This window comes from Camelus bactrianus, chromosome 27 (assembly GCF_048773025.1).
Source record: "Camelus bactrianus isolate YW-2024 breed Bactrian camel chromosome 27, ASM4877302v1, whole genome shotgun sequence".
NCBI classification, from domain to species: Eukaryota; Metazoa; Chordata; class Mammalia; order Artiodactyla; family Camelidae; genus Camelus; species Camelus bactrianus.
In genome coordinates, this window is record NC_133565.1 from 22,254,589 (window position 1) to 22,498,381 (window position 243,793).

At 43.2% G+C, this 243,793-nt stretch overlaps 1 protein-coding gene across 3 annotated transcripts; it reads right to left on the reverse strand.

The window, feature by feature from the left end:
• Nucleotides 1-85,210: 85,210 nt before the first annotated feature.
• On the reverse strand, nt 85,211-242,946 carry SV2B (synaptic vesicle glycoprotein 2B). Of its 3 annotated transcripts, none has more exons than XM_010962924.3 (13): nt 241,177-242,437; nt 144,194-145,047; nt 119,856-120,036; nt 119,372-119,523; nt 115,522-115,655; nt 114,806-114,895; nt 109,490-109,600; nt 108,353-108,441; nt 105,652-105,816; nt 97,102-97,235; nt 94,764-94,964; nt 90,503-90,662; nt 85,211-88,265 (listed from the first exon to the last, which is right to left on the reverse strand). In XM_010962924.3, the coding sequence occupies exons 2-13, from the start codon at nt 144,642-144,644 to the stop codon at nt 88,082-88,084; spliced, it is 2,052 nt and encodes a 683-aa protein (XP_010961226.1). In that variant the 5' UTR covers nt 144,645-145,047; nt 241,177-242,437; the 3' UTR covers nt 85,211-88,081. The 3 variants fall into 3 exon arrangements, with proteins under 3 accessions (XP_010961226.1, XP_010961228.1, XP_074210107.1); XM_010962926.3 differs by lacking the exon at nt 241,177-242,437 and adding an exon at nt 240,442-240,621; XM_074354006.1 differs by lacking the exons at nt 85,211-88,265; nt 90,503-90,662 and adding an exon at nt 90,691-93,572 and having other exon boundaries at nt 241,177-242,946.
• Nucleotides 242,947-243,793: the final 847 nt, after the last annotated feature.

Sequence of the window (243,793 nt, forward strand, 5' to 3'; positions counted from 1 at the left end):
CACTGTGGGTAGTATGGGCATTTTAACAATATTAATTCCTCTGATTCACAAACACAGGATATCTTTCCATTTATTTGTGTCTTCTTTGGCTTCTTTTATTAATATCATAATTGTCAGTGCACTCATTTTTATCACAGGTAAGTTTATTCCTAGCCTTTGTTTTGTTTTGTTTTGTTTTTAATGCTATTGTAAATAGGACTGTTTTCTTCCTTTTATTTTCAGATAGTTCATTGTTAGTGTGTAAAACACAGCTGCTTTCTGTATATTGATTTTGTATCCTGCAGCTATAGCTGAATTTGTTGATTAGTTCTAACAGGTTTTTAGTGGAGTCTTCAGGGTTTTCCATAAATAAGATCTTATTGTCTGCAAACTGAGACAATTTTGCTTCTTCCTCTCTGATTTCAGTGCCTTCTTCCCTTGCCTAATAACCCTGGCTAGGACTTCCAGTACTGTGTTGAACAGAAATATTGTGAGTGAGCATCTCTGCTTTGTTCCTGATCTTAGAGGAAAAGCTTTTAATCTTTCACCATTGAGAAAATGCTAGCTTTGGGCCTGTCATATTACAATTGTTACATCTTTTTGATGAATTGATCCCTTTTCACTATATAATGACCTTCTTTGTCTTTTATTACAGTCTTTGACTTAAAATCTATTTTCTCTGTATAAGTATGTCACTGCTTTTGTTTGGTTTCCGTTTGCATGGAATATCTTTTTCCATCCCTTCACTTTAATCCTATGTGTGTCTTTAAAGCTGAGGTGAGTCTCTTATAGGCAGCATATAGTTTGGTCTTGTCTATTAATTCATTCAGCCATTCTATGTCTTTTGGTTAAATGAAAAATCAAAATAATTTTTATTATTTTAATCATAGAAATTAATCCATTTACATTTAAAGTAAATATTGATAGCGTAAAATTTTATTAATGTCATATTATTAATTTTAATCTAATTTTTCATTCTAGGTATACTTTTAAATTCTATAACTTTAATTTGGTTCATTAATTAGTTTTAGTTTTCTGCTGAAAGTAATAGCAAAACTATTTCAAACAGACTCTTTCCAGGAAAGGGAGGAGGCAAGATAAATCCCTTAAATTTCCCCTTCAGATCTCATTTCTAAAGATTGACTCAATGTAGGAAGAAAGAACTTAGGAGTTAGAAAATATACTCTGAGAATTAGATCAATTTTCTATCCACAAACAGACTCTTTGAGTGCTTACTATGTGACAGTGCCGTACCACCTATGCTTAAATATCTCTTTAATATATAAAACCTGCTTGAGGAAATACAGAGCGATAGAAAGAGCATGGGCTTTGGATACGACAGACGTAGGTTCGAGTCAGCTAAGCCAGCAGATCGTAATTACAGGTGCCCACCCCCTCCCGTTTCAAAAGTTTACTTTACATCAGTTCACTTTTACAAAAGACCTACAATAGTACCTGTTTTCACCAATGGAAAGAAATCTGAAGAGAATTTGCCCTTTTATGAAAGGAAGCGAAAAAAAAAAAAACGAACATGGGTTCAGCGTGTATTTGGTAGGTGTGGATGCAGTTTTGCGTCGTAGCTGCAGCTCAGTTCGCACCCAGAGTACCGAGAATGGCGCCGCCAGTTCCTTCCCAGGGAACTGCATCCAGCATCTCAGCATCAAGCCGCCACAACTTTGAACTGCGTCTGTGAGCATCTGTGCTTCATCTCGAGTTATTTTGTGCATCCGTTAGCAAAATGTGCTCCAAGGTAATTGCTTCTTCACTCCTCGCCATTTCAGCTTATGAAAGGTTTCTTAGAAACGCTCTACCTTCAGACAGCAGGGGAAACCTGTATTAACTACCTGACTTTGAGCAATCTAGGTAATCTCTACCCCTCCATTTCCTTCATCTCTAAATAGGTCTAACAAAAACGACTTGGTATGTTTCTGTGGAGGCTAAATACAAAGGAGATAAATAAAGCAAAAAAGGGACTAGAAAATTTTAGCTATTTTAAGTCATTAAGTCAGAGCCTGTTTCTTTATGCGATACCAACAATTTTATTTTCTTTCTGAGGCTTTAAAAAATAAAATCCATATATTTGATTTATTTGTACTCTGGAGAGAATAATACAGAATGGGAACCAAAAAAGGTAAATCTTCTTCTGGCTCCTTTGCAATTACAAAACCAGGACAAATGCATTAAAATATAGATTTCAATAAATACTCAAGAAAAGGCTTTGATAGCAATTTTTTTGCATTATTTACCAAGCACTTAATGGTGGGGTTTCACATAATCCTCATTCTGCTCCTCCCTCCTCCCCTGCTTTTCGTCTTGCTATGTTCTCTCCTTTTTCCATTCATCCCGCCCAAAAGTCATCTGAAGGCAAATTAGACAGAATAGTCACCATAAAGATTTGAGAAGTTTGCCACAAAAGTCCCTTCCCTAGATCTTTAACAAATTGATCATGTTACACTAGCCCAAGTTTAAGAGAAAAATTTCATGTATCTCGCTAAGAAGGAAAAAACTGTGTTTTTCAGTACATTCAAAGAAAGTAAGTGGAAAGAAAGAGGATGCAAAAGGACAAAGACAAATTGTTAAGAGTGAACGCTCCAGCCTTATTAGAGCTGGAACCAACACACTCATGTTAGCACATGTTTTTTAGGACATGCAGTGGATAACGGGAGAGTAAAGGGCAAAAGAATGAGGCTACTCATTCAATCAAGGCCCACTGATCTTTAAATGACTAGCATATTGTGAATCATAAATCTTACTGAGAAAATCAGGCCCCCACCAAAAAATTATGACTAATATTGTTAATGTATTCATTGGTCCTGCTTCTCTCCTTGGCCTACATCTTCCTAATGTGACAGACAAGCCCTTGACTAACTGGCTTCTAAGTATATCTCCAGTCCTGTCTGAAACTGATCATTTTAAAGCCCCTACGCTTCACCAACGGTGCCTCTTTAGAGCCTTCCCTGAATCCTCCAGACAGAAGGCATTGCTGGATTGGTTTGCCTCTGCATATTGCCAAAGCCCTCCGTAACTGCACTGGACAGGTGCATGGTAATGATGCCTGTCTGTCTATCTACTGCTATGCAATGAGCAACTTAAGGAGAAAGTTTATTATGTAATTGTTTTTAAAATGATATGATTGTGATATACTTAACATGCAATAACCTGCACATATGTAAAGTGTGCAATCGATAAGTTTTGATGCACACAAAACTATCACTAATATCAAGATAATTAAAAAGTTCAGTATCCACCAAAGTTTCCTCCTGCCCCTTTGTGACCGCTTCCTCCCACCTCTTCCTGCTGTCCCTAATCCTCATGCAACCACGGATCTGCTATCACTATAGATTTGTTTGTATTTTCTAGAATTTTCTATGAATGGAATCACATAATATGTACTCTTTTTTGTCTGCCTCTCTTCACTCAGCAGAATTACTTTGCGATTCATCCATGTTGTTGTGTGTCTCAATAGTTTATTTCCTTTTTATTACTGAATGGTGTTTCATTGTTCAGATAGACCACAATTTGTTTATCTATTCATTTTTGATGCGCACTGGGTTATTTTCCAGTTTGTGGCTGTTACAAATAAAGTGGCTATGAACATTACCGTACGCATCTTTGTATAGACAAATGCTTTCAAGGTAAGTGCAATACACATCACCCCCAGATTGTGCACCAGGTTAAATTCTTCACCCGTTGCCAGCTAGGAATTTAGCTTCTGGAGCTAAGGCATTCAGAGATTAGTGAATGTTGAAGTTGAGATGGATCTACCTTCCTAACACAGAATCACGCACTCAGAAAAAGGAGGATACAATACACATTTAATTCATTCTCTTTCCTCAGGAGTCCAGTGAGAACTGTTCTTTTCAGTTCTCCACCTCAGCTCCGCAACCAGCTTCATATATACCTGCTCATCGATTTGGATGGTTACCTGGGGCTTCAGGATTTGTTAACAGCAAGACAGTGCATTGGCTACTAATTGGGTAATGATAAGGATTGTTTTAACTGTAGCTTTTTTGCAGCAATTTCATTGAAAAGTGCGTGCTCAGGGGCTCAATTTCTATCAGTACACCCCTGATTAAACACAGCCAGCCCACGGCATGCCAGGTTATGGCTAGATCATAAAGGCAGTCAACATGCCCCAACCAGTCCTTACGCTAGACCTACTACCATTTTTCTCAAGTCATCATTTCCATTCCTCTGATTTTGATACTTGTTCATTCCGTTTTGGAGACCGGTCAGACCTTGTTTTACTTTTTAGGAAAGACTGCATTCTAGTTCCAACTCTACCACTATTCAGTTGAGTGCCCTTTTGAAAGTCACTTTACCAACCTCTATGCCTGCAGTTCTCAACACAGAATGAGTGTTAGAATACCAGTGCATTGACCCTCCCCCAGAAATTCGAGTTCAATTGGGCCACAGTTTTAACATCATCCTTAGGTGATTATAATGGGCAGTCCAGGTTAAGAACCACAAAACTAAAGGTTCCTAACCACCCTGGAGATGGTTGAAATGCAAATTTCTAACCTCCCCACCCCTGTGCATTCAGAGAGTCTGATTTAGGAGACTCGATTAAAGACAGCAGATTTTCTATTTTAATGATGCTAAAACTGGTAGCTTAGGGAGAAATCTCTGGGAGACACTGATTAAAAAGAGGCAAGGGTTACATCATAGGACCTCCGGGGTCTATCTCAGGGTTAGTGTTCTATAATTCGGAGTTGCTGCCCTGCAAGAAGAGTGAATGATCCCAACACTTAGTTCCTATGATGTGTTAAGAATACTGGGGTTTCTTTACCTTGAGATAAAGAACCTGTCTGTTCCTTCTCAGCTTGTCTTCCTTTCCCCATAACTGGGCAATTGATCCCAGGATGTGAGCTCAGCCTCTCCTGTTACTTTCCTACTTCCCACTCCCACACCCTCTTCTACCCTCAATGTATTGAAACCAGTCCTGTTGACCATAGGATTTTGGAAGCACTGATCATTATGGACTAATGCACCAGCTCTAATTATTGGATTTCCACCACAACCACACAAGATTAAACCCTCCCACTTTGGACCTTGATGCTGTAACGAACTCCTACATTGCTGTTTGTGCCTGAATCACTGTCTTGAAAAGAGCTGAAAGCCAAACCACCTTGCTGCCTCCCCTGTATGTGCCGCCAGCCATGTGCCGTGGAGAGGACCTCTCCCAGATCTGGCCTAGTGCCAGAGATCTTTGACTTCTCACACATGTGCGTTGCACTTACTGGGAATGCCCTGACACTGAATGCTTGCCCAGAATGCCTCCTACTGTGTAAGTCCTTGTTAACCCCTGGTGAATGTCACTTCGCCCCTGCCACTCACCACACTGCTCGCATTTTGTTCCAGACCCCAGTGCCTCCTAAGTCGCCATATTGCTGACTTAAGCACTTATTATTTACCTAGCACTATGCCAAGAAAATTGCATTCAGTATCACATTTAATCCTCGCAAAAGGCGAATGAGATATACATTAATTTTATCCACATTTTACAAATGAGGAAATAAAGGGAGCTTAAAGTTATTAAGATCATATAGCCTGACAACCAAATCCTCAGGACACGGCAAGCACAAGTCCCACAGCTAACAATACTGTGTTGTACTTGGAATTTGCTAAGAGGATAGACCTTATTTTAAATGTTCTTTCCACACATTGCCATCACCGTCATCATAGGGGATGGAAAGAATTTGGGGAGGAGATGCACGTGCTTATGATGTTGACGGTGGTAATGATTTCATGAGTACACACTTATTCCTGAACTCATTATGAAATATGTACATTAAATATGTGATGCTTTGTATATGTCAATCATTAACTCAATAAATGGGTTTAAAAACAAAAACAGTTGAGTATAGTGTTACTGTTTCAGTTAAATGCTTTGTATTCTGGAGGAACCAAAGGGGTTATTATATGATTTTTTCCACCTAGCTCTAACCAGAGTCCTGAGACTGTTTTCCTTGCTCAAGAAGTAGCAGACACCCTGTTAAATGTTTTCAATCCACAATCTATCAGTTTCTCTGGATTTCCCATTTGTGAGATGAAGGCATTGTGCTGGGTGATCTTGGCAGCTCCCCTCAGCTCATAAAGTCCATGACACTGTGATTCCCTGACTATCCAGTTGGCTCTGTGTTTTAGATGCATGTTCTTAGGTCTTAGTGGCAGTTTGTTGTGTTGTTATTTAATTCTTTAGAATTAATGCCAAATGAAATCCTTGACTTGTCTTTTTCACATAAAGATGCTGTGAATTGTTCATAAACTTTTCACCTTCTAGCAGAGCAGGAAATACTGTAGTCAGAGTGATTAAGCCAAAAAGAATCTTAAGATAAATTCTCAGTTTTTAATTTCTAGTTAAGATACTGAGGCCAACGTCACTGTTTTGTCACTGTTAGGCAAGCAGCTCCCAAATCAGCCTCTTAAGACATTCTCTCAGTGAACAGTGTAAGACAGGAGTCTTTACTTCTCTATTCCTAAGCGCTTCTATTTGACCCACACATTTATAACAGCTGCCGGTCTATTTTTCATCCATATGAACTTTACAATGGAAAGAAAATTAAAGTACCTAACTTGTAAATTCTATCTTGCAAATTAGCCCCTTTTCAGATGCCAACAGTGATATATGCTGATGCGAAATTAAGCCTGAAGGGAAGGAATTATTTTTGTCCCATCTTTAGCTTTCCTTTGGGGCAAAATAACAGCTGAAACCTTTGGCAAAATTAAATCCTGAAAGTTATCTGCCAGGAAGTTCAATCTAGAAAGGAGAGGACACTTTCATCCTATGAACTCCTAAAGTACTTCTGCATGGTTTTCTTTTTATTTAAGCATGTCTTGGTCCATCAATTGGCGGGAACCACACTATGTACTCGTTTTTGCAGTTTGTGTTTTCCAAGACCACACCAAAGGGAAATGAAGGACATGGAATTTTAAAAAGCAGAAGTGTAATCATTTAAAAAAGAAGAAAACAGTATTTCTCTACTTCTGCATTTCTCTCATTTTGAAGAAATAAAACTTTCTTCCAAATAATTCGGGAACTCCTGGAGGGGGTCTTGCTTGAGCTCCCACTATATCCACATCATGTTTCTCCTCTCCTTCTCTGTCTCTGATGCCTTGCAGTTGAGAGCTGTCATCTCCTGCATATCTCTGTCTCTTTCTGTCTCTCTCTTTCCTCTCTCCTTCTCTCTCTCTCTCTCTCTCTCTCTCTCTCTCTCTCTCTCTCTCGCTGTCCTTAGGCTTCTCTGGATTCCTGGCCATTCCAGGTCAATGTCTCTACTCTATGTCAACATGTTTTCATGGTATCACTCCAAGTAAGACAATTACATTGCCACCCCTACTAGGGTCTCTTTTCGCTAGAAAGCGACTCTGAATGGGTCACATCAATTTCACTAAACTATCTCTAATTACTTACCCCATAATGATCACAGCCCTTTCTCCCAGGACTTTCCCGCAATCAGCTCATGAGGACTAGGTGAGACAATACTCGGAATAATAAACATTACACTCTCCCCAAAATCATTCTTCCCCTCTGACTTGCCCAGTTTTCCTCCGAAGAAGTTTGTAATTCCTCTTTGAAATGCCTGGTGTCCTTTCCAGGAATACCTAGTGTCTATTTATCTGATATTCCAGACACACCCAGGTTGCTCTGACTCTTAGGGAGAACACAGCAAACACAGGCTGACACATCAGTACTCCTGGTCCATGACTGTTTCTCAAAGTTCCTGGAATCTGTTGTTTCATAAAGAACATAAAAATCCCCTAACTATTGGCTCATAGTTGTCATATTTTTGTCACCAATGTGCAGAAAGCACCTTCTGGGTGCCAGATACTGAACAAGACAATAAACTCATGCTTTCGCTCAACCAGCTGCAGTCCGTTAGAAGAGACGGGCCAAATTTATAAACAATTTATTGTGAAGTGTAATAAATGATTTATAAGTTGAAGTTCTATATACAACAATAGCCCCAAGCCTGGAGATCAACTCTGCTTGGTGGGGGAAGTGTAGTGGGGGATGGAGAATCAGAGCAAAAACTATGAAGAGCTTCAGTTATAGTCTGAAGAATCACTAGGTGGGCAGGAGACATGAGTGGAGTAAACGGCGTGGGCAAAATCAAACAAGCAATCTCAACAAAGCTTGTTCAACGATAAGCAAGGACTCACAGCTCAAGTACAGGGCATGAAAAAACTGTAGAGAGCAATCTAGACAGGTGGGCAGAGGGCACATCACAGCAGCCTTTGATGACTCTCACACTAAGGAGTCAGCTTTATCCTTTTAGTGATGAAGAGCTATTGAATATTTTGAGAAGGGGAGAAGTGCTGTGGTGGAGGCCAGCTTACACAGAAAGTTCCACGGAGGCAAGAGTTTAACAGGCAAGTTGGGCTGTAAACAGACTACTAAATCGATGTAAGAGTGTGGAAGTGTCCAATAACAAATCCTCAAGCCCATGTGCTAATCTCTACAGCTTGCTTTCAAGTACTGCGTCCTGTCACCGCGTCTGTTTTTAAAGAGCCTTTCCTTGATTATCGGGTGACAAGTATAAATTTGAGCCTCAAAGAGAAGAGTTTTGCCAGGGCCCTTGATGATAAAATGGCCACTTAATATGGTCCTTTGCCCCGCGTTTGCCTGGCACCGATACGGGAAAGTCCGTGCTGAGAAACTCTTGTGTTACATCACTCATCTTGTACACCTTTGTCTTCATTATATTTTTCTCTCGCTACTGATCTCAGCCCACACAAGGAAGAAAAAAAATAGGTACCAGATGGGTGATGTTATGTGCATGGCTCCCAGTGTCCCAGGAAGGGTTCCAGAATTCTTTTTCACTTTTTCAGCTTATTTGTAAGTCTTTTCGAACCCATGCACCGCGTCACTCGCAGCTTTACCTGTCAGCCCCGGCAGGTAGTAACTAAAATACACCCACCCTTACTGCAACAGTCTTTCAACACTCGGTAAAACTCCCCCAATTCCTACAAGATACAGAAGGACCAGACCTTAAAAAGTGATGCAACATGTAGGGTGACACTCAAAACCTTATCAGACTTCTGAGACTGCTACTGATTTTCATGTGAAACATAAAATCTCAGGGTTGAATTTCTACCTTAAAGTTCATCTAGTCCACTGGGTCTAAAACATGGTTGTGTTTTAGAGTCACTATGTGAAAAATATATAGGTTCCTTTCCTCTACCTCCAGTTGCTCTGACTTGGCCAGTCTTGGTGTAGAACCCAGATATTTGTCTTGTCAACAGCTCAATAGCTGATCTTGGTATGTGGTCAACTTGGGGGGCTTCTGGTCACCCTTACAATGTTTGAGTTAACACATTCTACCTCAAATGCCCCTTCCAATTTGTTGAGCAACATCTGCTAAAACACATCTAAGACAAAGGACTTCGCTTCCTCCCTCCATGGTCCACTTCCTATTTAAATCATTTAAACCATCATGAAGTGCTTTTTCCATAACCACAGCATGGCAGGGCCCCACCTCTGTCCCTAAGTGGGGAAGAGATTACCAGGGGAATGCAGGAAGTCCGCCCTACAGTCTGCAGTGCCCAGGAAGACATGTGACGATCAGTGTGGTCTGCTTGACACAGATGACTCCAAGAGGAAGGTCAGGGCTGTGCCTCCCAGAGCACCACCTGGTGGTCCCACATGCTGCCTGGAACCGCCGCTCTTGCGAATAATCCCACAGCCTCCTCCTTGAAGAAAGAGACACGGGACCCTCACCGAAGTGTTAAGAAGCAGTTCTTTTATCGGTGATTCAGGCTAAGCAGCCAGGCAATACAGACAGGAGGTGATGACTCGGTCAGAATCATTCATACTTGTCAGAGGAGGAGGTGAAGGGCTCCCCCCGGGACCTCTGTTGGTTGTTCATGTGAATGTGATCTAGCACCTCATCTCCCTTCTGCTTAGTGACCTTCTTGCTGCTCCCTGTTCTTACCTTCCTCCTACAGTCGCACCTCAACCACCCCCCCCATGCAGTGTCACCACCAGTCTTGTGTGAAACCCCAGCCCTCTTTACTTAAGAAAGGAATTCTAGCCTCCGAAGGCTTTCCTTCCGTGCTAAAGGAGGCTTCCCTCTGCCCAGGCTTCACAAGCTCACAGGGAGACGGGGAGGACTGGCCCCCGAGAATGGGAGAACGGAGGTGGGAACTCCTAACCCATTTCATTCTCTCCTCGCTGAGTGTTGTAACCAGTGTTAAATGGAGTTTCCCAAGAGCAAACACACCTTGCCTTCACTACTATTTATTTTATTCCTTAAACAATACAGTCTAGTCTCATAAGTCTCTTGTTAACAAAATCTTGACTAAGCCCCATGTCAAATATAATATTATGGGCATATTGAACCACAGAGCATTTTAGCATCTTTCTTGTGTCTGTTTACATTACAGGAGCTGCCACATTGGCTGAGATCTGAGTGGGCTACAGGAGACACGCAGAAACGTTCCCAAAGATATTTATCCTGATGCCTAAATTGTTCTCCTGATAGGAAGCAGTGGTATTCGTCCATTCACACCTATGTTAACTTGAAATCTCTCCCCCAGTGTTGTCTGTCCTTTATTTAGTCAGGAGATCAATGAAGCACCATCCATCACAGAGATACAAATAATTTATCAAAGGCATGCTCCTTTGAGGAAATAGTGTAACGATGCCCTCCTTTGGCACAATCATCATCCTTAGAAACAGAACACAAAACTGTACAGACAATTATTTTCAATGTAAGAATTTTTCATATTCTACCTTCCCTAAATAGTGCTAGGCTTTATTTTTCAGATCCATATTTTTTTGAGACTTTGTCCACTACACCAAGAACACAAATACTCTTATATAACAGTATGCCCTGGGTCATAGAGAACACCAATACAAGAAAGGGGCTCAGGGACTGTTCACTGAAAGGGAATGATGCAAGTAAGCAGAAATATGGATGGATGGATGGATGGATGCCATGTTTGCCAGCAGTGCATGTATCCCATACAATCATTCTGCAGGTTTGAAATTGTGCTTTCCCAGCTAGGATTAGCAGTGAAGAGTGGGCCCTGGTTCTTACTTTAGGAGATGCGACTGCCTCGTTCTGTTGATTTTAGCTAATGCCAGAGCCAAGCAAAAGCAGATCCCACTCATAAACATGATTATACCAGATGGGAAACTGATTAAACGGGCCAGTTGACAATATCTGTTCATCTTAATTAGAACGTAGCTTGAAGATGACTGCCTGAAATTCAATCTGATCACAACCAGAAGCAATGGAAATTGCCAAATGTACTGTTTCCTCCCTAAGAACATGAGTCTGGGATGGCTGTAATTTCTTTTAAAAAAAAAAAATTCAGAGGAAAACTGATCTCATTTGTTAGGGCATCATTTGAGGGAGGTCCAAATTACAGGAGATAAATATGGAAAATGACAAAATCAATCAAAATTTGAGGATAAACAAAGAAACTGGAGTCTACCCTTTATTTCTACAGGCTTAGAATTTTTTTTAAGGGAAATGAGAGCTCACATAACTATTATGTTTTATTTCTCATCCACACCCCCTCCCCTCCATCCAGGGTGCCAAAAATCCATGATTTTCTAGAATAAACAGTAGATTTTACAACTTGGCCCTGAACAAAGTCTGCTACTTATTAACTGGGTGTGACCTAGGGCAGAGCAATTAATCACTGTGAAACTCAATTTCCCAATGCGCATAAAAATACAATTAAAAAAGCACAGCCTATCTAACCTACGTGCACGTTGAACAGATATGCAAACCATCGGTGCTAGGTCCTATTCTAAGTCATCGGCACGTAGTGAGTTCTTTAACTTGGTTGGAGTGGGTGCTATCATGCAAGGCAACCCTGCAGCACTAAGAAGTTAAATAACCTCACCAAGACCACACGGCCAGAGGCAGAACATCTGTGACTAAAAACAGGAAGGCTCACCCCAGAGCTCTGGGCCTCACATAGTTGGTTTCCAAGAAGTGTTGCTGAATGAATAGGTGAGAAGGAGAGTGGAAGGGAGGAAGGGACAGAAGTCCCAATTGAAGGACACCTCTTAAAATCAGTTCAGTAATTCCCTGCGTTTTCTGATTCAGGCTTACCAACAAGTCTTCTAATTATAATTTGACTTTTCTCTGTAGATCACCCTGCAAGGGAAAAACTTACGCAATGGGGCCAATTCATATGGTAAATTCCACCTGAAGCAAGAAGGCCCATGATGAATTAACAAATTCCGATCCATGTTTATTCATCAGTCTCTAAACTTGGTTAATGTGAATCTGTCCATGAGAGCGAGTCCACATCCTTAGGCTGACCAGCCACCTTGAAGAGGCTGAACATCAGACTATGGGCTAGGGTGAATCCACCCAGGAAATGCCAACCTCTGCAGAGACTGCCAGCCAGCCTTCGGCCAGAAAGACACCCTCAGGGCAGAAAGACTTTCTTCCCACTCTCTCTAGGACCGGTGGCATATTTGTGTATTTCCCAACCTCTGCTGCAATAAACACTAGTCCTGTGAGATTCTCTGTGAAGAGATATATAGCCAAATAATGCACATTAGAAAATCAAGTTTTTGTTAAATCTGGTTTTTTAAAAATGTATTTAGATGCAACTTGAAGTTTCCCAATCTTCTTGGCAGTGGAGCCCAGGTTTTCCCACACAGTTCTCATTAATCTTCTAGAATAGGAATTCTACTGGCCTAATTCAATTCAGCAAGCAAACAAAATTAATTGAGTATGTGTTTCATACAAGGAACTGTCCTAGGGTCTAGGGAAGTCTCAAAGATAAATATGAGAGAGGGACTTATCATCCGAAAGCCCAGTGTTTGTCATTTATTTTGATCTTATTGGATGTAATCTTCACCAAAGAAGTCCCTGAATGAGACATTATTAGCCTCATTTTACGACGATGAAATGGACTCAAAGAACTCAAGTTCTTTACTTACTGTCAGCCCAGTTATTAACTGGCGTGGTCTCTGTTTGAAGCCAAGTTTCATCTACTGCAGACTTGATCCTCTTAAAGTTCCATAACATGGATATTTTCTTAAGTAATAATTGTGTAGAATAGGCATATAGGTGGCTGTATCATACGTGAGAGAAAGCTCAGCATCCTCAGAGAGAGACAGAAAGTATGACGCTGGACATTCAGAGGAACTTGACATTATTTTCATCTAGGAAGATTCAAGGGCGGTTTTATTTCTGATGTGGCATTTGAACAGAGCCTTGATGGGAAGAAGTCATTCCATACGGCAGAAATAGGAAAACAAATTTGTAAAATCTTGACCTGTACATAGAGAATTATCAATAACCTAAGGGCAAATGGTCTCATCTTTATGAAGCAATTAAATCTTTGAGTACTTAATGTATGCAGGGCATGATGAAGAGACTAAGATGGACAAAAACCTCCCTGACTTGAAGGCAGTTTGCCGTATGTAAGGCAACCTTCCCTGAAAACAACCAGTGGAAACACAAGTGCTATGGGATAGCAGAGGAGGTCCAGATTGGTTTCAAGTGAAGAGCTTCCTGCAAGAGGTAGAATTTAGGCTGGAGATATATTTGAACAAGAAGTGCTAGAGAAGACAGGCATGCCAAGCAAAAACATCCAATTGAGCAATAGGACAGAGTAAAAGATACAAGAAAGAGGAAATCTTTAGAATGGCCAGAGTAGTCTGGGATTTGGAAGAGCTGCCTCTGTGGTCAAAGCACAGAGAAGATAAAGCAGCCGGGTTCTGGATCCCCCACCACCTCTAACCAGACAGCTCTGCCTTTATCTGTGCAATATTTTGCAGCTCTACATAATGTATTGTTTTATTAAAAAGGATTGCTTTGCTTAACAAACAGACAACTTGAAGCCTTGGCAAATAGGAGTTGGGTGTAATGATAGACAAGATTGGAAAAGAAGAATGGGGTCAGTTGTTCAATGGATTAACTCCATGCCATGAATTCTAGGTTCATTTATTAGGTGGTGGGTAGTGTTTTTTTTAATGACAATGTAAAACTGATAAAAATGCCCTTCTATTAGCCACATCGCATACTCTGCTGCTGGAGAGTATTCTGATGGTTCTGAGTTGCAGAATCACTTCCATTACTGACTTCTGCTTGTCACTGCCATGATCCTTGCATGGCAGCAACATAAGAAGGAAACCAGGCCAGAGTGTTCCCACCTGTCCTTGCCATGTCAGGTAACAGATACCCTCAAGAGAAAGTCACTCCTCAGCCATTACTGCTCCAGCAGAGAAATAGAGGACCAATGTTACAAATTAGGAAGAATATCTGGCTAACCTGGGACCATCCCAGAAATAGCTTATGATAGAAATTTTACCCACCTTAATGTCCTTCCTTTCCCTCTGATTTCTTGGATGGAAGTGGAGAACTGGTGCCTTTTAAAAGAAAATAAAATATACAACTTAAGTTGAAATGTTTCAGAGAAAAGTATTTGCTGGGGGCTAATAGAAACTCTCTCAATTTGGGTCAAACATTAGGATAGGAGCACCTCATTATTAGGTATTTTACTTTATCTATTCTAGGAATCCCAGTACCTAATAAAGGGGTGTTTAATAAATGATCATTATTGCAAGGGCAACAGCAATGGAAAAATCCAGTACCACTTGGCCCTAAACACATTTTAAGAATTGCTACCAAATAACTTGAGATATTGCAAGTGGGAATATAAGTTGCCATTTCAGTTTCAGACATGCTCTCCAGGGCATGAGAAAATGCCATAATGAGTAGCAACAGAAAATCCCAGCAGGGTTCCAGAATGGTAAGATTTCAACCCAATGCCAATATTCATAAGCTCACCAATATGGAAAATTTCTCCTCTCTTCAGAAAGATTGTATTCAAAGTTCAATAAAGAACTGGAATCAGAAAACAAATGAACCAATTTTCAGGCCCCAGAAATACATGTTTCCAAGTAAAGTGAATTAGATTCACTTCACCATGAATTTTCAAGTGAAATAAATAAGATTAATGCAATAGTAGGGCTTTGCCATCAAACATATGCATTTCACAGACAGACAGCACGGGGCAGACTTGCCACACCACTTTCCCGCCGTGTGGGTGTCCTGGATGTTCGCCTGTTGTCTCTCCAGCCCATACCCCCCACTTCCCCAGGCTCTGCTTCTCAGGCTCCCTCACCTGCTGATTTCCTGTTCAGTTCTACCAACAGTAGGCACTGGCTAGAGATCAGAAGGCAGGAGGATGAGAGGGGCCTCCTGCCCTGACTCCAGCAGCGTGGCAGCTGCTGGAGATCACTAGGTGTTTTCAGCTGGGTTATTCCAGAATCTGGCAGCCCGAACTGATTCCAGGCCGTGGCACCTCTTCTGTGGGCTCAGAACTGGCTTCTGCAGCATCTTCAGCAGCTCAGCTCCAGTTAAGGAGCTACTGCAAATTTTCACTTGAGTATCACCTCCTCTCTTTTTTCCTTCCAATGACCCCTGACTGGTTCAGTAGCGACCCCTGACTGGTTCAGTAGCTACCCCAACTCTCTGAGTTTTAATTTCCTTGCTTCTGAAATTCAGCCAACAATGTCTCCTAGAGAAGAGCATGAGAAATTAAGACTTTTAGAAATCCTAGGCTCTAAAAAGGTAATAGTGGCCCCCTCCTGTGTAATTCAAATTTAAAAAAAAATAGTAAACAAATCACTGTGAAGAAATTCACAAAATTCTGACCTCTAGCATAAGGACTTTAATTATATTTTTTATATTAAAAATTGGTGCCCCGGCATTTCTGGTTCCACCTATTGTGTATCTAACACTAATGATTCCTACCTTATAAGGTCGTTTTGATGATCAGCAATAAGGTATCTAAAGCACCAAGCAGCGTGTCTGGCCCGTAATAGGTACAGAATACGTGGAAGCTACGATTATGTGCATTGTCAGCCATATTAACAGAAACCATATTTTCTTAATACTTCCTGCACTTTCTAATGTCATTACTATTATGATATCTCAGATTATATCCTCATTATGCCTCCCCACAGCTGAGGGTAATGATCTTGGGAAGACACAAGTCAAGACTGCACAGATAATAAAAACTGAAATTTCTCTTGATTCTCTTGAATGTGTTACAAGCTCAAGCTGTAAACAGGAAAGTTGACACTCTTCCTAATAAAATATATTACACAGCCTACTTAATCCTAAAGGGAAATAAACTGACATTTATTGTTGCCTGTTATACATCAGGCGGTTTGCTGGGTACATTTATCTGGATTATCTCATCTCGTCTTGTTAAACAAACAAGTTGGAAGATGATTTACCTTATTAATTGGATGAACATGAACGAAGACAATGGATACCGTCTGTCTTAATTAGCCAGCGAGTATGTGTTACGTGAGGAAGGGACTCATTCATGTAACAAAGATTTATTGCACACTTGCTGAGTGCCAGGGACTGTATTAGTAACTAAGGAAACGGAGATTAAAACAAAAAGACACACTGGAACTGAGCCCCACCCCCAGCTGCTTGAGTAGTGGCTGCCAAGGGCGCACAGGTGGCCACAGTCAAGGAGAGCAGCTTCATCCAGAAAAGCCAGAGAGGATCTACCTGCCCCCAGGGCGGCTTCAGCCAATGACTGATAGGAAGGTAGAAAATCCCAGCCCCGTGCCTGGCAACGGGACAGCTCTGTGGTGCTGGTCACACTCCGGAGCTCCCCATGGATCAGCGTGAGGCTGCACTGCAGTGCAGCCGCACCATCTTTGCTTGGCTTCCCCCGTCCTGCCTCCCTCCCAGTCTTGCAGGTCCTTCCTGAGAACATTCCTTCAATCTCACCCTTGAATAGAACCCCCATTCCAGGCTCTGCTTCTGGGAGCCTGGTCTCATCCTGCCCTCAGGGAGCTGTTTGCCTAGTAGAGAAAGATATCTGTAAATATATAAGCCAAAAGTAAGTCGTAACACAAAGTCAGGAAGGCACACGTCCCAAAGACTGTAGGTGCACAAAGACAAGAAGCATGACAGAACCCGTGCCCATCTTCATTCGGATGGTATTTGGGTGGAAGCAAGATAAAATCCAAGGAGAATTCAAGTACAGTAAGGCCATGCTCTAGAGCAGGACCCACAAACTCTTTCTTTTTTTTTCAACATTTTTTAGAGTTATAGTCATTTTACAATGTTGTGTCAAATTCCAGTGTAGAGCACAATTTTTCAGTTATACATGAACATACATAAATTCATTGTCACATTTTTTTTTTCACTGTGAGCTACCACAAGATCTTGTACGCAAACTCTTTCTTAAAGAACCAGATAGTAAATGTGGGAGGCTTTGGGCGCCAAGAGGAGAAATTGAGTGTATTATACAGGTATTCATATAACCATGTAAAATGAGATCACGGGCAGCTGACTAGGTTTGTTCTGAAGGCATATCTAAGAACAGAGCTTTCCAAACAGTAATGTGCATAGGACCCACCAGACGCTCCTGTGAGAACACTGATTCTGATGCAGCAGGTCCAGGGGTGGTGCCTGAGAATCTGCATTTCTAAGATGCTTCTAGGTGATACTGAAGTTGCTGGTCCACAGACCACACTTTGATGAACCACACTCTAGAGAGACAAGGATGATAAGATGAAAAATCCTAAAAGGAAAAAAAATCGGTTAACTTTATACAGCTAGGAGCAGAGGAAGCAATGGAGAGGGAGGAGAGATAATTTAATTAGCGGTCGTTTATTGTCAACTCTTTGCAAAGCACTGCTCTAAGCACCATGAGGAAAGAGGTCCAGCTTTCGCCATCGTTGGTGTACATTGTCCGAGAATCAGCTGACAGACAGAGCAGCAGAGAAAGAAGACCTGTGAACTCAACTGCTGCAGAAGGAGTCAACAGTCTGGCAGAAACATGATGGATCAAGGGCTGGAACATATGAAGCCAGAGGAGCTCAATAGTAGATGCTTCCGAGGCAGGCAGACCAACACAGGGCTTTAAACTCCAACTCAAACCTCTACCAGCTCTGTGGCCGAGTACGTGTCCTGTAACTACTCTGAGCCTCAGATTCCTGACCAGAATATGCAGTCACTGTGAGGATTAAATGAGACAGTGTGTATGGAGGTACTTGGCACAGAGTCGTTGAGTGAAGTTTAACTGCCTGGTAAAGACGTTGGCATGGTCACCTGTTTATAAAATGTGCAAAGATGGAACCAGAGGTTTTAAGAAAGGATTGCAATTCACACACATTTTTGCTTATGAATACATAAACTGTCTATGGAAGAATCTCCAGTAAGTTGATAACTGATGGCATCTGCGATGGGGACACAGGTGAGGGACAAGGATGAGAGGTAACTTTTGTATAGCTGAACTCTGTTCCATGTAAGTGTATTGCTTATTTAAAAATGAAATCACACACACACACACACACACACACACACACACACACGATTTGCTGAGTGGATCAGTGATACAGATTTGTGAATGAGGTCCATTGGCAACAGGTATGAGTGAGGGCAGTCTTCAGTGTGTGATTGAATTTCCAGCCAGGAAACCAGAAATCTGCTCTGGGGAGCCTACTTTGTCTTTTACTTTCTAAATATTATTATAGCCAAGAAAATTCACTAGGGTTTTTCTGGAAGGCTATGGAAGAGACAGTTAGCTGGTTCTCTCAGCACCCATGCGAGCCCTATTCTTCCTTACTCTTTTGCTTAAAAAAAATAATTTTCTAGCCTCTCTTATAGCTAGACGGGGCCATGAGGCAGAGCCCTGGCCATTGAAACATGAGCAGAAAGCTTCTGTGCTGCCTCTCCCCTTCCCTTTCATCCGTCTTCTTTCTGTTATGCTGGCTTGATGCCTAGAGACCCTGCAGTCATTTTGTAACCACGGGAATGAAAGCTGCTTGCTTAGGACAGTGCAGCCGAAAGACAGAATGGGTATGGGCTTCAGCGGTCCCAGCAAACTGCCAGCTGAGCTCTACTTTTGTACCTCTTCTTCCATAAGAAAACTAATTCCATACTTGCTTATGCTATTGTTTACTAGTTACAGCTCAGATCAATTCTTAATGATATAAAGAAGAGCCAGGTTCAAGGAACTGGTGTTTCAGAGAAGAAAGGGGTCCACGAGCAATGCAGAAGATAAGGAAGGAATCTATTTCAGAAGGATGATAGCAGACCAGCTGCATCTGAAATATATGTATCTGTGGTGTATCTCCCTCTCTTCTTCCTGTGACATATGAACACAGCCTTCTAAACAAATACATACATTTTTATCAGTCCTCTCTGTTAAGCTTAATTATAAGATTAGACTCCCTGCCCTATTTTTTCCTATTTAAAAAAAAATTCAAGCAAAGGATGTATTGCAAAGATTTTGGAGTAATCATAGAATAAAGGAGGAACTGAATGATTCAGTTTGGTGGTGACTGAAGCGAAGAAGTTCCAGGGCCTCCAGCAGCTAGGGATTGAAGACAAGCTTTCTACAGCATTGCTAAGGGTTATGCAACTCTAACCGCATTCTAGTTCCATGTGTCTCAATTCAGGTTTTCAAATTGTTAGAAAAGGAAATCTAATGGACCCAGCTTGAGTCAGGTATCTCTATTCTTGGAACAAACAGCCGTGCCCAGGGGACGGAGTACATCATGCAAGCATGGCATTGGGGAAGTCATTAGGAGCTGGGCAACCATCCCAGTTTGTGTCTCCTGCATTCTGGCCCTCGGCTGCCTAGGGGGTGTGTGTGTGTGTGTTTGTGTGTGTGTGTGCGTGCACCTACATACACACACACCTACACCCAACACACAAATCCTTTTTCCCACATATCCATTGATTCCGCCCTACAACTCGAAGTAATTATTCCATAAATAATAACTAACACTCTCACTCTCTGCTCCAATGGGACACATCCCAAACATATATCCTGCTGTCAAGCAGGGGACAGTGTCATGAGACCACATTTTATTCATTCCAGGTTCTCCAGGTGATATCCATCTGTTATGATTTGCAGTAATTCTATCTTAATATTCTGCAAATACATAGCCTATGAAGGGAAGGAAAGTTCAAGGCTATTCTACAGTAAAAGTTAATGTAGATATAGACATACTGTGAAGAAAGAAATGCACGTGGAGGTTCTTCTTTTGTTGCTGAAACCGGCCGCGACATTCTACCTGGCATTTCTGACTTACTTGCAGACTCCTGACTCTTCTTGACTGTTGCCTTCAGCCAGGAACTCAGCTAATCGGGATTCTTCACCCAGGGAAGTTGTCCAGCATTTTACTCCTAAATGGTCTAGGCTCTCAGTGTTGCAACTTGCGCGGTGCTGCAGGAGCTTCTTTTAACCTTTGCTATTGAACAGGGCAGCTAAGATGGGTTTTTTTCTCTCTAGAGGGCTGTCATCTGTATAACTCAGCTCTACAAGCCTTTATCTCTGTATCTTCCCTAACAGGTCTTGAAGTCTGCAAAAGATAACATTTTGAGGTTAGATATCTCTATCCTTTGTATCAATTGCCCATGGCCAAAGACCTAGGATAAAATGGATGTTCACCTCAGGAGAGGCTGTGAAATGGGCCACCACCCCAGATTTTTCTAAGCAAATCTACTTGTTTGTTATCAGTCGCTATCTCCAAGATTGTACGTGAAGAATGTGAACATTTTTATACAATGAAATTTTGTCAGCATTAATTTTACTCTCATATACATTTTTAAAACACAGAATATTCTGATCATTGGTTGTGTCAACTATTTTAATCTAATCTTCTTTCCTCAAAGTCTACCTATTCCTACTCACTTGATTAGATTGTCTGACAGATAAATCTAATAGGTAGTGAAAAAGCCTAAGCAAATAGAGTAATTCTTTTCGTGATCACCTTTGTCACGTAATTGAAAGAGCAGAAGCTTGGGAATTAGTTGATGTGGATTTTATCTCTGGTGCTTCCTTGCAACCTAACCTCAGGCGATTTGTTAATTGCGTTCAGTCTCATTTTCTTCATCTATAAAATAATCATCATAATATCTAATTCATATGCAGATTGGGAAATGTAATTAAATGACTTATATAAAGTTTCTGGTATCGTTTCTGGAAAAATAACAGACATCCAGCAAGTGATATCTATAATCATCAGAACTTATTCTTTACACTAACTGGGATAAAATTTAGCAGGAAATGCAACATGGTGAAGTATTCAAACAGAAATTCACAGACAGGTGTTCCGCTTTCTTTATGCGCAGCCAAAAATGTTCCCATTGTTATCTCATCCATTGTCTGCAGCACAATCCTTCCCAAATTCCTCCCCAGACTTCTCCCACGGTGAAGTACATTGGATCATAAATGACATCTCTTCTGGCTATTTTTGCAAGATTTTTCTCATGTGAGTATCATTAGCAGAAGATGGGGCTGTTAGCAAGGTAAGGAGGAACGGTGCTGTCTCAGTTTTGTCTCAGCTGGAACTTCTGCTTGATCTGCTCCAGCTCCAGCTGTACTCTTGCCCTCCCTCACTCGTCATTCTGAGAATGCAAACATTCTGCCATTTTCACCTCCTCATTCTGCCTTTCTCCGCAAGGTCCCATTGAGCTATATGTTTTCCCTTAAATTTTCTCAACTCTATGTTTTCTAAATAATCTTGACACCTTTCCCTTCTCTCATGCAAACAGATCTTCTCACCAAAACTGCCCACCAAACAGTGTGTGGGAGAGAGAGGTGGCCAGGATGGCAGAGCAGGAAGCTCCTGAGCTCACCTCCTCCCATGGGCACACCAAAACTACAACTACGTTTGGAGCAACGACCTATGAAGATGACCTGAAGACTAGCAGAAAAGGTTTTCCACAACTGAGGACAGGTAGGAGGGGTGGTGCGGTTAAGAAATCTGAAGTCTCTTCTGTGCCTACTGATTCAGTGTTGTGAGAAGCCCAAAAATACTGTATCCAGGTAGAATTTTCAACTTCCAGTTTGATGGGACCATTATAGTCCCTTCTGATAGACACACCCCCTCCCTTTGGGAATTAAGACCTCTGAACATCAGTTGCTGATACAGGAAGAAAAGAATGTTGTAAGCAGGCAATTAAATGTAATAATGAGAAGTGCTCCCATTTTCACCCTTAATTCCCAGACCCACGTACTTTAGCTGAGGCAGAAAGAACATTATAGTTTTATTACTGTACAAAGCACGTGCCTTACCTTGCGGGCAGCGGGGTTATGTAGTAAGACACATGCCGAGCCTGAGGCCAACTTCTCTCAAGATAAAATGAATTCCTTGGTCAGGAACATGATTAAATGAGATACCATGATGGTGAATACGGCATCTGATAGAAACTCTGGAGGCAGGGAAGGCAAACCAGTTTCCAGAACAGACCCCCTTCGTTTGGAAAGAGCTCAACATAATCAATGTGAAATCATACTGCACTGACCCTCCAGCTGCAGCCTGGGCTCTCGGCAGTGGCAGAGCCAGGTCAGCCTTGATGAGGGGGGTCCGTTCAGTTGAGCCTGTGAATAGCCTTTATTACTGCTGCTGTGGCCGCTTTGTGCATGAGACCTTTGGGCAAGCTCTGAGGTAGTCTGGGGAGAGGCCAAGTGATGTCTACAAAATAAGTGACCTTCTTCTCCTGATTATGGAAGGACTTCACTTCTGTGGGTGCCCTATGGGGACCATATTTGTGACATGAACATATTCATTCTTTGTGTCCTTTCCATTAAGTCCAACCACATCCCTCTTTTTCAGACTTCCGACCTTGTCATTAATCTTCCAGTCTGACTCATTCCCACTCTCTGACTAACCAGTCTGTGCCATTATCATGAATCAGTGTAGATGCATACTTATGGCCATCTCTGCTTCCTTACAAAGCAGGTGACCAGAGGTATTGCCAGAGGTTCCACCCACTCAGAGGATTCACTTCATCACTCCTAAATGGAGCTGGAACGCAGAGGCAGTCCGTTTTAACTGTTGTCAGCCTGTCAGGGAGACCCATCGATTCCCCAGGTTCAAGTTTTCCTTCCTTCCTCCATCAACTAGTCATAGGAAACACCCCCATTAGGAGTAGCTGAAGCCAGGTTGGCAAAGCTGCAGAAGTAGATGCCCTGGGAATCTGAATTACTTACTCCTACACCATATATGTGTCTTCTTAAACTTTTAGAGCTTGAGCTCACGCTCACCATTTCCACTTGACAATGCCGTGTTGACGCACGTGGGGCAAGCTTGTGGCGTGGCAGATCCGACAGCATCCGGTTCACAGCTGACAGACCAGGACCAAGGTTCTACTCACTCGGAGGATTCACTGGTCATTTGATTTTTAAGGATTAAACACCATGTGTGTGCCTGGGACTGCATCTCAGGGCAAGAGTAGTTACCAACAGAAGGAAGCTGTAAAACCGTAAGAGTCTGCATGTGATTCGCCAATTGAGTCTTGCCAGAGGTTCCATGCAACATTTAATGATGGGAACCAGTAACAGAGGTGTTAAAAGATAACAAAAAGCAAACAGGGGATGACGAGCAAGAAACTTCTTTCCCTAGGTCTGTAGAGAAAAAGTGGTATCACCAGAGGTAGAAGGTGGGGCCACCTGGTGGGAAGTGAAGCCACAGTGGGGTTGCCTGTGGGAGCTGGGACCATGGAATCATGGCTTCTAGTCGCTCTGAAACCACCAAGGAAACACAGCCACTGCTGGAGATACCACCTACGGCCCAGGGAAGGGGGTGGGAGGGATGGAGGAGAAACACTGAGGCTTCTCTGCTCCTCCCACAACTGGTATCCTTCCCATTGTCGAAAACTCACCAGGGGCCAGTTGGCGAAGGAGTCTGAAAGATGCCGTTTCCAACAGAGTAGGGGAAGGTCAGAGAATAACTCAGTAATCAAAACGGGAAATGACTGCACACTTCTTCACTGTTGTTTTCCAAACTCCAGGACAGTGTCTGGCATATTATGGACCCTCAGTAAAATTTTATTGACTGAATAAGGATCCATTCATTCTCATCCAGCTTTCTTTCCAATGGACCCAGACAGCACTGAATACTGGTGAGGATGTGGAACAACAAGAACTCTCATTCTTTGCTGGTGGGAATGCAAAATAATACTTTCTTGGGGTCTTTTTTTTAAAATATATTCTTATGGAAGTACAGTTTATAATACTGTGTCAATTTCTGGTGTACAGCACAATACTTCAGTCACATGGGAGCATACATACGTTCGTTCTCATGTTCTTCTTCACTATAAGTTACTACAAGATACTGAATATGGTTCCCTGTGCTGTGCAGGATAAACTTGTTGTTTATCTATTTTATCTATAGTAGTTAGTATCTGCAAACCTCAATTTCCCAATTTATCCCTTCCCACCCTCTTTGCCACCTGGTAACCATAAGTTTATTTTCTATGTCTGTGAGTCTGTTTCTGTTTTGTAAATAAGTTTGTTTGTCTTTCAAAATTTTTCAAGTTTCCTATGATGAATAGGTATATTATTATGGCCAAAAATACAGATACCGTTTCAAAGACAGGTATTTATAGATTGCCTGTGTGCATACATACACATGTATGGACACATCATGCTGTCACCGGCACGGGTTGGGGGAAGGACGGCAAAAACAGTAATGGCCTTAGAGAGAAATATACCAAAATGGGAGCACTGATTTAACTGTGGCTAGCTTTGTGTCATATGACTAAAGAATATTTTAAAATCTACTTTTCTATATTTTCCAGGTGTTTTATAATGAATCTAGATTTTCATGTGGAAAAATAAGCTTAGATGTACTAAATAAAAATAAAATTCAGTAACATTACAGGTAGAGAAGCACGTCTTAAACTTGAGCGTGAAGAAATGGTGGCGACAGTTGTGGTGAGCGTTTTGAAAGATTAACAGAAGCAGGGATAATGTGACATTTAACTGATCTTTCGAGAGAAGCTGGACAAATAACACTTTTTCTAAAAAGAAAATAGTAACTAGCGATGAAACGTGGTGCTTCTAGTGTGATTCAGAAGTGAGGTGTCAATTTTTCCTGTGGAAAATTTCAACACTACCAAAACCCAAGAAGACACATACTTCAAAAACAGGAGGGAAAAAATCTTGATTCATTTATTTAACACTGCTTCAGAGTTTATCCCCAAAAAAGCCTGTTTTAAAAAGATTCTGTCTTACGTCACCTATCCTTTGCGGTGAACTGCCCAAGTAAGAGCATCGAATGTATGTTGAATACCTAGCGTGCTCGGAGCATGTTACATACATCATCTCTAATCCTTACAATAAAAGTGCAAGGAAAGTACTCTTAGCCCCACTTTATAGACAGGAAAACTGAGTCTCAAAGAAGTCAAGTATCTTCTCTGACGTCACAAAGCTAATTCATGGCGGAGGTGGGCTCCAAACTTTCTGACTCTAAGTCTGCGTTCTTTTGGCCACTCTTCCTCAATCCAACACTTGGGGGTTTTGCCATAGCAACTCATTAGTTCACAATGTGCTTTTCATGAAGTTTTTGACTCAAACATGACAACCTGGCAGGATGCCTCAGGTAATCTGCAAAGTGTGACTTCAAAAAAAAAAAAAAAAAGTTGTCATTTCCAAAAGCAAAAAATCCAACCAAAAAGGATAAAGACTTGACCAGTAGTCTTTACAGAAGGAAGTAGACTAGGCAATAAGGACGCTTCCAGAAACACCTGGGACCAGAGGAATCAATGTGTCACTTATTAGGAACTATACTTGTTGGAAGCAAAAAATGTTTTATGCCCTTATAAAACAATAGTGATATTGTTTTAAACCTCAATGCACAGGTAAGAAGGATGAATTATATATATATATACACACACACACACATACATATATATATATATATACATATACACACACACACACACACATATATACACACACATTTATATTATATTATATTATATATTATAGTTATATATATAAAATATATATATATATACATATATATATATTTAATTCCTTTTGCTTACTTGCTTCAAGGATGGATTTCCTTCCAAACTTTATAACTGCAACTTATATAAGTATAGCTGGGATTTAATTTTTAAGGGTAAAACAACACATTAGAAGGTTTTTATGGATTATTCAAAATCATACCCTGAAGAAGTGAGCTCCTAGAAGGCAGGTTGAACCTTGCTTATCTCTATAGCCCAGTATGTGAAGCACATTAACTACTACAAATTAATTAATTATGCATTCAAGAATCATAGAACTGGAAGTTAGAAAGAAGTAGGTGTCGGACCCAGCACAGCCCCTAAGGAGCTTGTGTGCTTTTTGATAGTGTGTTCTTTGGAATCTCAAAAAGCATCCCATAGTCCTGCTTTGGGCTATAAAGATGACTCCTTGAGTCCTGAATTTTTATTCTGACACTGCCACTTATGGGTTAAATAAGAAATCCTTCACTTCCCTCAGCTTCTGTTTGTGATTTTCAAATCAGCACAATGGGAAGGTGAGAAGCAGAGACGAGAAAGGAAGCAATGAAGAAGGGGAGAGGCATTGGGAGGGGTGGGACGGGGAGGAGTTAGACTGTCCTCCCGCCTGCCTCTGCAATGCCATGATTTGGACAAGGACCAGGGTTTGGCCAACCACAACCAATGGGCAAAATCCAGCCTAAGGTCTAAGAATGCTTTTTACATTTTTAAATGGTTGGAAAAATTCAAAAGAATAATCATATTTCATGACAGGTAAAAATTAAATCAAATTCTATTTTCAGTGTCCATGAATAAAATTATGCTGGAACTCAGCCACACTCGCTCATGCACACATTCCTATGGCCGCTTTCACACCACAGCGGCAGGGTTGAATAGTTGCAACAGAGAACACATGGGCCACCAAGCCTAAAATGTTAACTATCTGGCTCTTTTCACAGAAATGTTTGCTCACCCCTGACATAGGCAACCAAGCAATCACTTCAGAAACCTGAAAAATCCGTCTAGGATAATTGGGGGCTATTTAAGTTAGGGGACAACCCCCCTCCCAAGTACTGAAACTAAGAACAATTACTATTAGAAGAACAGGCTTTGTGTCTTGGCAGCATCCTTGTTACCACTTGTCCACACCGCCCCTCACCTGTGCCCCTCAAGTGGCCACACTTCGTAGATGTCCATGCAGAAGGAGGAAGCATTTTGATGGCTTGCCCCACATCTTCCCTTCCTCCTACTTCTTCACATTCTATTCTCTGAGTGGTTGTCAGAAGAATGCCGGGTCCTGCTGTTGTTTTTCAGATCCCAGGAGCAGTTTCTGACAGTCTTGGCACCGTGAAGCATTCCAAGCTCCTATCTCAGCGCTGCAGCTGCCTGCTCCCCACTCAGACAGGATGAACTTCCCACAATGCATTTGTTCACTTCTCTCTCGCGCGCGCGCTCTCTCTCTCTCCAATTGGGTAGAGAGAAACCTCTCAGCCTCTTGCCAAGACTAATAGAAAATCTCTCTCATACACATTCTATTTGTCATTTGTAAAAGTGTAGCTGTCCCTTCTTTTAGAGACTGATATTATTATTATTCTGCATGGCCGCCTCTGGTCCAGTGATCTTGTGTGTGTGTGTGAAGCACAGAAGGGAGGGAAGAAGGAGAAGGTGGTAGGGAGAAAGCACCACGCAGTAACCAAGCAGAAGACATAATGTCAACAAATGTAAATTTAAGACATGGGGTTCCCAAGTAAATCACCTTCAAGCTGGAGGAGAGGAGAGGAGAGTGGGTGGTCCTCTCTGACAACTTATTCATGGTCTGAGGCAATTTCATGATCAAAAATATCTTTTAAAAATGGACCTGGAAAAAAAGTATAGGAAGAGAACACAGCAAGATGTTAATAATGGTTGTCTTTGGGTGGGAGGAAACGGGGGCAGGTTATGGGTGATCTGTTCCTTTTATTTCAACTGTTCTGCATCTCCATTTTCTCTTTTTGATACTAAGCTGAAGAAAAAGGACAGTGATATGAAGGACAACTCACTGACAAAGAGGAAGTCACAACAAACCCTGACTTAGCCAGAGATGCACGGGCTACTTTCCATGCCCAATTATTTGAGGGTTAATCAGAAACTCTTTTTGAAAATGTGTCTTACACTATTTCTTCTTTTGGCCTGAGGATTATAAACTGAACAGAGATGAATCCTCCCCATTTCCCTAAGACTGATTCAGGATCATTTTCTGAGCATCACTTCTTTTTAAACAGAAAACAGGGCTAAATCCTTATTCACTCCAAAAACATAGACAAGTGGGTTTGTATATTACAAAAACACATTTCCCTTCCTTCCCCTCTGTCTCTGTCTCTCTCCATCTTTCTGTCTCTCTCTTTCTCCCTCATCAAAACAGAACACACATACAAAATTCTAATTAATTGAAACATGGAATGATTAAAATTTTACTGTAAGAGAAATAGACTCCAGCTAAGAGGAGGTAATTGAATAAATGCACGTGCCTCCATTCCTTATTACATCACGTTAAAGTCACAGTGAGAGGGTCTTTAAAATAAACCCCCAAGGATCAAAAGAAGAGAGAAGACAATACCTATAGCAGTTACTAAGCTGGGAAGCAAAAAGTGTAAGTGGTATCTGACATCGCAGACCCAGAAATACTGAGCTCTAAGCCAGCAATGGGAAGGTAACCAGGATCGCCTAAAAGCTCAAGAGTTGGCAGTATAATTTATCTCTAGAGACAGAGGTAAAAGCATGGGTGAAAACAGGGTTGAATTCTATTTCAGGAGCAATAGAGCCTAGCTCTTCTACCTGCTCTGGATGGCTGCCCCTCCACCATCTGGACATTTCTTTTCTGCAGGGTCTCTGAGCAGGAGCTCTCCAAACACAAAGTGCTGAAAATTCTAGAAATAAGTAATCATTTGTATAGTGAATACTGATATCCTCCAGCTTTTCCTCCCAAATGGTTGTAAAGAGGATAGAAGACACTCGGGCAGAAGATAAAAAGATTCTTCTCTGGAGAAAATCTTACCTGCTCAACTGAACATATCTAAAGATACTGGTGTTGGAGGGCAGTTCCCAGAAAACTGACCCAGCCAGATCACCTTCCAAGGAAGCCTACAAACAGAGTTTCTAACAGCTTTTAGATACTCCATTTTTTAACAGAAACAGACAACTAAAAGTCACCAGATATCTGAGGAAAGTTTCTAACATAAAAGGCAGAGACCACAGCAAACAGATAAATAAAGACAGCCTGGATGATAAAAGGACTGTGTGAAGAGATAAAACCTTCAAAAGCCCATCATGAGTATCCTCAGAAAAAAAAGCAGATATTATTTTTCATTAAACAAGAATTCAATCCAAAGAATGAGAAAGTTCTTTAAAATTAAAAAATATGAGTGGGGAGGGTATAGCTCAGTGGTAGAGTGTGTGCTTAGCAATGCACGAGGTCCTGGACTCAATCCCCAGTACCTCCATTTAAAAAATTAATGTAAATAAAGAAATCTAATTACTCTCCCCCCAAAACAAAAAACAAAACAAACTAAATAAATAAATAATTTTTAAAAGAAAATTTAAAACATGAAAGCCAAGTATTTTAAAATTCTCATTAGGATAGGAAGACAAAGTGGAGAAAAGATTTTTATTTCCCTCAGAAATAAAGCTAAAAGAAAAAGCTGAAAAAGAGGAGGAAAAAAAGCAAGACAGTTTGAGGATATTCAACACCCAAATGATCAGAATTCCAGAAAGAAAGAAAAACAGAGGCAGAGACAAAAAGCAGAGAGAAAAATAACAAGACACTCAAAAACATAAAGAAAATTTCCCAAAGTCAAAAGACGTAATTTCCCAGGTAGAAACACATGAAAAAGAAAAAAAATCCCAGAGCAAAATATACCACCCAAAAAAACTGGAAGATACAGCAAAGAGAAGATTCCATGAGTTTCCAGAAAGGAAAAATAAAAACATGTTGTTTACAACAGATTAAGAATCAGAATGGTTACCGGTTTCTTAATAGCAATGCCAGAAGCTGGAAAATAATGGAGCAATATCTTCCAAATTTGAAGGGGAAATTATTTCCAATTTCAAATGCTATACTGAGCCAATCACTTCAGTGTAATAAAGAATAAAGTCATTTTTCATAAAAATTTGCTTCAACATATCCCTTGTCGGGAAGTTATTGGAAGAAGTGTTTCACCAAAATTAGAGAGTAAATAAAGGAACTAAGAAATGAATAGGATCTAAGAAATAGGGGTCCAACCCAATAAAAAAAGGCAAAACAATTCCCATGTTGATGGTTAAGGAAGACCCCACACTGACATCAGTGCAAGAGGCAACCACTCCATACTGGAGTGAGAAAAAAGCTCGAGGATGGATGACTCCAAGCAGATAAAATTCATGGAATCCTGGGTGTGCTTTAAAGGTACACAAAGAAAATTAAGCAATGGGGAGAGATTGAGAATGATTTAACTACACAATAAAATTAAAACATCCCAGGAAAAAAATTATTAACTCCAGAGAAAGAAAATATTATTCCAGAAAGGAAAATTTATCATGGCACATATGGCTTCACTATGAATAGCATTTATACATAGCACAAAAATGTAAATGTTGAATATTGATCTAACCAAAATGATAGGACTATTTAGGGAGGATTGGGTGAAGGGGAGGATAAGAAATGTTCCTGTATACAGAAAAGAGAAATTAGAGAATGCTTGAATCCCCCAAAATAGAGCAGTAACAGAATAGCATATTATTTAATGATGTGAAAACAAATATCAAAAGAAGTAGCTACAAGAATTGAAAATGATTGCCTGTGAACAGAGACACTGGAGGCAGGAGAATGCTAGAATTCATATAAGCCTAATGGAATTACCTAACCCTTCTAAACACTATGCATGTTAGAAGTTAAAACTTGAAAGCTAGTGTTTGTCTCCACATACACACACGTACATGCAGATATTTGACACACCCAACACAAGATAGAAAACCTATACCTAGAAAACGGACTTTGACTGGATCCAAAAAGGACGAGGAGGCATTAAGGAGAGATGAGAGAGACTGACGTCACAAATAAGAAGGAGAGATCAAAGCATAATTTTCACCCTTCTAACATTGCCTCGGGCTCTCCACTTTGGAAGAGCACATATGGACTCCATGCGGGCTGCCCCCTCACCCCATCATTAGTCATTAGAATAGTGTTTCCCAATCATTTTCATTACACATATTATTTAAATAGGTGTTTATGCTGCATAATTGATTAAGGATTTGGAAGAAGCACAGTCAGGGCAGTGTGAAGGGAGAGGAAGGGGGGAGCATTGATAAGTTGTAAATCCATACCCATCAAGGAACTCACAAAGGCCAACTGATTGGCTAAATGATTGACAGATGCAGACCTAATAAATGGGAGTGGCTGACTGCCATAGATTAAAGAACCTCCTTCATCTTGCCCCTCTCCCCATTACATCAACATTTGGTGAGGGATGGATTCAGAAGGGTGGGTTTTCCCTCTTGTAGACCCCTGACTGTGCAGAGGTCTATTTGAGAATGTCCCAAAAGTTACCTCAAAACCTCAACAAATGCCTTCTTATGCCCAAAACTCCATAAACTGGATTTCTGTCCCCAGGGAAACAAACCTGTTATGAGAAGACAATTTTAAATCAATTCTGCTCACCAAAATTAAAGTTTTCAACACTAATGAAGGTATTTCAAACAAGATGTCTTGGCCTTTCCTGGGGCAGAGGGGTGCAAGCCAAGAGTGGATTTGTGCCCCTATCTTTTACAGAAAAAGAAGAGACTTATGTATTTTCATTTTTCTAGGCTTGCCTAATGATTTTTTTAAATAAAGATATAATTGGCATATAACATTATGTAAGCTTAAGGTGTACAACATGTTGATTTGATACACTTCTATATTGCAATATGATTACTGCCATGGTGGTAGTTAACACTTCTATCACAGCCATATAATTACCATTTCTTTTTTGAGAACATTTAAGATCTAGTCTCTTAGAAACTTTGAAGTATATAGTACAGTATGCAGCTGCCTACAGTCATTATGCTGTGCGTTAGCTCTCCAGGACTTATTGATCTCCTAATTGCAAGTTTGTGCCCTTCGACCAGCATCCCCCCAATTCTCCCACCCCTCACATGCCAGGGTTGGGGGGCACTGGGAGATGCCTTTTTCAATACCATCCAGGGTTTACACCCCTCTTTCCCACATCCCTATGTTCCACTGCTGCCCATGAATTCTGATCACTTATTCCCTTGTGGCATATTTATCACTGATTATCTACAGGCAAGTGGCTCTTCTTGGGGTTACAGGTGGCAATCTATTGCTTTTCCTTAAATGTCAGTTTGATTAGTTTAATTGTAAGGTCAAAGTTATTGCCTTTACCTCCAAGTGCTTGGGGGGAGGTCTCATGGACTGCTTAAAGAAGCTGGCCCCTCTCTGCCTCTGACTTGTGTGATCCTGAGCAAGTTACTTAACCTCTTATCTGTAAAAAGGGAAATATAGTATCAAGGCCGTCATGAGTCTGAAACAAAGTAATGAATACAAAATTCCTAGCCCAGGGTCCATACTCAGGGAGTGCTGAATGGTACAGTCTAGTTCCTTCCACTCTGAGACCACTCCACATGGAGGACCCTAAGACAACCACAGCCCTGGTCAGTGGGACAAACACAAGACTCCAGACCGTACCGCTGCTCTGCCTTGAGATTACTCAGTGACACCTGAGTCTGCCCATCCCCATCCCTCATATCAAGTGCTTCAAGTACAATGTCTGCTCACTCTTCAGAAGGACAAGGAGCAAAGAGACCCTCCCTGGTATTTTAGACAATAAAAGCATTTTGACATTTAATGGAGGCAGAGTTCATGATCAACCCAAGCACAGGTTTTCCAACTGGTAATCAAGAGGTCCCATCACTCTGCTCCTACAGTCTATCAGTCAAATAGCCCCTTTTCTCTCTAACCCTAGTTTAGAGTCACCTGGCCTCCTTCCAGCTGACTCACAAAGCCAGATGAAGCCCTTCAATCCAGTTCCTCTTATAAAGGGGCAACTGCTCAAATGATGGGCAGTGCAACCAGTTTCAGGTGACCTGAGGGTCCCACTAGGGCTATCTGGGCAAGGATGCTCTACTCTCAGCCACTCACAGTTCAAAGACTCAATGTACGGAGCAGTGGAGCATAGGATCAGAAAGAGGAGGAAAATTGCTGCCTTAATTCCTATCTATCTGGCAGAGGGGAGGTTATAAAAGGCTGATTTCTGAGCAGTGAACCAGAAATTAGTTAATCTCTCCTGTTACTTAGTTGCATTCTCCCAGGCAAACACATCATATCTCCGAGTCTCCTCTGTGAAGAGAAGGAGTGGGAGTCGAGGTTCTTAAGACCCCTTTGCACCACTAGGGTTCTGACTCCTAATTCCAAAGCACTTTTCTGCAAACGTCATAAATAGTCCACTATACATGAGACAGGGAAGAGAAACAGATCAACTGTCATTACAGGATAGTGGAAACTTGCTATCTTCTCCAAGTTTGGCATTGGAGCCAAAGATTAAGTACCAAACAATAGTTGTCAAGAACCCTCTCATTTAAAGTCAGGTTCTAAACATTCTAAGCAAGACTTGCAAAGGGCAGAGTTAAAAACCAGTTTTGCCAGCATAGACTGTTATCTGCCTCCCAGCTTTGTAAGAAAAGACTAAAATTTCACTGGGAGCTTAGAGTGAGGACTTCATAAAAGGGTTGTGTTCCATAAGTACCTCCTTCTTACACATTTCTCATAGGTGGGAAAATGCGTCCCCATCATTTTAAAGCAAGTAAATTGCATGAAGAAGAACCTCAAAACAACCACTCAGACAGATTGACAGGTGTTCCAAAGTTTGAAGAACTCAGGGACTGCTATTCACAATGGAATAAAACCCAAAGACAAGAGTTTGGATTGGAAGAAAGGGGCAGAGAGGAAAGAGAAAGATTTGTATTGGGAGTGGCCCATAACTCAAGTTGTGCCAGACAAAGATGTGTGTTTGCCATGGGCTTAATGTAGACTCCGCAATAGGGAACCAACCATAGATCTTGAAAAAGACTACCCCTAAAATCTTCCTGCCAGGGGTGGGCGTCCCCCAACTTTAGCAGGAAGAGCTGCACTGTGCCATCAGAGTAGATGGGTCTTGCAGCTTTTATCAATTCTGACAATCTGTAAATTTTAATTAGAGGGTGTAGTTCATTAACATTTAATGTTACTAAATATTGGTCTATTGGTAATACAACCATGTCATTAGATTTAGGCTCACCATTTTATATTTGTTTTACTGCTTTGCTTGTTTTCTATTTGTCCTGCCTGCTTTTTGTCCCTGTTCCTTTTCCCCCAGACTTCTTTTGGATTATTTAAATATTTTTTATGATTCCACTTTAAATCATCCATTGAATTTTTAGATACGCCTCCTTCCATTTTTTCTCATTGAATATCCTATGTATTAAAATACGTAAGGAAGAATAAAGATTTTTGAACTTGGAAATTAAATTTGAATTTTAGAATTGGATGAGATTTTTGAATTTGGAAGTTAAACTGGACAGAATTTCTTTAAACCTAAAATTGTTCAGGAAAATATGGGTTACCCAAGACTTCATCCAATGGATCAGTAAGAATGAGTCCAGAGAACAAGTCTGAAGGGTAGAGGGAAAAAGTAAACCATTTCTGATGGCTCCTTACTAGATCCAGTACATTCAGTGAACTTCTTATAGTGCTATTGTTGTTTTTTCATTGTTATTACAGTTATTACAATTACTCTCAGATGAAAAAATAAAAGCAGAGGAAAGCTGACAGTGAGAAAATAAGAATGACTGAGAGCTGCCTTTATGCCTCACTTTACCACTTGAGAAATATAATCAACATGATGGCTTTTCACAGAGAGAATCGAAGGCTTTTCCCACCTGTTATATTTCCTGTTACATTCTGGATGGGAAATAGATTTTTCTCTCCCTAGGAGCCTGTTAAAAATATTCAAGAACAATACCAACTCTAGACCAAAGTCTGACACAAGTGGAAACATGTTTTATTTCCCTGTTTCTCACACTTTCCTTTTACTAGGAGCTGAGGTATAAGGAGAAAGAAGTGAAAGAACTAAGATTGATTGAATCTCTACTGCGGTTCACACTCTGTGTATGGACTATAAACACATTGTCTCATTTAATCCTCAAAACTCTCCTATCAGCTAGTTGCTATGGTTCCTGCCATTTTATACCGAGCATAAAGCTCAGAGAACCTAGGCACCATGTCCAAAACCTACTTAGAAGTCACCAATTCCTAGGAACTTTAAAAATTGGCATGTAAATAGCACTTCTAAGAATTTCTCCTAATGCAGTTCTCACAGTGATGTCCAAAGGCATTTACAAGAATATTTTCCAGCACTGTGAACAGTAATGGAAAACTGAAAGCAACCTAAATGCCATCATTAGAATAAGAGCTAGTTATGATACCTTCATATTATAGAATACCATGCAGGTGTTGACAGACAGCATTAAGTTAAAAAAAATCACACTCAACTTCTATTCACGGGCCCAAGGAGACATGTTCAAGAATATTCATTGCGTTGGTAACATATACACAGATATGAAGGAACAAGTAGAGGTTATCTACAAGTGGTTCTTTATTGGGGAAGAAAGAGGAGAATAAAGAGGAACTTGTACTTTTTAGTATGGTTTGGTGTTCCATATTTTCATGTTTAACTTGTGTAATTTTTATAAATATCGTATTTTAAGATCTGCATGGTAACTAGGTAAGAAGACAATATAGTTGTTTTACTGGAACCCTCCCTATTCCTGCAGCTGAGTTCTATAGCCAGGACCTTCCCAGACCTTGAAGAACACTAGGACTGGAAGGTAGGACTATTAATGCTGCTGGTGTAGAGCTGGAAAAGCTGGATCTGAGCAGCCAGATCCATCAGCAGTCCTGAGTAGTAACCTCAGGAAACCTTGCACTTGCTCATGGATAAGTTGAATTGGAAACAAAATTCATGCCAGGTGTGACTTAGAAATAAAGATTAAATTTATCATCAATAATAAGGTATGTGAAACACATTAGCAATTCCACACAAGTAGAAGAGCATCTTCTCAAGAGACCTACACAAGAATGCACATGGCAAGAGTGTAGCACTTATATTATGGTATGTCCACGTGGCAGAATAGCATTCGGCAGGGAAATTAAACAGACTAGAGCTATACATTTCATTACAGACAGATCTTGACAAGATAAAATTGAGCCCAGGGAGCTTCAACTGAATCTATAATATTTTGTTTTGACAAAAGGAGGGAGGAGGAGGGGCACTGGATAACAGAAAAAAATAAAAGATTCTGAAGTATATGGAGAAAAATATCCTTTTTTTTTTAACTTTTGAAGATGGATACATAAGTGTTTGTTATACTGTTCTCGGTCTTTCCTGTATCCTTGAAGTATTTCATAAGAAGGAAAAAGAGAAAAGACATAGAAAAGAATACTCTGAGAACACACACCAAAGTTTTAATGGTGACTATCTCTAAAAGATAACATTCTAAATGACTTTAATTTTTCTTTTTGTATTTTTCTATATGTTATAGTTGTACAAGTGAAATATGTTTTATTTATAGCCATAAAATGGGTCATTTTAAAGTTAACATATACAATTTTATGACATGACGAAACTATGTGAAATACAGACATAGCGTAAAGAATTAGAACTAGACCAAGATATTAACAGTTGTTAACCCTTGGAGTTGGGGTTAAGGTGACTTTTTCCTTCTGATTTTTCTCTAGACACCAATTCTTCTATAGTAGAAAAATAATATATTTGCAAAACTTGGGCTAAATTAAAAGCTATAGGTGTTAAATGAAAAAAAAATTCAATCTTTTTTTCAGCTCTGTAAAATGTTCATGTTCATAATGATGAACTAAGTTACCCCAAAAATCTGTTTTTAAAGAAAAATTGAATTAGAGTCAGATACTTTCTAAATGAAGTCTGTTACGGAATTGCAATTTATATTGATATTCCAGGAGTGCTCACTCTGCTAATCAAAATATTGAGTCAAATAGCATGAGCTATTCCCTAAATAAATTCTATGAGGTGCGGGGTTATTGGGAAAGGGGGAACATAAGGTCCTAAGTAGCCTCATGACCTGAGTTGTTTTCATTGAGAAGGGAGAATCAGAGTCATTTAATCAATGCAGTGTCTTTTATAAATCTTCAGAAACTCTCCTAGGAAGCCTTTAAGAGATGGATTCCTTATTACTGCTGATATATGTTCCAATTAAATTTTTAGCATTGCTCTCGTGGGACTGCCCAGCCCAAAGGAGGGACGAGGTAATCCCAGCCTTCTGACTCCCCACCATCAACAAGATTCTTGTACATCAGGGAGGCCATGACCAGCCTGTTGACTGCAATCTATAATGTAAAATAATGGCACTGCTCCAGCAATCCTGCAGCTCTAGAATCAGGGCGAAGCTCTGACAACCTCAGATTTTCTGCATGCCTGTGCAGGTAAGTGTCTTCAAATGTAAGAGCATGTTATTTTCTGGAGGAAAAAAAAAATCTGGGAGAATTTTACCATCCTCTCCTCTGCCATTCCTCTCCAGTCTACCCGATTAGTAATAGCCAAACGCCAAGAAGCAGCTGCTCTCAGTCATCTGAAGTTGCCCACAGTATGTATTGGGTGATGAGTTTTACAAAGCACACGTGTAATCAGTTATCTTAGGAGACCTGAACAGCAATGACTCAAGGCAGAAATGCCAAGGATGATTGCCCTAAAGTGTACAAATTGATAAAATGAGGCTTGGAGAATTTAAGCAATTTGCCAAGGTTGCCCTTGTAGTGGATAAGCCAGGGTGGCCTTAGACAAGAAGAGAAAAAAAAATGTGAGAGTCATAGTTGGAAAGCTTCAAAGGCAGATAAGCAAATTAAATAATGGATTTTGAAATTTATGTCTCCTTTAGCCCCTTCTCTTTTGCACTTTTCTTGGGTCAATGAAACCCTCCAAATGCATTTCCGTCCACAATTTCATCTTCATTGCTTTAGGGACTTGTGTCTGAGTAGCCACAGGAAAGGCAGTGACCCCTTCCTTTCCCCTAGTTATTTAATGACCTCTTATGCTCTCCCCTTTTCATTTTGCTTTCTCAACACTCATTTAAGACATACAAGGATTTTGCTGCCCCACAAGATTTTGCGTCTTTCTGCTCAACTAATTACCCCCAACTGAAAAATGACTGCTCCACATACTTGGAGATATATGGTAATCAAGCAACTAAATACTCCTTTTGCTAATGACATGTTTTTTCAATATGTTCAAATGAGAGGCTCATTGGAAATTATTCACTTTCTTCTAAGTTGCAAAGGAAAATGAAAGACAAATTATGGCTGTGTAAGCACGTGTTTGCTCGGATTCTATTTCCCTGAATTAATCTGCCATCCACAGATCTATTGACAGCTAGCGCTTTCCTTGAGCCTTTTCACTCACCAGGTGAAAATGATTAAAAGTTTAATTTCCTTGAGGGGTCCTTCAGGTTGGAGACCGCACCTTTGTAATACAGATGTCGCAATGGTCACCAGAGGGAACAAGAGAACGGTGGCTCCCATATGTGTTTCAACAGTGGGAAGAGGGAGAGAGAGTGTGAGAGCCGAAAGGAATTCAGACCCTCACTGATTTTTCAGATGAGGAAACTGAGGCCCAGAGAGGTTAACAGCGTTGATCAAAATCAGCTTGGTATTTTGTAGCAGAGCTGAAACCAGGAGCTAAGAGTTGCAACACCGGGCCTCTCTCTCCCTGCCTTCCATCCTGCTGCTTGCCCTGTCGGCGGTAAATAAAAGCAAATTCAAGCAATGTAGCTTGGGGAGGAGACTAGGATAGGACAACAATGCACACTTGCAATTTTCTACAAATTCCTTAATTACATAGCTTCATTCATTTACAGAAGCTGCCCCACTCACACATAGCCCAACACACACACAGCCTAGGGGAGGTAATTCATCGTGACCTTCCAGCACTCCGGGTGGCCAGCCCCAGCCAGAATGAAGAAGAGAGGCGAGGGTCAAGGGCAGCAGAGAAGGAGCTGCTCTCCTTCGCTCTGCAGCTCACACCCCTCCCATCGTCCCAGGCTGAGCCATTTTCATTACTTTTCTCTTTGATGAAAACCCCAGAAACCTTGGTCAGGAAGCTCTGCTTATCACATCTGCTCTTAATAATCCATTTTTATCAAACTTTATCTGATGGAACCAAAATATGTTTGATCTTAGTATAAAGCACGTTTATCAGTCCTACAGCTGGAACGACACTGCCTGAAAGCGAGTGGTGCTAAGAGCAAAGTTTATGGAGCCAGAAAGAGAGGAGTTCAAATCCGAAACCCATCACTTTCCAGCTGCAATGCCTTGCCTGAGTCATTCATTTGTTCAAACCCATCTTACTGGGCACGCTTGGCTCCAGGAATGCAAACAGAAACAGACTTTACACTTCAGAGGCACAGCTGGACACTAACACACCTATCACTCAAATTAATTCAAAGGATTGGCTGCTGACAAGGGCTACGAAGGAAGGTCCCTGAAACTATGGGGACCCCCAGCAGGAAGATTTGCCCTACTTACAAAGGTCAAAAGAGACTTTTCCTAGGAAAGGCGGCTGAAGCTGAGATCAGAAGGATAAGTGGACAGCAAGTCGGTGAAGTGGGGAGGAGCCTGCCTCCCAGGCAAGGTGCTGTGGTGGGAGGGACCACATCCAGTCCAGCAGATTGAGTCTGTGCAGTGTGAGCTCAGAGGAGGGGCACACAGTGAGGTCAGAGAAATGGACAGGGACCTGTGGCCCCGGTAAGGAGGTTTGTCCTCATTCTAGGTGTCATGTGAGACATGATCCAACCAAAGCAGGGAGAACAGACTGAGGGGCAACAGGGACACGGGTATACAGGTAGGAGACCGGGGCAGTAATCCACACAAGAGCTAGTAATTGTATAGATGGAAAGAGTGAACAGAATCTAGGGGATTTTCCAGAGCCAAAATCAATAGGCCTTAATGATAGATCAGAAGTGATACGGGAAGTGAGAGAAAGCGATCTATCAACTAACTCGTAGGACTTTGCCTTGTGTAACTGGGTAGGTGGCGGTACCTGAAACCAGACCTCTGAACAACAGAATTCAAAGGGGTCCAGACTGGTGACCTAAACTACGGAGCCTCAGTTTCCTCATCTGTAAAATGAGGACAGTAATACCTATATCACAATGTTGTTAGAAGCATTAGAGAAGGTTCTAGAAAGTGACTGGTGGCCCATAGGCTATTCTTTCTTGATCTGATTGTAAATTCAGGAATCCAGACATTCATTTCTTTTCACTCTCTTCTCTGATTGTTCTATCAAATTGGTGATTTACTGAGCTAGTCACCTAACCTCATCTTTGTTAGCCACACTAGCAAACTAGGCAAGGTAGCAATTGCTCTTATAAACTTATTATTGTAAATGAAACTGTTACACTTTAGCTCACAATGGCTCACTTTGCTGTTCAAGGGAAAACATCGATTGCAAGTGCTGTTCATGTGCAACTGTTTTTATTAACCAAGAGTGTCGTACCAGGTCGTTTAAGGGGAACCAAAAAACACTGCTCCCAAATGCAAGGGAGAAAAAAGTAACACGTACACAGCACGTTTGAGTTGATAAAGCCCCATCACTCACACTGTATCAGTGGAACGTCACACTGTACAGGGTAGGGAATGAGAAGGAACTTTAATTGTTATTTTTACAAGTGAGATTAACTTAGGAAAAGTAGCTTGCTCAAGCTCACAAAACAAGGAAGTAACAGAAGTGACTAAAATGTAAGTCTAATAGCTCCCCGTTCTGTGATATGTCTGTCAAAATCCCCCACCTGCCAATGATAAGCCATTCAGTGGAGAATGAATCATGCAGACGCTGAACAGAGGAGCAGGGCAAGATCAAGACTCATTTGAACTTTCACATTGATTACCAGTTTCTTACTATTTATTTATTATTGTTGAATGATTAGTGATGCCAGGTCATATGGTAAACACTTCATGTGTATGGTCTCATTGAATCCTTACAGTAGTTTGTAACATGGGTGGTTTTAAAACTCAGAATTATCGAAGGTAAAGTTGAGAAGGAGGCTTAGAAAGCATAAGTTCTTGCCCAGCTCCTAAATCCTGATCTCTTTCCAAAGCTATGGTACTAGGCTAGCATGCTTGTGTGGGACGTATTTAGTGTATAACAGAGTCAAATACCAGTAAGGCCAATATAATGCAATAAAATGAGTGATTTCACATTATTCTAGTCATTTGGAAATTCATGCAATGTCTCCTATCATCCTAACACAAAAGCATTTACTCTAGCTTCACCTATTCAATGAGCAAACAGGTCTGAGCCCTTACCTGGGGCGGGTACCACTCTGGGTTTTCCAGATTTTGTGTACAGAGCTTTGCATCTCGAATTCTGATCCTGGCTCTGCTCCTTACCAGATGGAAAGCCTTGGGTGAGTTACTTAGCAGCTCGAATACTCAATTTAATAGTCTGTGAAATGGTGATCATAGTTCCAACGTCATAAGGTAAATGGAACCAGATGCACAAAGCATTTAGCATGGTGCCTGGGACGTGGTTGGTGCTCCACGCATATTAGCTATGATTATTTTATATTTTGATGATCCCCCGGATAGCAGAACAGATGTCAGTTTCATTTTATAGAAAGGAAACTGGTTCCAAGACACGAAGTATTTTGTGTAATCTCACACATCTTATAAATGATAAAACAAAGAAGAAACCAAGTCTTCTAAATATAACAGAACAAAATTTTTGTTGTTCAAATCCCCCACAGCTCTGTAAGGAGGGTGGGTCTTGGCATCTGGAGGATTTTGAAAGTAGAATCTGGATGGAGCCAAATTGTTCGTCATAAAGGGATGGATAGATCAAGAAACCTGGATGCTTCAAAAGAAAGGACCAAGAACTAGAGGTATGGAGGGGAAGGTAAGAGAAAGTGGAGGGGTCACAAGACAGAAGGGCTGGAAGGAAAGGAGTGTGCTCAAAAGCATTTGAGAAATTTGCTCTAGGGTGTGCCGTGGAAGTTTCTCTTCCTTCTGTCTTCAAAATCGCCATGAAAATCTGGACTACTTATGAAGGCTCTGATTTGAGTCTTGAGATGTGAAGAGGGTGCTGATCCCCACCTAAAGCGGTGAGGAGTAACAGCAGATGAACACAAGGGCAGCCCCCACCTGGCGTTCTCACGGAACAGCAGTGGGGCCCGTGCTGTTTGCTGTGTGAGAACGATGAAAGGTGTGGGATCAGATTGTATTTATCAGGTGAAGGCAGCAAGGGTTTTCAGATTTCTGCACAATCTGAGGAAACATGACAAAGAGCTTCGGCTTCTAAGACACCTTTCTTAGTCTAGTCAGCTTATAGTGGGGACCCAGATCACTCCTTCAAAAGCCATCCGTCCTGCCACAAAGCCTAGAAGAGGATCTTACATTAAGTGCTCTCTGATAGTCTTTGAAGGGATACGCCTGATTTAGAAAGGAGTTAAACTAGAGAATTGTCATTACTGCTCCCAGTTTGTTTTTTCACCATGCTGAATATAGGCATACCAGGAGTTCCCTTATAGCACACCGAAAAATGATGAAATCCCCTTAGTTCTGTCCTTCCCTCTCAGCCAAATACGTGATTGATAAAAAACAGCATCTGTCTTGGCCACATGTTCACTGACATTCAAATACTGGGGTTATTGTGGTTTAAAGTCATATTTGCTTTTATGTCTCTTGACCTAGACATAATAATAATTGCTGTAATAATTACACCTGCTGGTAGTAGGTAGCAAGAGAGATGGGAGAAAAGAGACAAGGGCAGGGAAGAAGGCAGAGACGGTTGGGGAACAAAAATAGACTGAGAAAGCTGATCTCTCGTTAGGGACTGAACGAAAACATGTGGAAGAAGGCAGTCCCCTGGGTGCTCCGTTCACCCTTTCTTCTCTCCTCCTGACTCCCTTACCCCTATTCAAAATGAACCAAGTAAGGAGGGAAGGGTATAGCTCAAGTGGTAGAGCGCATGCTTAGTATGCCCAAGGTCCTGGGTTCAATCCCCAGTACTTCCTCTGAAAATAAATAAAATAAGTAAACCTAGCTACCTCCCCCCCAAAAAAAATATTAAAAGAAAAATGAACCAAATAAAAGATCAGATGGGATGATAGAAAGATAATGAATGGCATTTGGTGTCAAATGATCTGGTTGTGAGCCCCAACTTCTGCCACTGATTAGCTGTGAGTTTCTACATGGAATGAGGTATCCTTTTTGGCTTCGTTTTGTCTCATGTGTAAAACAAGTTTGTGAGAATTATCAACGAGATAATGCAAGTACTCAGTACATCTCTATGAATACTTATATACGTTTAATGTTTAATGTTAATTAATGAACAAACATAAATTAGATTGAAGATTTTACCTTAAGACCTAAAACTGTAAAACTCCTAGAAGAAAACGTAGGAGGGAAGCTTCAGGACATTGGGCTTGGCAATGATTTCTTGGATATGACGCCAAAAGCACAAGCAACAAAAGCAAAAGCAGACAAATGAGACTACGTGAAACTGAAAAGCTTCTGTGCAGCAAAGGGATCAAAGAACAGAGTGAAAAGCCAACCTCTGGAATGGAAGAAAATATTTTCAACGCGTATGTCTGGTAAGGAATTACTACCCAAAATATAAGGAACTCCAACTACTCAGTAGCATAAGAATAAATAATCTGATTTAAAAGTGAGGCAAAGGACCTGAAAAGACATTTCTCCCCAAAAGACTGTGACTATAAATTGCTCGACCAAGGGTGCCAGATTCAGGACTTCCCTTTTGCCCAGCTCTTCCATCACCAGCCAACAAGCATACATTTACCTGTCTTCTGAGCCAAGCTATGCCACCCATCGGCCTGACTGCAGTACAAGCCCAGCCAGCCTGGGGTGGCCAGAGCAGAGGCAGAGGCACAAGAAGAAAGTCCAAGTCAGGAATGCAGGGAGGCCCCCACCTGGCCACAGAATCTTGGTGGCCTGTCAGAAAGATGGTCTGATGCACATCTCTCCTTGTTCATGCTTCAGATTTACTATTTATGAGAAGACTGCTATGAAACAGAAGGTTGCTCGGTGAAGTTTGCATTCCCTATGGCTGGTGTGCGTGAGCTGGCCAAGACCACGCAGATAAATATGGCAATGGAATTTCAATAAGCTGCCACAGGTGAGCAGACGATGGTCCATGGGTGAAATGTGCCCCATCACCTGTTTCTGGAAGGTCTGTGAACCAAGGATGGATTTACATTTTTTAACTGTTGGAAAAATTCAAAAGAAGATCATTTCATTTTATGTGAAAATTATATGAAATTATGTGAAAATTATATACAATTCAAGTTTATCATCCTTAAGTAAAGTTTTATTGAAACACAGCCAGTGCAATCATGTACATATTGTCTACTTTCCCACTACAACAGCAGAGTTGAGTATTTGCAACAGAGCCCATATGGCCAGCAAAGCCTACAATATTTACAATCTAGCTCTTCACGGAAAATGTTTGTTGCCCTCTGAGCTATGGCACATTGCTGCTCAAAGGCTACAAATCCATTTATCCCCACAGTGCGTGCCAACACTAAACTCCCTTTCATTTCAGCCTGACCCACTTCATCAGCTGTGAACTTACTGCCTTCACTCTTGCCCTTTTTTAAAACATAATTTTCATAACCTTCTTCACGCCATCTCCCTTTTCAAAAGCCTTCTATATACTTTTATAATAAGGAGAAAAAAATCTTCTATTATTCCAATGGTTCTTCATCATTATAGAACAAAGTCCAAAATAGTTGTAATATGCATGTAAAGCCATTCAAATCTGGCCTCAGTCTCCCCATCACTTCTGGAATAAGCATCCTCCTGCCAAAATTCCCTCTTTGCCACCACGATGCTTTTCACCTTCATCTACTAACAGCTTCCTCACAGCCCTCAAAGTCCAGCCCAAAGCACCACTCCCCACTTCCTCATCTCCTCAATCAAAAGACTATGTTTCGTTCATCGACTGTTCCCCCAAAGCACATACTTTTTATAAACTTCTGCAGTGAGACATATCATAATACCTTGAAATGATTTATGTCTGTCTGTCTGTATGTGTGTATGTCTAGCCTGACCCACCGTATTTATTAGCAAGTGAGCCACAAACACATTTTCTTCATCTTTATGACTCCATCACTTGGCATGAACAAAGAACATAATGGGTGTTTATAGAACTTAATAATAATAATAATAGTTATGATTCCTTTTATTGCCTTTTTATTGCAGGAGTTTAGAACATGATTCTTCCAAATGAAAATAGCCACAGACATAAGACACGTGACATCAGATAAGCCACTTAACTTTTCTGAGATATCCCTTTTCAAATTTTTCCCTGGATAGAAGACAAGGATGAGACCTCACTGGATGACTTTATCTACTTCATGAGAGAGGATGATAATCAGTCATAAGAATAACAACCAGTGTGAATAGTATACATTCACGTTTCTTAAAAGTGCTAGTTCAAAAAGTACTCTCATCCATGAGATATTTTATCCTGGCAAAAAAACAATGAAGCCCAAATAACATAATGTCAGTAAAAGCTCTTTATAAATTGTAAAGTACACATGTGAAATAATATGGTTTTTAGTTTCTATTATAATAAGCACCTGGCATAGTTTAAAAGATCACATGTAGAATAGATAAACAAGATTACACTGTATAGCACGGGGAAATATATGCAAGATCTTATAGTAGCTCACAGAGGAAAAAAAATGTGACAATGAATATATATATGTTCATGTATAATTGAAAAATTGGGCTCTACACTGGAATTTGACACAACATTGTAAAATTATTATAAATCAATAAAAAATGTTTAAAAAAATAAAAGATCACAACCTAGCCTGGCGGGTAGAAGTCTGGAGGGCTCCAGTACATTGCAGAGGAGCAGGTAATTTTATTTTGCATGATAATGATATGCCTTCTGGCTGCCTCTACTTCAACTGCCTCAGGAGGAAATAAAATACTATACAAGTGCATGGAAGTTAGATTGATAAGAAACTCAGGACTGTCCTCACTTTGCAAATCAGAAATCCACTCTTCAGGGCTGGAGGTGATTTGCCTTAGACCTTCCAGCAAGTGAGAGGGGATTGGAATTCAAACTAAGGTCCTCAGACTGCCAGTCTCTCATCTTTCTATCGTACCAAGAGCCGATCGCATTAAACCTTTTCATGCCATTTCCCTGCTCAAAAGCCTTCTACATACTTTTGTAATCAGGAGAAAGAATCTTCTATTATTCCAATGGTTCTCTATCATTTATACAACAAAGTCCAAAGCAGTGATCTTCCTCTAAAGCCATTCAAATCTAGCCTCAGTCACCCTATCCCTTCAGCAATAAGCGCCCTGCCAAGACAAGCCTCGCATTATTATTTCACACGAACAGTTCCTTTGAGGCAAGCGTGCCTGGCATTTTTATATTATTTTAGGTTAAGTATGCCAGAAGTCATGGGAAAAGCAATCATCTATTCTGACAACTTTATAGAGATTAGAAAACTGAGACTAAGAGATTACAAATGATTTGTCTAAGATCATGTAATTAAAGAGAACATCAGGAATCCAGCCAGGACACTTCCCAAACCTCGACCCCTGGTCCCTAAACAGTTACATTTTATCTTCTGTGGCAACCGGCCTCAAAGGTGACCTCCAATGAACTCTGTCGCCTAAGAATCACACTCCTGTGTTATCTCCTCCCATCTGAAGAGGGCTGACTTGTATAACCAATAGGATATTGTGAAAATGACAATGTGCAACTTTCGAGACTAGGTCATAAAAGACCCTGTGGCTTTGGTCTTGTGCTCGTGGATCATTTGCACTGAGGGAAGCCAACCATTACGTTGTGAGGACACTCAAGAGCCCATTGGAGCGGTCCACATGGCAAGGAACACAAACATCCTGTCTAGGTGACTGAGCCTTTTTAGAAATGGGTCCTCCAGCCCCATTCAAGCCTTTAAATGACGGCAGTCCCTGCCAATATCTTGACTATAACCTCATGAAAGACCCAGATCCAGAAACCCCTGACCAAATTGCTCCTGAATTCCTGACATACAGAAGCTGTGTGAATAATAAATGTTTATTGCTATTTAAATCACTTAGTTTTGACATTAACTTGTTAAGCAGCAATAAATAACCAGTATACGTCCCATTGTGAGCAGTAATTTCTCCAAGGTATGTGCACATTCTCTTTTCTCCTCCTGAATTCCAGGCTTCTCTTCCTAAAATGTTGTCATAAATCCACTTTTCAGTAGTTCCCCAAACTCACTTTCAGAGACATTAATCAAATGCGAAAAGTTACTTCAATAATCTCATTTCTCCATGGCCTTCACCCAGCTGCCCCAGAAGTACTCCGTCTTGTCCCCAAGCAATTTCCTCACTGTATGCTGGTGTCTAAAGCCTGAGATAAGGTTGACTAGGCAGTGTGAATGTCACATACTCTATATCTGATCTGTCCTCTGAGGAGCACATAATAAGATCTGAGGTGCATCTGGCTGGAAATTGGATCCTGAAATGATAGGATCATGGCACTTAAATATATTCTTGTTTATTTAGTCTAGATCCCATGTTTCTTTCTTCTTTGAATACTTCTACCATCCTCCTGTCCTTTATGATTTATCATCATTATTACTGAGGCACCAAAACCATAGAAACTGGTTGTTACAATAAACAGGCTCATCCTTTAAAAAGATGTGTTTATAAGTCAGAGCCCCTTCTTTTTCTAAATCAAACCTGTAGTCCCCCTGAGACTTGACCATTTATGCAACTTTCTTGAGAAAATAAAATAAGAAGTGAAAATCTTGAACTCATCCCACTACTGCCCTAGGATAACCTAAGATACTTGTCAAGACGAAGGGAACAAGATTCTGCCCTCTCAGGGGATTGATTGTTCCTCGTCCTAGTGGTATGGCTGGGAGCAAATGTCATCAAGCCCTTTACAGCAGGGGTGGGAGCGGAGAAGAGCCGGCAACATCTTCCAGAAGTATTCAATACTATACAGAGGAATAAATTAGATGGCTGCAAATGCTTCCCAAACTTTCAAGAGTGTACAAATTACCTTGGGGTTTTGGTAAAACGTGGATTCCGAGTCACGACTCTGGAGGGTGGCCTGAGATTCTGCATTTTAGCAAGCTGCCAGGAGATGCTGCTGGTCCGAGGACCACATTGTGAGTGATACGGATGCAAAAGAACCGTAGCTGTTGGTAATTACTGTTGGGGCTCTTAATGTGATCTCCATAGTGAGAGCAGCAATGCTGGCAAGTGGCAGAATTGGGATTTAAATCCAAGACTAACTAACTCTCCCTTCCAACCCCCATGTTGCCTTTGAAAAGAAGCAGGACATGCTTGGAGCAGGGCTAGGCAACAGTTTCATAGAAATCATTATGCCAGTGATCTACTGGCCCAGTGACTCCCCTTGTGACAGTTCAGCCCTGATATCTTAAAGGCTCCAGAAAATAATTCCAGCAGAGGAGTTATGGATTCATTAGAGCCTCCATCACATTATCACATGCTGAGGACTTTCCAGGTTGCCCAGAAAACATCTGCCAGCAAAGACAGATTCAATCAAAAGTGAAAATTGAGGCTTAACTCAGCCTGGGGAGGAAACCGATTCACCAGAAGATGGGGGATTAATGCCCTGGGCCACCTCTCAGAGGGGAGCAGGGGCTGACTGTTCTCTGTTCAGTAGACTCAGTTAAGCACTGTCCATCCCAGGCATTACAGGGAGGAAACTCTCTCTCAGGATTGAAGAAGCCTGGAGACAAGGGCACTGGTCTTCAGTCCTATGGCTTTATAGAGGGTGTCACGAGGATGCTGAGACAAGCCTGGCATTATTATTTCACACTTAGCCCTTTCGAGGCAAGCGTGCTTGACATTTTTTATGTTATTTTATTTTAAATATGCCAGCAGTCATGGAAAAAGGGAACCAGAAATAATTCCGAGAAAGAGGATGAAGCAGGCAGTCCTCACATCCAAGCACCTTAGCGTCAGACCCTAGGAGTTGGTTGCAAATGCATCGGCAGCTCATTATGGGAGGTTGGGGCCCAGTGATGTACTTGCAATCGCTGTGAGTCTAAAACTTGACTAGTAAGATTGCTGGCTAATAATAGCTACTCCTCTGTCTCAGGTGCACGATGAACGCATTTTCACTGTCATTCTTCCCTGCAGTCTTACGGAGGCTGGATCTGTGACCCTTATTTTACCAAGACCTGGAGTGATGTAGCTCGCCTGCTTCCAAAGGCGGAGGCAATGTTACAAACAAACCTACCTTTCATATCAACTGAGTTTTTTGGTGCAGACGAGAGATTCAGCGTGAGTCAGAACACAGAGTCTGGGAAAGTACAGGAAAGAAGAGAATGGAAGGGTCTTGTCGTTACTGACCAAGATACAAGCACGATGGCTCAGCCTTTTCTAGTGAGACAAAGCGTGCGATGAAATACTTGTGAGCTTTATTTGGAGGCAGCATGCTGGAGGTTCAGACTAGTTCTCAGTGTGGCTGTCGTTTCTTAATAATGCTTCTCTCCTGCCACCACTTCAGACCACACTCATACGGAAGATGGTGATGATCTGAATGAATTCTCACTAGGCTTGGCATCACATAGCCTGTCTTTGCACTCAGGTCACCGATGTGCCCTGGGAACTCAGGGAATGCAACTAACCCTTCTGGTCCTGTATCCTCATCTGTAAAATAGGGCTAATCCTACATACCATACAGGACCGTTGAGATGAACAAACAAAAAATACTTGTGAAAATTATTTAAGCATGCTGCACAAGTGTTAGCTATTACCATCGGAGGGAAACTGTTCTCCTTTCTCCAGTTAAATGCCCAGCCTCAAGCAGGTGTATTCCTAGTTCCTAGTTCTCTCTCAAAGGAAATAACAAAGGATGCAGGAATCACCCAGAGCACACAGCACTGGCTTTACTCTCTTCAAGATCATTTTTTCCTTTCTCTCCACTTTCTACTGGCAATATGGCCTTTTAAAGACTGACCGTGACCCTGATTGGTTGGTTCACTTCTTCATGACCAACGGGAAGTTCTCTTTTGGAAACTGAAATGTGCCTTCTTCCAATATCCACATTGAGAGAAGGAAGTTGGCATGAAGTTAATCAAAAATCACAGGCAAACCACCCAATTCACTTCTATCTGACTTTAGGTCATAGACCTGCCCTCCAAAATCTCAGAAGCAAACACAGCACACATCCTGTGCACGTGCATACATGCTATAGGCATCGTCAGTGCAAAGAGAAGCCCCTGTCCTAACTCACACCTCCTGTCAAAGCAGGGTCTGCGCCACCTGTCGGTGACAGCTGGGAGGACCAAGGCTGGAACAGAAGTCAAGGTGGGGCCATTGACCAATAGTCCTGGACCAAAGCCTCGTTGACAGAGCAAAAACATGGTTAAAAATGGGCAGAAGTCTTCTCAATACAAAATCAGGACTTCCTAAACTCTGTGACGCCCCCACGGTACTAATGTGGTCTTGCCTCTTGGAGGATTGACCCAGAGATCAGCATTCCTGAACATTCAGGCAAAGGCGGTGAAGTCCTTCCAATTGGGAAATTTCCAGAGTAGATGAGAAGCTCCATTTCCCCGGTGACTTCTCCAATACCTTCCAACATTCGTCTCATTCCCGGAGAAGAAAACTCAGGCAGGAGAAACATGAAACTTGTTTCTATGCCTAGTTTCTCTTCTCTTCTCATTCTTGTCAATTCTTGTATTTGTGGGGAAGAAATGAGTTTGTGCTAACGATTTGAGAAAAAGAAGTCCAATATTTTGAAATACATTAGATACGCAGAGTTTTAAATCCTAAATTCCTATTCCAGGAGCCTCTTTGAAGAGGAGCATGTCTTCCTCTTCTTACATTAATTTTGATTTGAAGTTATGTATTAACCTGTCATCAATTTCCTTGTCAAGAAACTATGAGGGTGCCTTGAATATATTAACCCTACGTGTTCTAAAAGTTTTGTGTCATGGGTTGGACAGCCTCTAGTTCCACAATTTCCAAGAGCACAGTGTTCAAAAGGGAATGTGCAGCTTGACTAGCCCTAAATTTTGTCAGAACTTTGAAAATGTTCCAGTTGTCCTTTTTATTTTTACTGCCATGTTGAAATATAAGGATCAGCTCTAGGGCTTAGGGTATGTGGAGATAATTAGGAATTCCTGAGGGGGGGGAAAGGAAAAAAAGGATTCACCAAGGACATCTATTAAATAAAGAATTAATTCTTTCTTCTGAGTTATTGCACATGGAATCTTTCTCCCCACTCCAAGCTCTTCCCCCAAGCCATCCTCAATCCAAGCAGAAGCCTATGAGATGGAGAAGAATGCCTCTTTTTTTTTTTAACCCTAAAACTACCTGAAATTGTGAATGCTAGTTAACGACAGGCAAGACCCTGGGTTACAGAGGCATGTGAAGCAGAGTTTGAAATACAGAGCAGTAGAATGGGTTTGCCAGTTGCTTCGGTTATGCATCCAACATAATTTTTAAACACAAGAATATCTATCATTTTTTGCATGTCACCAAGTGATTAGCATTGTGCCTAATTTGGGATTTTCCCAAAAACAGAGCCTGAGTGAGGAGTTTAGAAGGCGATGCCTGAATACACAAGTGAAGGAATGGAGATGGCAAGGCAGGGAGGAGGAAAGGCCAGAAAAGGTGCATTTTCAAAGTCACTGTGCAAAGCAATGGGGCTGGGCTCAGTAGGGAGCCCTGAGGAATGTACAGAACACACCACAACTGGGGGGGGGGGGGGGGGCACTTACCCACTGCATCCCTTTCTCCCTTGCATAGGGCTTCCCTAAGGAGTGTTAGCTGCTCCTAGCCCCATGTCCTGCTGCTACTGTGCACCGGCTGAGCAGCTCCAGCTGCTTGTGACAAAAAGCGGAAAGAGGCTCGGTGTCTTGGAGGAGGGGTGCAGTCATCAACAGTGGAAGCAGATGCATACTGTCCACTCAGCCACAGCTGAAATCAGAAGCAGACCGCCAGGATGTGACAAGCAACACAAAAGGGTCTGCTCCATGTGGGTACATACCATAACCCGTCAGCTCCTTCCACCTCATGACTTCTGCGCAATCTCTATGGAGACCAACTTAGTGATATCTTTCCAAATTAAAAATGTGTATGCCACTTGATCAAGAAGTTCAGACACTAGGGATTTTCCCTAAGAATATTCTTGCTCATGTGTGAAATTTTGTATGTACAATGATGTTTCCGGAAGCATTACTTGTAAGGGCAAACAATTGGGAAGAAAAAATTCTGTATCGATCAATATGGGACCAATCAAATAAATAACATGTCCATGGAACAATAGAATCAGGGTGATAATTAACTATATTCAACAAGCTGCATGAAACTCACTAACAACTCGGAACAGACACTCAGTGGACAAGGACAGAAGCCAGCGGCACATCCGTAGTGATGCACGGTGACCGAGTGTCCATCGTGAATGGCAAACCATGTGGCCATTAAAAACAATGAAACCTCCCTATAGTCACAGCTCTACTCTTCCTTTAGATCCTTGTTCTGTTAAGAAGCTCAAGCTGAAAGTTCAGCCGTCTTGCCCTTAATTCCGCCAGCTAAATTATTCTGCCCTGAGAACAACACGGGCTTCCTGTAGCACGGAAAGTCGATGCTTATTTGAAGGGTGAAAGGAAGCCTATATTTAGTATATTAGGCTGATTATGCGATTATTAGTAGAGTTGTTTTTTTCCTGTCCCCATCTCCATTTTATTCTAGATGTCTAAGCAGTTGATCGAATTATAAAGCCGGAGTCTTGCATGTGAACGACCAGGACTCACAGAGTTAAACTAATTCCACAGCACGAACACTTCATCAAGCAAACTGATAAATCACACTCAGCAGGGTGTTTTCTTCTTCCTGATAGCTTCCCTCTCAGCTTTAATATGCAAACAAAATTGTATCAGCCTCAAGAAAAAGTGTCCAGAATCTGGAATCTTGCTTGGTCTTCCCCCAAGGAAACCAAGATCCTGGAGAGCTGTGTCCAGACCCATGTGAAACTAACCTCCCCATCTGGCATCCTGCCTTCTGTGTCTTTAAAGGCAGAGAAATTTCACCAACCCAACCATACCATCCTTTTTAAAATCTCAAAAGGGGCTCACCCAGGATCTCATGCCTGGAATCATGGCTTATATTACAAGTGGAAAAAAAAGACAATTCTGGTCCTGGATTGGAGCCTCCTGGGGAGTTGGTTAGCCCTGCAGGGTCTCTCCTGCACCTACTCATGAAGTTATCCCTCTTTCGGCTCAATATATGTTCAGCCACAGGCAATCTGTAAACACAGAGGAATACACCCAAAGCAACGATCATAGACTGTCAAGGAAGCACAAAGCAATCCCTGTCTGGGATTCTGCTTTCTTTCCCCATAGGGAGAAGTCCCTGAGGATAAAAGGAGAACCTCCCACAAAGCAGGGTTGATTCCAGGAGCGGTAAGGATTCAGCACAATGTAGGAGTTAAGTCTCTGTCCATTAAAAACATCCTTCTCCTACTGGACATTTTATGAAGGACTGTGAACAATCCCATGAAACAAAGGCACTCGCCCCTCTCTTTTCCAGCCATGGAGATTAGAGTTTGGATCCACAGTAGCTTAAAGCAAAGCACATGGTGAGAAGGCTAATTCATCACAGTGACAAGGACTGCAGCAAAATTTCAAAGAGTTGGGCACCATTTAGCTCTGTTCACAAGGGCTGAATACGATGATAAAATGTGTTAATTCCCTAGTCTTCACCAAGAATTGTGGCGCTCAAGGCGCCGTGGGGAGTTCTGGGGCTGAAAGGGGAAGCAAAGGGGCTTGTGGGGAAGTGCGTGGTCAGAACAAACAGGACAGGTGTGTGTGCTGGGATCTTTGGAGCATCGATCTCCAGATAGGCTTGTCCTATTTCCCTGTCTTGTCACTGATCCTTGCTCATAACTGAAACAGGGATGCTAAGCTCACATCATGAACTCTGGAAAGTCCAAAGTGTAGAAACACAGTTTAATCATTTCCTGCCTAGATCTTGGAAAGGGAAGCATGAGACAAGGGGGGTTTTTTCATTTTCTTTTATAAATAAAATACTATTTAAATTAGGAAAGGCAATTTCTCTCCTATTGGGACCCTTATTTTCCAGCTGACATTAAAAATAGTTCAGATACATAAAAGACCCTTGTGCCCGCATATTACATTCTCTTCCTTTTCCACATCCTCCATGACAATTACTCCAAGTTTGGTGTTTATTTTTCCCACTTATGTCGCTACACTTTAATTGTATACATATATACTGCTGAACAATACCTAGTATTTTGAGTGCTTTTAACTTTCAGAAAGTATACATATTTCATCCTGCATTTGGTTTTTACCCATGTTGATGCGACTGCTCCAGTTTAATCTGGCACCATTTAATAATCCATTTTATGAATCTGCCACAATTATTCATCCCTTCTCCTGCTGGTGTATATGTAAGTTGTTTCCAATTTTTCACTGTTGCAATCATATCAATGAACATCTTTGGACTTGTCTCTTTATGCACATGTGAAATGGTTGTGGCATGTTTTTAATAAAACAGTACAGCTTGGAGATCTTCTCAGGCTGTTGTTATAACTCATCCTTTTAACATCTGAACAGCATTCTAGCAAATGAAACACAAAAATATAGTTAATCTGCTTTTGTTGCCAGACATTTAGATTGCCCCTCCATTTACTTTGAGAATTTAACAGCGATCACATCTCTATGGACACATGTGACAGTTTCTTTATTGTATTGCCTGTAATTGCATTTGCTTCGTCACAAAGTGTGTGTGTGCTTTCAACTTTGCCACCTTCTGCCAAACTACTTTCCAAAGTAGCTTCGCTCATTTGCAGCACCACCAGCAGGACACGAGGATATCCACTGCCCTACCACCCCGCCATCTCAGTACTGTCAGTCTTACCTGTTTCTGCAAGTTGATGGATTTGAAATGACACCTCATAATATTTATTTTCATTTACAAGATTACTTGTATGATTGAGCATCTTATCATGAATTTACTGACCATTTGGTTTTCATCTCCCGTGAATTATGGGTCCATATCTTTTGTTCTTTTTCTTCTGCTGACCCTTATAAAAGTCTGTTTCCAATAATATCTGTATTCTAATTACTTTAGAGGAGGATAGTCCGTTGAAAGCTTGACTGAGGAAAATCTAATAAGTGAATAACAAATAAAATAAGTCTAAGTCAAATAATTCTAAAATTTAATAAGTAAATAAAATTAACGCATACATGCTTCTCAGAGTTTTGGGAACTCAACAATGATGGCTGTACCATGGGTGAGAGATATCTGCCCAGAGGGCTGTGAGTTTCTGCTAGCAGTGGAAACCCAACACTGCTTCATGCCCCCTTAGGTAAGGAAATAACATTTTTGAGTATTGACTCTGTACTCAGAGTTGAATGGATATCACCTCATTTAATCCTTGCAACAAAACTGTGAAAGTAGTATTATTTCTCCCTTTCAATGATGAGGAAAATAGAGATATTTATCCTGATCTTGGAAGATCAGCAGAGCCAGAATTCAAATCCAGGTTTGTCTGCCTTCAAATGCACTTTCCATGTAGAGAATCATTACCGTTATGGATACCGTAACTCAAAGAGAAGGTTGGCATGTGGAATGGTAGCCATTCTTTCAGAAATAATTAGTTGAGGTGTTAAATTTCGTGTCCAAACTTTTATGAATCTAAGCATCAGGGATCTTCAGAGGCACACTTTCTGTACCACATCCTTTAAATCTAACTGTGGCCATCACATTACTGTTCAAATATTGTACCTTCTGTGGGAAATTAATCTGCATTCTCTTCTTTCCCTTCCCTTACACTACATGTCCTCCTGCTAGGAAAGGAGTATTTCGTTCTTCAGGAAGCAATGTTAGCTGCTTCCTCAGGGGGTTGATGACTTGACGTGCTAAGGGAGAAAGATGAATCAGGCTTTGAGAGAATATAAAACAAGTTTTGTTTCAAAAAGTACTAGAATTTATCCTGAAAATATTTAAATTAAACACACACCCATTGAATATAGTACACATTTTTTAAACCAATGTTTTATTTCCCAACGACAGTTGTTGGATGATTACAAAAGGAAGCCAAACTGAACCTTGACAGTATGCAAATGTAGGAATCTACAGAAATTTCTGAAGTAGTTTTCATAGCATTTAAGATGGCTTGAACTCTGAACTATGAGTTTTAGGGCAAAGCATTTCTCTTTAAACGTCCAGTGGGGAGATGGCCAAGGCCCTCTGCAAGTACACATCATCACTTGGAGGTAATTTCGGCCGAAGCTCTGCTGGACAGTTCACACTGCATCCTCCCACCTCCCACAAGCATTTTTCTTCTATGTGCCTTAGGATTCTTTCAAGGAAGCTTGCTCAGCCTTTGTACAGAGCCAGAAATTCTAGAGTTAATGCCTCTGGAGGCAACTCTCATCCAGTAGAAGATTAAGTCAATAAATAAATGTCCCATCTCTGGCCATTCAAAAGGAAATTCTAAAGTGGATTCTGCATCCCATTTGCCCACAGTGGTACTCAATTCAATAATGCACCCTTTCTCAACTTTTCTTCCTTCCCTCTCATTCTCCTTACTCTCTCAATCCTGCTTCCTTACACCCAAGTCCTTTTCTCAGGTTCTGTTTTGGAGGGTACTGAAAGCAAGACCCCCAGATTCTCACACATATCTATGTATCATTCAGATATAACCTCCTCCTCCTCCAGGAAGCCTTCCCTGATTTATTCTAAGATAAAAATTGTAGCAAAACTTCCCTTTTATCACACCATATTTTAGTTGGCTATTTTTCCATATCTCTCTCTAGGCTGTGAGCTTCTTGAAAATAGGGACTGTATACTATTGTATGTCTAGTCCCTACCACAATATCTAGCACATAGTAGGCACTCAATAAACATCTGATGAATAACTAGAGACAATAATGTGCATATACTGGGTAAGTACCAAGATGAACAACATTCACAGTATTCCCTTTGGTCAAGAGGATTCAGTGCCATATGGGAGATGACAAATATGAAAACAGATGAATTGAAAAACAATATGTTTTGAGCTTCAGTGGAGACATGAAACAAGCATTGCCTAAGCTCTACCATGAAAGGCTAGGAAAAGGCTTTCTGTCTTGCCCCAACCAGTGGAAGCCATTTCTTTTTCTTCTTTTAAATTCTGGGCATTTTCTTTCTCCCTTTCTTCCTTTCTTTTTTCTTTCTTCTGTCTGTCTCGGCGTAAGCCACCTCTACTCTCTCCCCCTACCCGCCTTCCCTCTGTCATGCTCCAGAGTGCCAGTACCTCCAGGAGAGGAGCTTTTTCACACGTCTGGTTCCCTGGTTTGCTGCTGGTGCCTGGATTTTGTGGCTGCTGCCAGAGGACACTTCTACATCACCTGGCTCTGGTGCCTACTGGGGCTTACACTCATGGATCCCACAGGACTCTAACCACTGGAGAAAGAGTTCTTAAATGGCTATCACTCCCAGAGCACAGGAAGACCCAGGAGTTCAGTCTTTTTGTGAAAGAATCTTATTCGCTAATCATCATAGCTGCAGCCTGAGGGGCAGGCTTCTAATTGAACACACAGCTAAGAGCTGAGTGTAATCCTTTCCAGAGACTTCGGATGGGAGGAATTAGCTTTATGCTCTCACTCTGTCGTGCTCTTGAGCACCAAAATCTCTCAGTGAGCTTTTACATGCATCTGGCGCCCCAGTTTTTACTCCAAGTGCCCTAGCCTCTGAGGCTGCCACTCAGGGGGTGCTCCTTGATTGCCCGGCTCTGGCAGCCAGAGAGACTCGCGTTCCTGGGTCCCACAGGACTGCAACGATCAGGGAGAGAGTTCTTGGCAGGCTACTACCCTCAGGGCACTGCACAGAAAGCAGAATGAAACCCATCCTCAGTCTTTCTGTGAAGGACGCCTATTTGCTTGTCCTGGAGCTTCAGCCTAGAGGGCAGGCTTCAGGTTGTGCACACATCTAGGGGCCAGAGACATGCTCTCAGGGAACATAGGCTGGGGGTACCATCTTTGTGCTCTCCCAGACAGGTGCTTATACACTCATTTGGAGCCCCAGTTTTTGCAGCTGCCACTCGGGGACACCTCTAAATCACTTGGCTCTCATGGCCACTGCAGTTTATGGGAGTAAGTGTAGCTACTGAATAAAGAAAAATAAATGATAGGGAAATAAATCCACTTTCTAGTTTTCTTTTCCATTAAAAGAAAACAGGAAGATTCTTACACTGCCTCTCTTCTGTGGAACACCAGACAGGAGGGGAAATTCCGGAGAAGAAAAACTATCTTTGCTCTTATTTGAAATGCAGCACAGACAGATGAAGAAATTGAGATCTTCTAATGGCCTAGAAGCCGCATAACCGATTAAGCAAGGATCCTAGGATGAAATGAGTAGCTTCACTTTAAATTCTTTAAAGAAACTGGCCCAGACTTAGAAGAAGACAGAAAGACTAATCACAGAGTGTTGGGCAGTTATCAGTACCATATCAAAGGTCTGTTAATAGGATCTTGGAATGAGAATTGGGCTGTGAGTTGGTTTAGCTGAAGACCGTTAAGAACCTCTTCCAGTAAAACCCTAATCCCTACAGGACTGAAGAAAATGACTGCACTGCATAAAACATGACCGCAGTTTATGGCACACTTTCTTGAAAAGATCTCAGGCAGCTCCTGAGGGACCGACAAAGCTGTGATTCCATGTTAATTGATACAAAAGGTGCTGTTTTCCAGATGACCTCACACCTAATTGAATAAAGCAGACACGCTTACCATATGTGAGCGTGCTTATTGCATGCATTATTGTCATTCAGCATTTATCACCCTTTACCAATAGCCTTTGAGGGTTAAGTGAGCTGGTTCTAAAATCTGATAGATCTGCCCTGTATCAAAAAAAAAATTAGCTCTGTGAGTTTAATGATCTTGAAAATGGTAACAAAAAACAGTACTTTCCTCAAAAGGTTGCTGTAGGAAGAGGAGACTAATGAACAAAAAATACAGTATCTGACATACAGTAAACACTTGTAAATACCATCATTATTTGGGTTTACTAGTTAGACTTTGCTCCTTGGGCAAATTCAGCTAATAATTTTCAATCACCTATTTTGTATATAATGATTTCATATTTACTTTTCATTTCTCACAGAACTTCAGTGAGGTAGGCATTCTTATTCCTACTTAAAAGCTAAGAAAATCAAAGCTCAGGTAATAATTTCCCCTTCATCACTTGACTATAAAGCTGTTTGACTGGAGCTCAGGTCTTCTGACTCCACAGCACGGACATTTGTGCTACATTATACAGTGAGTGACATTTTATATACATGGATTGTTACAGCCCATAGGAATTCTATCCATTAGTGTTCTGACAAGCCAGCTCCCCCAGAACCAAGCCCTGTTTTGTCACATTTGCCAATTTCTGGGATTTCAACAACCATCTTGGAAAATTCTTCTATACAGAACAATCTGCTCTTACTAGCCATTATAAACCAGCTCCAGCCCACCACTGACCTGATTCTTTTATATAAAACTCATAGAAACAGAGAGAGGAAAAGTGGTTTCCAAGTCCTGGGAGGATGGGAAGGGAGCAAGGGAATACGGGGAGGTTGGTAAAAGGGTACAGACTTTCAGTTAGAAGATGAATAAGGTCTGAGGACCTAATACATAATATGGTGACTAGAGTTGTTGACATTGTATTGTATAATTTAAATTTGCTAAGAGAGTAGGATTTAAATATTCTCATCAAAAAAATTAAATTAAATTACTATAGGATAAATAAATAAATAATCTCATTCAAAAGGGGGTAAATATGTGAAGTGATGGATGTGTTAATTAACTCAGTGGAGGAAATCCTTTTAAAATGTATACTTAGAGCAAATCATCACGATGTACACTTTAAATATCTTCCAGTTTTAATTGTCAACTATACCTCAATAAGGCTGCAAAAGTGCAGTAATAATTAAATATTATTAAATATATCCATATCCAATTAGCACTAAAATCAAACTTCAGGCCAGTGGTTCTCCCCCTTGACTCTGCATTACAGTCACCTGTAAGCTTTTTAAAAGCTTTGGTTGCCCAGGCAGCAGCCCAGACTAGTTCTATCAAAACCTCTTACAGGACCCAGTCATCCCGTGTTTCAAAGTGCCCACAATTGAGGGACATTAAGGCTTGATCCTATGCCTCTCTCTGCCTATTGCTGGCTATGTTCGTTCACTCTCAGGGTCCCTGACTTTCCCAGACCTCATGGGCACAAACTTGGAGCCTACCTTGGAGAGGCGGAGCACATCAGAGGGGCCAGCCTGCAAATCAGAGCCAGCAAACTGCGGGGCACAAGGCAGGGTGACTGGAGCAGGGACTCAGAAACAAGACCAGCAGCAGAGGGCAAGGGAGGAGTCTAATTCCAGACACAGGAAGAGGGTCTGAGGAGTGGAAGGGACACGGGAGCTAAGCAACAAATGATCAAATGGGCGTTTCCTAGGCTCGGGATGGGACTCACAATGACTGGCTCAACCTCTGCCCAGCTACTACTCACAGTTCCCTGTGGGCAGCTCATTTAAATTCTCTTTGCCTCAGTGTCCTCTCCCGTAAATGGGAGCAATTGTGTCTTCATCTAAAGGATTTAATGATATGAGTAGTGTGTGTGTGTGTGTGTGTGTGTGTGTGTTAGTATTCAATAATATTAGGTTTAAAAATTGATCTTATTACTGGTAAGAAAGCCAACTCTACCTCACCCAGGAAAGACTTTTTAAATTTTATTTTATCCTGTGTTGAGGGTAGGGGAATATATATGTGTGGGTGGGGAGGACTCTGTGCAAACTCTCTCTGTTTTTTGCTCAATTCTTCTGTGAACCTGAAACGGCTCTAAAAAAATTAAGTCTATCAGTTAAAAAAGAATTTGACTTTATCCTGTTTTTCATACTCAAGTACACAGATTTGATCACCTTCTTAAATACCTGGTTCACCTTTATCATCTGTCTACCTGTGGGTCTCTTTAAATTGTTTTTTGCTTTATTTCTTTTTTTTAACATTTTTCTATTGAGTCATAGTCATTTTACAATGTTATATCAAATTCCAATGTAGAGCACAATTTTTCAGTTATATATAAACATACATATATTCATTGTCAAATTCTTTTTGCTGTGAGAACATTTTTGCTATTAAAAAAAAATGGGTCAATGATGAAATCAAAGTTGAAATTAAAAAATACCTTGAGACAAGTGAAAATGAAAACACATCCACACAACATTTATGGGATGCAGCAAAGGAAGTGCTAAGAGGGAAGTTTATAGCGATACAGGCCTTCCTCAAAAAAGAATAACAATCTCAAATAAACAATCTAACCCACCAGTTAAAAGAATTAGAAAAAGAAGAGCAAAAAAAGCCCAAAAGTCAGCGGAAGGAAGGAAATAATAAAGATCAGGGAGGAAATAAATAAAATAGAGATTTAAAAAAAAATAGAAAAAATCAATCAAACCAAAAGCTGGTTTTTTGAAAAAGTAAATAAAATCGACAAACCTCTGGCCAAACTCACAAAGAAGAAAAAAAAAAAGAGCACAAATAAACAAAATAAGAAAGGAAAATGGAGAAATTACAACAAATAACATAGAAACAGAATATCATATGAGAATATTATGAAAAACTATATGGAACCAAAATGGATAACCTAGAGGAGATGGACAAGTTTCTGGAAACATACAGTCCACCAGGACTGAACCAAGAAGAAACTGACCACTCGAACAAGCCGATCGCTAGAAATGTTTTTCGCTTTATTTCTTGCTCCAATCCCATTCTCTTCTTCTCATGAAGCACCTCCCCTCCAGTATTTAGTATACGTACTTCTAACCACACCCGTGTTTGTTCAGTTCTCTTCTTTGAAAACTATGGCTTGTAGATGCACCCTTTAAATTTACATAAATAGTTTCATGTTAGTTTACTTGGTGGCGCGCGTAACAAAACACCACAGATGTGGTGGCTTAAACAACCAGCATTTGTCATAGTTCTGGAGACAAGAATTCTAGGATCAAGGTGTCAGTGGGGTCGGTTTGTTCTGAGGTCTCTCCTTGGTTAACAGACGGCTGCCTCTCAATGTGTTCTCATGTGGTCCTTCCCTCTGTGTGAGCACCTGTCTGGGATTTAAATTTCCTTTTCTTAAAAGGACTCCAGTCAGATTGGATTGGGGCCCAACCTTAAAAACCTCATTTTAACTTAATTACCTTTTTTAAGATCTTGTCTTTAAATACGATTACATTCTGAGGTCCTGGGGGTTAGGGCTTCAACATATGAATTTTGTGGGGACATGATTCAGGCCGTAACAATGATTGTTTTATTATAGGAGATTTTTGCAGTCCCGGCACCCAATGAACCACACACTTCCTTGGAACCATGTTCTCATTTACTCTCTTTGTCACTGACTCCAGGCTTGGCACGTAACGTACTCTGGCTAACGGGATATTAGCCAACAAGATCCAGCAAAGGCTTGAAAACTGCTTGTGCACTGGGGCTTGCCCTCTCTTGCTGCTGGCAACTCCCCTGCTGTCACGTGAGAGCGCCCAAGGCAGCCCACAAGTTGTTGGTGACATGAGACCCTCCCAGATATAAGGAGCCAATGTCAGTGGCTACGCGGGAAGGTGAAGCCAACGCAGACAACCTAGTAACAACTGTTCCAGGTGCCAACCAGCGGCAGGGCAATGAGTGAGGCCAGGGAAGACCAGCAGACCTGCCGTGCTCATCCCAGCCACGCATGTTGACTTACAACCTCCTGAGCTAATAAGTCGTTGTGATAAGCCAGTAAGCTCGAGATGGTTTATTAGCAGCAACAGACCTCATAGCAGCTACAGATCTCATTCTATTTCTTACTTTTTTCTTCGTTTAACGTTCTGTGCTTGGGCTGTTGCTATTTGTAGATCTGTTTCCCCCCTTCTGGCTGCTGTACGGCGTTCTGTCATATGCACATGTCGTATTTCACATATCCATTCTTCTAGGGATGAGCAGTGAGCTGCCTCCAGTTTTTTCTTTCGCACGCACTCATGTAGATATCTCACTATATACCTGTGTACCAGTTTCTCTGAACACACTACTCAGAAGTGAAATTGCTGGGTTGCAGGGCATATGAATACTTAATTGCACTAAATATTGGATTCGTCTTCAGAACAGCGGTGGCGATTTACATTCCTTCCAGTAATGAAGGAGGGTGGGCCAGGGGACTCGTGTGTTTCTTATTGGGGCAGAAATCATTCCCTGATGGTGGCTAGCTTTCAGCCTCCAAGAGAAAGTAAGTTAAAGTCCTGAACTGGAACAGGAAGGAGTGGTCCAGACACCAAAGCCCCGCTACTGCCATGGGCAGATCTTAACACTTTTTATATAATTTATAAAGTCTATACACTGTAGACTTTAGTTAACAGTAATGTATCAAAATTGGTTTATTCATTTTAATAAATGTTACAATTGATGTATAATTTAGGGATACATGTAAAAGTTGTAAAACTATACAGAGAAGCTAAAAATACATAGTGCTCATTTAAATGGAAGATTAGAGATTGTGATCACAAGGGCCATGAAGGTATTTTCTGGGATGCCGGTAATGCTGTATTTCTTGACCTGAATAAAGGATGAGTAGGTGTTAAATAGATGTTTGGTTTAGTAATACTCATTAAGCTTCATTATTGTATGTTAACTTACACATATCTCTTTATGTACTTTTATCACCATAAAAATATTTTTTGCAATAACAAAGGAGATTTTCTCTGACTGGTGAGAGTATGGGCATTTCCTCTTTTTTCTGACGTTTTAAAATATTTTCTAATTTTCTTGCAGTGCACATGAATGCTATTCATTATCTGAGGAAAGTAAACTCTATTTATTAAAGAAGGAAAGAAATGCAGGGTGTCAAAGAGCATCTCGGTCAGGAATAGCCTTTTTTTTTCCATTTACAGCTTTATGTTGTGCTAAAAGTTGACTAGAAATATGCCCGTTAAGGTCATCTAACTGCACGCCAAATGGAAATGTAAGGTAGAGTGTAATGCATGAAACACCAAGAACTACCACAATGTAGTTTTCTGTAATTCATTCCACACTTTAAAAGATGGTTTTCATAATTCCCAGTTTGGAAATCAGCTCATAAGCAACAAAAATGCAATGACTTTGGAGAAGACACAATGACCCACAGAAAAGATGGCAAAAAGTCGCTCACCATTTCACAGCCTTCATTTAGAAGCAATTAAGCATCTGGCCTGGTGCTTCCGTTTGTGATGTCAAACGCCAGAGGGGAAATTATGTGTGAAACAGACAACAGCCTCAGCTTGACTTTGTGCAGGCATTTCAAGGGAGCACACACAAGATGTTATTCCTCAGAGAAGTCCAACAGAGAGAAATTTTCTGATTACACGTGACCTTCTGCAAGTCACACAAGCCTCTCTGGACCTCAGTGTCATCATCTGTAAAATGAAGGCTTGGCAGAAATGACCCCTAAGGACCCTCCTAGTATTAAAAATGTTATGACTAAAATCTAGCCAACATGCAGGTGGATACGTCTTATGATAAAGTCAGCGGTGAAGAGAATAGCATTGAATATTCTGTGACATTTTAATCTATAACAGTGCTTTTCGATCTATGTTTATTTTATCCCCAACAACCTCTGTTTTTGAGTAGGGATAGAAATATCATTGTACCGATCTTGGAAATGAGAAAATTGAAATGAAGTGGGATACTGACATAATGTAATAACACAAAATTCCAGTGTCTTCTGGAAACGTAGGACTTGGCATTAGATAGTGGTGGACTCTTGAGCATTCTGGTTCTCAGGTTTTGAGGGGTTTTTTTTTTCCACCCATAAAATGAACCAGACTAGATGATCTCTATGATTCTCTTATTTTATAACTACAACAAAGTCGTATTCTAGTAAGTAGAGGAGCTTGGGCCAAAGCAAGCTCCTGATTATTAAAATAGCCTTGTCCCCAATCAATGGTCACCACATACAGCTCAGAAAACTCTGATGTGTGTGGAAATGTCCTACAAGTCACTTGTACAGACACTCTTCATGGCCCCTAACAGCCAGTATAGTGGACACCAGTCTCTCTTCTGTCACTGAATCGAGTCAAGAGAGATCCATGTTCTGATTCCAACTCATGATCGCTGGACCTCGGTTTTGTCATCTATAAACTTCAGGGCTTTAAAACACCACATGGACTGTAGATGTCATGCTTGACAGAATTACTATGCCCCCAGTGGTTCGTACGGCAATACAACCAGGCAGGCGGGAGTCATCCTTGGTACAACACAGCACCTCAGCCCCAAACGCCAGGACGATTCCCACATTTACATTAACTAAACCTCACCCCCTCGTCTCAGGCATTACCGTTTGTGTCACTGCCTTAATTATCTTTCAACAGATTTGGATGCTGGCAGATTTTGATTCTGTGGCCCAACCTTCACGACAGTGGGTCTTAAACTGTAAGGGGCATCAGAACCACCTGCGGATCTTGTTCAAACAGAGGGCTGGACCCCAACCCCGGAGTCTCTGGCTCAACAGGTCTGGGCGGAGGCCCTAGAATTTGCATTTCTAACAAGTTCCCAGGTGATGCTGTTGGCCCAGGGACCACGCTTCGGGATACTCGCTGCTCTGAAAGGGTTACTGCTCCAAGAGCAGGTAGACTTGACAGTCATCAAGCTTTTCATCCTGAAGGCGATCCGGCCCCGTTTACTTTTCATCCAATGAGGTGGTCTACCCCTCTTCCACTTGACTGTGCTTCAAAAATTTGGAGATAATTTTCCTGCCCATCTCCGGCCTCTTATGGTCATTTTCAAGCAGGCTATCATAAAAAGTTGTCTGGTAAAACTTAAACTATTTTCTCCAGTGTTGTGAAATAGTAGTGATTGACTGTGTCAATAATAGCAATTTTGTTAAAATATAAAATAAACCTAAAGTCATGAGACTGGTTCATGTGGTTCTTAAATTTCTCCAGGTTCTAGAACATCAATTTAAAATACAATCAGTATACCACATTCTGCACTGCATTATTATCTGTTAATTTGAATATATCTTCTCTCCCGGGTTTGATCATGCATGTTGGATTCCAAGCTTATTGGAATTATCACTTGACCCTGGGCAAATTTTTTAAACTCCCTGTGCCTCAGTTTTCCCAAATGGTTGTTTTGGGGAGCGGAATAAGTGTGCGTGTGGACACACACACACATGACATAGAGTAAGCCCCGTACATTTGCTCTTACTGTAAGCTGCTCAAGGAAAAAGGCAATGTAAATAGATGCGTTTAAATAAGTGGTTGTCTCATAAAGAGACTGATTTCTCTAAGTAACTAAACTCAATTAATAATAGAGGTTAATAGCTCATAGACATAAAAATCTACAACTGTTCACTTCCTAGGCAAATGGATTGACTTAGCAGAACTAATGAATTCAATGTCTGCTCATAAATACAGTGGCAAGTTGCTGATTTTCATGCATATTCCCAACACCCTTGCTCTTCTTCCAACACCACCTACCACATCTGATCACTCCATCCAGATGGCTACCAGGTGAGCCCTCTGAGTCAGGCACCTGCCCCAAGGTAAGCCAACCAGAGTGCTGGCATGGAAATCTTGAAACCAGAATGGAGAAAGAAAGCCAGTCAGTCCTTGAGTGATTTACTGTAGGAATGGAAGCTCAAGGTGGATTTATATCCTAGTTTCCTACAGCACAGACTAGAGAAATGAAGGGAATATTTCTACATAAAAAGGAGGAAGGAAGAAACTGGTACATAGGAAGAATTGTATGTAAAAGAAATAGAAGGTCCGTTCTGAGAGCATCTGTGTCTCTGATCCCAGGCTTTCCTGAGAACTGGTAACATTTGTGTTCTCAGGTTTCTGTGAGACATCCCAGTATCTGTAAAATAAATCTCGTTTTTGCTTAATGCAGCTAGCGTGATTTTCTTCCACTTGCACCTAAATGATCCTAAACAATAATACATCCGCCCAAGGTGACTACTCTGAAGGTCACCTTCATTTTGGTGTAATTGAGGCTACACCCAGAACTCTCCAGAGAACCTGGGTTTGTACCTGATAGTAAAAAATATAGGCATAAAGGTATTCATCTGGGATAATACCTAAGATGCTCAGTTCTCAAAAATGGGGGGAAAAATGATTTAGTAAAATTGTAAGAGATCAAATTCTGAACCATACATAAGGCCACGATCAGTAGAAGAATTAATGAAAGAGGTTTAGCCCTGACATTACCAGGCTCAGTCTCCAGTTCAGCTCTGAGATGCTGGCTTCAGGGGGAAGAAAAACCAAACCAAACCACCTTAGGCTTCCTTTAATGAGTTCTGCAAATTCAAGTCCTCCCCTATCCCATGAAGGAGCCAGACTGCAATAGCCAACCTTGATCAGAGAGAGAAAAAAAAAATAAAAACAAAAACCTCTAAGACAAAAAAAAAAAAAAAAAGAATATAAAAGACAAAGCTCCCTTCTGAATCTTTTTGAGAAGTCGTAAGCCACTTTTCCACTCTCTCGACAAAGCAATCAGGAGACAAGCTTCCCGGGTCAGGCAGTGATGGATGAGAAAGATCTGCGGGCCAGGCTGGGAGCTGCTCCCAGGAACAGCAGCGTGTCATCCCTTTACACGCCCAAGGTGCTTGCTGCTCCTTCCCTCATTGTCTAAAATAGTGCGAGAAACTGCCTTAACCAGCACTTCCTTGAACTGACAAACGTAATCCGGGGTTAGTGGTTTCCTCCTTATCTACAAAGAAAATTTACCAAAAAAAATCAGGAAGGCTTGCCATGCAAGTCATGCGATAATTACTGTTATGGCTGGAGCTAATATGGCTTTAGACTCCAATTTTCGAAGGGAAAACGAGGCTGCCCATCTGCTCTGACTGATACTCTGCCCCAGCGGACAGAAGACCTGAACCTTGGACCAGGTTGCAGAGGGAAACTTTCAAGAAAATGCCAGCATGCAAAGCTTTCGCCTAATCAAGACCTCCTAGGATGGGACCTTGCTGTCAGTCCAGAGACCTGAAAATGAGTATTTAGGTAATATTAGCCTTTCAGCTTCCCTTATGATAAACATCCTTTGTTCTTTTATTCCCCCTTTGTTGGATCACTGCCTTCACAAGTTTGACTTTAATTGATTCTTGTAATTGGCCTCTGTAGGGTGTGAAAGTGCAAAATTCCCCACAGGTTAACAAGAGAAACAGTAGTCTGTCCAAGGAAAGGGCCAGAATGCAGGGCGGGGTGGTCATGAGAGGGCTGTGGTGGGAGCTTTCCTTTGAGTTAAGACCCTCAGAAAATATACATTCTTGTTTCAGTTAGTTAGGGAAAAAAGAATAACATCATGGTGTAATTCTCTTGATATAACAGTTGAAGTGGCTAGAATATCGGGCAGTTCGTACGCCCTAAATGCATGTAAGTAGGAGACCATAGGTACTCTTTTCATAAGAGTTCTCTTGCTGAGCTAATCAATCCTGCCTTAAAAGCTAAGCACCTTCAGGAAAGAGATTGGGGGAAAAACCTGTGAAAACTTAGCTCTTATCCCTGGCTCCTGAAATCAAGGCTGAAGCCCCAGCTCCACCAGCAACCATATATATGTGACCTTGAACGAGTCACTGAGTCTCTCCAAGCTTTAGTCTCCTCATTCAAAACCATAAAACAGAACACAAGAAAGAACCAATGCCTGCCTGCAAGATGGACTGCTACGTACTCATCCATTCATTCCTTCACCCAGCGATCGTCACTCCCTGTGGTGACTGCAGTAGACTGTTTGTATACAATCCTGGGGCACAAAGAAGCAGCTGCCTTCAGTTCTATCCGGAGGCATTGGGACAGGGTGCTCAGGGAAAGCAAACGGGAACTTGGAAGATGCATCATGTCAACCACGCCTAGGCATCCATGTGAGAAGAGCAGGCAGTCCAGAGAGCTGTGTGAGTTGAGAGAATCAGGCTGGGGCTCCGTGAATGGAGCCTCCCCTGGGGAGGACTGCTGCAGCAGCAGAGGCTGGAAAGGGAGGCCGGGCCCTGATCACGCAGTCTTAGAATCAAATGAGAGACTGTGTTGGGAAACGCTTTCTAAATGGCAAGTTGAACATGAATGTCTGCTGTCATGATTACATCCTTTCCTCTTTCCTCCCTGAATCTCCTTAATGCGAAATTCTCCCATCAGGGCTTCACCCAGAGAAGCTTTGAAGCCTTTGGACTTGAGCTTGAAACTGGGCTCTGCATCTTTGTCACATGAACCTTGATTTCCCCATCTTCAAGTTGGGGATGATTGTGCTTATTCTACAAAAAAAAAAAAAAAAAGTTATGGACGGTGGAGATCATTTATATAAAATGCCTGGCACATTCTAAGTGTTCCCTAAACGGTAGCCATTAGCATATTTTTATTAGCAATAATGTATCTGAAGTGCCAGGATCAATGCCTGGCACAGAGGAGATGTTAATAAATCCCTTTCATTGCCCTTGGAGGTTAGAAGGGCAGCTTCTTGATTAGCCTTACTTGAGAAGGGTTCAGAATTCCACTTCCCCCAACAATTCGCCTCATCTGAAAATTTCCACTCCCAGTTGTTCAGTGGGTCATGGGAAAATGTCTCCAAAGTGTGGTTTTCAGGCAAAATGGTTTTATGCTCTGAATATGCATTGGAAACACACACACACACACACACACACACACACACACACACACACACACACACAGAGCCAGGCAGCATTTCCCAAACGTCTGTGACCACAGAACACATTCCTGTGTAGAGCTGAACTCAGCTGGGGAAAAGGCAGATTAGGGCTTGATCTGCAGGAGGTCCATGTGAATATTTGGGCATCTTTCCCAAGAGGAGATAAAACTTGAATATCTGACAGTAGTAGTGATGGTATCTATAATTCAATGTCCTCTATATGCTTAGAATGTTACATGTGTTATCTCATTTTATTAATGTTTATTAAGGTCTTAAGATAATAATCGCCACGCTTATTAACACTGTGTGCCAGGAACTTCTCCAAATATTTTAATAATTGTTCAATCCCTGAAACAGCCCTATGAGGAAGGTGTCATTAGTATCCCCATTTTACGGATGAGAAAACTAATGCACAGAGAGGGTAAGTGATTTGCCCAAGGTGACAGCTTGTGAGGGGCTGAACCAGGAATCAAACTCAGGAAGTCTAGCTCCAGAGTCCGTGCTCTTAACCACTGCATTACGTATCCATCAATTCAGGGACCCACTGCTGAGCATGTAAACTGAGGCACAGAAGAGAGGCTTCATTGGGAAATCAAAGATGCTCATGAGAACCATGATAAATACACAGATTATTCTCCAAAGTTCCTGGGCAGAGCAAGATGAGATGCAATCACTTCTGGAGAGTTTGTTATGATGCAATAAAGAACTCAGGACACACAGCAGGGAGCTAGTCTCACCTCCACAGGGCTCTGGGAAATTCACAAGAACGTGTCTATCAGACACCTCTCAACAAAAGAAGCCCCTTATCCTGCTTGAACCAAACCCCTCGTTTGACATGGCTCCTCTGGAGTCTAGCCAGGGTACTAGTCTCAGGAACGTGGCAAAGAGACCCGCGGATTGCTGCCCAGACCTTCCCTAATTGGACAAAACCTGCCCAGGGTGTGAGGTTCACCCCATTCTCCCTGCTCTCTTGTTTAGCCGCTTCCTCATTAAATCACTTCTAGGTCCACTCCATTTACTGCATACAGTTTACTGCAGGGCCAAGCACAGAGAGCAGGTGGCTTGTGCCTCCAAAGCCCGAACGCCCACTTACTGCTTTTTAATGTCACAAATGAGCCAATAGGGTTCCTTCATCAGATTTACAAAGCCACAGATTCAGTCCTATGTCTGGTTAAAATACTTTAGACCGCAAAATCAACTCGGTGGGACTGGAGCCAGGTGCCCTGTGTCATTGTCACTGACAGCACCTGGCGGTGGCTTTGTTTATCCTCCCACAGGCACAATCACACTAACAGAACGCGGAGGGCTTTATTACTTTTCCAGCACACTTCCTTGTCTTCTCGGGGAAGAGAGGATTTATGGGCGCTCCAGAACCCACAGGCCCTGAGATCCACCCCACCATCACTCAGCAGGTGCCAACGCTCTGAAACCAACAGGACACCAGCCCCGGTAACTGAAGCTCAGGCTGGAGGCCTTGCCAACTTGCCATGAAATAGTTTACCTCCTATGGTCCAGTCAAATGATAAACTATCACACGGCCACACACACACACACACAAATGACTAGAAAAACTGTAGGAGTATAAGACAATGTTTTGATGTAAGAAAATTAAAAACAGCAAAATTCAGAATGGCCCATATACCCTGGACCCAGCTGTGCAAAGTATTTATGCAAGTTGTACATAATAGGCAATGTGAAAGCTATTACCCTACTCGCATGTTGGAAAAAGAATTTTTTAAATTATTGCATACGCTTTTTTTTATTTGATCACTTTGACCAACACTGTATAAGATTTTGAACATAAAGGAATCACATATTCCATGATAGCTTTTATAAAGCAAGGGCATTAATAGTCATTGATTATGTACTACATGCCGAGATATACACACAATATTGCAATTAACCCTCAACACAAAGTTACAAGTTGGGTAGTATTATCTCCTTCTTTCAGATAGCATGAAGTGACTTGCTAGCAAATGACTATAGCAGACAGAATTATAGCTCCAAGTCTTTACTTCTTCTCCAATAATAGGATCATACATCCCTTGGCCATGTAAGCTTGAGGTGCCCCTTTCACTCCGAGTTCAGCCAGCATGACTTGTTTCGACTGATGGGATCTCAGCCCATGGGATGCAAGCAGAGACTTTGAAAGTACCTTTGCAGTCAGACATGTTCTCTTCACCTCTGCCATCACCAGCCTACTCTTCCGGTTCCAAGGAGACACATGAAGCAGAGCCACCCCAGTTGAACCAAGCCCAGATCAGTCCACCCCCTACCCATCCAAACCCCACACTGTCCCACAGACACACGAGCTAAATTGCTCCTTATTTTTTATGTGCTACTGAGATTTTGTGATTGGTTATGACTTAGCATGCTTGTGGCCATGGTTAACTGAAACACTGACTATATCAGAATTTGAACTCAGACCTCCCCAAATCCATAGTCTTTTTTGTGCCATACTGCCACACAATCTAAAACTTTTACTAAAACCACACTTGATCTGTAGGAAATTGGGCTGAACCGAATGAGATCTGAATAAGGTCGTCTTTGTCATCCTTTCTCTTTTCCCACTATGACCGCCCACACCCAATATCCAAACTGGGCTGGTGCACATCCTACAAATGACAAGTTCTTTTAAACCTATTTCAATGCATGTATTTCCCTGAGCTTCTAAAACTGGGCTAGACATGACTGGGAAGTTATTTTGCATAGGAATGCCTATTAGGTAAACAGAATCATAGTCATTAAAGATCTAGCAGAGAAATGGTTGAATTGAGAAATAGCTAAATAAATTGTGGTACATACAAATGATGGAATATTATCCCTCTGTTTTATGTAAAAAAGCTAAATATGTATGTGTGTATTTGCTCATTTTTGCATGAGCATAGAGAAAAGTATGGGAAGGCTGCATTTCAAACTATAACATTGGTTCCCTTGGGGTGGGTGGGGAGCACAGGTGTGAGTGAAAGGTCATCAGCAGCTAGTTGATACGTCTTTACATTGCTTTGCTTGTTGCAACAATCTCATGTAACTTTTAAGCCATTATTTGAGAATGTTTTCTCCTCCTTCCCCTCCTCTCTTGGTGCTCCCATTATGCGTGTGATGGTGTGCTTACTGGTCTTCCACATTTCCCGGTCAGTCTATTCATTTTTATTCACTCCTTTTTCTCTCCCTTCTTCATTTTGCATAGTCTTTATTGAGCTATCTTCAAGTTTAGTAATTCTTCTTTCTACCACTTCACATCAACTCTTGAGCTCCTCTAGGAAAGTTTTTGTTTCAGTTATGTACTTTTCAACCCTAGAATTGCCACTTCATTCTGTGTCATAATTTCTTTCTCTTTATTGATAGTCTCTATTTGAAGTAATGTTGTCATGCCTTCTTTTACTTCTTAGCTCTTGGTTTCCTTTAGTTCTGTGATCAGATTTATAGTAGGTATTTTGAAATTGGTTGCCGTTAAAGCTGACATCTGATCACTCTCACAAGCAGTTTCTATTTGTCTTCTTTTTCTCCTGGTGCAAGGGTCATACTTCCCTATTTCTTTATATGCCTCATAATTTTTTCTTGGGAACCAGACATTTCAGATTACGTATTATAGCAACTCTGGGTACTGGTATTCCCCTCCTCCAAAGCTTTTTCTCATTATTTGCTTGTTTATTTTTTAATGACCAGTTAGATTTTAGTGAAGTCCATTTCACACACATGCACACAGAGGGCGCTGAGCTGCTGGTGTTGTTTCTCAGGGAGGTGCAGACACAGGGGTGCCCACAGTCACCCTAGGATGACAATGGCATTGGGAGGGCTCCCGTTCTCTTTCCCTGACCTCAGCTGTTAAACTCTACTAATTACTCTATTGCTTCTGACAATGCCCTGAGGCATAAATTGCTCTGTAATCTAATCCAATTAAATCATGACTCTTTTGGAGGAACAGTTTCTGAAGTTCATCTCCGATATTTGTTCTGACATCAGGAGGGCTCCTCCCAGCTGTCACTCCCCAGTTCTCTCCTGCAAAGTAGCCTGCCTACAGCCTAAACTGTGTCTTCATTAAAGCCATGAATCTCCACCCAGTTGCCTTTCACCACCACCTTCACTGCTCTTGAGAGGGTCCTTAGGTCTGAATTTCTTCGCGCTGCATTACAATTGGAGCCAGTTCTTTTGGGAAGAGATTTGGAGCTACCTGTTTTATCACCTGCTTCTCCCTCAAGCAAAGTCTCTGAGCCACATCGCTGGAGCTGGAGGAGAGGAAAATGGCAAGCTTTGCTCTGGGTGATAACCTGGTCTGTTTGCTGACCGCCTGGTTGGAGGTTGAGAGGGAGGTACAACCTGCAGTCCTCAAGGCTTGCTCTCCAGGCATGGAACCACCACCTCACAAGCCCAGGCGAAGGCAACAAGGCCCTTATATTCACGACGTAGCACACCCAAGGGAGAACACTGCCCCACACGTGGGGACTGGGCAGGAGAAGGGAGCTCCACCTCCAGCACGCTCACCTGGGATGTAGCCTCAGCATCAGGTAGTTGGCGGCAGGATGAGGAATGCTGAAGTCCCTCTCCTCCTGGGAAGAAAGCCCTCGGACTGGAAGCAGGGGGAGAGGGCGCCTTGTGTTCCCGGCTGCAGCCACTGGAGTGGAGTCTCTAGCTGAGCAGGAGTCATGAGAAAGGCCGTGGTTGTGCTTCAAAGACAACAAACTCTTTTTTTAATAGAATTTCTGTAAATTTTCTTATGGTGTTTTTTCACTTGTAGTTTGCGCATAGGACCATTTCCAAAGGTTTTACATGGTTGGGCTTTTATTCCTAATTTTCACCAGTGTCACTGGTGAGTGGATCAGTGGCGCCCCTTGTGCTGCTGGGCCAAACGTCTGCGCCCAGTCAACAGACCTTAGATGACAGACAGTAATTAATGAAGACGTAAAGTGAAAAGCAAAAGATCTGCACGATTTTTTTCTCCAAACCTGACCATTTTTCGATGTGGAAGCTGAAGGCCCAAAGTCAGGGGTTCATCCTTCCTCTCCTTATCTTCCCCTACAGCTGGGGTGAGCCCAGGCGGACCCAGAGACAAGGCAGGTGCAGTCCTGGAGGCAGATTAGGGGAGGATGATGGGAATCTTCATGTGGTCCAGCTCATCCTCTCTGGTTCGGCAAGGTAGCTCCCATGAAAGGGGTATTTTATCCACCAGGTACAGAGACCCCAGAGATGCCAGCCAGCTCACACATCACTGTACAACCAACTTCCAGGTTTCCTGAGACTTATTACATGCAGTCATTGCTCCTTTAATCTTACTTTACTAAAGATAACTCTGCTTTGTTTGACAAAAATGCATCTGGAGTACAGAATCTTAAAAGAGAATGTGCCCAGATGGTAGCAGTATTTAAGGAAATACAGTTTACCAATTTGGGAATATGTAACCCCCTCTGATTTCATTTGTATGATTTTCCAAGCCCCCCTTTTTGCCTGTACACTGTTCAAGTCGCCAGAGCAGAGTTGTAGTGTAGCCATGGCAACCAGGAAGCCTCCTTATGCTACCCACCCCCCTACACACACGAACACACTTCACACGCTTACCCACCAACCGTAACTCACTCAAACTCCAAACATCATTTATATTCAGAAAACGAGTTTAAAATAACAAATCCCAAAGTTGTATGAACCACCACATGTTGTGTTTTTGTCACTCTGTCTAATTACCATTCACACCAAAGGTAAAAACTATAAATGGGATTCGGGAGCAGATTGCTTTTGGTTGAGGACTTCCTTCTTAATAGAGAGGAGAATGGGGGACCTGTACGTTCCCCCACTCTGCCAGGAAGAGAGCTGAAACTGAAGGTGGCTTCAAAGACGTTCTCCGTCCTGATTGTTTTCGCTTTCCCTGCAGTAATAATTATTCTTGGTTAATAATGTTGGTTTTTAAAGCAGGCAATTAGTGCTTCCAACACTGTAATTGAATTTCCCGAAAGCAAAGACCGGCATTCTACAATCTGGGTCCCAATTATTTGACCAAGAACTGAATCTCAATGGCAAGAGGCAAAAATTCCCCTGCATTTGCTTTCGTTGAGCCACACCTGGTGGAATGTCTGGTGCTCATGCGACTGGATCCAGGGGGACATTGATGAATAGATCTCCATTCAGGGTCAGGAGACCAAGACAGTGAGCAGATCTGTAACGCATGTCTTGAAACTAAACCCTGGAGAAATGGAGAGTCTTTGGTCTAGAGAAGTGTGTGGGATTTGAAATCCCAAAGTTTGTGTATTAGGTCAAATCATCTCTGAAGAACAGAGGAATTGCCCCTGAAAGAGGAATATTCTTAACCAGGGAGATACGTGCCCCAGGCATTTGCCACCCCTCCAAACCAAAAGATGGGAAAGTGTCCTCACTGTTCTGGGGACCCCTTCTGCTCCTGGTCCCTGCAGTGACGTGTTATGTGCAAGAAGTGCCCTAGGGGGGCGATTCGCATCTCCTTCTCACTCTCAGACTGTTCTACCCCCAGCCTGGGTTTCCCCCGAGTAGAGCCTGAGATGAAGGCAAGTGTGAGAGTAGTTTATTTGGGAGGGTGATTCCCTCAGGGAGCAAGATAGGAAGAGTGAAAAGAAAAGGCAAGAAGAAAATCCAACGCAGAGATGCACTTGCATTGTCTAACCGGTCCTTGTTCTTGAGCCACTTAATGATATAGCATCCCCTGAGAAGTCATGGAAAGTGTCCCCAAGTCATCTGGGTAAGACAGAGGAAGGCATTTATCCTGGGCTTCATCCCTGATAGGTCCAGGGCTTCCCCACAGGGCATGAACTCCCTCCATGTCAGAGCTGAGCATTTGTGGGTACCGGGCAGGTGTACCCTGATCTGGTATCAAAAACACCGGAGGCAGCAAGTGAGGTCTGAGTCAAAGCTCGTGTGAATTGATTGCTCAGCAGCCATGATTGAAACAAAGAGGCAAGGCGTAGAGGATTCCAGGTAGTGCCTCGAGGTACCCAGTAAATCCATTAGAAGAGTTAACAGTCAGGGCAGAGGGCAGGTGGACGAAGTCCCAGACTCCTCGGTCACTCCTTCGACATGAAGCGGTGAAGACTTCACTGTCTGTTTCTGACCCAGGGATGCAGTTTCCCATTTCCTTCTCTAGCATCTTCTCCAACAAGATGGAGAGAAGGTCATACTGAGCTTGATTTACATTCGTCTGAACCTGCCGGTGTCCTCAGACATGGCTCCTCCTCCCTCTGCCCTGTTGGGATACACAGGGCTGACCCAAGCCTGTGATCTATGATTCTGCACCTTCTCCTGGAGGATTCAGGATCTCTGAACACACTCCATCTGTTTTCTTCGAATTTCTCATGCTGACCTCTTTCTCACTTCTGTGGGCACCACCTGCTGTATCCTTCTGACCTGGCCCCATTCCATGTCCTGGCCTCCTTCTCACCTTCTGTGTTCTTCTGCCCCCATCATCTAATTCATTCTCTCTCCTCTTCCTCCTATTTTATTCAGACTAGGTTTCCCCGGGGAAAATCCTATATGCAGTGTAAATTACTTTGGAGAATTCGATGCAAATGCAGCATTGATTTTTAAGCAAGATTATGTAAATTGTGGGTAGTCTATTCGTTTGCTTGCCAAAATTTCTTTAACAAAATTACGAAGTTGAAGTTCTTTCATATGAGGCAGGCCAAAGAAGGCAAATACATAATGATGAAACTGAAAACAGGTGATACTAAAGTGTTCTGTTGGTGTCGCAGGCATTGCATCCTGACTAAAGGAAACCTTAAGGCCAGACTTTTGGAAGAGACACAATTTCTGCTGAACTTCACCCAGCCTTCTTACATCTCTTTTCCATGTAAGAAACCTGAAACTCCTTCAGCCACTCTTCCGAGGGTGCACGGCTTACCTCTGCATGTTTCCACGCTTTCCGTAAGTTGGGTCTCATCACCCGTGTTTCTTAGGATTTTTCTCCAGGCTGTCAGTTAAGATTTCCAGTCCCATTAGGAGTCCCTCCTGGTTATCTCCAGAAGTTCACAAGCAGCGCCACATGCTTGCATGTCTGTTTCCCTCCTGTTCTCTGCGCCCTGGTTCCTCACTTTGATGTTCGCCATCCCCCCCAAACATCACTGTCTCCATCATCAGGGCTGCTGCCCACAGTCCCACAGCCTTCTCTCCCGTGGGGCTCCCATGACAGTCCAGGGAGGCGGCCGGTGACCCACCTCTGAGACGACATTGTCTTCCTGCCCCTCTTTGCCCCAAGCCAGTGAGCACGTCTGATCTCTGCTCCTCTCCAGCCAAAAACAATTCTGCCATGCAAACCAAGGGCCATCTCAGGAAGCGCACCAGGACTCACACTCAGATGCGTTTCCACATCCTTCGCCCGTCTGTCTTGTCTGGTCTTCCTTCTCTGCATGCTCATCTTTAGATGGGGAACATTCCAGAGAAGCATGGTCCCCTCAGTCCAGACTTAGTCTACCCTGATTTTTCCACTATGCTTGCTGGTGCCCTCTCTACCCATTTGGCTTCAGGGAGAATCATTTTTACTGAATAGATGAAACACAAAACACTTTTTTTCCTTTAGAAATAAAGATTCAAGAAAGGCAAAGAGGGGGTGCACCTAACACTTACAGGCACCCGAGGAGAAAAAGGTGGCTCAGTGAGGTCCCCCACTTGCCCAAGCTTACCCATCTGATAAATGACTGGACCAGGATTTAAATCAGTCTGTCTCTCTCTCCCCACCTCTCTTTCTCCCTGATTGTCATTTTTCCATAGTTCCTTCTGATGTAACTAAATGAAGTTTTCTGTCGCCACTTTGTGGGTATCTTAGTTAAGATCTGACTGTAAAACTAGACTCCGTTTTCTCTGTGGGTACTTCCTTTTTCTTTTTTCTTTAAGTCAGCCCCGAGCCAAGGTTTCCTTCCACATAACACTGACAGATCACCTGCTGCGTTTTCCTTCAGCAGGAGCCACCGGTGAGGGATAAGCAAAGCACATCCTGTCCAGTGTCTCAGAGTGAAGCGTGTCTAACCTTGCATGCACTCCTTTCCCCACATCCTACCAAGATTCACACGCACAAGATTCCATTTCTGTGTTTCGCTTTGTATGCCTTCCTTGGTGGACACTGATCTCATGGTAGAAAGTCAGAACTTGGAGGGACCTTATAGCCACTTGTCCATATATTCTATTTTAAAGATGAGGAAATTGGAGTTAAGTAACCAGCCTGAGACCTCCCAGGCTTTCCCTAGGGTCACACGAATCAGGGATGGAGCCAAGAAACTCTGGGCTCCCAATCTGAGCTTCTCCTCGGGTATCTGACTGCCTTTGCGTGGACCCGTTGCACTGAAAAGATTTGCTCCCATGAGCTCAGCTAGGACAGTGGCTACATGTGCTTACACACGGTTAATGCCAGGAGCCACCTCCCATGTGTGGGATTCAGTTTTTGAATAGACACATTGCAAACGTACAAAGCAGGGCTCCTGCATTCTTGCAAACTCCTGCAAATTCCCAGTCACCCCCAGAGGGTTTGCCTGTATGAAACTACCCAGCAACAGTAAACGGCGCAGGACGTCTTAAATAAGCGTGGGTTAAATGCCAGACGTCTGCTAGGATGGTGCTAGACGTCTCCACACCCAACATTTAATAAGTGTTTGCTAAATCTGAATCTATTGCCCCGCAATTAAGAAGTCCTTCTGTTTCAGTCTTGAGTGTATTACAGAGGATTAACGAATACCCTGGGCCGTCAAGAAATTGTCTCCTAGAATCATCTCCGCATTCGGATGCATCCTAGAGAATACAGGGGAAATGCGTGTCGTTTTGCAAAAGCTGTCTCAGTCCTCTTGACAGAGACCAGGACCAAAGTCTAACTAACCACCCTTGGAGTCAGATCTGTTTTACTTCAAGGTGCCTACTGCCCTCTAGTGTTATGGGAGTGAAGTAAAAAGGATGCCTGGTAGAATCAATTACACAAAGTTTTTCCACTAATGGTATGTCTCAGTAGCCCCAGCAGGTCCTTGGAAAACACCACTAGAAGACAATGCTGCATTGGGATTAACCAGGTGTGGCTCCCAAGGGGTCTATTCAGCCAATTCACATTGGTACTTCCATGCTTGTTAAAATACTGAAAAGCTTCCATTCCATTTGGCAGAAAGCCACTACCCTCACCCCTCTGAGTACCTACACCACTACCCCAGAACCAGGACTGCCTCCTGGACCCCCCAAGGGCTCCCCACCATCCAGTAACTGAAGCTTTCATGCTTGGCAAAGTTGGCGCCTCCGAGATCCTGATCCAGAGCTATGACTGAAGTGTTAGGTCGCCATTTGAATCAATCCAGTGATTAAATATTTTGAATGTGACACCTAACTTCTCACCACTCAACTAGCACGTTCATTCATCCATCTATTCATCATTTATTGACACCTACTATGTCCCTGATACCAGGTTAATCACAATTCATGGGGGAAAAAAAGGAGGGCTCTCTACTAGATCACAGTCCCGTGGAAGCCTCTGAACTTAAGAAGACATCTAATTTGGTTAATATTGTCCTAGTGACCTGGAAACCTCTGCAGTCAATGACTGAGTGACACCCAGGCTTCCTTGAGAAAAACTCAGTGGGATGATCATGCTCTAACTCCATGCCAGGTGACGAGGGGCCAGACCTTGGCTCTCGCAACAGCTCTTTGGCTTTTGGTGAGTTCCTTTACCTTTCTACATTTCAACTTCCCCATCTCCAAAGGGAAGAAACAACACTTAGACCATTAGATTATTACAAGGATTAAAGGAGAAAGTCTTTATCACAGCCTGGGTCATACAGTAGGCTTTCCACATGTGTTTGCTCATATTTGGATCACAAAGGTTAAAAATTTATTCACTAAATCAAACGTTTCTACTTTAATACGCTAAGGAACAAAAAAGCTTAGGTCATCAGAGCAATTCCACTTTCCAGGCATGGTCAGATGGGAAAACACTTAAAGGGGAAGGGAAACTAGAGCATGAAAAATATGAAGAGAAAACAAAAATGACTTTGGTCATTTCACACTCACAGCACCGGTTTAATCATTCAGTAAGTGCATTCACTATATATGGTATTATTTACAGACGTATTCCAACAGCGATGGATGGACGTATGGTAAAAGATTATCCAGCCGGCTGTCAAGTTGTTGTAAACCAGGTAATGAGTCCCTTTGCCATCACCTGCAGACTTTCTTTTCATGCCTGGTGGCACGTGGCTCTGTGTCCTCCTAGTGGCCACGGGACTGAAGGCTTGTCAGTGTAACACAAGACTGTGAAACAAACCCGCTTTTCATCATCTCCACTAGAAGGTGCTTCCGTGGAAAGATGGCGGGCTTCTGAGAAAACATCCCTGTCGTCCACTGGCTGTGTATCAGCACGTTTCATCAACAACCATGGTGTTACAAATGCCTTCCATGCCTATAAAGTATTCTTCACAAATCTTAGAGTACTTCACAGGACCACATCAGATATCTGGCAAGACTGCCTTTATTAATTTTGTTCCCAGAACCACCATTCCAGCAGCAAATCGCCATACTGGGCATTACTACTCAGCCTGTCAGATGGACGAGCTGGAGGAAGTGTCTCATCCAGTCAAAGGACTGAGATAGCCATGTCTGTAGCAGTGACATAAAAATAAATATTCAAAACTGCTAATCAAACACTCAAGGAAGGCCGTGAATAGTCACCCACATCCAGATACCTTTGACCTCTCCCCCAAAATAGCACCTCTCAGCTCCCCTCCCAGCAAAGGGAGTAAACCTCTTAATCCTCCAACATTATTATTGGGGTTCAGAGGTTTAGTTTGGACTTTCCAAATTTAACCTGCTACTTCGGAATTTTTTAAAAATGTAATAAGCATAAGTCAGAATGGAAAGATGGGCCAACAAACTTTAAGAAGTTATCTTCCGAACACCTTAACCTACTTTATGTACTTAACCTATCACGTCAAGAACAGAGCAGTAAGAACAAAACATACGGATGCTCTCTTGGTCTCTTAGGGTTGGGGACCTCCAGGATTTAGATGGACCAAAAAGCTGGGACCAAATCTTATGCAGAAAAAAAATAAACTTAACCTAAAACTGGAAATGCACAGATCCGCTATTTTAACGTTTGACCTACTTGAAATGTAGCAGAATTGACAAATCTGTGTTTAACTGCTTGATAAATATTTCACATTTTAAATTTTTAAATATCTTTTAGATTTTATCACATAAAGTAAAAACAGCCCAAATTAAAACTACTTCATGGCATGTGTATTAAACAATAAAATAGTTTTCCTATGTATATGATGTGGTGGGTATTTTTAAAATTTGTATATGTCACGAATATCTCCATCTTATCTTCCCAAAATATAATTTTTAAAAGCTGAGCTACCTATCAAAATCATCAATTAAACTTACGGGACACACCTCTGTCTATTCAGGACCACCTATAAAATGTTCTTTTCCTGCCTCACTTTTACAACCTAGTTTCTAGTATACATCTCAGCAATGTTTCACCTATATTCTGATTGCAAATCTTTAGCTTCTCATTTGATATTTCAACCGTAGAATGCAGGTTTCTGAAATTGTCCTTATTAACAACCATTAGTACATGTACTAGCAAATTAGCTGTTAGTAATCCTCTGCAAACATTTGTTAAAGTTGCATTCTCCCGACCTATCCAGACCAACTCCATATTGGAGAGAAAGCTGTTATCATAGAATACATTTTAAAGAAGTAGAGTCTTATCGCTTCCAAATATTTCTGAGGTCAAAAGAATTTGCTTTGTGATTCTTTGGAAGAAACACTTTTATCAATGAGTCATTTATCATTTGTTCATCAATTGCTTATCAATTGTTTTTCTGAGCATTCTTAAAGTAATCCTTTGTGATATAGTTCAAAGTCTAATTTTCCTAGAATGCCATTTTTATTGCCCTTTTGTTCATACCCTACTGAAGTCACACATGCTGATTAGAGAAATCTGAATTACTGAGATTATGTATTGTAGGTGAGAAGTGGACAGGACAGAACAGTTTTCAGTAGCTTGCTCTCCTGAGTGACAGTCACTGGGATTAAAGAGACCTCCCTACCTAATGAAATTACCAAATGTGGTGACCACATTAGCTTGGGGTAAGGGACAGCTCCTGAGAGACCTCTGCTTTCTAAAGGAACACATACTTATGGCCTCTGAAGTGTTGAGATGTTTGAAGGCAACAGGACCAGAAATGAATGGACATCCAAGTGTGTGTTTTCAGGTAAGATGACAAAGACTCCTCACTCCCCTGCTCATGGCTTGAACCTTTCAGACGGTGTATTCTGATCCTGCCAAGCAGATCCCCTGTTCATCCTGTAATTGGCAACAACTCTAGCAACTTTTATTTCTCCATTTACCTTGGTGGATAGCTCTAGTCTCTGTTTCACTTCATCATTATTCCTTTTGGAAAATTTAGTGCTGTCACAAAAGCCATGCATATAAATCTCCCCACCATGCTTCTGCAAATTAAATAAAATGTGCTTTAAGCTTGCCTATAATGCAAAGGTTCCATATGATTTATTTCCACGCTATTCCTAGGGCTGTGCTGATACACGACTCAGCTACCCACAAAACCCCAAAGTTTGACTGAGGGGGACAATCCCTTAGAGGGATGGACCTAGTACATTATGGGACACATGCAGCCATTCTGCAAACACAAGTTCAATGAAGTCTAAGTGAAGGACTTTCTCGCACTCTGCCATTCTCTTATCTAAAGGAGAAAACTTTTCAAGAGACATCTCTATGCCAAGTTCAAGTTGACTGTCAGCAGCTCAGATTTACACTTTATCATCCTCTGTACATCCCTAGGTAGTGCCACAAATATATTTGTGTCTATAAAAATCATGACCACATGTAAATGGGCAAAACAGAGCCCACTGACCCCCAGGCCCATCCTCTGCTGGGCCGAGAGAGGATTAGAGGTCGACAACCAGACCTGGGCTTACAAGGACAAGACCTGAGTGAAACCAAGCCATTCCTAGGGAAGGGAGTGTCTTCACTGACACTCTTTAGTTACTGATGTAGTTGATTGTCTCTGTCATCTTCTTTTGGAAGATGGTGATCGTTTTTCATGGGCTATTAGTTTTTGTGAGTTTCTTTCTGATTGGGCTGGTTGTCAATTATCAGGGCAATAGAACTTCTCCAACAAATCAAATTGGCAGCTTGTTGGTGCGGCTCAAAATATGATCCAAGGACTGACAGCATCCACGCCACCTGGGAGCTTGTTAAAAATGCAGATTCTCAGATTCCACCCAGCCAGCAGTGTGAGTTTTGACACCCCTGCAGGTGATTTGGACACGTCCTAAGGTTTAGGAAGCACCGTTCACCTCTCCTTTCTCCCTTAGAGCCAAGATCCTCGATTTGAAGGAGGGTGGCAATGTTCCCAGGTAAATGCCACATTTCCCAGCCTCCCCTGCAACATAGAGAGGTCAATGATATAGATGTGGGAGCAAGAAGAAGAGGCATCCAGGAGAGCAGTTTGAAGGGAGGCTGGCTCAGCTGGGAGGTGCAGCCCCTTTTGCCTCTCGCCCTTCCTTTGGCTTCCCACTGAACTGTGGCTGTGAGGATCGGCACTCCAACAGCCAACTCAGTCCATGAGGCAGCCTTGATGATGAGAATGGCACTAAAAATTGAGGAGCCTAAAGGCAGGAGTCCATTTCCAATAACCAGATCACACCAGCCATGGCTTTCTTCCCTCCAGATTCCCTTCATAGGAGAGAGAAATAAACCTTAACTTATTATAAACATACTCTAAACCTGCATGTTTGGATCTTCAGTTATATGCGACCCAACCTAATCCTAACAAAATCCCAAATAAATGTTGGGTCAGTGTTAGCTCAGATGCCCCCTAGGAAAGCCAGATGGCGAGGTGGAAACACCTTTCCCAAGACTACTTGCCCCATTAACCAATGTCCTGCTTGAGTTCCTGGCCCCCAACCGTTCTTCCATCCAAAACTTTCTTGCAAAGTCGATCAAGTAAAAGCTGATTAAGTTCTGTAGAAAATGAGCAAGTATATCTTTTCCCTTACCCCTTACCTGGTTTTTAAAGATAAGAAATTGGCACATCCTTTGATGAAAAGGAGAAATTAGATGGGGCAACCCCATTCAGAAATCCATATTTGACTGAAAAGAAGTAAGAATCCTCTTATGAACAAAAGGTGCATCTTACCGATTAGAAGATCATTGCACTTTGGGTTTGTTTTCTCTTGTTGTTTTATTTGTTTGTTTGTTTTGCCGATTTAATATCTATGCTGCCTACTGGCTGCAGGTAGAACAAGGCAGGAGGCATGACTGGTTTTTTCACCACTGCGTCCCCAGAACTGGGCAGAGAGACTGGCACACAGTAGGGGCTCAGTAAGGATTTGTTGAATAAACAGATGAATGAGTGGCTGGATGGATAAATACACATTCAACTTTTCATATTTATACTGGTCCTTCCAGTTATTGTAGGCAAAGCAATCATGTGAGCTTTCAATGACTGGCGTCGGGGGCGGGAGGGTAAGTGTTGGGCCCACCTTCCCATTCCTCAAAGACTGTGGGAGGCCCTGCAGTGGCATTATCAGTGACTGAGAGATTGCCCAGAATGAGAGAGGGAGAGAGAGCATCACTGTAGGAGTTGCAACCCACTCTTAGCACCACCTGTCGCCTTAACCACATCATTTAGCCTCTCAGGGTCCCTAGCATAGGGCCCCCATATGCAAAATAAGAAAGTTGAAGGAAATGATTCTCAGCGCTTCCTCCCCGGTGATCTAGTCAATCAAGGAACGCAGAAGAGATCTTAGCATCTGAAAATAATCTCTAGTCTCAGTTCTTAAAGGTTTGCTTACCATGATTTTTATTATTTTTTTTCATGAACGAACACAAGGTGCCAGGGAACCCTGGGAGTGAACAGGCACACCCCTTTCACTGTTTATCACCAGTAAAACAAAAGACCAAAAATCAGCATCAACAGATGACACAGTACAGTTGAGACCATTAAAAATAATTACTCCCAAACCGGGGCATCATAAAATACGTCGTGAACTTAAAACAGATTTGCTCAACGAGAGAGCGCCTCATCCCTTTTACGCTCCGCGGATGCCAGCGGGAGTTTCTCGGGGTGGCAGGTGAAAAGAAAAAGAAGCGCCTGGCCAGGAAGGCTGTACGGTATCCCCAATGACCTGCCACAGAGACGACTTCTAAAGAAGCATTTGTCTCAGCAAGAGCGACAGCATTTAAGAAGTGGCCAGGTCCCAGTGCCAGACAATCCTTCATGGGGAAAAGCTGCAGAGCACGGCCTTACCTTTGCAAAGGCCTAAGTGATGGATGAGATGGAAATGTCCTTGGTCGGTTAGGCGGTTGGTGTGAGGAGTCAGAAAGACAATGCAGAAGGCAGAGCTTGCGAATCACACGGAGTTCACCCCCACATTGCTACCGCCATCCCAACGATCAAAAATTCATCAGGTTTCAGATTCCCAAGATCCACCTGAACTCAAAACGCAGATTCTCACTGCCTTGTCAATTTCTTCAGCAGTAACTGCTCATTGAGTTCATCCCACTGGGGAATAATATTAGATGGGATGTGGTAATCCCGGTTGACACAATTCTCTTTTAGGAACCTAGCCGGTGTATTTCATGTCACAAGAAAGTATATTACAGCTATATTACACTGATCCTCTCATTACTGACATAGCATCTATGTTGGGTAACTCCTGTAAAACACTGCGAAAAACACTAATACACAGCGGTATACTTATAAATTTGGGGAATCAGGATTCAAATCAGAGTTGACATGTCTTGCTTCCCTGTACAGAAAAAAAAAAAAAGATGAATAAAGAGGCAGGGGGTTCCAGAGAAGCAGGGAAAACATTTTAACCATTAAAACTGATCTCAGCTCCAGGGTAGAAAGGTGTCATAAAATTTACTCTTTCCTCCTGTCCACTTTCTACTCCAAAGAATAACCAAAAGATGTCCTGAAGCTGTCCTGGGACCTAAGCACTTCCTCCAAACAGAAAATACACTCCATGCAGCCATCATTATCCTTCTTTAAATTTTTGAGGTTTCTGGTAGGAAACGTGTGGCACTTTACAGAATTGAGAGCATCACAAATCAATTCAGAGAACTGGTTTCTTGCAGACTGATGTTCATCTGGCCTCAGTAAGTTCACCGCCAGTCACAGGGGCTCATAGCTCACTGCCCCTTCCACGCAGGACAGTTCTGATGCATGCAATGTTGTGCCTGTTCTATGGAGTCAGGACTTCAGTTTGTTACTGACCTTTGTCAAAGCAGTTTGTTCCGGGTTCCCCACCCCACCCCCACCCCCAGTCATGCTTCACACTGGATCTCAGGAAAGCGTTCTCTTGCAGCACTAAAGGAAAACCTATTTGACACCCACTGTACCCCCTAACTCCCATGCCAGTGGCATCTGCTTCAAAAACCCTGAACTGAGACGCAGAGTGTAGGCTTCCCATGGGACTGGATCATTATAACAAATATGGATTGTGTTTTATGGCTTAAAGAAACAGAAAGAATTTACACTTTGCAGAACGGGAGCTACACTTCCCCATCCTGCCTTCCATCCCCCATGTTGTCCACCACGTTTTACGCTTGCCAACAAAGAAGGTGCCAGAGGCCACTGGACACTTCTCGTGTTGCTGCTGGGTGAGCAGCAATGTTAAATGCCAGGACTGAAGGATGCTGATCTTGTGTCTCACCAGTGATCTGTGTAAGAGAGGAAAGCAACTCCTTCACCCACACGAAGAAAAGTGCCTGGGTTAAATGAACCACACCACGTGGGTTTGCTAAGTGCATCCTCCCGCCAGCAGGCTAAATGGCTGTGAGAAATTGTGCTTGGGCTTCGTTCAGTCAGCCCCAACTTCCTGGGACCTCAAACATCAAGTCCTCTCGAAATATGGCTAAATATGCTGGCAAATATTTGCAGATACCAGTTCTGCAAATTAAACTCAAATCCAGTTATGTACAAAGTTAGTTTACAGAATATCTATCCCATTAAGTTTCTTTGACTAGATCAAAATAGGAGTAAATATTAGTCTTAAATTGGCCACCTAATCATCACAGAAAACTTAGGACATTTGAGGGGAGAAAGGAGATACCTATAGATATTGCTCAAATACTTGGTTTCCTAAATCAGAGTATCTTCAATCCTATTGTGCCAATTTTCAAATGGAAACTATGATGATACTTTAAATGCAAAAATATATGTATCCTTGTACTTCAGTATTCATAGGGTGACGCTGACTTCCCGGCCACGTCGGTTTGTCAGGTCCTTGGGCTCTGAGGAACTTTATGAAGAAGCTGGAGTGTTTCTCGCCCTCAGATTCATTTTGAAATGCAAAAAAAGTCCTTGCACCTCACTTTGGGAAATGCACACCCCTTGCCTTAGTGTGCGCACCCACCGGAGGGGTTTATCTTTTCTCCCTGCCTTGGGCTGGGGACATCGGAAGTCAAGCATGCAGCTCTGTGATGGTTCTAAGGGAGAGAAGTTCAGGACACCCCCAAATCAGTCACCTGAGTTACTAACATATTAACAGCTGAAATGGGTGCTAAACTAAGGGTCACAAAATCAACTTCTCCTCCTCTGCTACCCAGATGTCCTCTGGACGGTGATGGGCAGGAAGTGTGGGCACATTTAAGGTTCCTGGACAAGGTTCTTCCAACATTTCCTTTCCCCAGAGGTTGTTCACATCAGGACCTGTTCTCGAGTCTCTGGCAGTCGAAGAGCAATCAGGCCACCCCCCACGAGAGAGGTGGCAGCCAGAAGGATGGGGACCACTTTGGTGATCCCAACAAAAGAAGCAAAGATGGTGTTTCCCAGGATGGCGCCAAATTTGCATAATCCATTGAGGATGCCAAAGGCTGTTGCCCTGTAAAAGAAGAAGAAAGCGAATCATTCTGAAAGACACGAACTAGACCTCCTTAGATGTGTGGGACTGGGTTCTTTTTTTCCCTTGTTGAGGAAGCGTAGTGAAAGTGTGGGAGGGAGTTTTGTTTCCTAAATATAACAACACATTCTCAAATTTGGAAATACAGACTAACATAAAGATGCAAGAATGTGTAACTTCACCACTGAAAGGAATCACCGCTATTAACGTATTGGATTATCTCCTTCAAACTTGTTTCTTCTTCTTTTCAAATGTATCTCTTTTGAAATGTTCACAGGTAGTACATAAGTGCTGTGACATAATGAAAGAATGAAGAAGAATGAGGTGAAAGGATCAGTGGTTCCCCTTAATAACACCTCGACCCCCTTGTGGCAGGACTGCTGGTTGTCCCGAACTAGCATTTCTCCAAATGTAAGACCACATTTCCCAGACTCCCCTGCTTCTGAGTCTGGCCCCGTGACTAAGTTTAGGCCAAAGGGATGTAAGTGCAAGTGGCAGCCCCTGAGAAACTTCCTTAAGAGATGTCAAGAGTGGTCCTTTTGCTCTCTCCCGTTTTATCCTTTTTCCTTTCACCCTGCTTCCTGGAATATAGACGGTCTCATCTTGGATGATTGCTAAGGTCACGAAAGGGGAAGAACAAGGTAGAAGGGTCTGCAGTGCCTACCTTCCTAAGTCTACAGCTATTTGCGGGTTTCTATCACCCACGGCAGAACTTAATCCTAATTAGTATTAATCACAGTTCCCAGTGATTACTATAGTTAACCATCTAACCTTTCTTGACTCCGCTTATATACAGACACAATATTCACCACACCTTTCCTCCCCAAATTAAGTTCAATGTCTCTATTTCATACACAAGTTTATTAAGAATGTGGCTAAACTGCTGTACTTTAAATTCTTTTTACACTTTTTCTGTGACTTGACTGAACTCTACCTCGACACTTTTCCACCAGCCCCAACCCCTATCTTTTTGTTTTCAGAAATGTCTTGGATATTCTCACATGTGCATTTTTCCAAATAAACTTTAGAGGAATTTTTTTTTCAAGTTCCCAGAGAGGGTAAAACAAATCTCACTGACTTTTGAATGGAATCTTTTAAGTTAGAAGAACACTAAGTATCTGACATTTTTGTAAGATTACGTCTTCTTAGACTTCAGTAAGATACCCCTGACATCTATGTCTTCTTTCATACGTCTCAGTAAAGCTTTATGCTTTTCTTTACATAAGTGTTTCACCTTCCTCATCAAATCGATTCCTATACATTTTAGGATTTCTTCCATTATTAAATGGATTTCAATTTTATTTTTAATTTTGACCTATTTTGAAATCTCTAAATTACTACATGAGCTTTATTATCGACCACGTTACCAAATTATTTCATTATTTCTAGTAGTCTCTCTAGTTAATTCTCTTGAGTTTCTGGGATTTAAAATCACATGCCATTGAAATAATGGTAACTCTTCCTCCTCTTATTTTTAATAAAACTTCAAAGTTCTTTGCTTCACAGAAGAGAGGCTCCAAATAGGGTGTTCTGTGCTTTCCCATAGCTCGCCGTATTCCAATACCTCTGTCTTCAATCTTGGAAATATCAGTAAGTTTCTTTTTTTTTTTTTTGCTGAATTGCATTTTCCTGCCTTCCATGCCACATCACATTCCTCTCTGGCCCAAGAGCCATTTACCTGCTGTCCTTAAAATTCCTCCTCCATGAGAAGAAGGAACTTGTAGGTAATGGCCTTGACCCTATGCCTGTAACCCAGGCCTCTCCCCACATGGCTTGCCCCAAATAAAAGCCAACCCAGGCATCCTTGCCACATTCTCCGCAAATGCCCTAGACCATCACACCTCGTGCCCACCTTCGTTTCTGCCCCAACCTTTGTTTGTCCAGTTCTTCACCTTTCACTTCATTTCCCACTGGCAGGCCTGTTCTCACCTCTCTGGATTGCATGATACGTGTGGTTTAGCCCTAATTCTTGTCTCCCGGACAAGGTTGGCACTAGTCCTTTGCATCTTGCTATCCACCCCATCCTATTAAGCCTTAACGTTCCCACTTCCAGACCTACGCCAGCCCCCAGGCAGGAGAAACTCAACAACCTAAGAGACCTTTGGTCTCTGGGACACCAGGAAGACTGAGATGGCTGTGGTGGAGGATCTGGGAGCAGGCAGACTGCTGACCACAGAAGTCCGAACAAGCCCCAGAGGGAAGCCCAGGGACGAGCTGACCTCTGGTTGGTGGGATACAGCTCCACCGTGATGACATCCAGAGCATTCCAGGCGGCAATGCTGGTCCCGCAGAACAGGCACTGCCAGCCGATCATGGCAGACTCACTGTTGCCAAAAAACAGGAAGAAACAGCAGACCGCCGAGATGAGCATGGAGCCACCTGCAGAAGGAGATCAGGGCAGAAAGAGATGTGAAGCCCGTGTCAGACAAGACCTGAAGGTACGGGTTCATCTCTACATGAAGAAAGCACAGCCTGCATCCCCACAGCGTCCCCCAGCCACGAGACTAGTCTTCTGCCTGGGTCATGTCACCAGAATTAGCCTCTAGGAAGGATTTTGAAATCCTCACTCTGTCGATTGTCGTCAGTCATTCAGGGCTGGGCATCAGGTGAGAGTCTATGATGTACCAGACATTGTTTTAGGTGCAACAGTGTCAAAAAGACTCTTAGATTCCACTGAGAACATAGCTGTGAACGGGCTACAGAAGGACACCTGAACAGCGCCAGGCTGCTTATTCTCCATTCACGCCCATCTCCACCCCAGATATCCAAGCTGCCCTTCCCAGCTCTGCTCTCTGCCCTGTGGACTGCGCACCTGGGGCTCCCTTGTCAGTGGAGAGGACAAAGGGGTTGGAGTATTTCTTTCCAATTCCCATCCTGCTTTATAAGCCTCTTTTGTGGCCAATGCTGCGTCCCTCCAGGATTCCAGTTCCTTCCGGTGCCTCTTCCTTCTTGGTCCCAGCTCTCCCTGGGCTCTGTTACTGCTACCTTCTCCCCTTGTCCCTGCAGCTCTAGAAATGGTGCCTGCTGCCCACTTTGCTAGTATCTGGGTAACTCATCAGCCTCATTTGTTCCCATAACCCTGCCCACATCTCTAAAGCTGCCCCACCAACATAGGCTCTTACATAGAACTACCTGGGGTGAATTATTTTTCCCACCAGGACTCTGGGTGATACAGTTAATGGTAAGAGATCCCACTGAAAGAAGACTGTGTCAAATCCTGCCCAGATCCAGTACGTCCTGCCCAGAGGAGCTCGGGATATCTGGCGTGGACGCGGGGCAGGGACCAGCTGTATGTCTGGAAATGCTGTGGGAATAGTTAGCAGAAAGGAAACAAGGAAGCAGGTCCCAAACAACCAGCTGGGAAATAGGGCAGGAGTCCCCACCAGGCATCGGGCCCCTGGGGAAGGGAGGTCTTCCAGTTGCCAAGAAGCCAGAAGGCCAGCTTGGCCTCACAACAAGTGCCTCCCTGGGGAGCCTCCACCTGGAACCTCACACTCAGACCTGGAGCTGCCAAGACTGGTGCCAAACCCTGCTGGCTAGCTGGGGAACGGTAACTGCCCACCTGGACTCTGCTGATTCTGGGAAGGGGCAGAGCTATGAGTGGGTAGCCTGGTGACCTCATTCCAAACAGCTAGGAGAGCACTAGAATGATAGGGGACTGGCTTCTACTGGACCGCGAGTGCCCCGAGAACTGTACCATCTATATGCATGCATCCCTCCAAGTGGCCAGCCATGAGGCTTGGTGCACAGTAACTGTTGACAAACGTTTCCTGAATGCAAATATCAAATAAACCAAGTGACTCCTCAACTATGTTAGGTCTTCCTGCTAAAAGTCCCTATGACCCACTGTACTTCCATCCTTATAATTAATTCTTATTCCCCTTATGTTGAAGAGGCCTGAGGTCAAATCCCAGCTCTCCCTGTGTGACCTTGAGTGAGTCACTTAACCTCTCTGTGCTATCTCACTTTCCCCATCGCAGGGTTATTGTAAGGGTTAAATATGATACTATTTACAAAATGCTTGGAACAAAACCTGACCTATAATAAGCACTTCATAAGTGTTATTTAAATGAAATTTCTAGTTTATGTCTGTCTCTCCCAATTGATCATTTGCTCCTTAAGCACAAGGATGCTGTCTGCCTCAATTACTGCTGTATTCCCATTGCCTGTTGTACAGCCTGGAAGAGAATTGCGCTGCATAAATTAATGTTTATTGGATGAATAAATGAGGAGTAACTGGCTCATCAGGAAAACTTCTACTCTCCTGTTAACGAGGTGCTACTTCTGCCCAGGAAAGGGCGCGGCAGCAGAGTACGCGGGACAAAGGATGCTCCAGCAGACTCTACAGGGGGATTTGTCTAAGGGTCATGGGAAAGGCAATTTCAAAACAGGTCACCCACAGGCCGTTGTGATACGTATTGAGTATCTAGTATTTATTGTGCCCGAGAATATCCCAGTTGATATAAAGAGAGCACTGCTTGAGTTTTAATAATCCAGCTCAGAAACAAAATACCGACATTAATAAAATAATAAGATGTAAAGAATAATAAAATTAGTTTCAGATATCCACCTTGGGGTGTATGGCTCTATGTAGCATTATAGAAACCAACCTTTGTCTGGGATACATTCTTGATGGCAAGAAAGGCTTCAACGGCAAAGAAAAGGATGTCCACCCTCCCCCTGCCCTGCCTGGGCCCTGCATCCAGCTCTCAGCCCTCCCTCCGCTCCTGTGTGGCCGTGTGCGGCTGGCCAAGGGAGGCGGTCCATTTTCGTTCACAGGTGCACCCACCCCACCCTTCATAGACCTTACTTTCCTGAGAAATTCCTCAGCCACCCTAGGAGCTGACCACAGAATTCACTCTCGACCCTGGGACTGAAAAGGGCAGTGACAGACAGGGAGAAATGTCACACATCTCCTCTCACATGCCTTCTCTCACTGGAGCAGAGGTGCTCTTAGAACCGCTGTGCAACAGAAGCTCAGAGAGGCCAAGGAAGGTGTGCAGGCTCACGAAGCAAGCGTTGGCCGAGATGGCCACCTGCCGGCCAGCCGCTGGTCATTTACGCCGTGCCAGCCTGCAGCACCTCCCGCTGAAAAGCTTGGTGCTTCTGACTCATCTTCGCCGATTCCGGTCAGTTCCACAGCATCACCAAGTGGCAGGCACCGTGCTGGTCACGGGCATCGCAGAAGTTAATAAGCCGCCTTCTTCCCTCCGTGGGTTTCAGGTCTAACCAGGGCACTGCCTCTGACAAAGCTCAATCTGCCAAGCCAGAGAGGTGACGCCGTCCTCACTGCAAGATTACAATGGGCAAGGGGCTGTAGAGGGGTGGGGAGCATGTGTAGCTCAGTGGCAGAGTGCATGCCTAGCATGCACGAGGTCCTGGGTTCAATCTCCAGTACCTCCACTAACAAAAAAAAAATTAAGATTAAAAAAATATATTCTTAAGGATTAAAAAAAAAGCAGAAATCACAGGCATGTCTTGTGTTCACCATTCTAAATATTCATGCCACTACCAATAATAATAATATTCAGTATGAGCCAAACACCAGGAAATTCTTCCCAGAAAGCCCAGATCAATTTGCTCTTCTCTGACAAAATAACTATGTGATTTATTTTGTTTCCTTTTGAGTTTCGCCGCTAGGATCTTGGAATTAATCTTACTACATCCCTGGGGCAGAATTCATGTCATGTTTATTAGCACATTGTCTACCTCCCCTCCCCTGGCCTTGACTCACATTCTAATATGTGTACATTTCCCTGGCTCTGGGTGTATATTTTTGTTTTGTTTTGTTTTGTTTATCATGCCAGGCATGTGTTTTTCTAACAGACTGCTGCAAATCTGGTGGAATGAAGCAAGACAGACATGAAAATGGCTACCATTTTTGAGAACCTGCTATGAGATGCTTTGGGTACATTACTTCCCATCCTCACAAATCCCCACCAGCCCATGATAGGTTTCCTTATCTACAGGACAAGGCCCGGAGAAGCAAAGGAACATGTCCAAAGTCAAACAGCCTTTAGCTGTTAAGAGTCCACCATGAGCCTGTCCAACTCCAAAATCCAAAATGCTCTCCCTATTAAATAATAATAAGTAAGTAATATGATTTATTTTAAATCATCAAATGAAACCAGGGTTCATTTAAGAGCATTTTATGTATTTTTTCAACAATAAGAATACGAAGCTGGTAGAGTGGATATATTTAATAACCTATTGGAGTACTAACACAATAAGGAACTATCACAGAATTGCTGAGTCAGGAAATGAAGATGTGTTCTTGGCATGGACCAGAGGTCTCAGACCACCTCCCCAGGACCCCGGGGCTTTGCAGACAGGCCTCCTTGGCTCTACACCAGCAGATGCCATCTTACCTGTGTGGTTTCCAGATTTCTTTAAGAAAAAGAAAAATTCCACTGCTTTAATACACTTTAAGCCAAGGTCCAAGCCCACTTGGACACAGATGTGGCGTCCCTACTCACTCACCAATCATCTTGAGCCTCCCGACTTTATCCATGAGCAGGGCAGAAATGATGTTCCCAGGCAAGACAGACAGACTGCCGAGAAAGCTGACAAGGTAAATCAGGAAGTCGTTGTCTTGCTCAAAGTCCATGTGGCAACCCTCCTTCTGCTCCAGAAAGGTGACGTTGATAAAATGACAGTTGATGAACTTGTGCTGGTAGAGGTCTGCGGAGAGAAGGGGACTTTGGGTTCGTGTGGGGAGACTTGGGGCAGAGTCAGGGATGGAGGAATGCCCCTTCCTTTGGCAGGCGTCCCACCCTCTGGCAATGAGATAGTCTCAAAGTCAAGGTGACGTGTGGCCAGGTATGGAAGAAGTGAGAAACCCTTAAAAATGTCAGGACCTGTTGAAGTTCCTATAAGCAAAGGGAAATGAACATTCATTGAGGGACATACATCATCTTTCAAGCTAGATGACAGTCTTGTCTGTATCAATGGGATAACATTGAGGTTCACAGCAACTGGGCTATTCCTCTGAGGCTACTCAGCTTATAGGAGGCAGACAACCAGAGAATTGGGTCCAGATTGAGCTAATCACTCCAAAGCTCATGCAGAAACCTGAACACACTTCAAAATAAAAGCCATTTGCTCAGTGGTTTGGGGAGCGGGGCAGGAATAGAGATGAACAGAGTTCAGAGGATTTTTAGGGCAGTAAAAATGCTCTGTGTGATATTATGTTGATGGATATATGTCATTATCCATGTGCCCAAGCCCACAGAATGTATCACACCAAGAATGAACTCTAATGTGAACGATGGACTTTGGCCGACGATAATATGTCGATGCAGGTTCATTAATTGTCACAGAGGTACCACTCTGGGGGGGGATATTGATAATGGGGGAGGCTCTGGTGTGGGGGCAGGGCATACATGGAGATCACTGTATCTTTCTTCCAATTTTGTTGTAAGCCTAAAACTTCTCTTTAAAAAAAAAAGTCTTAAAAAATAACAATAACCATTTTCTTTGGCTCTAGTTCCCATGTTTTCTGACACATTCTAACATCAGCTATTCTAGCAGAAAAATCACTACACAGGTTCTCAGGAGACCTGGGTTTGGGGGACTGGCTCTGCCACTGACCCTCTTTTACCTCCCTGAGCCTCCACCTGTAACAGTTAGAGGAAGACACGGGATATTCTCTGCTGCTGCCCAGCTCTGACATTCTTCATGACCATGCATTTGCAAAAAAACAAAAACAAAAACAAAAAAAACCATGTTAAGAATATGCAAACCAAGAGGCATCATTAAAACTTGAAAGAAGAAAATAAAAGCTATGCCAGGTTTTGATGACAAATAGTAAATGTATAGAAGTCATTATTATTCTTTTAGGATAAAAAATAAATTAGGAAGGGAAATCTCATAATGGTTTGAGACTGAGGGATATTGAAGAGACCAGATATTAAACCTTCTGAGGCTGACATCATGAAGGAAAAAAAGATTCTCTTGCATAAACCGTGCCTTGGTGCCAATGCCAGGGAGAAAGAACTGGCCTGGACATACGGCAAGTAGTTCAGTGGAAAGATCACAGACTTTAGAGCTAAATAGTTGAGGTGTGAATCCAATCCAAGCTCCCCCAGCTTGCTAGCTGTGGCTTTGGGCAGCTTGCTTAAGCCTCTGTGTCTTTAGCTAGAAGACGGGGATAATAATAAATCTCTTACTTGAGACAATGGAGGTGAAGCCCCTGGTAAAGCTCACTTCACTTCCTTAGAACCCAACTCCGCTTGGTATTAATTTATGATGAGAGTATTAAAAATAACAAGGAGTGAGGAAGTGGTGCAATCTTGTGATTTTCTTTTAATCGTGGAAATCTGAAATGGGGTGATTTTAAAATAGTCTTGTCTCATTTCATGCGCAAAGCTTGAAAAGATGCAGTTTTTTCTTTCCATCTGTTATTGGGGAAACATGCATCTTGAATTTTGTAAATTTCAAATTATGCAAGGTCTGCAAGAATGCGCTCTACACATAAGAGGCAGCCCTCCCCAGAACGCTGGTTTTTATCTCTGTCATATTCTGTTCCTGCCAAAGACCCTTATTGCAAAGCATCAGTCTCGTTGAGATCAGAACACTTGCCCAGTACTTTTGTGCTTCTCCATTTCACACGTGATAAAACTGAGACGCAGATCAGTTCAATGCCTCAGTAAGGCTGCGCAGCTTCTCTGTGCCGCACCTGGGGCTGGTACCCACTTCTCCACATGAAGGCTCACTTGTATCTGTGAATACTTTACAACTCCTGAAGCTTATGACTGAGCAGTGTGGGTCTAGACAACAAGCCCTTGTTACAGTCTCCTCACTCTGTCCACGCTCTTACCTGTGTTATAAAAGACGGTCGATTCAATGGTGCAGTTCTTGAAATAGGTATCAGTAGATGTAACGTCTTCAAAATAGCACTCGTCAAATAATGTGTCCTCAAAGAGTACATGTTTAAAGTACATCTTTGTGAACCTGTGGAAAAAAATATTAGCCCCTGAGTGATCCATTCAGGAAAAAACGGAGCCTTGAGACTCAAATGAAAAACACAGAAAGGCAGAAGAAAATGGAGAACTGTAAATCCAAAGTTGCTAGACGTTATTTTCAACCCAGACTAGTTTCCCATTTCTTTGCTGTGTGTTTATAAATGGGAGAGGTCTCAGGACTGTGGAAGCAGGTGTCTAGTCCAGGTGTATATGCATCAGCCTGGTGGCTCCCAAATGCGCATCCATGGACCATGTATATCAGCATCATAGAAACTTGAAATAGTGTGAAATGAAAGTATTGATAACATCTCACATTATGAACTTTAAAAACATGAATGTCCCTCAGGTTGATCTTAGAAAGTTTAAAGGCAATAGATGTGTGAGGGCTTCATAATCTTTGTTTTTAAAATTGAACCAACAAAGATGTGGGGAGATAGGCACTTCCATTCACCTTGTCAGTAGAATGTAATTGGTGCAGCCTCTTTGGAGAGCAGTTGTGCAAAATTTAAAATGTACAATCTCTTCGACCTAGGAACAGCACCTTACAAATTTACTGTACACATACCTGCTCATGCCTTCAAAGAGACACATTCACTGATCTTCATTGCAACATCGCTGACAAGAGCAATGGGTTACTAGATAGATGGATAGATAGATAGGTCTGTGATGGACAATGGAATACTACACAGCCATTATAATAAAATAATTACTTAGGTCTATATGTCTTAATGTGTAACAATCTTTAAGATACATTGTTAACGGAAGAAATGAAATGTAATTTAGTGTTCACAGCATGTGACTATTTGTGTAAGAAAGCAGCTATGTGTGCAAGTGCACAGCATATACCTGGAGGGTACACAAGAAACTGGTGGGTGTGACTGGCACTGAGGAGGTGCAAGAGGAGATCAGGCATTTCTTTCCACCAAGTGTATATATTACTTTTCCACTTGAAAATAAAATAGCCCATGAGGGGCAAAGCGCCTAGATGATGATGGGGTGCAGCCATATTTGGGAGCTGCTGCAGGACCCCAACTCCTGCATAAACTGAATAGGAAAGGACAATCTTACACTTAAACACATATACCGGCATATGTTCACATCATCCTCTGCTGGTTATATTTCTCAAGTTTGGTCAAACTTTTCAGCTAGAAACCTTCGGCTGTATCTTCCTTTGTGAAGAATGGCAACCCACTCCTTCATTTATTCGTCTGTCTATTCATTTAGTTAGATATTCAGCCTTCAGCAGATTCTTACTGAGCATGGCATTAGGGGTTTTGTGTACAGAGAGGAAAGACATGGTCCCTGCCCTTAAGTCTAATGGGGAAAAAAAACAAGCCAATAGATAACTACAATATAGTGGGAGTCATGGTAACGGGTAACACCAGGCACTGAGATTGCTCCTCTCTAGAGCCACCAGATAATTCAATCCATGACCACAGGTGGTGGCCACTGCCCCTTACCCTTCATGCTCCCTTGTGTTCTGCTGAAAACCCTAACTAGAACCACCTCTCATTAGCTTCTGCAGAATGACCTCTCAATAAGAAGGCCTGGGCGGGTACTCCTCAAAGAGAGGTCCCCACACACCTGCAGCACAATAAAATGGGAGCTTATTATGAAAGATGCAGCTTTCCATATTCCAATGTAAGACCTCTTGAACCATAATCTCCAGAGGAAGATGCCAGATTATTATACCTTAGAAAATGTGAGTGTCATTGGTCCAGTAAGCCAAATTATTTTCAGCCATTTTTCTTAGAGTTAAGTTTGCTACAGACTTTTAAACAGGGGCCTCCAAAGGCTACCACCGAACTCTTCCGATTTCCATGGAAAGACTAATTGTTAAGTCTTTTGTTATAGGAAGATGCTTCTGAGGTCAAAATTAATGTAATTTGTGTGCTGGATGTATTTACTCAGGAAAGCTATTCCTGGAGACTGTCTCGGGTCTCTGCCTGTCTTAATATATCCTTCTCTTTAATATAGTAATAGGCCAGAGACGTGGCCTTCAGTGATATTTTAATGTTCTGCCAAGGGGGTGGGGTGAGAAAGCAGAGTCATAAATCATAACAGGTCTGACACAAGCAAACCTTAAAATGTATCTCCAAGTGAGTTATAAAAAGCCAAAGTTATAAAAGAAGAGATAAAAGGAGAAAGGGCCAAGGCATATTTTATGAGTCTTTGTATCAATCATCTCCTCCAATCTCTCATTTATATAGTGAACTGGTCCAAGATGCTCCATTCAGGAAAGTCCAAGGGCTGAAAGAAAGGATAACAGAAGTATCTTGGGGAACTTTTCCTTTAAGGAAACAGAAGCCATTGGTGATCCAGGGTCTACAATAGAGTTGTTACCACAAACACTTTATTTCCATTACCCTCCAGCCCAATGTTTAACCCACCATGTGATCTAAACTCTGCCAAAAGTCACATCTATGTAGTCACCATGTTTTAGGCTTGAGGGTGTCACCCTCAAGAAACTCAATCTAATTAAAGAGATAAACAAGGATCTTGGCTAAAAACCCAAAATATTAAAAAAAAAAAAAAGGCAACTGACAATTAAAATTAGGTGGGATAATTAGCAAGATAGAGATACATTACAAAATCACTTCAAAGGGGGCACTTACGATCCAGTTGGGTAAAGCATGAGATGACATATCCTAAAGGGTAAGTAAAAGCTAACCAAGCAAAGACATGGAGGAAGCGCGTTCCAGGCAGAGGGAACAGCATATGCAAAGACACAGAGGCATGTGTGTGTATATCTATATCTATATCTATCTATATCTATCTATATCTATATCTATATCTATATCTATATATCTTTTAAATGCCTTTTTTTTAAGTAGAGAATTCTCTTTTATGTAATTTTTATCACCTTTCAGGGAGAAAATAAACAAAGGGTATATTTCCCCAAAAGTTCACACACACATAACCTCCTGCAATGAGACTTCCAGATACAGTGAAATAAAAGAGAATTCTTCAGCAAAGGACTAGAACTCCATCTAGTTCCCCACACATGATCTCCTACCAGTTCCTGATCTGAGATAAAGCAAAGCACAAATTTTAAAAAAATCATTCATTTCAGAAAATATATGCTTAGTTTGCTTAAAGAATGGAGGAAACACAGAGTCTTCTCTCAATACTCTATATAACTTCTTAAATTCTCCAAATACAAGCATCGGGCCTCTACTCTACTCTGACATCACCCTCCAAAAAATGAAGAATGGAGTTCAACTTCCAGGGCTCAGTCACTAAAGGATTTCAGGCAATTTTCGTCTCCTCTACAGGCTCGTATTTTAAAACCGTTAAAATAGAAGTATGGAGGAGCTAGCTTTTTCCAGCTCTAGTATGTGGTTCTATAAATGAGAAGCACTTTCAACGTGGATGGACCTAGAGATTATCATACTAAGCGAAGTAAGTCAGACAAAGACAAATACCACATGATGTCGCTTATATGTGGAATCTAAAATATATATACACACACACATGAGCTTCTTTACAAAACAGAAATAGACTCACAGAGGAAACAAATTTATGGTTACCAAAGGGAAACAGGGAGAGATAAATTAGGAGTTTGGGATTAGCAGATACAAACTACTATATATAAAATAGATAAACAGCAAGGTCCTACTGTGCAGCACAGGGAACCATATTCAATATCTTGTAATAGCCTATAAAGGAAAAGAATCTGAAAAAGATATATATTTTTTCATATACATATATATATTCAGCTATATATATAGGAGAATCACTTTGCTATGCATCTGAAACTAACACAGCATTATAAATCAACTATACTTCAGTTTTTTAAAAAAAGTACCTTTACCATAGGTAGCCTGAGAAAGAAATAAAAGACTTAGGAGATGGCTGTCTTATGTCCCCAAACCACTTAAATATTATTTCATGAGGAATGAGAGGTATATAATGGGAAATACTGCCCACCAAACAGACTCTGAGGACATATGTTCTTGTGCCTCAGCAAATCTGCCAGTAAATCCAATTTCCTCTCTTTTTCTTCTCTTACACATAAGGCTTCTTAAGTGCCGAAATCACAGTATCTCCTCCTATAGTTTTGACAAAGATCCTAGCACGTCTTAAAAAGAGAGTGTATTCAACCAAAGTTGAATGCAAACAGGGTAAGGAAAAGATACACCCATCTCACCTAGATGCAAAAATCCTAAACAGAACATTGGTAAGTCAAACTTGACAATGTATTGCCATTTTTAAAAATTCACACTGAAATGAATAAGATATATCTCAGGAACCAAGTATGGCTGAATATCAGGAAAATATTATTTTAATATAGCATATGAATAAGTCCAAGGAGAAAATCATCTAATTGTCATAACAGATGCAGAAAAAGGTTGACAGATTCAATACACCTTCATGATCAAAACTCTCAGCATACTTAAAATAGAAGAGAATTTCTTTAACTTTATAAAGAAGATCAATCAAAAACATACAGTAAATGTCATACTTACAGATAAGACACTCAAGTATTCCCACTGAAGTCAGAATACCCATTAGCATGGGTTCTATGCATCACCAAATCAGGGGTCATAATCAATGTAATATTGTACATCAGCTATGCCTCAATAAAAAAATTAAAAATAAAAAAGTATATAGCCTTAAAAAAAAAACTAGTTGTAAAATCTATAGTGTAAGAATTATACATTCACATCTGTGATATAGTCTGACATTTATCTAAAACGTAAACCATACTAAAGAATGCTGCACCATGTGGATAGATAGATAAATACACAAGGAAAGTATAAAAGCATGAATGTAAAATACCCAACATATGACTGTGGTGGCCATCGCTCCAGGAGGACAACAGAGGGAGAGATGTTTAATCTATATTAAAATCTGAAGTCAACAGAGCGTAGTTTATGATTTTACAAAGCTAGGTGCTCTGAATAGGGTTGTTGGCATCATTCTCTATTCTCTACATATTGGATATATTTCACGATGGAATAAAAAAGAAAAGGAGACAAAATGATGTTACTGGCTGATGCTAGGATTATGTAGCAATAACAAGGGGAAACTGTTAGAACTAATAAAAGAGCTCAGTTAGAGACCAAAAAAAAAACAAAAAAACAAAAAAAACCCAAAAAGCAACAGGATTTCTACTGACTTGCAATAACCTGTGTAAATGCTTGGTGGAGGACCAACAATCTCATTTTCAGTGCCGACTAATTGTGAAATAGTCAGGAAGAGGCTCTACAAGAACTATGCAGGATCTAGATTAAATTACAAAATTTTACCAAGATAGTTTATTAACTCTGAAGCCTGGTGGACATTCTGTATCAATATTATGATATTCAGATGTGGAATCAGAGGCTTAAACAGATCAGAGGTGGCTCAGCTAGTCATTGACCCATCAAGGCTTGGAACCCAGTCCCTTAAGCCTTGGCTATTCCCTCAGACCTGGAACCAGAAGGTACACTTAACACATTTCCCACCATTGGCAGCTTCATGGAGCTTTGCTGCCTGGAACACAACCACTGCAGCTGAAGAAAATTCTTACTGATGCCCCATGCAAAGGAGCTTTCAACAGTGTGGGGTAGCATTTCATTGGGATGTGTGAAATCAACTTTCTCTTTTCTAGAAGTGCATTTGCTTTGTTTGTCTCTGCTCTCCCTGCCAAGAGTAATGTTCCCCTATGTGTGATAGTCAATAAATAAATAAGTTTATCTAAATGTTTAATCAGCAAAGTGTGGATAAAGTCAAAGGGGGAATACTGGCACGAATGGGGAAAATGCCCCAACCAAGCCAGAGAATGTCAATTTAATGTTCTAAAGGGGCTCAGGGTTTCCAAAGATGAGATGTTTTCCAGTTTATGACCACCAGATGACAGCATAACTCAAGAAAAGAAATGGAAAGCAGCAAAGAAAAGGTTCAAGTCCTTAGATCAGTTTCAAAGTTTCTTAATCTTATGAAAAACATCCTTTTTATCCAAACAAATCGCTGGGGGTAAAAATTATGGGCTTCAAGTAATGGTGGTTGTATTTTTAGTATCCGTTGGTTAAAAATATATATATACAACAAATTAAAATTTACTCGTTGAAACTTTTGAAGGCAATTTATACTTTAGTCATCACACGAAAACGTTCACACACATTTGAAACACAGGAACATGGCAGAACATCTCTGTGTGCAGAATTTTTACACCCAGTCCCAGACAATCCTTGGCCTGCAGAGGCATCCCCAGACCCTTGACAACAACGCTATGGTCCCTGGGGTCCTGGGTCCACAGAGGAGACCCACCCCCCGACCTTCATTAAGCCTAGCTTCCTCCTCACTCTCACCTGGCAGCTTGCTGAAAGCTTTGGGAGGCTTGGAGCTTTTCAAAGGACAGGACGGACCAAAAGTTTCCACTTTGTGCATAGCTAAGCCTTAGAATGCCAAAACCTACCTGTTAAAAACCATAACGGCTCTGGCATTGAGATCAACTTTTTAACTCAGAAAATACCATGTAAAACAGGGCCTGGGAGAACGAAGAGTTTCCCAATGAGACAATATTTGCAGTCGTCAAGGGAACGGGACTGGACTCCGAACACGTGAACTGAATGAGAGACAGTTCTATTTATGTTCACTGTGTGATCTGGGCAAACCACTCAACCTCTCTAAGCTTCTGTTTCCCCACCTGTAAAACAGAAGGCACCTTCCTAGCCTCCTGGAGTTTCTGTGGGGGTCTAACGAGATGGGCTGGGAGAGGCACTTCAGGCAGAGCCTGGCACACAGACGCTGGTCCTGTATTACCAGTAATGTTGGCTGTCCTCATTGTTACTAGCCTGGTTGTCAGCGTCGTTACTGTCACTATTGTCACTAACACCACACCAGAGCATCACTGAATACTGGGAGTTTCATAGACAAGGTTTCTTTTGGTGAATTCATCTCTGCAAGGAGTAACATCATACCATGGGTGACATCCAGCCATCCATAATGTCCCTTAAGTTTCAACATTTCCAGAGCATCTAATAAAGAAAAACAACATTTCTCCCTTGGCAATGCCAAGAGAAGCTCTCTTGGCTTATTCTGAAGAGCCCTGACAGGGAGAAATCCTGGGGGCACTGCTACCACCACCAACCACTAGCCTTGAAGCTTTCAACCCTGGAGTGGTCAGTCTCAGCAGATTCCAGTGACTCTGGAGTGTCTCTACCGAGGGCGTGTGCACACGTGGGCACATGAGTATACAGATGTCTGTGACTGAGCCTCAGCTTTTTAAAAAATCATCTGAGAGTCTGAATTCTATGTCCACTGATACTGGGTCCTAACTTTCCTCCACTCAAGTTCTCATATTTGTAGCAATATTCCTCTTTTCATTTCACACTTTCTCACCCTAAGTAACAGTGACTATTTGCTAAGGTCTGGCCCATGAGAGCCATATGGACTAGATTGCAGAAGGCACCCTCCTTGGACTTCACCCGGACATACACACTTTTCCCATCACGGCTAACAGCCATGGGCAGTGCCACCTCCCTCAGACATGGAGCTGGGTGCGGGCTGGGGAGGCGGAACCCACACTGGAGGAGAGAATCCGTGGTGATAATTCTCGCACACAGAGGCTTCAGCTAAGGGGCAGTTTATAGCACTGACACTGAACTGTCTGGGCTGTGGTGTTCCTGGTGCATCACACCCTCACCCGAACCAGTGAACTTGCTACGTATAATTCAAGAAAGGAAACAGCAGAGGTGAAAATGCTCGGCTTAGTGGGTAACGTGGCCTGGGGGAAACTTTGTTCTGCCCTGAACCATCTGGGGGCCTTCAGAGGGCGACCTGGAAGAGGCAGTCTGAAAGCCCAACAGGCTGGACTGGCCACCGCAATGTCACACAGGTGGAGGAGGATGCAGGCAGGACTTTCCTAACACTCCACTCATCTTTCCCCCCGAAGAACATCAATATTCTTGATGGCAATGGGCTATGCCGATCGACCCTGGGAGGTATTATTAGATAAAAGAATAACATGAGATAGTGTTATACAGCCTCTGGACTTGCTTCTGGAGAAGCATCCAGAATCAAAGAAAAAGCTCAACCATCAGGCTGCGAGTTGGCGTAGGACCTCAGCGGTGAGAGCTCTGGGCCCTCTCTCCAAGCAGGCACCACTGAGGGGCTATGGCTCTCTGTGCACCACCATTAAAGGTGCGAGGTCTCAGGAAAGATGGGCTGGTTAACCCTCCCTGGAGGAATCGACCATAGCCAGGATGACCTGTGCTGTGGGGGACAGCACAGGACAGACGGAGCCACCAGGGGCACTGCCGAGTCTCCGGCATCCAGACTAAGTTGCCATGCTCCACCAGCCTTGGAGCTCACTTCTCCACCATGTTGAACTCTTATCTTCCCAATGGCTCTCTCCCCAAGACAGTCCCCGCAGATGGTCACCCTGACCTGAGGAAAGTCCTTGGTCTCCCACTTACTTGTCATTCACGAGTTTCCCGTGCTGGTGAATCTGATTTTCCATTGTGAAGTTGATTGTGGCGCCGTACACGTGCTCATCAGAAAATACCTTCATTTTGGACTTATATTCTTCATCTTGAAAATATCGGATCATATCAGGGAACCACACTATCAGTCCGTAGTAACTGTAACAGAGAAGACAGAATATTCGAGCAGCAACGTGATCAGAGTCTGCATTCCTGACGGCTGTAAATCAAGCTCATTTTAAATGTATTGATACGGTCCATTCAAAAATCTAATAATATAACTCATATTAATGATCTAAGGAAAAAAGATCATATTAATGGATCTAAAGGAAAAAATCACAACCATCTTCATAGATGCTAAAAAAGGCATTTGATTTTTAAAAAACCAACATTCATTCTTGATTAAAAAAAAAGAAAAAAACACAGTTAGATTAGGAATTGATGGCCACTTCTTAGCATATAAGAAAATACACCTCAGTTCAAAGGGCAGACTCTTACTTAACGGGAAAACATATCTCCACTAACATCGGCGACAAGACCAGGACACACACTATCACCACTACCGTTGAACACGGTACTGTAGGTCTTAGCTAGCTCAGCTAGACAAAAGAATATAGAAATATAAAGTTGCAAAGTGGGAGGTAAAGCTATCTCTGTTTGCAAATGATATGATTTTATACCTGAAAACTCAAGATCACCAACTTAAAAAAAAAATGGCCATTAAACATAAAAAAGGTGCTCAATCCCACTCATAGTAAGAAACAGGCAAATTAAAACCATAGTGTGTTAGCGTTCTCGCCTACCAGACTGCCAAAACCTTAAGTTTGCCAAAACACTGTGTGAGGCTATAGGTAAACAGGTGCTTTCATAGATTGCTGGAAAAAGGACAAATTTTTACCATACCCCATGGAGGAGAATTGCTCAATGCCTAAAACAATTACTGATGGATGTATTCCCTTTGACTCCATAATCCCATTTCTAGGAATCTATTGCACTCATAAACCTGCCCAGTGCAAAGCAGCCTACAAACAGTTACTCATTGCGCCATTGTTTGCAACAGCAGAAGTCTGCAAACTCCCCAGCAGTCTGGCAACAGGCCCTGGCTGAATAAAACGTGGTGCTGTACTGTGTGGTGCTATGCACACATACGATGCCACGGTAAAGAGGACAGGGAAACCTCGATTTACTGGTATGAGAAAGCTCCAGAATACATGGGTGCATGCAAAAAGATGCAAAACTGCTTTCTTGCAGTTTCTTTGCATAAGAAAATGTTGACGAAATTTGTAAATATATATATATATATACATATATACATTTGCTTAAATTTGCAAAAAGGAACACTGGAATGATAAAGAGGGAGATAAAAGATAATTCTGCAGAAGAGGCAGAAGGGAATAGGTGGGAGGGAGGAAGGGATGCCAGATGTCTCTGTGGTTTCAACATTTGAAATGCATCGCCCATCCAACAAAATTAAATTAGACACATGCAAATATGAGGAAAACATATCTGAAAAGTGTCAGTGAATTGGATCCTCGTGTTTACCACTTTGAGCTTCTGAAATGTCCTCTCCTTGCTTAGATGGAACAGGTGTAGGGGAGTAGGGTTCCTCTCTACCTTCACCTGCCTGGGTCTCCATGAATAGGCATTAGAAGACATTTGGTAAGATACTGGGAGAAGCAGATCTCCCCGTGTCCCTCCCATAATCAAAGAGGTCACTAGAGCCGATTTAATTTCCTGGGCTGAGGGAGTGTGCCTTTGAACAAACTAATTTCATAGAGGGAGGTTTAAAATCTCACTGAAAGTTCCTAGTTGATAATAGCAATTTATCAAGCACTTATTATGTGCCAGAAACGATTGCAAGTACTATTGCAAGTACTATTTATAGACTATTTATAAAGCAGCCTCATAATGCTGGAAGTGGGCCTCAAAACTTTCCAAGAAAGAAGGGTCATGCTATTTGGATGTGAATCAAAATGATAGGGGTGAGAGCCTACTGTTTAAGAGTGGAGCCGGTTCATCACCAATCATGTTATATTTAATTTTCTTTACTGTCGGGCACATTATTGCAAAGCTTCACTGTTTTATCCATTTAATGTTCACAATGACACTGACGGCTGCTCACTCAGCACTCATTCCTGGATTCTTCCTTGGGAACAGAGAGTTGATTTTGTTTGGATTCTCCAGAGAGTTAATGGTATTGTCAGCTGACAGGCAAACCCTGATTTGTCTAAAATCACTGGGAAAGCACATCCCTTTCACAGGTGATTAGTTTAGCCCCAGGTGTGTGACGCACATCTGGATAACATAACGGCAGAGGAGAGGGTGCTGGGGCCTTCTGAGAAAGGTTTCCTTGCTGTTAAAAAGTGAAGCTCAGAGAAAGGCAGGCTCTTCCTCACAGGGACACTTTTCCGTGTCTACAGGACCTCAAGAACAACTCAGGCATCTTGGGCATCTTGCCATTGGATGACGAGTAGCCTGAGGCTGAAACACCCCCTGAAGCCTGCCTCCCTGTGGAATTCTTATTACAAAGTGTAAGAAATCTATGTTGCAGAAGCCACTAGAGTGGGTTGCCTGTTACAGCCCAAAGCATCCAATCTGACACAGACTCTGTGAATTAGAACCGATTGTAACCCTCAATGCATAGACAAGGCACCTGAAGCACAGGGAAATTGACGAACTTTAAGACAGAACTTACCTTAAAGCCATGGTGAACCAGACCACGGCCAGAATCAGCGTGTTCATCCTGTAAGGCCCCATCACACAGTACAGGGCATTTTCCCAGACCTATAACCCAGAGCAGAGACGGGCTATCAAAGGCAAAAACTTGTAACTTGGAAGAGCTCATTTTTAAGATTTTCTTTTTTTTAATTGAAGTATAGTCATTTCACAATGTTGTATTAATGTCCGATGCAGTGATTCAGTTATACATATATATATTCCTTTTCATACTCTTTTTCATTACAGGCTATTATAAGAAATTGAATAATAGTTCCCTGTGCTATACGGTAAGTCCTTGTTTATCTATTTTATATATAGTGCAGATACTAACTACTGTATCATTTTTAAGATTTTCTAATAAGTTGCCTAGGAACCATGGAGACAAGGAGCAATGATTATCTCCCAGAGGCAGCAATTCTGCTCAGATAACAAGGAAAGCTTCTTCTCTTCTCACCGGCTGGTCTCAACCTCCCATAGCATCTGGGAACACAACAGTGCTCCGTGCATGTGACCAAAAGCACACCGAGTGGGGATTTCTAGGCACTGAATAACTTTGAGTGCAGAGCTCTGCTCCCCGCCAGTAGGAATGGGTCACATTCCAAACATTTAACCACCAGACACCAAGGAGGTCATCCAGTCTCAGCAGACTCTGGCTGCTGGCTGCCTCGGTGCTCAACAGCTGATTTGCCTCATAGGAGCCACTTCCCTGGAGAAACGGCCTTGCCTTTCATGAAGACGTTCTCAGAAATCACCAACAGCCCTATGGAGTCACTTCATTCACCCGCTCCTTTCTTCCTATGGATTATTTAAAGAGAATTTGCTAGAGAGAAAGATATTGACTCAGACTAGACATTGCACCTCCATTCAACATCCCTGCCTTGGGAAGGAAAAGCAAAGAAAAGAAACTAGGGTTTACAGAGTCTGTGGCTCAAGGGCTCACAGTGAGTGAGAGGTAGGCATGGTCTGGGACCCGAACATCCCCACCCAAGGTTGCTTGCTGCCCATCACACTGCCTTGGGTTGGTGGGCGTGTCCAGGAGCACTATTCTTCATCCACTGACGTAACAGATTTCCATAGAGCCTCTCTCTCACCCGCCACACGTCACCAATCATACCTGCTTAAAAGTGGTCTTGAATCTGACTAGCCAGCGCTGGTACCAAGTTCCTGTTGAACTTTGGATCTCAATGAATTCGTCCATTTGCTTGGGCGTTTTAATGTTGCAAACCTATAAAGCAAAGACAGTCGAGAGAATCTTAACCCCGCTTACTTTGTGTCGGACGTTTCAGTGTTTCGTTTAAGGCAACTACTGAATTCACTGACTTCTTGAGGGCTAGAGGGGCCTTTGGTGACCCTCTAGTTCAGTGATTTTTAACCAAAAATGCACAGAGCATCTCTTGGGGAGGGTATCTTTCTCAGGTGGATATGTCCCATTGCAGAAAAAATGAATCAGGGGCTTTTCACTTCGTTATGGCTCTGGGAAACTAGTGGGTCATAATACACTGAATTCCCGTTTATATCTGATTTGCCTACAGTAGCGTTGACTCCACCTTAAAATTCACAGGTCTATCCGCATTAATATCACAGAAATCTAGAACCCATGTAGGTAACAGTGCGTGTGTGTGTATGTGTGTGTGTGTGTGTGTGTGTGTCTGTGTGTGTGTGTGGTAGGAGAGGAGGTTTGCTCTCTAAGACATTTTTAAAATATAGCAGAATAAAAGACATTGTGTCCTCCATTTGAACAGCAAAGGGAATCAACAAAATGAAAAGGAAACCTACGGAGTGGGAGAAAATACTTGCAAATCATATATCTGATAAGGGACTAATATCCAAGATACATAAAGAACTCATACGACTCAATAGCTAAAAAAAAGCAAACAATCCAATTAAAAAATGGGCAGAGACTCTGAACAGATAGTTTTCCAAAGAAGACACACAGATGCCAACAGGTGTGTGAAAAAAATGCTCAGCATCACTAATTATCAGGGAAACGCAAATCAAAACCACAGTAAGATATCACTTCACATCTGCTAGAAAGGCTATTATCAGAAAGACAGAAAGTAACAAGTGTTGACAAGGATATGGGAAAAGGGGACCCTTGTGCACTGCTGGTGAGGATGTAATTGGTGCAGTCACTATGGGAAATAGTATGGAGGTTCCTCAAAAAATTAAAAATAGAGCTACCCTACAATCCAGCAATCCCACTTCTGGGTATTTATCCAAAGGAAATGAAAACACTAAATCAAAAAGATATCTGCCCTTTCAGGTTCACTGCAGCATTATTTATAAAAGTAAAGATATAGAAACTCTTGATAGATGAATGGATAAAGAAGATGTGATACACACAGTGGAATACTACTCAGGCATAAAAGGATGAAATATCACCATTTGCAGCAATGTGGATGGACCTAGAGAATTTTACACTTAGTGAAATAAGTCAGCCAGAGAAAGATGAATATTGAATGATCTCACTTAATACGTGGAATCAAACAAACAAACAAAACAAACAGAACACCAAGCTCATAGAGACAGAGAGCAGATTGGTGGTTGTCAGAGGGGAGGGGGGTGTAGGGGTGGATGAAATGGGTGAAAGGGGTCAAAACGTACAAACTTTCAGTTATAAAATAAGTCATGGGGATGTAATGTACAGCATGGTGACTATAATTAATAACATTGTATTCATTATTTGAAAGTTTCTAAGAAAGTAAATCTTAAAAGTCTTCATCACAAGAAAAAAAAACTTTTTGTAACTAGATGTGGTGACAAATGGTGACTAGACTTATTGTGGTGATCATTTTTCAATGTATACAAATATTGAATCATTATGTGATACATAACTAATATAACGTTATATGTAAATTTTACCTCAATTTTAAAAAAGACAGAGAGAGAGAAATTGTATCCTCCTTGCTACCCCTGATTTTACTGGTGGAAATCAAAGAACTAGTGGGTGGGGATAAGTCTGTATATCTCAGGACTCCCCCAAGGGCCCTGGAAAGTGTTGATTTGGCCAACGCCACAAGTAGTCCCAATGAGCAATCCTGACTCACCAACAGTGATTCTCAGTTTAATCAATGTTTAAAACAACCACTGAATGCCATAACTAACCATCACATCAAGGAGACTCCTGACCATACAAACTCTTAGCCAATTTATCAAGGTCCGTGCGTGCAGACCAATTCAGAGGCAAACGGAAGAATGTATTCAAAAAAATTCAGAAACAGTTTCACCTCCTCCAACAAACCTTCCTTCTAGGGAGAAAAGGCTTTAGTCATAAGAGTGTCTCCATCATTTTCTTCAGCCCAAGGACTGAGACTGTGGGGAGACAAAGGAAGAGACGAAAGATGGGGCTGGATATCTGCAGGGGAATATACAGTCCCCGAATTGGGGGCAATTGGCTCATTAATTCCCAAGCACTGAGCCTAGGATGAATTGACTTTGTTTTTCTAAACCCTGAGAACAGTGGTTCTTAAATTCTTGGGAGGGCAGGATACCCCTTTAAGAATCTGGCAGAAGCGTAGGCAGGTACCCAAGCACGCAGCAATGCCTTTCCCAGCCCTTCCCAGCCGTGTGGCCTTTGCAAATGCTCTTCTGCCGGGATCAGACAGGGATGCAGGAGAGGGAACACAGCAGGGTCTGCAGGGGGACTCCTGACTGGAGCTGGTCCTCGTGTGATGAGATACCCCAGGGAGACCAAGAACCCAACTGCAGCCACAAGAGGCCAGGGGGCAGGTTGACTCCAAATTAGGAAGCACCTTAAGAATCACACTCAAATGCAAATGTCTTTTCTTTGCTCCTGGGGAAAATAATAGGCTATTCCCTAGGGATGGGGGAATGGGTGTGTTGACAACTTCAAGCACAATTACTCTAATTTACAATTAACTAGGATGCTTGTCTTTGCTTCAGTCTAAATTAGAATATGGCCTGTGTTGGGCCCAGCCCTGAAGAACACGGGTACGCAGGGGAATATTTCAACTCCTTCCCCTTCCAAAGGTTTTACAGGCATACCTGCCATCGGGCAGTTCAGAAGCTTGTGCGGCAGTGAATGGGGTTGGTGAAACCTAGGCTCTGCAGGGGAGGGAGAAGTGTCCTCCACCCTCTGGGGCTCCCTGGCTGGGTCTCAAAGTTAAACTGGCAAAACAGATTAACAGGAGAAAAGCACCCGCATTTTACTGAATTTTTACATGTCCGTGGGAGCCTTCACAAGGCAATGAAGCCCCAAAGAAGTGACCAGAGCAGAAAGCTTTTCTACCTTTTAGATAAACAGTAATTTGTCAAGAGTTGACAAGACAAAGGGGTTTGGACTGGGGTGAACCACTGGTGAAGAAGTAACGGATAAGGGTTAGTTTAACAAGGTTTATTTATACAGCCTTCTTGGCCCTAAGCTCCCCACCACTGGTCGGAAGAATGTCTTCTTTCCTCCTGGTGCGAGGAGGGCACCTTTCACTTGGGAGATTTATGCCCTGTTTCAGGGAAGAAGGGCTAGCGGGGGGAGGTCAGAGTGACCTTCTGCTGTTTCTCAAACTCCTTCAGCTTAAAATAGTCAATATGCCAAGGTACCATATTTGGGGGTAGCAGGTCCTGAACCCCAGCAGCTCAAAGGTGGAAATGAGGAGGGCCACATCCAGGGCTCCCTGTGAACTCTAAGAGCCTGGCCTGCCCTAAGCCCTTCCTCCAGGCCACTGAGTGTGCTTACTGTTAGAGCAGGCATATAACTAGGTATGAGCAGAGAAAGGGGGAAGCAGGACAAATGGCAGGGCAAAAAGGCGGGGCACAGGGCCAAATGCAGGAAACCCTACATCAGGCAAACACCAGGGGTCCCTGGGCAGAGAAGGAAAAGCAGGAATCTCTGGGTCATACCTTTTGGGGTGATAAGTGGCCTAGAGGCCGACAAAAAAAGGTGGGAAAAGGCAGGAATCTCCAGTGTCCGAGTGTAATCTTTTGCTCATTCATGCCCTCATTTCAATAAAATTAGCCTTGTGTGAAGTTTCCCTCATGCACCAATGCCGTGACACTTCCGATCCAGACTAAATAAGGACAAAAATCCCTCCTCCCTTTGGGAAGGTGGAGCTGGGATGATAATCAGGAATATGACCCCAAACCCTTTCCTCCCCAGTGAATATTCTGAGCGTTCATTTTTGCACTGTATGTAACCAACTTGCCAAAGAAACTCAGGGCAGCCGCTCAGCTGAGCCTGCCTGCTGTCCCCTTGAGCGTGTACTATCCATCCCTTAATACATCCCCAATTTACTTTCTTAACCTCCGTGTCTTGTCTCTGAAGTCTTTCTGGGATGGGACAAGAACTCGGACACCCTTTACATCTACCAGCAACGCCGTGAGTATGTTTAACGGCGGGAGCACCAGGGACAGAGCAGGTGCAGGGGAACCCACCCAACCCGGCTGCGTATTCACTCCTGACTGCCAGCCACAGCCCAGCTCTCTGAGCTCAGTAACACTTTGGGGTTGATTCTTTTTTCTTTTTTTTTTTTTCCCCTGGTCCAGCCAGTCATCCATTTCTACCTAATCAATATGATTAAGTCAGTATGGAACTACTGGGCCCACATCCTTTTTAATTCTTTTCCTGTGAACTGGTGAAAACTACTAAAAGCAGAGGTTAAGTGCCCAAGGACTCGGTAACTAGCAAGCATGTTGGGGAGAAGACAAAAATCTCAACCTTCAGAGCCTCACTCTCAGGGATTCCTGCTTGAGCTTTCTTCCTGGGGACGCATTCCCTTCCTGAAATGAGGAATTCTGGTCCTGAAGTAAGGGCTGAGTGTTGCCTTTGGAAACTGGAGCTTTTACTGAATTCCAGGCTAGGATCGAATTTCTCAAGAGTAAGCTGTTTACGTCAGAATGGGTTGTTTGTTAAGAGAGAACAACAGACCACTTCTCTAAAAAGGGGCTCCTGTCCGGCAAATCCCCTCTGGTTGGTACAGAATATTAGGAAAACCACTGTGTGTAAGTAAGGTCCTGCATGGGACGACCAGGGTAAGACGGAGGTGGAAGGTGGGGGAGGTCTGTGGTTACTGGGAAAGGCAGAGTCAGACACGCAAATGAGGGGGCAAGTAATCTACCGTCAGACTTCCTTAGGAGAACGTGGGGTTTGTTTGGAATAAATACGTCAATAACCTGCTTTGGGAGATGGGCTCAAAACTTGAAAGACCAGTAACCTTCACACAGTTATCCCCATATGAATACAGCTGGTTTTTACTTCCGTCTTTTTTTGACAATTAGCAAGACCGAGAAGGATTGTCCATCAAAATGCAAAGAATAATGATGACTCAGGGATAGGGATGTCATCAGGGGTTTCTGGCTCCTTTTGACAGATTTTCTGGGATGTGCTCACATAAGAAGATTGTTCTGTAGCAAACCAAGACAGTGAAGGGGAGAGCCCCCCACCCCCACCCCGCAGCACAGGTGACCACACACTCACCGTGAACACCTTCTCCGGGGCCCCCTTAGCCCTCATGTTGGTGTCATGGACGTGCTTGAGAATCATCCAGGCTTCGTCGTGTTTGCCCATCTGGTGAAACCAAGGAAAGAGACATGAAGAATCCTTTGCTGACTAGGGGTGGAAAAGAAGGAATTCAACAAGGAGGATCAGTCTGCAGAAAGCCAGAAGGAGGCACATGGGTGGACTCTGAGCACTAGGGCTGTGACAGCCTGCGAGTCCTACGGCCCCTCCACCAGCCCTGCCCGTCTGACCACCGCAGGCAGGGAGGCTCCCCCCAGGTCGGAAGCCGCGCAGGACTCCAGGAGCAGCGTTCTGGAGGGCAGGGGTCCTGCAGAGCTAAGAGTCATGACAGATTCAGGAGCAGTGACAGCTTTACAGCGCATCGCATGGCCATAACATGGAAGAACTCCATGCATCTTTGAAAAGCCTCATTGTCGGAAACTCTGAAGAAAGTGGGTGCAGGCAGCAGCCTCAGGAGGGCCCCATCCAGCTCCGCCCAGCCTCGGGCAGTGGGCTCCTGTGTCCCTCCGGCTCTGGCAGTCTGTGAACCCCGGGCACACAGCTGTCACAAGCAGCAATGGAACCGGACGTAATGATGGGTCAGGGCAGCCGACCTGGGACGAAGGGGCTGAGACAGCAGGCTAGCTCCTGTCACCGTCCCATCACTCTCACTTGGGGCCAGGAGGCTGACTCACCTCTAGCAGAAACCTTGGGCTCTCTGGCATGAACTTCAGGGCCACCATGGATATGGTGCAGGGCAGAGCACAGACGATGACAAACACTCTCCAGCTGTGGAAGTGGTAATTGGTGCCCATGCTGAAGCCCCAGCCTGTGAAGAAACAGAGGATCTCTGATGCACGATCTTAGAGGGGCCATAAAGAACTGGCTCTTGAACTACAAGAGCATCACTTGGGGAGCAAGGTAATAGGCAGACTTTCCAGCTATGCCCCCAAAGCATCTGATTCCGACAGGCTCTTGGAATCTGCATCTTGTCAACCCTCTAGGTAGGCCTGGCTGGACATTTATGGGGCCTTGGGTTGGGGTTAAAAAACAGGCATCACTCCATATCTCTATGTGTCTATTAAAATTTCAGCTAACAGACTGTTAGATGACAGATGTTCTATCGCCCTGCCTTGACAAATAAGGAGCTGGAATGTCAGGCCCAGAACTGTCCAGGACCCACTTTTATAGGACCCCCTTCTGTCCCCACACCAGCTCCTCTTGCAGAATGAGGGGCCTTCTGCCAACAGGTGCAGTCACCCCACACGTCACCATGGTGACAATGGGTGTCCTTGTCATGATCCCTCGAGTTTAGGGGGGATACCTAAGTCCTAAGTACCCAGAGTGTGATCTAGCAGTCAAACTCAGATGGAGAAGAAGGGTTATGTTTAGAAAGTATTCTACCTCTGAAAGATTTTGTTTTCTTAATATATGCAGATTATCCAAAATCCATCACTCCCTCATGAGTCTATGGTTTTTATGGTGATTTCAGTAATCTGCACTTAACACATTCATTAGGTACATCTTTGGGCCTTAAATTAAATAGAATTAAACAATGAACTGCTTCCAAATATATGAAACAACGGTTAATCTGGAGACAGGGATTGTTCTGCTCAATGATTTTTTTTAGCTTGCCCTACTTTTCTCCATCAGGATTTCACAAGCAGCTGCTGGTGCTGACTACAATGGGAATTAATCTTCCATAATATATCCTTTTTTTTTTTCCTGGGCTATGCCCCTGAGTTCCCAGAAAAATATTCTGAGTTTTGTAATTTTCTTTCTCAATGACTCAGTCACCCAAATTCCTGGTGCCAAGACCTCCCATCACTTCATTCCTGCAAAGGCAATTAAATGGGTTGCACAAGCTGTGTACAAACATCAAGGCTCCTCTCTGGATTACCCTTGCCTTTGTCCCTGCTGAGTGGAGGGGGCGTGAGGGATTAATGTCTTAGGCCTGTTGAGAAATACCGTCAAATGTCTGATTCACTGTGGACAAAACATCTGGTCCTGGTAAAATGAGGCTGAAAATAAATAACCACTCCTCTTACACTGTGATTCCAGTCCACCACATCTCTAGGATTGGTTTTCCCCAAGCTAACGCCTGTTTCAATTAAGCCTAATCATCCGAGAGGGTGGTATTTTTAAATGGATTGTAAAAGTCACAGATTTTATACATTTGGAGTAAAATACTCAACCACAAGCCCTGCCATCAGCCAGCAGTGGTCAGCCAGCAGTGGTCAGCCAGCAGCCATACGCCCACCCCCCCCAACCCCACCACCGCCATGGGCATCCCACTCAGCCTTGGGATGCAAAGAGAAACATGGAGAAAATTTCTGAGATGATTCTAGTACTAGGGCTGGCTCTTCCTTCTCAGCTGCCTTAGCAATTCTAGCCCTATTTGCAGACTGCTTGTCCCACAAGGGAAACACGCCCTCACACTCAGCCCATGAGCAAAGCTCTTTGGCTTCTCTCTGATTGGATCACTTTAGGTCACGTGCTCGCCTCAGCCATCGCTAAACCCCAGAGGATGCCAGGTCCTGAAGGCTTCCGTATACTTCCTTCCTCGTCCTTGGCACTGGGAGTGGGGTCAGTCACACCCAAACCGCAAGTCTGCAACCCAGCGGAGAAGGAAGGACGGGAAGGATGTTGTGAGGAGAGCAACCCATAATAGTCACTAGAAACTGCATCAGTTTTTCACTTCACTTACCACACACAGACACACAGTGTGTCTAGATAAAAAAGCAGTAAAAGAACTCAGGCTGGGAACGTGTCGACCAAGACTGAAGGAACCAAGGCTGGACAAGACAGAGGAACTTGTCCCAAATTACACAGCACCATTATTTTGACTCAGCTTTTATTCAGATTCTGCTTGTCTCCTTGCCCAAAAAGGTTTCTAACTCATTTAATTTAAATGTGGAAATAGTTTCTCAGTGTTAACACATTTGGATCAATTAACAGGGGAAAAGATATTATAGCAAGAACTGCGGGGGAAGAAATCAATTCCTTGGACCCACATAACCAACAGCACGTGGATAATAAAAGTGTGGGTCTGAGGGAAGGGTAGAGTGCAGAGCCTGATACTGGGAGTAATACAATTTTGTATCTAAAATTAAGGAGAACTGCCAACAGTGACAGAATTATCTGGAAAACCCTTCAACAATTTATGTCACTATTCCTGTTCATATTTCTTCTCTGTCTCTGACACAAAGTCCAGTGGGATATGCCAAAAATTACATGATGTTCCCAAACCCATTACTTCTACTTCTGGGCACACAGCTAGGTTACATTTTCCAGGGTCCTTTGCCATAGCGTGTGGTCATATTACAGATCTGGGGGCCAATGGGATATGAGCAGAGAGGCTGTGATCCACTTCCTAGCCTGCCCTCCAGAACCACCCATGTACAGCTGCCCCTGCTCCTTCCCCAAACCCACAGGTAGGCTTCAAGTTGAAGAGGGCAGGGTCACATGCTGGAAGGAACCTAAGCCCTGGGACTACTGATGCAGTAGAGCTGCCTGCAGATGAGAAACAGCCAGCCAGGCTTTACAAGAGGGGAAACTTCTATTGTATGAAACCACTGAGATTTCAGAGGTTTCTGAGGGTAATACAGCCAGCATCTACTTAACTAATACAATAGGCATTGTCTTCGCCAAAGCTCCTTCTTTAAAAGATAAGACAGAAGCATCCATTAGCCCAGAATATGCATCAGAGAGGGTCAGATTTAAAGCAAGCCCACCATGGAGGAGAATGGGTGGAGAAGTGTTGGTTTCAGGGGCAGCTGTCTGCTACTCCCTCTGGGCTGCAGGATTCTAGATGATGGCAAAGCTTACGTCCATAATCAGTGGTTTACCAGAAACAATTTTGAAGGATGCTGATGGTACTACCCAGGATACTCAAAAGGCATAATCAAATTCAAAACTGCTGCCTTCTCCCTACTTGACTCTTAATAAAAACCAACAGTGAAAGTTAATGTTGCCAAGTCTCCATCCGGAAAATCCAGTTTTTGCAATTACCCAGGATAATGAAATTGTCCTGGCTGAAACCAAGACCTTGTCTGTAAGGGCTGCTCCATGTCTACAGCCAAATAAGAGTGACAGAACGGAAAGTATACAAGAAAACCACACAGAGCGAGAGAGCGGCATCGGGCTTCAAGGTCATGCCAAGGCCAAGTCATCAATTCGGCCAAGTTGTCAACTTCTTGGCTTCTGTGACATCTATAAAACGGGGTTACCAGGCCTAACTTGCTGTGAGGACGAGGGCTGTAGGAGATGAAGGCTGAAGTCCTTTCAAACAAAAGGAAGGAAAGAAGAAAGGAAAGGAGTGGGGGAGGGAGGAAGGAGGGGAAGATAGACTGTATTATTTCCAGAAAGACATGAGCACGGAAATTAGCAATGTGTTTCCAGGGTTGGAATTTCTTTAGAAAGATCAAGGCCATACACAGGAACTGTGTGTGACTGTAGGAATAAGGCGGAGGACAGGAAATGCTGCTTGGAAGCAGGTACCGTAGGAACAAGGGCCCCTGGGCTCCCTTGTGCCAGTGCACTCACCATAGTGTGGAATGATGCTCCAGGCCATGGCAGATGCATAGATGCCTCCAGTCATCCAGAAGATGCCCAGCCAACTGAGATGCTCTCCTCGTTTCTCCCGGGACAAGAATTCAGAAAAATAGGCAAAAACAATGGGCAGAGCACCCCCAATACTGCAGAAAGAAAAATGCCAGAAAGAAAGAATCAAGTCAGACACTAAAAATGGTCATAACAGGAATCAAAGTGCCTTGTCTCACACTTAGGCTCTGTGATCAAATATCCCAGTAAATTCGAAAGACCAACCAAGACAATGTCGGTTATTTTGCCCTTATCCACTGACTTTACCACCTAGCCCCTTTTTAAGGTTCAACTTTAACACAGCATCTTGGAAGTCAGACAAAAAACTCAGTCTGAGGTTTTCTGGAGGTACCACTCAGAGGCAGAGTACCAGGATGGGCGGACCATTGGTCCAGGGGCCTCCAGCTGAGCCTCTGTGATTACGTACCCTATGCCCGAGATGAGTCTGCAGAAGAGAAAGGATCCGTATCCCTGTACGAAGGAGGAGAGGGAGGCGAAGGAGGCATTGACGGCCAGGGACATGCTGAGGACTCTCTTCCTCCCCAGTTTATCAGCCAGGCCCCCCAGGACGAAGGCTCCCCCCATCATTCCTAGGTAGACTATCAGCCCTGTGAGGAGGGGACAGAGAGAAGAAAAGGTGGAGAGAGAAGACAGGAAATTAGGAACCACGTGATGGTTTAGAAAATCCGATGCCCATTTTAATGCATCCTAGAAATTCCATGTCACAGACATAAAAGGTGGAATGTGACAGATGTTGGTGCAGATTAGAAGTGCTGAACAAATGTGACTTCTTAGGAATGCTATTCAAAAAAAAAAAAATAGCTCCCCCCACCCAGGCTTACACATATGTACACATACTAAAATAGATCCACCATAGCTGGGTTTGCTGTGCCCTTTCTTAAACCCTACTCTTTTAGATGAGTAATCCGCAGATGAGAGAAATGCTGTTCATTTTATATTTAAGCCAAAAAAAAAAAGCATTTATGGTATAAAAGTCCTTACCTGTGGGGTTAGGTTTAAAGAGAAATTTTCCAGGGAAAAGTGTGGCAAAGTGGGCATGGGGAACATTGGGAAGGGAAAAAATGGTGTGAGTGAAAACAATTGCCAACAAGATGGCTTATATATTTAAACACCCAAGAAGGGCTTTTTCCAAGCCACAACCAGTGTTCAGATTTCTTAGGGAAATATGGAAGAGGGTAGCAATGAGCTGTCCTTCTTTCAACACATGTAACCCCTATGTGCCTTAGAATAAAATCAGTTAATTTAAGATAGCATATACATATATGGTTGTAGACACATTTATGGCTGGTATTCCAATGAAAGCCAGCATCCTTATAGAGGGGGAACACTTTCAGAAACACATGGATAATTCTTTCCTAGTGTGAAGGAAAAGCCGGGCTGGGCTAACAAGCTAACTCACAAATCTAAGTGAAACAAGTGTCGGATTACTGATCTGAATTCAGCTGGGCTAACTCATAAATCTAAGTTAATAAGTGTCAGTTTGCTGATTCCCTGTTCATGGTTTGTTTTTTTTTTTTTTTTTTTTTTTTGCTAGCCAGCTGGATTTTCAAAGAGACATATCTGGCCTTGAAATGTTGGTTTGCTGCCTCCCTGCCCCCACTTTTGTGATCGTGATGCTGCTAAAGCTGTTCCATGCCTTTTGGCCAAGTACCCCAAGCTTGTAATTAACCCTATAAAACCTCATGCGCACGTCTTGGAGGTGCTCAGAGCTCCGGAGCAGAAGCCCCTCTGAGCCCGCCGGCGTAATATATCTGAGTACTCCAACCCTCTGAGTGGTGCCTGTTTCTTGCTGGCCTGCCATTTCCGTAACACTACTAAATACTGAGTACTTAACTAATTAGCAATGACTGTGCTAAGTGAACACATTATTGACTAAACCACGAAGGAAATTCTGGAGAATGTCTTTCACGTGGTGAAAATATTAAATACAAATTAGGTAAGTATCCTTTTGCTCAGCCTTAAGGGTAAATCAAACGAAGAACACAAATTGCCTTTCACAGAAAGGAAGCTTCTCCCCCTCTGCGGATGCTTGGTTCATGCAGATGTGAGCTAGGAAGGGTGCGCGTGAAGTCAAGAGCTTCATTCACTGCTTAATCAACTTGAAGGTAGGTCCCCAAAGGGAGAAATTTAACTACGCTCTGCTGGATCTTCCCCGTGGCAGGTTTCTTTCCCTTGTTATTTTATTCCAGGAGATGAAAAGAAATGATACCTTTGGTGTTGTCAACAGCTTTCCCTCACGTGTGTTGTCATGTTTCAGCTCTGCGTTGCTCAAAGTCATGAAGTGTGTTTATTTCCTTTTTCTTCTTTGTGTATGATGTCACTTCATGAAATATCCTTATGAGGCTACCAGCATTTATTAAGTGCCTGTTACTAAGTAAGTGCTATTTTCGTCACAAGGATACAGAGGGGCACAAACACACGAAAATCCCTTTCTTCGTGGAGCTTACATTCTAGTTGGGGAAAGGAGATAATACGTAAGTGAGTAAAATATACAGTAAGTGGGTTGCTGATAAGTGATACAGAGAAAAATAACACAGAGGCAGGGAAAGAGAGTGTCAGGTGGGAGGTGACAGTTCTAGATAAGATGGTTTGGGGAGCCCTCAGGAGAATGGGACATTAGGACAAAGACCTCCAGAGAGCCCAGCATGGGGCCATCTAGGGGAAACTGCTGGCCCTGTGCTCCTGGACACACATAGAGGGCACACAGAGAAGTGACAGAGTGAGGCTCAGAATCCACTGTTTACCAGTTTCCCAGCCCGTAGCTCAGAAAACGCAGTGAGCAATTTCCCACTACATTAGGTCACTGACACTTGTGTTTGAGAAAGTGAGTCAAGGCTTACAAACCCAACTCAGACCTGGGTCATGCTATATTGTAATGACACGTGAGTCAGTGTTCCCTGCTAGACTGTGAGTTTATCTGTCTGATCCAGCCCTGACCGGCTCGGGGCTTTCAGCATCTGGTTCCCAGCAGACCTCATCCTGCCTGGTTCTTAGCCATTGAGTGTTATGTCTAGCAGGACTCCCTTACTCACACTGATGAGGGTATCTTAAAACCATCTTCTGCTGCCATGACCCATCTCCACCAAGAATGAATTTGGTTACGTGCTGGGTGAGCCCCAGGCTGCAGCTCCCCTGACTCTCACCTGGTGGTGCCATGTACATGACTGGCTTTGTGCCCAGTCCTGAGAGTCTAGTCCCCATGCTAGTTTCCTACCAGCATCTGATGCCCCAACCAATTGGAAAAGTCCCAAACTCTGCCCATGCCCAACCAGGACTGGATTCTACTCTCTCAGACTTAGACAGCTCACCTAACACCATGACCACGGGCAGGAGCCCCACATCTGAGATGCCCTCCCTTCCTCCGCACTCCCAGATGGGCCCCTGGGAGGTCACCACCGCCCATCTCACACTGGAGTTTTCCACAATTCCTTATACTTGGTCATTTAGACTTCCAGATCAGAGCAAGAGAGAACTCTTTTTTTTTTTTCCAAGTTCAGTCTGTTCCACTTCCAACTTCTGTTAGCCTCCAGTTAGTACCACTCCTTGCCGAGAATTTCCAACACTCCATTCAGCCAACGAATGCCTGGTGCTTCTCTCGTGACACCTGATCAACAAACATTTGGAATAAAGAAACTGATGCTGAAAAGAAGGAAGGGAGGGAGGGATGTCCTGAGCGAACTGCAGATTCATGAGCAAAGTAAAGGCGACAGTGGCTGTAAGCCACCGAGTTACACAGCAGTAAACAATGGGCAGTAAGTGCCAAACAAACTTGGGAGCCTGATGTATCCTGTAACAGCAGCAAAAGAGCCAGCACAGAGTGAGCACTTGCCACTAGGCAGCCCCCACACCAAGCACTTCACAGGCATTGCTCACCCCATGTAATGCTCCCAGCAACCTGTAACCGAGACACTGTTACCGCACCTGCCTTATACAGAAGGAAACTGATCTGCAGAGAGAGAAAGCCGCTCCCCAAGGTCACACAACTGATGGAAATATCAAGGTTTAGAACCAGTAACTCTGACCTCAGAGCCCATGCTTTAATTCCTCGACTTGACTGCTCTTTAGAGATAAGCACTGGTCAGACTTCGTAGCTCTGTGTCAGTTCGTCCTTTCTTCAGTTGCTCACCCCCAGGACTGCTTGCTATGTGGGGCATGGTTTCTTCCGTTCAAGGAGAGAAACGACAAAACCAGTGATTATCTCCTGGTGAGAAAGAGTGCTCCAGTCCAAGTATTTATCGGGTATTATAAAAACACAGAGAAGGAACAGAGCTTGGATACGCCTCACCCAACGTGGGAAGGCTTCCAAGAGAAAGACATCAAGCTGCTGTTGAAGGACAAAGAGAAGTTAGTCAGGTCTTCATCTGGGTGGCGGGGGTGTATCACAGGCAGGTGCAGATAGCACGGACAAAAATGAGGAGGCGAAAAGAACGCCTGATGTGTCGGGCAACGGCCTGCCAAGTAGTTCAGTGTGAGTAGAGCACCATGCACGTGGGGGACCTGGTGAGGGACTGGGGCTGGAGGTCAGGACAGAGACCAGGTTGTAAATGGCTCAGAGCCTGAAAAAGAGAGAGAGCGCGCGTGCACGTGTATGAGTGCAAGCATATGTGGCATCTGCATATGTGTGGGCCTGTGAACTTGGAGGAGGAGGGGAAGATGAGAATTAGAGGAATGGTGAGGAGATGAGCTAAGAACCAGTCCATACACCCCATACCCCAGTCCCACCCCAGAGAAAAACACTAGCATCCTATGAAAGTGCTTTTTTTTCTGACTTCAATGAAGTTATCGTCAGCACTTCCCAAATTTCACTGTGCACACAAATCACGGAGGTATCGTGTTAAAATCAGATTCTGATTCTCCAGTTCGGTAGGTCTGAGGCAAAGCCTGAGGTTCTGCATTTCTAACAAGACTGGAGCTGCTGGTCCGTGGACCACACTCAGTAGTGAGAGGCTGGAGTGCACACCCCTACACCCTCGGGGACACACTGGGAGGGGCAGTGACACGAGTCCTGACCTTGGAACCTGAAGATCTCATCCACGGTCGTGTGATTTGGGAGAAAAGCCTCTCACCCTCTAAGGGCCTGACCACTGCACTGTAAACTGCTTCCTGAGCTATCTAATCTCCAAGCTGCCTTCCCGTTCATTTGTTTTTAAAAAGTGTAAGTCATGGAAGATGAAGTTCTGTCCCAGAAAGAAGATTTTCAGATTAAAAGAACAAACCCAGACACAAATGTTTGATTAAACCATTGGGAGAGCCACATGAGACATGTCTGTGGACCATATGTGACCCTAAGTGGCTTCTGGGCCACCAGTTTGCAATCTTAGCCATGAACATCCTGATGCTTATTAAGCTATTATCGCGCAGCCACCCTTCTGGCCCCTACTTTGTCTACAAATCAGTGTGCTTTGCAGGCTGCTCCCTGCTAGGTCCTGCCAATAGGGGGCACTAAAAGGAGGCTTAAAGGCTGGTGAAGGAAAAAGGACCTGTTCTTTCTGTCCCTGTAAGTTTTACCGGAGCAACACGTCTTCACCCTGGCAGCAGCAATTCCCTTCCACAGCGACAGCTGAATCCAATGAGCAGAACCAGACATCCTCCTGCCTTCCATCCCCTCCCACAGCAGTACCAGCCAACCAGGGTCCCCTCTCTGGAGATCTGAGCTTTCGCTCCAAGGGGCCCCCTTCTCTGAGCCTCTAAGTTATCATAATTCCAATTTCTTCCCTTTATTCCCACAGCCCTAGGGGTGGCAGCTGCTCCCTACCGTCGCCACCTCAGTATACGTTTTACAAAAAGTTCACTTAGCCAGTTAATAATTTTTCACATTGAATTCTCTCTGTTCCAATAACTGGTATGTTTTCTGTCGCCTACCTACATCCTGACCGATCCAGATGCAGAGGCAGATTGATGAATCTTAGAGATCAGACATTGAGCTCGGTCCCTTAGCTGTGCTAGATGACGAGGCTGAGCCCCAGAGAAGGTCAGTGACTCTCCTGGAAACGCTCTGCTGGCCCAGGAACTGCTGACCCTGCACTCTGGTCTCCTGGCTCCGAGCCCGGTGATTTTCCTACCAAACTTCGCTGTCCAAAGCAAAGAAGGAACTAGAAAGAACAAGAAGAGCTTCTCAAAATGCTGTGGTAGGGATCACAATACACGGCTTCCAAATATGCCACTTTGATAGAAGGGTTATTTTGAGCTGAAGACAGTTGAGAAAGAGCAGATTCCAAAAAAAGAAAAAAAAAAGCTCTTTGCCTTCCCACTTCCCCCACATTTGCCTAAAAGCAGGCTTACACTCTAAATCACAGAGAGACTCTTATCAACCCAGAGACAACACAAAGAAGCATCTGCATAACAAACCTTACTAAAGGAACTCTGTATTAGTTTGCCCCATCTGTTTACCTTCCCACCGTTTGCCACTCTTGGGAATCTAAAACCCTTGTTGTCTTGTCATTTCTCTACAAATGCACTGTTCCTTGTGAAGATGCTTTCTAAGCCCAAATTCTAACCCTCCCTAGAGTGACCCATGAGTATGCGCACCATGCATGTTAATAAAGTCTCTTTGCTTTTCTCTTGTTAATCTGTCTTTTGTCAGTTTAGTTTGCAGGCCCCCAGGCACTGAACCTAGGAGGGTAGAAGGAAGAAGTTTTTCTCCCCCTGCACTGTCTTGAGAGGCCATGAGAAGGGAGAATAGAAGAAAAATGAGCCTATGTACAGAGAAGAGAATTAGAAATGTCTGTACTATTGAACTCATTTAAAATCTGTCTTTCACAGCAGAAATTAAGACAATAAATTTGGAAAATTGGAGTGCAATGGAATTATCAAAAATGACTTCAGCGTAAAGCAGATAAGGGACTAGTTAGAAAGTGGGAAAGTTTGTCCTTCAATTGCATTCAACGTGCTCAGAGGCATTTTAAGGCAATGTCCCCGCTAATAACACTGAGCTTTTGGAGGTAATTAAAAGCCATGATTGCTACTTGCAGGGTAGGGGGGGATGGAGGTGAAAGGAGGGGGATGTTTTGGGACGAGAAGGGCTTTCCATCGGTGATAACACCACAAAATGGAATACCCTTCCTTGGAAGAGGGAGGAACCCACTCTAACAGGTGCCTATAAAAGGAAGAGCCCACTCTTGAGGCACAAGGCATGAGACACAAGACTTAAGTCGGTCACGGTCACAGCGCTTGCTCACGGACTAGCAGCAGCATGACCGCAGGCACCCCGCTCAGCTTCTCTGATCCTTGCTCCTCCTTTCTAAGAGACCAGTGCTCACCTTGCAGAGCTGTGAGGGGGTTATGTAGGACAGTGGGTTGAACATGTCTAGCAGAATGCCTGGCCCTAAAGTAAATGCACATGTGCTAAATGCCGCTGTTTCTATGAGCGGTGCGGCTTAGAATCGGCTGGGACCTGAGACTGGAAAGATGAAAATAAGTTGGCGGTATTTTAAAAATCAAACCAACCATATATCAGAACTTGAGGAAAGAGAATCAAGACTAGCGGAAGAAGCTTATTTATAGCAGCGTGCCCTTTAAGTGCACCTCCCTCTCTCCTTACCTGAAAAGGAAGCCAGCTTCCAATATAAAGCTTTCTTTGACTAAAATATTTTCAAGTTTCCTCTAACAAGACGTGTGGGGGAGGTATTTCTTTTTTCGCTAACTCTTCTGTTTCTTAAGTTCTCAGATTAAATGTCATCTCCTGGTGTTCCAACCTAGGACTCAACACACTTTTTCTATAAAGGATCAGAGAATAAATATTTGGCTTGCAAACAATTTACTTTGCTGATGCCTGGTGGTCTGTGACATAGTCTTCTTCCCTTTTTTCTTTATAATCCCTTAAAAATGGAAAAACATGGGTGGGGAGGGTATAGCTCATGTGGTAGAGTGCACGCTTAGCATGCACGAGGTCCTGGGTTCAATCCCCAGAACCTCCTGCAAAAATAAATATGTAAATAAACTTAATTTCCTCCCCACCAAAAGAAAATTTTTTTAATTTAAAAATAGATACAGGCCACAGATCCGTGGGCCATAGTTTGCAGACCCCATCTCGCCCCCAGTGTTATTCTGTCATCCCTGTGTTATCCTGGTCTTTCTGCATCATACTTCTTCCTTCATGTCACATATGTCTAATTGCTATTACATATTTATGGGTTCAACGTTTGTCAAACTCCTTTAATGGCAAACTCATGGAGGACAGACCTTTGTCAGTTCTGTCTGAGTGGAGCTCGCCCTGCGTCTCTAGCATCCAGAGCAGAGAAAGATACACAGTAAGCTCTCCAGTAATATTTTTCCAAGAAATAAACAAAATAATATTAAAATAATTCATATCCACTGCCGAAAAAACTGAAGAATACATTACAAATGTATAAAAGGTAAAGCCAAAACGAGCCATCCTACCACCACTCAAAGACAGCTATTATTAGTATGTCTTATTCTTTGTATTTGTACGCATACAACTACGTGGTTGAGACCATTCTGTAACGGAAATTTCATAAGCTGTTTTTTCCACTTGATAAATAACTCAGCGAAGAACATCTCTGTGCATATGTCCTTGTCTGCATTGCTGATTATTGGCTCAGAATTGATTCCAAGAAATGAAATCATGAGGTCAAAGAGCTTCTTGGGACACAGCGCTGAATTTCTTTCCAGAGAGCTGGTACGGATCATCAACCTCTCACCACCTCTAGAGATGCTTTTCACAACAGACAGGATACACCCTCTCAGCGCCAGAGGCAGCAGTTGAAGAGATAAACAATCAGACTGGGCTGGCTTGGCTGGCTTATGTGTGATGTGAAAGAAGGGCTCCTGCATGATAATCTTCTTTAATTTAGCAATTAACCAAGGACAAAGAAGGCACTTTTTAACATTTTTGTTTTGCTTGAATACCTAGAAATTAAGTGCATTAATTATCCTGGGAGGATTCTGAGCTCCCTTCTCCTGCAACCACTCCAATATTTATTTGACTGCATGCATATGCTTTGCAGGAATAAAAATCAGCATCCCTCAGTGGAACTATTTGTATTCCACTTCTTTATTATTTAACCAAATTTACCTTTTTGAAGGGTAATGTTCTCTTGGACTAGGGCCTGGGAGTCAGAGATCCAAAAGGTGGTAAATGTGGTAACTGTTGAACGTATATGGGAACCCCCCAGAGAAGCCTCACTTTGGTATTAGGTCATGGGTATGCATCTGCACACCTCTATGAAATCAGACGCCTTGGGTAAGTTGGCCAAGTGCTTTGTTTATAGGACATACGGATGCTTGAAAACTTCTGCGATGAGTAAGTACTTTCTTTTGGGTCTCAGTGCTTAGCACAGAAAAGGTTTCACTTCAACAATCTGTCTAGTGGAAACCAACCTGCCAATCACCGTACTGGACTCTTCTAGCACTTTGTGCAATAAACTCAAGTGAACAAATCTTTGGAAGCAGGCTAACTTTCCTGGTCTACTGAAAGTTGGAATTCTCCAAAATGTCACATAAGATGTTTGGAAACAAGTGTGGAGAGGAGAAAGGAAGGGACAAAGGAATCAGCACCTCCTAAGACCCTACCATGTGCTAGGTACTTTGCTAGGTGATGTATGTAAAAATTCCAATTTGTCATTCCAACCATGTGAGGGAAGTATTAATCCTTTAACAGATGAGGTTAAGAGCTTTCCTCTCTGATCAGAATGATTGAAATATCTAAGTAAAATTTTCTAATATCTGATGGGAAGAAATCCAGCTTTACTGTTGGGTGATTCATCAGTGCCCCAAATTATGGAGTGGTCCATGAGAAAAGATGCACCAACACTATTCAAGGACACCGGGGCTGGAGGCATTTGTCACTCTGTCTGAGGACACAGGTCATTCACTCACGCTTGGTTCTTCAGCTCAAGAGAAGACACGACCCTACAGAAGAGCAGAATCATCCTTCCTGGAAGTTCTAGGTTCTGCTTGTAGCCAACAGACCCAGATATAGGGGTCTGCAGGTGGGCTGGGGACTCTGAGGGACAGAGCCCCCCGCTTCAGCAACATAGTGAAAGGATGGGGCTTTAAACCTATAGGTTTAGGAAGGATAGGAAAGCGTTCTTTGTCTAACCATACTTATGGGAAATTAGAGACCCTGCAAGGAAGTCTAGAGACTTTATCATCCCAGGTAATGCATAACTAAGCTCAAGCCACAAGGTAATATTTTGGGCCAAACAGTAAGTCTGGAAGGATACCCAGACCTCAGATCCCTCGCCATGCCTTTGGTGAGTGGGAGACAGGCCCACAGTCATGGCAGAAGCAATTGTAACAGAAAAAAATTCAGGACACTAGTGAGGTTTCTGCCCAGGGCTTAGCTTAGCCCTGAGGCAACGGGGTATCTGACATGTCCCTTAATATTCTCTCAAGCTGATAACAAGAATCATTAAGAAATATTCCTTGAAGATGCTGTGAGAATCCTGAAATTGCCTATTCACATATGACCACACTAGAGACATCTCAGAAAAGCAGAGATTTCCTTTTGGTACTTCTCAATGCAGGTGAGAGGGGGTATCACCTGGGCTAAAGCCAGCAGAGGTGTGACATCTCTGATGACTCCCCTGGGCACTGTGGGCATCTCAGATATGGTCGTCACCCACTGAGACTCAGCAATCCCTCAACCACTCTACTAAAGCCCAAATTGTGGCTGACACTGTGGTCATTTCTAGAAGGTAGAGTAATGTATCTGATGAGATCTAGGACCAGTCCAGGGGAATCATAATAGGGCTGATTAGTTGCAGATTTTGGCTGAAAGCTAGATGCTGAGATAGGAGTAGCAGATAAAAGATCAAGAGAGGAGTCCATCAACAAGTGAATGGACAAAGAAAATGTATATATATGCAGTGGAATACTACTCAGCCATAAAAAAGAATGAAATTTTGCCATTTGCAGCAACATGTATGGACTTGGAGGGTAATATGCTTGGTGAAATAAGTCAGACAGAGAAAGACAAATACTGTATATCACTTATATGTAGAATCTAAAAAATACAACTAACTAGTGAACGTAGTAAAAAAAAAGAAGAAGCAGACTCACAGATACAGAGAACAAATTAATGGTTACCATTGGGGAAAGGTTAAAGGGGAAGGACAATAGGACAATAAAGTGGAAGGAGATTAAGAGGTACAAACTATTATATATAAAATAAGCTACAAGGATATATTGTACAACACAGGAAATAGAACCAATATTTTATAATAACTGTAAATGGAGTATAATTCTTAAAAAATGTGAATCACAATATTGTACACTTGTAACATATAATATTGTACACCAACTATATTTCAATTAAAAAAAATCAAGACAGGAAACCAAATTCTTTACCAAGGAAATTTGCTCAGCCCCATTCTCTACATATAAGTATGTATGGAAAAGGGGCATAGAGATTAAATAAATCTCAGTCTTCTGTTTTCAAAAACCCTCACAATATAGCAGAAATAAAGAGGTGGAAACAAGTTAAGTGGTGGAGCAGGGCAGGGGTCAGAGAAGAGCCACAGCAAGAACTCTGGCACGCTGGTAACTGGAAAGACGGTGGGAGCCAAGCTTGGCAGTCTTAGAACAAGCAGATGGCTGGGGGTAGTGGGGGACGGTTGGATGGGGGTGCACAGGGCTGAGCTTCCCATCAAGGCATCAGAAGGTGATGAGGCTCGTTATTGACAGAGGTCAAACTCACGACCTTCCAGAATTTGGATGTCTTTTTGGTACAGTGACTCTGAACAGGCTGCCTTGTCTTCAAAGAACATTACCTTCTATGTTACCATAGAATTGATTTACAACCGGACTGGAAAAGATCTATCTTTCTCTCCAGGGACACCTGGATATCTGGCTCTGCCTCATGGCCAAGATAAAGACAATGAGACTGTGATGTGCTGTTTAAAGTCTGAAACTCCCCTGGCCATCCCTAGGGCCAGTTCATTCACTCATGGTTTTCAGAGGCATAACTGTTTAGTCAACCTGGCTCAACCACACAACCAGAAGGACAAGAAAACCCCTCTGGAAACTTCTGCCTTGAGCTCTCTCATAGTGAAGATTTCTTGCACAGGTCATGGTGGTTTTATCTGGAGACAGGTCCAAGGACCCTGAGGACTGTGCCTAGATGTCTCTTGATTCCCCAGTGCTTGCCTACACGCTCTCTGCTCCACTGTGTCCTTTGCTTTTAAATAAGAGCCTACGTGACTATTCTCAGAGGAGTCTTGTGAATCCTTTCAAATATCCAAAGTGATGAAATCTTTTCACCTCTTAGCCCAGGATTTCAAAAGCAGGTGCCTACAGGGGCAGTAAATGCAAATGAGTCAAGTTGAGAAGGCACACTTAATAGCAAACAGGAGGGACCAGGGATACACACCCATCTAAAGGAAGCAGCCATACTTTACTTCGGCCAGTTGCTGTGTTATAGAAAATATACCCTATTCCTACAGTTTCAAAAAGAACTAGAAATTTGATTTCTAAATAAAATTCTTTGCTTTTTAAAACACTCTACTAACCAAACAATTATTTTCATTCAGTGTAGATCTGTGCAGGTTTTAGTATTACTATGTTAGTAGCCTATAATGAAAAAGAATATGAAAAGGAATTTATACACACACACACACACACACACACACACACACATATATAAAACACAACATTGTAGACCGACTATACTTCAATAAAATAAACAAAAATATTAGTATGTTAGGAAAGTGAGTATTCACACTTTCGTTGACATAAAATGTATCTCATAGGTCTGATATCTTAATTTTTCTATTCCTATGACAATTAACCTTAATTTTCTCTTTACCTTTTTATCAGGTAATGCCTACCCCCTGGATAGTGATGTTCTGTGCTCTTCCCCATCGGGTCTTCACACTGCTTGGTCTTCCATCCAGCACATTCTTTGTTCAGATGTGGCTCCTTCCCATACTCCAGGCCAAAGCTTCCTTGACCACACACCCACAGTGGCCTCTCCCTCCAACAGGTGGAGTCACAAAGACCAGTTTGAAGACCATTAGATCCCAAGGGAGGGGAGCAATACTGATGGCTTGGGGTGGGATGATGGATAGCAATGGAAGTGGTAAGAAGTGGCTGGGTAGATTTTAGAGGTAAAGTCAAGAGAGGATGGTATATAAAGTAGAGATTGGATCAGGTCTCCGAAGAAGTGAGTGGCAAGAGAGAGGAGATTCTAGGCTGAGTAGTGACATGTTCCCATGTTTATGGGTCAGGAAGATGAAGAGAAACCAGCAGTGGAGAATAAGAAGGAATGGCCAGTGGAACAGCAGGAAAACTGGAGGCAGGGATAGCCTAGAAGTCCACTAAGGGAAACGTATCAAGGAGAAGGGAGGGGTCAGCTCTTACAGTTGCTGCTGACAGGTCAAGAAAGCTGAGGACTGAGAACGGACCACAGGATTGATCAAGCAGGGGTCACTAGTGATCTAGACAAGCACAGTTTTCTAAAGTGTTGGGGACTAAATCCTGCTCACAGTGGATGTAAATGAGGATGGGAAGGGAGGACTCAGATTCTGTGAGTTTTACTGAAAACAGAACAGAGAAATAGAGAAGACGTGCATGGGGTCAAGATTGGGGAAACTCCAATCATGTATCATGTTTGTGTGCTGATGGGAATGATTCCATACAGACTTTTAAAACTAGATGAGGAGGAGGAAAATAGGAATTACAAAAGTGATGCTCTGGGGAGGTAGGTAAGAGGGGATGGGAATCTAGTGTAAGAGAGGACAGATGAGCCTCTCAGCTCCTCCATGGCAACAGGAATAAGGTGAAAGCACAGAGGCAGTTAGGAAGGTAAGTGTGGTGGCAGGAGCTGTGAGAGTTCTTTTCTGGTTGCTTCTGTTTTCTCAGTGGAAGAGGAACTGACTTCATTATGCTGAGGGTAACGATGGGGAGGAGGGCCTGGGAATTGAAGAATAGAAGATAAGGCACAAAACAGCCATCAAGGAGACTGGGAAAGTGAATGGTTCAGGGAAACGAAGGATGATGTCTGGCAGCATAAGGGTCCCCTTAAGGGTCTTGACAATGAATTTAAAGTGAGGCCAGTGAACCACGTTGTGCATATCTCACCAGCCATGTTCAGCTACAGGGTACAGGGACAGACTGATGAAGAGTTGGTGTAAACAGAACTGGGGAACACAACAAAGTGAGGGAGGCACGAGGAAATTGGTGGCATACGCAGGGAATGGTTCTGGTTCTGGTCCACAGAGCTTAAGTTCAGTGAAGAATGGGGTGAGGACAAGAGGGTGGTAAGAGACAGCCCAAAAGGCTGTAGGTGTACATGACGTTGAACAATTGTAGAAGCTAGAGGACTAGACAGAGTAAGCCAGAAAGACAGGAGCACTTGACATTGGGATTGTGGAGGGGTTGGAGTTATTGACAGTGATAAGAGCTGGAGTAAGACCAGGACAGTAAGAGACTTAGAAGGGGGACATAATTGCCGAGGACTTTCACTAGGGTACTGGAAAGTGCTTACTGAAATCATCAAGAATTGTAATGGAAATAGTGTTGGATGGTGACAGTAAACCTAGAACTAAAATCCTCAAGGAACCAGGGGGTCAGTAGATGACTGCAACAAGGTGGGTGACACACTCTGATGACAGGAGATTCAAGCAAGGGATGTTTTAGAGAGGAGGGAGGGCGAATGGTCTTGGTGTGTTACTGAGGAGCTAAGAGGAGCTATGGTACAGGATGTGGAGTATGAGAAAGAAAAGAGCCACCCACTAAGAATGCAGGGCTAAGGAATGTCCTCAGGGAAGCGAGAAAGGTAAATGACAGTAAGAGAAGACCTTGAGGAGTGAGGATTAGATAAGAAAAAAACAAAGGATGCACAGAGCTGTACGGGGAAGAAAGTCTGGGTGGATAAGGAACTTCTTGGGAGACACGGACGTCTCATGGTGACAACACACACAGTGATAAAGGTCGTGACAACAGTCCTGAAGGTCTCAAAACCAGTCTGGGGCGGGGGGGGGGGGAGAAGTATTGAAGGACCTACCCAGAGCACACTGAATTCTGGAGCTCCCTTTGTTCCTGCCAACAGAAGGATGGAGGTTGGGAAGAGGGGTGGAGAACCACCTTACTTATTGTCTGTTTCCCTCTAAAATGAAAGAGGGACTTGTATGTCATTCATCAATGAGTCACTCAATAAATAATTGATTCCTTAAAGAGTTATTCAGTAAAATGAAGAAAGAAAATACAAAGCAAGGTCATATTTATTGGGTCCTTATTGGGCACTGTGATGAGCCCTTGATGTGCGCTCTCTTATTTAAGCCTCACAATAGTTCTGAGAGGTAGTCACTAATAATATCTTAATTTTATAGATAAAGAACCAGGGTTCAGGGAGGTGAACTGACTTATCTAAGGTGAGATAGTGAGTGACACAGCCAGACTATAAAGTCAGACAGTCCGCCTGCAAAGCACTTACACATATGATAGACACTGTTGGTCACACTCCCAACAAAACTTTTTCCCTCTTCTTCCTTGTTAAGGGAAGTGTAGTTTTTGTTAGGTATTTGTTAGCTGTGCTCAGAGAAATTGCCACACACACACACACACACACCCCCAACCCGAGGATGAATCATAGTTAATTTAAGATGGTCATGTGAATACAATTCAGGGAGAGCAAAAAAAGATACATAGGGATGTTTGTCAGAGGCTCCTGGCCAATATTTTTGTGCCCAGTGAAAAAGAGAACATTGAAGAAGAGGCACTTTCTTGCCACCATCTCTCTTACTTCCTGCTTGGAAAGCTATCATGGGAGGATGTAGCATTTAGAGCTCTGGTGGTCGTCTTGTGACCATGAGGGAAAGGCAAGGAGAATCACAAATGCCAGACCTCAAGCCCTGACATCACAGTAAACCACTGACCCAGCCCTGGAACCACCAACTGTAAGAAATCTTGATAAGTAAAGAATAAGCATCTTCATGATTTAGAGTCACTGTTACCAGCAGTTGCATGCATCCTAGACACATAGTGCCTCCTGAAAAAGGAATCATACAGAGGAATGATCACCTGATTGATTCATACAATCATTCATTTAGAGCAAAAAGTGAGATAACTCGATGTAGAGGATAGAGCTCTGTGCCAGTAGTCAGGGTCGCTGGTCCCACTTTCGGAGCACATGACCTTGACCAACTTACTTCCTCATCAGAGCTCAGTTTCCTCCAACTGGAAACAAAAGGTGTGCCAGGAGTTCTCCTTTACCCCTTCCCCATCTGATATTAGATGATTCTATAATGTGGTAAGTAATGGCTTATGCCTTATAATCTGTTGTCACATGTCCTTCAAAGGATAAGACTTCCCTGCCTAGGACCCAAGGAGAGGTGAAGCAGAGAGGCCAAGGAAAGGACGCGACTTCTCTGGGCTATTCCTGCACATCCCCAGTGAAGACCGATGCACGCCTCTGAGTCAGCAAAATCTCCATTGTTGAAAGAGAAGGTGCTCACTCTGCACATTTGAGCCGCCTGGGCCAGTCCCCACAGAGAGAAGAGTGTTCACATTCAGTCTGTTCAGCGGACCCCATGGGGCATGTCAAAGGCTATTACATTTCCAGGACCATCTATCTGACTCTCCCTTCCCTCCTCCCTGCCCTGCTAATATCTGAAACTTTCAAGCTTACTTCTCTGGAAACTAAATCAATCCTTTGCACAGTGAAAACCAACTCATCCAGGCTTGCACTGCGTAAGAGTTATAAATAGAGAGACATTTTACACCCGCTGGCCTACAAAGACCCATTACAGCTGCACAGTCATGAACTCCACTTTGGGCGTGAGTGTTCCATCATCTGATGTGGTTCCTGGCGGGATGGGAGGGCGGGGGAGGCAGTCCTTTGTGCCTCTGCTGCTCTGGTCCGTACAGGGTGATGGCGCATCCCTTGGGACCCTTTTCACGGGAGGATGGTGGTACTGCTCTTCAGTTCCCTGACAGCCTATTCTGGGCTGAGAGTCTATGCCTCGGGGGTCACTGCAGGAATTTCATTGCCTGGGGTAAAATCAGCACCTGGCCTCTCTGGTCCAGCCGGCTGGGATGTGGGCTACATCACCCTCTCACCTACAGGGATAAACTCCAGCCCTCTGATGGAGGCCTCGTGCCTACTTGGCAACTGCCTCTTATTGGAGTGATGCATTTTGCATAAAAGCTGGCTCAAGGTTACATATGTACTGGGCACCTGGAAACATCTTCTACAGGTGGCACAGCCAGGTAAAGGAGAAGCAATAGATTTTGAAGTCAGATACAGCTGGTTTCAACTAACTAGTTATGACGAGTTACTTTAAACTCTTAGGGACTATTTGTAAAGTGGTGAAAATAATGCTTCCCTTGCAGGTCGTTATAAGGATCAGAAACGTCATGTATAAAATGGATGCAAGGTAAGAGTTTATCAAATCGAAACTCTTGGTGGTGGTAGTATAATCAGTATAAGTTGCTTTTAGTTTAGAAGAAAGGTAACAGAGGTTGTACCAGCACTGGGAAGTCACTGAGCCTTTAGCATCCGTTCCCTTTGCTTTCTGTGAAGAAATCTGTACATGAGAAAATAAACCTTCCAACCCCATTACTGTGAAGTAACCCACAGTGGACACGAGTGGCAATGAGTGACAGCAAAGGACAAGAAAACTACCTTAGGGACTGCAGGCATCTCTTACAGTCTCCAAGCAGCTCTGCCCTCATCTTGCAAACTGGGCATTATCACTCTGACCACTCACAGGGTCAGTAAAAGGTCACTGATCATCCCTAAAACCCTGCGCCAACACAAACAAGGTTTTTGGGTCCGACTCCACTTTTTCACGCTGGTCAAGTTGCGTGCAAATATCCCAACCATCGTCCTCCCCTTTCCCTTCTCATCCTCCTCCTCCTCCTCCTCCTTCTCCTCCTCCTTCTTCTCCTCCTCCTCCTTCTCCTCCTCCTCCTTCTTCTTCTCCTTCTCTCTCCAGTCAATGCTATTCCCTCCATGTAAAACCAAAACCTACACACATACAAGCACCACATATCTTTGACTCAACCTTGATAAAGCCAAAGCAGAAATCCAGGACCCGTAAATTTGAACAAGCAGTTAATAATTAGAAGTTGCTGACACAAGGGCTTTCAGACTGAGGTGGGCTCTATCCTTTGAGGTAGGACTCAGTTGAAAGACACACAAAAGAAACACAAAATAGCTGGAGACAGGTGGGAAAAGTGCCTCACTCAAAGCTAAATCCATACTCAGTCTGGATCCCACATCATAAAAGTAAGGGTTTTGTCTTAAGAAGATCTCTTTGCAAAATTTTTCTTAACCCCCACGGTTAATTGTGAAATAACTCTTAATCTTACGAGTACAATGCTGGTAGTTGATTAGCTGGTTGGTGGGTTCATTGGTTGTACAGGAAATTGTTTTTATTCATTGTATGTTTGCTACAGAAAATTGAATTTACTCATCAGCTTTGTAATAGCCAACCCTGTGACTATGAATTCACTGTTCTTATTATAATAAAAATACAATCAGCTGTATAAAAATGTAAATCTCTTGAAGTTAAGAGTGGTTGTCTTCTTTGCGTAAGTCAGTCTGTTTACTTCCTTGCACAAATTAAATAAGAAAAAATGGTGCTTACAGCAGAGATACTTTAAAGCTTTATATAAAAATCTCGATTTGTCAAAACACTCAAACAATTTCTACTATTTCCTCTATATCCAAGAATTGCAGGTTTCTCCCTTGGACTATTCCAATGAACTTCAGCCAGGTCTCCCACCTCTGATCTCTGTCTCTGAAAATCCATTTTTAATCAATGTGGAGATTTCGCTAGTTGCCAAATACGTCTACTCCAACTAGGCATTGCAGAACTGGGGAAATAACCACAGGATGGGTTTGGGGACCTACTGGGCCCACTGTGAGATGGACCTGAGCCAAAACTCCATTGATCACCTGACCTCCATTAGCCCCTAATCTGACGGACAGACCGCAGTGGTGTTTTGAGTCTTCTGGAATTAGTGTCAATTCAGATCCAGTGTCCAGTAATCCTCATAAGGTCTGCTTATTTCCTTTTCCCCAATGCAGTCACTCTGGCAAAAAGCTGCAGGTCTCTTGGGGGAAGACTGGGAGAAAGAGAAACTGTGCACTGGGATCCTTCCCCAAGGGGACTCAGCCTCCCCTTCATTTATAGATGTTGGCTCTATAAACTGGCTCAAAGCTGGGAATGGATTGAGGGGACATGCCCTTATTTTTATGAGACAAATTCAACTTTCGTTCACTTGATCTGGAATTTTTCTGCTTATGCAGATCAAATAAGAATTTAGTAAGCTTCCTATCCATCTCACTTCTGGGAATACCCAAGTTTCCAAGATTCAGGCTATTCTGATCAACGCCTTGGCTCTGCTGTCCGTTAAACACATCCACCTTGACTTTGGTGGTTAAGTGCTGCCACTTGACCCCTGCCACCCCAGGACCCAAGTATTCCCACTGCACTTAGGTTCCTCAGTTCAGGGACTGAAGCCCCCACTGTGAGGTCTGCCCCACATAGAAGAGTGCTCACAGAGCCCTTCAAGGATGCCGGGGGTCCCTTTGCAAATTTTTTTCTCACAGTCATGGTGAGAAGTGTGTCCTCCCAAGGCAGGTGAGTAGGCTTTAAATGACAAATCCACTCTTAACATTCCAATCTCCCTAAGCCTTTGACTCTCTTCCACTACAATAAATCGAGGCAGATCTGGCATTCAAGATCATTGACTCTGGGCCAACTTTTGGCCCATGTTTTAGCCAATCAACCAACCAAACTTCTAGAGCCTTTTCTAACTACCCAATCTCCAATGTTAAATGCAGAATCTCTGTTTAGTGGGTCCATATCAATCAATGGGGCTCAATCCTACTTTATGTTCCTTCCACCATTATCCCACACCCTGAATCCATCCCCACGCCTACTCCCTGAATTTCTGCCTGTGTAAATTAGAAAAATCAAGAAGTTCTTTTGCAGTGTAGCATACCTCCTTATGGGTCACTCTGAACCTCACTTTTAGGGACCTGCTGGGACTTGAGTCTAGTTACAAGTCCAGAAGGAAAAAGGGGTGGGGTGGGGGTCCTGAGGAGAAAACACAGTGTCTCCCAAGGCAACTGCCTCGTGGGAGGCCATTGCAGCTTCCTCATCAATGCAAGGTTAATCCCCTCAATACAGGGGTGGAGAGGATGCTTCTACTGGCCAAGAAGACTCAACAGAATTTCGGAGATCAGTGTCCTCAGCTTCATCAGGGCCTTCCCACACATCCCCATGCCGGCTTCCAGGATCCCATTTCTTCCCCATCAATGCTCTCACTTTAATAGTAGACACCCTGCGAGGCTAGGAATTCAATTTGCATTGCAATTCAGCCTCAGAGGATGAGATTCTGGGTTTGGCTATCAACAATCTCAGGAGATAAAGGTCTCTTTCAGGGCAGACATAGAAGCTTTCGGGTCATTTATGCAGTGCTTGCGCTGGGAATTTGAGTCCCTGAGCTCATTCGCTTCTTTCCCCACTTTGTCAGTGACCATCAGGAGCAACCAGCCAAGCTCATACTCTTTAATTTGACAAAAGTTAGTTTGACAGCAGTGGTCACCTAGAGCTTTACCTCTTATAAGTGTTTGATTGGGAGTACCACATGATGTCATTTTGTATATCTCTAGTGCCACAAGATGCCGTGAACGATCAGTGCTCTCTTTACGACTGGAAATAGAGTCAATAAACAGTGTCTTTAAATCTAACCAGGTTACAGGGCTGACTGCAGAAACCCCAGAACCAATTCAGAAAATTCATCCTTAAGATTCTGTTCCTCTAAAACCACTCCCCACACCAAAATCACTGGAGTAGCGTGATCATCCTAAATCACAGGTACCTCCTTACCACTCCCTTTCTCAAAGGCATTTACTAGCTCCCCATTAAACATCTCTCCATTGCCTGTGGACTCAAGTCCACACTCCTAAACATGGCCATGAGTGTAGACACTGTTAAGGGAACCCCTGGCTTTCATTCTATTCTAAAGAAACTTATGATCTAAAAAATATAAATAAGGACAACAGATACAAATCAAACACAAAAAGATTCCATGAAAAGTCCTAGGGGTAGATTTCACCATCATGAGTACTTGCTTCCAGGATGGTAAGTAAGTATTTATTGAGCACATATTTTGTGCCAGGCTCTAGGGTACAGAGTGGCCCCTCCTTTCAGGAACTGACGCTCTGAATTCAGGGCTAAAGAAAAAGTGGCTCATAATCAAATGATCTGCCCTGATGCTCTCACCTCGAATCTGCATATGAAACAATTAAAGGTTAATCGTTCATGAAAGCAGAGTAATACATCCGTCCCTGAGCTGCTATGGAAACTCAATGTGCAATTTATTCTAATGAATCCACCCCATCTGGCTTTGCTCCACGTCCTCCCTTAGCTCACACAGACACCAAGGCCCAGGGGTTCCCTGTTAGGCTCTAAGTCACTGTCTGAAGTGTGGGACTCCCTAAGCCTTCCCACTGGGGATGGCACACAAACTAACAGCCAATAAAATAAAATAACTAGACCCTTCCAGGAAATCAAAATTCTGAAGGCAAAAGTGGAACTCTTGCCTAAAAATGAGGTTCTCTTTCTTTGGATCAGTATGTGCTAGAAATTGCCTGCTGTTCCAGCTTAAGGGATATCTTGACAATTATGGGAAAACTTTGTTGTCAACTGACCAAGTGCAGGCAGAGGAGGATGCTGCAGGTTTGTTCAAAGTGTCATCAATAGCTGGTGCTACCCCGGTTAGAAGGAAGCAAGGCTTTGAGATGCCAACAATTCGAGGTCATTTGAAATGACAAGTCAAGTTAAATGCACTAAACTCATTTAGTCCTCACAAAAGCCCTGGGAAGTAGATACCATTAGCACATCTATTTTGCAGAGAAGGAAACCACGGCACAGAGACACTAAGTAATTCCCCAAGTCCCCCTCCTAAGAACTGGCAGAGCAAGGATTCAAACCCAGGCCACCCGGCTCCAGCGTCCCTGCTGCTGCGTTATCTCCCTGAAGCTATAATTCACTGCAGATGCTGAAGGGAGACTGTCATAACACAGAATAACAAGAGCTAACAGTTGCTCAGCAGGCGTGGAACACTGATTGCTTTATCAGCTTTATCTTACTTAATCCTCACAACAAATGATCATTACCCTATTCCATAGATGGGAAACCCGATCTTTAAAGAAGTGATGGCTTGCCCAAGGTCACTGGCAGGTATAGCCAACTGCCAAACCCTAGTGGCCAGACACCAGTGTTCACACCGTTATTCCCCACACCATGCTATCTCTCTGTTAGAGGCAAATCACGGTGCTCAAGCAACCTATGGGGTGCTTGATGACATGGAGAGAATGCCCACCCCAGGTCATGACCTCCGTCCTGAAGACCATGCATGAAGGGAGGGCAGTATGGTGCAGCAGGACAAGCACAGACCTTGAAATTAAAATCCCAGCCCCAGCAATGACCACCTGACATTAAATGCAGTTCTCTGAGCCTGTTTCCTGATGTGTACAAATGGGATAAAAGTCCTCTAAGCACCACAGTGACTACGCAGCTGACACGAGATATCACGAGGAAAAGCTGGCCTCGCGAGACCCTCCAGTCATCTGCCTCCTTGGATCCACTCAGACACATTGCCTGACCATCAAGGGGGCCCACAAGTGTATAGGGAGTCCATCTCTGCTCAGGGGTCTGCCTGCCCCTCTTGGGCTGAGTCATAGCATCTTCACGGTAAACACTGAAAGCAAAATTGCACACACATGGGCTCTCCAGATTGGGACCAGGTTCCCTCCACTCCCAGCGTTTGCCCTGGGAGCCAGCGGGAGCTATAACCATGCTGCAGCTCTGTTAATGGGGTTGCTGGGCACCAGGGTGGCTGAGAGACCAAGAGGGCATGAAATCACTGCTAACAGTACCAATTTGGACCAACATGGACCCAGGGTTTCAGTTGAGAATAGCAGAACACAAAATAGTACCTTGGAAATGTTTAGATGAACTGGGGATGGTTTGGTTTGGTCAGGAGGTTGGGGTTTGTTTTATTTTGTTTTTTACCCTTTAAAAAAATCTATTGAAACTTAAACACAAACTTCTGTTGATAAAAAAAATAATAAAAATAATTTAAAAAAATAAAATTTTGTTAGTGTTTAAAAACTCTGGGTGATATCTTGCTTCTCAAATCATTTCTTTTGTTTGTACATATTTGGTCTCTTTTGATTCCCTGACGGCCACATCTGACAGAGTTCTCATCATTTTAAATGTCCCTTTAATTAAGTGGGAATGGATAACATCATTTTTAAACCACCCCCCAGGGACAATTCTTTATGCAGATGCTGTCTTTGTTTTATATCCCAATCTTATTTACTGTGGCTCTAAATCGGGGGCAAAAAAACTATAGCCCATACGCCAAATTCAGCCTGCTGACTTTTTTTTTTTTGGTAAATAAAGTTTTATTGGAACAAAGTCATGCCCTTGTGTTTACATATTGTCTATGGCTGCTTTGGTGCTAAAGGCAGAGTTGAATAGTGGTGACAGAGACCATGTGGACCTGCAAAGCCGAAAATATTTACTCTCTGAGCCTTTACAGAAAATGCTTGCCAATCCTTGCTCTAAAGCAGATATTGGACCAGAATGGCACAAAGCGGTTCATAGCACGTGTGTCCCTACAGTAATTAAACAATTCCCTGCGTTTGTTAATGCCTGTTTGTCCTGCTTTATGTAATTTCTTTGAGAGGCAAGGACTACACCTGCCTTGCTCAATATTTCCTCCCTGAGGCCTGAGCACAAAGACTAAAACACAGTAAACAGGTAACAGATATTTGTTAAATGAATGAACTAAGTTGCTAGATGGATTCTGAGTTCTTGAGGGCCGTAACTATGACTCAGTCTTGAGTGAAAACCTGACTCACAGTCTGTTCTCGGTAACTGTATGTTTGCTAGACAATCGACTGCATGGACTCTAAATGCAGAGAATGGGTATGTTTTGCAGGACATTTAATGACCAAGACAAACCCTTGTCTATATTTTGATGAATCTCTTCTATGCCACACTATTCATGCCCATCTTCTCTCTAACTTCACAAACTCCTCTCTGTCTCCAGCCCTGAGAGCTGATGTCTGGCTCCGAGGATGCTAGTCTCATCATTGATTTGCAAAGCTGCTCCCCCATCCTGCGGAATCCATCTGTGCTTCACAGCCTGCAGGGACCTCTGCGGGTGCGCTCAGCCCGGCGCTCACCGCCAAGGCACAGGCATTCAGCCCACTAATGCTTAGACACAGGAGAAACCAGGCGCGGATGCTATCGGATTCTGGAAGGACACAGAAAGAAGGACAGTGTGAAAGAGACCTCTGGCCTGCCACACACAACACGTATTTGTCATTTGGATATGGAAGATGGTTTAATACGAAGAAGAGAAATCACATGCTCAAGGAGGCAACAAGACTTGGGAAAAAAAGAGCATAACCTTTAAAAATTGTGAATCACTATATTGTATGCCTGTAACTTATATAATATTGTACATTAACTATACTTCAATTTAAAAAAAAAATTGGAAAAAAGAACTTGGGAGTCAGATCTGGGTAGAAATCCAAGCTCTGATACCTACTAGCTGTGTAAACCTATGCCTATTAAATTCTCTGAGATAAAAATACCTTAATGACAAAATGGATTTAAATGATAGTGTTGCAAGGACACTGTGATAGATTTAAGACGCCCAGCACTGACAGGTGCTATCCAATTTTTACTGCTCTTTCTCCTTCACATTTTAATGCCACAAAGAGAACGATCTTTGAAAATTTCCACTTACCAAGCATTCCCTTCTTGGAACTGGACAGACACATGTCCTTCTCTGCACTGGGCAGGGCAAAACTCACCACGAACACTTCCACCCCATCTGCCATCAGGGCCAAGCCCAAAACAAAAAAGAGAATCCACTGGAAGCGCCCGTGGCCACACTCATCAATGATGGTCTCGTACTGGTGGGCCAGCTGCTCCTCATCTTCCATCCTCTCCGCCATCAGGTCTTCCTGGCCCCGAAGACCATCTGCCCTGGAGGGCGCCATCTTGGTCGGCTTGGTCTTGATGTCATCCGGGTGAGGGATGCCCTGGTACTCGCCCTCGTAGATCTCGTCCTCCTCGTCATGGCCTTCTGTAACATCACTCTGTGCATCTTCTTCTGGATTGGACTCATTTCCACGATAATAGCCATCACTGGGGCCATAGCCCTCGTAGTGGTCCTGATATTTGTAGTCATCCATTCCTTGGTCCTGGGACTGCCGGGTTGCCTCTTGAGCTATATCCCTTGCACTGTGATAGAGGTTTGGGCTGTTTCAATAAACATCATCCATTATATGTTTATGTTCAGAGGTTTAAATGTAGCCTGTACTTTCTTGGGTGAAAGTGAATCTGTTCTCTCCCCCTTTGTGTCTCAAACAGAGCGAATGTCTTCAGAGGCAACCCAAGGATCTTTCTGCATTCGATGTCTTACTGGAAGTCTTTGGAAAGTTTCAGATTCCGGTCTGGTCTCCTTGAGCGATCCAAAGGTGTTGTGCTGGGAGACGTTGATTAGAAATAGGTCCAGCTGTTTTCCTTGATGAGGAGCCCACAGGGCTTGGCAGCTGGCTGGCTGGCCTGATTTGTTCTGCTACTGAAGGTGATGCCCTGCGAGTACAGAGAAAGGAAAGAGGAGAATGGTATGAAATGCAGAAATTCTGACAAAATACTCTCAGAATTAAACAAATAAATTTACTAATGCCAGTGCTTCCCATATAAAGTGGAGGAAATCTTAACTAGACATCCGATTCCCATCAAATGAAATGAGCCTTAAATCCATGAGCCAGAGGACAAGGGGAGAGACAGCGGTGGTCAGAGAGGAAGCATTGATCAACCCGTGAAAGGGGTCAAATCTTACATAGAAATGAAATGTAAAGGGGACAAGAGATTTCCAATACAAGACAATTCTGTGATATGGGTTTTCTGTTAGAATTTATCAAGCTTTTGGCAACAGTGCAGGTTTATTACAGCTCAGCGTCTGTTATGAGAATGCCAGCTTTTCTAACTTTGTTGGAAGCAGCTGTACAATCTTACATCTAGAAATGTACGGCAAAGAAACTCCTGGGACCATTTTCCCCAAAGCCCAGCTTACTTTGGAGACATAGCATTGTGCTCCCAGGGCCATTGTGACCTTGTACTTGCCTTAAATAGGCAAGAACAGTGTCTGAAGACACAGAGCTCGAAAGCTCGTGTCTGAAATTTGATTCTGCCACATAAGAGCCGTGTGATCATGTACATGTTTTTCTGAGCCTCAGTTTTCTCATCTGTAAAAGGGAGATAATAGTACTTAACTCATAGAAGTTGTGCATGAAGTGCTTAGGGCAGGGCCTGACCTGCTTGCTTAAGCTTCGATGTCATTGCTGCTCTTTTTCTTTCTAGTTCCTATTCTGGAAACCAGGACCCAGTATTGTCAGAGCCAAGACCCTACTTTCTATCCCAATTCCAATCACTGGGTCCGTCTGTCGATTCCTATGCCCAACACACCCCGTCCTAATTACGTTTGTAAAATCTCGGTGCTCACAAGGTCCAGAGCCACCCTTTAATGATGGACGTTGGCCACCAGGAACTGTGAAATGTATCACATGCCTTACCCCTGATTGTGACAACAATCAGAAAAAAAAAAAGAAATAAAAATGTATCCTTATCTTACAGATAAGAAACTGTGGCTCAGATGTAGATCATGGTCAAAGAACCAGGACTCAACCCATGTCCACTGATCCCCAAAGTCAGTGTTTCTGTGGCCATTGTGCTTCCCAAATGCTGTTCCAAGGGACTGTCACATTGGAGCCCCTGGGGAGCCTTAGAATACAGATTCTAAAAGGCATGCAGAGGGACCAGTTCAAGCTCAGAAACCTGAGTTTTCACAGGGCTCGCCAAGTGGCTCTGAGGTCCAGCTTCTCACTGAGCAGCCCCTCGGGGTGGAGGTCAGGACCCTCCCACACACCTTAACCCATTTCAACTCTTGCAGCTTCCAGAGCTCTTCATTGGGGTTGCCAGAAACGCACTCCCCAGTTCCACCCATCTGCCGTTACCCACTCCATCAACCTGTACGGGCTGCTGTTGCACCTGAAACCCACACTGCCCTTTCACCTGGCTCAGCAGACCCACCTCACAGCGGACTGGACACACTCACCCTCTCCTTGCCCTCAGATCCCCGGACCCTCTGCACCACACCTGCCTGCCTGGTCCTGCTCGCCCTCAGCCCTGGACAGACTCCAGCTCCGGAACTCATTCGCCTCCCACAACCCAACGCATTTCTACTGGGGCGTACCAGACACCAGCGGTTCTCAAACGCAGGGTGGGCCAGAACCACTCAGCGCAAGAGCGGCTCATGAGAAATGCAAATCCCAGTATCTCTCCCACCAAAGGCTCTGAACCTGCAGACGGGGTGGGACGGAGCAGGAAATCTGCACTTTCCACGAGGAATCCAGTAGACCACGCTTTGAGAAACAGTGTGGTAAAAATCATCAAAAAATAGTTACTGAGAACTGATTCTCACTTTATCCTTTCAGATTTTTCACCATCCCCAGTAAATAAATTTGTATTAGACCATGCTGGTCGGAACCATGGCAGATTAATATTCTAAATCTGTTTTTATTATATCCATTTAGGGAGCACAGGAGGAATATAAATCACATGTAAACAGCATGAGAGTTATGCAGAGTGCTATAAAAAAACGGAGAAAGAACGCCAACTGCCTGAGATCTGGTGTGTTATTTCCATCATGGGGGTTCTGCAAAAATGTCAGGAACCAGCAGTGATAGATTTGCAATTCCAGAAGCACATGTGGGAAATACCATTCAGGGCAAAGGTCCTGGGACTTGCTTTATGGAAAGAAGCAGATCTTTGTCAAAACGAATTCTACTCATCTGATCCAGTTAAATGAACTGCTGTGTATGGCAGAGGCTTTGTGGAGTCAGGAGAAATGGCTGTCAAGGGTTGTGGGGGTTTTTTTTCCTCTTTCATTGAGAAATGTCAAGTTATTTTTTTCAGCAAAGCATTTTCTAGAGAATGCAACTATTAATCTTCTATGTGATAGTTTGAATGGTTCACCCCGCCCCGCAAAAAGGTGTATTAGTTTTCACCCCCAGTAGTTCTGAATGTGACTTTATTTGGAAACATGTCTTTATACAGGTAATTGAGTTAAGATGAGGTCATTGGGGTGGGCTCTAATCCAATATGACTGGTGACCTTCTAAAAAGGGGAAATTTGGACGCAGAGACAGACAGGCAGAGAGGGAGACGCTGAGGAGACACAGGGAGGATACGAGACATCTACAAGACAAGACGAGACATCTGCAAGACGAGGAATGCCTGGGGCTACCAGAAGCTAGGAGAGACAGATCCTCCCTCTCAGCCCTCAGAAGGAATCAACCCTCATCAGGACTGATCAAAATCAACACCTTGATTTTGGATTTCTAAACTTCAGAACTGAGAAACAATACATTTCTTTGTTTAAGCCACCCAACTTGTAGTCCTTTGTTCTGGTGGCACCAGGAGAACTCATTCAAAAACATTGGCAAGTCTACTGTTTATCAACTACACAGCAATAACAAAACAACCAGAAGAGCAGCTACCAACTGAAGGTGAGCAGGTTATGAGCCCAACCTCATTTATCCTCATAGTCAGTAGTGAAGAAAGAGTATTCTCTCCATTTCACAGACGAAGAAACTGAGGACCAAGAGGATTAAAGAATGTGCCCAAATCAACACAAAGAATCAATATCAGGGCTTGGATTTGAAGCCAGCTTCAAAGAGATCGTGAGGGATGATGTACGGTGGAAGGGGATGGGAGCTCAAGGAGACAAGTCAAGGTCACACACCAAGTTCCCTGCAGAGCTAAGACTGACACTGGGTTTCTGACTCCCACGTTCAAGACTGTTTGCCCATCCTCCACAAACATTCCCCAGGATCTTTGGTGCTTAATGCATTTTATTAGATGTGACGTGACTTGATCGCCATTCTCAAGAGGTCAACCCCTCATGAGAGAGTCAAAGAACACAAAGTATCATACAGTTATAAAAATGACAATCTTAATTATCAACAATATTATCTTTCATTTACTGAACACTTGGCTTGTGGCTTTGAGCCAGGTGCAATGCAAAGTTTATCCTGTGCTTGACCTCTTCCAACCGAGACAACTGTACGAGGCAGGGAATGTTTTTACACTCAGTTTACAATAGAGAAGACTGAGGCTGAAGAGGCTGGACAGATGACCAGGGTCACAGGTTGTAGGTTCTCCCAGGGGCTTCAGGGGAGGGAGGGATCACTATGGGCTGGTCTGCTGCTAAGCATCCCAGAGGTCAGGGGACTTCCAAGGGCAGGAAAGGGCTCAGAGAAGCAACAACGGAGAGGAAGGTGCTGCGGGCTGGGGAACAGGCAGCAAAGGCCAGAGGCAGGAATGGTTTGTTTTGGCAGCAGTGAAGCACCTGCCCACAGCAGATGATCCAAGAAGGGGGAATTACGGAAGATACACTGGGGACGTAAATAGCAATCAGTCTGAATGCCCTGCTCAGGGACTGGGAACTTTCCTTTGAGCAAGCGGAGCCGTGAAGGTTGTTGTTGAAGAGTGCAGGGCAGCACGGCATTCAGAGCAGGGATCTGGAGAGCTTTTCCTGGTGGGGACGTGCATCTTGGTTTTTAAGTGAAAACCTAGGGATGACTCAACCAGGTAGAAGTGTGTGTGTGTGTGTGTGTGTGTGTGTTAGTAGTCCAGAGGTGAAGTTAGGGGCCTGTGCAAAGCTGGTGGCCTTGGGACAGGATGGACACAAGGGACTTTCACAGGAGAACAAGAGATGCACTGCCTGTCAGATGAGAGGGAGCAGCAAGGGTGACTGGGACCATAATGACTCCAAGGAGGCAAATCCTGGACTGGAAATCTTTCCAGCATCCGACAATTAAGACAGATGAAAATCTTTCTGGGGGCTGATCTGCCTTTTTGGAGGAGTGGTAGGATACACAGCAGAGTGGTTCAAGAACACAGCCTCTGGTGTCCGAGGCCCCAGTTTCAAATCCTGACGCTGCCATTTCCTACTATCTGTGTGCAAGCTACGAGCCTCTCTGTGCCTCAGTTTCTTCATCTGCAAAATGGTTGTAAAACCAGGACCTACATTGTAGGGTCCTTGTGAGGATTCGGGAAGATAATCCAGGAAGATGGCTTAGCCCAGGGACAGGCACAGATGTGATCTCTATAAATTTGATTTTTTATTATCATTGTTGTTGTCATTATGATTGCCAACTGACTGAGGATTGATAAGTAAAATGTAACCAGGATCTCAGCTTGAGCCCTGCCCAGCTCCACTTGAGACGTGGGGCCCATCTGGGCTGGGCTGGGGGAACAAGAACAGAGAAAAACAAACTGACATTTACTTATTTGTGGAAATCACTGCCTCTCAAAAAATGTCCCAGCGCGAATCTCTTAAGCATCCTCCTTTAATGTTTACCTTCTATTAACTTCTGCGTCTATGCTATTTGATTTGAAATCATCGCGCGGTAAACACTCGTTCATAATTAAATATCACAGAGAACAAAGCTAAAAATAATATAATAATCAAATGATCTCATGCTTTCCAAAATGTGTTCTGCAGAACATTAGGCCTTTTAATATGCTCATTTAAGGGGGAAAAAAAGAATTTTAAGAGCAAGTAAGTTCATACCCTATTCCCCATTTTCTCTCAGAGATTCATACCGCACGTGGCTGTATGAAAAGCTGCGAGAGGACCTGAATAAACACCTATTTCACCCCACAATGAGCTGCCTGTCCACACCCATCGGAGTAGCTACAATCTGTAGGCAGATGAGAACAAGTGTCGACAAGGGTGTGATGAACCAGAACTCGGATATGCTGCTGGTAAGAATGAAAAATGGTTCAGCCGCTTTGGAAAACAGTTTGGCAGTTTCTTCACATGTTCAACATCCACTTACCAAAGAACCCAGCACTTCCATCCTAAAATCTACCTAAGAGAAATAAAACCATATGCCCACGCAAAGACTCACATATGAATGTCAATAACAACATCATTTATAATAGCCCCAAACTGGGGACAATGCGAATGTCCATCGACTGACTGGTGAACAGATACACGAAAGGTGGTGCATCCATGCAACGGAATAACAACACAGCAATAAGAAGGAACAGAATATTAACACATATTACAGCGTGGATGAAGCTCCAAAGCATGATGCCAAGTAAAAAGAAGGCAAACACAAGAGGCCACTTGGCCTGTGACTCCATTGTATGAAATCCCCAGAGCAGGCAAGTCCATAGAGACAGAAGGTAGCTAAGTGATTGCCTGGGGCCAGGGGTGAGAGTGGGGAGTGGCTGTAAATTTGAGGAGAGCTGAGCCAGAGGAGTGTTGGGAATGCGCAAAAACTGGATTACAGTGACGGTTGTTACACAACTCTATAAATTTACTAAAAACTGTCTAATTGTACACTGATGAGTGGATTTGTGCCATGTATACGTTCATAATAAATTATTATATTCAATGATTTTATACTTTATATTATATTATAAAGCTGCTGTTCTTCCCGCTCCCTCCTCCCCCCAAAACCTATTTAACTGGTTGAAATCAGTGTTTCCCACGCTCATGGGCCTCTTTTTTTCCTTGGAACCCATGTTAACGTCTATGAAATATCGGCTCTTCTAAATAGTTAAGTACTGATTTTGTGCTCAGAGCCTAAGCTTTACTCATCCTAGGGTTTTACCATGTCTTGAAAGCCCATTTGGCAAGCATCCCGGAGTCTGTTTGCCTGCAGGACCCATTAGAAGTGAGAGTTAAGGAAAACAGCCTGGTTATAGACAAACAGGCCACAGCTGGAGCGAGAGAGAAGTCTGAGAATTTAGTTCAATCTTGGTGGTATCTCCAGAGTCCAGAATGCAGCAACTTGGTTGCAAACAATAATGGAAGATGGTCACCTCGGTAAAGATATCAGCACGCCCTGACCCACCCCTGGAACGCTGGGCACACTCCCTGGCCCCCTGGCACGAGTCAGTAGCAGCTGTGCCTTCAGCTGCAACTGGCCTTGATGGGAGATTCACCCTAAAGAGTCAGGGCAGAAGAAAATGACTGACAACCGTATGCTTGGAAAGGCTAGTTGGTGTACCAACACATGAGATAGACTGGGTGCCCCCGAAACTATTTGGCAAGAATTAAAGAGGAATTTGGAATAGAGGGGTAAAGCCCAAGAAAACGTTATTTGAGAACCTTAGTGTAATTCTATTTTAATGAGTAAGAGATAGGAAGGTCGGCAAACTCAGACGGGTACCGACGAGATAGCTAAGGTGTCCGTTGGCTTTGCAGACACCTCTTAAGTTCCCATCCTCATCGTGCAGGTTGGGCTGGTGAGTCCAAAGAGACGGCAGGGGGCTCAGTAGAGAATATTTTCAGTTGTTTTAAGAGAAAGGCCACTGGACCACTGGATCTATGTCTGCCATCGCAACCTTGAGGGACCCTGGATGAGGCCCTCAATTTCATGCATCTAAATGACAGGCTGTGCTGGATGACTGACTTCTTAAGTCCTTTCCAGCTGTCTGACTCAATAGTTCTTCTGTATCTGTGACAGTGCTTTGAACCATTTAAGTAACATATAAAGCATAGCGATCATTAATATTATTTTAATATCTAGGATAGCGTCCATTTTGAGTTAAGAGCATCATTTCCAAACTGATTAACCCTTTGATGACAATCTGATGGCTCTTTACTCTTAAACGTTTAGAATTACTCCAAGAGGTCCCATGGCACTCTGCACCTATTTCTATGACCACATTATACTGTTAGTGTTTATGTGTCTTTCTGCCAGGAGATTCTGAACAATTCTAGGATAGATAAAGCACAGGATTTTACTAATTTTTTCATCTCTAGCACCAAATACAGTCTTTAACCATAGAAAATGTTTGCTCAGTAAAGGAGGTTAATAGTTATTCAGTGACTGGCTGAAAGCAAGTCAAAATTGGCCCATGGGTCAGACGGCCCCTGCCCTGCTGTAAATAGACCAATTGGTTTACCTTTATTTACCAAAAGTGTTGGATCAGCTGACATTCTGAAGCTGCCACCTTTTACAAGGAGTCATTCACTTTTTTACTTCCCTGCCTGCCTTCTATTTACATCAAGTTCCCAGATGAGATTGCCCCGGTGCTGTGGTTCTAAGGACTACTTGAGTTATTTGTATCAACTTCCCGAACGACCATAAAGTACGTTTTAGCCACCTGCGATGCTTCCTGAAATACACTGCTTGATGTTTCTGGGGTAGATTACATCTACCAGGAGCTGAAAATACCAAGGCTTATCTGGCTGGCATTGCGAGACGGTGTTCTCGAAGGCTTCCAACAATCTCTGTCCTTGTCCCACTTAGAACAGTGTGGGCGCATGAGTGTGACATTCAAAGCGCTTCTCTCTTCTTAGCTGAATCGCCCAGCTATTCTATCGTGTTAAAACAGAAAGCTAGTTTCCAAGGTGTGAGAAAAAAAACTGATGATTAAACAAGAACCAAACCACATGATCTTTTAGTTGGAGGGGAAAAAAAAACCAAATCATTTAAAGTAATGCCAGCCTCAATTTGAATGTTCAGAATGGTTCTCCATTTTAAAACGCAAAAGCAAAATAACAAGTTATGGAGAAGTGTGTTAATCAAAGCATCATTTATTTAGCACATCAAGCCTCGAAAACAATCCATATGTTAAGTGGCAGGAGCTTGATAAGTATAGCTTATACTTGTACAAATTTATACAGCTAAATATTATGGTGACGTAAATATTATGGTTTTTGAAGGACTTATGAGGAAGAAAAGAAAATGATCTCACCATAATAGTAGGTGAAAATACTAGGTAAGTCATATACTTACACCACTATACCCAGAGTTTCCAAAACAGTATAGATTTTAAATATCTATTTGTATTATGCAAATGTCTCTGTGGGTTGAGCTGTAACGATGTTAACATTAACCTAGTCATCCCTGAAATGCTCATTTTCTCCCTCTTTACTCCTCTATGTTCTAAAGCCAGGTCAGTGTTTTTCACAGCGTGCTCCTCAAACCACCTGTAGGAGAATCACTTCGTGCCAATTAAATACGGATTCCTGAACCCCATCCTGAACTTTCTGAAACAGAAGGCGGACGCAAAGCTGTTTTATTAGCAAGCTCTCCGGGTAATTCTTGTGCTCGAAGTCAAGAACCCCTGGCTTATGTGCTTCTTACCCCAGGAAGAAGTTAACAATTTCTTTGTGGTTCAAGGGCAAGTCCAGAAGCCCTTGTCAAGTCTTCAGACAAACAGATCCTTCCCGGAGCTAAGCTAGAAGGGAAAGGGGAGAGGGGCTGGTGCTTTGACTAGTAGGGGAGTTGCCCAAGCCATGAGAGGGGGGACTCACTGAGAAGGGGGACAAGAGTGCCCTGAGAGAAGACAGAGCCCCTCCTGCAGGCAGCACTCTGAGTGAAAGGTAGGCTCTGGGTGCCCGTGGAGGCTGTGAACCCGGCAGCCCTGGGATCAGTACCAAGGGTCTCACCCAGTGGTAAAACCTACAAACCAAATCAAGAATCATTGAGTGATGTGACTGTCTCCATCCAAACCAGAACTGCCCAGCAGACAGTGGAAAGCCTACTCCCACAGGCAGCACTGAGTAGCAGAAAGAACCAGGAGAACCACTCTGGCTGCAGCCGGGGACTGAGAGCCAGGCGCCCCTGCCCTCTGGGGGACCACTTAAGTGGTCCAGTGCAGTGGGAGAGGGAGCCCTCACGAAGACTGACCATGGCCGTCTTACCAACCCTGCTGTAACTGGATTAAGAAAAACCCTTTTTAACGACGTTTCTAGCCTCAGAGTGATACTGTACAGCAAACTCTGGCCCACTGCATACATTTGCAGATACCACCTTTGCCTCTCACAAGCTCTGGGGCTCTGAACATGCTGTTTAACCTTTAGGCTTCAGTTTCTTCGTGTGTGAAATGAAGAGAATATAGGTTCCCAGTCAATGGGTTGTTATGAGAATTAAATGAGTTAGTATGTTCAAAACGCTCAGCACAGGGCCTCTCACCAAGAAAGGGCTCAGTAAAAACAGCTATTCTAGAAATGAATAACACACAGATGCGCGTCTCCACACAGACACCGACCTCTGCAGCGATGCGTCACAGAGCCAAGAGGACAAGGGCCTTCCCCTCATCCGACAGGCAGCGAATCTGCAGCCTCTGAGGTAAGATTCTCTAGATTTTCAGCATCCCACTCTGCTGAAACCCTGCCCTGAATCCCCATCCCAGGGCCAGGCTCCTGACCATCCCTTCCCACCACTCCATGCCAGCTCCTTTCTCCGGAGACCCCAGTCCTGACCCACACCCCTGGAGTCACCAGCTGATAGCTTCCTCCTGCTGGGGTTCAGAGTGGGCCCCCACTAAAATACACCGCAATGGTATGTTCATTACTTTGAATTACGGTTACTTAAGAAACAGCCAGTGCAAGAGGGACACTCTGATCCTCCTTTCTGTCTCCCTGAAAGCAGGAAATAAATCTCTCATGTGAAAGGTACCCTCCCTAACTCCGGAGGTGGAAGACTGCACTTAGCACCAGAGACAAGGAATTCCGGCCAAGAAGCCTATGCAAACAAAACTTGTCACTTCTCTAATTTACTACCCCAAGCCCAAACTCTGTTTAGATTCCTCGCTAATCGAGCACCCAAAACCTAAGTCTTTGTCCTGTCAATTCCTCACGCATGTATAGTTTCCTCGTCTAAAAAGCATACAAGCTGCCTGCTTTGGCCACTTTTTAAGTCTCATTTCTACAAGAAGGCCTCCATCTGCACGAATTAAAATTTACTTCTTTTCCTTCTGTTTATCTGTCTTGTGTCAATTTTATTATTAATCCAGCCACAAGAACTCAAGAGGGATTGTGGGGGAAACTTCCCTGTCCTGGACACTCTCAAATGACTGATGCCCAAGGCCAGCATTTCCCAGGGGGGGAAATGCTATCTTTCTTGGTACCTGATATGATTTCAAAAAATGTTCAAACATATACCATTAAATAACATTGAACTGCATAGAAGAAAAATTCATTTTCAATGTTCTTTCAATGCCTTTTGATTGCCAAAGAAAAGGTCTCCTTTGGGGGGCCAGCACAGCTTGACCCCCTACTCACTAACTTGCTAACTGCCCTTTTTAACAAAGGGAAAACAAGCCTTAATTCAGAGGTTTCTAGCAGGGTGTGGTATCCGGTTAGACATTGGTACCGTAACATTGTTTTGTTTTCACTGTGTTTGCTTTTAAAGTTAACCTGTATTTACAGAAATGATATAGTTTCCTTCCTAAATAAATGCATTCCTTTAATAAGAGTGAGTTGGTTGTTTTCTTAAATATTAAGTAAGAGTACGATCTTTGCTAGGGATATGGTAAAAATCTTGAGGGTCACGCACGAAGGAGAGGAGACTGGCAAATACTACTCAGACAGAAGACACTGCCTCCTTCAAGGTAGAATGAAAGCAACATTTTCTTACCTGAGTACTTCAAACTAATCATCTCATTTCAACTTCAGAACACTGTGAAATAGTCATCCTTATTTCTCTATTCCATAGATGAGAAAACAGACTCAGAGAGGTCAAGTAACTTGCCAAGATCACACAGCTAGTAACTTTGAATGTACATAGGAGTCTATTGACTACAACTGGGAGGACCCGCCTACCAGACAACACAGAGCCCCCAGGCCAGGCCCTTGGGATCCTGGCTTCCTGTATTCTAGACCAGAACATTCCTCCACAGTTCTGTTTTACCTTACAATCAACAGAGAGTGTGTACCGGAGCAGCACCTGAACACAGCCCTGTATGTTCGAATGCTTACGAACATATATGCCTGAAGTAAATTTGTGGACTGACAAATTTATACAGCAAATTTAGGTAACGTAGAGGCAGAAAAGTGTTCCCTTCTACCCTACATTCTTTGGCTAGCCTATAATTAAATTGACATAAGACAGGTTAACAGAAGAAAAACAAATTTAATTTTATACATATAGGAATCTCATAAAAAATATGTGACTCAAAGAAACGACCAACACAGGAAGCTTTTATACCTTTTAGACAAAGAAACAATAAATTTGTGAAGAATTGACAAGACAAAAGGGTTTGAGGTTGGAGTAATAAATTAGTGAAGACGTAACAAGGTTTGTTTATACAGGCTTCTTGGCTCTAAATTCCCTGTTTCTTGTGATAAGGATGCCTTCTACATCCCCCTCCTCCCCCGGTTCAGGGAGCGTACCTTTCATGTGGGAGATTTATTTCCTGCTTTCTCGGGAACAAAGGAAGATCAGAGTGTCCTTATACCAGCTGTTTCTTAAGTAGCTTCAATTCAAAATAATCAACAGGCCAAAGTGGCAACTTCTGGGGTGGCAGATTCTGCTCCCATTCAGTAATGTCAGATTTTCCAAAGATGGGATCTCCATGGGGACCAGCGGAGTCCAGAGGGAGCTCAGGGGGACTTTGGGAGGATGGCTGGAGATACACATGGAAAGGAAGGTGCGGCCAGTTTGGAGAGGTCCTTGAGTGACAACAAAAGGTGTTAAACTCATTGACACCTCGAAGTTTGAAGGGTGAAGCAGCACAGGTGTGTTTAGGCTAGCCCGGAGGAAAGAAAAAGGATAGGGTCAAGCTTCTCGTCCTTTTATTTTTGTTTTGTTTTGTTCTTCTCCTAAGAAGCAATCTTTCCTTTGGAAAGAAAAGTGAGAGCCATTAAAAAGGGAACCCTCTGTGCTGCTCCAGCCTACCTGGATGCTCACAGAACTCAGCACGGGCTTATCGAGGGGAGCATTTAAAGATAGGTCCAGTGGCTGGTGGACTTTGATCTCCCAGAGCAAGAAGAGATAATAGAACCTGCTGGGCATTTCAGATACACATTTTTTTCCCATTTCCCAAAATAGATGAGATTCAAAAATAATTCTACTGGTGGAAAGCGCAGTTTAAAGATAAGAAACAAAGAGTTTAGAGCACCATGCCAATAACAGCAATGAATATAAGCTTAAAGGACCCCATCAAGAAAGCCAAACACCCGGAACCCCCTTCTTGTGTGATTTACAGGTTTTGCCCACTGGCCTTATTAGCTTTTACACTTTGACACTGTGCCAAAGAAATAAGATTTGGAGAAAAGCCTTCCACTCCATCCCACTGAACTGCCTCAGAGCATCTCTCACCTTAGCTAGCCCAGCACCATCAGCCCCCCTCCACATGGCCTGATGAACATCCCTTGGTGGTTTCTCAAGACCTCTCAGCTACTGTCCTTAAATTTGGCCTTGAAGGACCCTTGTTAAACAACACCCACTCCACTTCCCCAGCTGCATTTTCTCCTTTCCTGACAACCCCTCCCTAGGGGACTAGCCTTAATGAACTGTCATCGTTACAGTCATTCATCTATTCTGTAATCACTTGGTTGGGGGGTGGAGGGGGACTACTACATGAGAGATCCTGTAGCAGGGGCTGGGAACACCAAGGGGCATATAACAAGCTCCTGCTCTTACATCCTTTATAGTCTAGTTAAAAGACATTTAACTAAATCTAAGAACAACAGACTTTCTGTAAGGAGAAGGTCCGCTCTTCCCACATAAGGCAAGTCTCCATCTTCTGGTTTGTTACAATCTTTGGAAGTATAGCCCCAAAAGCAAAAATACAGAACTGGCACTAAATTTAAGTGATCTGGTACTCCAACCGGGGGCGCACTGGTTGAAAATGTGGATCTCGTCCTAAAAGACTAGGAACTTTGTGGATGCAGATCTATGAGGAAAATGTAGAGTGGCAGGTGGACAGACTGACGTAGGTGATCTCAAGGAGGATCCAAGACCTCCCCAGCATGCCCCAAAGGCTAGTCTGAGGGCCATCGGCAGGGCTGAAGGAGCACGTCCTCACGTCTTGATTTGCCTCTGCTCTCGTCTTAGCCCTCGTCCATTTTTTTTTCCATAAAGTTAGCCTGCTCTTTGCCACGTTCCAGGTTTGCAATTGCCCAGCCGTGGAAACGCCCCCTCCTCTAAGGTCGCCTGCAGTTAGCAGCTCCTGCGGCTCAGGCCTGGGGACCGTGGTCACGATATTTGCCTAAGGGGCCCTGATTTCTGCTCCTGGCCCCTGGAAACCAGCTCCCACCCCAGCATTTCTCACTTTGAAGAAACTGTAAGTAGAAGCCTCCTAGCTTATCTTGCTCTTATCAGTCCCATGAATTTCTCTGAAATAATAAGTGTTGTTGTTGTTGTTTTTTTAAATTTGCCCCACTACATGCTAATTCTTGTCTCCGTCTCCTAACTCCCGGAATTACTCAGTCTCTGGTATGACTGGTCCTGTGGCTCTCCTCTGTCCCCGACTCCGCTGTGTTACACCTCTGTAATTAGTCCCTTTCCTCTCCCCATCCTCGCCTCTCATTCAGCTTTGGCAAAGTATAAACTTTGTCATTAGAAAGGGCTAAAATGCTGCCAGGAATGCAAACATATTTAGCGCTGGGGCCTAGTGCTTTGTACAGCTCTGGGCTCCACTCCAAATCCTAGAGTAACAGCGAAAGAGAAGGAGAAAGAAAGGAAGCCTTTAATGAGTTTGCAGTATGTGTCGGGAGCTTTCTGGCACACGAGCTTATTTAATCCTCTCAAAGACCTATGAGGAGGGTTCAGGTTAATAGGAGCTCAGAGAGGCCAAGAGAATTGCCCAAGGTCACAAAGCTGGAGACGGGCAGAGCCAGACTCGCACCCAGGTCTGTACCTGGCGGCCTTTGCTGTGGTCTTTGCGCTTCACCATGTCATCACAGAACATCACGTATGTTATCTCAGCCTGACACCTGCCAAGCCTGGCTACGTGGGTGATGGAATTCCTTGACATGCCTCTTTGCACTGTTTGGCTTCCCTGTTGAAATTACTCCTACTTACTTGGCAAGGAAAGATTTCAAATGATGTCAACATCTTAAAGAACTCTGCTTAAGCCATCAAAGCCAGTACTGCCGCACTCACTCACTCTGAGTGCCTAGACTATAAGCACCTTGAGGGCAGGGTCCACCTTGTATTCGTCTTTGTCTCCCAGGTACTTCCTATAAAGGCACACCAGCCTTAAAGAAAGATACCCTGTGTGCTAGAAACACTAAGAAATTTGTAACAGGACTTGTACAAGAGAATATGGTCAGAACAGTCAAGAGCTCTTCAGTTTTACTCTAATAACAGAACTTTCAATAGTAGCAGGTTGCAGGACTTTGCACTAATAGGCACTTAATAAATACGTTATTACAAAAGGAAAATCAAGAGAAGTTTGGACTCCTGCCCAAGTGAAGCCCAGGGCAGTGGAGACCCAAATAATCCATCACAGCATCCTTCAACTGTCTTTGGATACCAAAATGAACCCTGAGAGAGCTTTGTCCTGGAGTCCTGAGCTGAACAGAAGAAGGGAGGCAGAATGAGGGAGCCAAACTAGGTGACAGGAAGCTCATTTTCTTGACAGACGCATCTTCCTTGTCCTCTTATTCCTAAACTGCCTTATGATTTAGAGGGTTGTCATACACCCTCTATGGGAAAAGATGAATTTTAAGAAGACCTGGCAGGGATATTTTCATGGGCTCTTCAACAGTTACTGGAACCAGCCTAGAAACAGATGGCACGTCACTGCCACATGCTGCATGAAGGACAATTCCTGCTCGGGCATCGTCCGGGATCCACCCCCAGAGCTGCCTGCTGCTGCCACTGGGAGTCTTGAAACCAAATACATCATGTCTTTCTGAGTTCCATGAATACGCCGCCATCATTAGCGAAATGATCTTGGGAAACTTTCGCCCCTGAAATCAACTAATGCAGTGTTGTTTTCTTTTCAGAGGGAAAAAAAAAATTATTTCCTCTTCATCATAAACCACACAGTTGTGACTCCCCCTAGAGATCTAAGGGAAAAAGAGGGAATTTGCAAGCTGTTGTGCATATAAATAGAAGTGTAGGTACTCAGGGTTTACAAAATGGGAGGGGGTCTCTGCTGAGGAATTTGAAACCAGCTGCTCAGTCACCAGTAAGTTTCTATCACATCAGAAAAGCTGTAGTTGCCTCCTCTGGGCTCAGGGCCCCTGGCTTGACTGGTGATATCAAGAGGGCCAAACAGACTAGACGGAAAGGTCCCTGATAAATTCGCCCTCTGTTTGCGTGAACTGGATGAATCCCTTCTCCTTCCGCGGTAGGCGCCACACAGACCACACAGGCCATTTTCAGGTACCGCAACTAGAAAGAGTTCTTACTGAGGCAATTCTTTGTTCTTGAAACAGGATGCTTTCCACAGAGGAATTCTTCAGTCCCCTCTTTTTAAAGTTTCAGCAGAAGACTGTTTTAAAGAAAATTGCTTGTGGTGTTCACATCTTTTGGAGAGTTAGCATCTTGCCCTTGGTCTCAACCAAATGCTCCCCTCTCACCCTCTCAGGCCTCTCGGGAAGACACGCATCCCAGAAGATCACTGTCTTCTTTCCTATTTGGGGTGATGTAGCTAAATAAGAGATCTTAACATCAGGACACCAGCCCTTCGAACTTCTACATTGATCAGAGGGCCCATTTTCCCCTTCTCTGGACACCCCTGACTTTAAACTCACTCTCTATAATATAACCAAGTCAAGAGGAACAGTAACAGGTACCTGGTCTAACATTCATATCCTCATGAGCACACCGGTTGACAAACCAGAAGACAGTTCCGTATCCTCTTAAAAAGACATGGGCCCCCTCACTCCCACCCCCACTCACTCAAAACAATCATTTGACTATTAGCTTCAGAGCAGGGTTTGCTCAGGATGTCCCCATTGGACAGCCCTCCTGTAGACCCAAGCAAACTGAAAGTTTTCCACCTGATTCTGAACAGCTATGAAACCCAAGCTGAACCATAACATGATTGCCACATTTAGAATACTTTAAAATAGAAAATTTAAGCATGTTTTTAAATAAAGATACAAAGGAATTTCATCACAAAGGCTTAAGCCTTTCACTTTTACAGAGTTATTTGCATTTCAACAGAACAGGCTTGGCGCTTTTTAAAATGCTTCAATACCAAATGGAATTCTAGTGATAGGCTTCCAGGCAGTGGGGGGATTTCCTTTAAATGGCACCATCCACTTGCCTGATGACCTACTCAGAAGGCTCGTCCTATTTTGTTCTGAATCACCTGGATCACAGAGAACAGGGTAGAATCCGTTGACACCTCAGCCATGATCTACATGATGGGGTACCTGGGCAAGGCTCCCCCCTTGAGGAAGTCCCCAGGCAGAAAGGCTTGTAGACCAAATCCAACTTTAATGTTTATGAGCAAGCCAAGGTTCTCAAAGGATGACATTTGCTCTGTTCTCAGTGGGCACTAGACTAACTAGAGGTGCTTAGAAGGAACTGATTGCTGGTTTAGACAATGCGGTAAGAAGGTGTGGTTCTAAGCATTTACTGAAGTTTACTGCAGGGGATGCTGGTATGCTCCACTCAGCCTCCGGGCACATCCAGTCTGCAGTCCGCATTCCCTAATACCTCCTTAGAGGCCGGACTCATCCAAGGCCACGCTCCTTTCCCAGAGAAGCCTGAAGCCAATCACTGAGTGAAGTGGGGGTGCAAAGACCAGGCCCGCCCGCCCCAGTGCAGGCCAACTCTACGGGCCCCTCCAGCTCCTGCTCTCCCCATAGAGATGAGACTGCAGCCCACCTTCTCCCTCTGCCCAGTCCTGCTTCTCTCACTCCCTCAGGTACTGCTGCCAGGAGCACTAGTCCTGGGTACCAGTCTCCCCCCGCTTCCCAGGGAACCTACCTGCAACACGGCCTGTGTGCCAAGCACTGCCTGCAGGACTTATGTGCACTTACCCTCAGGAGTAAGTACTATGATTATCCTCATTTTAGAGGTAAAGAAACTGAGCTTACACAGAGATAAGCAATTTTTCCAAAGATACCCAGGTAGCCCTGGGAGAGCCTGTGACGATTAAGAGATGATGCATATAAACATTTGTAACAGTGACCCCAGAGTCAGTATTCACCTCATCCATGACAATTTTTCATTCATTCTATGAATATTTATTGAGCATCTACTATATGCCAAGTGCTATTCTCAGCACTGCAGACACAGCATTGAGCAAAAGGAGTCAAATTCTCTCTCTGCCCTCACAGAGCTAACATTCTAGTCGGAGGGGAAGGAAATATACAAATAAACAAGTAAATTTTGTATGAGTGCTGTTAAGAGAAATGCCCCAAATGGAGTCACTTATGCTAGACCCCAGCAAGAGTTAATGCCTAATCTAATTATGGCTTCAGCCTTCCCCAGGAACCAGCCAACTCGGAATTTCCTGGTCAGCACTAGGAAATCTGCTGATAGACTCCTTCCACACTCCTTAGGAGGGTCACCTTGCCTAAAACAATGCATTCTTTGCTCATTTCTACCAGCCCCCCCACCCCCGCCCCACCCTCCCTTTCTACATTTAAAAACCTTTCCTTTTCTATAGCTCAGTGGAGCTCCTTTCTATCGCCAGATGAGATGCTGCCCAATTCATGAATTGTTTTTAATAAAGCCAATTAGGTCTGCACATTTACTCCATTGAATTTTTGTTACTTAACAGTGCCGTGTATAAAAACTAAGGGGAACAGGAAGCGACAGCAGTGAGAATGGGCTATTTTAGGTGGAGAAATGAGGGGAGACTGCACTGATAAGTTGACATTTGAATAAACAACAGAAGGAAGTAAGGGAGTGAGCCTTGCAGATACAGTCAGCCCTCCCAGCTCCCCAGGGTGATCCACATCCACAGTTGCAGAGCCCACAGATACAAGAGGGCTGGCTATTTTATAGCATAAGGGACTTGAGCATCCTAGGATTTTGGTATCTGGAACCAATCCCCTGTAGATACAGAGGAACAACTGTAGTTGCAGAAAGCATTTCAAGTAAAGACGGCAAGGGCAAAGTCAGGAACAGTGGAAGATATTGAGCAGAGGTATGGCATGATCTGACAGATGTTAAAAGGATCACCCTGGCTGCTGCTGTGTTGAGAACAGACTGGGGGTGGGCAGACAAGGAAGGCAGCAGGGAAACCACATAGGAAGGAGCCTCTTGCCATAGCCCAGGCCAGCGACGGGAGTCGTTTAGCTGAGATGGTTATGATGGATGTGGTAGGGACTGTCCGATCTGGCTCTGTGCTGGAGGTAGAGCCATCTGGACTTGCAGACAGATCAGGTGTGGGATGTGGCAGTAAGCAAAAGTGTCAGATGACTCCAAGATTTGGGGCCTGAGCAGTTGGAAGGATGGAGTAGCCATGAACTGAGATGAAAAAACCTGCGGGAGAAGCAGCTTCGGCTGAAGGTGGGGCAGGATCAGGAGATGCAGATTGATGCAAGTTAGCTATTATTAGGCAGCAGCGTTTAGGGAAAGACACTATGGCGGGCTGGCAATGGGGGTCAGGGCAATATTTGCCCCCAAATATGCCACTTGGCATATTGATTACTTTGAATTCATGTTAGTTAAGAAATAGCTGATGCAAGAAGGACACTCTGACCCTCCTTTGTCCCCCTGAAAGCAGGAAATAAACCTCCCATTTGAAAGGTACCCTCCCTGTGCCAGAAGGAAGAGAGACATCCTCATTACCAGTGATAGGGAATTCAAGGCGGAGGATGCTGTATAAACAAACCTTGTTACTTCTTCACTAATTTACTACCCTAAGCTCAAACCCCTTTGTCTTGTCAATTCTCCACAAATTTATTGTTTCTTTGTCTAAAAGGTATAAAAGCTGCCTGTTTTGGTCACTTCTTTGAGCCTCACATTTTTATGGTTTCCTGTACATACAAAACTAAACTTGTTTTTTTCTCCCGTTCACCTGTCTTACGTCAGTTTAATTATTAGACCAGCCAAAGAACCTGGAAGAAAAGAGAAACGTTCTCCTCCCCAACACTGGTTATGAACACATGTTCCACAGCCAGACTACCTAGAGTTGAGTCAGCTCTGCAACTATTAGCTGTGTGACTTTGGGCATCTAGTGCGCCTCTCTGGGCTTCATTATTCTCACCTGTAACACAGGGAGCGTATTTACATTTGCCTCATACGGCTGCTATGAGAGTTCAATGAGTAAAGACACGTGAAAGTGGTTGGAACTAACAAGCACCATGTTCGTGTTTAAAAGTAAGCGAACTAGGCTGTCACTTAAGACTTCATATAACATGTAGAGGAGAAAAAAGTTGTCCCCTTCAACCCTCTTAGGGTCCCTGACTGGGTCTGAAAATTAAAATGACTGAAGACATTAAGAGGAGAAAAGCGAGCAATTTTATTTACTATACGTTTTAACATAACACAAGAGCCTTCGTAAGAAAACGAAGACCCACAGAAAACAGGTAGACCTGCGCATATTTGCACTGGATTTGATGAACAGGGGGCGGTCCTGGAGAAATCCGACAGGCTAAGGAGCACGAGGTGAGCACAGTAAGCCGGAAGGAACTCAGCAAGGCAGGCCCGCTGGGATTCGTCTCGGGGTCCCTTTGCCTTCAGAGATACGGGGGCTCCATTCCTTGGGTGTGGGGAGGGCATCTCTCACACAAGGGTTTGATGATCTGTTTCAGAGGAGAAGGGTGAGGCGGGGACCTGGGGGTCAGAGGGACCTTCCTGCTTCTGCTGCTTTACTCAGACTCCTTCAGCTTAAAATACTCAGCATGCCAGGGTGCCCCATTTTTGTAGTGCGATCTGAACCCCATCAGGTACAAGCTGGTGCCCAGGGAAAGTGATTCACTGGGTCTGAAGACTTGCTCCCGTAAGGAGGTGAAACCTGACCTTGACTTTGAAAGATGAATAGGAGGTAGCCAGACGGACCAAGGGTGGAAGGGGTGGGAGCATTCAAGGCTGAGGGTCCAGCATGTCCATTTCCCTGCAAATATAGCCAATATGCAGTAAAAGCTAAATGTAAAATGGTTATCTTAGGCCACCTACATTAGTCCTTCTCTCTGATACTGTGGAATCCATGATACATTTAAAGAGAATGAGAATGGCTTTAAGTTTATTTATACAAAATAAATAAACTCTAGGACAGGCCATTTGTACAGACCTTCTCAAGCACCTGTCTTTGCTGAGTGACGGGCTGGCTCCACTGACCATGCGAAAGCCCATGTTGATATATGAGAGTTTCCAACAGCCACCCAGTGGCCCCTGCCGACATCCCCGAAACTTCCTTCCTTATCCCACAGGCAAGTGTGTCCAAAAAGTAATCGACAGGGCCTGGCATTTGCCTTGCTTCTAATTATATTTGAACAGGTTTCAAGGCCATGTGGCTCAATAAATATCCCTAAACTCTCTGTACTTTACCATCCCTATCAATTCTGCTGGAGAAAGCGCATTTCAAAGGTCAAAAGCTTGATTCCGGCAGAGAAGTTCTGCCTGGATCTCAGTGAAATGGGCCACAAAGACCAGACACAGAAGGAAGGCGTCTGATTCCCACAGCAGAAACTTTATCTCTTGGTAAATTATCAAATATCAGACATAAGCAATAGGAGAGCCTTGAACTTGTGTGGGATCAAGGCACTTCCTGGATTTGTTAATGCACCTTAGATACATAAATATGGAAAATCCTAACAAGTAATGACAGATAGTTAAGAAGAAAGCCAGACTCTGAGCTGTCAGAGCTTATCTCTCCGGACAGACCACCCATCTGCAACCCCTCACAGTCAGTGAGAAGCCAACTTGGCCATCCACCTGCTACACCACCCTGACTCCTGACAGCAATACATTCTGAAGGGTGGCACCCCCTAATTTAAATTAGGGATTGGGGATTAACAGGCACATACTATTATATATGAGGTAAACAACAAGGACCTACTGTGTGGCACAGGGAACTATATTCAGTATCTTGTAATAACCTATAATGGAAAAGAATCTGAAAAAAAAAAAAGAATTGAATCACATTGCTATATATACCTGCAACATTATAAATTAACTATACTTCAATTTTAAATTAGTTAATTAATTTAATTCAATTTAATAAAAAGAATATGTCACCCCCTAAATGTGCCACTTTGACGTATTAATTATTTTGAGCTGAAGACAATTGAGAAGAAGCAGATACAAGAAAAGCTCTCTGCCCCCCCCCCTTTATATGCCTAAGAGCAGGACACAGATTTGTAAGGGTGACCCCCTCTCCTCTCTACCAGGAAGGACAAACTCTACACCCATATGAGCCCAGGGTAGCATCAGAGGAAGCTACATAACAAATCTTGCTAACTAGCCCTCATCTTCCATGAGTTTCCCCTATACATTTGCCTTTCCACAATTTGCCACCCCTGGAACTCAAAGTCCTTTCCCTTTGTCTTGACACTTCTCTAAAAATTAATTGTTCTTTTGTTAAGATGCTACAGAAACCCAAATTCTAGCCTCCCAAGGACGTTCTCATCCTGAGCGCTCCCATGTACATGTGTTCTGCACATCTTAATAAGCTTCTGTTTGTTTCTTTTGTTCATCTGTTTTCAGTCTAATGGCAGGACCCCAGCCAATGAACCTAAGATGGGTAGAGAAAAAGAAAAGTTTTCCTCCTTTGTAGTTTAAAGCTGCTTCCTCATCAGCAAGTGGACTTGAAATTAATAGTCTTTAACCCAGAGTAACCTGCCAAGCCCTCATCCCCACTGTGAATGTCCAGAAACTTCGACTGGGCCACTGCTCCATTACCTGGCTTACCTATCACCCCAACTGGGCACTGAAACCCAGGTCCCTTGGTGGTTCCTTCCTCACAGCTCTTACTACTCATGGTCCTAACTCAACACTGACAGACTTGGACACAAACAAGGACCACCACTGCCTGCAACTGGGATTTTTGAAGCATGTGCTCTGCTCCAAGAACCGGAGGGCCTAACATCCCCCCAGAGGCACCATGGTTCACAACAGCAGTATTTAGCAAATAGAGCCAGGACCTCCTCACTCCCATCCCAGGTGGGGAGATCTCAGGAAGGAAGAAGAACATGCTTTGCTGGTCAAACCCCTGCATCCCCTTCATACCACCAAGATTCTGGTCCCCTGAGCATACCAGTCTAGAGTGGTGTCATCAACCTTTTCCACCTATGCTCCCCCTCCTTCAGTGATCTCACAGCCATTCACTTCCGCATTCTCATTCCTCCCCCTAGGGACTGATGGCTGCAGTTAAGAATCCAATTATTTTCTGAAAATTCTTCCCCCAAGATTTGTTGAGCTTAACTCTCTGTAGTTTACAAGGCAAAAAAAAAAAAAAAAAAAAAAAAAAAAGTTTTTATATTCAATACAGAAACTATATTTTATGATACCAAGTGTGCTGTTCCAAATTGTAAACGCACATGCAAATCCACAAGAGATTCTGCCAGTCCCAGAAAGCCATCTCCCTGTCATTAGAATCTCTGTCCTTTATGTCCCCTCCACCAGATCAGGCCACGTGCACACGGCAAGACTAGTCTGGGTCAAACCCAAGTTGGCCACAGAGCTTTAAAAATTATAATTAAGATCTCTAGCCACCCTCCTCGGGCAAGATCACCAAGTCAGGTTATCACTTTCCCCCACAGAGTCCACACTTACCCCTTAAATTTCCCTCATTTTCTGTGGCCGAGGCCCAGTCATCCATAGCATGTGCCCTTCTTATCACTCAGGTAACATATTCTGCATTTCACTTAAAGAAAACATGTTTTTAAGTTTCTGGTACAAACATAATACTTCACTTTGACAAAGAACTCACTTCCTCTATCAGACCTCCAAACACACACCCACGCACACGCACATATCACAGATGAAAACCAAAAGCTGTCATTGGAAAGAAAAAGCAATTAGAAAATTCACTCAATGCCAAAAGTAACGTCTTTGTCTGAGTGGGCCTGGGTGGCTTGATTAAAGCACTGCCTTTTAAAATTTTATTGTATTATGAAATGTCTCTTCAAATACAGAAATACGAAGAGAAAATAATATAATATCATGAACAGCCATGAACGCACTGTCCAACTTTATCTAATCTTAACATTGACCTTAAGGACTTTTTGCTTTCAAAACAAAAAAAGCTCTACAGATAAACTTGAAGCCCCCTGTATAACCCTTTCACACACTATCCCTGTCTCTTTTCCTCCCAGAGATTCACCAGTTTTTATATCTCCTACATATTAATGGATACGTCCAATATATTTTGCTTATTTTTAAACTTCACATAAGTGCTATTCCATGGTAAATATCCTTACTTTTCAGCCCAACATTGTATTTTAGAGATTTAGCCATAACCTATATGTAATTCTAACTAATGTGTTTTAACTACTGTACAGTATTCCTTCATACCTCTCTCTTTAATGACCCAGTTCTCCACTTTATGGTAATTTTGTTTTTTTGCTGTTAAAAACAATGATCACAGCATTCCTTCATATCAGACTCCCTGGGAGGAAGTACGATATTTTAATAAGGCCATCCTCACTCCTGTATCTACCAGGGAGAGGGCATACAGCCTTTCTGGCTTGCTTCTAACTAGGACCAGCATCTCAGGGCTGGAGGCTGCCACAGCTGACGGGCTGAGCAGAAGAGGGGCAAATTTGCACAGCCCTGAGACTGGATATCAACTTCTCTCTGCAGTAGGGCCGTTTGTCACATGGCCTGTTACCAGTGGTGACTGTGTAAACAACAGTCACCACTCTTATCATCATCTGCCTGACCCCGTGCTTGGCTGGAATCCCAGTCCTCCCTTCCTCAGTCTCCTCTTTAGACTCACCCCACAGTGACACTTCTAGTCATTAACATCCCAAACGGCCTAGTACTTAGCGCGATTTCATGCTAACAACCTGGGAAGGCACACCTTATTCAGTGGGCAAAAAACTTCCCTGATACATAGAGTATAACTCATAGCTTTGCTGATTTTCCTTCCTCTCTGTCTTTGGAGTTTATCTGACACGTATATGCCAAATACTTATGTCCTTACAATGTCCTTCCTTTGCCTGCAGACTTAGTCCAAATTCCCCAACACGGCATCAAGGGCCTTGCAACCAACCTCGGCTACTTAGCTCATCGTTAGCCACAGCCTGTCTCCCAGTCTGTGCCTCCCTCTGCCCTACAGGGCCCTCCTCAACCAAGAGGTATCCAATTAACCTAGAAACCCCAATCCAAGTGCCACTTCCTCTCCAAGGCTTTGGGCAACACCTGCCTGGACAAAGCATATCACTGCCACATCTATGTTCCCATCACCTTTTCTATGGACTCTGTAATGCAATAGCCCTGACAGCGTCTTATTCTAATTCTTTGTGGACAGTGTTCCTCTCTTCCTCCAGACTGTGCGCACCTCGGCACAGGGGCTCTACTTTATGCATCATTTTCTCCCTGTGCCTTGCCCTGGACATAGAGTGAATAAATGTTTCACAAACACATAAAATGTGAGGGTGTTTTTTTTTTTTTTCCCATGACTCATTTCTAGCAAAAAGAAGAGAATTTTAGTATCCTGCTTTGTGTGTGAACTATTGATCTATTTTTGAAAAAAAAAAAAAGACACAGCAGCAGATCTTTAATAAGTTATTATGAACACAAAGTCTAAAGCACTTAAAAGAGTTTCCCTTGTATGGATATTTTCCCTGCCTGCAGATTTTTTTTAAAGAGATAGACACACTTTGTTCCAGTTGTAACAGAATAGAATTGTAGAACCCCAGCCCTCCCTCAGGCCCTCTGATCCAGATGCCAACAGAAAATGTACCTACAGAACAACATCAACATCTCTAACACAGCCACGGCAACAGCAACCAGCCAGCATCATCAGGGACTTACATCAGCCACTGTGCTGGGCCTTAGCGGTACCTTAGCCTTTAACCTGTCCACCAGCCTATAAGGTGTGATGGCTCGTTTTATGTGTCAACTTGACTGGACGACGGGTGCCCACATTAAACATTTCTGGCTGTGTCCATGAGGGGTTTCCAGATGAGATGATCATCCGACTTGGTGGCCTCAGTACAGGAGGCAGCCCTCCTCAAAAACCTCCACTGAAGGCTTGGATAGAACAAAAAGTGAAGGAAGGGAGAATTCATTCCTTTCTTGACTGCCTGCTTGAGCTGGGACATCCATCTTCTCCATCCATCTTCTCCTGCCCTTGGACTAGGATTTATGCCATTGGTTCCCCCTGGTTCTCAGGCCTTCAGACTCAAACTGCAATTACACCACCTGCTTTCTTGGGTCTCCAGCTTGCAGACGGCAGAGCTTGGGACTTCCCAGCCTCCACAATTATGTGAGACAATTCCTCACCAGAAATCTTCTCTCAATAGACAGATAGAGGGAGAGAGATGATAGATTGAGAGATATAGATGACAGAGAGATATAAATGACAGATTGATAGATGTAGATAACAGATATAGTTGATAGATATAGATGATAGATATGACACAGATGATGGATAAATAGATTGATGTAGATGACAGATAGATTGATTGATTGATATAGATGATAGATATACTAGCCACCTCCATGTGTGTATATATATAATTATATACATTCATATGTATATATATACAGTTAGTCAGGTTCTCCAAAGAAACAGAATCAATTATATATACAGACTGTGCCTCCCTCCACCCCACAGAGCCCTACATTTCCAAGGAATATATATATATATATATATATATATATATACACACACACATACATACATACACACACACTACCCAAAGGCATTATCTCTATTTTATCAAAACAGGAAGTGAAGCTCATGAGGCCCAGAGACACGGGTGGGCTGGCCCAGGTCACGCCTTTGCACAGCAGAGTTGAGGGGGAGTGGCGTGTGCATTGCTCTGTCTCTGAGCCAGAGCTCCCTGCTTCCCCACCCTACCATTTCTGCTTCACTGAAACAATCGTCTCTCTCGAGCTCCCCCGGTACAAGACACTAATCAAAACTGCCCTTGGATGATCCAGCTGACTTTGCCTAAATTCAGTTCTCTTCCGCGCTGGCCATCCGCTCCAGCATCCCAGTGTCCAGCCAGGATCCTGTGAGAAAGAAAGTTCTCTGATTCATCTACACCCAGATGATTCTCCGGCGAACACAAACACAGGTTTGCAAGTCCCACTTTTACACTATAAAAGCAGGGGAAGACTTCGTGGGTCCTTATGTTATAATTTAGGTTTGATAAACCTAAACAAGCTGGAATATGGAGGAAAACAAATAAAACCTTTTTCTAGCCTGCTGTCTCTGAGACAATAAGCACAATCAGAGCATATAAATCTACTCCAGTGATCTCTCTGTGGCCATTTTACAGGCACTTCACTTGAGAATTAATCCTCACGCTAATGTAAGTGGACAGCTATGAAAGCTGAGTGCTTTCTAGAACCAGGATGTGAGGCAACTTTGAGAAGATGAAAGCTGCTGCCTTCATTCTGTGTTGGCAAAATGTCCTTCTGCCTTTCTCACATATCTGGATGTCTTCAAAGGCTTTAAAATTTTTAAAACGCATAGGGGTGGGTCCACTCTTAGATCTGCCCCTTGCTTAGACCTGGCAAGTGAAGCCACCATCTGTTCTGCTCCAAGGAAGAGAAAAGAAGGAAGAACAGATAGTCCAGGTCTCCCTAAGGGGGATTCCTGGCTCTGATGTCATTTTTGTTTTTGTAAATCTCCAATTCGGAAAATGTCAGGGCAAAGCAAAAGGAATCCTGCTTCCTTGGAAATGAGAGGCTAACCACACACATCACAGTCAACAGGTACCTTTTTCAACAAGTATTTGTTGAGGTACTCCCGCATGGCGGGGCACCAGGCAGGCACGGCAAATACCCCCTGCACGGGTTCCCCTCCCACAGCACTTGCAGTGGCTCCTTCCCATCTTGCTGCCTTCTTAGGCTCACCTCTCCTGACTCCCCTGCCTCATTACTTCCAAGAGCAGAACCGGACATGATACTGAGCAAACCGAGTAAAAGTGACCACTATGGATTAATATAGAGAAAACAAATCAGTGACCAGACTTGATTCTTTTTTTTTTTTTTTCACTTTAGAGAAGAAAAATGGGGCAGGGGGGCGGAAACAGTGTATGGTATGAGAGTGGCCACAAGACTGAAAAATGACAGATGTGAACAGCCCAGACCAGCTCACTGCGTCAGGGACAGCATTTTAAGAGAAATAGTGCTGCAGAAAGAGAAGATAAATTCTAGAAGGACACTGCACCAGATACAGGAAGGAAAGGTGAGTATATGTGTAAACAAATTTTACTTTCTAAATAAATGATGACTCAAATATATGTATTATATAAATGATGACTCAAATATATAAATTATATAAATGATGACTCAACTCAATATATATATAACTAGAACTAAAGATTAATGCTATCATGGCGGTGGACAGGGAGGGCCAGACCAGACTGACATGAGAGCATGACAATGTATTTGCTTTGTTTATAAAGGTTAAGTGTAGTTTTAATGATCTGGAGGTAACCACCAGAAAACCAAAACTATAACTTGGAAACCTGTAAAACGGAATTCAGCATATGTTCTAGAAAGTACGAAGGCAAGGAAAAAAAGATAAAAGCTATGCAAAACCAAAACCAGAAAACAAGATAGAGCAATAAATCCTGATATAATAACTACAATTAAAGTAGAAAGTTAAACAATGTGATTAAAATATTCTCAGGTTGTATTTTGAAAAATATCTAGCAAAATGTTGTCTATAAGAGATTTATTTAAAACCAAACTGCATGGAGAGGGCATGTAAAAGAATACTTTGCACCACTTGTCAAAAACGGCAAGATAAATTTTATTTGAGCTATTAGAGTAGAAAGAGACTCCAGTGTAGAACTGAGCTCAACTCCAAATGCAGAAGACAGCTGAGGCTTTATAGCCAGAGGGTAGAGTGAGGGAGTCAGTAGATGGAAAATTACTAAGAACCTGGCTAGATATCAAGGGTATGTATTGGGCGGGTGGGGGGTGGTAATTTTTACTAAATTGGCTTAACAGGATTCTTGCTACAGGCAGGTCAAGGACTTGGATATCAAGGATGGAGAATGAGGAACTTGATCAGACATGAAGGTTGGGGGGATCCTCCCCAAACTCTCTTAGCAGGATTCTTTGCTGAAACTGGACTCGGCAGGCCAAGGACAAGGCAGAAGGCCAAGGTCAAGGTCTAGTCAAGAAGAGGACTAAGAGGAGCCTGGCAAAAATTGGGTCAAAGAGGGAGTCTTCGTCAGCTGAAAATAAAGTAATAGAAAAATAAGAACCAAAAAAATTCAAAGTAACAATCTTAATATCAGACTAAATAAATGTCAGATAAAAATTATCATAAGAAACAAGACATATGATACAGACTGATAGAAGAAACACTAGATCAAGTAACCATAATAATCATGAACAAAACGCTCTAAATAATACAGTATCAGAACACATGAAGCATGAACCACAGAGAGAAGTAGATAAACCAACAATTGTGGTTGGAGATTTTAATACCTCCTTCTCAGGAAAAGATAAAGCAGACAAAAGGAAAAATCATGCTGTAGAAGAACTACATATGTATATAGGTTTATTGATACATATAGAACATTTGCAAAAATTTATAATGTACCAGGCCACAACAGAAATTTCATACAGATTAGTTTCTGCCCATAAAACAAAAAAATTAGAAGTCAGCATCTTATGTCTGAAAACTAAGAAACAGTCTGTCTTTGGGAGAAAGAAGAAATAAAAATGGAGAGTTGAAGATACTTAGAACTGGTGAAAAGCAAAGCACTCCAGGTAACTATTTATGACTGACTGACAAAAAACCTACAGCAAATATCACACTTATTGAGAAAGTTTTACATGCATTCACTTTAAGATCAAGAACAAGAAAAAAAAATGCACACTTTATGACAACTGTACAACATAGTATTGGAGGTCCCAACCAATGCAACTAGGCAAGAAATTTTAAAAAATAGAAAACATTGGCAATGAAAAGGCAAAACAATTATTATTGATGAATGATATGATTACTCATGTAGATTATTCATTAGATGTAATAATCCAAAATTGATGGATAAAAGATCAACATACTAAAATATATAGTATTTCTCTTCACTAGCAATAACTAACAAGAAAATAAAACATGAAATAACCTACACACTAGCAATACAAACTAAAACAAGTATCAACATGTGAATAGACTTATTAATAAACATATTGGAGTGAATGTCTACGAGAGGAGGTACATGGGGATGATGTTAGGAAAAAAAATGACAATGACTAAATTAACACAAAACACAGGGCATCTTTCCAAGGACCAATTATGACAGTGTACCATGAACTAAATATGGTTCCAAAAAAAAAAAAAGAAAAAGGAATAGTGGTGAAAAAAAGGCATTTGCAGGGAAAAAAAAAGAAAGAGAAAAAAAAAAAAACAACTAAGGTAGGAAAGAGAAGGCAGATAAACCAAGGCTTAGTATTAAAAGCTGTTAGATTATGAGAACAATAAGAAAGACAACATGTAATACGTGGTGAGTCATAGAAATAAGAGCTTTCAAAGTAACTTTTTTTTCAAAAAGTCACTAAGTAACTTTCACTATGCAAACAACACATTCACATTCAAAAGAAAATGCATTTGTTCGGCTTCCAAATTCTCTGGACTCAAGAGATGAAAGCACATATGCAGCTGACAGACCTCTTCCTGGGATCTCTCTTGGCCTCTGTAGAAGGCAGGTTTTAGAACCTTAATAAGGTCAGTTGGTCTCTGTGTAATTATGCCTTTTAAAATAAGGTGAGTATAGGAAAACTTACTGATAAAATAAAATAAAATAATTAAATGAAAGCTAGTACATAGTTTTAATAAAATATATTAAACTTTCAGCCCCAAACTTCTTAGTAATTCGTATTTGGATATTTTATGAATACAAGATAGCTTCATTATTATTATTTTGATTATTGTGGCATTGAAGATTTAAATTGAATTCAAATATAGTGAGTCAAAGCAAGTTTAACTTTCAGTTATGTGGTTCAGTTCTTCTCAAAAGCACCAACACACCAGCCTTGAAAGAAATATAGTGTGAAGATTTTTGTGAAGATGAAAAAATACAAAACCCAAGGGGTGCTTCCTAGTAGATAAATATAGAAAATTATTAAATTAGTTATAATTTGTACTCAATAAAAATTATACAAATCCACTTATCTTTGCAGCAAGGAGAAATTTTTATTTGTTGCCACAATAAAAAAAAAATCAAATGATTTCAGGATTACCAGTATTTTCCTAAGTATCATACCAGTATTTGTGACAGATATTATCCTAAAAGCCACAAGAAGCTCTACTTTAAATACTGTTAGTTATTTTTAAATATTGGATTATATATTAGAATGAGGTGCCTTCTAGAAAACAAACCCAAGGTCACTTATTTCATAAGCTGGAGCAGCTTTTCAGCACATTGGACAGTGACCTTTACCTGCGGTTTTCTGACACTGGTGAGCAAGCTGGTTGGAATGCTCTCTACTCTGCTGTCAACAAAAAAATTATTGATTAAATGTGAGACTCTGGAATTCGTCTCTTCCTGAGAAACATTTAAGAGCATTATAGAATTCATTTTACTTATGCAATAAATCTATTGAGAAATGAGAAAGAAGAATCCACTTGCAAGTATGGAGCAATATTTCCTCAAGCAGTCACACCAGATAAATTATTCATCTCCAACAATATGACACAAAATGTAATGCTGGCAGATTTTTTTTTTTAATGTAGTGTTCACACATCCAGGGATGATGCCTGGGAAATGTTAATGCTGTCAGTTTTTCTTAAAAGCATGCCTTGTGCGTGACTCAGGGTTTCTCCTGCACTCATTATGGGGACAGAATGTGTTCAAATAATCATTTCTTTCTAGTGCAAAAAAGAAAAAAGTGTACTTTTAAAATATAAACAAGCCCTCCAATAAATCCCTTTTGTGTATTTGGCTGATATATTAAGCTTCCAAGTTAACTATCTAAGAAAGACTTGAGTCTTCTCTTATTTTTTAAAGTTTACTGAACATCTAGGATCTTTATATATTTCTACAACTTGTTCAATAATTCCATTGGTAGGTGTGTTTACTTCTTCTTGAAAATGAGAAAACTAAGACTCAGAGAGGTCAAATGACTTGCTAAAGGACGCACAGCAAGTAAATTGTGGAGCTGGGTTTTGAAACTAGCTTTAACCAATTAATTCCATGTATAATTATGTTTTTCCTATTTATCATAATGCTGCTCCACTATAATGTTTTACAAGCAACTTTTGCCCAGTGGCTTATCTCACTGATAAACAAACATAAGGAAATAAATTTAAACTCTATCATTAGTTCTATTTACATTAAAAAAAAAATGTTTATGACAGTGAGCTGCCAAATAGGTCTCCTGAGGACCTGTAGTTACTGGCTTTGGGTATAAAAGAAGTCAGTCTCAGGCTTTTTCATTCCATATCTCACTAATAAATAACAAGACTGGCCAGGGCATATTTGTTAGGAGAAAGTAAACGGGTAATTCCATGCCAATACCCACACCCTCGTTCAAAGAAGAAAAATACCATAGTGTAATAATCCCTCATAAAGAATCCTCCTGTTTATAACGATAAAGAGAGAAGAGAGAGGACGTCCAGAGCACCCATCTCAGGAGGGGTCTGGCCCTAAACCACTGGGGTGTCAGGGTACGCTGATGATAAAACACTGGTCAACCTCATAGAGTGGCGCAGTGGTGATGAGCATGGGATTTGGAGTCAGGCCACAGCAACATGACCTTGAGCAAGTGACTTTACCCCTTGAGCTTTAGGTTCCTTCATCTGGAAAAAGGAGGAAATGAGACCTACCCTACAGAGGACTGAGAATTCATTGAGCCCCTGCGTGCAGGGTAAGAGTTGAACAAGTGCCAGCCATTATCATCATCCTAATCACCATCATATTACATTTCCAGTTCAGCAATTTGACCTTTGAAAATGTTCAGTACTATTTTCCTCAGGAAACCTTTAAAGGACACTGACCTGTGGGCGTGAAGGGCAGAGACATCTATGGTCCATTCCGCTTATTCCCATATGCTTTGGTGGGGAAAATAATAATGTCTTCTAATATAGCTATAAGCCTGGGCCAACAAGACCAGGACACCTGTAATCAGTGTCCCGGAGACAGCTGCATACTTTCTAGGTTAAGCAGAGCTCATTGACCGTTTAAATGGAAGGAAGGAAAATATTATCCATATCATGTCAAAAGAACTGCTTGCAAAAATTCAAAGATGCAAACACACACACAGACTCACACAGACAAATGTGCTGTGCATCTTTGTAAATTAGAAATCAAGATAAATTTGATTTTGAGGAGGCTAATTTTTCTCTTCAATGTCTTTTAGTTGACATTCAACTGGATGGACAGAACATCTGTTTCAGAAGAAAGTTCCAGTGATGTGATAAAGTAATTTTCAACATCATATCTCTTTAAAAATGAATAAAACCTTTATAAATATTTATCTTAATTGAAGTAGATTCATAACAATTTTATTATATGAACATTAATAAACTAAGTATAGATGCATGTTCTCTTTTGTACATTTATGCACAAGAGTCTGAGAAATCTTAAAACACCATGGTAACATTATAGACTTCAGAGTTTTTAAGCAAACATTTGAGGAGATAAAGGGCAGTTCTTTATCTGACTGCTGGGGTTCTGATTAAAGTGGTGAAGGTCAGATACATAAGTTGGATAGCAATGATAAAATGAAACATATGGCTTTGAATTAACAGATAAGTCATGAGTAGGTACTTTCAAGCTCATAAAGGAAGAAGCAGCTGACCAGCAGTGGAATAAAAGCAAGGTATAGAAGAAAGAAATTGGGGAGTGGGAAGTGCTAGGTGATGAATCAGAAGGCAGCAGAGGCTCCAGTAGCAGGACTTTGGGGAAGACTCTAAGAGAGAGAGACGTTTTAGAGATTTTCCCCCAAGAAATAACTGGCACCTATCCATCAACCCTCACAACATCTGACATCTGCTCGAGATGCCCAAGTGAAGTATTCATAGGTAGCATTTATTGAAAAGTTACCGTATGTTAAGCATTGTGTTAAGCATTTTGCAAGCATTCCCTTATCCTAGGAAGTGGGAACCACTATCATCCCCATTTTTCAGATGAGAAAACTAAAGCTCTGAGAAATTAGGTGACTTGCCTAATGACACATAGCAAATCAACAGCGGGGCCCAGGTATGAACCAGGAAATGCGACCCAGAGCCCGTGCTCTCCACTGCAAAATTGCACTTCTGTATACACAGTGGAATACATTCCTTGAAAGTTAAAAAAAAAAAAAAAAAGTCATACAGCTCAACGTAATGAAATGAAGAAGAAAGAATTCCGTGTGTGGCTCCTTTTCCTTCGATAGTAAAATCTCATTCTATGATGATTGATTCAAATTCTCAGGAAGCCATAGCTGGTTAGAACTGACATCATAGGAGAGTCCCAGACCCTCGGAGATACGAATTTCATAGCATCAGGAACTTTCTTATGCTAAGTAGGGTTTGCTCCCTTTCCTTTTTATACACATCAAAGAGCACTACTTCTTACCACTCTAAAGCTTAAAAAAATATGTTTTATTTCCTCTCATTGTCTTTAAATAATAACTCATCCAATTAATTACTGAAACAATGAGAAAATGGAATAATCAGTTTGATGACCATCATGAGGCTGTCACTTCTCTGAGTAGAGTTGCCATATGTCACTTCTTCCATGTGGGACTCACGGTTGAACCTATACTGGGTTATGTGTAAAGTAACATAAGAAACTTCATAGTATCTGGTCTCTTGGAATGAGAAAGATTTTTGTTCAAGCTGGGTTGCATGTTTTTTTCAGTCTACATCTAGAGATGATAGATAGATAGATAGATAGACAGACAGACAGACAGACTGACTTGTGTATGTTTATTTACATAATAGATATTTTTAAGAGCTTCTATCTAAAAGGCAGAGAAAGAAAATGGACCCTTGGGATTTTGTACTTTCTTCTTTCATTTTGAAATACTTAAAACATTTCAAATGTAAGTCTGTCTAGAACCACATTACCACTGGCCTTCTGATAAAAAAAATACATTCAAATAAAAAACATACTGACACTTCAAAATAAATTCAAGTGCGAGAAATAAGGCTTGTATGAAACAGAAGAGGAATGTTTTCCCCATGATTAATTTAAAGCAAGGATCAGTTCAAGCAGGGAGAGCTTTCTTTTTTAGAAACCTCTCAAGGCCTGGTGTGTGACCATCCATCTAACTGTCACTATGATGGAGCACCTGCAATAAACGGAGTGCCTTGCTTTGTGGCTGGTGCATAGGACGTGCTCAATTAATATTTGCTGAATGCATGTGTACATGCATAACTGAATAAAAGGTGTCTTGAAAAGCTCAAAAGCTAGAAGCTCATATTTCAAGAGTCTGAAATAAGATTATGAACCTGAGTATAAATCCAATGATGGTAACAGTACTGCTGATCCTCTTCAGGCCAAGTTCATGAACTTGATTTCCCTGGAGGCCAGTCAGCTTTGGTTATTCTAAGCCGCCACACTGTGCCATAGGCCCAGGCAACCATATCTCCAACACATGCCACTGACCTCAAGGGCATCTAAGCTGGGTCAGCATTGAGTCACAGCTGGGTAAACAACTCCAAGGGTCCATTCTCACAGCAGAAGTCAGGAGCATCTCTTTGGGTCCTTCATTTCAAGGACATCATCTAAAGTGTTTTGTCCCTACTGCCTTTAAAAATGCCATTTGTAAAGGGAAAGAAACCCACAGTTCTGCTGGATGTTAGTTAACTACAAACCAAGCTCAAAAGCACATAGAACTGTCAAGTTTGGAAACTGTTGCAGGGAATTGTCATTCTTCTGCACGTCCAGGGGCTCTAGGTTTGCACAACCACTTCATAGTTACTATTCAACTGCCTCTGTGGAGCACCGATGTGCCAGGCACTGTGACAAGGCTGGGGAGATTCGCTGTAGATCCTGCCCTCATCAAGTATGTACATATCCTAGGGACAAGACAAATATACAAATACATCATCCTATAAAAGCAAAGGAGAAGGCATCCGTTGGAGTAATTGACACGAAGTCTTTACCTAGTCTAGGATCAATAAAGACTTCCCTGAGAACGTGGCTTTTGAGAGCTGGCTGAAGGCTAAAATTTAGCTAACAAATAGCTATGATCACCATGTAATTCTGATCATACAAATTGGGATTAAATTACCTAGATACATTGGGGAAAGTCAGCCTTTACTTGAATTACCCAGACACTGTCATTTTATTTTCTATTGTAAACTATTAAAACATCAAGTGGAAAAATCAAAGCCACTGACCAAACCATTAGCCAGAAATTTTTTTCCCCTTAATTACACAGACATTTCATGACAAGTAGTTTGGCCGCACAACTGTACAAACAGCTCTCGGGTTCTCCACCTCAGCTGGTGCACTTACATCCAGGTTTAATATCCAGCTTAAGACTTACAACTTGTTATAAGTCAAAAACTCTGAGGCAATTTTCTTCTTCCCACAACATGGTAGATTCCATCATAGGTTATTTCCTTGCTTGTAGGGTGTCATCTAGCTGTCCCCACAGACTAAGCTCTACTGTTGAATCGGTTTCATTGTACTTCACAGCCATTCTGCTACATAATTGCACAGGCATTCATTCATCTATATGACAAAGGAAATGAAAGCCCCGGTCCCAAAGCTGTGTGCAAGTCAGTGAGCAAACAGATCAAAGGAGTAAACAAGCCAGATCTACAGTCACTTGGTATTAACAGGAAAACAGAGAGGGAGGAAACTGACTATTTGCCAAGGACAGGATGGAACACAAGTTGAATTTTCCTCCTGGCCTTTGGAAGTGTTGACATTCTCATCTGCTCATCATTTCTACACGTCTTATGTTCACAACTTGCTTAACACCCTAAGTAACTGCCTGGGGCCAAAAAAAAAAAAAAACTGCAATATTATCAGGACTTATTTAATCGCTTGTCTGGTTAAGAAGTTACTATATCTACCTTCATCTTTTACGAAGGGTCTCCAACACCTAACATTCACAACGTTGTGAACTCATAATGCATGAGAGACTTGAAGAATATATGTCTCATTTATCTCTGTCGCTGCTGTACCCAGCCCAGACAAGTCACAAAGTCCCATTAAATAGAGCCCCCTAAAACCCTCGAGCAGGAAAGCCACTTGCCAAAGTGCCCATCATCGGTGGGAAAGGGAATTCAGTGAGGAGATTCGCGGTCTTTGGAATCAGACAAATGCAATTTTGAATCCTGGCCTCTGTTTCTCAGCATGTGATCCTGGACCAATGGCTTAAACTTTCTACACCTTGGATTCCTCATGTGTCATGTGGAGAGAATGATCACCAGCATCACAGGGATAAAGTGAGACACAAATCAGATCATGTACATAAAATACCGGCACTCACTAGGAAGGAAGGAAACGAGTGTTCTCTTTCCTTTACTTAAAACACCCAAGAGATCAGCTTGTGGCATGTTGATGACATGGAATTTTTATTTTACTCTTACCAGTGGCGGCCAGGTGAGATGAAGGAGTAGCCCATGTTACATTTGATATGACAATCTATTGGGAAGTTACTCATTTCCAGACTTGGCTTCATTCATGCCAGAACAGCACGCTCTATAGTCATGTCTGAAATGGTGACACAGCTACAGGGCTGGCAGAGAGGATGCTGCACATCCATGGTCTTAGAGACCCTCCTCCATCATTGTTCTCACCTTCTCTGATGCTCATTGCATCAGAGAACTTCATAGCCATCCACCTCCCCTTGTCATCTCTTTAATGAACTACCGGATGGAAAAGGTCTTTTCCACCTCCAGATGAATCTAAACTCACCCTCACTCTGCTCAGCGTCTACAACTCCAGTTGAATCCTACACTGGGGACACCAGTCGGCTCACTGGTGAGAGACTGGCCCATGCAGGGGTGGTCTTCTAATGAGCTACATAGAAATGCCACAAATTTGGAGAACTATCTTAGAAAAAGCTTTTCTTCCACTACAGTAAGATTCCATTTGCCCCCTGAATTAAAATCCCCTCCCTGGGCTGCTCCCTCAGGTATAAACCACCTGAGCTAGCCAGCAGATGCATGCACGCAGGATTCCATCTAATGAAGAACATCATTTAATGAGGCGATCCAGGAAGGTAGGCTGGGATAGTGCTGGAGGCTGAAACTATTAAAAGAATGTGATCTTTGGCTTTAAATTAAATCATTTTCACCATGAATGAAGTGATAGCACAGCATTCAACATTCGATTTCCAGCCAGGAATGGAAAGAAAATGTACCAAGTACCTACTATGCACCATCAGTTTACATAACTATCACATGCAGAACCATCACACATTGGTGATTGCAAAGTCTATTCATCAACCCCAATGAAGCACAAGGAATAACTTGCTTAAAGCCACAAAGATAGTCAGCGAAGCTGAGATTCAAAGTCTTCTCTGTCCCAAGTCAAACGTTCTTAGCCACAGAACCTTCTATTGTACCAGCTTTAGTACACAGCATTTGCTTTTTGCACAAATCGGAACTGGAGTTGCTGAAGGCTCTATCTCTCCAGAGATCCACTGATTCTTCAGAAATCTGTTTAGTATTAGCCGTATTAGACAAGTGATCATAAACCCCATGTAATCAGTACACTAAATTGCTACATGACTGGGGATGTGAAGGCTGAGTGTATTTTCTCACATAGACACTGGCTGGCTTGATTTGAGGACAACTGCTGTGGTCTTCAACATATGTTAAAACTGAGATCCCAAAGACGAAATGAAAATCCTCAGATGGGTGAGATAAAGGCAAACCCACACAAAGTAGATTTTCCTCGTCTTACAATGGGGTCACATCCCAATAAACTCATTGCGAATTGAAAAATACCATAAATCGAAAATGCAGTTAATGCTCCTAACCTATTGGACATCACAGCTTAGCCCAGCCTACCTTAAATGGGCTCAGAACACTTATATCAGCCTGCCGTTAGACAGAATCATCTGACCCAAAGCCTATTTTATAGCAGTGTGTTGCATATCTCATATTCTGTCTTAAATAGTGTACTGAAAGCAAAAAACAGCACATGGTTGTCCAGGTCCAGAATAGTTGTAAGTGTATTCCTCGTGATCACGTGGCTGACTGCTGCTGCCCAGTATCACGGGGAGAGGATCGTGGCACATTTCACTAGCCCAGGAAAAGATGGAAATTCAAAATTCAAAGTAGGGCTTCTACTGAATGCATATCACTTTTGCACCATAGTGAAGTCAAAAAAACATAAGTCAAACCATCCTAAGTCTGGGACCATCTGTACTAAAAACATGACCAGAGGAAGAGACTTCTACTTCAGAGGCACAGCAGTATCTGAGGATGCCACAAAGAATGATCCTTTTGCCCAACTTTTGCCCAACTGGTTTGCATGATGACTAATTCTATCATCGGAAATACCTATGCATACCTGCACTTCCTCTGTGTGGCTTCCTTCCTCCAGTCATTTGGAACAGACCGGGAACCCTTCCCCCAGGCTGGAGCCAGAAAGTCACTTAGGATGGTCATGAGAGTGTGGACACAGAACGGGTAAGTTTAGATGGGTTAGGGGACAAGGAGGTGGGCTGGGAGGACTTTGAGGACAGGGCAGGCCTGGGTGGACCACTCTCCTGGGGGAAGTGGTATCAGCACACCTCCGTGGGAGACCCCTTGTGAAAACAACCCAGAAGACAGTTCTTGGTTTGGCTTTGGCTGGAAACTGAAAGGATTCAGCAATCTGGTAAGATCAGACCTTGCTTAAGGATCTCTCGTGGCTTCCAATGCATTTAGAATCCAATTCAAGCTTCTTGCCACAGCGGGGACACGCTGGCATGACCATGCCCCCGCCAACCCCCAGCCCCATCTCCCAGCCTCTCTCTGCTCCAGCCACAGTGGCAACTTTCTGGTCCTCCAACCCGCCAAGTTCACGGCCTCCTCGCTTGCTGTTCTCTCTTCCTGCAACACCCCTCCTCTGCTCCCTGTCTGCCCGGCTCCTTCTCCACACTTAGGCTTTAGTCCAAGTGGACCCTCTTCACAGAGGCCCACTCCCCACCACACCAGCCAGAAGGGAGCTCCTTTCCTCCAAAAAATAATTACTCCCTGGAAGACTACCTTCTCTGTTCCTTTCACGGCAGTTCTCACACTGTGGCATCATCTTCATATTGATCTATCTGCTCACTTGTTGGTTGTCTGAACTTCTCCACTAGAGAAAATGCCCCATCAAGGCGGGCTCTTCCTCATCTCAGTATATTCGAAGGGCAATAATGATAACAGCCATATGTACAGAGCCTTTACTATGAGCCACGTGCTGTCATTAGTACTTTACACTTATTAATCCACCTAATCCTTTGGGTGGAAACTATTATTGTCCTCGTTAGCTTACAGATAAGAAACCAAGGCACAGAGAGGTTAAGTAACTTGCTCAGAGGCACAAAGCTAGTAAGCTGGGCACCCTGACAGACTGCCTCCAGAATCTAGATTCTTAACTGCTCTGCTCTTATGCTTCTATTTGTTGGAGGGAGGATGGGGGACTTCTTGGAAAGAGGCACAAAAGAGGAGCTCTGGGGGGTCTTACTTACATCACCTGTCAGTATCCGGGCCCTTGCACCTGCCCACACCTCCCCTCTTTTCCCTGTTCTGAAGGTCTGGGAATGTTCCAGAAGAAGAAAAAGAAAAGACTCACTGCAGACAAAAACACTCAGTGAGAGGAGGAAATAAACAGGCTTGTTCAGTGTGCCCCAGGGAGGTTGAGCAGTGACTCCTACATCTTGATGGCTTTTGTGCACAGCACAGTGCCTGGCACACAGATCTGGAAAGAGGGAAATTCTCTCACTGGGAAGGGCTGGGAAGAGTTTTCTTGGAAGAAAGAATAGTACCTGCAAATGTTTGAGCCCCTGACTACTCTTATTTCATTGATGTGTAATTTACATATGATACCTGACATCAATTTTAATGATGCAGTGTTAATGTGCAGTTTGATGAGTTATGATAATCAGTGATAATCAGTATTTCTATTGCACCAATATTTCTATCATCCCCCCAATTTTCCTCACCACTGAAGATTTTTAAGTGAAAGAGTGACACCATCAGATTGGCGTCTCAGAAAGATGATACTGCAGTGGGCGTGGAGAGGGGGGCTGATCAAACAGGCAAGGGTATCTTAAACACTCAGTCATCCCAGTTTTTGATCCATTCAAGACAGATTCACTGTTAGGCAACCACTATCAAACACTCCTTGGAAGATTGTTAATTGACAAACTTTGTAAAAACGCCAAAAGAAAAGAGAGCACAAAACAGCACAAAGGGTCTATGTGGGTTAAGTGTAGAGTTTTTCCTGAGAGCTAGAGATCTCAGCCTGATCAATAAAGCCGCAGCAATTCATATGCATCACAAGGAGAGATGATGGCCATTTAAGCGGAGTCTGTGTGTTTTATGACCATAGGCACAGCCTCTGAGTCCCATTCCAACCAAGTGCTCTGAGAAAATTAGCTGCCAACTTGACACACGACCCAAACCAGCAGACCAGGAGAGTGTGAAGTGTTTGATATCAACTGCAGTCTAACGCACAAGGCTCGGCTGTTGCCAGAGTTACTGCAGAGGCAGAAAGGCAGCCTGGCCCAGATGTTCAAGACCATCTAGACCACCAGCCTGGCCCTCCCACCGGCTCAAAAGACCAAACACCCAAACTCTCTGTGCTCAGAAATAATGATAGGAAATTAATCTTGTGACCTACTTACTATGTTCTGTCCATAAAAATGTACTTACTTATCTTAACATCTCTATTAGGTGAGTATTATGCTCAATCTCCATTTTCAAGGGGATGAAACTGAGGCACAGAGAGGTCTAGTCACTTGTCCCATGTCACACAGCAGAGCCATGATTCAAAACCAGAAAGCCCCGCTCTGGAGACCTAGAGACTGATCCCCCACGTTTCCATGCCCTTCCACAGCATAATGGTTTAAGAGCACAAGTTTCAGAGTCCAACTGAGATCCAAATTCTGGTTCCACCACTATCCTGCTGCACAACCTTGAACTTAACCTCTCATACCACCGTACTCTCATTTGCAAAAAAAGGCAGAGTTTTGAGGATTTAAATGTGTGAAAGCTCCTGGCACAGAGTGAGTCCACAATGAAGAGCAGCGGTGACAGTATTCCTTTAGGGCCTCACAAGCCTCTTCCAAGACACACATTATTCAAGCTTCACTGTCAACTAGCCACCCAAAAACACCTGAATGCTAATGAATGGTGTTGGTTATAATTAAAGCCTTGTTATTCCATTAGATCGGAAAAACTTCCCTAGAAGCATTTATTCATTTTGCCAGATATCAAATACTTACTCAGTGCCAAGTGCTGTTCTGGTTTCTGAAAATACAATGATGAACCTAAGAGAAAAATCCTTGACCTCACAGGCAGGGACAATTACATTTTTTAAATGTAGTTTTAATCAAGTTTGCATATGTCCTTTTTAGTTTTTAAAAATTCTAACCAATGAACATATTTACCTCTCATAAGGCTACACAAGCTATCAAAAAAAAAAAAAAAAAAGTCAAGCGTCTTTACCTTTTGTCTGGAATTATACCAACCCTGTCTACTGACGTGGCAATCCCATGAGAAATCTACCTAATTAATTAAGGGGTGTTTTGTTTTGTTTTGTTTTGCTTGATTTCGGTTTTGGTGGTCAAACTCTGAAAACTGGACCTAGGAGACAAATTAAATTACAGTAGTTCCTTTAAATTAATCTTTGATGATTTAAAAAAAAAAAACTGGGCTAAAACAAATCACTGGGTGTATCTAGGACCTTGAATAATGTGAAAGTAAATGATTCTCCTTTGTCTTTTTAAAACATTTCTCTTAGAGTCTTATTGACACTAATTGTCCCAGCGAAAACAACGGGCCTGGTAAGCAAGAGGGAAATTCCTAGTTGGTATGTGACCTGCAGACGGATGCATGTCTGACTACTTCTTTCTCAGAACTCAGCTCAAACGTGACTTCGGCCGAGAATCTCCCTGACACCCTAACTGAAGCAGTCCCACACCCCCAGTGTCTATCCATTACCCTCTTCTGTTTCTCCATATCACTTATCACCCCCTGAAATGATCTCATTTGTTTATCAGTTACTTGTTTCTTGTCTGTCTCTCACACATTAGAATACAAGCTCCATGGGGCTGAGATGCCATCTGCCTTTCCCCACTGACTCCCTAGCAGACGGAACGCTGTCCGGTGCACATACTTGTTGAGTGAATAGATGAAGGGCAAAATTGGTGTGTATTCCTTTGAAAGGGTCTCTCCCCTCAGCTGCAGTGAGGAAAGAGAAGCAAGTATAAATCACTAAATTCTCTGCTAATAGCCTGGAAGGCAACGTTGGGGTGGGAAGTGGTCTTGCACCCATTTATTCACTGAACAGATACTTACTAAGATGCTCCCATACACCAGGTACTGGGCTGGGTCCTGGGTACATACAGGAGAGTGAAAGACACATAGTCCAGGCTCTTAAAGAAGCTGTGACTGAACAAGTCCAGACCTGGAACATCTGCAGAGTATACACTGGCAGGGTGACTTCAAAGATAAATAAATGTACGTAAAGCCCTTAGCATGGGTCCTGGAACATTGTAAGCACTCAGTGACTGATGAGAAAGAAGAGGACATATAGCACAGGGAACTATGTTCAAGATCTTGCAATAACCTTTAATGAAAAAAAATATGAAAACGAATATATGTATGTATAAACATGACTGGGACATTGGGCTGTACATCAGAAATGGACACATTGTAAACGACTGTTCTTCAATTAAAAAAAAAATTCTGCATACCTTAAAAAAAGAAAGAAAGAAGAGGATAAACTTGATGATGATAATTACTACTTTATATGCGGAAAGATAAAGGATCCTGCTACAGACATCAAATGTGCAGTAAATGTTTACTGTGGTCATTTAAAAAGTATCAATCATCTGCCCGTGGACTAAGGACGAGAATTCAGTATAGGTTCCCTCTCCAGATAAGAAGAATCACCATGGCCAAGACTAGAGATGTATTTCACTTTCTTATCTAAAGCCACAGCCACGTCGTGATTTATATTATTAATAATCTACCTGGGACTTCCAGTTCTGGGGAGATGGCATCAGTACACTTTGCTCTCTTTCCCACTGATTACAGCTAAAATCTCCGGACAAGCTAGATAAAGCAACTATATGAGACTTCTAAAAAGTGAATAATAGCAGGCGTGCTGGGATGGAAAATGAAAACTCAAAGAACCAATATAGCAGTGAATTTCCTGGTTTAATTTTTTAACTCCCAATTCTCCAGCTCAGACTGAGATTTACAGGGCCCAAACCCCCAAGCTGTATGGCAGGCACAAATGGAAAAAAAAAATCTCTAAGATAAGCTTTCTTTTTCTGGCCAGAAGACTGGAGAGGGGACTCCTGGAAGGCAGAGGATGTGGGGGCATCTTCATCTCCTTCCCGCTCTGCTGGCCCTGTCCTGAGCCAGCCCCCATCACGAGGCTGCACCTCTGCAGCAGGTGCGGCAGAGCTGGCCACACAGGCATCAAAACTCCGAGAGAAAATCCTGCTCTTTGGCTGGAGGAATGAGCCTCTTTGGTGTGAAGAGCGTGGGAGAATCTTGTTATTTTCCTGTCTCTCTTTTATCTGATTGCCGATCCCAAGGTGCACCCAATCACATAGAGTGCAGAACTGTGCAGGGAGACCGAAGTCTCAGATTTTTAACCAGAGGAAAGAAAGAAAGGAAGAAAGGAAGGAGGGAAGGAAGGAATGAAAGAAAGGGAGGGAAGGAAAGGAAAGGAAGGAAGGAAGGAAGGAAGGAAGGAAGAGACTTAGAAGCCAGAGATTGTGGGGGCAATCAGAAAACTGGAAGCAGCTAGCAAAAGCTATGCTCTAAATCTAAGTGTGAAATCCTAGGCTCACTCTTAAGCTGCCCACCTGTAAAATTAACCAAAGCAATATAGCAAAAGTTCCAAAAACTGAACTACACTACAGATCATCCCCCAGATTCCAGACTGGTCCCTGAGTGGACAAATAATGCAAAAAAAGACTTTGAGAACTAAATCGACATTGGAACCAGAGCCTACAGAACACAGGACTTAAAATCTGAACTTTACAGAATTGATTACCTGCTTTAAGAGACCAACCGAAAAAGAAGGCCCAGAGGATTTGAACAGAACCCAGAGTCTCATAACACAATATTCAGCATGTACAGGATGCAATCTCAACTAACGGTCCCCCAAAAGATGTCCACGTCTTAATCCCCAGAACCTCTGAATATGAAGCAAAGGGATGGTGAAAGGAATTTCACAGATGTGATGAAGTTAAGGATCTCAAGATGGGAGATTACCCTGGATTCTCTAGGCATGCTCAAGGTCATCACAAGGGTCTTTATATCAGAAGAGCAGAAAGATCGGGATCAGAGAAAAAGATGTGATGATAAAACCAGAGGTTGAAGTGATAAATTTGGAATGTGGAGAAAGAGGCTGCAAGCCAAGGAATATAGGAACTTCATATATTGGAAAAAAGAAATACATTCTCCTTTAAAGCCTCTAGGAGGCACGCAGCCCTGCCAACACTTTAATTTTAGACTTCTGACTTCTGTGACTATAAGACAATAAATGTGTGTTGTCTTAAACCACTAAATTTGTTGTAATTTGTTACATCAGCAGTAGGAAATGGATACAGCATTGCAAATTACTCAACAAAAAAAACAGAGAGAATCTCATTAACTTTCAAAGAAAAGACAACAAATGCCAAACCTGAGCAACCCAGATGCTGAGATTATTAGACAAAGACTGTAAAACAACTACTCTAACCATGTTCCATGATGTAAAAGCAAACACTCTTTAAGTGAGTGAAAAGAGAAATTTTCAGCAAAACGATAGAAACTACAAAAAAGGACCAAATAAAAAGTTCAGAATGGAAAAATACAATAACTGAAATTTTAAATTCCCTAGACAGGTTCAACAGAAGAATAATGACTCAAGAAAGAGTAATTATTCTTCATAACAAAACGGGGGGGGGGGGGAAAGAGAGTCAATGAACTAGAAGACAGATTAATAGAAATTATCCGAACAATAGAGGCACAAAAATTGAAAAAAAAATTGAACAGGTTTCAGGGAAGTGTGAAACAATATCAGAAGGTCTAAAAATCTATTGCATTTTTGTCCCAAAAGGAGAGGAGAAAGAGACTACTTCTTTTTAAGGCTGTGCAATATTATATTGTTTTGATCTTGTTTTGATGTAACAAACATATTCAAATACAACTCTATTTACAGAAATTCACCTGGTTCCTATTTCTCATTATTTTCAAGTAACCCATCAACAAACGTACCAATACATTTGTCTTGACATATCTGTGCTATTTTTTTTCCCAAAGACAGATTGCAGGAAGAGGGATTATTTGACCAAAAGCATACACATTTTTTATTTTAACAGTTTTTATCCAGTTAATCTCCAAAAATGCTGAATTGATTCACACTCCAAAAATAGACTGCTTATTTCCTGACACCCTCACAGATAACACTTAGTGTTACCAAATGTTAGAAATTTTGCCAATCAATAAGTTCTGTTTTCATTTCCATGGCTACCTAAGCAAATTTTCTCATTTTATTGTCCATTTGTATTGTCACCTGTGAACATCCTTTGCTAATTTGAGATTAGATTGTTTGCCTCTTTTAACTTTTATGAGGTTTGTATGAAGAAAAATTCACTCATTATCTTTTATAAATGGTGCAAATACTTTATCCAAGTCTATTATTTGCATTTTTATGTTGTAAAGATCTTTCACCATGAATCTTTCACTGTGATAATTGCATGCTATCAAATGTGTATTTTTCATAAGACTTGCTTAAGAAAGTACTCCCCATCACAGGGTTATAAACAATATTTTCCTATATGTTACTCCAATATTTTATTATTTTATACTTTTCCTTTTTTATTCTTAACATGGTCAATAGTTTTACTGAGGATAATTTACATACCAAAAAAAAATCACCCATTCCAATTCTACTATATATGAACTATAGTAAATTTAGGCAGTAGTGCAACCATCACCACAATCCAGGTTGAGAACACGTCCACCACCCTCCAAACCTTCCTCATGCCTGTTTTCAGCCAATCTCTGCACCCTTTCCAATCCCCAGGAAACAACTCATCTCCGTAATTTTTGCCTTTCCTAAAAATTTAATATAAATGGAATCATACAAGATTTAGCATTTTGTATTTAGCATCTTTCATTTAGCATGATATTTTTGAGGTTAGTTCAGGTTGTTGAGTGTATCAGTAGTCAATCTTCTTTGTTGCTGAGTAGTATTCCACCGCATGAGTGGAATCATTCATCACTTTTTGTGTATCCACTCACGAGCTGGTGTCCATTTAGATTGTGTCCAGTTTTTGACTACCCTTAGATGACAATTCCATATGAAATTTATTTTGATTATAAGGTTTGAAGTAGGAATCTATTTTTTTCTAAATGGGTAACAATCCTTCCACCACTATTTATAATGGATAATATTAACCCCAGTGATTTGAATTACTACATTTAACAATCACTAACTTCCCATTTATCCTTGGGATCTATTTCTGGACCCCTCTTCCAGTCCACTGATTGTTTTGATTTGTTTGATCATAGTAGTTTTATGCTGCATTGTAATATCTAGTACAGTAAGTACCCACGAGTTACTTTTCTTCTTTTTCAACGTTTTCTTAGCTATTTTCACAGATTTAGTATCTGATACGAAATTTGAAATACATTTTTCAATTCCCCATCTCTCCAAAAATATGATTGTGATTCTTACCAGAATTGCATTAAATATTTCTATTGGTTTCAGAAGGGTTTTTGTCTTTATGACATCACTCTTCCATCCAAGACCATAGCATACCCCTATATTTATTTCTTTGCTAAAATTTATATTCTTCTGTAAAAGTGTAAAGTTTTGCTATATCGCTATTACACTTCTTATTTAATTTATAATTAGATATTTTACAGTTTTGTCACTAATTTTATTCCATCTTACTTTGTAAATCATTTTTGATGGTGGAAATGGAAAACTGCCCAGCATATTGCCAGTAACGAAAAGTGTTTGCTTTATTTTTTTTATTTTTGATCAAGAGAGGGTCAAGAAGAAAGCTGTTTTCAGATTGTTTCTCTGGTCAAAACTATCCTGGAGCCAGGAAGAGATGAGGGACGTGTTAACACCTTCTCCTGTGTGGGATGGGAAAGGAGGAAAGGGAAGAAAGATGGAAGCAGGAGCTCTGGGTCTCCCACGGGCGATCTCAGACATGTCTTCTGATTTCGAGCCTCTTTCTTGATACTTTATGGAGATGAGCTAACCCTGAAACCATTTATTCTCTGAGCATGCAGTGATTTTACATCCAATTCCTCCAAAATCGGGATGGAAATGGGGAAAAGAAAAAAATCCTCCCACTTCCTCTCATTTCCAAACTCAACTTCCCAGCCCCTAACCCACCCTCCTCATAACTTCAGTGATTCATACACGCAGCACCTTAACTATTCCCTTACCATGGCCTGACTGACCCTACAGCTGGGGCCAAGTGCAGCCACAGAGAGCCCCGGGCACCAAGCCACGGGCTTGAGCCTGCACCTGTTTACCTGAGAGTTTAGTTTCCAAATAAAGCATCTGTCCCGGTGCTTTATGTAAACACAAAAATCACAATTAGCAGCCCACATAAAGGAGGTAGGGAGTCTCCACGTGGTTCATAAAGCAGGGGGGCGAGGCTTTTGCATGAAAACAATGGGATGAAAGGACACTACACCTGGAGACTATCTGGCCAGTGGTAGAGGCAGGTGATACTGAGCTTCTTGGGGGATCTTGGTGGTCACTGTGGCTTGATGATGAGTTTGCATCCATCTGACTTTGCCTCTGATCAGAGACTTCCAAGTAGGAATGAGTATATGGCCACTTCTTAAAAATAGTAACAGTACATCTGATATACCCAATATGGCAAACTAAGGAAAGTGGGGCCCAGGAGACTCCAAAGTGGGGCGGTGGGCTGTGTTGTCACCTCCCAAGACTGGGGTGGGGGGTGGGGGGGTCCCAGCTGCCGTATCAGCCGAGCTGGTAGCTCCCACCTAGCTGCTCTCCAAATCCTAATAATGGTTTGTATTCATTTAGAATAGCTACACGTTCTCACAGGTTTTGGAAACATTAAAGAGCACTGACCTGTTAACCATTACCTTCTCCTCCAAAGGGCCCCAAAGTTTTGAGAAAGTCAAAATTAGCTCAGACTGAGAAAGTAAAAGTCTTCCCCTACCATCCAGCAGGCTGGGGTCACAGATGAAGATAAAGCCAGCTGCAAAGGAACAGGAAACAACATTTCTCCCAAGGACACTCCAACATTATAACCTTCTTTGAGTCACCAAGCTTTCTTACACCCTGAAAAGCCTTGATCGCCAAAAGCAGAGACTCTCAGAAACGATGGTACTGGAAATTGTATCAGTAAGAATGAAACATTTCACTCTTGCCTGGAAGAAGATCTCAGTCACTTTGACACAAGACCCAGCCTCAATCTCTAGCCCAGGTGGGGAGTTTCAAAGAAGGCTGAGGGGGTGGTTCTGAAGACAGCATTCACATTTATCATAACTGTCGTTTCCAAGGGAACAGAAGCCTGAGCCAATTTACGGTCTGGGTCTGACATTGACACCCTTGCACAGCTCCGCTTTGCTTTGAACCTGTATTTCTATTTTACCTAAAACTTACCCTTCCCCCAAATCCTATAACAATTCTACCTTTTCCCACTTTTGCTGAGATGCCCCGCGGTTCCTCTGAAGTGAGGCCTCCCCCACTGCAGTGGGCCAATACATCTTTGTCCGGTCGCAGACGGTAGTCTAGGGCTCATTGGGTTAAAAGAGTTTAGATTTAACTTTCATTATTCCAGGCTTTTCTGCTTATTGTTTACCTTTTCAAATAAACACACAAATCATAATTCACCCCCTAGGGATATCAGAGAGAACTTATAAAAACTGCGATTTAACTCTTCTGTAGAAACCACCTGATATTTTGACTCGACTTTTCTGGGTAACTGTTACTGGTGTGGTTGTCTTTTTTGATGGCTGTGGTTTGGTTTGGTTTCAGTTAGGAGTTCTGACCTTGAGCAACGTTGTGAATAAACACACAGCCTTGAATTTCCACAAGCCTGCTTAGCTGTGTTCCGTGTCAGCACGGAAGAAAGTTCCGTGCCCACCGTGAGGCATGCCCACCAGCTGTGACATGAGCCCTTTTGACTGGGGATCATCCTGATGGAAAGAAACCCATGCCGCCTCCCTCTCCCAGCTGCAGGTGTCAGGGAGGCTTCTTTAAGCAGAATTACATGGTTGTCTTGAGCCAGGGGAAGAATGTCCAGCCCAGGGAAGTACTGGGGCGGGGTGGCGGGAGTGGGGGGAGGCATCCAAATTCCTTCCATAGGGAGCCATCTGCTCCCCTGTGTCTGTTTCCCAGCAAGTTCTGCCTACTCTCCGCCCACTCCCAGCTCCTCTGCCCTCCCCGTATCTGAGGCTTAGACTCGATTTTGCAGCATAGTTAGCCACCATGTGACTATTTCAGACTCTCACAGCCTCAGAACAAGATTCCCAGGACAGAAAACATGATCAGATTGGTTCCCTCTCAGGCATGGGTCCACCCGGGTGCTCGTGAAAGCAGACGTACACTAGCACACCTGGTCCCCCCTTCCGGAGGGGCTGTGGGTCAAGAGCAATTCCAAAGGAGAGGGTGTTGTGGACCCATCTATGTATCAACTCAGGTACTGCAGCTGTCTGAGTACTCTAGAGCTAGATGTGAAGGGCGTGGGTCAGCCCCGTGTGAGCTGATTCCATTGGCTCAGGAATATGACACCAGATCCTACTAACGGGAGTGGGAGAGGGGGGAGTCAGGGGGCGGGAATGGGAGGGGACAGGGAACAGAGGAGAAGGGAAAGGAGAGAGAAGAGAGGAGAGAGGTCAGAGGGTCCATGCAACCTATTCCCCCAACAGAAAAACAGCTTTCCACCGCAGGCCTGGATGTGAGTCAGCACAAGAAGTATAGAAGTGTATAATTATGCCATTATTAATTCATACTGTGCCTTTGAAAGGTCACTTTCCTGGGGAGAACAGCCAGGTATCATGGAAAGGGCACCAGATTTATGTATCTCTGGACTCCACTCTGTGTGACTTTTCCAGCTGTGCGACTTGGGCAAATTGCTCCCCCTCCTTGAGCCTCAGTTTTCTCTCTTTAAGACAGTAGGTAGCACCACCTTTCCCCGAGGCTGAGTTTGAATGTTACATAAGACGATAATGTGATTTACCCCCTCTTTGAGCTCCAAACCAACCCAAGATGGAGAGACTCCCAGTGGTCCAGGCTGTAACAACAGCAGTTGGATCACGTGAGAGTCTGTCTGCAGAGTCCTCATTCTTTGGCAGGTTGTTCCCAGAGAAAGTGTCCTAACAGCACGATTTTCTCCTCTGAGATAATGTCCTAGAGGTTAAAACATCTGGGACTTAGAATCAGTCTTTAGCTTTAAAAACTTTAAAGATAAAAAAAGCACTAATAAATTGTATTATTTATTATTATTTATTAGTGATTTCTTTAACATTTTTATTATTTAATTTTTTTAATGTATTAAAGATAAAAAAAAAGTATTTATTGAACATGCAAATGCTTTACCACAGCCGACGTGACAGATTCTGTTAGCTGATGTGGCCGGTGCTGTCTGAGCCCACCCCTATCCCCTCATCACCCTCCCAGTGTGAGTGGGCTTCATCCCATCTGCTGAAGGATGAAGAATGAAAGAAAGAATCCTTTCTCCCTGCCTGACTGTCTTTGAGCTGTACCTCAGTCTTCTCCTGCCTTCAGAATCAGACTCAGACTCAGACTGGAACCACCCATTGGCTCTCCTGGGTCCCCAGTTTACCGATGGCAGATGCCTCAGTATCTACAGCCCATGTGAGCCAATTCCTTATTGTGTGTGTCTGTGTGTCTATGTGCATGCATGTGTGTGTGTGAGTGCATGGAGATACAGATGTGGATAGATACAGAGATGCCTGATTTGATCTTCTCCGGAGAACTCACTAATACGCATGGCCCTTCCCTTTGTCTCATTTCCCCATGACTCTACTAGGGTTTACTTCACCGCCCAAACAAACTACCAGCATTCACAACCTCGTAACAGGACCTGCTTCTGCAGGAACTCAGACTCAGACAGGCCGACCTAACAGCATCCCTGACCCCCTTCTCTCTGGCTGTCTCCTCCCCTCGACGCTGGAGACCCAGCACTTGCTTTCCTGGCATCCCATGCAGTCAGAGGCAGCCAAGTGGCCCCACCCTGGCCCGTGAGACAAACACGTTCATCTGCTGGGGGGCAGTGGGGCTCTAACATGCGATTTGACTTCTCATGAAAATGGAAAAATATGGGGGAAAAAAACGTTGTCTCTTCCATTCTTCTTCCTGCCTTAAATGCGGAGATGATGCCTGGAGTTTCATTACCATCTTAAGGACCGTTTGAATTAATATCCCCTAAAGTCCTGTAACATTTGCCGTCTTTAATCAGACCAGCCCTTAGAATCTAATCATTTCTTCTAGGCACTATGCGTATAACTTTTAAAGATAGTAACTCTCCCTTGCCTCAGTCAAGCAAGTGGTGAGTTTCGCATGTCGGCACCCAGGAGAAGCTTATGACAGAGCAGAAAATAAACTGCCTGAGAGTGTCCTGGGTCATGTGTTCCAAAGACTGAAGGCCTTCGGGGAAGGGGGGTTCAGGGCATGGACTGAGTGTCTTAAAGAGCACAAAGGGAGAGCTGAACTCACACATGCTAAAAAGAGGACCCCCTCCCCTCCCCGGGGTAGAGAAAGGAGCCAAAGCAGAGATTGGGGAGAGGTCACTGAGAGCAGAGGAGACCCGTGCCCTGCCGCCTGCCATGCTCTGCCCACAGCACTGTCACCGGCTGCTGGCAAGCCCCAAGAAAGGAGTGATGGCATGACAGGTCTGGGCAGGCTGGATCTCTGGCATCTCTGCAAAGTTTTGCATCCACCTCACATCTCAGGGAGCTACAGAAGACTCCCAGACCAGAGGGACCACGCAGGAAGGGACAGTGCAATTCTCAGTGTTGCCTTTGTAGAAAGGCAAGACCAAAACTCTGCCAAAGAGGATGAGGAGGTCTGAGTGATAGATTCAAACTCTTTTAGGGACAGACAAGTTAAGGGTTTAGGGCTGTAAAGTTTGTTCACACTCCGGCACAAGCCACTGCATTGTTGTGAAGGTCACTAATCAAATAAGACCAATTCATCTTTCAGTCTTTCAATAAGCCTGAGTTCCTGCCGTTACCAGGCACTGGAGACACGAATCGAGCAGGACACAGTCTCTGTCCCCAAAGAGCTCACAGAGCTTACAGGATAAATGCTCAGAGCCAACCTGTAGGCTCATGAATTGAGTTACATGTCCGAGAAGCTTCCCAAATATTGCCTGAGTTAATTCTGGCAAAAAAAAAAAGAGATGTTCTGTGCCCCATTTATAGATAAACAAACAAGACTCAGATGGATAAAGCGACTTAGCAAAGACCACACAGTCACCATGGGGTGGTGTTGAGAATCAGACCCAGGTCTGACTGATTTCAGTGGACAAGGTCCTTCCACTTTTCTCATCATTGCCAGTGCCCATGGGGAGCCTAGAGGAGTCTGGGGACCACTCTTTATGCCCTTGACCCTGACAGACTTTATCAAGTAGAATTAGTTATGTCTTGCATTCAGTGTGAATGTTTCCCAAAGCCAATTGGTACATCTGCTAAAGCTCTAGGTGACTTCCATGAACATCCGGTTCTAGTCATCACACCTTAAGGGAAAACAGCAACCTCTTGTATGAACACATTAATTAACACAGCAGAAATAGGCTCGAGTTAATTATAGAGCCTTCCTACTTAAAAAAAAAAAAAAAAAGGGATGGACCGGCTGCCAAAGAAGGCTCTGTATCACGGAATAGTGAGAGAGTGGAGGAAGACACCACTTTCGTACACTATGTCTTCGCCTGGGATAGACCCCTGTTGAGAAGCAAAGGGTGTAGTGGCCAGTGCCTCAGAGCTGACCACGGACTCAGAAAGTGTCTCTCAGCTTTGTTCATGCTACATAGCTCTTTAAGGAAAGACTCTTTGCTACTAGAAGATGTGTGCATCAATCATTAAGAAGGACTTATACCAAGGAGGAAGGAAAAACTGCAGGGCATTTTCCTAGCATTCGATTCTTTTTTCATTATTTATTACCGGCATCCATCTATTTGGGGAAGAATGAGCCAAAGCTTTTTTTTTTTTTTTAATAAAAATATCCAGGAAAACTGCAAGCCAAGAGCTAGAGAGATATTGGGTAATGTATTCTCCAAGACCCAGAAAATATGTATTTACCACTGAATCCCTTGAGAAGTTTTCTTTTTCTGCTTCAAATATGCCAAGGAAAAGTGTACTTAAGCATGCTGCATTCCCCCAAACCATCGCAGTCCTGTGTTTACCCTTTCACTTTTTTTAAAAACAAATGTGATATCAACTAAGAATCTCATCTTGATCCCTAAGCTAGTTCCTGCAGGTGCTTAAACAGTATGCAGCTTCTTCAAAGTAAAATGTGTGAGGTCTCCTGGCATCAGCAACAAGTACTATTACCAGGATAAACACCACTTCCCATTACAAAGAGAATGTGCAACCCAGATATTTTAAAGGCATCTCAGTATTCTATCTTCTCCAAGAATGAAACAGATATGTTTGTCCACTTGTCACTGCCCACATGAATAGAACATTGTGCTTTAAAGAATACAAGATGGGGACAACCATGACCACCACCCCCAACAGAAGACTGAATTTATATAATCTTGTGATAGAGGGGACTTTAATAGCAACCTGTTCCAACAGTCCCCAAACCTGGGGAGTATGTTTGAAATGCCACCGAACCATCCCAGACATACTGAATCATGTCTAATAAGATGCAGGCATCTGGATTTTTGAACATATCTTCCCCAAGTGATTCTGATAGACAGCTGGATTTGGGAACGTCTCATCCAAACCAGAATCCTCACAACATCCCAACCAGGTGGTTCTACAGTTTTTGCTTACGTGCTTCCTCCCATGAGAGCAAGCCACCCAGTCTATCCCTGGATGCAACTAACTGTTGGAAAAATCAGTTCCCCCCAGAATGCCCAACCACTGGCCCTGCTCTAACATGGGTGGAAGTAAGAGAAGCCTCATTGGCACTTACGAAAGGACAGATTTTTGTCGCTTTCACCTGAGAAACCGTATAAAGATTTACACCAAGATCCAAATTGCAGGTTGTAGAAAAACAAGGGTATATTCTAAACTTTATTATTATCAAAAACGGTTTTGGTCTGAATTAGGTTAAAATAAGAGCTGGACTAAATACAGTTTTAGAACGAACCTTAAGCTGTCTACGGTAGAAGCATAAGCAATTAAGAATACAATGCAAAGAATACAGGTGTTTCCATCATAACTCGGTTGGATCCTGAATCTTTCCTGTACGGCTTGAGTAGCCTTAGACATATCATTTAACCCCTCGGAACTTCGGTTTTCTTGGAAAATTGGGATTAAAATCAATATAATAGGGTCATCATGGGATTACATGAGATACTGGCATTCAGTAAATGTTGGTTCCTTCCTTCCCCTTCCTTTTGTTTTTCTTCTATGCTCAATTTGTTTTGAGCTCTTGTTTCTATCTCTTGGATCCAATCTCTCTCTCCATTACTAACAGTAGCATCACTACCTCCCACGTGATTGTGCCTAGACTTGCTCACCACCTCACTGCTTACCTATTTAGGTTTAGACGGGGATAAGAAATAAATTATCATCTTAAAGGCAAGTTCCATAATTCCTTCCAGGGAGTTACTCTCTTAGTTCAGAAAAATATCTTGCAACACCACTTGGGGCAGCAGACATCCTGAGAGCTTGGGTTAACAAGAGAAAAAGTAGCGAAAGAGGTAACTAAAATTGTTCTGCCTCTGAAACAAACTGGAAGAGCTTAGCAGAAAAGAGAGGGGAGGAGAGAGAGAACAGTGTGATTGGGGGTAAGCAGCAAGGAAGAGGGTCTCAGAGATGCTTAATATTTAAATAGTTGCCCTGCTGTGATGTAAATGCATGTTCGTCTCTCCAAACTTAGGTAAAATTTACATACAAAGAGTTTTTAGGGCAACCAAGGAAAGGAGCTGAACAAGACAGAGGAAAGGACAAGAATCAGCAGAGGAAAGAAGTCCAAGTTGATCTTGGCGTGAAAGGCCCCGGGAACTGCAAGAAATCTTGAATTTTTCCACGCTATTGACTGGAGTATGAGACAACCACATCCAGCTCCGAAGAGTCGCGTGCCTCCCGCGAACACCTCGGCTGCGTTCTGATGTCTAAGAAGTCACCTGCATCTCTTCCATCGCGCCTCCCTTCACACCACTCTCTGCTCAGAAGCTCTGAAGGAAATTTGCACTGACACTGGGGGAACCCTATGCTCTTTATCACCAATTTCTGTCAGTCTTTTAACATATACTCTTTCAGGTACAAAATTCACCTCTCTGCATGAAACTTACTATAATCTCCCGGCGCAGAAAAAAATGTTGCCAAAATGTAACCTCTGTCCAGAAAATTTAAAAAACAAACAAACAAATGAAAAACCAACTAGCTGGCAACTCTGTAGATTGAACCTCTAAGGAGAAAAAAAATTATGTATATGTTTATTTATTGAGTATCTACTATGTGCCAGACTAAAGATTCAAGTATTTTACTTACATTCTCCCATTTAATCCTCACAAGATGCCTCCCAAATAGATATTATTCTTACCATTGTTCAGATAAGCAAAGTGAGGCTCATGGGAATTTGGTAATTTGCCCCAGGTGTCAGGTGGTGAGTGGCAGAGCCAGCCTCACCTTGCCTGTGCTCCTGTCCAGGCCACCCTGATGGGCTGACCCCTCCCTGGATTGGGACAAAATTGGAATAGCCAACTGCAAGAATGCTCCTGAAAACCTCAAGTCCCTACTCCTCAAAAGAGCCTAGCAAAAGATCTGGAAAAACGTCAAGTCTTTGCTAGAACAGTTCTAACTTGGCATTAGCAGTTCCAAACTCAAGCTGTACATTATAATCCCCCAAGAAGCATTCTGAAATTGGAGTTTCTCAATGCAGACCTGCTGAAGCAAACTCTTTGTGAAGCAAGATGCAAAAAAACTGTATTTTTTAAAGGTTCCATAAGTGAAGTAACCCATTCCAGAAGTGGAGTTTAAGAAACACTGATTCTATGCCACTCTTAAGTACAAGAATTACCACCTTAGTGCTTGTAGGACTTCCAGCTTCCATCACAATAATAGCTCTATTTTTAAGAGACGTTGGAGGAAGTGAGGGGAATCTAAGCATTAACATATGTTCATCTAAGGCTGGATAGGTTTCTGTTTGCTGTCTGTGGCCATAAGAAAGCAGAAATTTTCTCTCTCCATAGGGTTGTCCACTCCCAGCAAGGCTGTAATTAACAGGGGATGGGGAGGTGGGGGGAGCATCCTATTATGCTAATACAGAGGTGATAAACAGCCACTGAGGTATACCAGAAACTTGTTCAGGACAAGCGCAAGCATGCCTTTGAGAGAAGAGGGTGTTTTAAGCCACAGAAAAATCTAGTATCTGCCCCAAATCCAATCTGGTTAGTACAGGAAGCCCGGTAGCGAAAGAGAAATTAATATTAGCCATGGTCTCCAATTTTTGCTAGAGGAGATCAAAGAGAACAGAGAGGAACAGCTGCTGCTCAGACCCCTGGTTAAGTGAGACCAGACCCGACTGAGCTAGTGCTAAGGACCCGTTCCAGCCAGGAGCGTCTGAGAACTTGACTTGGAAGAAGATCCTGGGAATTGGCACACAGAAGGGGCATACATCTCATTAAAGTCTCCTTTAAAAGGGTGATTTTTTTGTCCCAATTTTCTGGGAGAATCTATAGAACTTTAGGATAGAAAATGTTTACATAAAACGCTAAAAGGCATTTTTATTATTTTTAAGTCCTTCTGAATGGATCAAGGTCTCAATACACACATGTGGCAGTGGGGACTATGCTGGATTGTACAGGTGTAAAATATTTCTATCATCACAGAAAGTTCTATTAGACATTGCTGCTGTTGTTCACATTCAGATTTGATTTTTTTTTCAAGGCGACTTCATAGGCAGTAGTATGGTATTTCTATTAAGAAGCACATTAAATCTTGTCTTTTTTTCTCATCAGATTAATAGTCATTGGTGATCACTTCCCAGACCCAGAAAGTCAGGATGACAAAATTCCAATCCTGCCACTCTTTACTTATTACCTGGAGCAACTCTATAAAAAGAAACTTCTCCTCATCTGCTATTTGATTGTCCTCAGCTAGTCTGTATATGAAAGGCAAGGTAACTTATTTACCAGTTCTTAAAATAACAAGTTGCCTCCCTAACATTTTCTAAAAGTGATCAAGGAGGTGTTTTATTCTGAGAACCAGTATGAACTTATAGGTCTAAACATATTTGATATCTTTGAATCAATTGGTATTCTGAGCTATGATTAATAAGCTTGTATAAGGTTTTTTTTCGTATTTTTGGAATTAAATCTTCAAAGTATAATTAATTTCCAAGTCTAAAAGTAAAAGCACATGTAATTTGTCCACCATCTCATGCCTGGCACACAGCTACTCATGAGTTACAAGCTGACTCTTGATCCAAAGTAAATCCAAATATGAGTTTAAAATAAGTAATAGTTTTCTGGTAAATGCTCTAATGCAACACTCACCTTCAATCTCACATTTAGAATCACACAGTTTTCAGAAGAACTGAGCTGGCTGGATTCTGATGTAAGGGTGGCTTAAACGCTCATTAATAACTGGTGTGATGAGTAATTGGAGTCCAGAGGGGTTTCCGACCATCATATTCAAGTTTTCAAAGAAACCGTTTTTAAAATTATAGAATCAGAAAAAAAACATCAAATGGAACGTAGGAGTTACCTAACCAAACCACCTCATTTGAGAGCTGGGAAAACCAAGGTTCAGCAAAGTCCTGATTTTCCCAAGTTGCCCCAACAACTGGTTTATGAGTTGGGACTTCCATTCCCTGAAAGTCAGACAGAGGCACTTTTCATTTCCCAACAGATTGTCTTCTGCACAGGATTCAATGTTTCATTTAGGAGCAGCTATTTCTTCCTGAATCTGCCACAACCTTAGTCAGGTGAAGTGACCCATGACTAGGAGAGCAGGAATGAGTACCCACCTCGGAGCCATCTGTCTTCTCCAGTCAAAACTGCCACTCTCTGTTTCATCACTGCCAGCTCTGGATCTCTGTGAGCCAGCCTCCAGATGCCTCTCAGCAGGGCAGGAGAGCCAGCCAGCCCTGGCTGTCACCACCCCTGCCCTCCCCAGGGAAAGAGGAAGCCAGTCCTGTTCCTGGAGAGACAGACATGATGACAACTGAAAAGGCAGCTTGCCTACCAGAGCTTAGACTCCTTCCTCCGGAGTATGGAGGAACGGTTGATCCTACCCAGCCATCAGGTCAGGGCTCAGTGAATCTAGTCAATAGTGGAATGAAAGGTGTAAGGGGATTGCAGGCAGCTGCCCCCAAAATCCTTTATTCCACTGCACAGTTCTCTGCTGGGAACAAAGCACCCAAGGGGGCTGGACCCTCCCACTGGTGCTCCGCTGGCCGGGATCAGCACATGTAAATAAAAGTTTCCTCTCCAAAAATATACCAAAGGCCCCTAGAGAATAACGCTCCCCATCCCCCCCACCCCCCCCAAACTGACTCCTTGTATTCTGGTGGTGTCAGAGGCATGAGCCCTGAATCAAACCTCCCAACCACCCACGCTCTTCCTCCTCGCTGAGGTTCACATCTAAACCACACCAGCCTGAATGCTGTCCTGCTGGATTATCTCCAGGAACACAGGTCACTCATCAGTGTATCAGACACCAATGATTTAACCTAAGATTTCCAGATGCCACAGAGTTTGCAAAGAGAGTGATATTTACAAAGTTTTCAAAACATTATACTTTATATTTTTCTTCATATCTAACCATGCAAAAAAAAAAAAAAATCGAGGTTTGTGTGTTGAGGAAAGGGAGTTGAACACATAAGAAGCTGGCCATGGGAAAAAGCATGGGGGTAGAGGCTCAGAGAACTTCCTTCCAGGCGTCTGTTTCATCATGGCCAAAGAGAGGGGTATTCAGGAGCAAGCAGACCTGGGTTACAATCCAGCCTTCTTCATGAACACATCTGAATGTTAACAAATTAATCACTACAAACCCATCTTTCATCTCGAAAGCTGGGGACATCCCACCTACTTTACCGAACAGAGGTGAGAATTAAATGAGATCAAGTACGTGGAGCACCTAAGAGAGCCCCAAGCACACAGTAGGAGTGCAGTTAATGCTGGTTTCCTTCTACCATGACCTTCTCCCTTTACGAGTGAAGAGGCACAGTGGCGGGTGGTTTTGACCTTCATATCTGACAAGCATAGTGTTAATTCTCTGACAATCAACAGTCCAATGGCCACAGGGGTAATTTGACTTCTCTGAGCCTGCGTTTTCTTATGCAAGAAAGAAAGGTTTCCTGGCAGGGTTGCTGTGAGGATTAGAGATCAGGTACCTTGAACTATTTGCTCAACATAAGGTAGCTCTTACTGGTTTTCATGGTTTCCCCACCCTCCCACCAGGTGGGGTCCAACTGAGAAGGACCGCACCGGACGTGTGGGCGAATCTGAGATGGGCTGGGAAGAGCAAAGATGAACATGCTATATGCCATGCATTCTCAAGGGGGGTGATATGACCCCCAAGGAAGGGGTGAAAATCACTTCTTGGAGGAAGTGAAAATTGGTTCTGCAAGTGGGAGGAGGGATCCTGGATAGCACAGTGGTTTGTGGCTTCTCAAAGGGCCACGGAGCGTAAACAATATGGGGTAGCTGTGGTATTAAAACTGCAAGATGAGGAGCAAAAAGTCGGCAATTAGGGGGAAGTATGTAAAATATCTCCTTGGGAGGTAATAATAAAAAAGAAGGGGGAGGATTGAGAAACTCCATTGTATAGAGACCAGAAACATCTGAGAAGAAAAGGAAATGGTTGACTGAAAAAGCAATACTCAGTACAAACTACTCTACGTAAAATAGATAAACAACAAGGTCCTACAGTCTAGCCCAGGGAACTATATTCAATATCTTTAACCTATAATGGAAAAGAATATGACTGTGTGTATGCGTGTGTGTGTGTGTGTTTATGAGAGTGAATCACTTCTTTACACCAGAAACTAACACAACATTGTAAGTCAAGTATATTTCAATTTAAAAAATAATAATAAAGGCAACACTCCACCTGTGGATTAGCAGGACTGCTGGGGTTGGAGGAAGCGGTAAACATAGGCAGAGTTCAATGCCACCTGCTGGAAACCTACAAATGATTTTTGATGCCGACCAGTTTTTGTTGTCATTACTGTTTTTGTTGGGTTTGTGTGTTTAAGAAAAAAGAAAAAAAGCCGGTCCACAGTGAGCATTTATGTGCTAGGGACTGAGCCTGGCATATGGTGTATATCACTCCAACATGATCATGAAAAGTAGGTTTCCGTTGAACCACTGAGAAAACTGAGGTGGTTTAAAGATAAACAAAACACTTAACTGCAAGGCGCCTGCTCTCTCTAGAGTGGCTGTCCTTTCAAACTGCTCTGGACAATGCCCGACGGTGCCTGATGTCCCAGAGTCGCTACTAATGAGCACCCCTTTTCACTCTCTTAAGTGTCTGGGTTTGGATAATAAATTAAATAGCCACCCTCCGCTGCAGCTACCCTGTTGCTCTGTCCAGTCCTCCGAGATGTCCACAGAGAGGGTCTGGGATCAGAGCGATCCGGAATGGCCTCTTGCAGCAGCATCCTCATCAGAGGAGGCGAAGGACTTTCTAGAGGAGAGGATGGGGAGGGATGAAAAGAAAGTGGCAGAGAGGTAGGAGAAACCTCAACATGCCTCACTTCTGGAAGCTTCCTTAAAAAAGCCTTGATGCACATGTGGCCCTTTTGAGGCTCAGAGAAATGCAAAACCGCATGTGTCAGTCGACACGGGGAGGGTTTGGAGTTGCGGCTCCAGATGGCAGCCTGTGAGCACCCACCTCCCGGGGCGGTGGGTGAAAGCCCTGCCACCCACCCCCCACCTGAGCATCCTCTGCAGACCCTCGTGGGGCTCAGCCAATTGACATCTGCAGGTTCAAGCAGGAAGTTGAGGCTGCTGGAAACATTCTATTTTTGCCTGTGTCTGAATAATTTAACACTCCCTCCAAAATAGACTATCATTAGAATTCATCAATTCCTGTGCAGACAACCTGAAAAAGAAAAGAAAAGAAAAGAAAAGAAAAGAAAAGAAAAGAAAAGAAAAGAAAAGAAAAAAAGAGAAGAGAAGAGAAGAGAAAGGAAAAGAAAGGAAAGGAAAAGAAAAAAAGAAAACAAAACAAAACAAAAGAAGGAAGGAAGGAAGGAAGAAGAGAAAAGGGAAGAAAAAGTTCCCATACATATTGCTTCAAAGTAGTGGAACTGGAGCAGGGCGGTTCAGTGTTGGTCTTTTTTCTAGAGTGAAAGCCCCTTGCTCCCTGGTCCACCTGTCCCCACAGGGAATGCTGCCCTTTCATGTCTCATTAGTGCTAAACCCAAGTCCACTGCTGCCTGCACCAGCTGTAGAAGAAAACACCTAGTTCTCACTTAAGCATTGTCCATTTCCACCTCTACCACCTATTCTGTGTGGGACCCTATTCAAGTCATTTTTATGACCCTCAGTTTCTGCAAAATGTGAATAATAATGTGGCCTCCCTCATAGGGTTTTTATTGTATTGAATGGGGGTACCACCCCTCTCTCAAGGTCTGGCACACAACACACACCTGACAGTCTTTAGTGTGCTGTTCCTTACCAGGAACTGACCTTGAGGGAAAAGGTACTAGTTCCCATGCGGTACCCTGGACAGGCACAATTTCCAGCCCTGCATAATCCCACTTTCTTCCTTGGCTTAGCCTGCCAATGCTCATGGTAAAACAAACAAAAAATAAATCAAAACAAAACAAAACATATATGCATATATACAAATACACCTGTACATATATATACATACCTAATACACATATATGTAGGCACACACACACGTGCTCATCAACTCAGCCTCCAATACAGATGCTCAAGTCAGCTGAGCCCAGTCCTGCTGGTCAGGGTTTGCACAGCCCCTGGTTAGTGCCTAGTCTGATTTCCTGTAAGGGCTGTTCCAAACCTTTTCCATAAATCCCACCCTACTTCCAAAACCTCCCCTCTTACTTCCTGACCTCACCCCCATTCGCTAAGTAATGGAGCCTTCTCTGAAAATGTCTCCATTCTCCTCCCCTCCCCCTCTCTGCTTCCACAGCATCACTTCCCATTTCGAAGGCTGATCTCCCCACTGTGCTCAGCCCCACCCCCTCCCATTGGCCCCTCTCCCTTGGTACCATCAAGATCTCTCTTCTCACACTTACTTTGTACCCTGTAAAACTGCTCACATATCACACATTCTGAAAACACTTTTCTCTACTCTCTCTCCCACTAACTCAGTCTACAGTGTCTCTTTCCTTCCACCACCAGCATTTTGACGAATGTCTGGGTTCACTGGCCTGTGTCCCTCGCACCCTGGTTCCTTCACTCCTGGTCCTAGGCTTCTTGTTCTCACCGCTTCGCTGGTGGCTTGTCCTCCAGACTCCCAGTTTCTGTTCTAATTACCATTCAGGTGCCTCTTCTGGGCCTCTAACCTCCTGGACTTCCTTCTTGGTCAGACATCTCCTACACTGAGGTCCATGACACCAGCTCCCTGCCAGCTTTTTCTCCTCCTTCTCCCCTGAATGCTGCTTCTCTCACTCCATGTTCCTTATCCCTCATCTCCTTTTTAAATGGGAATGCTCCCTAAGGTCCTGTGTGCAGCCCTGTTCTCTCCTGCCTCTACTCTGTCTCCCTGGAAGATTGAAGCCATGTCCCATTTCAGCCCTAGCCAAGCACGTAACTAGACCCCGACCTCGCCCCTGATTTGCAATCAGTTCATGAGCCTGCCCACTCAGACGTCCTCCAGCTCCCAAATGCCCAACATGGAATTCAGGACTTCCCTGACACTCCTCCCCACCTCCCTCCCAGTCCCCCTAACCTAGGAACCTCTTTCCTCAGCCCCACTTCCCACACTGACTGAGTCCTAGGCCTGCAGTCTCAGCGTTATGAGTCATCACCCATCCCTCCTTCCCCCTCCCCACCACCATCCAGGTTCAGGCCCTGGCTTCCCCTGTCGGCATGCGCAGTAACTGCCCACATGGCTCAGATCTGCAGCCCTTCATTTCCCCGACCCCTGGCTCCCCACCATGGAGAGCTTCTCCCGGAATGGCTGTGAATATGCACTCCCTGTGCTGAGCTTTCCAAGTACTCTCCCAAAATCCCCACGTGGGTACCATTTCTGCCTCCGCATAGATAATGAAGCAGAGGCTGAGGAAAATCGCACTCAGGGGCACACAGTGAGCAAGCGTCAGGGCTGAGAGTCTAACCAGGTAACAAACCTAAAGCCTGAGTCTCATTGCCTCTAATCACAGGCCAGATCAGACCAAAAGGATCCCTTTCAAAGAAGCCCGGGGTAACTCCATATTGCCTACCAATTCCCCCTCCCCAACACGGTCCCCAAGCCCGCTTCCCCTGAAGCCAGGCAGCCATCACCTGCACCAGGCTCTTCACGCTGGACCCTCCACATGTTATTCCATTCGGCTTCTGTCCACGTCACAGCCACATCTGTGCCCTCAGACCACGTTCCAGCTCTGGGCTTTTGCTAAACGTAATACAGCTTTGCTGGCTTCGCCATCTGACTTGGCTCAGCCTTGATGCTCCCTCCTCCCCTAGTGCCAACTCCTCCAGACAACTGATTTCTCCTCCTTTGGCACATCCAGCACTTTCCTTATACCTTTGCCACAGCCTTCATCTCCGTTGACCTTATATGATGGTCACGTGCGTGTTTATTTTGCCAATTAAACCCCCTGTCCTCAGGGCAGACACCCTCCGTGTACTCATTTCAGTATATCTCATATCCCGACCCCAGGGCACGTTAAATATCTGTTGAAATGACTTGATCCCAAGGATCTTGCATATACACCATCGCTGTGATTATTTTACCCCTGTTTGTAAAGCAGCAGGACAAGAGACTTGCATAAGGCAACACCAGGATCTCTTACTCAACAAGGTGGTCGGTGAGGAGTGGGTTCCAGACCCTAGGTCACTACCTGGTCCAGTCACTTGTTCTGACTCTGTGCAGAAAAGTCACCACTTCCAAGCTGCAAAGTTAATTTCCAAGGAAAGAACAGAACAGCTTTCGCATTCTGACACCTCCTTCTGCTCTCCCTTCCCACCTTCTCGAGAACCAGCCTCTGAAGATGACTCATTGGTGGGAGAGAGTGAAAACAGCTCCCAGGAGGGGGCCGACAATCTCTGCTAGACACAGAGCAGGGCTGGTGACGGCATTTGTCCCCGGAGGGTGAGATGCAGTTTCTGCACAATCTCAGGTTTGACTTGAGCCCTTGGGATGGACTTAAGAAAGATAAGAGCATTCACAAGTGCAGTCACCTCCTTTTAGCCGTGGAATATGCTCGAATACCTGGGGGATGTTTTCTCTGCAGAGCACCAGATGTCATTATTCACTCCCTCCTCTCAAGGCTCCTTACAGTCCAGAAAATGCAGGTCACTTTAATGCGTATAATGAGAAAAAGAAAAGAAAATCTCAAAGAACTTACTCCTGAATCTGCTTGGCTTGTCAGAGTTAACATAGAAATCCTGGGGAATCCCTGGGACTCTTTCTGCACCCCAATATGCAGGGGTTAAAACCTGGACTCCACCTCCAAAGGCATCATGCAGAGCCCGGCAGAACTCTTAGACCAAATGTCTCTCTCCTCCTTCCCCTCAACCCACCTCGCCTCCCTGCTGGCATCTCAGCTCCTGACACACACATGCACCCTTCTGGGCTGTCCCTGAGTCCATTCTGTGTCTGTTACGCCTCTGGAGTATCTCTCTTCTTTCTCATCCAAAAGGTTATTTGTTCCACTGAAAGAGATTTTCTTTTCAAGATCAGAACAGAATGGACAGACTACTTTCTAAACACCGACTGAGCCTTTCTGCCAGAGGATGCAAGCACCACTGGACAGCACTGTCAGCGTGAGGGCTTGGAGAACAGAACGCCTTCCTGGCAGCCTCAGACAGAGGGCACAGCATAATGAGCTTGTCCTGGACTGGCCGTACAAAGGGTGCAGCTGATCTGTCTCCAGCCTGGCCTCTGCCCAATAATTAGAACAGCCCAGCAATGCTTAAATTCACTTCCCACTCTCTCCATCCTGTCTCACCCACACTCTTCTCTTCTCTCTAAAGATAAAGCTAAGCACCCAGGGGAAGGAAGAGTGGAGAACATCTCATAAGCATCTGCCATGTGCTTAGCCAAGAGCCGGAAGCTTGATATTCATTCAGTCCTTCCAAGGACCCTCCAAGGTAGGTACAGTTATTGTCTCATTGTATAGCAGGAGGAACTGAGGCAGGCTCAGAGAGGTTGAGCCAGTTGCCAACATCACACAGCCAGTGATTGATGGAGCTTCACAGTTGAGACCAAGTCTTTCAATTCCAAAGCCCATGCTATGTGGCCTACAGGACAGAGGACCAGACTGAATTGCTCCACTGTAAACTCCTTGAGAACAAGAACTATTCTTGAAACATCTATCTCTCACAACATCCACCTCAGTGTGTGATAAAAAAAATGAATGCATGCCTGCATGAACAATTTAATGAAATAAGAGATCTTCCTACTTCCTTCTTGAGATAGTCTGTAACCTGATTTGTGGATTACGTTTCACAATAAAGCCAAATGCAGAGAGACACCAGCACCCAAGGGAAGTCGGCTTTTGAAACAGACAGAGCAATCTCTGCCACACAATGTGAGAGCTACACCTGTACTATTTCTACTTTTCCACCACCTAGTACGAAACGATATTCCCTCTCCCGGTTCTCCACTTATTTATCTTGACGGGGATAAGTCTCGGTCTCCTTGTCTCTTAAACGGATTGGGAAGAAAGTATGATGTGTTGGCAATGACAGGGATGCTGACCAGGAGAGGTTCCAATCCCAGGAAAATCACACAGCCTCTGTGAACTTCAGTTTCCTTAACTTTCTTTTTTTTTTTAATTTTATTTATTTTTAAATTTGGGGGGGGAGGGTAATTAAGTTTATTTATTTATTTGTTTTTAATGGAGGTACTGGGGATTGAACCCAGGACCTTGTGCATGCTAAGCACGTACTCTACCACTGAGCTATCCCCTCCCCGCCAGTTTCCTTAACTTTCCCGTGGGCTATTAGACCATTCTCCCTGCCTCACTAGGTAAGGAGGACCAACTTCAAAAAGCAGACTGTGCAGCCAATGGTGGGGTTGGGTGTAGCTAATGTGGTCAGCTGACTGTCATCCAAGAGTTTTCCCAGAGGGGTATTCTCTCGGTAAGGATAACCGTGGTAGAAGAATGGCTTCGCAAACGTGTCCGTGTCCTAATCCCTGGTGCAGACATTACTTTACGTGGCAAAGGCACTTGCAGGTGTGATTCAGTTAAGGCTCTTGAGATGGGGAGGCCACACTGGGTTATCTGAGTGGACCCGTTTTAATCACAAGGGTCCTCATAAGGAGAAGAGGAAGAGAGAAGAATTGGACTCAGAGAGAAATCTTAAAATGCTAAGCAGCTAAATTTGAAGATGGAGAAGGGTCCACCAGCCCAGGACTGCAGTTGGCCTCTAGAAACTGGAGAAGGCAAGGGGAAAAGTTCTCCCCAGGAGCCTCCAGGAGGAACGCAGCCCCGCCGACACCTTGATTTTAGCCCAGGGAGACCCATTTCCAACTCCCACTTCCTGGACTGTAAGACAATAAATCTGTATTATTTTCAGCCACTAAATAGGTGGCAATTTGTTACAGCAGCAATAGGAAACGAACATAATATCCCACCCCAAACCAGGTTTCCTCAGCCCTACAACACAAGTCTGTCTCCCATGACCCAAGGACTCCAGATAGCAACCCGAATGCTTGACTTATTTGCCAGGAGACATCTACATCTAAGACAGAATCCTCATCCTGGCACCACCAGCACCTCCTCTCCCATTAGGTAGGCCAGCATGGGAGGCCCATCCGTACCTGGAACGATGCTGAGAAGCACAGAATTGGAGCAAACAGAGGCAGATGAGTCACCCTGCTCCCAGTCTCCAGCTCAGAGCCCGCTGCCCACATGCCCCCAGTAGGCACAGCCATGCCAACGCCCGTTGGCTGGAATGTCCTCTTTCTTGGGCAGTGCTTGGAAGGCACTGCCAACATCGCCTTCTGAGAAGCTCCTTTTTCTAGGCATCCTTGGCTGACCAACACCCCTTAAGAATGTTAGATGTGTTCTTTCTTTAGAATTGTGACCCTTAAATAAGTAATACATTTAAAGCACTTAGAACACAGCAAGCACTCAAGTATCAATGATCATTATTATTATCGTTATTATTAATACATTCAACCCAGTTATGTCCAAGTCCCCTGGGACTGGGGGGCCCTTTCCTCTCTTCAAGGTGACGTCATTTTCCCACTCTGCTCTTTACATCTGGTGTTAAATTTCCAAGTTCTTGCAGGAAGCCTGTGTCCTGACTGCACAGTGCTGATTATACAAAGACCAGCTGGGGTCACTGATGGATGATCTGTAAGATCCTTTCCAATAAATGAGAAAACATATGTGAATCTGCGAGTACAGTGCCTGGCACAGAACAGAAACTCTGAGTGTTTATATCCTCCCTCATTCACGTGGGGTTAAGGGCTGAATTGTGTCCCCTCAGAATTCATACGTTGAAGTCCTAACCCCCAGCACCTCAGAATGTGACTGTATTTGGAGATGGGGGCCTTTAAAGAGTTGATTAAATTAAAATGAGGCCCTCAGGGTGGAGCCTGACCCATGCTGACCGGCGTCCTTATAAGAAGAGATCAGACATACAGAGGGACAGCAGAGGTGCTCACACAGGAAAAGCTTGTGAGGTAGCACCACAGGGCGGCCGTCTGCCAGCCAACGAGGAGGCCTCAGGGGAAACCAACCTGCCACCACCTTGATCGCAGATTTCCAGCCCCCAGAACTGTAAGAAAATTCTGCATTGTTTAAGCCGCCCGGGGGTGTGGTGTTGTGTTACAGCAGCCCCAGCAAACTCATACCCTCCGCTTTCAAGAACAAATGACGTCTGTATCTCTGGACAGCACGACGCTGCAGTACGACCTAAACAAGTCCCTGATCCTCGTGCAGGCCTGCAAGTCTCTGTGTTGCGAGGTGAGGATGCACATTTTCCCAGCAGGACTTGGCTGCTGTGCCTGGCCCGCAGGAGAGGGCGTCTCACCTCCTGAGGAAGGAGGTGTCACTAGTTTCTCAGGCTCCCCCAAGAGCCCTGCACGGGGAGTCGTGCATCATCGGAGAGCATTATCGTAGCCTCGCAGAGGGAACACCGCTGGCACCTTGGATACGGAAAACTAAAATCGCAAATGACAGATTCGTGACTCCCCTGAGGGAATAAATAGCGAGAACAGATGGGCCCCTGAGGCTGGGAGATTTCATTTAAATCTTAATCACATTTTGATCATTCAATGAAGGTGGTGAGAAAAGAATAGCAACCCAGGACTGGCAAGCCAAAACACAGTTTGCTCACCCTGGTCTCAACTCAGGGTGATTTCTTCGGGAGAAGAGGCAGAGCAAGGTTTCATGGACAAATTATTTCCTGAGGGGCTTGAAGTATCATCTCTGAACCGGTAAAGCTAAATGCTTTTTGCACTCCATTTTCCCTACGCACCTCTTTTGGACACCTCTCTGAGCAACAGTCTTGTACGCATCCTAGGTGACTTCCAGGTAAAGGAGTAACCTATGGACCTGCAGGGAACACAGACCACCTGTGCTGAGGGCTCAGGCGTGTCTCCCCCACCCCCCGCCACCGGGGGATGGCTTACCTAGAGAATCCAGCCTGTTCCCAATTAACCTCCCCTTGCTCCTCTCTGGAGAATCTCCGTGAAGTGGTGCCCAGTACAGAGAAAAGAGCACTGGACAAGGAGTCCAAAGGCCTGGATCACAACCCTATCACACACCAACTAGGAGATGCTGGATGAGTGACTCAGCTTCTGTGCCAAGTGGGAATAGTACCCTCTACCTTGCAGGAATTTCTTGTGAAGGGCACAGGGGCCCGTGAGTGTTTACTGCATGGATCTTGACTTTCTAGGTTACTCCTGGATAAACAGCGCAGGCTCTGTGGTTTCATGGCCCACCCACACTGTCTCCTCCTGAAGCTCTTATTGAAATAGGTGTCTCGGAAAGTGCAGGGCTAAGAACAGATGAAAGGTTGGGGAAGATGAGCCCAGATGCAAAGTATCTTAACTAGGTCATCCAGCTTTGTTAAATCATTCAGAGAGACAAGTGACTGAAGCAGCAGGAAGGATGGAAGGGGAGCCAGAACGGGGGGAGGGGGGAGTGCCGTCGAGCTCTGCTGCCAGTATGCTGGCAGAAAACACGCGGGGGACTGGTGTCCAAGTGGCTCACTAGGCATAAGGACGGAGCTGAATCAACCCACCAGGAGAGAGCTGAGCAGGTAACGATGATTCAGACATGGACATCAACCTCCAGCACCCCTGCTTTCCCAACTGAGTCCTCAGGGAGGATGCTGGGGACCCCATTTGTGAACATCATGACTTCAGTCTTGATAGAGGGGAGGGAGAGCATCTTTGAGAAGCACCTACTCTGAATCAGGCTCTGTGCTCTCCGTAACCAGCATCCACAGCACCCTGGCCTTAAATCAAGGAAATATGTTTACAGAACCTGACATCGTGGGAGTTTAACAAATGGGGACTGTTCAGCCCACACAGTCTTCTTAAGTCAGACTCCTGGAGTCAATGGACAAGCATAACTTTTTAAAATATTAATACAAACAGATGCTCTTTTGAGGTGGGTGGAGAATGAGAGGGAGTGGCAGAGAGGAAGTAATTCCCTGACTGAGCTGAGGACCTACGTGTTACAAGAGAGCTGATGTTCTGATCTCACTCGCTTCCATTCAAAAAAAAAAAAAATTTACATCTATTTTATCACTATTTTAAAAATATTTTATTTATTTATTATTTATTATATTATTTAATTATTTTGTGGGGGGAGGCAATTAAGTTTATTTATTTTTAGAGGAGGTACTGGGAATTGAACCCAGGACCTCATGCATGCTAAGCATGCACTCAGCCATTTAAGCGATACCTTCCCCCCAACTTGCTTCCAGTTTTAAACCAACTCTCTTCCCTCCCAGCTAGTGGGTGCCCTGTTGGATCTGCCCAGCTCTTGAGTCCACACTCAGAAAGGAAATTAAAAATATAAAAAGGTAGGAAACTGTGAGAGGATAGGACAGATGTGAAAGATAAACGAAGTGGTACCCAAGAATTATGGGTGACCTAGAAGGAAAATGAAAACAATGGAAACAGAAGCAATCTTTGAAGCTTCGCTCTGTCACTGGGCCCCAGCCCTTGGCTGTGCATCAGGATCACCAGACAGTTTCTCAAAAAAATTCAATTTCCCAGTCCCAACCCTAGAATCTGGCTTAAGTATTCTCAAGAGAGTTAGGAAATTGGCTTTTTAAAAAATAAACTCCTCAGTTGATTCTGATATACAGCCAAGATTGAGAACCACAGCACTAGATGAAAACTTGCCTAACGTGAAGAAAATCTGGACTCTTCAAATCAAGGGTGTTTACTAAATTCCAAGTAAGGTCAGCCCTACCCTGACACTTTTTAATTTCAAAGAGAAAATTTTAAAATAAGTTATTAAAGGAAGGACAAGAATGAGTATGTTCATAGACTATTTCCCTGCCACTTTAAACTGCAAGAGATAATGTGCAGGAATCTTAAGGGAGGGGATATACTGTAGACGTTAACAGCTCAGACTCCAGAATCAGAAGGCCTTGAGTCAGTTTCTCTGCCACTTACTATCTGGATCATCTTGGGTAAGTTGGGAGGCTTAAATGATGTGCTGCATTTAAAGGATCCAGAACCCAGCACATATTAAGTTCTCAGTAAGAGTTAGTCTGTATTATTTTATTATTTTAATAGTTTCATTATTTTAAAATACAAAGCTTTATAGGGAGGCTGAAAGTAAACACTGAATAAATAAATACACCATGTTTGTTAATGCCAATTCTCACCAAATTACTTTGTAATGTGTTTATAATAGCCAAGACGTGGAAACAATCTGAATGTCCATCAACAGATGATTGGATAAAGAAACTATGGTGTGTGTATATACACACACGTATACATACAATGGAATACTACTCAGCCATAAAAAAGAATAAGATAATGCCATTTGCAGCAACATAGATGGAACTGGAGATCATGATATTAAGTGAAGTAAGCCAGAAAGAGAAAGAAAAATAGCATATGCTATCACTTACATGTGGAATCTAAAAATATGGGACAAATGAGCCTATTTACAAAACAGAAACAGACTCATAGACATAGAAAACAAACTTATGGTTACCAAAGGGGAAAGGCAGGTGGGGAAGGACAAATTAGGAGTTTGGGATTAGCAGATACACAGTACGATATGTAAAAAAGATAAACAACAAGGTTCTACTAAATAGCACAGGCAGCTATATTCAATACTTTGTAATAACCTACAGTGAAAAAGAATATGAAAAGGAATATCTATGTATAACTGAATCACTATGCTGTACACCAGAAATTAACACAACACTGTAAACCGACTACACTTCTATTTAAATAATTAATTAATTAATTAAGAAAAAATTTGTAGTATAACTACATAAATACAAATGTAATTTGTAATGGAATTAAACTGTAATTGCTATCCAAATTCCAACAGGATATTTTTTAACCTGGTATGATGAGAAAAACAACTTTTGTTGTTCTGAGTTGTTGCCTAGGCATTTTATGGTGTGATAACCCTGCTCACACCCAGTGACATTTAGTAAGACATTTAGTAAGAACTGAGTTTAGGATGCCTGACATAAGTTCCTGCTTTGCTTTTCCCAGGATACCCCTTAAAATAACCACTTAGAATTAAGCCCACAAAAAATTAGTGACCTCCACCCTAACCACCTTATAAGTAATAAGTGTTTCCTACTCTGCTGTCTCCTGCCGGATCATAACCTGGGATGTAAGACTGCCCTCCTTGTCCATTGGGCCCCCTCATCTCCTTTGTGCGGGAGTATTGAAACTATTCTTTCAATCAGAACGACCCCTTAGGCTCCCCTTCCCCAAAGTGGGGCGCTTGATGCTGAGGGAGCCACCTGCTGACTCTGTATGGGAGGCCCCACCCCCTCATTCAACAGGTCATAATCTTCATATTCTTGATTCAATACACCAGCTCTGGCTTCTCAACACACTTGGCAACATGATTCAGTAATTCATCTGGAAGGATAAGTGAATGAAAACAGCCAAATAATATTTTAAAAGTAAGAATGAAGAGGGATTTGTACCTCTAGACATTAAAACATAACATAAAACTATAAGTACATTAGTTTGGCACAAGAGACAGAGAGATCAAACAAAACAAAATATACAGGTGGCTTTTCAAATCACTGAGGAGAGAAGGAATATTCATTCGGTGGTGCTGAAGGAACTGATTAACAGCAGTGAAAATGGACTGAATAGAGATGGATCCCTACCTCGCACCGTAACTCATAATAAAGTGAAAATGATTAACAGCTCATGTATAAAATTAAAATAATAAAAACATTCAAAATTTACAGGTGAATACTTTTCTGATTTTAGGGTAAGGAAGGACCTCTTAGGCATAAAAAGAAATTTTAACTGAAAGCACTGGCAATGTGAATATATGAAAACTATAGACTGCTACATGGAAAGAAGATCAAAAAAGTGCAAAATTGAAGGCAAACAGATTGGCGAAATGATTACAGTAATTATGAGGGTCACTGATTTAATAACTTCAGTATACACAGAGCTTTTACTGACAATATGGAAAACACTAACACTCAATTTAAAATGGACAAGGAACAGGGAAAGACAATGCTTAGAAGAGGAAATACAATTAGTAAGCAAAAGTGCTCAGTCACATTAGCAATCAAATACATGAAAAGGAAAATAAGATATTTTCTCAACTAACAAACTGAAAATGGTTTTTTTAATAATAATGCCACAAGCAAGGATGCATTAAGAGGGCATTCATACATTGCTGGTTTCAGGGCAAATTAGCACAAACTTTCTGGAAAGCAACTTGGCAGCATGAATAAAGAGCTTTATAATTCGTACGTTTTCCTGTTTTCCAAATCTTATTCAATAGCGAGTTCTACTTTTCTAATCAGAAAAAAAAAATTAATAAGCAGAAGGAAACCAATTACCTGGATGGCCAAACTTAAATAGCCCCTAATTTCACCAGTAGATTTGGGTAATTTCAAATTCCCTTGCAAACACAAGTCTTGGAATAAGTCACATTTTGTATATTGTATTAGTTTGTAACAACTGGAGCCAGAATTGGGATTTGTCACTTGCTAAATTCAGGCAGCTCACCAAGAGGCCCAGATCTAAACAGGAGAACAAATGAATAGCTCACAATAGCTTTGTACTCACATCTCAAACGAGAGTGCCTTAGGCACATCTTACCTCCTTTCCTCATCCACTTTAGCCATTTAATCTCTCCCTGAGATGAAAAAAAAGATTTACCATGAAAAAGATAGCTCTTACCATTGGGAAAATCTCGCTCCCCCCAGAAATGCCAACCCTTTGCTCCTTGCAAAGAGGTGCTCTGTATCAGCATTTTATTTCTGTGTTTTGGACCCCGCCTTATCCTAAAAAGTGGAGCATCTTGGCTCCTGCATCCTGCAGAGGATTCCATCTGCCGCTGGCCCGACAGAAGCTGGGGATTAGGAGGAAAAGCTGGGAGCCCCAAGCGGATCAGCCAGCGTGCCCACGCCCCCCAGGCCTGCCTCCTTGCAGAGAGAGCTCATTAGCCTGCGCATAAAATGTGTGAGGCTCCCAGCAGAGCTAAGGGAGGTGGGAAGGAGCTAAGAAGAGGAGCCAGGAGTGGAGGAAGGATGCAGATTGACTTTCTTCATTCAAACAGGAATGTGAGTGAAGCATAATAACAATAATTATTAGAATAGGGAGCTGTCCCTCCCCGCCATTGCTCTGGTTCCTACCGCCCCCACTGATGCCGGTGGTTCCTGTGTACGCTGTTGCCTTGCAGCAATGTTCAGCCTCTCTTCAGTGCTGAGGAGCCTCTCGGAGAGGAGCAGTGGGGTCCCACTTCACACCCACCAGCTGGCCACACATCCCGCCACTTCTTCAAGATTTCCCCCTGTCGTGATTCAGCTACGACTTGGGCAGCCCTGGTGCCTCTGCTCCTCCCTTAAGCGTCATGCTTCCTCCTGAGGAGCCCTCTGCACCTTCCAAAGCCCTGAATGAATGGAATAGAAAAAGATTCTCTTCTTCCCTTAGCACTGTACAGCCATGAATCTTTTTCTGCTAATATAGGCTACTCCATTAAGCCAACTGCCTACCAAATGTTTCAGACTAAAAGTAGGCACCAGGCTCGATGTCTTCATTGCCCTGAACTCCAGGGGACACGTCAAGCCCTCCAAGTCCAATCCACTCCATCAGAACCACCAAGGAGTGAGGCGTCTGCTGGCTTGCAGGTCAGCAAACACTCAGCCAGGATACAAGATGCCCCATGTCCCCTCCTTGCGAGCATCCCCACAAGGGAGCCTCTCAGAATCCCTTCACTTGACTTTGTGGGGAGCGAACAGTCTTTGACCTCAAGCAAGTTCTTCCTATTGGCCAGGATTCCAAAGATCATGCCTTCCTTTCCATCTCTACACTTATATTGACCTGACAGCTTAGAGTTGAGGGCTCCAAGGTCAGTTTTGATACTTCTTGGAAAGTCACAAGGTATCCCAGCTATTTGTGGCTCACCTTAAAAAGCAGAGTACCTAAGACTTCTTATTTTCAGATTTGCACTCTGACTGCATATTCTGGGACAACAGAAAAATGTGTCTCAACATCCTGTTACATAATTAACTTGCATTAGTAGCTTAAATTATTATTCCTAATTCTTCTCCCCCATATAACATGATTATAATCCACATTCTAAGCCACATGTTGCACCGTTTTCCACTGTGAGAGGAGTGTATTTCCCCAGCTCACTGATGTTGGGTTTGGCCATGCAGTTTGCTTTGGCCAATGAAATTTTAGCAACATGATGTGCACAGAGGCTTTAAATGTGTTTTTACAGTTTGGCATCCCTCATGTCCCCCTACCATTTGCCATGAGGACATGTCCCTTAGCAGCTGCTAGCAGCACCCAAGTAGCTGGATGAGAGGCACATGGAGCAGACCTGCATTTGACCTACAGCAAGAAGGAGAGCCACTCCAGTTGACTGGCAAACTCATGAGTGCGATGAATAATGTTACTTGTATGAGCCACTGAGATTTGGGGGGCTGTTTGTTATGCAGCATTATTATCCTCATGCAGCAACAGCTGATTAATACACTGGCTCTCTGCCTAACATTATGCTGAGCACTGTAGTTCCTCACTTACTTTATTTCTCTTAACAACTACATATGATCAAGCACTATGAATATTATCTTTATTCTACAGAGAAGGAAATTGAGGCACAGAGCATTTAACCACAATTAGTACATGAAGGAGATAAGCTTCAAGCCCAGTAATCTGACTCCAGAGCTTACACTCTAAACACCATGGAACAGAAACAGAAAGAGACAGAAAGAGAGAAAGGCATAGCTCTGTGCTCTTTGCAATCTGTACTCTGGGCTGACCTTGGGCTCAGAGCCACAGTGGTTCTCAGCACAAGCCTGACCAGATCCCAAGAGCTGAAACAACTTTTCTAGCTCTGTCAGTGCGTGCAAAGAGAATGAGACAGGCTTCCCTTCCAGAAGGCATGACCCTTCCCTGAACTTGGAGGCAGGGAGGTCCCATGGGGAATTCTAACCAAGGAACAATTCTGCCTTTGTGAAGAGTAGTCGTCCAGCGTTCTGCACGGGACTGTGCAGCCCACCGCATTCTCTGCCCTGTTTTTTATTTTCTCTAAGCAAATAGCTCTGGCTTTTTCTTTTAAAAATGATTACACAATTGTCAGCTGCTGGGATCACACAAATAACCCGATACTAGCAAAGCGAGATGCTGTCCGGTGTTCAAACACCACCACACAACAACAAAGCAGCCTGGGGCGGGGGCGCGGTTCTCATTCCCAGGCTGCAAACAGAAGCAGCACAAGTGAAAACCACCCGCTCTTTCCCAGTTTGAGGAGAACAGAATGGCAGGGTGTTTAGTCCCAAGATGGATTTTTTTTTTCTCTTCAACTTTCAAGATGCTCTGTGCACAAGGAGAATGCCAAGTCACGTTCTTTGGCAGAACCATCAGTGTGATTCAACAATGCACTCGTTTCTTTAACCCAAGTTAGTATCCCTGATGGGCAGCAGTGGGGCTTATGGGTCTTAACCAGTTATAGACAAGCTAGAAATTCAGAGGGAAAGGATGGTGTCTTCCTTGCCTACCGTTAATTTGCTGAATAGACAGACATAAAAGGGATTTCAGGGGTGGAAGGGAATCCATCTTTGAATTTTGCAGATTTTAATACTTAAAATGCAAGAATAGGGCAAGCAAGGACAGGGTTATGAAAATTGGAACCCCTTAGAAAAGAAGGGAAGATGAAGACATAGCCAGACTTTAAAGCCTGTGACACTCACCAACAAAGCTAATACTTTATCATCTTTATTTCAGCAAGAGAAGTCAGCACAGTGTATGTGGCAGATACCTGGAGTTTCCCTGCCCAGCAACTGTGTCCCCTTCTTTTGGTAACAAGTCCTCTGTTTCCCTTTGAGGAACTCCCCTTCCTCACTCCCTGTGGGACTCAGAGGGTGGCCTCTGGTATATGGATGTGACCCCAGCTGGGCCAGGCAGATTTCCTTCATCCCAAAATGGGAATCTTAAGCTGGGCACACAAAGCCAGAAAACAAGTGGGGGACTCAGCCCTTTGAGGGTGTTTCCAAACAGCCCAACTATTAGCAAGGGGGCAGGCTGGACTTTCCACAGACAGACCAAAGATTCCCCAGAATGCAACACGGAATTGACATCAGTACTCCAGCCATCCACTCCATTGTTTTGCTTCTTCAGCTAAGCTCCTCCTGAATCCTTCATTAAACAATAGAACAGAGCAGAGGAGTCCAAGCTGGAAACAGGGGCTCCGATCATACCTCTGCCACAAGAAATAATAAGTTACCTCCCCTGTTGAGGCCTCAGTCTCTCTCTCCATAGTACTCATAGGCTGGGATTAAATAACCACAAAAGAGCCTTTTGTACTGGGTCAATAAAAATTTGACCCCTCGAAGCTCTGGTTCTTGGCAACGCAAAACTCACATTGTCAGGGACAGTGAGGCTTGGAGTTTAAAGCAGTTAATCCCCGGGCTAGATGACTCAGACAAAGAGGATTAACCCTCAGACGAGAGAGTCATCATCCAAATATAGAGCAATCCCAAGCACACACATTCGAAATGGGGAGCACCCCCACCTTCTCTTGCAAATTCTTGTTTTCTAACCCTTTTGGCGAGCTGATCGATTAACCCTCCAGCACCCCAAGGTGAAGGTGTTAGACCCCCTCCATGATCCTCCATCACCTTCCCAGTTCTCCAATCCAGAGTTACAGCATTTCTCCTTTGAAATACACAGATCTGTTTCAGGTACTCCAAGTTTGTTACATAACTAACCAATGAGCACCTACTACGCCAGGGACTGTTAGACGCCAGAGCTACAGAGGGAGACAAGGTGACACAGTCCTAGCTCTCGGGGAGTTTCCAGTCTGGTGTGAAAATACCCACTGAGTGCCATGTACCCTAGACAACCATCATCTCCTCCACAAATGCCCCTCAATTCCCCCTGGGATTAGATCTTACTATGACCATTTACAGACGAGGGAACTGAGGCTCTGAGAAGTTGAACAACTTGCCCAAGGTTATGCAAACTGTAAGTATCGGACCAAGCTGCTTGGTCCTAAAATGATATGAGACATAGAGTGTACAACACCAGGAAGGAACCCTAAGGTAAACTACAGACTTTGGGTGATTATGATGGCTCAATGTAGGTTTATCAGTGGTAACAAATGTACTAATCTTGGGGGAGATATTTATAGTGGAAGAAGTTATGTATGTGTGGGGGCAGCAAGATGGGAAATTCCTGTACCTTCCTCTCAATTTTGCTGTGAACCCAAAACTGCTCTAAAAAAATTAAAAATTTTTAAATGAAAGCATCATTTGTAAATGGAATCAATCCCAATTACAATAGCATCAAAAAGAATAAATACCTAGGAACAAATTTAATCAAGGAGGTGAAAGACTTCAGTGTTGACAACTATAAGACGTTAATGAAAGAAACTGAAGAAAATACAAACAAATGGAAAGATATTCTGTGTCCATGGATTAGGAAAATCAATATTGTTAAAAACTGCAGGCAACTTCAATGCATTCCCTATCAAAATTCCAATGGCATTTTTCAAAGAAATAAAACAAATAACCCTAAAATTTGTATAGAACCATACACACATAGAAAAAAAAACCTGCATAGCCAAAGTAATCTTAAGAAAGAAGAACAAAACTGGAGGTGTCACCACCCTGATTTCAAACTATATTACAAAGGTACAGTAACCAAAACAGTATGGTGTTGGCATAAAAACAGACACATAGATCAATGGAACAGAATAGAGAGCCCCAAAATAAACCCACACATATATGGTCAATTAATTTACAAAAAAGAAGCTAAGAATACACATTGGAGAGAGGATAGCCTCTTCAATAAATGATGCTGGAAAAACTGAACAGCCACACGCAAAAGAATGAAACTATCTTACACTATATGCAGTAAGTAACTCAAAATGGATTAAAGACTTAAATGTAAGACCTAAAACCATACAATTCCTAGGGGAAAATATAGGTGGTAAGCACCTCGACACAGGTCTTAGAGATGATTTTTTTTAATCTGACACCAAAAGCAAAGGAAACAAAATCAAAAACAAACAAGTGGGACTACATAAAACTAGAAAGGTTTTGCACAGTAGAGAAAATGATCAACAAAATGAAAAGGCAACATACTGAATAGGAGAAAATAATTGCAAATCATATATCCAATAATGGGCTAATAACCAAAATATATATTGTATACAATACAATATTATTCAGCCATAAAAAAAGAATGAAGTCTTGCCATTTGCAACAAAAAGGATGGACCACAAGGGCATTATACTAAGTGATGTAAGTCAGACAAAGAAAGAAGAATACCACATGATCTCTCTTATATGTGGAATCTAAAAATAAATAAGTAAATAAAAAAACAAGCTCATAGAGACAGAGAATAGATTAGCAGCTGCCAGAGATGGAAGGAGTTGGAGAAATGGGCAAAGGGGGTCAAAAGGTAAAAAGAAAAAAAAAATAAATATGATGCATTACTGAGCAACACCAGAAAATAGCTTACTATTGTCTAGTAATTTATGAAAAAAAAAAACTCTTTCAAAAAAGAAAAAGGACCTCAAATTCGATATGAACTGCATGTAGACAGAAACTAAACAGTGGCCACAAATTCTAAAGGTTATCTGCTCCACAGTACACCTATAGGAAGTACTCCACAATTTAACACATATTACCTATCATCCTAAACATGATAAAGAGCTTAAAGGTGAAAAAAATCTATTCCCATTAAAAAGAGTTTCCTGAGGCTCCCCTCAGAAATTTTCATCTCCATTTTAATAGCTAGAATCAGATGAGTCATATGGCCATTCCTAGCTGAAAAGAAAACTGGAGAGAAAGCATTTTTAGCTGGGCATAGTGCCCTTTCTTCCTTGGAGGGAAAAAAAAGTGAAGTTCTCATAGTGATGAAAAAAGGGAGGGAAAGTATTGAACAGGGAGCCAACAGTGTTTTTTTTTCCACACACACAAAATTATTTTGTCACAATGAAACAGTAACTGGCTTAAGCAGGAAGGAAATGGGAAGTCCAGAAGTAGAGATACCAGAATGAGTTGACTCGTTAACTCTATGATACCATCTGGAGCCCAGGTTCCTTCCATATCTCTGCTCTGCTGGCCCTTAGCACTGGTGTCAGCCTCGAGCTGATAGCAAGATGGCTGCCGCAATTTCAGGTGTAACATCCACATGTGACAGTGCCCAGAGGTAGAAACAGGGCTGTGTTTCCTGTGTTTTTTTTTTCACCCTAAGAATAAGAAAAATCTTTCCCAGAAGCCCCTTTTTAAATTTATACTCATGTCTAACTAGCCAGACTTGAGCCACATTTCTGAGCCAATCGCTAGTTGACCTAGACTAATCATGTGGGTGTGATGTGAACTGGGGACTCCATTAGTGTTCACTATAATACTTCCTGTACTGTTCACCTGTACTGGAAAGAGATGGCACTGTGACAGAGCTAGAAGCTCCCCACTTCATATTAAAATAATGAATCAGTAGGATCCAAAAAAATGAAATAAATGAGGTAGAAATAGAACTTTGAAGTGGTCACTATTGAACAAGAATCAAATCTATACAATGCCATGAAAAAATGCTCAATATTGTCAATTATCAGAGAAATGCAAATCAAAACTACAATGAAGTATCACCTCACACCAGTCAGAATGGCCATCATTAGGAATTCCACAAACGATCAATGCTGGAGAGGGTGTGGAGAAAAGGGAATCATCCTAAACTGCTGGTGGGAATGTAGTTTGGTGCAGCTGTTATGGAAAACAAAATGGAGATTCCTCAAAAAACTAAAAATAGATTTACCACATGATCCAGAAATCCCCCTCCTGGGCATATATCCAGAGGGAACTCTAATTTGAAAAGATACATGCAACCCCTTGTTCACAGCAGCACTGTTTACAATAGACAAGACATGGAAGTAACCTAAATATCCATTGACAGATGACTAGATAAAGAAGTTGTGGTATATTTACACAGTGGAATACTACTCAGCCATAAAAAATAATAAAATAATGCCATTTGTAGCAACATGGATGGACCTAGAGGTCATCATCCTAAGTGAAGTGAGGCAGAAAGAGAAAGAAAAATACCATGTGGTATCACTTTTACGTGGAATCTAAAAAAAAAAAAAAGACATAAATGACCTTATTTACAAAACAGAAACAGACTCACAGACATTGAAAACAAATGTATGGTTACCAGAGGGGAAAGGGGGTGATGGGGTGGAAAGGGATAAATTGGGAATTTGACATTTGCAGATACTATTATATATAAAATACATAAACAAATTTCTTCTGTATAGTGCAGGGAACTATATTCAATATTTTATAGTAACCTATAATGAAAAAGAATATGAAAATGAATACATGTATGCATATATATGACTAAAACATTATGCTGTACACCAGAAATTGATACAACATTGTAAACTGATTATACTTCAATTTAAAAAATTTATGCAATGCTACATTTGGCCCCAAAACACCTCCTATACACCTTCACAACATCAGCCTTTGCAAATACAGTAGCCAGTAAATGTCTGGCCATGCCTCTCACCAAGCCATTAGAGAATCTGTACTACAGCATTAGGGACCAAAAGACTGAATCCACCTGTTATTTCCAAATCTCAGTGGATGGCCAAATCTACAAACTAGGATACCCACAACCAACTTGCCTTGGGTAACCTCAGAGAGGTCAGCCTCATCTGAAATATATATGCTACACGATGGACAGACACATGCCACTCAAGGTAGAGCTTATGTCCCGGAAGCTTTCCTGACTTGCCCAGCCCTGTTCTCAGCATACAAGATGCTAGATCACACTGCATAATACAACTAGATCCAACACTTTTAATCATGCATGTACTTTATGTGGCAAGAATTTCCCAGGTCTTCAGGGAAAAAAAAAAAGAGTATTATTTTGTTAAATGATATGGGAGTCTACCAGATATTCCCATCATTTTGTAGAAGTCAGAAACAATGTGGAAGGAAAGGGAAAATATTGAACTTTAGTCTTTTCAGAGTGCATTCACTCCTGGAACAGTCATCAGAGGAAACACTGGCTATTTAACCCCGTACCCTTCTCTGCATTGAAGAAGCTCCCAGGAAACCGGCAACCCAACACTCAGCCCAGAGGTCCCTTCTCAGTCTTTCTTTTAGCAAGAAACACTCTTCTTGATCCTCTGCAATGTGTTCCCATAAGCTTATGAGAAAATGCTAATTAAAATATCAGGCTCTGTATTGACGAAGGTGGACTAACCACTGTAACAAACTCTAAAATCTCAGTAGTTTAACGTAGGCAGAGTTTACGTCTTGCGCATGAGACAGCCCCAAGCAGGGCCAGTCAGTGGGTGGGAAAGAGCATGGAGGAGCGCAGGTGGAGGTTCACCTGCCAGACCTGGAAGTGGTGCCCACCACACCCTTTCTCATCACATCAGCAGACCGGTCATATGGCCACACCCCCCTGCAAAAGAGGCTGGGAGATGGAGTCTGAGAGCCCAGGAAGAGTAGGAAGCAGGTTTAAAGAAGAGCTTACCAGTCTCTGCCACTCCAAAATTGCACAGAGCTGTCACTCACCATCTGCAGGGGAGTGGTTCCAGGACTCCCGTGAATACCCAAATCCACGGATGCTCAAGTCCCTGATATAGAATGGTATAGCATTTGCATAACCTACGCACATCCTCCTGGGTGTTTGAAATCATCTCTAGATTACTTATAATGCCTAAGACAACGTAAATGCTATGTAAAGAGTTACTGGTGTGCAGCAAACTCAAGTTCTGCTATTTGGAACTTTCTGGAATTTTTCCAAGTTTTTCTGATCCACAGTTGGTTGAATCCATGGATACAGAACTCACAGGGACGGACACCTGACTGCGCTTAATGTGGTTATTTCCAAAAATGCTTACGTGGATGGTGGGATTACAGGTGAATTTTCCTTTTCTTCTCTCAGTTTTCAGGATGATCTGTACTGTGGTTCCAATACACCCAAAGTGGTGAGAAGGGGAAAGCGGGGAAGTCCCCTTGGAGCAGTCACAGGTGGGCCCGTGTTATCCAGACAACTGCCTGAGAAGGAGTAGCTACACTGCTTCCCTGGCCCCCTGGAAGCTCTCTCATCTACTGCAAATAGAGAAAACAGAACTTCCTGCTCTGTTTGTTTTGGGCAACTATGGTTTGGACTTCTTTAGATTTCTCAAATGATTTCCACACTCTCTTGGGTTTCTCTGTGCCTTAAAGCATCCCCAGGACATCAATCACAGTTTCCAAGGCTGTTGTTTCTCTAATTGGATGGATGCCTGTGATCAAGGCCATATCAGACTTCTGATCCACTCAATTCACACTCAGCCAAGCCTTGTGGATGATGCACAGGACAGTGATTACCTCACTACTCGAAGATATCTCACCATTTCAAGGAGCCAAGCCAACAATCAGCCTTTCTGAGTATATTAGTGGTTCTTGATATTTTTCCTCCTTGGCACACCTGACGATAACCTTTAAAACCCCAAGAGGTTCAGGTGGGTGTCCATGCCACTTCCCACCATTCCTCTCCCCTCCTCCCACCCCCAGCCAACACCACCTCACACCCCATGTTTTAGCCACACCAGACTGCCTGTTATTCCCAAATCAACCAAGGACTTCCACGCTTCTCCTCAAACTATTTTCTCTATCAGGAATACCCTTTTCCTCCCCAGCACCCACCTGGAAAACTCCTACTCATCGTTCAAGGCCCAATTAAGTAACACCCCTTTGCCCTGTCCAATAGTTTTTCTGGCCCTGCCTTCTCTCCTCATGCTGCAATAGCCACTGTTTATAGTTTGTACTCCCAAAAACATTCACTTAGTGTATATCTCCTTCTCACCTTATAGTGTAATTATTAATTAATGAGCTCCCCACTGGTGGAACCCAGGCACTGTAGGATTTGGCCAACAGAAGCAGCTTGGTCCCCATGCAAGTCACAGTCCTGCTTCCCTGATGAACTAGAGGTGTGGGGCCAAGAATATGTGACCATGGGGATCCTCAAGCTAGGAAAAAATGATATAGAGAGCTTGCAGCCTGTTCCCTTATTTTATTGTGCAGACAGATTACCTAGGGATCTCATTAAAATGCAGGTTCTGATTCAGCAAGTCTGGGGTGAGGCTTGAAATTCTACATTTCTAACAATTTAACAATGACATTTACCAATTCTAATTTTCTAACAATTGACAATTAACAATTCTAATTTTCTAACAAGTTCCCGTGTGATGCTGGTGCTACTGGTCCAGGGCCCATAATTTGAGTGGCAAGGCCCTGGGGGTTGTTTGCATGGGCACATGATACATCTGGGGCAGCAAGAGAGGCAAACCTCAGAGACCCCGGCTTCCAGAGGACGGAAGGTTTCAGAGAGAGAACAACAGATACCCTTCCAATAAGAGAAAAGCTTAAGAGACAAGGCCTAGAAAGTAGCAGTGGATGAATAAATATTTGGAAAAGAGTCTGATTTGGGTATGGGCCCAAAACCAATCTTAGAGTCCAGAATAAATGAAGCCAGATTATGCAGAGGGACACAAGCAGGTTTTTCTTAACTCATCCTTGGGGAAGACAGGAAACTGGTCCCAAGACTATAGAGGAAACTCAGTTATAAGCCATGGAGCCCTGCGTTAGGGCCCATTACCATCCAGGACACTTGAAGTCTGAGCCTTTTCACAAGTAAAACATCTGCTGCTTCAGTAAGTACTGGCCTGGAGGGTACAGGTAGGGCAGGTGGACACATGAATGTAGGAAAGCAGATTCAGAGGCTGGGAATTAGGTTGTGTCCAGCTCCTGGTTTAAGTCTATGAGGTAGATATTTGAAAACTCCCTTTAGGAGACTGTGGGTTGTAGCAGCAAAAGTAGGGGAGGCTGAGGTCAAGGTTATGGGCTGAGGCCCGGTGCCGCACCTAACCTGCCTTCCTGGACTTGGTGAGGAGGGAACACCTCAGAGGGACGAAGAACATGTTCTAGAGCATTAAGCAGCCTTGCACTTGAATCCACTCTGCCCTTGAGTAAATGCTAATCTTTGGGCAAGTTACTTAACTTCTCTGAATCTCCATTTATTCCATAATAAAATGGAGACAATAAATCCACTTTTCACAAGGACTGGGAGAATTAAATGAAATCATATATACATAATAAGCATCACTTTTGTCACATGATCAGACTCCAAGTTCCTGGAGGAACCACATCTAATGCATGTATGTATCCTTGGGACTCAGTACAAAACTAGTATTTGCTGTAAAATTAAACTTTTCTGCTGTCTCTATCGCTGTATCTGTAAAATGGGAAAAAACTGTTTTATAAGCTGCCAATTGTGAGGATGCCACTCCTGGAATATTAAGTGCTGAACAAATGCTGGGTCGTCCTCATAACCTCAGGGTGACTTTGCCCTCTGATTCCTAGATGGGCAAACCCCAAGTGTTTCCCCATCCTCCCAAGGTGAGCGCAGAAGGGGCAGACCAGAGCCCTGAGCAGGCTGCAGGGAATCTGGGGGTGACAGGCTCAAACTGGAGCAGCAGCTGCCATAAATGGACCTCAGCCAGTTGTTGGACTGAGGATGTGGCATCTAATACTATCTGCCATCGGGAGCTCTCACTAGGAGGCAGGTGTTGTTCTAGGCCCTTTGTGCAAGTTAACTCACACCTCCTTCCCTGTAACTTTACAGAGTAGGTGATGCTATTATCATTCCCATTTCGCAGATTGGGAATTTAAGGCACAGAGTTGTGAAATGTTTTGCCCAAGATCTCACATTAGTAAGAAGCAAGGCCAGGCCAGGAACCTAGGCAGACGCTGGCTCTGGGCACTTTGCTCTCTAGCTTCTCAAAGAAGTTCAAGAATCCAGGAATGATTCAGAAGATCGAGTCAGCCAGAAGGGACCTTACTTGTCTAGAGGAAAGGGGCTGAAAGTCACAGGACATCAACCTGGCAGGGATACAGATGAACTTGAGAAACCTGATAGAACTAACCTGGCCTCTGACAACCCTACCTGGTGCCCCCAGATCTTGCACACTGGGCCACTGTGGAAACAGGAGGCTGCCCATCCCGGGATGTGAGGGCTGGAGGCCAGCACAGCTTCTCTGCCAGAGATCCACCGGCACCACCAAAAGAAGACAACGTCACCCAGCACCGGGATGAGAGGGAGCTCGGCTCAGCATCCCACCCTGTGTCCACACTGCTTCTCAGCCTTTCGAATCTACCCCTTCATGGCTCCATGCGGGCTTACCTTCTACCACTTTCATTTGTAAGCTACTGCTTTTACATTGCATTCACAGAGCTTCCCTTCCCTTCAAGCCTCATTTTTATGCTCTGCTTAAAAAAACATTAAAGTGGCTGCATTTAACCCGTGGACATTTAAGCGACCATGGGTGCGATGCATTCATCACACATCAGAGGGGCAGGAGTGGAACCGAGACCCTTCAGCCCTCCAGGGCCAAGGTCAGGAGCTCCTGACTTTGCTGTGACCTCTCCAGCCCTATCCCAGGGCCCAGGACTCTGCCCAGAGAGGGCCACCCCACAAGGCCATTTCCTCTCTCCCAGAGCCGCCCACTTGACAGCTGGGCTCCACTCCCGGGCACCATCTGCTGCACTCCAGATCAGGAGAAAGGCCACGGTCGGATTCTGCGCACAACAGGAGAGCCAGGACCACAGGCAAACCCCGAGCAGCTTTCACTGGACCTGGGCTTTGAGAGCTGGCAGGGGACACCCCAGAGGATTTTTCAGAGGAAGCTGTTCAGGAGACTAACCAGGCTCTCACCTGCCTGGGGAAATGAGTTGTGCTGCTTCAGAGAGTTTCCAAGCATAATGATGAAGGGGACCCAGGCCTTGGGTTCCTGCTCTTTTTTTTTTTTTCTAATTTTTTAATTGAGGTATAGTTGCTGTGCAATATTACATAAGTTTCAGGCATACAACACAGTGATTCACAATTTTTAAAGGTTAGACTCTGTTTATAGTGATTATAAAATATGAGCCATTTTCCCTCTGCTGTACAACATATCCTTGTATCTTATTTATTTTATACATGGTAGTTTGTATTTCTTAACCCCCGACCCCTATCTTGCCCCCCTCTCCACATCCCTCTCCCCACCGGTAACCACTAATTTGCTCTCTTTATCTGAGTCTCTTTCTTTTTTGCTATATTCACTAGTTTACTTTATTTTTTATATTCCACGTGTGAGATCATACAGTATTTGACTTTCTCTGCTTGACTTATTTCACTTAGCGTAATGCCCTCCAAGTCCATCCGTGTTGTTACAAATGGCAAATTTTCACTCCTTTTTATGACTGAGTAGTATTCCATATTGAATATGTGTGTGTGTGTGTGTGTGTGTGTGTGTGTGTGTATCTATCACATCTTTATCCATTCATCTGTGGATGGACACTGAGGTTGCTTCCATACCTTGGCAATTGTAAATAGTACTGCTGTGAACCTGTTCTCTCTTGATCCCTACCCTCAGGTGAACTTACGTTGCTGCAGGCCTGACATGGGCTCTGATCCTCTCTCCAGCGCTAACTGACTGTAGGACGTTAAACAAGTCCTTTCCTTCTCTAGACTCAGCACCCGCCTTTGCCTAGTAAGGAGTTTAGTTTCCTGTGCCCTTTCAGCTCTGAAACACTAAGTTCTGATAGTTCAAGTCCTGTGCGCTTGTGGGGTACTGACGGATGCACAATTATCCAGGAACGTGTGTTCATTGGCGGGTTTCTGTTATGGGGAGCCTTGAAAGCTCACACCTATCGCTGCTTACGTGAGTTTTAGGTGCCAGAGCTCCTGCCAACACATGTATCATCTGGGGTTGATGTAGGAGCACCCTGCTCTCAGCTTAAACAGCCAACTGCCAGACCCAGACATCTGTGATGCAAGAATGCCCCACAAGCCTGGAAAAATCCCCTTCTCCTGCATGTATGCAGAGCTGGAACAGAAAGAAATGAGGTTTTTCATCCACTTGTCCAAGGGACTTTCACTTGGGATTTCTTTTCTTGGGGCCTCAGGTTTCCCATCTGTAAAGTGGAAATAGGAGACCAGATATGGCCTCCATGTTCTAGCTTCTAAAATAAGTTCAGCTGAACTCTACCTCTGAGAGGTTACACAGCCACTGGTTAGGGGAGAATTGTCAATGGCCTTTTGGGGAAAAAAAAAAAAAAGTTAGTCCTATCTCTCCCCTGCTGCCCAAGCCAGAGCAAACTCTAAAGACTGGAGGACACAGGAAGTGAGTGGAGCAGAAGCGTCTACAGAAACAGGAAAACTTGAAAGGACCAAGGCTTCTGTGTGGGAGCAGAGGACGGAATCCAGGGTTGGGGGGTCTTCACTGCCAGGGGAGGAGACAATGTTGGGTGGGCTGTGACCAATGGTCAGGACAGCAAGGGAGCACGGGCCAATGCTGCCGGTGTGTCTGAGCGCTCCAAGAGGAAGCTGAGTCTGAGTTCCTTGATCTAGAGGCCAGAACGGAAGCAAAGCACAGAGGTGGGGGAGAGAGAAACCATGAGCTGCTGAGAATGTACTAGGTGCTGAAGACCCAGCTCATCGCTGTCACTTATGTTCCCACGTCTCGCCCAGGCCAGCAAGGAGGAGCTAGAGTCTCAGCCAACGGAGCGACCGCAACAGCACTTTCTCACTCACACATCTACTAAGTGCATGCTGCGTGCCTACTATGAGCCTGGAGCAGGGAAAACTGCAGCTTTCCCAGTAGAAAACATCATGCGGCAGATTTTATGGGAGCAGAGCCCAGAGGCATGTGACAGAGTTTCTGCATCTACGTAATCCAAGTGACTCAGAGATTTTCATCGTGGAATTCCAACAAACTATGGGACAGTGCAGAGCCAAGCCTGTGGGGCTGGACTATTGCAGAGAATAGGAGGCTGGTTTCCCTCTGAGGCACCTCGGAAATGACTAGTTCATAGGACTGATTATTGTCCACCTGCCTCGTTTTGAACATCATGGGCCTCATGCAAATAATCTTCTCAATAGTACTGACAGTGTTAAACAGTAGGTTTTATAAAATTTTGCCATTTGCAGTAACATGGATTGACTTGGAGGGCATTATGCTTAGTGAAATAAGTCAAAGACAAATACTGTATGATATTACTTGGATGTGGAATCTAAAAAATACAACAAACTAGTGAATAAAACAAAAAAGCAAACTCACAGAGATAGAGAACAAACTAGTGGTTACCGGTGGTTGGGGCAATATAGAGTTGGGGGAGAATGAGGTACAAACTACTGGGTACAAGACAGGCTCACGATGTATCATGCAACACAGGGAACATAGCCAATGCTTTGGAATAACTGTAAATGGGATGTAATCTTTTAAAGTTGTATAAAAAATTAAAAATAAACAATTTTAAATGATAGGTTCTAAATTCTCTCTTCACCCAGAATTTTCAAGCCTTTCATTAGGTATAGTCGTCCCTTAATTGATATTTAGAACAACATGTTTTCAAGTCCAGGAGCATGAAGGAAAGAAACTGCAGAGCATTTGGGTATTATTACTACCACCTTGAGCTCATCACCATCATCACCATCATCATCAGTTTACAACTGAGGAAACTAGGGCTTAGGGAAATTAAATAATTTGCTAAAGTTTATACAGCTAGAAAGTAATTAAGCCTGAGTTCAAGTTTTGTTAGATCTCAAAGCCCACTGTCTCATCCAACGTGGTCAAGCATGGTGCCCACACATGCAAATGGGGGCCAAATGGATCTCCCTTCCTCATACCTCTCAGGATTCAATTCTTTGTTTTTCCCACTATTGCCCCTTCTCTCTCTCTCTCGCTCACAGACACACACATGTGAAACCACTTACCATTGCAGACTCTACTTTTTCTTTTTTCCACTCCCACCCCCTCAATATCACTGCAAACAAAACTCACACATGGGCAGTCACACCGCGGGGAGGAAATGGACAGAGTCAGACTGCAGTCACTCCAGCCCTCCCCTTTTCCTATAAGGCCACTGTCTATTTCTCTCCTTTTATAAACAGGAACACATTATGCAAGATGCTGTAGATGTGAGATTTTTTCAAGCAAGCTGGTGACACTCTTCCACTTGGCATAAAATCGATTTAAATAAACGTCTCCTTTCTTCCAGATTCTTCCCTGCTCCTGCTTAATCTTAAATTAAGAGCAGCACGATAATAACCCAAGAACATCACACCCCTGAATTTCAGCACCTCTCTCTGGAGGATCCTGTCTCCTTTTTTGAAAGTATGAGCTATTTTTTGGTTTCCATTTGTTTCTCCTTCTTACTTGTCACTTCACATTGCGTTCTATAAGATGTAAGCAATTGGAGCCTTCACATTTAGAGTCTGTTTTTAGTCCAGGGGATCCACAGTAAGGCTCTCATGAGACCTTGGAAAGAAAAGGAATAACTTCAGGGCATTATGCTTCAAAATCCATCAATGCAAAGATCTGCAGTCACCTCCAGTGATTAAATGATTCCATTCGCTCATTCAGTAAATACTCATGGAGCACACACTATGTGCCAGGCAATATTCTGGGCGCTGGTGACACAGCAGTGAGTTAGCTCATTGAAGGGACAAATAAAAAAACATGTTAATTCAAGTTTGCATCTCCTTCCAGGACTTCTTCCTTCAACTCTAGACCCACATATATAAGTAATTGCTGAACATCTCCCATTGGGTGGCTGATTGAACTCCACGGCTGTTCCTTCTTCGTCTCAGTGAAGGGCTACACTTTCTAGTTGCTCAGGTCAAAACATGTGGAGTCATCCTTGACTCCCTTTTTTCTCTCGTACCCTAAATCCAACCCACCAGCAAGATACATCCAGAATTTGATGACTTCTCACCATCACTGCTATCCACCCTGGTCCAAACCACCACCACCTCTCACCTAGATCACTGCAGTAGCTTCCTGAATGATCTCTCTGTTTCCACCTTTAACCCCTACAGTCTATTCTAAGCTCTAACGCGCAAGTGATCACTGCAAAACCTAAATCAGAGAATGGCAACAAGCGCTCAGAATTCTCCAACGGTTTCCCACCTCGCAAGGAGTAAAAGCCGAAGTCCACACAAGGTCCTAAACAACCTCGTATGGCCTGGCCCCCTGCCGTTCCTCCAGTCCCCTCTTCTATCATCGTCATCCTCTCTCAGTTCCCTCTACCTGAGCCCCCTTGCTGTTCCCAGAACACACCAATTCTCTGTTCCCTTGGGGCTGTGCACTGGTTTTCCCTGCCTGGGAGGGTCTTTCCGCAGACATCCAACTGGCTCACTCACTTCCTTCATGTCACCCTGACCACTCCCACCCCTTCCTCCACCCCACTCCCCAGGCCCCCCAGCCAGGCACCCCCCATCCTCCTCTCCCCGCTTGATGCTCTCTCATCACCTAATATGACACATTTACTGATTAACATATTCTCTCCCCCAACCAGAATGAATGCTTCAGGAGGCTGGGCTTTGCTGGATCCCCTGCCTACAACATGCCTGGCACATAGAGAACACTCAATAAATATTTGGTGAGTGAATGACTATCTAAAGATATACATGTCTGAAGTTGGTCAGCCATGGAGATACAGAAAAATAGAAAAAAGGAAAAGGGCAAGTTGCAGGCATTGCCCATTCAAGCAGAATTCAGGAGAAAAGAGCCTTAGCTAAGGAGACTTCACATATCAAGATCCATATGGTAGACTGATTGCAGAGATGTCCCAGTTCTTACCCTCCTCCCCGTATCCATGCTCTTTGCAATGTGACTATGCGGCTCCTTCCATCAAGAAGTGTACTCTATTCCCTTCCCTACTCCTTCACTCCGGGCTGGCCTTGTGACTCACTTTTGGTCATAAGACAAGGATGAAATGACAGTGTGCCAGTTATAAGCTTAGGCCTCAAGAGGTCATGCAAGTTTCTACTCTCTTTCGGGTTCCTGCGACAACCGTGTGAGCATGCCAGGCCCATCTGTTGGAGGATAAGATACCACCCAGAGCAGAGCCAAGTCATCCCAGCCCAGGCCATCCTAAAGCAGCCAGCCATCGGCCACTCCAACAGCAGATAAAAATCATATGAGCAAATTCAGCTGCAATCAACCAAGCACAGCTCGGGTCTGCAGAACTGCCCGGCCAGCCCAGCGACATGAGAAAATGAGAAATGGCTGCTGTCTTAAGCCACTAAGCTGTGGGGAAATTTGTTCTGTAGTCCCAAGGTCAAGGTCAGCCCTAAAGTGTATGATCAGTCCCTAAAGGAGGCATCTCAGCTGCTCTGCTCTGAGTACATGCTCGTCAGAAAAGCTTCTCCCTGTGATTTAGTTCTCACGAAGGGGGGTCGGCAGGAAGAAGACACACCTCCCTGCCATACAGTGTCCCAGCCATTGCAAATCAATAGACTGGCATGCAGGTAAGCAGGGTCACCGTGATATATCCCAGAGAGACGCTGGCTTTCTGAGGCAGCAAGACTGAAGGCCAGATCCTAGATGGGAGAAATTCACAGAAGTGAAGGTCACCTTCTTAGGTGACTTGGGGGACACCTAGTCAGCCACCCAACCAGGACCCAGCCTCATCGCATCCTGTTTCACAAAAACTTTGATAAACATCCAGCATCCAGCCCCAGTTTCTGCCCTTGGAACACACTGCAGCAGCCCTACTGTATGAAGCACAGCTGTGGGGTGGAGCTCTCAAATCCCCAGACCATGCTTTCTACGGGAACCAGGTCTGAAAGGGGCAGAGCAGCAAACTGTGGTTTTCATATTAAGCCTTCAAGATGGAAGCCTTAAATAAATGCATCACATAACACAATGTAAACGCAGTCCATGGTACACCAAAGGGCAATACATTTCCAGTTGATTCTAACACCTTTCCATAACCATAGAAATCGCTGTCATTCTCAAAGGGAAAAGAATAATAACTAGCAAAGACAATACCTGCGGGACTATTCGCTAACGGTGACCCTTTCTTTCATTGTGGGGGAAAGGAAACGAACATAACACTAAGGTTCCAAAGAAGCACTAAAACAGTCCTTGATCTGGATGCAAGGTCTCTGAGCACTGTTTTGCACTGTGCTTCTCATCACCTTGTAAAGATTTATGCCTCTGCTGGCCGCATTCACTTATGCAGAGTGACCATAGGAACCTATGTCTCCCGACCAGCCTCCTTCCAAACACAGAGTGTAGGATTTCAGCCAGTTCATTCCACAAGAGCTCGGGATATTAATCTTCATGACAAATAGAAATCATCAGAGGCAATACCCCAGTGACCTTGCCGTGTTACCCCTGTGACCTCAGGTCCTCCTGCTGTTGCCTTCACTCACTCAACCGCAGCCTCCCTGGCCTGCTTTCTGCTTTTCTTATGAACATACCTCTCTCTAGCTTCGGGGTTCTTGCAGGTGCTGTTACTCTGCCCAGACTGTTCTTCCTCACACATCTGCCTGGCTCGCGCCTCACCTCCCCAGGGGTCTGGTCAAATGTTACTTAGCAGCAAAGCCTTCCCTGGCCAAACTGAATTTGAAAACTAACAATCCTCACCCCGTCCTCTGGCAGCAGTCCCCATTCCTCTTACCCTATTTTATTCCTCTCCATCATAATACATCCCTGGCTGATCCACAATCTAGACACTTATCTGTTCACTATCTTACACGCATACTTACACACACACGCAAGGTAGGCTCCTTGAGGGGGCTTTATTTAGTTCAATTCTGTATTCCCCGCACCTAGAGCAGGACCTGACACGTAGTAGGTACTCAGTGAATGAACTGCCATTTCTTAAGCACCTACTTTGTGCCAAGCAATTTATATATGATGATCATCTCACAAGGAACAAATATTTTTAAGCACCTATGGCACGATTATAGCATAAGAACTGCATTGTCATTTCCATTTTACAGATCAGGAAACCAAAGCTCAAAGCGAGGCTAAGTAACTTGCGCAAGACACTCACCGAGCTCTGTCTGAGCATCAAAGCCCACGCTCCTTGCAGTGCAAGCGCCAGCCTGCTTTTCAAATACCTTAATGATGGTTTAGATTACAAAATACACGTGATACGCATCTCTGGCGACAAGCATAACACAAGAGCTCTTCATTCTACCATTTCTCATCACCCACCACAGTGTTGGTCCAGGAAGAAACATACATCAGATTGGATTTTTATTTCCCAGAGCATACTGGTTGGAACAGCTCTAGCTTTCCTTTATTCCACCCATTTAGAGACATTCAAGGTCAGAGCTTTCCTTCTGAACTGAGACAGGCACAGACAGGTCAGGGACCCAAGGGGGAAGAACGCAGAAGTTCATCTTCTCTGAGAATAACCTGAATCCCTGTCCTTGTGAAGTAATGCTCCAAAACTTTCTTGGTCCTGGGATTTAGGAAAACAGACTATTAAAAAAAAAAAAAAAAAAAAGTCTGACCTGCATTGGGCACGCTCCTCCCTTGGTTTCAGCCTATGTCTGTGTCTACCGGGGTCTGGTCATATCCCGCAAATGCCAGCCCCACTGTGACTTGGAGAGCTCTGCCCAACCAGTGGCTGCGATGTTGACGGGGTGGGAGAGTGATGTGGGTCACTCACAGACCAAGGGATCAAGACAGAGTCCACGTCCCTACTGAAATCCATGTAATGCCTCACCTAGGAGGGCTTCGTTTCCAAACTAATCACTACCATAATAAATTCCTCCCTCCTCTCTGCTCCCACCACTCTTCTCACACCTGCATTACTGAACTTATCACACTTCATTATTACAGGTGTTTCTCCCTCACCAGGCGTGAGCTGGACTTTGTTTTCATCATCTCTGTACCCCCAAGGACTAAGCCGGCCTCTGACATATACTAGGTGCCCAACCAGTATTTGCTGACTCAAGAAAGATGCAGAGTGACCCTGTACTGTTATCTGCTGCATCCCCTGGAGCAAAAAGGATAAGTCACCTCTTCTGGAAAAAGCAGGAAGCAGAAGCAGAGACCAGTGTAGACCAGAAGGACCACTGAGCTGGCTACAATGCCCAGTTCTCCCCCTCAGGCACATACCTCTCATCCCTCACCTGCCACTCCCTGTACCTCAAAGCTACCCACATTTGTCTCTGAACAAGCTTTTAAAAAAAATGAGCAGGCATCCCCCAGTGCCCCACCCCACCCCACACCAGTGGGCTGCCCCTGTCAGAGCCCAAGGCACCGGTGTTAAGTTACCTTTAAAAGGAGCTAGTTTGCATCTGTGATTTCTGGTTAAAGGCTCGCGTTTCAGCAGCCCGGCTGAACCCTGGACAGCAGAGATACCTAACACCCGTCTGCGGAAGAAACGGCAGTGCCTCGCTCCTCCCTGGCTAAACGCATTTGCTCACCCATCCCTGCAGAACAAATCATGTTCTTTTCCTTGCGCTAAAATCCATCTATAAACAAATCCTCTCTGTGTCCCTAAGAAACGGCTCCCACGCCCGCGGAGGGCGCCCTCCACATGCAGAAATACACACTCACCCCAACCCAGAGCCACCAGGTGTAAACCTGTTTTTAATCTGTTCTTTAGGAACAAACCAACAACAAAAATTCATCTAACTGGAAAAAATTAAAACTAAAAACGGAGACAAGGAAGCTTACGGAAAGGGGGTTATAAACGTCAGTAGCCTAAGTTGCAAAACTATGTATGGCGCTAACAGTTCAAACAGGATTTAAAAACAGCCTTTGGGGATGCCACCTTCAAACAGGCGCGCAGCTCCGGGCAGCGGGCAAGTCCTTGCTTTCCTGCGCCGGCTTTCCAAGACTCTCCCCTGCCTTTCACGCTATTTACTATAAACAACATTCAGAGATAGCAACGTGTTCGTTTCAGCCCCGGAAGGCGAGCCGGAGCCTCGGGGGTCCCCGGGAGCGCGCGGGGTCCGCAGCCCGCTTGGATCTACACGCACCGGAGCGAGCAACTGCGTCTCCTACCTGGGTGGGAAATTCGCGGGCGGCCGCCTCCGGGTGCGGGCGGAGCATCGTCCGCCCTGGTGGCTCTGCCGGCAGCTCGGGCTAATGCGGTGCTGGGACGATCCCCGCGGAGGCAGGAGTCCTCGGGTGTCACACCTGCATCACGGCGCCCACGCCGCCGCCGCCGCCGCCTGCCCGCCCTGGCGCAGCGCGCAGCACGCCCCCGCCACACCGAGCCCGAGAGCGGGAGGCTCCTGGGTCCTCTGTTCAGCGCAATCAGATCCTAACGCGCTTTCTTCCCGGCCTGGGCATTAAAGGGATTCGCGGCCGGCAGCTCTTCGCTTCTAAATCCCCTTCTGATTCAAAACGGAGTGTTTGGGATAGCTCGGTGGGAAAGGGACCCAGCCGGACCTCAGGCTCCCTGGACTTGCAGAGCAATAGGTATTAAACTTCTTATTCCTCAAGTTTCGAGTTTCACACCCAAATGATTATGGTCGTCGTCTCATTGTGCTGTCCACCTGGCCTGGGGCGAGGAGGCGCTGTGTACTCCCCTTTCACCAACCCTAAACTAGGATGTCAGAGGACACAACTCAAATTCCTAGTAAGAGGAATCCTCTGACCAAAGTATCTTAGGTAATGGATGTCCTTAAATGACTCTGTACTGACCTCATCTGGGAACTGAGAAGAACCTACCTGGAGAGGTGGGGGAAAGGAGGAAGCCTTGGAGGGCTTGATGTGTTAAACCAAGCCCTCCACCTACATCTGTCTCCCTCCTTCCAACCCCCACCCCACCTCCACCCACAAAAGACTTCAGCAAATTCAACTGCCAAGGCAGGCTCACTCTGCAATGAAAGGCTGTTTTCAGGAGCAAGGCTCCTTCTAGAAGGCAGTGAGCAGCAAAGAAACGATACTGAAAATTCAGAGGTGAAACAAACAACACAATGCAGGAGGTGCCTGGCTTCCTGTAGGGTTTGGAACTACATCCCTTTCCTAATAGTGCTGACAAGGAGGCAAGTCCTGGAAGGTTCTTCCTTCTTCCCCAGCCAGCATAACTCACAATCACAAGGTCTTCAAAAGAAGACCTCTCCTCACCACCTCCGCCATCAGTGCACTGCCAGCTCCTCTATCCCTTCCATGCTCCAGGCCGCCATCATCTGTCACCTGAACCACCTCCAGGGCTTCAACTGCTCAGCCTCCTAGACTTACTCCTTAAAATGTAAACGTGATCTTGACTCTTTCCTACCTAAAACCAGGTGCTGGCTCCCCAATGTTCTTAGAGAAGCTCAAATAAATCCCACAGGGGAATGATGTCAAATCTTTGTATATATCATTGGATTTGATTTGATAATATTTTATTTAATGTTTTATATTAAAAATATTCTATGTTCATGAGATCTTAACGTATAATTTTGCTTTCTTGTAATGTTCTTGTCAAGTTTTTATATCAGGATTGCTGAACTCATAAACTGAGCTGAAAGGTTTTTCTCACTTGTATTATCTGGAATACTTCGTGTAGACTGATATTCTTTCTTTTTTAAAAGTTTGAAAAAAATTCATCAGTGAAACCATTACAACATAAATTTTTATTGTGTGCTATTTAATTACAAAGTTCAGTTATTTTATTAGCCATATGACTGTCCAGATTTTCTATTTCTTCTTATATCAGCTTTGCTAAACTATTACTCTTCAAGGGCTTTATCCACTTCATTTGTTTTCAAATTTATTAGCTGTGGTGATGTCTTATTTCTCATTCCTAATTTTGGTAATTTGCATATTTTTCTATTACTCTTTGCCTGGGATTTGTCAATTTTACTATCTTTACCAATAAAAAATAAATTTTGTGAATTTTCCTCTGTTGTGTTTCTATTTTATTAAATTCCACTTCTTTTCCATTTCCTTACTCCTTCTTTTTTCTTTATTTTTATTATTTATGTATTTATTTTACAATATATTTTTTAATTGAAGTATAGTTGATATACACTATTATATGTTACAGGTATACAATATAGTGATTCACAGTTTTTAAAGGTTGTACTCCATTTATAGTTATTATAAAATATTGCCTATATGCCCCATGTTGTACAATACATCCCTGTAGCTTATTTTATACCTGATAGATTGTACCTCTTAATCCTTCACCTCCATCTTGCCCCTCCCCCTTCCCTCTCCCCACTGGTAACCAGTAGTTCCTTCTCTACATCTGTGAGTCTGTTTCTTTTCTGTTATATTCACTAGTTTGTTGTATTTTTTTAGATTCCACATGTAAGTGGTATCTTACAGTATCTGTCTTTCTCTGTCTGACAAACTTTCACTTAGCATAATGCCCTCCAAGTCCACCCATGTTATACCCCAGAAACTAGTACATTTTAAATCAACTGTACTTCAATTAAAAGCAAACAAACAACCCACTTAAAATATGAGCAGAAGAACTGAACAGACATTTTCCCATAACAGGAAATATAGATGGCCAACAGAAACATGAAAAGCTGCTCAACATTACCAATATCAGGGAAATGCAAATTAAAATCACAATGAGACACCATCTCACAACTATCAGAACGGCCATCATCAAAAAGAACACAAATAGCATATGTTGGCAAGAATGAGGAGAAAAGGGAACCCTTATACACTGTTGGTG

Excerpts from the sequence above, each read along its gene's own strand:
- SV2B (XM_010962924.3), bottom strand. The coding sequence starts at position 144,644 with ATGGATGACTACAAATATCAGGACCACTACGAGGGCTATGGCCCCAGT. Across the intron at positions 114,896-115,521 it reads GCCCAAGGTTTCTGCTAGAG|ATGGGCAAACACGACGAAGC; the intron begins GTGAGTCAGCCT and ends TGGTTTCACCAG. Across the intron at positions 97,236-105,651 it reads GGGAAACTCGTGAATGACAA|GTTCACAAAGATGTACTTTA; the intron begins GTAAGTGGGAGA and ends TTTTTTCCACAG.